Below are 221,596 nucleotides of genomic sequence, written 5' to 3'. Positions count from 1 at the left end.
AGAGAACCTCTAGTGTCTATGCTTAGGTGTGCTCACCTTAATTTTTAAGAGAAGGTCTGTCCCTGGCCTCAAGCTCACCAGTTAGGCTAGGCTGGCTGGCTAGCAAGCCCAGTGATCCTCCTGTCTCTGCCCTCCCGATCTAGGGTTATGAGCAGCTCACCCACATCCTTTATGTGGGTGCTGAAGGGTGGTTTAACATGGAGCATGAAGACAATGCAGTCACTAAACCAAGGTGGCTTTAAGGATGGAGGACAGGCACTCTAGCCAAGAAAAGCAGAAGGAATTAGAAAGAAGTGAGGACTGGTCTTTCCTAGAGACTTGGAAGAGAGCAAAACTGAAACCTTGGCCCAGTGAAACTTATTTCAGGCTCTGACATTCATAATTTTAAGAGAATAAATGTGAGATCATTATTTATTTATTATTTATTCTTTGACAATTTCATACATGTATAGAATGTATTTTTAACATACTCCCCCTATTATTCTCTTATCCCCCTCCTACTGTGTAGGAATCCTTCATCACCCCCAAAGTCCCTCTCCTACTTTCATGTCTTTAGTGTTTGTATGCATGTGTATGTGTGTGTATGTGCATGTACATGTGTATTTGTGTATGTGTATGAGCATGTGCATGTGTGTGTATGTATGTGTGTGTATATGTGTGTATGTATCTGTATGTGTGTAAGTGTATGTGCATGTGTGTGTATGTGTGTGTATGTGTATGTGCATTTGCATGAATGTGTGTGTATGTGTATGTGTATTGTATGTGTGTACTTGAGTGTGCATGTGCATGTGTGTCCATGCCCCACTAAGTTAATTAGAGTTGCTTGCCTGAGTATGAATGGAGGGTTAGTTACTGGAGTATGGGCAATTTACCCACTGTTATATCACTGAAGAAAAGTGGCTTCCCTCCCCCAGAAGCTGGTTGCTGCCAGTAGCTCCTCAGCTAGGGGTGGGGCCTCACCTAGATATGATTGAATGTTAATGTGGTCAACCTTGTACTGGTCTTGTGCAGGTAACAGCTGCCATGAGTTCATGAGTACAATAGCCATGCTGTATTCATCAAAGTTCTCTAGAGTCACAGAACTTATAGAATGATAGTCTCTCTCTCTCTCTCTCTCTCTCTCTCTCTCTCTCTCTCTCTGTGTGTGTGTGTGTGTGTGTGTGTGTGTTTCCATATCTGGATTAAAGGTGTGGTCATGCACACACACACACACACACACACACACGTTATATAGAACAGTGAATGTGAGCCCCTGGAGCTATAGTTACAGACAGTTATGAGCTGCCTGACATGGATATGGGGATTGGAACTCAGGTCCTCTGGCAGTAAGGACCTTAAGCAACAAATGTTCTTAATCACCGAGTCATCTCTCCAGTCCTTGATTTTGGTGTTAGAAGTGGGGCCTCAGTCTACAGCTCAGGCTGTCATAGAACTCACTGTGTAGCTTGCCTTGAATACATAGCATTCCTCCTCCTGCCTCAGCTTCTTGAATAGTGGGATGACGGCGTGACCCACGGTCCCAGGTATAAAATACATATTCTTTTAAGCCATCAAGTTTGTGGCATTTGGTAAAACCATCAATAAGAAACAAACAGTCCCCTTCTGCCCTCCCTCTCTGCAGCTGGCTTCTTGTTAGATTAAGCCCTGGGGTAAGCTGGTCACCGGGCAGTAGCAAAACCATTTTTATCTCTACCTGAGCCAAACGATGGTGGCTTTGGAAACTTTCAAAGTAATACCTTCTTGGGGTGGCAGTCACACACAGGTCACCATCAGGGTAATGTGCTGAGGCTATTTCTAGGGGCTTTGTTGGCAGCAGAGTTGAACTAGGGCAGGAGAATTCCAGACGGGTGAGACTCAGCATTTGCACTCTGTTTTTGGAATTCCCAGAAATACTTGTGGCAGAGGAGGAAGAGGGCAGAGGTTCTGTAGGTGCGAGGAGAGAAACAGCAGGGGCTTTGGGTTAGAGGTGCTAATGGAACTTTATTTATAGACACAGATTGAGAGGGTCTGATAGCATTTTGTTATGTTGCTTTCCTAGCCCAAGACCCCTCCCCGTGTCCCTCCACAGCTAGCTGAGCAGATGAAGGTTCTGAGTGATTCCGTTCTTCCCCCATTTTCATCAGTCTTTATCTTTTTCTTCTCGGGGTGTGGGAACATGTTCTGTGTGGGAGCTAGTTGCCCCTTTCTGTCATTTATTTCTACAAATACCCATATCATCCCAATGGTCACTGCTTCTGTTATGCACTGTCCGTCATCCAGAACATTCCATACCAGCCTTTTCCGGGATGATCTCTGACTTAGATTTCACACTGTTCGGCTTTGCCTCAACACAGGAGATACGCCCATGCAGGGTTAGGAGCCAAGTTCAGCAGAAGGGCACTCATTTAACATTCGTGAAGCCCAAAGTTCCACCTGAGCACCACAAAAAAAATGCAAGCAACAAAATACCCACTTAGACTTTCTTTATATAGATAGATTTCCAAGTTTGTATATAATCCACCTTTCCATCATTAATTTGCAATACTACAGTGCTATAATTCTCACATACTACATTTATGTGTGTGTGTTTGCTTCTTATAATACTTTCCCCCAAGTATTATGACATACTGCTCTAGTCCAGCTGAGAAAGTTACAGACTACCACACAGAAAAAACAAAATTAAAGTCCTGTCTTGATCTGGCAATCAAGAGCGGGCTCTTGCTCCAAACTGCCAACAAAGCTCAGGGACACAGCATTTTTTAAGGCAAACCCACAATGAGATCATTGTCAGGCTGGGTGAGGGGAACCTGGTAGTTAACATCTGTTTGAGCTGTCTAACCAGCAGATATTTTGGTTATGGATTTGGAAAGTCCTGAATGCACCACCAAGGCAGACATGATTGTCAGGGGGTTAGAGCTGAAAGGCACCTGAGCAGACACAATATGGAGTCAGGGTAAGAGCAGGACAAGATGGAGTTTCTTCAGTCGCTTAGATACTATTACCTTTAACCCCCCCCCCCCCAACCCCAACACAAACTCTGCTACTATTTCTTTCAGAATTGGCCTAGATATCTTACCAGGCTAACTATCTCATTAAAATGACTTGTGTTAAAAAAATCACAGTGATATTTTTGATTACATTGAGTTTATCAGTTCATTTCTGTTGATCCTCATATGACTGCCTCTTCCCTTCCAAGAGGAAGGCCTGCCTCTATTTAAATCTCCTTTTGTATTCGGGGAGAACCATACCATGGTCTCAACCCTGGTGCAGCCTTTTCTCTCATTTTTGTTTCTTTTTGTTCATTTCTGTCAAGTTAGGGGAGGGTAGCTTTGTAAACCTGCATTTAAACCACCATGATTCCCAGAAGTCTTTAGATTTTGCCCTGAATTGAGAGTGAGGGCGGGGATGATGAGCTGAAACTATGGGTGTGGGTGAAACTCAGAGGAGGTTAAATGCTAATCCAGAGCAACAAAACTTAACGAAGTGCCAACATATATGGGGAAAGTGACTGTGCATGAGAGAAAGCACACAGAAGAGGGAGTGAGGAACCAGCCAGAGAGCCGCTGAAGTCAGTAGACTTTACTAACAGTGGGGACGTTGTGGGAGAGCTGCAGGCAGGGTTGGCTGCAGCCTGTGAGAGGTGAAGCAGCCGCATGTCATCAGTGCAGGGAAAAGACTCTCAGCAAGCAGGCAAACCTAGGAATACTCCTGTTGTATGGGACACGTGTGTCGCCAGGTAGAGGAGATCTTTGTGGTGCCTGTGCCATGAGCAAGTCTAATGTATCGGGTGAAAAGCCTGGAGATTTAAATGAAAGATAAGATGTCGGTCATTTGTGCTAAGTGTGTATGTGTGTGTGTGTGTGTGTGTGTGTGTGTGTGTCTGTCTGTCTGTCTGTGTCCGTGTCTATGTGTGTGTTTACTGCAAGGAGGGAGCAGCCTTATATACAGACTTACAACACAGTGGAAAAACCCCAGATGTGAGAGTTCGTGTTTTCATAATTAGAGGTTGATGCCAGTGGGGCAAGGCCGGGGCTGTAAGCCAGGACTAGAAAACAGGATGCACCTGTGGTTATTGGCTGACAAACAACTCACAGAGACCCTGTGGGGACTGGGGCCCAACAGACCTCCAAGAAAGTGGTCTCAGTAGAAGGAAGGCCAGGGTGTTTAAGACAGCATAATTTAAGACTTAAGATAGCCGGAGCAGACTGGTTTGTTGTTATTGGTGGTGGTGTTTTCTTGGGTATTGGGTTTTGAAAGCAGAGCCTCCAGCATGTTAGACAAGTACTCTACCCTGTCTGTTGTCTTTAGAAGTTTACCCAGAAAGCTCAAGTGTGCTGGTTTTTAGATGAACAGGCATTAATATTTGTTGGTTTTTTAGGTTTAAATGATTTGTTTATCTGGGCAGAGAGAAGACAAAGAAATTTGGTTGTAACATGTAGTCTTCCTGGCAGCAGGGTCCCAGAGCCGAGTCAGTCCCAAATGAACATGCAGGACATTATATTCATTATGAAGCTGTTGTCTGTTTGCTATGGTTTCTTAATGGTTAGCTCTGACTTAGTTATTAACCCATAATTACTAATATATATTTTATAAGGTTTTATCTTACCGATAGCGCCAGACTTGTGTTCTCTCTTCCCAGGATCACTTGGTGACTCCCCACTCTTCACTACATTTCCCAGAATCCTAGTCCCACCTATCTTGCTTCCCTGTTGATCAACAGTGCTTTATTTACATGTACACAGAAGGACTTCCCCATCATTTGGTCACCAGGAAAGACACAGAAGTTTAGTAAGGCTGGAATAATTTGGGGTTATTGGAAGTAGGAGCTGGCTGTTGCTATAGCTGTGTATTAGTGGATGTCATATTTGCTATACTCACAAAGCTATGGCTATATCAGTATGGGCCTGGCCAGTGGTTCAGATACTATGGCCAAAGCATGTGCTCAGCCCTCAGTGGGAGGTCAGAGTCCACGAGGAGTCCCAGATGGCACCCAACCCCAGACGGGATTGTCAGCACAATCTCCTTGATGTACCTTTCCTGGCAGGAGTGGAGATGCTGTGCTCTCCCTCTGACTATCAGACCATTGAATCAACAGACCCCAAGGAATTGGAATGTCCCCAGAAATCTCATTCTGGGAGAAGGAACAGGCTGAACCTTGGTGCCAGCCAGAGGGGAAGCTTGTCTCCCGGAAGGAGCTTTCACACAGTTTGACAACCTGTCAGACCATTTTCCAGAAGACACTGGAGCTGAGGCAATGCTGGGTGGGACCATGTCTTAACTAGGATTGCCCTGCTGCGGATGCCTCGTGCTCTTTATTTAAACCTAACCTTCACATCAAGACCTAGAAGAAAGACATGGGCAGTCACTGTACTTCTTTGTTCTTCTTCCCAGTGTGGTTGTATCAAGCAAATCAGATTTGCCTTTTGCTCTTGCCTGTTTAACTGATCTATTGAGGACAGGCAGCCATGCTTGCATTGGGGGGTGGGGTGCCTGAGCCTAGCCTCTGAACTTAACTCTGCTAACAGCCCTGAGCTGGTGGCCTCTGCATCCAGTGTCACTAAATGTACCTTAGGAAGAGCGGTTGGGAGAGAAGCACCTTTGCTAACAGAAGCAGGGTGACATGGAGCAGGTGTGGAGGAATGGATGGCTCGGGTTGCATTATGTTACATTACATTACCTTATAGTACCATCCAGCTCTCCTTGAGCCTCCCACAAAGACAGTGAAAAAAAATATGATTTATCTCTGACTCACAGTAGGCATTCCATAAATATTTGGGATGAACAAATGAGTGAGCATATTGATTAATTAGTTAGTTTTGTGAGCACGGAGCCCTTACATGGCTGAATGAGGAGATGGGCTCTTTTTAGACCAGGAACATACAGATAAAAATACCCATGGTGCCAGGCCACAAACAGAAAAGAAAAGGATAAGTTGCCAATGTTTGTGGTAGTGAGTCAAGATTCCTGTGCATTAATCATGATACTTTAAAAATCTTTTGTTGGTGCTAGGATCACAGGTTAATAAGTCTAAGTTTTAGATTAAAAAAAAATGAGGTCCAGAAAGAGAAGGTATCCAAAGCTGCAGGCGATTAAAGCAAGCTTCAGGTGTCCTGTCTTTCCCACACCCATGCCACTTCACGTGGGACTTCCTTCCCAGATGGAGAGTGTGTGACGAGTTCTTCTTACAAACAAATGTTGGTGAGACATTTCTAGATATGATGTACGTCCTCTATGTCAAGCAACATGCTAGGTACTGGTGATATGATTGCACACTGTGTAGTAACTCGACAGGGAAGCCGACAGGCAATTAATCAAGCAATTCCAGTGAGGAAAGGGCGCCCAGCTTTGGGAGTCCAGAGAAAGCATGGGGCTAAAGTCAGGTGGGGGTGCTTGAGATGGGAAGCAGACAGCTCACATGCCCCTCTTGGAGTTTTCCCAGGCACATCTCTTCTCCCACAGCATTCTGGGCTGATCTATCTCCTACTTGTTGTGAGTGCCCTGCTCTCCAGATAAAAGTCACACTTCAGAGGTCAAGGAGACAGATGCAGGACAGGCTGCTCACATGGAAGGGACCTTGGAGCATGGGGGAAGGAAGGAATTGGGGAAACATGTGGAGGGCCAGGGTGTGGGCCTGAGCTCCAGGCTGCCCCTCCTCCCACTTCAGCCCTGTTGTGAGGCCAGAGCTTCTCCGAGTACCTCCATTCCTGCCCTTTGTCCATCTGCTGCCTCTTACCTGCTACCGCTACCTCACTGGCTACTCCCCCTTCTTCCTCAGCAACCCACCCTGAGTCACGGCTCCCACCCTTCTCAGTTGGATTGCTAGCTTGTGCCACTCACTCTCTTTTGAAGATGTGTGGGGGCAGAGCTAGAAATGGAGAGTGGGATAGCCATAGCCCTCCCCCACCCTGCTCTTCATCCAAACACTTCCAGTTGGGCTAGCACAGACAGGGACCCATGTATAAGTCAGGGGCCTTGCAGGAAATAGAGGCAGGAGAGTCCTGGGTCAGCATACTTGTGCAAGGGTTAAGGAAATGCCACCAGCTTCTTCAGCTGGGCATGGCTGGGTAAGACAATTGGGTGATGATGGTCTGGGCTTCTCTAAGGTTTTGTTGGCATGGCTCCTTGGGCTGGGGCAGGCCACTGTACACTTTGCATGCTTCTCAAGGAGCTCTTAATGCAACAGCTGGGATCCCACACATGGTTCCAGGGGAGTCTCAGACATCCCTGAAATTGTGTACAGAGTCTCCTACATTTATACATAGCCTTGTTTCTAGGAAGCCTACAGAGCCTATCAGATTCCCAAAGCATCTGTACCACACAGAGAGGCTCAGCCCCTTCTCCAGGGCACTGGGGGAAGAAATGCCTGCAGTTCCTCTGCCCCTTCCCCAGAGGTGTCCTCTGCCCTCCGGGTTTCTTCCACTCCCGTGCTTCTGCAGGCAGCCTGTCCCCAGAGCCAGCTGGGGCCATGTGCCTCTGTGCTCACCTGGACACCGCGCTGCTGTGTCTCTATCGACTGCCCTATTTAGGAGCTGCTGAGCTAACTGCAGAAAGCAGGTCTGTGTGTGCCCCCTCCAGAGGCGCCCAAGCTTTGAGGAAGACTGGGAGCCACTTCCACATCTTTGCGTTTGCGGAGCATGAGCTCTGGGCCAGAAAGATGCATCAGCCCAGACTGTGCTGCCTTGGCAGGTAATGGGCCCCCCCTAAGACTGTTTCTTTATCTACAAAATGGAGGGAGCAGCACCTTCCTCCAGGACGGTTGTGAAGACCAGCAAAGGTGATGGTGATAAAACGCTGGGCACTTGATGAATGTTAGCTGTTACCTGGCACAATTGGATCCGGAAATTTCCTCTGCAGTGCCCCTAGCAGGAGGTTGTCCTGCTCTTCCTGAGGAGCTGTCACCTCCTGAGGTGGCCCAGCCCCCATGTGGCCGTGCTGACCGAGAGAAAGTTCTCATGTCAGTTAGACACTCTTTGAGTTGAAGTGACAGGAACTCAACACCCTGGCTCACCAGAAAAGGTATTCATTGGTCCAAGAAATTGGGAAAGGTGGAAGGGAGGTGACTTCAAGGACTCAGGGAATCAATGTTGTCAGCTCTCTCTCTCTCTCTCTCTCTCTCTCTCTCTCTCTCTCTCTCTCTCTCTCTCTCCCCCCGTCTGTCTGTCTGTCTGTCTGTCTGTCTATGAGACTGGGGCAAGGCAGCCAGCAGCTCCCAACACACATCATGGTAAGTGGTGAACTGGAAGAGACATCTTTCTCCTAGTAACCACACATAAATCCCCAGGAAGGACTAAGACAGAACAGGCTTTGAGTCACATGCACAGAGCTGTGGGAGGTCAGGATTGGCTGGGTCATGCCTTGTGACCAGAGAATAGGAAATAGTAGACTATGAGTGGTTGCCATTTTGGAGCCATGTGGAGGGTGGAGGTCAAGTTTCCTTATGAGAGGAATGCTTTTTCTGTAAGTCTGGGCAAACAAAACCAGTGTTTTCTATTCGGCCAGCTTCTCTGGATACCCTTTAGCTCAGTACCAGTCCTAGATCTGTCCTGCCTACACAGGCCAACGCTGTTCTCTCAGCTGAGTCGGAAGTGTCATTGTGACCTCTCCTATCTTTCTCTCTTTAAGTTTAGCTCTTGGTTCTTCCATCCCTGCATAAAATGGGTTCATGGTCCCCTTGTACCTCTACTGCCTTTCAGAAAGCAGCCATGTACTCTGGGAGCTGGAATGGGGTCCTGACTGGAGGGTTAGCAATTGGATTGTGATTGACAATATGAGGGGTTGTCTTTAATGTCCCTTGTTTCCAGCCACCTGTGGGGTTCCTTTAGCCTAGGGGCAGTTCACTGTGGGGGAGGGAAGACAAGGAAGGGATAGGTGGATGCTGGGAGGAGGCTAAGGAAGAGGGAGAAGAGGAAGGGGAAAGGGGGAGTGATGAGCAGGGAGGCAGCCTCAGTCTCAGGTTTGGAAGCACACCGGCATGCTTTAACCACCGCTGGTTTGTGTGCTGCCTGCCACAGTGCAGAAGAAGCTCGTGGTCGGAAGCCACCCCCTTGGGTAGTCAGGGCAAGTGTCAGTCCGTTGAGGCTACTATAACAAATTACCATACACCGACTGTGTAACTGACTTACAAATAACAAAAGTTTCTTTGTCATAGTCTGGAAGCAGAGAAGCTCAAGATCGGATGCCAGCATGGTCTAGGGGGCCATTTCAGAGTGCAGACTGGCGGTTTCCGGCGGTGTTTTCACAGAAGAGGGGACAGGCCAGCTCACTGGGGCCCCTTTTCTGAGAACACCAATCCAGATGGCGATACTTGTACTCCTGCCCCGAGCTAATTACCCTTTTTCCTACAGTTCTATCTTAATACTGTCATCTCAGGGGTTGGATAATGGAAAGCATAGTGATTGAGACTCTAGTCTTAAGCTTCCGGAGAGACCTTGAGGGAAGAAGAGCTGTACAAAGGAATTCTTCCTTAAGTTTAAAACCAATTAAGCAATAAATGGTTCTGATTTGTTACTTCTCTCAAAGTGAATTTGAAGGATAATCATCCCATCATACATTCTGGGGGTTATCTAGCTCTGGGTATGCCTTGAAGGGCCCTTAGGGGTGTCTGGGGGAGGGGGCTGGAGGGACTAGAATGGGGCTCAAGCAACTCTAAGCACTGGAAGCCCACAGGACAGCCTGTGTCAGCCTGTATTCCCCTTAACGCTTCAGAATGCCACTGTGCACCGGGGCCGGAGCTGGTCCCCAGGGAGTGTGAAGGGGTGTTCGGACAGCGAGGGGGAAGGAGGGGGTAGAGAGAAACAGAATCGTCAGAACACCCTTGGACCTTTGCCGCATCGTCTCAGCCAGCAAGACTGAAGACCCTTCCAGGGCGGGTGCGTTGTAAGCCAGAAGGAGGCAGCAGCAAGTAATATGTGTTGGGAAAAGGAGGGCCACCATGTTTGCATCTACTGTGGATTCCAGCCGGTCACACAACTGCTGTTGCATGCCATTCTTTCACACTGCACCTGCATTTTGCAGTCAGCAAACAGAGGCCAGGCCAGTCCTTAGCTGTGTCTCCAGAAGGATAGCAGGCTGCAGGGCCCAGCTCTCGCCCTCCTAAAATGGACATGCTCATAGATCCTCACTCGGGTCAGAGAAGCCTCTAAAAAGGAATCAAGAGCCAGTAGGGCTGTCCAGGAGCTTTGCAGTCTGGCTGCTCGGCTGGGCATCTGCCATCACCTTCTGAGTAGGAAGTGCTTTGTAGAAAGGAGGATCATAAGAGTGAAACCAACTCGGGCTACATAGTGGGACGTTGTCTTTAAAAACAAACAAACAGAACAAGGGATCTTTCAGCCTTTCCTGGCAGTTGTCTCCCAGAACACTCCCCTGCGGTCCCCCTTTCTTACCTCCCTGATCGCTGTTGACTCTGAGGACCTCTGCCTAGTGCTGGCCTCCTGGGAAAGTGCCATGATTTTCAGAGTGAGTCCCTGGGATTAAGGAGGGCTATGTTGTCCCTGGTCTGAAACCCTAATGCTAAGCACCACTACCTCCCACGCCACCTCTTTGGCTTCAGTTTTGGGTACTGGGAGTCAACCTGGCCTGGAAGACTGGCTTTTGACACCAGGCTGCAGCTCTGGGTCCAGCTGTTTCAGGCCTAAGATGTCCACATTCATCAAGTCACCTTCAGGCACCTGGAACCCTTCCAGTTAGTTCCACTGTCTCGCCTTTCTGGAACATGCAGATTGTCTCTTCCACACAAAGCAGTGCTAGAGGAAGGGATGGTCAGATTGGTCTCTCGGTGACAAGGGACAGACTCAGTTCATACTAAACCTTAGCACAGGACAGGATAGTGTAGATAGATGTGGGGGGTGAGGCTGTCATCTGTGAGCAGCCAGGCATGAAATATTGCAAACATACCCCAACCAAAAGAAGAATCTGTAACAGAATTCTGGATCTCACGGGCACTTTCAGATCCTAAAATGCTGAGTCAAGTTAGCTACTGCTGGTATCAACTTTGAATACGTATCTGGGGGCATCTGGACCAGGAGAGAGTGAACCCAGATGAAGCAAACCATGGCCAGTGGGCTAAGCTGTTACATTAATGACATGCATGTGCCAATTCCTTTTTACAGTATGAAATACAACTGTGTCTCTATCATACAGAATGCAGACGTGCCTCTGTGAGGTTGAAAAGTCAACCTAGGGGACATAGGGTAATTGGTGGGCTGCATGAATGCCTTAATGACTCTTGAATGCTACCAAGAACCTGTTGTCATCATCATGGTCGTGGTAGTGGTTGTGGTCTTCTTCTTCTTCTTCCTCTTCCTCCTCATCATCTTCTTCTTCTTCTCCTCCTCCTCCCCCTCTCCTCCTCCTCCTCCTTCTCCTGTCCCTGCTTCTAACTAATGATTGGCTTCCAAACCTCCTAGGCTCTCCCTCACAGCTTCAACTCTTGAAGAGAGGTGGACTCTGTCTCTGTACCAATTCAAAAGAAAAATTCCAGGAAAGAAGTCGTATTGGCTCAACTTGCACTGAGTTCCCATCTCTGGGTCTATCAACTGAGATCAGAAACTGGAGTAATACAATAACTATTTCCAGTTGACTGTGGTAGGAAACACTGGTTGGGAGCCTGAGGCAGGAGGATCACCAATTCAGGGCTTGCCTGGCCTATATCGAAAGGCCCTGTCTCAAAAACAAAACAGTAGCGGGTGGCTGTAGCTCAGTGACTGAGGTCTTGCCTCATGTGCATAAGGCCGAAGGTTTGCTGTCCCAATACCACAAATCACAAACAAACCCAACGACAAAACAAAATGGCTGTTTCCACAAGCACTGATGAGAGGAAAGGAGGGAAGAGAAGCAAACTGGGCAGGGTAGGATCCCTGCATACCTGGGGGAATGTTGGGCAGCCAATGAGTGGGTGTCTGTGTTCTTTGCTGTCTGTCTGAGAAGACTGAGGTGTCGCTTCGCCCATCCCACTTGAGAAGCCCATGGTTATTTGTATCTCTTCTGTCAGTCTGGGTTGCTGGCAGCACACACAGCAGAACATCTTACAGTTCTGTCTCATCATCCTCACTAGGGGCTGTTCTTTGTCACCTCAGATCCTGGGTCTACTAACCCACATCTCCTGTCTTTTCTGGCATCCTCTTGTCATGGAAGGTTTACTTAGTGGTTGAGGGGGAGGCTATGTTAGTCAGGATTCTCTAAAGGAACAAGACTGATAGAATTCGATTTATTGGAGTGACTTACGAGTTGTGGTCCAGGTAGCCCAACAATGATTGCCTTCCAGCAGAAAGTCCAAGAAGAATCCATTAGTTGTTACAAGAGACTGGATGTCTCTCAGCAGTTCCAATCTGTTGCTGGAGTCCCCAGAAAGTCTTAGAAAGCTGCTTGTCTTCAATCTACGTTGGAATCCCAAAGTACTTTCTAATGCTGGTAAAGGAATTCCTCAGCAGCAGGATAGATGAACTTGCCAGCAAGCATGAAGGCTAGTGGACAATAAGCAAAGCCTTCCATGTCCTTCATATAGGCTGCCACCAGAAGGTGTGGCTCAGATTTATAGTGGTCTCCCTGCCTCAAATGATTCAATCAAGAAAATCCCTCACAGATGTGCTTAGCTGTTTGGGTTTTTGTCGAGTCCAGATGTGGTCATGTTGACCACCCAGATTAGCCATCACAGAGCCCAAAGATAAGATCCCAGGATTTGGAGTCATGTATAAGCTGGATTTTAGTTAGATACCAGCATTTACTGAGGCATAAAGTCCTGCTTCCTCATCTATAAGATGGGACAGACAATGGTACCTAAACAACAGGTTGTGTTGCATGTTCAAAGAGATAGTGAATGTAAGTTTTTGACCCATAGTAGGTACTCAATAAGTTATAACTTGAAAATGTTGCATGAACATATAGAATCTTCTTAGTTCCCCTTTCAAGCATCAAAGTCACTAAGCAGGAGCTATTTATAACAGGTTAGACAAGGGTACTGCTGAGGGCTGTCCCCCAGCTGTGGGCTAGAGAAGGGAATCTTAGTCCCTTCCTAGCTAGGCCCACAGATATCCCATGAGGTGATTCTGGGAATTCTCTGCTCCCTGGGAGAATTGAAAGCTTGAAGATCCACCATTGTCCCTTAGGAGGAAGATTGATTCCTAGTATATAGCGGGATAAGAAACCTGGCCATATTCATCCTGTGTCAGCACCAGCTTCTAAATACTTCAGACCACAGGCTCTGGCCTGCATCTGTGCCTACATCTCCCTGTGTCAACAGCAGCTATCCTTTCAAAGGCAATGGCTGTGATCATGTATGGGATATGAGCAGGGCCAACTCAGCTTCCCTTCTCTTTATCTGGGTCAGCACCTATGAACTACAGGTTGATGGTATAATTCTGGTGATGACCCAGGACCACAAGGAGGATACATACATATATAATAAGCACATAGTCAAAGAGATACACTCAAGCCATTCCCAGGTACAGATGGAAACAGATGGCCTGGACCAGAAGCCCTACGTGACACTTCCAGCATGCCAAATAACAGTAATAGAGCCTGCTAACTTGCTTCAGGATAGTCTGCTCAATCAAAGACCTGTTCAGTTCCCCATGTGGGTAGTGAAAGCTTTCCAAAGGATATTTTCATCGGACACAAGACTCTCCAGGCAAGGGCACTGGTTTTTGCAGTGAGGCCTGGGGGAAATCATCTTCAAAGTCACAAAGTGGGCAAGTTACCGAGGGGCCAGTGCTTGGGCGTCCTCCTCTTCCCATACATCATTTCTCTGAGTGCTGGCGAATGTGCATTTTAGCAAACAGTCTTTCTCCTATGAAAATAGCTTCCTTCCCCATTATTTAAAAATGCTATTGATTTTTAAGATCTTTGACACCATATTGTTATACAGGGTGCCTTGGGAATCTAGATTTTCCACATGTCCTCTGGGAGACACCTCCATTCATGGAATTTGCCAACACCTGCTCAGGGGGTTGACCACACAGTCTAGGAGGCAGATGCTAGGTGTCCTGGTTTCATGTCTGTTGATGAGATAGAAATATCCTGACAAAAGCAACTTACAGGAGAAAGAGTTTAGTTTAGCTCACAGTCTAGGCTACAGTCCTTTATTGCAGGGACGTCACAGAGGCAGCGAATCGGGACAGCTAGTCATAGCACATCCCCAATCAAGAGCAAAGAGAAATGAATGCTTTACACTCAGATACCATTTTCTGCTCTTACACCATTCTAGGTCCCAAACCAGGGAAAGGTGCTGTGCACCTTCAGGCTGGGTCTTCTTACATGGGCTAAAGTGAACAAGACAATCTGTCACAGGCTTGCCCACAGGCTAACCTGATCTAGCTAATCCCTCATTGAGATTCTCCACCCTCGTGCTTTTAGTTGTGTCATATTGACAGTTATCACTAACTATCACACGGATAATGTCCAGTCTGTCCAGCAGTTCTGTCCGGAGGACTCTGGGAACTCAGTTTGGAGTTTAGGGGAGTCAGTTTTCCAGAAAGGGATGGAAGGGACATCCAGCTCTACTGGAGAGCGCAACCCTACCAGGCTCTCTCCTTGAGGGAAGACAGTATCCACAGTGTCTACAGAACCCTGTCCTCCCTCTGAGTCCTGGTTGCTGTCTCCTGGAAGCGTGGGGCTACCCCTTGGCTTCCAACTCACTGAGCTCTTCCCACACCATTCATCCTGCCAGCCTTACAAAGCTCCTCTTCCAAGAATGTCCTCCCCTGGGTAATTGGACCCTCAGGCCATTGACATTTAAAGAAATGTTTTTGACCTTTTCAGCAGTTCTATAAAATCACAAAATAGAACTCTAAATATTACTGCAGTCTCCTGCTTGCCCAGATTCTGGTGGAGACTCATTTTTCCAGGCTAACTCAAGAATGAGAGAAAATAGCATAATTGCTAACAAAAAGGGGTTTCTTCTCATACTTCTCCTTTTTGCTCATGACATTATAGGCTGCACGAACTGCAGCAGGGCTGGCCTTTTCCACCACCATTACTACCCATAGCACCAATACCTCTTTTGTCATTGTCACTCAAAGGACATGATTGCATTGGAAGTTTGGGGTTTCCACTCTTGAATCATCAGTGATAAAAATCTACTTGCAGTTTAGATGTTTAGCTGAGCTGCATGAGGACCTTGTTCCCTACTAGAAACAATAAATACAGAAGGACCAGTGAGTATAGAATGATATTCAAGAGCAGACAAGGCCATTGGAATGGAGAATAAATGTGTTAAGAAACTGTTTTTAGAAATCTGATAAATGTGAAGGTGAACTAGATGTTAGACACCTCAAAATACTCCCTGTGTGAATAGAGACTGTGTGAAGAGTAGAAACCTATGTTGTTACCTTATTTCTGGTGAGCAGTTTTGCCATCTAACGTAGTAGCTGACAAACTTATCTGCAGATTAAATCCACCCTGAAGTGGAAAATGTTTTTCATGGATTTTAAATAACAGCTTTGTTAAGGTAGAAGTCTTCTTCACAAAATTTACAGGACTTTGGAGTGGTCACAGAGTTGGATAACTGTGAGCACATTAATTCTGGAACACTTCCATCACCCCAGACAAAGCTGGTGAGCTGATTAGTGTTTTGTCAACTTGACACAATCTAGGGTCATCTGGGAAATGCCTCCATCAGACGGACCTGTAGGCAAGTCTGCGGGGCATTCTCCTGACTGATGACTGATGTGGGAGGACCCAGCATATTGTGGGTGGTAGACAGGTAGTCCTGAGTTTTATAGAACAAGATGAGCAAAGCACGAGAAGCAAGCCGATAAGAAGTGTGTTTTCCTGGTTACTAGACCTCACCTGAAGGCTATCTGGGCAGACCTTTGAGTCATTAGCAGAAACTCAAATGTGATCAAAGGGACATCTGACAAACAATAATGACATTCCTAATACTTGAGAAATTCCAAAGGTTTTAGGACCTAAGTGCCAGAAATCAAGGCTAGAGATCAAATATATATATATTTTTTTACTGTTCATATTTACTGACCACTTTTTGAAATCCATTCACTGGTTGATGGATAGTTGAGTTGTTCCCACAGTTTTGCTATTTTGAATATGCACAGACACATGTCTGTATGAATGTATGCTTTCAGATCTCTTGGGCATAGACTTAGGAATAGAATTGCCCCATCACATGTTTCCCTTGGTAAGGAACTGCCGGTTTTCCAAAGAGGCTGTACCTTTTACATTATTGTAGTGATATATTATTTATGATTTATTAAAGCTTGACAGAGGATTCAGAAAAGCAAAGTTAGCTTTAAGCTATAGAGATCAGGCAGTGGTGATACACACATTTAATCCCAGCAGCCAGAAACTAGGAGGTGGTTATGCACACCTTTAGTCCTAGGATTCGGGATTAAGAGGTAGACGGATCTCTGTGAGTTCAAGACCACCCAGATCTACACAAGAGTGACTCAGTCTAAAAGAGAATTATAGCTCACACCTTTAATCCCAGAATTAGGGAAGTATGTAAGACAGAAGCAGGTCTCAGTAGAGGCATTTGTTCTCCACCCACCCTGAGGAGAGGCAGCAGCTTGAGACTTGGTGAAGAACTGGGACATGGAGCAGCCCTTTCAGCCTGAGGCAGAATGAGAGCTAGCGGCCAGCTGCTTTGCTTTTCTAATATTCAGCTTAAGTTGGAACCCCAATATCTGTCTCTGGGTCTTTTATTTTTCATATTACACATTGTCCTGGACACTTTCATTTCTCTACATCCCTGCCAATGCTTATTATTGTTTGCCTTCCTTCTTTTAGGCGTCTTTGTCATTATGACAGGTACCTCATTGTGGCTGACATACACGTCTTGAAAAGATTGTAAAATCAAACGCAAAGAAGCCTCTACATTTTTCATGCCCTATGTGGCCCCAAAGCCTTAACACTTTAATATGTAGCTCTTCACTGAAAATGCTTGCCAAATGTTGGCCTAAGTTATCTATTGAGTTAAGAGGGAAAACTAAAATCATAGTCATAATAAATTTACATTGAAAGTTTAAATGCAATTTATTTAGCTAATGCCGAAATTTTTAAAAAATTAGTTATATTCAAAGTATTTTTATTAAAGATAATCACAATTTGGGACTGAAAAGATTGCTTAGTTGGTAAAATGCTTGCTGTACAAGCATGAGGAGCTGTCCAGATCCCTAGTTACCATGTAAGAAGCTGGGCACACCAGTGTGTATTTGTACTCCCAGCTTTGGGGAGACAGAACTCTTGAAGCTTGCTAACCAGCCAGTGTAGCCAAATAAATGGGCCCCAGGAGAGGACAGGGGGGACTTCCAGGCAGAGGGAGGAGTCGAGGCTCGTGGATTTTGCCAGCTGGCTAGGAGGAAGCCAGACTTGTGGTGCTGAGGAGAGGTAGAGAGTGGCAGAGCGTAGGTTTAAAAACTATGGGTTAATTAAGTTATAAGAGCTAGCTGGAAACAAGCCCAAGCTTCAGGCCAAGCTCTCATATTTAATAAGAAGCCTCCATGTCATTATTTGTGAGCTGGTGATCCCACAAAAGAAAGTCCAACTACGTGAGTCGCTGGGCACAACGGCATGTATCTGTGCTCCCAGCACTGGGGAGACAGAGAAGGGACTCTTGAAGCTTGCCAACCAGCCAATGTAGCCAAATCAGTGAGCCCCAGGTTCACTAAAAAATCTTGTCCAAACAAAATAAAGTGGGTGACAATAGAGACGCCTGATGTCAACCTCTGACCTCCACACATATGCTTACCCACCTAGGCACAAACATGCACACAATTTTACACCATCTGTCAGTGAACAGTGGTTGCCAGTGTAAGAATCGGCATCATGCATAGTTGACATTACTTCTTAGTCTGGCATGTTAGAGAATAACATGAATTGTTTGGTTTTGTGAAACATTTCCCAGTCACCACATATGACTGTACTGTTAATTCACTGGTGTCTCCAAACTAGAATGTAAAGAGAAGCAAGAGAATGGTCTTTTGACACTACTGGGGTAGACACTTCATTATGCAAGGAAATGCTGCATTCACATTCTCTGAGAGAAAGGTTTGACAAGTTAATTAATTTGTCTTTCTCTAGTAAAGTGCTTTGCTGCTAAAAATCCACAGGCTCGCAGTGGTGGACCCATCTCCAACCTCAGGAGCAGCACAGCTCTCATGCCTACTCAGCACTTGGATGGAGACACCTTTTCTTGGACAGCCTCAGGGTAAGCAGAACAGAGAAGCAATTCTCCAGGACTGGAGTGACATTAGTCATAGCGTGCATGTTAGGCCATGGGTTGTGGATAGCAGGGCTGGGACTTAGTTCAGGTTTGAAAGCCAGCCTGCATTATTGTATTAGAAGATATTGAGGAATTGTTATTCATTTTCTTAGGTGTGATAATGCTGTTATGGTCATTTTTTAAAAGTCGTCTGCTAACGCTGAAGTATTTATGGTTGAGATATGATGCCTGGAATTCGCTTTGTAACTGCAGCAAAAAGCATCAGGGAGATTTATGAGATTAGATTGGCAAGTATTTAATATTCATAATTGCTGAAATAGGGATGATTTATGAGAGTTCCTTTAACCATTCTTTCTACATTTTATGTCTCTAATGTTTCATAATATTAGAGTTAAAAATAATGAAATTCACAAGGACAAAAAGATTGTGGGACAAGGGGAGGCCCAGCAAGGGAGGGAGGGGAGGCCCAGAGATGTTCCCTAATCCCTACCTTGCTCCTCCCTGAGAGTCAAGGAGAAATACAGGACACTCCAGAAGCGTGGAGAACCCCCAGTGCAAAGACCTTTATGATAAACCAGCTTTATAAAAATAGTATATCAGTCTGGGGAGAGCTCAGATACCTGGAACCTATATAAAGAGTGGGGAGTGATGGTGTGCTCTTGTAATACCAGTGCTGTAGTGCAGGCTGTGGGTGTATGAGGCTCACTGCCCAGCCAACCTAGCCTGCTTGGCAGGCTCCAGTCAGGGACTCTGTCTCAAAGAAGCAATGCAATGGCACCTGAAGAATAAAACCTGAGGTTGGCAACATGCATGCGCACACACACAATGGTATGATAGCTTTTGGACCTGATTCAATCTCCCTGATTCTAGTTGTACACATGCATGCACACACACACAATGGTATGATAGCTTTTGGACCTGATTCAGTCTCCCTGATTCTTGTTGTACACATGCATGCACACACACACACACAATGGTATGATAGCTTTTGGACCTGATTCAATCTCCCTGACTCTAGTTGTACACATGCATGCACACACACACAATGGTATGATAGCTTTTGGACCTGATTCAATCTCCCTGATTCTAGTTGTACACATGCATGCACACACACACAATGGTATGATAGCTTTTGGACCTGATTCAATCTCCCTGATTCTAGGTGTACACAACATCAGTAAACAGCATGGTACTTTGGTCAGGACTTCTATGTCTGCCCTCCTTTCCACAAAGGAACCTGCCTGTGTTGACAAATGAGGTCTTAAGAAGAGCCTGACATCAATGTTTTTTCAACCTCAATCCTAGCGTAAAGTCAGGAGGTAGTTTATGCACCAAAACAATTAAAAAACAAAAAACACTTTAAGCCAGGTGGCAGCAGTGGTGGCGCTGGCACACACTCTTAATCCCAGCACTCGGGAGTCAGAGACAGGATGATCCCTGCGAGTTTGAGGCCAGCCTGGTTTACAGAGCAAGTTCCAGGACAGGCTCCAAAACAATACATAGAAACCCTGTTTTCAAAAACAAAAACAAAAAACAAACAACAGCAACAAAACATTTTTATTAAATTTAAGTACCTACTACTCTGCCTCCAAATTTAACGTTTTGGCCTCTTCAACCCTCTTTCTTTCTCCCTCCCTTCCTCCTTCACTTCCTTTCTTTTAAAAGATTTATTTCTATGTTATGTGTATGGATGTTTTGTCTGCATATATGTCTGTGTACTACATGTGTGCAGTGCCAGGAGAGGTTGTCAGATCCCCTGGAAGTGACGTTCAAGGTGGCTGTGAGCCCCCATGTGGGTTCTGGGAATGGAACCAGGGTCCCCTGCAAACAGCAAGTGCTCTTAACTGTTGAACCGTCTCTCCAGTCCCACAAATGACTATTTTTGTGCCTGTTTTCCCAAGTACATGTATGAGAGTTTCTATTTAGCTGTCAGTAGAAGAGTTGTTGATTTCTAGGGTATGCACATATTGTGTTTAACAGTTTTTCTGAAAGTGGTTATATGAGATTTCCCGCAATACCACATTCTGATTTTTCTGCCCATCTGTTAGGCATGAATTAATGTATCATGTTCTGTTAATTTTGCATATCTCTGATTACTTATGAACTGTTTATCTTTTCCTTTTTACTGACCACTTGATTTTTACTCTTCTGTGACTTCTTTATTTGACTTTCTTATCCTGTCTTAGTCTGTGTTCTATTGCTGTGAAGAGACACTGACCACAGCCACAGCAACTCTTTTATTTATTTATTTATTTTGGTTTTCTGAGGCAGGCTTCCTCTATGTATCCCTGGCTGTCCTGGAACTCACTCTGTAGACCAGGCTGGCCTTGAACTCACAGAGATCTGCCTGCCTCTGCCTCCTAAGTGCTAGGACGTAAGGTGTGCACACCACCACCACCAGGCGGACCACAGCAACTCTTATAAAAGAAAGCATTTAATTGGGACTGGCTTACAGTTGTAGAGGTTTAGTCCATTATCATCATGGCACGGAATATGGTGACATGCAGGTAGACAAGGCACTAGAGAAGTATGCGCGAGTTACATCCAGATCCACAGGAGGCAGAAAGGAAGTGAGACACTGGGCTACCTTGGGCTTCTGAAATCTCAAAGCCCACCCCCAGTGACACACTTTCTCTAACAAGGCCACCCCTACTCCAACAAGGCCACACTTACTCCCACAAGGCCACACCTCCTAATCCCTCCCAAGTAGTGCCACTCCCTGATGACCAAGCATTTCAAGTCTAGAAGCCTATGGGGTCTGCTATTCCTACTCAAACCACCATACCCCCTTTCGTTTTTGGCCCTTTTCTCAATGATTCACAGAAGTTCTTTATATATTCTGTACACTGACTCTTTGTGAACTTCATGGTCACAGGAGTTGCCTCCTAAACAATAATTTGATTTCTCAGTTTTAGTATATTTTATACATGAAAGTTTTTATTTTTAAGGTGGTTGAACTTATCTATTTTAAACATTATGATTGAATCTTTTCCCTTGAATCTAAGACACACTTTCCTACTCCAAGGTGATATACAATGCTCTCTCTTGACTTTCACAATTAGCTCTTTAGCCTATCTGGAATTTATTTTCAACAAGTATAAGCATTAAGGATAATATTTTTAATATCAGTAGTTCTGTTCTAAATGTTAATTAATTTATTTGGCTTATTATTATTATTATGGGGGGGTGAGCAGGTCATGGAACAGGTGTGGTGGTCAGAGGACAGTTTTGAGGATTATTCTCTCTTTCCACCTTGTGTTTGAGGCAGGGCTTCTCTTGTCGCTTCTGCCACGCTGTATGCCCCAGACCTGTGAGCTCCTGAGAGTCCCCCCTGTCTTCCCCCATCTCACCATAGGAACATTGGGATTACAGATGGGTATCACTACCTCTGGCTTTTTGTGTGGGTTGCAGGGGATCGAACTCAAGCTTTTGTGGCAAACAAATTTACCCACTGAGCCATCAAACCAGACCTTAATCCTTCTTAGAAGATGGATCAGTGACTGCCTCCCCCCTCTCCTTCCCCCGAGGACCCCCCCCCCGCTTTTAAGCCCTTTTTCTTGCCTGGCACCATGGTACTACTCAGGGGGGGTCTTGGCTATTTTGATACTTCACTGTTCCATATAAATGTTAGAATCACACTGTTGTTTTCTACAGAAAACCCTATTGCCTATAATAGTAATGGTTTTATATATTAAGGATAACTGCCATCCTTCCATTATTTCCTTGTTTTTAAAATAATTTCAATGATGTTATATGATTATTTCTATTAGATGATCTCCCCCAAAATTGGGTAAATTTCAGTTATGTTATGCTTATTTACCTTCTAGTTTTGTTATTTTGACAACTATTTTGAAATTATGGGACTGGGGAACTGGCTCAGTCAGTAAAGTGCTTGTCACATGTGCATAACCTGAGTCTGGGTTTCTAGAACCCATGTAAAAACATCTGGGTGTGAGGGTGCATGCCTGCAATCCTAGCACTGAGACAGGAGGAGCCTTGGAGTTCACTGGCTAGCTAGTATTGCTGAATTCATCAGCTCTGAGTTCAGTGAGAGATCCTGTCCCGAAATAAGGTGGAGATCAATTGAGGGAAACATCTGACTTTGACTTCTGCCCAGTTAGTATGTCTCCCCCAGCTCATCCGTATCTGCTTCTGCTTCTCTAAGAGAATGAGACCCATGTGGACATGTGGTCTTCCTTTCTCCTTCTCCCTCAAGCTGTAAACTTGCCTGTCAGAATTGATTCTTGTGAAACCATCAGGAATTAGAAAATATTTGTTGGTACCCTTTCCTCATTGGAAAAAAAAAGTAATCACTGGAAACATCTGCATTGTACCCATTCCTCCCCGGCCCCACAAATGATCTTATAACTCTCTCTCACACCTTGTCTCCTCCCTGAATCTCTTGTGAATCCCCCATCATTCTTCTAGCAAGGGACATTAGAAATGGTGTTTCTCACACTCCTTTGTATGTAGACTGATATCTTCAACCAAACCTGTGTACTCAAATATTATGTGGAAGGAAGAAGTGAGGGGAGGCTGTCTTGCTGCTGCTTCTGGTAATCAAGGTTGAGAGTGTCTAGAAGTTGGAGTGGCAGATGGAGTTCTGATGGCTAGTGTCCAGTTTTGTGTATGTTCTCCTCAAATTGAGTAGGATAGATTCTGTACCTCTAGGCAACCCAGTCAAGTTGTAGACAGAAAGGAAATTAAGGGAGAAAAACAGAAAGCAGTAAAATGCAGTGTCTGGTCCTTTTCAGTCATTGTCTTTGTATTCAGGAAGGAAAGGTCTCCTTATGATCTATGGTCCGTATCTCATTACCAGAGCTATGCCATATCTTGGCCCCATCTCTCTTCAAGATGGAGTGGGGGTATAAGGATTTCATTGGGGGTTTAATGAATAAAGTGTTTGTTGTGCAAGCATGAGGAACTGAGTTCAGATCCTTAGACCCATGTAGAATCTGAGAGTGGTGGTTCACTGTAACCCCAGTGCTGGAGAGGATCCTTGGGACTTTCTGATAACCCAGGATAGTTGAAATGGGAAGCTCAAATCAGAGTTAATGGTAGTTAGATCAGACAGAGACTGTCTCAAAAAATAAAGTTACAAGCAATAGAATATGTCTGATGTGAACTGTGGCCTCCACAAGCACACACAGGCAAGTGCACCTCCTACACACATACTAACCCACACACACAAAGAACTCCACTTGTTGTATTTTGTTTTAGAGTAAAGTAGGAGAAAATATGGTTAAAACAGGTGCTAAGTCAGCTGATCTATACTGTCTGCCAGGAAAAGTGTTATCCCAAATGAGCAATCTCAGACTGAGAGAAGATATGATATGCCTAAATGAACTCATTCATCTATAGGCCTAGGTACTATGTTAGTCTGTTTGTGTGACACGTGTTTTGCCTGAAGAGAGGTGACAGTAGTCAATGTCCATTCTAGCTTCCTTAGCCTCAATACTTCTTATAGACACTCACAGACTTCAGACAGTGTCTCAGTTAGAGTTTCTATTGCTGAGATAAACACCATGGGCTATCGAGTATTAGGGTCTTGGCCATCCACGCAGTGCTGGGTATGGGCTCCATCTTGTGGAGTGGGCCTTGAGTCAAGTCAGATGTGGGTCGGTCACTCATTGCACTAGCATCTCTTTCAGGCAGGGCACCATTGTAAATCAGAGGGTTTGTGGCTGGGTAGTGTTTACATTTCTCCTTTGGTAGAGTACAGAACATTTTCCTGCACCAGAGATGATAGAATATAGGAGTAAAGGTTTGATGTAGGCACCAGTTTGACTTTTCCACATTCAATGAGTTGTGTAGGTGTTGTCTTCAACAATGGGGCCCTGCCATCAGTTTGTGGAGAGCAACCCATAGACTTGGCAACAACTTGGGTTGTTTGGGGGTTCCCATAGGACCCTTTTGGCCAACAACTCAATTAGATGCAGCCCAATCCCAGCAGTGGAAGCTTCATTTGGAGACAAGAGATGGCCAGGTGGGGCTCCGTATCCCGTGTGTGTGTGTGTATTAGGAAACTTCTAGTATATTAGGTTTTCAAATATCCCTTAGTTTTAACTGTCTCTTACCCCCATATTCCCTTTTTCCTCCCTCTTTCCCCTCTTCCCCCACCCCCATTCCATATCTGTCTATTCCATTTCCCTTTCTGTAGGGGGAAACAGGACTCCGCCATTAGCCACGTGGCACTCTAAAGACCATAAGGATGTAGTAACGAAAGGGCAGAACCGCGCCGCTAACCACACCCACTTTAGGCATGACTAGAGACAGGGAGGCGGAACTGCACCACGAGCCAGGCCCACGGGCGTGTACAGAGAAAGGAATAAGAGAATGAACAGCCGAGCGCTCGCCCCTTTCTCGGCTTCCAGTTCGGTGGCGGAAAACTGCTCGACTCCTCAGGGTTGCTCGTTTCTCTCTTGTGAGTAATTTCTACAATACCCTCAAGTGTGCCGTTAGTCGTTGCAGCGTCACCTTTCCTAGGCAGACCTATCTGTTCCCTCAAGCTAGTCTCTTACTCAGTACTCAGCTTCTGTGGTTTTATGTATTGCAGCTTGGTTATCATTACTTAACAGCTAATATCCACATATAAGCAAATTCATACCATACTTGTCTTTCTGAGTCTGGGTTGCCTCACTCAGGGCCGTGTTTTTCTTGTTCTATTCATTTACCTGTGAATTTCATTTTTCCCAACGGTTGTAAATGCACCAGGTTTTCTTTATCTGTTCTTCTGTTGAAAGACATCTAGGCTGTTTATTATTTCTGACTATTATGAATAGAGCAGCAATGAACATGGTTGAGCAAGTGTCTCTGTGGGAGAATGAAGCATCCTCTGGACATATGCTGAGTGGCGTAGCTGGATCTTGAGTGGCCTGTGAGGTTCCAGTGAGTGCCTGCTGGAGCTGGAGGCTGGAATAAAGCAATGAGTTGGTGGAAGGAAGTTTGGGGAACGGGGAAGATCAACGATAAGTTGTAAAACAGGAAAACTAGGAATGTCACAAAGCCCCAAATATATTTAAAGAAAGAGATCCAATCTTTTAACAAAAGAAAAGTCACAGTGGGGTTCTAGCTATCATATGAATGAAGCTTTTAAGGCCTGGCAGCACTTGACATTGGGCAGTGTCTTAGGGTTTCTATTGCTGCGAAGAGACACCATGACCAAAGCAACTCTTTTGTTTGTTTTTGTTTTTTGAGACAGGGTTTCTCTGTATTGTTTCGGAGGCTGTCCTGGCACTGGCTGTGTAGACCAGGCTAGCCTCGAACTCACAGAGATCCACCTGCCTCTGCCTCCCGAGTGCTGGGATTAAAGGCGTGTACCATCAATGCTCAGCCAAAGCAACTCTTATAAAGGAAAACATTTAATTGAGTAGCTTACAGTTTCAGAGGTTTAGTCCATTATCTCTATGGGGGGACATGGTGGCATGCAGGCAGACCTGGTGCTGGAGAAGGAGTTGGGAGTTCTACATTTTGATCAGCAGGCACCAGATGGAATCTGTATCACACTGGCAAGACTTGAGCTCATGAGACCTCAAAGCCCACCTCCATAGTGACACACTTCCTCCAACAAGGACACACCTCCTATAATCCCATTCCCTGTGGACCAAGTATTCAAACACTTGAGTCTATGTGGGCCATATCTATTCAAACCACCACAGGCAGTGTGTGGTGAAAGAGGAATTCTCTTGGGAGTGTAAATTAGCACCACTGTGTAACACGAGTTCTGATTGGTCTTAATAATAAAAACCCAAAGCCAGATAAGACATTGGGGCAAATGCTGAAAGATCAGAGAGGAAAGAGAAGCCATGCCCAACTCTTACCTTGCTAACTCCTCCGCTGAAAGAGGCCAAGTTCCTGTCTCCTCCTACCTCATACTCTTCTCTCCACCCAGCCATATCACTTCCTGTCTATCTGTACAGATCTCCAGACCTCTGTGGTAACTGGTGGCTAGCCCTGCCCTCTGATCTTCAGGCAAGCTTTATTTGTTAGAGTATAAATAAGATATCAGCACACCATGCTTAGGATAATTTGTTTTTGCATATTAAGTGGAAGATCTACATACCCAATGACCCTGAAATTCCTTAGAAGAATTATGAAGGCAAAAGTTCCAATAACAGTATCGCCTGCAATGTCCTAGGGCTGGGGTTCATGCCCTCAGTAGTAGAGAATATAAACTGGTATGTCCATACAATGGAGCAGTATATAGCAATAAAATGAAACCAGCTGAATCCCACAAACACAATTTTAAACAAAATAAGCCATACTCAAATTAATATATTCTATATGATCTTGTCTCTATACTATTTTGAAGACTATCAAGCCAAGCTACTGTGTTTAAACAGAATTGCACACTTTAGTAGAATGTGAGTGCTGTAATCACCAGGGTAGAGTTCTACCTGTTAGGGAAGAAACAGGGCTGTGGATAAGAAGGGGTGCATGAGTTTGCTTCAGCAGAGCTACAGAGACTATCTTCCATGAGTTGCACTGCTTACCTGGGTGGCCAGGCTGTGGAAATGAGTAAAGTCCCTGTTCATGCTCGCTTTTTCCCTATTTCAGAATAAACAGCATAAAACAATACACATTAGATTTGGAAAGGAACACAAGAAGCCTTTGGGTGCAGGTCTACTCCATCTAGCAGGCCAGATGTCTTTCATCCCCATCAGTGTAGGCTAGCTGCTCCATCAGATAACACCTGAAACTGAGTCTTAAATGACATATGGGAATTGATAAGTAGAAAAAGAGCAGATTTTCCAGCATAGCCAGTGGTAGTACTGGGAGGAAACTTCTGGCTGCTGATAGGGACAGTCCTCATTACAGAGGCCATGTGCAAGTATATCAAAACTCTCTCTTTAAAAACATTACATTTAGCCGGGCGTTGGTGGCACATGCCTTTAATCCCAGCACTCGGGAGGCAGAGGCAGGCGGAGCTCTGTGAGTTCGAGGCTGGGCTGGACCAACAGCCTCCAAAACAATACAGAGAAACCCTGTCTCGTAAAAACCAAAAAAAAAGTTACATTTATTCATTTATATCAGGGGTACATGACACATATGGGAGCCAGAGAACTGACTGCTTTCTGGAGATAGTTTTCTCCTTCCAGAGTGTGGATCCTGGGGATCGAACTCTGTAAGCACGTTTACCCAATTAGCTATCTTACCACCCTAAGGCTGATGACATTTTGTGAGGTTTGTCTTAAAATGCCATGAAGCTTTGTGTCCGTCTATGTGACATGTGTGTTCATGTGGATATGTTCAGGAAGCTGTTTGAATGGAGTGGGCATGTGGAAAACAAGGGTTGATGTGGCATGTTTTCCTCCATCGCTCACGCCTTTATCCTTTAAAACAGCATTCCTTACTAGACTCGGAGCTCCAGGGATCTGATTTTAGCACCCCACCGCTTTTTACGAGGAGGGTGGGGATCTGAACTCAAGTCCCATGCTTACACTGCAGGTACTTTACCAACTACCTCCCCATCCCCTGCATGAGTCTTTTTATGGCTCACCCCACCCCACCCCATCAGCACAGAAGCTCCTGAGTGACCAGGCTGTGCTTCTCCTTGGGCCTCAGCCTGAACTGTGCTCAGCAGCTTAGCTGAATCCCCCTGTGACCATCAGGCCATCAGCAGTGTTCTCCCGTGACCATCTGGGTTTTAGGTGATGATTCCCCCAGATGCCCTGCTTTTGCAGTTTTTGTAGTTTTACATTATTTCATCTGACTGTCCCATAGCCCTAACCCTTATGGAGCTGTTTGCCCCGCCCCCTGTATTTTCGGCAACCAATGTAATTAATGTGCTGTCTAATGTGTTTTCCTGGAACTGTGATTACGCTCAAGGTATCTCAAAGCTTTTTACTGTAATTACTGGGAAAAGGCTTTGAGAGAATTAGCTGTGCATGTGGAGTGAGCTGTAATCTGGCCCTTGGACGCTTAGATATTAAAAATCACTCTGACTGTGTCTGCCTTCATTTGCATTTCCAAATTTTCAGGTTAGAGGGCCTTTCAATTGATTGAATAATGGGTTAATGGAATCCTCTCCCTAATTATATCCAGATTGTCTCTTTGGGAAAGTACACTCTTGACAGTCTCCAGCTGGATCATCCTAATTGCATTCTGAGGGGACCATGGGGGCTGCCTTGAAGAAGGCACTGTCCTATCTGAGGGTAGAAACTCTGTTAAGAGGCAGAGGAGCAGGGCCACTCAGGGGCTATTCAGTTCCATTTATGGCTGTAACATGAGATTAGTAAGAGGGTCTGGCTGGGACTTGCAGGCCACCATCCATCCTGTGGCCAGAACAATGGCTGCCCCTGCTTCCTGTCCTGGGTGCTTGATGTTCTAGGGTCTACCTGTCTCTGTCCGTCATCCTAACACTAGGCTTACAGATATGTGGTGCTGTGTATGACATTTTTGTGGGTGTTAGGAATCTGGACTCGGGTCCTCATGCTTTTCTGGCAAGAGTGACTGAGCCATCTCTCAAGAGCCTTGTCCTAGTTTCTTTCTGTTATTGTTGGAAATGTCATGGTCAAAAGTAACTTTGGGAAGAAAGGGACAACTCATTGTCTATCAGCAAGGGAAGTCAGGGCAGGAACTCTAGGCAGGAACCTGGAGGCAGGAGCAGTAGAGGAAAGCTGTTTACTGACTAGCTTCCTCTGGCTTGTGCTCCAGTACAGCCCAGGACCACCTGCCAGGATGGCACCGTCCACAGTGAGCTGAGTCCTCTCACATCAATCAGCAGTCAAGACAGCTCCCCACAGACATGGCCACAGGCAAATCTGATGTAGCAGATTCTTAGATTGAGGTTCCCTCTTCCCAGATAACTCTAGTGTGCATCAAGTTGACAATACAAACTAACCAGTACATTTATTTTATTTTGAAACAGATTATCTTGTATCCCAGGCCAAACATATGCTCACCTACGACCAAGGACTTGGCCTTGAACTTCTGATCTTCCTGGTTCCCCTTCCCATGAGGTAGGATTCTAGGCAAAAATCACCATGTCTTAAAGATACTGGGTAGTGTATAACAAATGGAACTTTATCTCTTATGGTTCCAAAGGCTGGGGAAGAGAGATTGAAGGTGTTCATCTGGGGAGGCTCTTCTTGTTGCAGGGGAGTCCTTTAAAGTGTCCCAGAGTAGTTCACACAGCACATGGTAAGGAGCTCATGTGAGATAACCAAACCCCTCAGGGACCTGTTGGTCTATGAATCTATTTTTTTCATTGATCCAGTAACAACCTACAGGTTGTGCTTCCGAATACCTCTAACATATGAATTTGTGGACTATATTCTAAACAAAGCATGGTAAGAAAAGCACACTGGGTGTGCCCATTACAATACTTAGACATAAAACATAACAGATAGGATTTTAACACATGCTTACACTTACAAGTATGACAACTGAATCTTTCTCCAGCCACCAGGGAAGTTACAATCAAAACCAAAAGGAGACATCACTTCATACCCACTAAGATGCTATCACCAGTAATAGCATGCAATGGAATGCCAATCCAGGAAAAAGTTGGCAGGTTCCCAAAACGTTAAACAGAATTATCATGTGACAGCAATTCCAGCCAAGAAATCTGAAAACATAACATTTAAATAAAAATGTATATATTAATGTTCAGAACAGCATTCTTTGTAGCAGTCAGAAAGTCAGACAACACAATTTCCTATTAACTGACGGACAGATAAACATAAGTTGAGTGTGGCCATACAACAGGACACTAATAGTTAGTTCACACATCTCCTATCTTCTGCTCTCTCCCCCACATCAGCCACCATCACCTCCTGCAATGTCTCTCTCTCTCTCCCCCTTCCTTTCTTGGCCTCCCTCCATCTCTCTCCCTAACTACAGAGAGTTGCTATGACTTTGAAACTCTTACAAAGATTTGAAACTTCTTCCTCCCCTTTGCAACTTTGAGAAAGTCTAGCTTCCTGGTGTCTAGACCCAAGACAACCTTGGATTATTGAAAAATCCCAGCAGCTACCAGGAAAGATAAAGAAAAAGCCACGCCTTTTAAGTTAGATGTAGAATAGAAATAGAGACAGCTTTCTAAGAAAGGAAAAATCACTCCCCAGAATGGAAGTAGGCTGAGAAAAGTGCCCTGAAGCCTCTGACCTTGCTGCATATGGCCTTTTAAACCCCACTCCCCTTACCTCTTCACTTTTTTTATTTTTCTTCTTTTTTAATAATTTAAATTAGAAACAAGCTTGTTTTACATGTCAATCCCAGTTCCCTCTCTCTCCCCTCCTCCCCTGCTCCCCACCAACCCCCTTCCCCGTCCCCTTTCTGCTCCCCAGGGAGGGTGAGGCCTTCCATTGGGGGTCTTCAAAGACTGTCATATCATTTGGAGCAGGGCCTAGGTACTCCCCTGTGTATCTAGGTTGAGAGAGTATCCCTCTATGTGGAGTGGGCTCCCAAAGTCCATTCATGTACTAGAGATAAATACTGATCTACTACTAGAGGCCCCATAGATTAACCAGACCTCCAAACTGACATCCACGTTCGGGGGACTGGGACAGTCCTGTGCTGGTTTTGCAGCTATCAGTCTGGGGTCCATGGGCTTCCACTTGTTCAGGTCAGCTGTTTCTGTGGGTTTCTCCAGCCTGGTCTTGACTCCTTTGCTCATCACTCCTCCCTCTGTGCAACTGGATTCCAGAATTCAGCTCAGTGTTTAGCTGTGGGTGCCCGATTCTGCTTCTATCAGCTTCTAGATGAAGGCTCTAGGATGGCATATAAGGTAGTCATCAATCCCATTATTGGAGAAGGGCATTTAAGATAGCTTAGATTGTTAGTTGGGGGTCAACCTTGTAGATCTCTGGACATTTCCCTAGTGCCAGATTTCTCTTTAAACCTATAATGGCTCCCTCTATTATGACTCTTATCTAGGACCTGTCTCCATCCTAACTCATGGCATATAGGCTAGGTCACATAGTGTGGAACATAAACACCCCACACTTCAGTAGAAAATGCTAAGAATCAGAAACTGCCTTTGTCCTATAAAATCGAAGGCTCCTTCTCCCTTCAAGGCTGTCGATGGTGTGACACTATAACTCTTCTAGTATTCTGGGAACTCCTTTTAGTACTCCTGTCACACTGCCCATGATGGCTGCCTCTTCCTAGATGTCTCACTCTCCCAGCTCAGGCCAAGATGCTGTAGCTTTCCTGATAAGGCTCACCTGAAGGGTAATTAGCATCAGCTTCCTTTCTGGGAGCTTGCAGCATCTTCCATTGTTTATAACACCAATACTCTTATCCCAAGCCACCTTTTCTCATCACAAGTGTTAATGAGCTTAGCCATCTAGGAAGATTACAGGCCAGAATGGGTGGTATGGAACAGTAGACCTCCTCAACCTCAACCATTCAAGGCACTCCATTCACAAACCAGACCGTTTTATGCCTACATTATCTGGTTATACAGAATGCCTCATTGGTATAACTGAGGTAGGTGGTATTGGGACACCTGATGGTATAGTTTGAGCTCTCCAATTTTATTTGGACACAATTTCAAATGTGTCAGTTCTAGGTTATAATGGATTGCTGCTTGTGGCTCCCACACTTATGATTTGGTGGAAGTGACAAGATCCAACTTAGAAGGTCAGTTCAAGTCACACAGTCCCAGATGGTCATGTGCTCATTCTGTACCAAGAACTACTGTTGAAACAATGGCTGTCTGTTATAGGAACCAGTCCTTCCTCAGCACCTAATGTTTGTGCTGCTACTGTCCTAAAAGAACTCAGAGATTCTGTCTGTGCAGCTTCCTTATCCTCTAACCCTGTCTGTGTGACTTCAAGGACAGCACTGCCTTAAGGTAGCCTGGGCCAGCTGAGGAGCCCACTCTAGGTCAGCTTCAAACCAGCAGCATTCCAGTTCATCTGATAAACAGAACCAAACAGTCTTACAGTCATGACCTGTGCTGTCTCCAGAATCCAGTAACCTTCCAAGTATGACTCGGTTCTTTCTTAATGCTAAGGCTGATAAAACACAATCATTTCCCCTTTATTTGATGAGACTATTCCAGCATATTCCACACTGTTGGGCAGCTAAAATATTACTTCATCAGTGTGGGCGGCCTCTGGATTTTTTTTTTGTAGGAGTTCTCATTTACTCTCTGGTTCCAGTGTCTTCCAGAATGCTTGTCAACTCCCCCTCCTAGATTTGATTAATGTGATTTTACCCATATGGTGAACCAGCATACATCTCTCCAGAATATTGAGAAGATTTATTTTTGGCTGTATTTGTTTGTGGCAGGGCTATATTGACAGGAAACAGAAGAGTCTCTCTGGCTGTGGATGGATGAGCCCTGCTCTTGGCCCTAGACAACCAAGAACTTACTGACCTGCTTTATTAACAGGTTGGAAATAACACACTCTCTAAATGAAAAGGCACCACCAGTTACCAAAAGGTGTGTTGATATGTTTAGCAAAAACAATAAGTTTGGGGGCTACAGAGATGGCTCAGGGGTTAAGAGCACTTGCTGCTCTTGCAGAAGACCTGGGGAGTGTTGCCAGCATCCATGTGGTGGCTCACAACCATCTGTACCTCAAAGGCACCCAATGCCATCTTCTGACCTCTGTGGGCACTGCATGTATGCACACAGGGCACTTACATATACACACAGGCAGAACATTCATAAAATAAATATCAGCAAATTAATAAAAAAACTAAATACTTAGTTTGGCACAACAGCTGAGATTGTGACTACCACTTTCTGGAACTTATATTAACCCACAAACTGATTTTTAAGCTCTTGAGAGTGGTGCTAATCTCTACAACTCTGCCCAGGATGCAGTCTCGCTCCAATTTGAGTGGGAGGTAGCTTAAGGAACTCCCATTTTTTGCTTTTTATACTGCAATGCCTCTTATCTCACAAGCTAGGAAACCTACTGCTAGGTAGATCCATCTCATCTATGCACCAGGAACTGGAAAGTGAGTTTGGACTAGAATTCATGTAACAGTTGATGTCTATAAAGCTCCCTCACTCTAAGAACAAGGACAATGTCAGTATTTTGTGTCCTGTGGCATTGATGTCAACTCAGACTCATGTCCAACAGCTGATAAATGTCTCTTAGGACCATTCTGGGGACAGAATGAGGGCACCAAGTCCCTTTGGAGGGAGGGGGGAAGGACACCAGGTTCTGGTGGGGGAAGGAGTGAGGACATCCTAGGTACCACCTTTAAAGTAGCATGCTTTCCTTAAATCAAGTCCGTGAAAGCTGGCCCAGGCCTGGAAATCTGATGTGAAGTTATGACATTTCCCATTGTAATCAACCTTCTACTCACCTTCTCTTGGTTGCTTTTGATCACACAGGTAAAGCGGCATTCTCATTGGCCATCCACGTCTCTCGCCCCTAGAAACAGCACTGCTCTGGATCCCTGAGGTTTGGGGTTTTGATTTCCTTGCAGTCTTATTGTGAGTCATGGTAATTACACCTATCTAGACTTTGACAGGTGAGGCACTATCCCTTGATTTGTGCTATTCTAGAATTCTATCATCTCATTGACACTAGGGACCCCGGTTTTGCAGAACATCTCTTACCATTAACCCTGAACCAAAGGCAGCCTCCACTGAGCAACCTCACCAGCTCATTCCTTGTTACTTTAATGAGAAAAGTGTCTGCTGAAATTTCCCAGGAAACATAATCAGCTGGAGGGCTCTCTGGTTTTATATAATGTATTCACTCTGACATGCTTAGTGCTCTGAGGCTTTTGACCACCTCCTCAGTATCTACTAAGATATCTCAACTTTATTTCCCACAGACCATCTAGGTTCCAAGCTTCAGGGAGCTATTTTATATTAGCATCGAGTCCAGCTTGCCTGACCAGGACATTAAATCCAAAACCATAGAGGTGGGTGATGGTTAATCTTGGACCTGAAAGTGACTAAGAGAAACACCTCTGGGATCTTCATTTCTGGGCAGGAAGACCTTCTTCTAGAGTGGGCAGTGCCTTTGTGCAGTGGATATGAAGAGGGCTGGGATAAAACAGAGTTGTTTCCTTGTCTTGCTTACTACTGATTATTTATTTTAATTTTATGTGTATAAGTGCTTTGCCCGTGTGTATGTCTGTGTATCACATATGTACAGTGCCCAGTGGAGGACAGATGGTGGCACATCCCTAGAACTGGAGTTACTGACAGTTGTGAGCAACCATGTGGGTGCTGGGAATTGAACCTGGGTCCTCTGGAAGAGCAGTGCTCTCAACTGGTGAGCCATCCCTGCAGCCCCCACAGCAGCCATGCTTTATTGGCATCACACTCCAGCTTCTTTGGGTTCAGCCATGGATTCCAGTGGCTCTGCGGGGATCCTTTAGGTCTTTAGTCCCAGACTGTCAGTGAGGTGTCCAGCTTTCTAGATTCACAACCTCTACACCATGCAGTGTTGTTGTACTATTCAGCCCCTATCATTGCCTGAGCCAGTGAAACAAATTCTTCGAGTAGTGTATATTCCTTCTATCAGTTCTGTTTCTCTAGAAAGCCCGGCCAGCACAGGGTGTCTCATATCATGAAGTCGTCCATATCTAGCCCATGGTCTACCTTCCTGGGTCCAGCAAGCTCAGGGCCATGCCCATAGATGTTTCCCCACATGTGAGTCGTGTCCTGCAGCTCTTGTGGGTAATGGTCTTTTTCATTCCAGTCTTGCCTCACTGAATGAAGCCATGCTGAAGCCTGACCCTTGCCTCACTGAATGAAGCCATGCTGAAGCCTGACCCTTGCCTCACTGAATGAAGCCATGCTGAAGCCTGACCCTCTCTGTCAGTCTAGAAGCAAGGAGAGGTTGCTATCTTAGAAAATGATTGTGTGGAGGAAGGGGCACATCTGCAGGCTCAGAAAAAGCTCAGCCATTTTTCTCTTAAAAGCCAAACTTTAGCTGGGCGGTGGTAGCGTACACCTTTAATCCCAGCACTCAGGACCAGCCTGGTCTACAAGAGCTAGTTCCAGGATAGCCTTCAAAGCCACAGAGAAACCCTGTCTCCAAAAACAAAACAAAACAAAACAAAGCTTAAAAAAAGTGTCTAAGTGTTTGCCTGCATGTATGTGTGTGTACTACATGCATGCCTGGTGCCTGTGGAGGCCAGAAGGCGGTGTCAGATCCCCTGAACTGGAGTTACAGATGGTGGCTGTGAGCCACCATTTGGGGGCTGGAAACTGAGCCTGGGTCCTCGGCAAAAACAGTCAGTCCTCTTAACCACTGGGCCACCCCTCCAGCCTGGTTTCAGGTTCTTAAAGGCATCCACTGAAACAAAGCCCTGTCCATTGCCAGATCCTGATCTTGTCACCATACCAGAACCCTCACCTTGGTGCTTAGGGAACTTGGGAAGACTATGAATCCATCTTTTTTTTTTTTTTTTGTGCTTAGACTGAACTGAACACAGGTCCTCACACAGGCGAGTACTCTATCTCTGAGCCATACCCAGCCCTCATCTTCCTTGGTAATTTTACCACTCTGCAATCAAAGTTTGGCCTGATTTTTGAGCACAATTTGTCCTCTAGCTACAGAGGATGAGGATCACTTTGAAGATTGCTATGCAGGCCCCGTCGCTTTCACAATGTGTCCTGATGTGATACTAGGTGGATATAAAAGCTTGCTACTTTTTTTTTCCTTCTAGGTTTCTATGGTAGATGACAATAGACAACCAACTCAGCCGTCCCTATGGTTACCACTGTCCCTGTATCTTTCAGATGCTAGAGCTGTTGAATAAGCATAACATCTCCTCTGCCTCCCAACCCTGTCTATGGGTAAGAGCTTTACTTATTGTGATAACATAACAGCAGGTACTCTCCCCCCCCCGTACCACTAGCTGTCTCCTTGGATCACTTTTGGCACCAGCTTTCTTACAGTGAGAAAGGAATCTGTCAATGAATAGCTTATTTGATGGTGTTCTCAAACTGCAATAGGGTGGAGAAAGGGAAGAGAGACAACAAGGGAAGGGACTCGGTAGATGTTCCACCTGGAGCCAAGCCCTCTTCTCTCACTCATTGCCAGTACAGAATTGCTTCTAAAGGCTACTACTCCCAGAACCTCCATCTCATCTCATCCATAAAAAGTAAAAGCCCTCAGCAGCGAGTCATAGGTGTTCACAGTGGGGTGCCATTCATTTGTGTAACCCTGGTGAATGTTGAAGGCAGTTGAGTGTGTCATTGACTGTGTCTACTCGGTAGAATGGGTTAAAATTCTCCATCCCCAGCCCCCCACACACACACATGAAGGATGGTGTCAAGGAAGCTTGTCTTTCCTTACTTGGGAGAACCATCCCTTGAGAATTTGTAACTGTCTGTACCTGACATTGGGCTTACTGCTTGAATTTATTCTCCTGAACACTCCAGAAACCCAAACTAAGAAATTAGCATAAAATTTGTCTCAGGCCAGTGATACCTGTGGGATGCTCAGCAGAAGCACACGAGGCAATAGAAAAGTCTTCATACAGCTTAAAACACCTGAATAAGGAGGCATATTGATTAATCTTGTCAATTTGATCAGGTTTGCAGACACCTGGGAAACATCTTTGGGTGTGTCTATGAGGGTGTGTCTAGAAAAGTCTAACTGAAAAGGGAGTACCCATCTTGAATGTGGGTGACAACCTGTGGCCTGGGGTCCTGAACCGAATAAAAAGGAGAAAATGAACTGAGCACCAGCGTTCATCTCTTTCTGCTTCCAGGCTGCCTCTCACGCCTGGTGCATGTCCTCCCCGCCACGATGGACTCTCCCTTCAAACTGTGAGTCAAAATAAGTGCTTCCTTGCATTGCTTTTGTAAAGATATTTTGTCACAGTAACAAGAAAAGTACCAAAGACAGGGTGGAGGAGGAGCAATGACCTGCCTGCCTGCCGGCCCGCCCACCCGCCCGCTGGCCTCTGCCTCCCAAGTGCTGCGATTAAAGGTGTGTACCACCATGACTGGCTGGGAATGACTTTCAGTGAAGCTAAATGGTATAACATAATGCTATTAAAATGGTTCATAGAGGGCTGGAGAGATGGCTCAGTGGTCAAGAGCACCGACTGTTCTTCTAGAGGTTTCAGGTTCAATTCCCAGCACCCTCATGGTGGCTCATAGCTGTCTGTAATTCCAGTTCCAGGGGACCTGACACCCATCGCAGAACACCAATGCATATAAAAATTGCAAAACCAAATAAATTAAATAAAATGGCTCATGCAGGCAGGCCATGGAAAAGGAGACATGGGTGGGGGGGTGTCTAACAGGTGTAGAGTTTCGGTTCTGCAAGATGCAAAAGTTCTGGTGGCCACAGCTGTGTGTATATCCCTAAGGTTACTGAGCCACATACTTAAAAATGGCTAAGAACGTAAGTTTTATGTTCTATATTCTTTATTACACCGAAAAAAAGATACAAAGAAAATTTAAAAACAAGGAGAATGCTTGTTCCAAGATGCTAGAGAGAAAGGAGAATGCAAATTTTTATAAACCATCTCATCTCATGCTTGAGAAAACTCTGTTGCTACAATAGAAAGGGAAGGTTTGGGAAAACACATTAAAATACTAAAATGGTTGGCAGAATTATGGGTGATGAACTTTATTTTTCTAAACCTGTTTTAGTAATCTGTCCCTTAGGACTTCAGTTTGAGAAATGGAAAACTTAGCTTGAACTCTCTCAAAAAAAATAAGGGAGTAATTTTTTGGTTCCTGTAACTGAAAAGGCCAGAGGTGAGGTGAGCTTAGGGTCGACTGAGCACAGAAGTGACCTTCAGGGACCTGTAGGTGCTTCTTTTTGCCCTTCCTCCATGGGTGCAACTTGACCTCCGAGGCTGTTTCCCTGCGTGGTGATGGCAGGGCAATAGCAGTGCCAAATGCCCATCCATGCCATACTGACCCTTGTTTTAATAAGCACCAGACAGCTGATGCTTGAGTCTCCTTGGCCATATCGTGCCTCCTCTCCATCTCTGAGTCACCATCGTGAGTAATTGCAGTCCAAGTACCGCCCACTCAAGGTGCTGACCACCAAGGCTAATGACCTGAGTTTGATCCCTATGGTGCACATGGTAGAGGCAGAGAACTGTCTCCCACAGCTGTCCTCAGATCTCTACACATATATTCACATGCAGAAAAATACATTAATTAATTAAGAAATAAATAAAAAACTGTGTTTGCTAGTCCTTAGCATACTAGTCATATGTAGAACAAAGTCATTATTCTGAAATCAGCTTAAATTCATAATCAACTAGGGGTGATATAAAAATATTTAGTGAGTAATAGAGTACAGCTATAAATCTGTGGGAGGTATCAATTGCCATTGCACTGTACTGGTGACTTGAGCCACAGCCATTATTACTTAGTCACCATCAACTCAGAGTATCACATATATCTGTAAGGTACCCTCAGCCCATCAGCATGCCAGAACATAGGTTGTACCACCAGACACAGAGCTTCAAGGGAGAGCAGGTCCATCACTGTCAATTACTAACAGAAGCATGGACTCCAGAAAGCAAAATTAAAATTCACCCAAAGTCTCCATGGTCCTCTGTGGCATTTAGTGAAGTTTTACTTCACCGGAGACGAGACAAACTAGTATCAAAATGAGATTGGTTATCTGTGAACCCACCCTGCCAATCTTCAATGTTCACATCTATAAAATGAACTCAGAATTGCCTCTAAAATCAGTTTGAAAACTTAGAGTATATTAATCTGTTTTCTACTGCTATATCAAGATAACAGAAACTGGGTGATACATAAGATTTATCTGGCTTGTATCTTAAGAGACTAAAACCCAACATCCAGCAACCTTCTTTAGCTTCTGGTGAGGGTTTCCTAGCTGTGCCGTATGATAGCATTGCAGCTGGAGGGCATGGGAGAGGGATGGGTTATATGACAAAAAAACGGGGGGGGGGGAGGAGAGCTAGAGACCAGACTAACACTTTTGTAACAACTCACACTCTCAGACACTAGCTGGGGGCCCATGAAAAACATCTGTATCTCTTCTGAGCACAGGGCCTCAATGACCTAACCATGTCCAACTAGAGTGGGCTTTTTACAAGAATATACCACCTCTGCCCACCACTAGGAAGACCAAACTGCCCAATGCACCCTCCAGAACATGACACATTTAAACCATAGCACGGGAGTGTAAACAGGTGTCTAGCTCAGGGCTTGCACATAGTGAGGAGTTAATTGATACTGAGGACCACTTATTATCTCAAGAGACAGCTGGAAAAAACTCAGACAACCGAGGAGCTTATGGATGACTTCGAAGGATGATCAGCTTCTCCAACTTCTGGAGTATGGAAAGAGCCGCTGGCCTCGCCATCATTTTGCCCCCATTTTGGGCTTGAACCATCCACTCATCCACACTGCCCCTGTCTCTAAATATAGCAAGCTGACAGCCACCAATGCTGGCAACAGCTCTTTCTGAGCTGGAGTTTCTGACAGCCCAACCTCTACAAGCTGTTCATGAGTTATTTCAAGGGACATTTTGCTGTCAATCACATACCCCTCAAGTGGACTGCACAGGCTAGGCTTGCACCGGGGATCATGAGAGGGTGGAAACAACATTTGTTTCTTGGAAATTAGCACACTGGTTCACGACCCTTAAAAGGAAGCCGAGAAAAGACATTGCTGCTAACAGGGAGGAAGCTGTTCTTACCAAGAACCCTGTCTGCATCAGTCACTGAGCCAGCTCCTGAGACCTAGCCAGAAGGCAGGCCGCAGGGCTGGGAGATGACTCCAAGGGTAACACCTTCTGAGTTGGGATCCCTTCTCAGCTAGGAAGGAGGGTTTACACCAAAGCATATACACCCTTCTCTCCACCTTCTTCCTACCTCCTGACTGGGTATTGGTGTCTGACTGCAGGGTCCTACTGTGAAAGCCTCCCCTCAAAGAGCTGTAAGAGCAGTCTACCCCCTCTTCCATTTGTGGACAGCTGCCTCCTCTTTTCAGAGACCCTGCCATACTGTCTCTAGTGCTGGGGCCTGAACTCTTGGAGCCCCAGCCGTGCTGTTGCCTCTCTGCCTATATGTCCATGGTGTTAATAATTCTTTTGATAAACTCTTTATTCCCCAGAAATCCATCTCAGTGTCCACTTGAACCACAGTCTCCATCTAAAAGCCACCCCAGTGTATGCCAGGCACTATGCAACCTTGCTGAATCCCTGCAAGAAGGCAAATGTTCCAGCTAGTTTTTATGTCAACTTGACACAAGCTAGAGTCATCTGAGAGAATGGAAACCTCAGTTGAGAAATGCCTCCATAATGTAGGGTTATAGGCAAGCCTTTAGGGCATTTGCCTAGTTAGTGATTGATGGAAGCAGGCCCAGCCCATTGTGGGTGGGGACACCAGGGGCTCCTGAGTGCTATGAGAAAGCAGGCTGAGCTGGGTAGTGGTGGTGTGGGCCTTTAATCCCAGCACTCAAGAGGCAGAGGCAGGAAGATCTCTATGAGTTCAAGACCAGCCTATTCTACAAGAGCTAGTTCCAGGACAGCCTCCAAAGCCATAGAGGAACCTTGTCTCAAAAAAACAAAACAAAACAAAACAAGCAAAAATAAGCATACAAAAAGCAGGCTGAGCAAGCCAGTAAGCAGCATTCCTCCCAGGACTCGGCATCAGCTCCTTAGCTCCTTCCTCCAGGTCCTGCCCTGTTTAAGTTCCTGCCCTGACTGACTTTGATGCTGAACCACACTATGGAGGTGAAGTGAAATGAACCCTTTCCTCCTCAGCCTGCTTTTGGTCACGGTGCCTCATTACAGCAACAGTAACCCCAACTAAGACATCAGATGTCAGGGCTGGGGGTGTGGCTCAGGGGGTGAGATCTCAGAACCTACTGTAAAGCTGGCCCTGAGAGCTGTAATCCAGCATTCCTATGAGGAGAGTCACTGAAGTGTCCAGGCAGAAAACAGGAGACTCTGTCTTGAGTAATGTGGAAGGGGAGGACCAGTACCAGAGTTTGTTCTCTGGCCACCATCGTATGCATGTAACAGTACTCGCATAGACCACACACACACATACTCAATGTGTGTGTCTGTGTAGTCACACACACACACACACACACACACAGAGTTGTTTTGTTTTAAGAAGAAGGCAGGCACTTCTTAACAAGTGATAAAACTAAGGCTCAAAGATACTAACTTGCCCCATCTGGGTTCAAACCTAGGATTTTCAACTACAAAGTTCTGCCAGTATTTCTCAGAAGTGATGTTATTAGGATTGGGAACAGAACATTTTTAAAAATAGAATAACGTTTAGCATCTCTGGTCCCTGAGCAGTAAAGGTCAATAGCATGTCCAGGTCATTATAACAATTAGACCTGTCTGGCAGGGTGTGGTGGTGCATGTCTGGAATTCCAGCCCTCTGAAAGTGGGGGTAAGTTCAGTCTAGGATAAGTGTGGAGTAGGGAAGCACATTCTGGGCTAAGAACTACTTAGATCAAACTGTCTCTGTTAGAGAATAAGAGGAGAAAATTTGCAAATGCAGCTATGAGTGATGTCCTCTAGAGTAGAAATGCATTTGCTGGCCTGAGGATGTGCGTTCCCATCCAGTTCATAACTCTCCCTCTGTGTGCAGCATGCGTGTGCTGGTGTCTGCGGTGTTTCCTTGAGTGTGCATAAGAGTGTGCAGGTTTAAGTTGTCCAAGACCCCTACCTTTCTCCCTCCACATCCTGTGTCTTCGGTCCTGCTGGTCTCCCTCCTCGGTGCATCTCACACCCACTTCTGCTCATCTCCCGTCTGTGTCATCCTGTAACGAACCTCTCCATCTCTCATCTGGCCCACTGCGGCAGCCCTGCCTCTAGGTGCGGACAGGCCAGCTCACTGTCCTCACCACTGCCAGGAGGATCTTTCCGAAAGGCAAATCAGACCAAGTCACTCACTCCCTGTCTCAAGATTCTGCAGTCGTTGCCATTCTAGTGGCAGAGCCCTGTATCTCAATGCAATCTTCAAACAGAAATACCATATGTACAGCAGATAGATGAGGAACTGTTCTGTTAACTGTGTAGGCTCCTTAGGAAGGCATGTGAGGGTTTCCCCAGTCTGTCCCCCTGCCTACTTCCACAAAAACGTGTGTGTGTGTGTGTGTGTATGTTAGCACATAGGTGCACAAGTATGTGTGTGTTAATGTGTGTGGAGGCCAGAGACAACCTCAGATTCTGTTCTCATTGGTCTGGAACTCTTTAAATAGAGACCAGCCAGTCAGTGAGTTCCAGTTTCCTCTTCCCCAGCACTAGTAGAGTCGCCATGTCTGGCTTCCCACCCCCAGACCTGGGCTCTAGAAGTCCACACTCAGGTCCATATGCTTGTAAGGCATATTTTATCAACTGTGCCCTCTCTCCAGTTCCACAGCACCATCTCTGATGTTACATTTACCAGCTGTGCAAATGGGCATTCTTTCACCTCTCTGAGCCTGGGGTTTCCTTAATGCTAATGTGGGCATTCTTCTGAAAATGAGCTGGGTCTGCACTTGTGAAGCCCTTAGGGTAGAATGACTCCTGGTATGTAGTAATCACTCTGTCAATGTTAACTCTTGTGACCTTGCTTACACTTGACCTTGAACTGCTCCAAGTGTCTGCAAGTGACCTGAAATCAGAAGCTGCTCCAGCCTCTGTTACACGCACGCTATATACATGTGTGGTTAGAGGTACAGTGCTTGGCCACTAGAGAGGGAAGAAGCCTTATTGTAGGAACGCAGGGAGACAGGATCTTGCATTACAGAACTGTCCAGGGCTCCAGAGAACCCTAGGCACCAGAAAGCTTCCTTCTTTCTGAATGTTGGTTTCACCACCTTCCTAGTCTGAAAAGTAGATGATCTTATTTTCATTCTCTAAACTCTCAAAGAACCCATTCTGATTGACTAAATCTATTATCCAATGCCTCCTAATTGGGTAAAGCCCCTATGTGTATGGCTACTTTATAGGCCACTAACTGTGAGGAGGAAATCTCTACTCCAATTAGCAGCCACCATCCTTTAAAAGCTGGCCTTCCTTCCCTTGTGGCTGAGCTGGTGGCAAGTCGAAGGGGCATGGTGATGCTTCTGTAGCAGAGCATCTCACAGCCACTACCTAGACAAGTGTTCTTCCTGTGTTTCTCCCTGGCAAGCTTATTTTCCTGCCAAGTCTCTGTTCATTATCTCTTCCTTGACTTCTCCAGGCAAAACCAGGCACTTTCTTTAGTTGCCGGTACCCAGGTACAATCCTAATACTAATCCCTGTGCTTCTGCCTTCCTTTGCACAGAAGTTCCTTCTAGTATCTGGCACAGTGAATGATTAACAAAAATTGTTTAGCAGACGAATAAAAGCCACCTAGGTATATATTAAAAGATGATAGATTTCAGCTTGCATTTGTTTGCTTTGTCGGGAGTGTGATTCCTTTTCAAAACTGAGACAAGTTCAAACTGAAGAGAATATTTGTTAGTGTTTATTGTCAATTTTACACAACCTAGAGTCATTTGGAGAGAAGGAAACCTCAATTGAAGAGTTGTCTCAATCGGACTGGCCTGTGGACATGTCTAGGAGAAATTGTTTTGATTAATGATTGAGGTGAGGGCCCAGTCCACTGTTGGTGGTACCATCCCTAGGCGGGTGGTCAGTCTGGAGAAGAAAGCTTGCTGAGCTTAAGCTGGGAACTAGCCATTGAACAGTGTTCCATAACAGTTCCTGCCTCAAGTTCCTGTCCTGACTTCCCTCGGGGATGGCTTGAGACCTGGAAGCACAAGTCCAGTAAATCCTTTCCTTCTCACTTTGCTTTTTGTTGGAGTATTTTATCACAGCATCGGATGATTAATGATAGAATATCAGGAGAAGCTGAGGTGAGGTGGTCTTCCCTAGGGGCATCAGTCTCTCACTTGTCTGATTTTCTGCCCCCTCTGACTGAAATGTCCTTTGAAGGCACCCATACCACTGCCTCATCTGTCTAATCCCCTACAACTCCTAGACCACCCCCTTCCCTATCCATTGGTTATTTCTCCAGCTCTGGTGTAAGTCTGAAAAACAGACTATGACCACTTTCATGTTTAACCCACAGAAAAGAGTCCATTTCCCTATGTCTTTTTGCCTAGAAGGGAGCAGGTAAGGAGAGAGACTTACTCATTTCTATAGCTCCCATCCTCCCAGGGTGGCCCTTGGAACAGAGCAGGGTCTCAGCATATAGTAAAGGAATACCCAGCAAGTAGCTATTACAAAGCAGCAGAATCTCCCTGGGGCTAGGACTTGGACTTTGAAATGTAGTTTTCCTACCGCAAACCTTTCCCATTGTGTTTGGCTCAGATTGAAGGTATTTATTTTAATTTTTCTGTAGTTTTGGCAGTTTCCCAGAGCCTATTTCAACTGGCTAATGGAAGAGAGGGAATACAAAAACACTAATGTGCCACCTGTGGACAACTGAGACCCATAGCAAACTTTCCAAGGCAGTTTTCATTTGATTGATTTGCCCAAATAAGGTCTTTGCATTGGGATGAAATATGACATTTCTCTACCTTTTCTTTCTTTTTCTACCATTCTGCCATTTCAAGGACTAAAAAAATGTAATTAAGCGAAATGTCAAGATGTCACCCGAGAAGCATTTAATTTTAATGCAAAGCAAAGCTTCTTCTCAATGCTTGCTAGCTAGACAACAGTTCTGTCTTGTACTGTGCTTGGAAATAAATTCCAAATGTAATAAAGACAAATGTAAAACTAAAATGTAAGGCTATGAAAAAGGAAAATCGTCAATATTGTGATAAACTTCCATAGAAGAGATTTCCTAAGACATTTTAAAAATCATGATAGGAGCTGGAGAGGTGTCTCTGCAGTTAAGAGAGCTTGCTGTGCAAACAAGAGGAACAGAGTTCAGATATCCAGTACCCATGTAATGGACTGGGCATGGTACCACGCATACCTGTAACCCCAACACTCAGGAGTACAGAGATAGGATTGTTGGAGCTGGTAAGATGCCTGCCTGGCTAAAAAATGTGAGCTCCAGTTCATTAAGAGACCCTGCCATAAAGGAGCATGGTGGACACTGATGGAGGAAACCATCTAGCCTCTGTACTTACACACAAGTACACATACACACTCATACGCCTTCCTTTCATATGCACACATAACAAAACACAGTAAAGAGAAAAGGTTGGATCACATTAAAGATGAAAGGTAGATGAGAAGAGTGTAAGAGCGGGAAGGTGGGGGGGGAGTGCTGAGAAATGCAGTCTTCTGGGCGTGCCTCACAGTCACACTCACGCACTCACTGCCCCTGTGCTTATCTGCACACAAGCGAGCAACAGGATCGGGGAACACAGACAGCACTCACTGGAGCGAGTGGGTTGAAGTAAAGAAACATGAATAAAGGTGGAAAAGGGATGTAGAGAGCATGCCTGGGAAAGTAGGAAGGGAGTAGGTAGGTAGAATGAAGATATTGTACACATGGGTGCAATTGTCGAAGGAAAAAGCTATTTGAAAAAGCTAAGCATCAGGAAAATGAGAAAACATTGGTGGAAGAGAAAATGTAATGTAATGAATAGGTATTATATCTAGAATGTATGAAAAACTGCTATAAGCAAATAACAAAGATATAGAACCAATAGAAAAATCAGTGAAGGGGATGAATAAGTAATCCACATGGTTGGAAAACAATGACAAAATGGTGAACCTATAGAGTGATGATTAACTGAGATAATGATTAAGAGAATAAATGTCAGAAATAATAATGGGCCATTTCTTAGTTACTGTTCTATTGCTGTGAAGAGACACCATGACCAAGATAACTCTTATAAAAGGAAGCATTTTATTGTGGGTTCGATTACAGTTTAAGAGGGGTAGTCCATTATCATCATGGCAGGAAGCAGACAGGCATGATGCAGGAGTAGTATCTTATAGCTTTGCATCCTGACCTGAAGGCATCAGGCAGAGAGAGACAGACAGACAGATGAGCAGACAGACACTGGGCCTGGCATGAGCTTTTGAAACCTCAAAGACCACCCCTAGTGACACACCTACTCCAACAAGGTCATATGGCCTAATGCTTTCCCAACAGTTCCCATGGGGCCACTTTCATTCAAACCATCACAGGTCATTACTGTCGAAGAGAATTTGGAAACATGGAGTTTTCCACACTGTGGGCAAGTGTTGAGTAGTGTTACATACAGGGGGAAGTAACTTGGCAATTTCAAATAAGATAAAAAAGTGAGCACACATGACTCAGCAGCTCTCCCTTTAGATTCATACCCCAGGAAAAACTCACTCGTAGATATAGGGAAACCTAAGTAAAAGAATACAGCAGGGTGTTTTTGTGTTTTGTGGGGTTTTTTTTTCTTTCTGTAATAGTGAAGTTTGAGAACCTTTTTTTTCCTTTTATCTTATAATCCCTGAAGCAAAGATCAAACCAGGGTCTTTTTGTATCAATTGCAGTCATACCGTTAACCACTGAGGAGGGCTGCCAGGATCCCTGCAGATGCCAACTCTGCAGATTCTCAGCCCCTTGGATAAATGGCGGAAGCACTTGCATATTCAAATCCTCTAGTTCACTTTGAACCACCTCTAGGTTACTTATAATACCAATGCAATGTAAAGGTTATGCAAACAGTTTGTGTTTCTCTATTGTTTATGAAATGATGACAAGGAAAGTCTATACAGGTATTTTTAAAACATTTTATATTTTCTTTTCCCTCATTTATATCTGGTGTGTGTGTGTGTGTGTGTGTGTGTGTGTGTGTGTGTGTGTGTTTTACTGTGCACATGTAAAGAAACCAAAGGATAACCTTAGGTGTCATCCTCAGGAGTGTCATCTACCTCATTTGAGATGGTCACTAATTGGCTTGAAGCTCACCAGTTAAGTCAGACTGTCTGGCTAGTGAGCTCCAGTGATCCTTTTGTCTCGGCCTCCCCAACGTTGAGATTAAAGGCACAAGCTACTAAACTCAGTTGGTTGTTCTTGCTTTGTTTTTTGAATGTGCTTACTGGATATCTAAATTCAACTTCTCAGTACTTGCACAGCAAGGACTTTTCTGACTGAACCATGTCCCTAGCCACCCCCCATTTTTATGTCCTATCTTGCTATCTTAAAGCATTGACTCAGATCTATCACAAGGCATATGCCACTCGGCACAGCTTTGTAAGTGGGTGCTGAGCTTCCACTCCAGTCCTTATGCTTATAAGGCCGAGCCGTTCTCCCCAGGTCCCAAAGGCACAACTTTCTTGTTGTAATGCAACGTATACAAAGTGAAAATGCTACCTAAAAAGGGTTTGTTGTCGCTGTCTCAAGAACTCTGTTCTGTACAGTCACCATACATACCAAATTAGCGAACACTGAGCTGTTGCTCCTGGGGGAAATATAGGGTTAGGCTGCTACAAGTCCATTTCACCAACCAGGTAATACATAATTTGTTTTATGTGTATTTCTGTTTAATTACGTCTTGTCTAGAATATATTTTTATTCACTTGAACTTAGTATAATTCCTACCTGAATGAAGTTTAACCAACATACATATTTTTTTTCTGCAAGGTATACCATAGTCTTGTAGTTAACACGCACTAGTTCCATGATCAGGGTCTATTTTAAACAGTGGGTTCTTTGTCAAAACAAAACCCAAAACATAGCAGTAAGCACATTGTAAAACAGACATATGCTTACAAATGCAGGCAAAATCCTTTGTCTTTCCTTTCTGGGGGACTGTATACTCTCTTTGAAGGGGATTAAAAGGTGCCTACCTACTGTTTAGTGTGATTAGTTCCAAGAAGGCCCCAGGGCTGAATGAGGACAAGCACAGTTACATGAGCAGGACCCAAACGCTGTCTCCTGTAAACTCTGGGACAACATGTCCCCAGTGTAGCAGCAGAGGACTTAGGAAATGGAGGGTGTAGAAGGGTGGACTCTTATTTCATACAACATTAGGGTCATTATTTTAAAGATTACAATTATAATGTACTGGGCAAGTTGTCCTCTGACCTCCAAATGCTCACATATGTGCATGTAATAAATAAAATATCGTTTAAAATATGTATAAAGAATTTTTCCTAAAGAAGTGATTCTCATTCTAAAGTACATTGTGATGCTCTCAAAGATAAAGTGTTGCACGCAGGTAAGCAGTGCAAGTATCCCAGAGGTCACCCTACAACTGACCTCCCAGCTTAATCCAGTCCTAGCCGAACATCTACTGCAGATGTGCCTTCCCTGGCTGCCAGCTAAATTATTCAAATTATCTCAATGATGGAGCTCAGAATGCTCTTGCTGAGTCACTGTCCAACACAAAGCACTTTTTTCATGATACTCTCACCTGTCTCTGAGGTGTAAATTGCAAATCTCACCGCCCCGTCTGCAGAGGTGGGTAAAACGATTTCTCTGGGGAAGGAAGGAAGAGGAAATAAGCGATGCATCAAATTGGAATAGATTTCTAGAGGGGTTTATACTCCTCTATTTGACAATGTAGTTGCAGGTGTCACAGTTAGAAATGTCCCAAATGGAACCACTACCAGGATCAGATTTTTGGGATATTAAATGTCTACTTTCCTGTTTGCTCCACTTCTTATGAGTATTAGGATAGGAAAGGAGGTTTTCCCCCTAGGTTTGCCCTTTGTACATTCAGAATATCTTAAATCATACATTTCTTCCACATTAATATCTGCAGCCCTTCACTAAGAAGAAAACTATGCCAGGAACTCTGACTCCAATATTAACAAAACAGTCCTTTTCAAGATAAGGGTTTGTGTTTGTAGTTTTCCTACAAGGTTTGTTGTCAGTTCCTCTTTCTGGTTCTAACACAGCTTTGCAAATCATGCTCCCAAATTTACCAGCTGGCAAACATGTTTCTAACTAGCCTGTTAGTCTTGGGCCTTTTAATGAACGGAAAAAGTCAGTCTAATCTCTTTTCATGTTGTGTCAGTGATCAGTAGCCTGAGAACAAGTTGGAATTGTCTGTGTTACATTGAAGTCCCTTCAGTTACCTGCAGTAGGACAGCTGGGTTTTGCACGTGAAGGATAGAGTAGAGATGAACATAATTGCTTTCTAGCTGTGAGCACGAAGTTCCACGGGAACATCCCCTCCACACACAGCCACCTGGGGTCTGATATTATGGAGACACATCATCTGGCTATATTGATGAGAACAGGGATTTTCTGGAAAACGCCCACTGCCAAGGACAGTGCTCTGCTCTTCTCAGAGACTCTGTATGCTGTAGCTGAGGGACCCAGCAGGCAGAGCAAACGTGCATGCCTGTCATCCTGCAATGACAGGGACTTGAGGACACTGAAGCCATTACTTCTTTTGTCAACTTACTAACCTAGGGGGAAGGGATGACTAGAGTTCCTAGTCTGTTTTGAAAAGGACATGATCAGGTTCTAAAACTATTCCCTCCCTCCATTCTGCCCCCTCCCTCCCTCCCTCCCTCCCTCCCTCCCTTCTATAAGGTCTTTTGTAGTCTAGGCTTGGCCTCAAATTGACCATGTAATCAAATATAACCTTAGCCTCTACTTCCTGAGTGCTGAAATTACAGCCACCATGTCCACTCAACCTTTGAAGGGCTAGGGAATCCAATCTGGGGCTTCAGACATGCTAGGCAAGGACTCAGTAAGCCACACATGCATTCCTCCACAACAGTTTTGCACCAATCTTGGGCAATAATGCCAACTACTCAAGCAGCCAGCACCTCCGTATGTCAAATGTCACCTGCAAAATAGTTCCACATAAAAAAGATTCTTAAAAAGATGTTTAATGAAATAAACACTTTTTTCTTTCAGTTTCTGAGATTTAATTTTTCTGTCTGGTAACCGTCTCAGAAGAGGGGGTGCTGTAGAGAGCTAGCCTCCAAAACCAAATAACCATTTTCTCGTCCATAGCAGTCGTGAGCTTCTGCAGGCAGCCCTAGAAATGGGGCCTGTAGATGGTTGAGATTCCCCTCATAAAAAGAAGAACAGGAAGGGATATTAGATTCTCACCTGTTATCTCAGTCACTCCCTTCTGCACCTCCCAGCTAGCTGCCTATAGTTCTGCCCTGATTGCTCATGGTTCCATGCGGGGATTTGTGGTCCCATGCTGGAATTGTGAAGATTATGAAAGACTGTGAAAAGGTAAATGAAGATAGGACTCCATCCATGCAGTCATGGGAAATTTTCACCCCATAGGGACTTTTCAGTGGTGTAGCTGCTTTGGGATTGCCCACATCTTTGTAAATTATCTCCTTGTCCATGCTCTGCAAGAAAGCACAATAAAATCATTGGTCTACCAACTCAAACGTCTGTCACTGGTGCCCTGTATGGGGTGGGGGTTGGGGTGGGTTGGGTGTTTGTTTATTGCAACAGGGTGATGTGTTAGCCAATAGTTGCCTGTCATTCAGTACTTTAGGTTATAAATTCTGCTGTGGCTGCAGCTAGTTACTTAGGCATGGAAGGGTCTTTGGATTGAGAATGATTCCTCCTCTCCTAAATACCTCTTGCACTATCTGCTTCTCTACAGTGACCTTAAAACTAAATCTGAAACTCTTTTGGTCTTGTTTGTTCCCATCTTAGTTTGTTTCAGAAGCAGCCCTGGGACAAGGATTCAAGTACAATTTATTTTGGAGATGATCCTAGGGAACACTGAGAGGGAGGGAGAAGGGAGAGGTGATCCTAGGGAACACTGAGAGGGAGGGAGAAGGGAGTTAGACATAAAAGAATCCTAGTGGGAGCAGAATCCCACTAGGGAATGCTGGGAAACAGATCTCAGCATTATCCCACTCGAGGAGTGAGGAGAAAAAGAGACAAATAGATTCTTAGACATAGTCAATAACTTATTACCCTCTAAAAGCCAAACTCAAACCCCATCTTGTCCCCAATGTACAGGATGGATGTGTCTGCCCCTTACTCCTTATGTCCTCCCTCTATCCTCTTTATCTCATGGTCAAAACTCTCTAGGTGTGGGCACTTGCTCATCCCAAAGATGACCCAGTCACTCATTCCTATCTTCCATGAGAAACAAAGCCATTTTTGCACATGCATTTGTGTAGGCACACTGTGTAGGGGGACATGATACTGAGGCTTGAAGTTGATGACAGCTGTCTTCTTCTATCATCCCTCACTTTATGTTTAGAGATCCCTAGGTTAATGACAGCATATATTAGAAAAAAGACTTGTGTGAGAATAGTTATAACAACAAGAGCAAAACAAAATCAACCAACCAAACAAACAAACCACAAACAAAAAACCCAGTGGAAAACGACCCTACAGGTGAAGGTAGTCACAGCATGGAGTAGACATGTAGGTCAACAGTAGATGCTTCCCTAGTATGCATGAGGCTCTGGTTTCAAGCCTCATAGCACTGGAATAATTCTTTAAAAAGCAAACTGTGAGCTAGTCATACCATAGAATGTTATTTGGTAGTAAAAAAAAAAGAGTAAATTGTTGATAGAGCCTAAAACTGAAATTACAAAGAACAAAAGAAGCAGATCTAAGCCAGGAGGCTTGGAAGTGCATGTCTGTAATACCAGCATTTGGGAGGTGGAGACGGTAGGAGCAGGAGTTCAGGGTCATCTTTGGTAGAGGTCAATCTGGGCCATATGAGCTTCTGTCTCAAAAAAGACAAGAAAATGGTAGATATAATGGGCTCACCATGGAGGCATCCATGTATGTGGAGTCCCTAGGGAGGAAAACCAAGCTGTGGTTATAAAACATAGACTAGGCCAGCTGTCCATTTTGTGAGATGGACATCATCTGGGAAGAGGAAGGGATTTAAGTTTCAAAAATGTTTTATATCTTGTCTTGGGTAGTTACATGAATGTACACTGGTATTAAAAGTTACTTAATTGACTGGGTACACACCTTTAATCTTAGCACTCAGGTAAAAAACAGGTGGGTCTGTGAGTTTCAGGCCAGCTTGGTCTACATAAGACTTTCCAAGCCAGGTAAGGCTACATAGTGAGCCCCCATCTCAAAAACCAAAATAAGAAATAGAACAGGAAACACAAACTTACCTAATTAAACACTGGAGATCTGTGCTTCTTGTTGTGTAATACTGTACTTTCATAAACATTTCACTTGCATTTTTAAAAAAGAAGATACTTTAGCAGTTAAGAGGATGCAGTGACTTGCTCAATGCTCTGACTCTCACTGATGTAAGCCCTAAAAAGGAGAAGCCTAGTGGGCTTTACTCTCTACAATGCTTGGGTCTCTTGGGTGTTCAAGTAATTCTCATTAATACTGTAAGTTTGTGCAAGCTTCCATGCATTGAGCTGTGGCTTCATCATATATCTCCCTCTGCAGGCATGACCTGCTCTTGGCAGATGCTGGTGGCCCCAGAGGTGGGATGCAGGTGCATTGTCTAGGAAGGAAGCTTGCAGGTGGGAACTCAGCAGGACTCTGGGTGTCCTTGGGCACTGACAGGGTCCCAACTGTGAACACCATCTGTTCCTCTGAAGGGTGTCTGACAGCAGCTGCAACCCTGGGCCTGGAAGGTGAGTGCCCCAGAGACCCAATGTCAGGCTTCTGTTCCCATCCTCCATCCTGTAGCTGGCCCATGCAAAGTCACTTTAACCCTGGAAACAGAAAAGATCAACACGTGTACCACTTTACAGCCTACCAAGTATTTCCTCCCATATGCTCTTATCGTGAGCCCATAACGTAGTTGTGTAATGGCACTATTTTACAGAGAGGTTGAGTGATTTCCCCAAGGTCACACAGCTGGCAAGCCAGCTGAGATTCAAACCAAGTTTTAACTATTTACTACCACATTAAGTACAGTACTGCTGTGTCATTTCAGGACTTTCAGAAGCCGTTTCTGAAACCTGAGCCTTTCGATAAATTTTACTGGATGAATGGAATGATAAGAAACTTTAATGGTAAGTTTAATCAAATTTATCTCATCCCCCCCCCAACCCAGATTAATTTGCCTGGACCACATTCCTCCCCCCTGCCAAGAAAAACCCACACTCCTTCATGGCTGTTGAGTAGTCTTCTGCCCATCTCCCTTCTCTCTTAAAACTCAGCTTTGCTTCCTAGCAGCTCTGCTGCCACCTCTGTATCTCTGATCTTCAATCCCCCCCCCCCAGGGGATGCCAGTTTCCTCATCACTCCTTTGGAAACCTTCAAGCTCTAAGTCAAATGCCACCACCACTCCCTCTTGGTAGACTTATGACGTCATGGCACAGCATTTCCTGCCAGGAATATGGATCAAGCTCCTGACTTGGCCTAGCCTTACAAATACTTAAATTCTTGGGTTTTTTTGTTTGTTTGTTTGTTTGTTTTTGGTTTTTCAAGACAAGGTTTCTCTGTGGCTTTGGAGGCTGTCCTGGAACTCACTCTGTAGACCAGGCTGGCCTTGAACTCACAGAGATCCGCCTGCCTCTGCCTCCCGAGTGCTGGGATTAAAGGTGTGCGCCACCAACGCCCGGCTAAATACTTAAATTCTTTATGAGTGGAGTTGTCACATGGAGCCGTGGTGGAGCCCGTGGTTCTTCGGAGGCTCTGCTGTTCACTGGGCATGCAACCTTAGACGGATGAGGTTTTTTGCACCTTGCTTCGTTCTTCCTTGCTAGATCCTGAGGTCCCAGAGGCTAGCTGCGCACCGTGGGAATGGGTAAGCATTTCTGTAGCCAGTTGCTGGCTAGCATGGTCTTTTGCACTCCATAGATAGTTGATGCATTGTACTGAACAAATGACCGCTTTCCCAAACATTCTCTAGATGTCTACTGCGTAGTTTAAAAACTGTTTGCACTGAGTCTGGTTTGATGGCTCCTAGCTATAATCCCAACATTCAGGAGGCTGAGGCAGCCTCACCACAGGTTTGAGACCAACATAGGCTACAGAATGAGATTCTGTCTCAAAACAGAAACAAAACAAAACCCAATTAAAAAAATAAAACTTTTAAGTTTTCAGTTTATTTTTACTTTGTGTTTGGTTAACATAGCCTCCATTCTCTGTATACATTGCTCTGACTTGACATAGATTTATAAATACTTAAATTCTTGTTTGTAAGTGGAACAGACATATGAAGAGACTCTGGGGTCTACAGTTCTACTTTGGCTCTGCCATTCACCAGCTATGTCCATAGATAAATAATGTCTGCTCTCTGGACCTTATTTTGCAACCATCAGTTCTGGGGCGGGAGGTGGGTTGGAGAAAGGGGGAGACGGTTAATAATCCCTGTTGTGTTTCTGTAACCCAGCACAAGGTTGTTGAGGGGATAAATGAACTAACAGATGTGGAAATGCTTTTTTGGCTATAAATCACCCAGAAATGTCATTTGCTTGCTGTTTAATGGAGGCTTATACTTCTGGGCCAACCCCTATCCATCTGCTCCTCTCTACATATGAAAAAAGGAGGTAATATGTTCAGGGGCACAAGATGGCGAGAAAGTAGCCATGTTTGCCGAATGGTTGTGGCAGATTTGAGGTAGGATGGTAAGAGGCTGCCATGATCTGAGAAACTGCTATGAGGACGAAGACACCCCAGAGAGACAGCCTAGCCCCGTGGTTTAGTGGTTATGAGGAAGTCGGCCAGTTTAGGAAGTCTCTCAAGGCTCGAGGCTGATGGACCATGACGTGGGCTGCCTTGAGGGAAGGTGAAGTCTCCCATGCTGGTACTGAAATCTTACAAATTGTAAGCTTAAATATCCTCGTTTCCAGGCTTCCCAAGGTCAAAAAAAAAAAAAAAAAACCAGCGAAGACCACACTTCCGGTCCATAGGTAGAAGAATCCTCGGCTTTCTCTTAGGGGAAGGGTGGGCCTTGAGCCACCGTGCTTCCTGATTGGCTAGCCGATTGTCGTGAGGTGTCACGTGGAGGCCGCTTTCCAGGACCGTGAGCAGGCATGGCTGAGGCGGGAAAAGTCGCCTCGGGCCTCGGCCTTCCGGGAGAAGTCTCCCAGTGGCCTCTGAAGCGCTATGGCCGCTTCATGCTCTTGCACACCGGAGAGTCACCTGATCCCGGCTCGGAAGCTGATGTAGGATCTTCGCCCACATGGAAGGTGAGGCCTGAGAGTAGGAAAGACCGCCAGCTTCCTGATCCCCAGGGAAGGAGGGAGGATCCTGGCCAGCAGTCACACAGGGCTAGTGCCCACCCTCGCACCTCTGCAAGGACCAGAGAGGGTGACTGCTAACATAGGAAGCCTGTGTTTAGATAGGACTAGGAGGCATAGTTGTAATTGATTTCGTTCTCAAGCTAATTATGCAAGGATGAGGTAAACATTCCTATATTAAACTTTACTGATTGAACATGGATTGCATGCTAGACACTGTTCACCTTGAGAAGGATTTAGCATGGAGCAAAGCCTAAATGGTCCCTGTTCTCATGCATGGCTTTGCATGCTTTTTTGTGGTACTGGGGAATCTGGTAGTCCACAAGACTAAAGTTAGATTCTAGCTGTCAATTTTGGTGTTGGAGAGTTGAACAAAGCCTCCCGTGTGCTGAGCATGCGCCCTGAGCTACACTGCCAGTCCCTGAAACCCCACTTACTGCCGAATTTCCATGTTCTCGGTTAAGCTGCTTTACCTGTCTGAAGCTCATTTATTGTAAAATAGAAATAGTATCTTGATGTTATATTGAAATAAGTATAGTAGAGATGAAACAGGAATAAAAACAACAATCTTACTTCATAGGGTATGTGTGCATGTACACTGAGTTGTTTGTTTTTTGGATCGCCACACCTGAGAAAAGCGTAGCAGGTCTAATATATAGAGAGAAGCCAAACGGTTGGCTCTTAGGGAACCCAGGGAATAATAGTAGTGGTGTGGATGTCTGGAGAGGAGGACAGTGTCTTGTGAATATTAGAACCCACAGGGAAGCCATAGGAAGTGTTTGAATCATTTTCTTCTTGGCACATCACTCTGCCTTTGTAGATGGAATTAGAGGAAGGTATCAGTGAATTCAGGAAGACTAAAGTTAATGACACCTCAGGCCTGCCCGGGTGGAAGAGGATGGTGGAGATGGGGAAATGGACATATACTTTGGAGGATAGAAATGAAAAGGCTTGGTGATTGGTTGAATGTGAGCAATGAGGGTAAAGGGATTTGGTTTTTGGCAGAAGCAACTGTAGCTGAATGGGATGCACTGGAGGAAAAAACGGGAAAGTCCAAGACTTGAGAGGTGCATATGTGGAGCTTAATGTACACAATGAGACGACACTTGTACCCAGTTGTGTGTACTGTTCTGGGCCCAGAAGGCTGGTCTGGGCTGGATATGTGAAGGTGTGCGTCAGCATCATGAAGTGATACAGTCATGAGCTTAGAGGAGATTCCAGGACTTTTCCCCAAGGTCGTGCAGCGAATGACTGCAGTTCAGATAGAAGTGTCAGAAGCTCTAAGAGTGACAAGGGCTAGAGAGTTGCAAAGTATCTGGAAGAAGGAAGAGAGTTCTCTCAAGGGGGAGAGAATGCTTGGTTAAGTTTGTGGAACGAAGCAGTCAGCAAGAGGAAAGTAACAACTGGAGGGTGGCCATTGTACTTAGCCATGTAAAGGGTTATTTGTGGTCTAAGACGAGTTCGAGTGAGGGAAGGGTGTAGAAGCCAGCCAGAAGAGAATTGAAGAGTGACTGATAGGTGAATAAATAGAGCCAAGTACACAGTTTTGAGAGCTTTGGATGGGGGATGTGACTAGAACTAGGGCATTATGAATTATTCATGACATTCTGAAATATTAGAGTAAATGGTACTCTAAAACTGGAGATCAATATATTTAGGCCCGTTTCAAAAAACCATTAAACACCTTGTGCTCTTGTGGAACTCTGTATCCTAAAAGAAGTTATAGGCCAAAAATGCAAAATGGAGTGAGGTAAATGCAAGTGTGACTGATCTATAATTGGATCTTATAAAGGCCAGGGATGTTGCAGGACATATTTAACGTCCAAGACTACTTCAAGTAGGCTCCTTGATAATTTCTCCTAGCAACTCTTTAATCCCTTTCAATCCTTTTCTCTGTGTTTGGTGCATTGGTTCACATTCATCCAGGTAACTCTTATATTGCATCCCAGAGAATGAGCATTTTGACCAATTGAAGGTGTCGACTGTTATTACAATTTTTACCTTCTCTTTGCAAAGCTCTTCATAATTGCTTATATGGAACAGCACTCTTGAGCTGTTTTCAAATGTTTGGCATAACACCATGGCCACAGCGACAAGAGATGAAGTTGGCGCTTACAGGGATTTTGAAAACTGGACACTAGTACCTTGCTTTGAACCTGTGCCCAGCCATCCTGCCTGCTGTGATCAGTTTCAGCATAGGTCTGTCATATCTTTCTTTTAAATGGGAGAGAAACAAGATTTGCTCTATTTTATAGGCGCTGTGACTGTTGTATAATAGTAATAATAATACCATGCTCCCTAAGTTCTATGTGAATTCCTTTTTAAAACATGTGGTACCTACCGTAAAACTGTATATTAGGTGATACACAGAAATTTATAATGATAAAGTCATTTAAGTAGTTTTCTTTTTCATATGGAATGTTTTCAATTCAACGGTAGATAAACACATTTTGATTTTTTTAATTGTCCCCGAAATTATGGAGACTCTGTTCTCTTGATCCCATATGTGTGGTTATTTAGCTTCAAAGAGGATGCTCGTCATAGTGGCTGACAAAATGTCCATCCAAGAGAAAGATGAATAGTGCAAGATTTCTTGGAGTACAAGGCCCTGTTGAGAGGGACGGTCGGGAGTGAGGAGACATCAAGAGTATGGTATACAGAGAATGTCCATCATGCTGATTCCACTTACTTTTCTGAATTCTTATTACATGTCACAGTTTGGCAGCAAATAAACTTTTTTTGTAACAATCAACAAAGTAAAAACCCCAAACCTGCCACAGTTTACAGCTTTGCTAATCAGGCATCAATGTTCATAGCCATCCTATAGGGATTTTGTTACAATGCAAATTCTGACTCAATCAGAATAGACTGTTGTGGGGAATGAGACTCTGCCCTTATGGTAAGCTCCAGGGTGGCACTGGTGATGGTTCGGGGACTTTGAGAGGTAGAGATTCGGAAGACTTTGAGTGATGTCAGCAGCTATGTAGTGCAACTAATAAAATGAATGTATAGTGGTATGACCAAGTTAGATTCATTGGTGGTGCATGACTTTAATTCTAGCACTCGGGAGGCAGAGACAGGCGGATCTCTGTGAGTTCGAGGCCAGCCTGGTCTACAGAGTTAGTGCCAGGATAGGCTCCAAAGCTACAAAGAGAAACCCTGTCTCGAAAAACCAAGAAGAAAAGAAAAATATTTTAGTAAGAGGGTTAATACTTAAGTCATATGTCAGCATCTAAGTGAAATGAGCAAATGAAATGCAAACTTGAACTTGATTTTCTTTCCTTATATCTATTGGTCCAGCCTTTCTGACAAAAATTATCATAGTATCAGATTGGTCCATAATTTGGTCTGTTAATCTGAGAATTTTGAAAGGTGATGCCAATTGCAGGTTGCTTTTCAGTTAAAGTTTTAGCATGTTTTTCAGTTTCTAAATCTTTCCCAGACATGCATTAATTGGTTGAATGTGACAATGTCTTAGATTGTTTTTTCAAAGAAAAAAAGAGTGATTCTTTAATTTTTGTAGGAGAACCTTAAAATAATTGCCCTACTTAGAAACTACAAAGTGGAATATGAAGTTTGTACTTGAACTTTTAATGTGGGTTCCATGTAGAGTGTGCTTTGAGGCCCTTTCTCTTTCATATTTCTAGTGTCTCTGTGCTCCTCGACATGATACATCCTTAGTAATGTTTGTATGAATGTGGAACAGGGCAACATTTTTTTTTCTGTTTTTGAGACAGGGTCTCACTGTGTAGGTCTAGCTGACCTGGAACTTATGTAGATGAGGCTGGCCTTGAACTCACAGAAATCTGCCTGTCTCTGTCTCACAAGAGCTGGGATCAGAGGCGTGCACCACTAGGCCTGTCTCTATTTAGGAACAGTTGTTACAGCAGCCCTAAGAAGTGATATTGTTTTACAGATAAATCAGCTGAAACTGAGGGATGTTCTGTGGCTTTTCTAAGAATTTAGAAACAAGTTGGGAGTAATTTAGACTCTAGTTTTCTTGTCTGTAAAACTTGAACTTTTAAATACAGTGTTGCTCACCTTAGAAATGTTAGTATTTTGGGAATTTTCAAAATAGCATGTAAGGTGAACACGATTAAGATGATTTCACTAATGTCTTAAGGACAATTTAAGATTCAGTGGAATTTTAAGAAAATTATTTTAAAGAAATAGTAAAGTAGCAGTTCTCCTTTGTATGCTGGGTGATTTTTTTAGTAGATCCTTATTGCTGTGAATTTTAAGTTGTTGGGTCCAGGAATTTTTTTTTGCGGGGGAGGTTTTCAAGACAGGGTTTCTCTGTATTGTTTTGGAGGCTGTCCTGGAACTCGCTCTGTAGACCAGGCTGGCCTCAGACTCACAGAGATCCTCCTGCCTCTGCCTCCCAAGTGCTGGGATTAAAGGCATGCACCACCAACGCCGGGCTGGGTCCAGGAAAATTTTGTGTTCTTATAAATACTCCAGCAACACCTGCACCCCCCCCCCCCAAACACACTCTGGACAAGTTACTTGGAAACAGTTGTCTTCTTTCAAATCTGTTTTTAAACCATGTGAATATCAGAGCATTTGATTTCGGACTAACCCTCACCTACTCCTGAAGGAACGTTCTTGAGAGATCGCTACCCAGTGCCCCATAAATGAAATGTCTTTCACTCTGACTGCTGAGCAATAGGCAATGTTCAGTGCTCTGTGTGAGTCTAGGCAATCTGTCTTAAATATTTGGAAGCGGTTATTTCCCCAGTCATGTGTGCTGAGCAAGGCTGCACTGAAGGACGGGCTTTGGAAGTGACCGGTGTCCACTCCGGGTGTACTCTGGTATTATGCCCCATGTATTCTTGCCTCTCTGGCCTCCTTAGCCATGCAGCTCCATCTTCTAAACTCAGTGAGACCTCCTCACATCCTGCTTGGGTTGGTGTTTGTTGTTGTTTTCTTATACTTCACTATGGAAATTCTCCAAGCATCAAGAGACATTGTTGATGTCTGTATAATTTATAATTTGCATTTTTCAAACTTCTTCCTACTTACATTTTACAGCTCTTTGGGGCAATGGAAGGAGAGCCCGTTTCATTTCTTGTAATTTCTCAGAAATCTTATCCTTTATTTCCTGTACCCAATAACTTGACAATGGCATATACTCCCTCTAACTTACTCAGTATTTTAGTTGTTTTAGGCAGGAAAGGAAATGTGACTCCTGTTACTTCATGCTAGTCTGAAAAGGAAGTCCTTAGTTGCCTGTAGGGTTGCTTCCACTTTGTCTTTCTCCACTGCAGGTCATCCCCTCACCACTGATTGTTTCCCTGGAGAGCCTGTGGAATGGTCCTTGGAATTCACTCAGTCTTTTTGTTGTTTGTTTGAGACAGGTCTTAACCCATAGCCTTGGCTGGTCTCAGCGTTCCTACTTCAGCCTCTCCAATGCTGGGATTACAGGGGTGTTCCACAACGCCTGACCTCACACAGTCTTAAAATATAGTCCAGAGCTGGCATGACACTCAAGTGCCAAGAACTGAGTCTTCTTTTATATTGGTCTTCCCCCTTGCATGACTGTTGTGTTGGAATATTGTCAGTGTGACAAGATCTAGAATTATCCCTGAGACAAGCCTCTGGGCACACTTATGGGGAGTTAGCTAGATTAGGGTGGCCTTTGGGTATACCCGTGAAGGATTTTCTTTATTCAGTTGATTAAAGTGAGAAGACCTACTCTGAATGTGGGTGGCGCCATCTCATGAACTTGGATCCTGGATTACATTCACAACTTTCAACTTCCTGACTGTGGATGCAGCATGACCAGCTGCCACAAGCTCATCTCCCTGTGACTTCTCTGCTGTGCTGCTGTAATGGACCCATAAACCACAAGCCACAATAGACCTTTTCTTCCTTCTGTTGCTTTTGTCTCAGTGTCTCAGAAACTAAGACACTATGATCAGTCTAAGAGAGAAGCTTGAAGAAGGGTTGGGTGGACAGAGTCTGGTCTCATAAGGAGTTTTCTGTAAGCCACCATGTGTTGCTTCAGCTTACAACATGGTACACAGAGCTTAAACCCCACATGGATTACTGATGTATGCCACAAGGGCATGTGTCTTCTTACCATATAAAAGGAAAATGAATATCTGAAGTTAGCTGGCAGTTAGTTAACATAATTCTGACTCTGATGACTTATTTCTCAGCCCATGGTTGGGACTCAGAAGGTGTTTATAATAACAGTATGTTTTACATGTGTCCCCCAAAGATTAGTGTGCTGGAAGCCTGGCCTCTATTGTGATGGAGGTCTAGTGCATGGTAATTAGGCCAGATGCATGGTAGTTAGCACCATAATTGGAAGACATTAATGCTGGTGTCACAGCATGGGTTAGTTCTATAAAAACTAAAGGTTATCACCCTGTGTATCTATCCAATGCCTTCTATACTCGCCATGTTTCCTTTCTGCTTCTACGCTGGGTTATAATATGACCAGGGGGGTCCTCACCAGAGTCCAGGCTTTTGGAGCCACTTAATCTTAGACTTTGAGCCTCCAAAACCATGAGCTAAGGAGTCTGTTTATAAAGTGCCCAGTCTCGGGAATTTCATTATACTAACAGAAAATGGATTAGTAGAAGTAACAAAATTAACTGTTACCTAGTGTGTAAATACTGTATGTTCATCCTGGCTTGGTACCTGCCTGGTGTTCCATGAAGCTTTCCTGAATATGCGAGCCAAAGCCAAGCATTCTGCTGAGCATCTAACCTTAGTGTCCTTTAATATGAAAATTCTGCAAGCAGGGCTTCTTAAGCTTTCTCTACTCCCAGCCCTTTGGGACCAAGCACTTTTTATGCAACTTTGGGTGCATAAGTATATAGGATAGACACAGAAATCAATACTGATGATAATTCATAAATTATTTTAAAAGAACTCTTTGGCTGTGCTTGTTTAATTGTACACATAGATTTAGATGTTAGCAGGATTTTTTTTGATTGTAGGATGTAGAGCATCATTGGTGTTTCTCAGAGTTGGTATTTTGATTTTATAATTGTCAGTGATGAGGGTGCTGCTTCATATCAGTGAGCAGCACAAAATGGCAGAAGTATGTCTAAGGCCATTTCAAAACTTGTTGGAAATTATATTCTAATCCCAAGCCAAAATGCATTTAGTGAGCTTTTTCCTTAACAATTTTTATGGAACCCAAGCCAGCAACCAAATGTCAACTTTTAAAGATTTATTTATTTTATTAACATGTGTGCACCTGCACCTATGCATATGTACAATGTGAATAGTGTGCCCATGGCAGCCAAAAGGGCATAAGATCCTCTGGAATTAGAATTATAGACGGTTATGAGATACCATGTGGGTGCTGAGAATCGAACCCAGGTCTTCTGTAAGAGCAGTCAGTAATCTTAACTTCAGAGCTACCTCTACAGCCCTCAAACAGCAGTTAATTTTTAAAATTAAATTATATGTATTGTGTGTGCATGCGAGTATGTGCATCTAAGTGCATGTGTACATGGAGGCCAGAGTCAGAAGCATTGACTCTCTTTGGAGCTAGTGTTACTGGCAATTGTGAGCTCCCTGATGTGGGTGCTGGGAACCAAACTTTAGGTGCTCTCAACTACTGAGCCATCTCTCTAGCTCCTCAAACAGTATTTTTTTTTTCTGTTTTGGATTTTTGAGACAGGCTGTGTCCTAGTGACTGTTTTATTGCCTCGATGAGAGAACATGACCAAGGCAACTCATAAAGGAAAGCATTTATTTAGGGGCTCGCTTACAGTTTCAGAGTTAGTCTGTGATCATCATGACAGAAGCACAGTGGCAGGTAGGCAAGTAAGTTACTGGAACCGTGACTGAGAACTTAATCTGACCCACAAGATAATGATACTGGATCTAGTGTGGGCTTCTGAAACCTCAGAGCCTACCCCCAGTGACACACCTCCTCTAACAAGCCACACCTCCTAATCCTTCCTAAACAGTTCCACCAGTGGAGACACTCAAATATGAGCTTATGGCAGCCATTCTCAGTCAAACCACCCCACAATCTCTCTATGTAGTCCTGGTTGCTCTGGAACTTGCCATATAGACCAGACTGGTCTTGAACTCACAGAGGTCCACCTGCTTCTGTCTCCCAAGCAAACAAAATTTAAAAGCCAACCATTCTAAGTTAATATAGATGAGAGGTGTACTGAGGACTGGCAGTGGAAAAATACTAAAAGTAATTTTTCCCACTGCTAAACCATATTTCTGTGAGAACAGAAGACTTTGTATGTACAGTAAACACTCTGAAATTCAGAATACACAGTAGTCTCAGATCCTAGCCAGGGTGTCTCAAGCAGTATTCATTGTGTGTGGCATAAACACATGTGGAGGGCAAAGTGTACATGCTCTGTGTTCATTAATAAAGTTGCAATGAAGTCCCATCATGCAACATGGGTGAGTGCAGACAAAACTTCAGATTCACAGCGTGGTTGATTTAGAATCATTTCTTGGCTGTTGTTGATTTTTTTTCAATCTCCATATTCAGTTATGGGACCATGATCCACAGTTAACAAGCTATGCAAAAGTTTGCATGGTAGAGAGTGCTATTTCTGTTTTACAGATGAAAAAAATAATTAATTTGTAAGTGGTAAGGCTAGGTCTAACTTATGCCAATAATACCTCTTATAAAAAGGTAGTTGTTGGTGCTATCCAAATATACCGTAATTTCACTGTGGTAAGTTACCTGTGCCTGGGACGCAACTGGTTTGGGGCAGTGAAATGTGAACACAGTGGGCACATGGTGGGCAGAAGCTGGAAGAGCCAGTGCGTTGTTTTTCCTTTTCCCTTGGGCACGCTTGCCAGTGCTGTAGAAAGAGCGGCAGGCAGTGAAGGATAGAGTGGGAGAACAGAAAAGGATGGGTGGGCAGTGAGTGAGAAACGTGGCTTCAGAGTTTGGGAGCAGTGTCCGTGCCTGTAGTGTGCTCTACACATCCTGGCTGACACGGCATTCATACTTGTGTTGTCTAAGTGGATCATGTGCTACACACATCACAGGTTGCCTCCGATTTGGAGAAAGGACCTTGTAAGTGATGTTCCAACATTTTTTTCTTAATGACAAAATCATTACTTATTCCAGAAAATCTAGTTTATAAATACATACTTCTACCTTGGGGTCAGACTTTGTTCTCTTTCTTCAAATCAAAAGCTTAGTTTTGTACAGCAGACAGTTTCCATGGAGGCCATGGCTTGTTTGCATAACATTATTTAAGGTGGAATGTAACTGGACAGATACAGTGAAGAAGACTTTTAGCTTGGTGGTTTAAGGAGTCTTAGAAGTTACAGTTTAGAGGGAGGCCCACAAGTACTAAAACCTCCTCAATTTTGGGATTTTCCCCCTACCACCCCACACTGTCAAGCTCTAAGGCTGCAGCACCGAGAAGGCTGGCCAGCGGAGCCCAGCTGCCTGATGTTGTGGAATCCAGGGGTCTTACAGTTCCCCAGTGACAGCCCTACTCCTGAGACTTGCTCCAAAGCCTTTAATTCCCATTTAGAACAAACTTTGGATATTGGAACTGTTAGGGCTATCCTGGCTTTGTGAATGGGTAGAAGATACAAAAGGAAAATGTGAGTTACCGAAATCTAAGTGTGCCAGTAGGAAGGACCACTTCCTGGTCTAGTTGGTGTTTGATGGTCGTGGTGGTTTTGCTTGTTTGGTTTGATTGGTTTTTCTTTTTTATGAGACAGAGTCTCATTATGTAATAGAAGCTGGCCTCTAACTCATGGCACTCCTGCCTCAGCTTCCCAAGTGTTGTGATAACTGGCATGCAGCCCGACCCCTGCTTTAGCTGATGGAGTTTTTGTTGTTGGTTTTTTTTTGTAGGATTTACTAGTCTGTGTAGATTTTCTTATATGTGTTGTGTGTATTCATGTATGTCTGTACATTCCCATGAGGGATCAAGGAAGACTTGCCACCTTTTATACCAAGGCAGGGTCTCTAGCCAAACGTGGAGCTTCTCAGCTCTGTTTGTCTGGCTAGCCAGATCACTTCCTTTGGTGATCTCTGTCCCCCTCTTCTCTGCTCTGGGATTACAGGTGCATTACTCTGTATACTCAGCTTTAGTGTGCGTTCTGGGCATCTGAACTCTAGTCTGTATGCTTGCATAGCAATCACTTTACATATGAGCTGTGGCCCCAGCTCAGCTTGAGAAACAAAAATTTTTTTATTTTTTATTTATTCATTTTTTTAGTTTTTTATTTATTTTTATTTTATTTTATTTTCCAGTTTAAATTTAGATAAGAAACAAGGTTGCTTCACAAGTCATTTCCAGGTCCCTCTCCCTTTCCCTCCCCTCCTCCCGTGCCCTCCCCCCAACCCCCCCTCCCCGTTATCCCCTCATTTCCCCAGGGAGGGTGAGGCCCTCCATGGGGGTGTCCATAGTCTGTCATTTCATATAGGGCAGGGCCTAGACCCTTGCCCAAGAGTTCAGGGTGAGAGTGCACCTCACATTGTTCTATGGGAGTCCAAAGTCCGTGTGTATACTTGGGATGGGTACTGATCTGCTGCCCAAGGCTTAATAGATTTCCTAGGCCTTCTCACTGACACCCAGATTCAGGGGGTCTTGATCAGTCCCATGCTGGATTCCCAGGCTGATGCCTGGGATTCAAGAGAGAAACAAAATTTTAAGTTTTTCTTTTTTGTTATTGTTGTTGTTAGGGTCTCATATAGCCCATATTGGCCTACTATAGCCAGAGATGACCTTGAATTCTGATTCTCTAGTCTCTTGAGTGGATATATTCAAAGTTGACTCCAAAAGCCAGGTTTAGAGGCCTGGATAATTTCATGACCAGTAATCTTATTCTTAGGAGTATATGGAAAGAGATGGAGAATTATATCTCATGCCATGGTACACTTGATTTATTTTGTAAGCTCAAAAAATTCCCTACATATATCATTATTTTTAGAGGTACATGGGGAAGGTTTTAGGGTTTCTTGTAACTGTCTTTTATTGTTAAAGCTATCTCTGTAAAATAAAAAGCCAAATCGTACCATTTATAGTGAGTATGTGGCAAAACCATGTTCTTTAGCCTAATATGCTCTAAAGATCTGTAGAGGTGACTCAGGAGAGTCTTTAGTTTCCAACAGTCAGTGGGGAGGCAGGTGGTAGTCTACTTAGCACATTTACACAGGGTTTGTATTTTGTAATGAATAAATCAGCAGTTTGGACCAATGTACAAAGTTGTGACACTTTTGAGAGGTCTTAAAAGCAGAAAACAGAACCTCAATTAGGCACATGATTTAATTTGTCACTAATCTGAAGATTAATTTTTCATTCTTCAGGTAAATATAATTTAGAATGAATACATTTGAAATTTTTTAATATTTTTGTATAGTTCTCTTGACTTTTTCTACCTCATTTTGCATTTCTTTTGTGAAGGTTGTTTCAATGTATGCATTGAATTCTAAATAGAGTCTGTATTAATCAGTGTTTAAGCTGCTCTTAACACACATAAACTTGTGATGGGTAGACTCAAAATTCTCAACATATGGTTTTATATTGATGATACAGTAACCCTTACAATAAATCAACGCCTTACAATAAATATTTTTTGCTATGACTTAATCACTAGAGGTAGCATTTTCTTTGAACTTTCCATATTATGTTAATTTGAACATTGCAGTAAATGATAAATTATCAATCATTAAAGGTATTTCTAGAGTCAGAAATAAGCAGCCTACGCCATACCTAGATATGTTAAGTACTATGGCATTGGAATTTCTCTTTAAAATCTGGGCATTATATTAAAATCTTAAATATAGTGTCCTTGACCTTTACAGTAAGATGAATGCTTTCCTTAGCCTTAATTCCACTTAGTTACCAAAGAACATGAAGACATACTGTAATGCCCCATGGTAGGTGTGTGTGTGTGTGTGTGTGTGTGTGTGTGTGTGTGTGTGTGTGTGTGTGTGTAGCATTATGTTCTTGTGTTCTTGTTAGTGTTGTAGGCATATGTATATATGCATGGTGGTGGAGGCCAGAGGTTAATGTCTGTCTTAACTCAGTAGTCTCTGCCTTTATTTTTGGGGACAGTCTCTTACTAAACCTGTAATTTGTGGATTTAACTAGATCAACTAGTCTATGAGCTTCAGGAGTTCATCTCCCCCCCCCCTCCACCAGTGCTAGAGTCACAGATATGACACTGTACCTGGGCTTTTCACTTGGGATCAAACTCAGGTCCTTACATTTGTGAAGCAGGTATTTTACAAGTGAGACACCTCTCTATCATTCATGCAATGGTTTTTATTCTAAATTTTTTTTTGGTTTTTTGAGACAGGGTTTCTCTGTATTGTTTTGGAGGCTGTCCTGGAACTTGCTCTGTAGACCAGGCTGGCCTTGAACTCACAGAGATCTGCCTGCCTCTGCCTCCTAAGTGCTGGGATTAAAGGTGTGTGCCACCAATGGAAAACAGTCTGGTGGCCAATGATATGATCTCATCCTCAAAAAAACCTAAAGACTGTACCAGAAGAATTTTGGACCTGGGAAACAAATATTACAAAGTAGTAGAACACAAAATTGACAACAAACTTGCTGAGAAAAATTAGGAGCACAGTCTCATTCACAAATGGTAAAATTCCTAAACCTAATTATGAAGGTGAAAAACTCTTTAGTAAAAATTATATAACATTACAAAAAGAAATTTAAAAGACAAAAGATGAGATAGCAGAATTAATATAGTAAAAATGCCATATTGTTGAAAGTGGTCTACAGAGTCACTGTTGTTGGTGGTCCTATTACTCTTTATTCTTTGGGGGGCCCACCACCCAGCTCCCAAATAAATGCACACAGGCTTATTTTTCTTATGAATACCCAGCCTTAGCTTGACTTGTTTTTTGTCATCTTTTTTCCTCTTCCTTTTTTTTTTAATTTAAGTTAGAAACAAGTTTGTTTCAAATGTCAATCCCGGTTCCCTCTCCCTCCCCTCCTCCCCATCCCTCCTTGTCATCTTTTCTTAAATTATCCCATCTACTTTTTGCCTTTCCTTCTTATGTGTCTGGCTGGGTGGCTGATCCCTTCTTTCCTCTATCCTTGATCGTTTCGTGGATTTCTTCTTCTATTTATTCTCTCTGCCTGCCTGCCCCACCTGTCCTTTCTTCTGTCTTGCTATTGGCCATTCAGCTCTTCATTAGACCAATCAGGTGTTTTAAACAGGCGAAACAACACAGCTTCACATAAACAAATGCAACATAAAGGAATGCAATACATTTTGCATCATTAAACAAACATTCCACAGCATAAACAAATGTAACACAAATTAAGATTCCACAACAAATCACCCTCAAAAAACTGAAGTCATTCTTCACAGAAGCTATGAAATAAAATTCATCATGGAAGCACAAAAGACCCTAACTAAAATCTTGAGCAAGAGGGCAGCCCTGGAGCACTTTCCTGGTACCATTTGCTCACTCCTCCTGTGAGTTAGTAGTAGCATCTAGAGGTTGAGCAAACTCAAGTTGATGTCACTGAGACCAGCTTAGAAATGTTTGGTTTTCCTCTTGTAGGAGAATGTTATGTCTAATTTTCTCTTCATGTTGTTTTTCTTAATACTTATATAAGTATTTTCTTAATACATATATAAATTAGAATTTGTAAAAGTTTGATACAGTAATCATTGTTGTTATTTTTCTGGAGTGTCCTGTACCTCACCCCACCCCCATACTTGCCTTAAGTAACCCCATGGTTATATTACATAGCAAAAGTAAGTCAGTGTGTGATTCTTCCCCTTCATTTGTCACTTTAAGAAATGGGTTCCATCCTGGAACCCTCAAGCACTGCATTGCACTTGTGTTTAACTGGGGTCTTTGAAGATCTTTCCCCATGCCTGGAATTTAGGGACTTCACTAGGATGTGTCCAGGTCTTGAATTTTTTCTTGTTTAGTCGGTGCCTTCCCTTGGTCTGTTTCCCACCCCTGTGACCAGCATTTGTTCTTCTGACTCGGAATCTCTGTTCCCTGTGTCTTATGCTGTCACTCATGCCTTCTCTCTCCTCATGTTTTCTCCTGCAATTCTAAGTATTTCTCCTTTTTGACCATTAATTGGCCTCAGTGTCCAGGTAATTCTTCAATTACCTGTTGAATGTTGCTTTTCATAAAGCATAGCTTTAACTCCAAGACTCTACTTAATGTCATTAGTAATAATTACTTTTGTTCAGGCTGTTGATCTCCTTGAACTGTTTTGCTCCTCTGTTGTCCTTGTTTGGGTTTTCTTTCCTGCCCCCCCCATATATTAATTGTACAGAAATAATGGATTTCATCCTCCTGCAGAGGAGGTGGCGTGAACTTGAGAGCACATTGTCCGGTGCTGTTCTTTAGGGCAAGGCTTGCCCAGCATGCAATATTGTCCTTCCCCAGGGTTCCATGCTCAGTCTCACAGCTTTTCTTCTAGAGAAGAAAGCGTTTTGCCTGCTCCTTTATCTGGCCACGGAGGCCTCAGCCCACTCTTTGGAACCACTTGAATGCTGATCTTAATCGTGCTCCAGGAAGGTAATTGGTATTTGGATTGCACTGGGAAAAAGAAGACCACAGGATAGAATCCAGCTACTATTTTCCCCCCTGAACCCTGTAGAAGCTCTTAAATTAGATATTTTAAAGCTGTATGAACTTACTATATAGAGTTTTTAAATGAGGGATTGTAGCACACCTCTGAAATTATAGGTTCACTCCTGTAATCCTAGCACTTGAGAGACTGAGGTAGGAAGACTGCTGTGGGTTTGAGGCCAGCTTGGCACCCATTCCTGATGCCTGGCTAACTCTCATGCTGCTCAACAAGGCTCTCACTCTCACCTCCCTATTCATGCTCTCTCTCTCTCTCTCTCTCTCTCTCTCTCTCTCTCTCTCTCTCTCTCTCTCTCTCTCTCTCTCTCTCGTGTGTGTGTGTGTGTGTGTGTGTGTGTGTGTGTGTGTGTGTGTGTGTGTGTGTACAAATGATTACAGGTGCTCCCAGAGCCCATTGTAAGTCACCTGAAGTGGTTCCTGGGATTCCAACTTGAGCTACCTTTCAGCTTGCATTCATACTGACACTCAGGCCCTTTGTTGTCTTCTCATTTCATTTGCTCTATTTCTCTTCCTAGCTCTTAGCATTATCTAAAAACTAGACAATTAGTTGCTCTGTTCAATATTGTACCCAGAATACTTGATTCCCAGAATGGATCATTCTTGATACTGTCTTTCCCCAAGGGATGAAATCATATTCAGGAATAATTAGGAAATCAATTGGGTATTCATTTACTATGCCAGCTGAAGATTTTTAATTTTATTATAATCATGCTAGTTAAATAAATAGAAAGTGCACATTGCAGTATAAGGGAGGAAAAAGCGCGCACAACCATGTAGGCAGCATGCTTTGTTGTTGTTAGCTGTTTGAACTGTGATCCCTGGTTACAAGCTGATATATTTCACATAATTATTTGCTTGTTAATGAATACAATTACTATTTAGTAAAACTGTGTACCTCTAAAAGGTAATTTAGGCAACTACTCATAAAACCACAATTTTTTCTCTATTTAATTTTAAAACATTTAGCAAATTTTAAAAATGTGTGTGTGTGTGTGTGTGTGTGTGTGTGTGTGTGTGTGTGTGCACGACCATCATGTGTATGTAGAAGTCAGAGGACAATTTTGTGGAATACATTCTCTCCATCCACTTTTTATCTGGGCTCCAGGGATCAAACTTTTGTGGCAGGTTCCTTTATCCCCAAGCTATCTTGATGGCCCAATAGTTAGTGGTTTAAAGAGTGTATTTCTCTGGGCATGGTGGCTCATACCTGTAATCTCAGTACTTGGAAGGTTGGGGCAGGAGGATTGCTATGGGTTTAAAACCAGACTAATATACAGAATGAAAAATTCATTTTATATTAAAGATAATGTTCAAATTTAGTAAAATACTGAATTGAAAATTACATTTAGCCAAAGATGTTACATTTTACTATTTATAGCTCATTTCAGTGTTCTGATTTTTTGGGGGTTTTTTTGTTTGTTTTTTACAAGACAGGGTTTCTCTGTATTGTTTTGGAGGTTGTTGGTCCAGCCTGGCCTCGAACTCATAGAGATCCACCTGCCTCTGCCTCCTGAGTGCTGGGATTAAAGGCATGCGCCTCCACCACCTGGCTGTGTTCTGAATTTTTAAATGCAGATATAAATACCAAAAGGTCCCCTAAAATGAGAATTTGACAATCACTGTGCTGTCTTCGTTCATTGTGAGAATACTTTTCAAATGTAGAAGTGAGTGATAAGTAGTACCACAGGGCTGGAGAGTCTTTGGGAGAGACTTGCAAAATTTTGGAAAAAATTATGGGCTAACTGCAAACCTAGGAAAAAAATATATAGAAAAGTTTGGTATATTATATATACATAAATATAGATATTGGATGCTTTTATCATTTATAATCATAAAACACATGAACTCTATAAAAAAAGTTACAAATTTGGGGGCTGGTTAGATGACTCAGCAGTTGAGAGTACCTAGTATTCCAGCAGAAGAGCTGAATTCAGTTCTGAGTACCACATCTGGCTGCTTACCAGCCTGTAATTGCAGCTCCAGAAGGTCTGACACCCTCTCCTGGCATCTGTAGCCATGCACACACTTACAGAAGACACACATAAGTAAAAAGTATACATAAGAAACTTTTTTTTGGGTTTTGGATTTTTGAGACAAGGTTTCTCTGTATTGTTTTGGAGGCTGTCCTGGAACTCGCTATGTAGACCAGGCTGGCCTGGAACTCCTGAGTCCTGGGATTAAAGGCGTGCACCACCAATGCCCGGCAAGAAGCTTTTTAAAAAGCAAAAACCTTCATTAAAATGTAAACAGTATGTATACATGACACTGTCCATGGTGGAGAAAAGTGTAAAGATGCAACATGAAATCAGAGCAGTCTAAAATGAGCTGCATTGTGTCCTGGACCGCGGGGTTCCACAGCTGCCTCCTGCTCCTGTGCAGTAAACTCGGGTAGCGCCAGTGTCCACTTTAAGCCCAGCGCGATGCTGGTCATTGCTGTGTGAGCAGTCCATCTGCCGGGAAATTGCCTATCACAAGAAAAGTGATATGCCAGTTCCCACACAGTTTTCACGTGAGAAATATGATTTTCTCAGTGAAAAGTGATTTCTCAGGTTGTCCCACATAAACGGGTATGTGTGGCTTTCAAAATATGTGTTATTCAACTGTCTGTGCCATGGGCAAGGCTTCTGGTCAACACAGGCTGGCAGAAGTTTAGTTTGAAAGATTTAGAAATTGCAGGCAGAGTTAAGTCAGCAGCCAAGAGCAGGACTCAGAGAGAGAGCTGAGCAGCAACTAGCAGCGCAGGCACCTTCACCTCTCCAGAGACCCGTAGCTGCTCTTGGCAGGGCCACATCAAGCTTGGTTCTGTATGCAGAGCAAGACGCCGTGGTCTCACAGCAGCTGAGCCTTGTGCAGAGACAAGCAGGCCGCAGGCATGGTAAAATGGTTCAGTGTGAGACATGGATATGGCGTCATCAATAGGAGGACACCAAGGAAGATGTATGTGTACACCAGGCTGGAGTCTGAGATTGCTGAGGGGAAAAAGGTGTGGAAGCAGCAAATGAGACAGGCCTGATGGACATGACAATAAGCCTGCCCCAGACCGTGGCCATTGCCAATGCTATCCATACACGCTAAGGGCATTCTACATAATTGCTGGCAAGATTGCCAGATAATAGGGACGCAGTACATTTTCACAGTCAGGCCAGCAACTTTACCCTTCTTTAGGTAAAATCCCCACCTTGCCAGTCATCAGGACCCTGGGAGTGTTGATGACAGTATCACATCCCTCTTGTGGAGGCAAAAGTGAGGGAGGCTGCTGATAAGTGCAGCCCAGGGGGCAGTAGGTGTTAGAACGATGATCTCTAGGGGCACTCCTCACCAAAGAGGGATAGGCCCAGGGACAGCAATACAGAGGATAAAGCCTTACAGCGTTTAGGACTTAGGCCAACAAAGGGGTATGTTTATCACAGACATGGATACGAATTGGTGACTCATAGTAGTAAAAAAATCAGGTGAATTACTCAGTTTGAGAATTTGTCAATTCCCTGTAGACAAAACCCTTCCTGTTGCCTACACCTGGGATGGACTGCTCCCTACCTTCCCTTAGCATGTCTCCAGTTACACTCTTCCTTTATCACTGTCTGCCACCTTGCTGTACAAGTCTATGCCACATAGCTCCACCAGGCAGGGTGTTTGTTTTGTTCAGTGATGCCCCCCCATCTTGAATAATGCTTGGCATCTAATGACTTTTCAGCAAGTATTCGTTGAATTAACAGATGAATGAATGAAGCTTAAGGTTAGGGGCCTTCCTGTTTTTTTTCTCTCCCAATAATTAAAAAAAAAAAAACGGTCTGTATGTGGTGGGCACCTTGTTAATGTTAACTGGTTTATTTAAATGCTTAGATGGAAGCCAGAGAGATAGCTTGATGGGTAAGAGTACCTACTGTTCTTGCAAAGGTCTGGTTCCCAGCATTCACATGGTAGGTCACAACAACCTGAAATTGTAGTTTTAAGGGATCCAAAACCCTCTTCTGACCACCATGTGATCATGCACATGTGTGCATGTATTTACACTCATGTATACATATGTACATAGAAAATAAATATTTAAAACTTGAAATGCTTGATGCATGTTCTCTGTACTTTAGACTCTTATGTATGTCTATACGAATTAGTGGAATGTCTACAAAACTGGGAATTAATTTTTAAACTTTTGTTCATTATTATTGTGTGTTGCATTGTGTGTATATGTGTATGAGAGTGCTGTCGTGTACATGGCCCAGCAGGTGGATAGAGGTCAGGACAATTTGAAAGGAGTCAGTTCTCTCCATCCACCTTTGCTTGTGCTCCGGGGATCAAACTCAGGTAGTCAGGCTTGTACAGCAAGTGCTTTTACCTGCTGAACCACTCGGAGGTCTCAGAATTTTGATTTGGATTGTCTAGAGCAATCTGAAAAGACCTGTCTACTCCTGTTTCCTATTGTGGCTGTAACAAGCTACCACAAATTTAATGGCCTAAAACAGTATAATATAATTTATCACTCTGCAGGTCAGAAATCTGAATGATATTTTATGGAGCTAAATTTAATGTGAGAAAGACTGCATTCTGTGTAGAAGCCTTCCAAAGGATCCATATTTTGCCTGCACTCTGTGCCTGGCCTCCACCTCAACAGCAGCAGTTACAATATTCCTTTCTCTGGCTGACACCCTCTTTCCCTTAATGACACGCATGATTGCACTGGGCCCACTTGGATAATCCAGGATAATCTCCCTATCTCAAGGTGCTTAAGCACATTAGCCAAGTCCCCTTTGCTGTGTAAGATAACATTCACAGGTTCTAGGTATTAGGACATGGACACCTTTAGCTATTAGCCTGCCTACCAGCATTTTAATAATACTAAATCTTTCTGTTCATGAGCAAAGCTCTCTCCATGTATTTATGGTTTAAGTTTATCTCAACTTGTAATGCACCATTCTTTCACAGATTTTGCCATTTATACCTAAGTAGTTTATATTTTTGATTATATTATAAAGTTTGGTACTTTTAAAACCAAATTCCAGGTTCTTATTAGCATATTCGTTACTTTCCTTCTTTCTGGAACCAGCTGCCTGACAGGAACCAATTCAAGAGATGGAGGGCTGTCTTGGCCACAGTTCAGGGGGCTACAGTTCACTGTGGCTAGGAGGGCATCCTGGCAAGAGCTGAGCATGGCTGGGCACACTGAGTCCACAGTGAGGAGCCAGAGAACAGATGAGAAGTGAGTGGGTCTGGCTACTAAAACTCAAGGTCTATCCCTAGCAACCTGTTTCTCCCAGCAGCACCACTTGGAGACCAAATATTCAAATGAATGTGCCTATGGGAAATAGTGTACATCCAAACCACAGCAACTGTTGTATATAGATATAATTTGTTTTCATGGGATATCTTGTAAATGCAACTTTTCAGAAATTCACATACTAGTAAAATCAATTGGATTTTCTGCATAGACCATCGTTGTCTGTGATTAAATGTGGTTTCTTTACAGTCAGTGCTTTTTGTTTCTTGCCTTTCATAGTAAAGAAGGCTGACTAATGAAGAGTGGATTGCTCGTCTTGTCTCTTAGACGATGCTGTCACCATGAAGCATCATCTTAACTGCCGGTTTCACACAGATGCCCTGTCATCTGGAAAGTTCCATCTAGTTTTTGGTTTTCTGGATTTTAGAATCAGGAACAGGTGGTGGAGTTGGCTTCATGCTTTTCTGCAATCTCAGTTATCAACCACGCAGCTTTTTGTCATGGTAGCATGGTTTGTGACGTAGAGTTCAAAATACTTCATTTCCCTTTTAGTTTCTTATTTTGTTCCTGTGCTATTTAGAAATGCTCTTTAGTTCTAAAATATTTGAGCAGCTTTTCTGCACCTGTTACTGAATTTTTACTTAACTGTGCTCAGGGAATATTCTTTGATTTATTTTTCTTGGGCATATATCCATTTAATGGAAATTGTGTGATGCTTTGGGAAATATACACGATATAATCAATCAGAGTATTTAGTATATCAGTGCAAACGTTTATCAGTTCTTTTTAATGAGAACAACTTAAATCCCCTATTATAGATATATTGAAAATTTCAATACAGTATTAACCATAGTCACTTTGTCCTTGCTCTGTCTTGCTGGGGGTTGAACTCAGGACTTTATATATGCCAGATGAGTATTTCATCACTGAGCTATAGCCACAGGAACGTTGTTCTTTTTTGAGGTTGGCCAGTGGTTCATTGTGTTATAACCATGTTTTCTTTATCCATTCACCCGCTGGCGAACAGCTAGGCTGCCATGAAGAGCTTTGCGGTGAACAGGATCGTGCACCACCTCTCTGACAAAACTGATTTCATTTCTTTAGGGCGTGTACCAAGTCATGGGATTGCTGGATCATGAGTGGAGTTGTAATTTTAGTTCTTTGAGGAACTTGCCCACCTCTTCTGACAATGACAACAGATGGACTCATTCACGCTTGCACCAAAAGGCTGTCTCCTTCTCCTCATCTCTGTCAGCTTTGTTCTTTTGATGGTAGCCATTCTTTCTCTTTTTCTGTTTTGTAATTTATTTGTTTTTACATCGCAACCACAGTTTCCTCTCCCTCCTCTCCTCCCAGTATCCCCCTCGCCCATCCACTCCTCCTCCTCCATTTCTCTTCAGAAAACGGAGTCATCCCATGGATATCAACCAGTAGGCACATCCTCTTCTATAAGGCTGGACAAGAGGCAACCCGGTGGTAGGAAAGAGTCCTAAAAGCAGACAGCAGGCAGATGCTCCCACTGCTAGGAGTCCCACAAGAAGACCAGGCTACACAGCTGTAACATATGTACAGAGGAGGGCCTAGGTCAGTCCCATGCAGGCTCCCTGGTTGTCATATGAGAGCCATTCTTCTTAGAGTTTGGTGGTGCCTCTCTGGAGTAGTGACTTGATTTCCCTGACAGTTAAGGATGTTAAGGACTTCATGTACCTGTTTGCCATGTGTGTCCTTTGAGAAATGTTTATCCAGGCCTTCTGCCCACTTTTATACTGAATTGATTGTTTTATGTCTTCTGTTGATTGTCTGAATTCCTTGTGGGCTCTGCATAACTGGCCCTGATCAGATGTGCAGTTTGTGGATATTTTTCTCTATTCCGTAGGCTAATTGTTTGCTTTTTGTGCAGCAGCTCTTAGTCACCCTATTTCTACTTCTGTTGTCTGTGCTTCAGGTTCTTATTCTAAAACTCTCTTCTCCAGTTCCACCTCTTTCCACAGCCCACGGACAGCTCTGCTTCTCTTCTCTCTGTTCCTCCACCACCGTACATTTGCTCATCATAATGGAGGAGGGAGCCTCAGTTGAGCACATGACTCCGTAAGACTGGGCTGTAGGCAAGCCTGCAGGGCATTTTCTTAATTAGTGACTGATGGAGGCAGGCCCAGCCCACTGTGGGTGGTACCATCCCTGGGCTGGTGGTCCTGGGTTCTATTAGAAAGCAGGATGAGAAAGCCACAAGGAGCAAGCCAGCTGCACCCTCCATGGTCTCTGCTTCAGCTCCTGCCTCCAGGATTTGCCCTGCTTGAGTTCCTGTCCCAATGGTGAGCAGTGATACGGAAGTGTAAGTCAAATTAACCTCTCCTCTGCCAGTTGCTTTTGGTCGTGGTGTTTCATCACGCCAATAGTAGCTCTAACTAAGACAAGCTGGTGCCAGGATCATGAGGTATTGCTGTGACAGACCTGACCAAGTGGTTTTGGGGAGGATTGTGGAAGGACTTTGGGGCCTTGGACTAGAAATGCCACGAGGTGTTCAAAGTTTGGTGAGCTTTTCTGTGGAAGATAAGAATATATAAAGCAATGCAGATGACAGAGGCCTGGCTTGTGTAGTTCTAGAGCAGTGGTTCTCAACCTTCCTAATGCTGTGACCCTTTAATAAACTTCCCCATGTTGTAGTGATCCCAACCATAAAATTATTTTCATTGCTGCTTCTTAACTGTAGTTTTGCTACTGTTAAGTATCATAATTAAAATACCTGTGTTTTCCAATGGTCTTAGGTGACCCCTGTGAAAGGGTCATTCAGCCCCAAAGGGGTTGCAACCCAGATTGAGAACTGCTGGTCTATGGGGCCATTTGAGAGTAATTTAAAGAATAAGTCAGGACTGTTTCCTAATTTGAGTTGAGACTCTGTGGTTCTGGTCATCTGGGGCTGAAGAATCAGCAGTGATTAACAGGAGACCAGAACCACTTAAGTAAAACCTTTGCTTTACTGGGACAACTGATGTTAGTCAGTCGGAGCTAAGACATTAGTGACAATTAACAAAAGACAAGCATTGAGGTGAAATATTCTGGGAAGTGTTTCTTCAGAGGCTGCCAAGGTTGTACCTCAGACTGGCAGCCAAACTTGGTATGCGTAAGAAGAGTCACCCAGGTGGCACTGGTTTTGAAGGGATGAAGTAGTCACAAAAAGCAGCTGAGGCTTGGCACTGTGTGAGACCATTGGAGAAAGGACAGCCTCAACAGCAGTTGAAGCCCCAATATTGAAGTGGCCACAGAGAGGAACTGAGGCTTGGCACCATGAAGAGAGCCCAGGAGAGGCTATTGGTGAAAGAGCAGCGCAGTTGGAGCAAGAGACTCCAGCGTGTCAGATGACCACAGAGAACAGCAGAATCTGTGGAGTCTACAGAACAAGCTGTGTGTGCTGCAGAGGGCAGAATCTAAGAGGTAACCCAAGTCCTTGGAGGAGCCCAGAAGATAGTGAGTGAGTCCCATATTGGACATTGAACCATTTACACTTTGGAGTTTGTTTTTTCTTTGATCTGATTGTGACTGTGTCCTGGTACTTCCCTCTTGAAGTAAAGAAGTATTTGACTTATTTTTTTATTTTACAAGAGCTCACAGTTGAGAGACTGAATTTTTAAAAAGATTTTAGGTTTCAAAGGAGACTTTGGATTTTTTTAATGTATTTATTGGGTTTTTTTTGAGACAGGGTTTCCCTGTGTCACTTTGGAGCCTGTCCTGGAACTAGCTCTTGTACACCAGGCTGGTCTCAAACTCACAGAGATCCACCTGCCTCAGTCTCCCAAGTGCTGGGACTAACGGTGTGAGCCACCACCACCCAGTGAGACTTTGAATTTTTAAAGAGACTGAGTTTTAAAGTTTTTAATCTGTAAAGACTGTGGGAGTTAAGTTTGTAAAATGTTTTATATTGTAATATTGGTATTAATGATATTATATGTGATCTTAGAGGTGAACAAGAAAGGAAAGGTGGCTTATCAATAATGTGTTTGTGTGTCAGGTTGACAAGGGGTCAATTGTGCGGGATAGTTTATGTCAACTTGACAGGAGCTAAAGTCATCTAAGAGGATGGAACCTCAATTAAGAAACTGTCTCCATTAGATGGGGCTGTAGGCAAGCCTGTAGGGGATTTTCTTAATTAGTGATTGAGAGAGGAATGCACAGTCCATTGTGGATGGTACTGTCTCTGAGCTGGTGGTTCTGGGTTCTGTAAGAAAGCAGAGACCCACAGCTAGCACTAGGCAGAGCCAGGGGAACCCCATGGAAGAGGGGGAGAAAGGATTGTAGGAGCCAGATGATTCAAGGACACCATGAGAACATGGCCCACATAATCAACTAAGCAGGCCTCATAGGGGCTCATAGAGATGGATGGGATTATCACAGGCCCTCTATGGGTCTGAGCTGGGTCCTCTACATAATACTAAGTTATGGTTGTGTAGATTGGTGTTCTTGTGGGACTCCTAAAAGTGGGAGTGAAGAGTGTCTCTGACTCTTTTGCCTATGCTTGGGACCCTTTCCTCCTACTGGGTTCCCTTGTCAAGTCTTGATATGAGGGTTTGTGCCTAGTCTTACTGTAATTTTTATGCCATGTTCAGTTGATGTCATTGGGAGACCTGTTCTTTTCTCTCTTTTTTTGTTATGAAAGTGTTTATTGTTTACCCAAGTTTTGTGAAAGAAAGAGTATCAGACACCAAGCCCACAAGAGTGGTACAGAAGAGAGCACCCCCAGAAGACTTCTTAGGCAAAGGGCCCAACAAGAAAATCCTGATTGGAAATGAGGAGCTAACAAGACTTTGGAATCTCTGTCTTGATAATATGGAAGCCTGAAAATCAGAGAAAGGAGAAGACATGCTAACTTTGGAGGAGTTCTTTGAAGAAGCCATTGAACAAGCAGATCCTGACAACATGGTTGAAAGTGAATATAAAGCTGTGAACAATTCAAATTATGGGTGGAGAGCTCTCAGACTCTAAGCACAAAGAAGCCCCCACTTCTTCCAGCCAACCAGCCAGCGGTTTGAGTCTGCCAGAGTACCTGGAGAACATGGTAATAAAGGTAGCCAAGAACTTCCACCTTCTGAAGAAAATTTTTTTGAAGAGAAACAAGAGTGGATCTGGAGAGAGGGGCAGTTAGAAGGAGCACTGGGAGAAGTAGAGGGAGGAGAAACTTTGATGGGGATGTAATGTATGAGAGAAGAAATGGATGGAGAGAGAGAGAGAGAGAGAGAGAGAGAGAGAGAGAGAGAGAGAGAGAGAGAGAGAGAGAGAGAGAGAGAGAGAAGCAGGCTGAGAAAGCCATGGGGAGCCAGCTGGTAAGCACCACCCCATCTTCTGCTTCCAGGTTCCTGCCCTGGCTTCCTTGATGATGAACAATGCTTTAGAAGTGTAAGTCAAATGAACCCTTTCCTCCTCAAGATGCTTTTGGTTATGGTGTTTTATCACAGCAATAACAGTCCTAACTAAGACCTTTTTCTTGTTTGATTTTTAGGGTTCTTTTTGAAAGAGAACAAAAAGAACATAAAGTTGGGTGGGTAGGGAGAAGGGGAGGATTTGGGTGTAACTGAAGGAGAGGAAACCATGATCAACATATATGACAAAATGTTTTTAAAGTTTTTGTCTTTAATTGGGATGTTTGAATCATTTACATTTATTGTGGTTATTGATAGAGTTAAGTTGCCATTTGCTATTTGTTGTGTATTTATTTATTTGGCCCATCTATTCCTTATTTTTGTTTATTTTTTTAAAAAAATTCTTTGGAGACAGATTCTCACTATAGAGCTCTGGTTGACCTGAACTAAGTATATAGTCTAGACTAGCTTCAGACCCCCAGAACTCTGCCTGCTCCTGCCTCCCAAGAGCTGGGATTAAAGACATACACCACTACTTCTGGCTTACATTTAAATTTTTTATTGCATTTATTTCTGTGCTTGATGGAGTGGAGGCACTGGGGAGGCTGTGCCACACTGAGTGTGGAAGCCAGACACCTTGTGCCTTTCCACCTTGTGAGTTCTGGGCACTGAACTTTAGTGTCTCCCACCTCGGCTGCAAGTGCCTTTACCTAGTGAGCCATCCCACAGACTTTTTCCTATCTATTCTTCCTTCGTTTGGATTGGGTATTCTTTATAATGTCAGCTATTAGCTTTTAGTGATTTGTGAATAAGGAATTCCTATATAACCACCCAGGTGAAGACTGTTTCCAGTGTTCTGCACTCCTTTATGGAGATCTGTTTCCATCTGCTCTTGTTGAACTGCCTGAAGGATGGCTTTTAACTCTTTTCCCCTAGTGCAGTTCTCCTAATGATGAATTCTTCTAAAACATCTTTGTTCCCCTTGAAAATGGTGCATTTTAATATGGTGCCTTCTTTGGGAATTTCAAACTTATTTATCCAATGAAAAAAGTGCTGTATATATCCTAAATGTCAGACACTCTCCTAGATATTAGGATATATAGGATGTGTAGCAGCAGTCCACCTCAGTCTTCTTGGAGGCTAAACTTTGCTTGAGTAGACAACTAACAGTAAATAACAATAGAGTAGTTTTTAAGGTGAGTGGTAAGAGCTATGGAGAAAAATAAAGCTGGGGAGGAGGGATGGACTGGAGGGTAACACTGAAGCAGAGGTTTAGAGAAGAGTGTGCAGGAATCTAAGAGAGATCCTCGGCTAGCACAATACTTGACAGCATGGAGAGTTATAGCCCAACAGGTTCAGGAAGCAACAAGGGTGGAGGGGCAGAGAGCAGACAGAAGAGCAGAGAGGTAATGAGGATTTGGAAAGGGGGAAGTCACTGAAGGGCTTTGAGCTAGAGATTCAAGATTTGACTTGAGTATTTACAGGATCGCTCTAGCTCCTTTATCAGATAGAAATAAACCATGTTGGAGAAGGAAGCAAGAAGAGAAATGAAGGCAGTCAGGAGGTTGTTACAGTAGTCCAGCTGCCAATGGTCACAATAAACAACCAGGCCTGAGAAGAACTGTCTGCTTCTGTGTGTTTTGAAATGAAGGGTTCACTGATGGATTGGATTTGGATATTGCAAAAGGAGAGGTGGATGATTCTGTGGTTTGTCTCTTATGAACTGGAAGGATAATTTGTTTTATGAGGCAGGAAGACTGTGGCAGTCAGAGCACATCAGTGTAATGTAGGAGAAGATAAGGAACTCAAGTTTTGGACTGTTAAACTTGAGGTGTCTGTGACACTGTGACACATTTATATAGAGATGTTGCCTGGGCAGTTGTAGGCATTAAGTTAGAGAAAGAGAAGTCTACAACAGACTCTTCTAAAAGTCCATGGTCATCACTTGAAAAGTAGTTTAAAAGGAAATGACATCTTTAAAATGAACATTCCTGTCTAACAAGAGACTAACATGAACATTCATAACCGTACTTTACACAAAAACTACACTTGGGGAAAATCACTAACAGAAATGAAAAAAGGATGGCTTAGTTGTAGACTGACAGTCTACAGTAATGAAATTGCGTGTACATGTCTACTCACACCTATGTTCCTGTGTGCATATGCGGCAACCCTGATGAAGCTGGACATAGGAACTGTGTAGGCTAGGGCTCATGAGATGGCTCAGTGGTTAAGAGCACTTACTACTCTCCCAGAGGACCCACGTCCACATCCCAACATCCGTGTCAGGTGGCTCACTAGTGCCCTGCTCCAGCTCCAGGGAAAGTGGGCAGGGTTTACAGCATCCCTCTTGATACCTGAAATGTTTGATTTTGAAGTGTGGAATCTAAAATGAATTAGAACTTGGGAAGTTGTGAATTTAATTATATAACTAAAATTCTGAAAACTACATAAGAAGCTGTAGAGATTGCAGAACCTTATATAAATATTCCTAGCTAGAGTTATTTGTATATTATTTAAACTTTAAAGTTTGCTGCACAAGGTTGTTTACCTGACTGTTATTTGTTGTTTGTTTTGTTTTAATCATCCAGTCCCTTAAGACCCGATTGATCTCTTTGTTAGATGTGTTTGGTCATGTTTTCCCTGACACTTTAGTTTAAGTGCCTCAGTTTTCTCTCCATAACTCAGCAGTCTGGAAAGATATACCAAGTAAATCTAACAGGATAATCTACAAAGGGGGTAAATCCAGGGCCTTTTATTTAGGCTCAAGATGAAGAGAGAATAAGGTTTACCAACATAAGGTGGTGATTTCAGATCAAACTCTTCAGTGGACCTACCCCTGAGAAGGTTAACGTAGGTGAATGGCCGCAGCCCCCCCCCCCCCCCCCCCGGGATCACTAGGTCATACCCAGAGGGTGTGGCCCTGCTTTAAGTGACACTGGCACGCGGGAGGTCAGGAGAGGAAGGCAGTGAGTTGTGGTGTGGCGAAGGTGGATGACTTGACTGAGGACACTGCGGCTCTGAGGTCTCCTAGACTCTGGAAAGAGTCATCTTCATTTTGTAGGAAGGAAATTTAGACCCGTAGAAGAGATGATTTACTAACATATATCTGAAAAGGTATAGCTCAGGACCTGTCTTTCTTAATAATCAGGTCTTTGTGTTTTGAAATACTGGTTTTTAATTCTGTTTTTTTTAGCAACACAGCACACACACACACACACACACACACACACACACGCACACACACGCGCGCGCGCGCGCGCGAAGGAAGCTTAAAAATATAAGAGAATCAGTTACAGCATAGATGAAAAGGAGGGTTCAGATGGGAGCATCAATGTGAGGAAGCAGTCTGTTTTCAGAATTGTTTTTATGTGTATCATAGAAATACTTTCACATTTCTCTCTCTTCAAGGTCTTTGAATCCAGTGAAGAAACTGGGCCTCTTGTTCTCACCATCGTTGTATCAGGTCACTTCTTCATTTCCCAAGGACAGACGCTGCTGGTAGGTTATAGTGCTTGATAATCCAATCTGTACTTTTTTCTTCATGTTTGTAGCTTTATATCATGTTTTTGTACCTTCAAGCTTCTTCAGTCTTACTAAAATTCATTAAGTTCAGCCAACTAAGGATTTTCTAGCATGTTTTTAACAGTGGGAAATTCAGAAACATACTTTTTTTTTCCTGCCTTGAAAGAGTTTTGGATCTAGTGATCAAAGTAGATCAAAGGATTTTGATAACCAGTATGATAAAGGATTCTTAACTGGAAAGATTGACTGAAGACGGGTTAGTTTGTAGAGAAGACTGTGGGTGCTTTTCCAGGTAGAGAAAAGAAACCAGAGTCAAACAGCAAAAAGAAAACAAAGCATGCTCTAATTAATTCATAGGATGCTGACTTTCTAAGGAAGCACTTGTCCTTCTATTCTGAGTATTGTTCATGTTAGGAAATTGTACAAGGAGGACGTAAACAGACTGCATGCAGTGCCACATGCATGGAAATTCAGGAGACAGAGGCAGGAGAATTGCTGTAGACTGGAAGGCAGCCTGAGGCTGGTCTACACAGAGAGTTAGAGACCAGTGAGAACAAAGAGGGGGGTGGGAATTATCCAGTCACTTATCACTTTGCTGGGAAGTTGGGGTTCTGTGTAGTATGAACAGTATGAATAAAGAAAAGACAATTAACTCTTAATATGATCAAAAAATTTATTTAGAGAAGGTTACATGAGATTGTTACATTATTTCCTGGGCATAGTGCCTATATAGATGTCATAAATTCATGTAACAGATATTTACATGGATATAATTTATTCATTTAACAAATATTTATTCTGCAGTTAGTTTACTTTTTTGTTGTTGGAGGAGGCTGGGAATATCAGAGCATACAGCATAGACAAAGTCCTGTCACTGTGGAGTATCACTCTAATGAGGAGAAACATAATAAGCAAACAGGCCAAGTGTATTTAAAGACCTTAACTTCTACATAGTCCCTTCCAAGTTCTGTTATAATACAAAGGCAGGATCCCACATAAGTGTGTTTTTTCCATTTAAATGAAATACAGTGCCATCAGTGAATGTGAGGAGATCAGCAAAGCTAGCTTTGCATTCTCTGTGCCTTTAAAAGTCACAGCATGTGTAGCTTTACCTGCTACCCTAAGAGCTAGTGTCCATTGTGTGAGATTAGGCTTCTGTGGCTGCTATGACGACTACTCTAGCTGGTAGCCTTGCTTCTGAGAGATACCTGGCTAGTTCACCCTGTCAGTCATGCGTCTTGCTCAATGGTGGTATCAATGCAGTGTGATTTCCTCAGATGTGGGGCACCACCTCATGCTTTCTATTCATCTGCCATTTTACAGGGGTTGTTAAAATCTAGTCAGGTTTCTTTCTATCATATATGGAGTGATTTTTTTCACTGAAGTTACAAAACCAGACTTACCAAATTCAAACCAACCCCTGCTAAGAAATGTAAGAGGAGCTCTAGCCCTGCAGTTATTTGATGCAGGTTGCAGTAATGCATAATTTCAATCATATTTTTAATTCCTCAGTGTTCTTTTCAAAGTTGTTTTGACTGTTTTGTTATTTGCATTTCCTTGTGAATTTTGGAATGAGCTTTCCTATCAGAATGCCTGCTAGGTTTTGTTTAGAGCTGCTCTGAATTTGTAAATCAATTTGGGAAGAATTTACTTGCTGCTGTTGAGTGTTCCAACCTACGAACGCATTTTAACTCCCCATTTATTTATAGCTGCTTTAATACTCGCAGCAGTATCTTATAATAGGTAGAGATTCCATGCATGTGTGTGAGTGTACACACTGCGTGTGTGTAGAAAGTAACTAATCAGCTGGCCGGGGTTTTTTATTCTATGGGAGTGCAAATCTTGCATAAATAAAAAGTCCTTCCATGTGTCACCCAGTGTTTGATGGCAGCAAGCAGAGCAGTTTACAGAAGGAGCAGCAGGAGCAGATGGCGCCCTCTAGTGTTAGAGTCTTTGTATAGGGCTCTGATGCTGGTACCCTTAATCCTGGACAAGTGTTAAGAGCTTTGTGTAGGTTCTGGAAGCCAGGATTCCTTAGCTCTAGGCAGTGGTTTCTGGACCTAAGCACTGGGATTCTTGCTGCTACTCCCTCCACCACCGACAGCTAGTCACCCTGAAGCCTCACCTCTAGTGTATCAGTCCTTTTTATTAAATGTATTCTTTGACATTTGGTCTGTGTATATAGTACATTCTGATTACAGTAACTCCTGACCCCTTATCTACCTCATACTTCATCATCCTCCTACCCTCCTTATAAGTCCCTCCCACTTTAATACTACTTTCTTTTGCTTTGTGACCTACTTAGTCTCACCATGGCCTGTGGTATGAGCATGGGTGTGGAGCATCAGAGGCTCACCAGTGGCTACACCACTGAAGACATTAACTGACCCCTCCCCGGCATCTGTTGACGGGCAGTATTTCCTCAGGGAGAAATAGGGCCTGGGAGCGCCTTCTCCACCCGTGACTGAATGTTGACAGGCCCAGTGCCAGCCTCCACGGTTTCTGTGAGTTCATGAGTGCGGTGGCTGGGTCATACCCAGAAGACAACATTCCACATCCCTCCTCCCTGACATCTGATGCTTACATTCCTTCCACACCCACTTCTGTGATGTTCCCTGAGCTTTGAAGGGTGGTACAGAGATGTCTCATTTAGGGCTGAGCACTTAACAGTCACTTTTTCTCATAAACCTCTTCATTGCCTGCCATTTTCCAGGGACAGGAGGCTGGGGGCGGGCCTCTCTGAGAGAAGCACTTTACTAAGCACAAATATTTAGAAGTATGATGACTATTCTTGGGTGTCAACTTGACTACATAACTAAAACCCATATGGCTGGGCACACCTGTGAGGGATTTTCTTAGTTAAATCATTTGACATTGGAAGACCCACTTCTAATCCTAATCTTTGAATTGGGAAGATACACCTGTGTTCCAGATCTTTTGAATTGGGAAGATGAACTTTCTGCTGGTGGTGCATATAAAGGACATGGAAGGAGGAGGCTGGCCCTCTCTGCTTCCTTGCTCTGACTGACAAGTTCATTCCTTCACCGGTATTGGAGCCTACTCCAGGATTCTGGCATATACTGAAGACTAAGACATCTACCCTTGTGGACTGAGCAACTATTGGATTCTTGGGCCTTCCATTCTTCCATTGGTAGATAGCCATTGCTGGACTAGCTGGACCATAGACTTTAAGCCATTCTAATAAATCCCCTATACATACATACATGTATATAGGTGTGTATATATATATGTATATATAATTATATATTTTTTAATTTTTTGGTTTTTCAAGACAGGGGTTCCTGTGTAGCCCTGGATGTCCTGGAACTTACTCTGTAGTCCATACTGTGGTTCAGTCTTTGAACTCAGCTTCACCTGCCTCTGTCTCCTAAGTGCTAGGACTAAAGGTGGACACCACCCCCAACTGGCATATTTTTATCCTATAAGTTCTGTTCCTCTAGAGAACCCTGACTACTACAGAAGGCAGTTTAATACCACATCCATCTGTCAAAACAACAGTAGTAAATTCTATGATGTCTCCAGTTTTTGATCAAGTTTACAGTGCCAGGAATTCTCTCCTAAGGAGCAGGTCCAAAACAAAGCAGAAAGTGACTGGTTACTCCAAGAGTCATTCCACTATTATAGCAGTGAGCACAAGCAAGGTGTTGTCTGGTATGCACTGGGTAAGATCAGTGCTGACTTCTCTCCCCCAGCTGCCTACATAGCAGGGAGGAAGCTTCCAGTTTAGTGCCAGGTGTGGTCTTTGCAGGGGGCTTACTGTCTAGTTATGGTAGGTGACCAAGAGCGATGGCAATGGCCTATGCTTTGAGAGGTCTCTGGAACCATCCTGACCAGCAACTCATATAGAAAGGTATCCCACCCCTGGATCTGGGACTTTCATTTGATCACCCTGTCTTCTGGGATTAACATTATCCACCCATGCAGGGTATTTCTGTTCAAACTTAACAACAACAAAAAGAACAACTGTATCTTTAAAATTAGCTTACAGAGTAGTAGAATTCCTTATGACTTCTTCATATGTCTTTAGTTTTAACTAACCCTCTCCCCATCCTCTTCCCTATGCCCCTCCCATTTATACCTTACTACCTCCAGAATTACCCTCTGGTTATACATGTGTGGAAGAATCCAAACCCTACCCTAGCCCTTTTATAGTTTCCTGGTTGCTGTAAACATTCCAAGTAAACATATAAATCTGAAATTTCAAAGCTATGATCCAGTGAGAGAGAAAATGTGACCTTTGCTCTTCTAGGTCTGAAATGTTTTTCTGTTTGCATTTTGATTATTTCACTTAGTGTAATGGACTCTCGGTTCATGCATATTGTTAAAGATGCCTGGATTCCTTCTGCGGAGTAACAGTCACGTGTATATGTCAAGTTCCTTCATCTGCTTAGCCGCTAACGGACACTTAGGATGTTTCCACCTTTTTGCTGTCATAAATAACCCTACAGTAAACACGAGAGAGTAGGTGCTCTTCCGAGTGGTGACTTCATTTCTTTGGCCATGTATACAGAAATGGAATTAATTGTGGGTCATGCAGTAATTCGTTACATTTTGAAGAAACTTGATACTATTTTCTGTCATGACCCTATGTTTTCAGCCCTACCAACAGTGTCTAAGGGTTGCGTTTTCCTTGGTATGCTTACAATTTTTAAATCTTGTTTTATAGCCTACATATTAAGAAATATAGTATGGGGCTGGAAATAAAGCTCAGTGATTAAGAGTGCATACTGTTCTTGCCTGAGTCCAGTGTCCAGCACCTTCTTTGGGCAGTTTGCAACCACCCATCACTCTAGTTTCAGGGGAATCTACTGCCTCTGCCCCTTCTAGGGTGCCTGCATTCATATGGGTGAGTATATGCATGTGCGCATGCACAGGCACACACGCGTGTGTGCACACACACACATACAGATCTTGTTGAAAATAATAGTTTAGAAGACACATGGCATAGTAGTAACGCATTACAGTTGTGATGATTGGGTATATTGCACACCATTCATATACACACACACACACACACACACACACACACACACACACATGCCATGAGTCTGTTAGGGAAATTGTATTCATGTTTGTTAGCATTTGCTTCAGGATCCTCCAGACGGCTCTGTGTTGAAGGCTTTACCAATGTGCTATTATTGGGAAGCTGTGCAATCTTTACAAGGTAATGTTTAGTGGGGTGTCTTCAGGGCATTGAAGGAGTGCCTTTGAAGGGCATAGCAGAACCACAGCCTGTTCCTCTTAACTCTTTTTGGCTCCTTAGGCACAGATGGGCAGTTTTGTCCTTCTGATTGCCCCCACTATGATGTTCCCAAAGCAGTGAGGGCAACTGATCAGAGACTGAGTCAGCAAAAGAAGGAGCCAGGGAAACCTTTTCCTCCTTCAGCTGACCACCTCAGGGATTCGCCCAGGATGGAAGTCTGACACTAGTCTTTTGCCCGTTTTTAAAAGGAATTATTTAGCTTTTGCTATTACATTGAGTTTCTTATATTTTGGGAATTAGCCTCCTGTCAGATATTGTGATTTGCAAACATTTACTTCCATTGTATAGGTTGCCTTTTTGTTGTCTTGATTGTTTTCCCTATTGAGTTTTTAATCCTTGATAGGAGTTGAGTTTTGTTGAAAGCTTTTCAGCATCTATTGAGATGGTCCTTCTAGAAATTCTGCTAATATTACAGCACTTCATTTCTTACTGGGCTTGGTAGTATATACCTTTAGTTCCAGCACTTGGGAAGCAGATGCAGACAGATTTCTGTGAATTTGAGGCCAGTCTGGTCTACATAGTGAGTTCCAAGACAGCCATAGTTACAGAGAGAGAGCCGTTCTCAATAAGCAAAAATAATGAGCATTTAGTCTTATTGAATTCATCTTTATCATAGAAGCATTTGATTTTCAAAAATTGCATACATGTGTAAGTGTGGTAGAGCTAAGAATACATATTTAAAGAATATTTTACTCATTAAGGAATAATTTTTGTCAATTTATTCATAGTTTTCTATATAGCCACAGAATAAGAACATGACATAGCAAACACATTTGGATTATAATATATTTAAGTTGCAATTTTATGGTGATAATATGTTTATACACCCTCTGACTTCGTATAATTAAGTTGTGTTAGAATTGTATAATTTTTCTCATGAAAGGTAGGGACAGGGCATCTGTGAAAAAATTTGGCCACATTTGTCTCAGGTCTTTTCTACCTGCCTGTTCTTGCAGTGTGGACAAGGTGTGTATGAGATGAGCACCAAGAGCCTTTTTACTGCAGAGACTTGTAAATGTGGCTTTGTGGAGACAGGCTCTGTGCAGCCCCAGCCCCACCTCAGTAAGGATGCTCATGCTGTCCACTTCACTGATGCCTGCTCAGTCCTGCGTGGCTTCTCCCTTCCTGGTGAAGAGAGCCTAACAGTAGTGATGATCTCTTCAGTGGGCTGTCATCTTGTCCTGTATCACAGACCCATATGTTTAAAAAGTAGGGTATGGAACCAGAGAGAACATTTAGTGGTTAAAGAGCACTTGTTGCGCCTGCAGAGGACTTGGGTTCAGCTTCCAGCACCTGTACTGTGGTTGACAACTATTCATAACTCTAGCTTCAGAGGCTCTGACATCCTCTTCTGACCTCTGTGGACACTAGATACATACACAGTGCACATACATCCAGCAGGCAAAACACTCATACATATACACACACAAAAAAAGAATCTAAAATAACTGAGATAATTTGTAACTCCTTTGGGCTGTTTCTCCAAATTTAAAAACATCTCCCTCTTCACCTTAGAAGCTGTGAAGCTTAAGTCTCAAGCCAACATTCTAGAAATGGCCTGTGGGAAATTATTTCTCAAGACTTTGGCCACTGTTTCCAGCCTCTCCTTTTTATTTCCGTTAGTTCTGACCCATCTTGTTTGTCTTCGTGTAAATGAAATGCTGCCTTAAACTCAGAAATGAAATAGTTTGAGGCTATTTTAATTTGTTTGCTTGGGAAACCTGGCTGATTCTAGAAATGATGGAATTCGTGGTGTTTTGTTTTATCTCCTTTTTATTTTTTCACACCCAGTGCTAATGTTCTTCAAAAGGAAATCATCTCTCTGTTCACCTTCAAGGAATATTACATTCCTATTTATGTGAACCCTCTAGCCTACAAATGTTAATTTACTCCAGTTAGTTTTAAGTCTTCCTGTCTCAATCTGAGAACTTTCTAAGACGGACGATCTAGCACACATTTTTGAAATTAGGTTATTTTCAGGTAAACGCTTTAAATTAATGCCAGTCCTCTCCCTTCCCATTCTCTCCTCCTTTCTTCTGACAGTTTCACTGTGTAGCCCAGACTTTCCTTGAACTCACAATCCTCCTGCCTCAGCTTCCTGAGTACTATGTATGTCACAGTACTCATCTTTTCTTTGGCTATGTTTTCCGGAAAAATAAAGGGAAACAATTCTCCATAATGTTACTATTCTTTCACTCATGAACAACCATTGGCATCAACTGAGAGATGGTTGGGTTAGAAAAAGTAAACCATTTTGCTAGTCTGTATTTATAGTTTCCCATCCCTGAGCATGCTTTAGAGTACATGCAGTACATAGTTTCAGCTGTTTGTGAGCTCAGGTCCCTTTCTTGCTTTTCAGCTCACTTTTGGAATCTGAAGTCATCCTCACCACTAGTGTGCTGCTATAACAAAATATCATAGATGGTCCTCATTTCCTCTCGTGATGTAGGGGATTGTTATACAGTGAAGGTTGCCCTCTGCTTCCAGATGGTGCTAGGTTGCAATATCCTCCAGGAGGAGGAGCACTGTGTCCTTACACTGTGAAGGGATGAATGCTGTGTCCTTACAGGGGGGAAGAGCAAAAGCGAGTGAACCCACTTAAGTCTTTCTGGGACTTAATCTCATTCGACAGCACTGCTCGTGTGACTAAATTCCCACCTTGAGACTCACCTCTTTCTACTGTCGTGTTGGAGATGTAGTTTCAAGATTTGAATTTCTGAGCACACAATCTGACCATAGAGGGCTATAATCTGTGAACTGAAAACAAAACGAAACATTCCAAGTACTGCTTCGTTCCTAGTCTCTAACACCCGGCTGTCCTAAGACCACAGTCTCTTAATGTGCCTGCCCAGCACTCCTTCCAAACTGGTGATGAAGATGATGGCTTTGCTGGTGGCACTACCAGATACTGACCGTGGCATTTTAGGGTAGAAGGAGAAAGTACACTCAGTGCCCTGGAACTGGGATTAAGTACCTTTTTCAGTTCAAGGAAGCTGTGTTGGTAGATCTTGTAGAAGTGAGGTTCTTTATTGTTGGCTGCATTTCACTTGCGGTGGACCACCATTTGTTCACCCTCTTTTCCTGTGGGTGCATATTGCATTCTTTCTTTTTTTTTTTTTTTTTTGGTTTTTCGAGACAGGGTTTCTCTGTATTGTTCTGGATGCTGTCCTGGGACTCACTCTGCAGACCAGGTTGGCCTCGAACTCACAAAGATCCACCTGCCTCTGCCTCCCAAGTGTTGGGATTAAAGACATGCACCACCAATGCCCGGCTATATTGCATTATTTCTAATTTGGGAGGATTATTAATAAAGCTACTGAGAACGCTTACATATTAATTTTTAGGTGTTACCTTACTTTCTCTTGGGTAATACCTAAGTGTAGGATTACCAGATCAAATAGTAAATGAGTATTTAACTTTACAAGGAACTTCTGAACCATGTTAAAGGGGAGTGGAGGATTTTGCTCTCCACCAGGCATGTTTGCTTGTGTGATGTGTCAATCTTTGTAGTTTCAGTTGCTCTGTTGACTGTGCTGTGGCGTTGTGCTTTAATTCTCTGTTCCTGGGTGGTCAAGGGAGCACACTGTTCAGAGGGATGTTGGCTAGCCTCACTGATTCTGCCTCCCAGAAGCCTTTCTTGTGTTCCTGTCAATGAAGCTGTATCCCTGTCCCCCCCAGAGGTCAGTCCAAAGCAAGACAGCCAGCAGTGAGGCTTCTAAGCAAAGGTTAGCTTTTGTTGTGTTTGTACTTGCCATGCAATGGGTAGCACAGGGCTCATCTGTGTCTGAGTTTTCACCCCTTACTGTTTTTATGGGGCTTTTCTAAGTTGATGTGTGAGGTTGTTTACTCTGTTTAATGAACCTGTCACAGTGGCCAACACTTTATGTTGATGGGATTTGGATAGTTTTTAACTATCAAGAAACACTATTCTAAACATTTTAGTATGTCTTTTGGTGAATGTTATATGCTGTTTTCTCAATGCTAACTAGGAGCGAACTGGCTGACTCGAGAGTGAGGTGGCTGCATGAATCCTTGTGGGTGCTGTGAAAATGCTGACTGTGGGCTGAGGAAATGGCTCGAAGGTAAAATCACTAGCCAAGCTGGATGACCTGAGTCCCAGCTCTGGAACCTACATAAAAATCTGGGTGTGGGGCCTTTAGAGATTTCTCTTTGGTTAAGAGCACTGGCGGCTCCTGCAAAGGGCCAGGGTTTGCTAGCTAGCACCCAGTGGCAGCTCACAACTGTCTAACTCCAGTTCCAGGGGATCTGATGCCTTCTTCTGACCTCTTTGGGGACATAGTGCACATACATACATTCAGGCCAACACCCACAAAAAATAAAATGGGTGAGAGGAGCTGGAAGTGGTGGCTCACATCTGTAATCCCAGCACTCCCGTAGCAAGATAGGAGGCAAAAAGGGAAGTCGGTACCAAAGCTTGCTGGCCAGCTAGCCTATAATATACACAGTGATATGGCAGCAGAAAGAGCAAAAAGAGACTGCCACAACAAGGCCAAGGTGAGGACCAACTCCTGAAAGTTGTCCTCCATCCCCTCATCAAGTAAAATGAACACAGTAAAAATTTTAAAGAATGTTGAATGTGAGCCAGCATGCTTGGGCATCCTTTTAGACGCTGTGGGTCTGACAAACTCCAGGGTTATACTGATGCCACCGCGGCAAGAGCCCAGCATCTGACAAGGTGTAGATGTACTTGTTTTCAGCTTTGGTAGACACTGCTGAAGAACCTTCCCAAATATTGTGCCTAATTTTCATTCCTGTGGGTCACAGGGTGAGTTCTCCATATCTTCGGCAATCTGTTCCTGAAATTTTCTGTTTTTGTTTTGGCCATTTTGGTAGCTATGTTGTGATTCCTCCTCCTGGTTGTAATTTATGTCCTAGCTAAACAGTAAAGTTATTGTTGTTTGAAGCTGACTTGTCCCCACCAAAACACACATTGAGACTTGGTCCTCAGTGTGGCAGAGTTGTAAGGTGGAACTGAAATAGACATTTAATAGAAGCTGCTTTTGAAAAAAATAATAGTAACTCTTCACATGGGTCCACAAGGAGATAAGAGCCTAACATTTCTGCCTTCATTCTGTCTCTTTGGCCACCTGTTACCTACTCATAGGCCTGATGATCACTGTGAAGTATCCGCCAAACAAGTCTCATTCCTTTTCAAGGCTGAAGAGGCTCAGGGACAAGTTATCTTAAACCATGAACTCCAGGAGTAGAAGTCATCTCCTGAGGACTATACTGCTTAGGACTGCCTTGTAGAACCAAGACTGAGGTAATGGTCTGCTAGGTCACACTTGCACAGCTCGCCTCCTTACCCCAATTCTACTACTGTTTAAGCCTAAACCTCACCTCACTACCTTAGGGGCCACTGGATTGCTGTATTTGTACCTCTTTCCAACATGGCCATATGGACTAGCCCATCTGCTTTTCTCTCCTACTACACCAAGTTGGCGGCTGGGGAGGGTGACTGAGCCTAGCTTGGTCTGACCTATGGAGCCTAAGTTTTTACCTTGAAAACTCAGGTATCCAGGTCTTGGAGTAGAACTCTGGGTGATGGCTTAATGTCTTCCTGTATGAGTTGTTCTCAAAGGACAGTGTTGGTTTCCACAGGTGTGGTTGTAACATGAGTGTGGCCGCCGCACATTTCTGCCACAAAGTGGAACAACACAAGTCCCTCTCCCAAAACCAAGATGATCCCAGTGCCACACCCTTCATTTCCCAGCCTCTATCATGTGCCCAGACAAACTTCTGCTTTATGCTAGTTACTGATGTCAGGTACTCTGTTATAACCACAGAAAACAGACCAAGATAGGAGTGGAATGAAGACGTCTGATGTTTATAGACCAGAAAAATATCCTTCTTGTGTGAAATCTTCCAGTAATTTTTCTGTCAGGTTATGTTTGGTATAGTTTTTACTTCTGCTGGTTTTTTCCCTTAATTTTTCCATCTTTGCTTTTCTCTGCTCTTGGCTAACCTTACTCTGTTGCTCAAGAGCTGATGTGTTTCTATGGCTTCAAAACACTGTACCTTTACAGATTTATCTAATTTCATAAAGCATAATCTTAATTTATCTCCATTTTCCATCTTACTTATTTTTTTACACTGAGGTTTGGAGTTAGCAGTTTAGCCCAGTGATAAGAGTACAGGCCGAGCAAGCACCAGGCCCTGGGTTTGGTCCTCAGCACTGAAAGAAGACAGAAAAAAATGACAACTTGCTGTTAGTTTTCTCCTCCATTTCCGTTTCTCACTCTCAGCGCAGGCCCTGCATTGGTTTTGTGTTTTCTTTGCCGCCTCTGTGTTCTTGCATGCAGTTCCTCCCCTTTCTCCCGTTCCTCCCCTTTCTCCCGTTCCTCCCTTCCGCTTCATCACTCCTCCTTGTCGTGGAGGTACCACATCTAGAGACTTGCGGGCAGGTCCATCAGCAGTAACCTCCGCTGTCCTTGAACAATAATAGATTTTCATTTCAAATATTACATTTCTAGTATAAATTTGTGTTCCTCACCATCCCAGAAACCTCTGAGGAATGGACTGAGAGCCTGATGTAGCAGAGAATTGTCTCTTATTCCTTCTGTAAAGATATTTCCCAACCATGAAGCCGGTTGCACACTGTAGATCCTTATCCATGTTTCTGCCCATTGTTTTTAAATAGACTTTTTTGTTTGTTTGTGTTTTCAAGCCAGGGTTTCTCTGTATAGTCTTGGCTGTCCTAGAGCTCACTCTGTAGACAAGTCTGGCCTCGTAACTCGGAGTGTTAGGATCAAAGGTGTGCTCCACTACCGTCCAGCCAGATAGACTCTTTCTGATATCTTGGATTATCAACATCCTAGGACACAGTTGTTGAAATGTTCACGATGGACAGTAATACAGCAGGAGACTGTCAGTGCAAATGGAGCGCTCCTTACTTCTATGCCCCTTCGTTGCTTTCTTCCCTACCTCTCCTTACTTATTCCTGCCAGCATCTCCTCACATTGCCTTCTCACTGAACTCCCCTCCCCCAAAGCCAAGTCACTAGTTGAGTCTTGACATCGTTTCTGATCTAGATTTCTCTAACCATGGTTTTCCATAAATTCTTCAACAGCTCTGTCACATGAATGACATCAGTTCCTAGCACTGATGTAATTTTTTCCTAGTTTACATTTGTTTTAGCATATTAATTTTGTTAGGAGAAATGTTTAAGGTGCCTTTTTTCCTGTGTTGTAGTGTGTTTGTGTTTGTTTATCTTCCTCAATTGTTCTCTACTTTATCTTTTGAAGCTGGGTTTCTTGCTGAGCCTGTACCTTGCTGACTGAGCTGGACTAGCAGGCCAGCAACCTCCAGGAACCTGTCTGTCTCCACATACTACTGTTACAGAGGCACTCCTCTGTGCCCAGCTTTTACCTGGGGCTGGGGATCCAAACTCCAGTTCCCACGCTTGCGTGGCAAATACTTTACTGACTGACCCAATTCCCCCACCCTCTAAGACATTTTCATACTTGAGAGTTCAAAACAGTTAGATTGATTTTTCTCTTTTTAACTAAAATACTTTTTGTTTGTGCAGTTGCATGTGCCCACTCTTGTGTTTGTATGTGTGAAGGCCAGAGGACAATCTCATGAGTCGTCACCAATCAGGGTCTCTCATTGGCCTAGATTGTGCAAGTAGGCTAGGCTGGCTAACTGGTAAACCAGGAATCCAGCTGTCCTCCCCTTCCTCAGCACTGCAATTACAAATTAAGCTACCACCTACCACGTGCTATCATACCCATACCCATGTATCTTTTTTACGTGAGGCCTGGGGTTCGAACTGGTGCCCCATGCTTGTGCAGCAACCACTACCACCTGTGCTGTCTCCCTAGTCCTTAAAATACCTTCACATTTTAATATGTCGCTTTTCTCATTGTAGGATAAAGTTAAAAGTTGTATAACTTTCTGTGAGGCTTAGTAACTCGTGGTACTCAGATGAATTGTTAATTTAAATGGGCAATCTAATGTGAGTGGGCTAGAGTATATATAGTCAAATATAAATCAAGAACATTATGGAGATTTAAATAAGTCACTCACCATAATCAGATAACAAGCACTCTAATTGGGAGGCTGAAACAGTGATCTTTGACCCATGCTGTGCTATGCTAAGTGTTCTGTGGAAAGAGTTTATATCCAGCTTCACTGATGGGTAATGGCTCTGCTAAGTAGTTCAAGGCCTTATCTCCCCACTCTAAGAACTGTAATTGCATGTTCTGTTGCGCTCACATATCGACCTTTATATGTATTTCTGGTCCTCCTTCAGACTGTAATTTTTTTATACTTTGTGTTCAGTATGAAAATCTTAAGAATAGGAAGCCAGTAATACTAATACTGGCTGCATCGTTTCTTTTTCTTACCTCTCTAAAGTGAGTTGTAACTTTTCGTAATGCTTTTAAAAGGTGATCGTTCTGACACTTGACATTCCTCTTCCTATTTTCATCTACTAATATACTGGAGTCAAACATACTTGCCAGTGTTTATTTCAGAGCTCTTGTTTGGTTTACTGGATTTGTGGTTTGGACAGAAAAAAGTCTCTTTTGAGGCTAAATTCTATTTGATTTGTATGTTTCCTGAACTTTGCACAGTATGTCGCTCACTAGTCAATCCTTTTATTTATATCATAATCCAAAACAAAACATCGTAATTACCAGAGCGTTAAAGATGCTTTGCAGTGTCCACCTTTAAGAGTTAACTAGTGGGGCTGATGGTGTGTGGTTAAGAGCATTTGATGCTCTTGCAGAGGACCCAAGTTTGGTTTCTAGCACCCATGTCTAGCTGTTTACAACAGCCTGTCACTCTAACTCCAGGGGATCTGATGCCCTCTTTTGGATCCTGTACTCACATGCACAGACTCACATGCAGATGCATAAGCATACACATAATTAAAAATAAAACATCTTTTAAAAATGCTTTCATGTTTCTCATACTATTTTGAGATAATTCTTAGATTAATTTATGCCCTTTTTGCTCTTATCAAATTAGGTGGCATGGGAAGGCTTCCGGAGTCTGCTTATAGTAAGAGGTTACAGATTTGGGTTTTTTTTTGCATAAAAATTACATTTTAAATAGGAGTCTCACCTCCCATAGTATTCAAATGTACATCAGGTCCAACAGGATTAGTTTTATCTGAATTATTTAAAAATAGTAAATCTTGTATTATTATTGAAGAAAAGCTATCTAAGATGGTTGATCTAGAATCAATTAAGAGACAAGCCTCTGGCAATTCCTGTGAAATTATTTAAATTAGGTTAATTGAAGTGAAAAGACCCACCTTGAGTATAGGTAGCTGAATAAAAAGGTGTTGCACATGGTAACTAACCTACAGATATCACTCAAATCTTAGCAGTTATTTTATTATCTATTGTCGGATTCAGGGTCGTAGCATTTGGATATCAAATTATTCACAGAGTGGATTAATGTGATGCTCATGCACATATACTTGTGTTGCATTTCAATGGTTCCTTGGTCTCTCCCAATTTGAAAGTTGCTTGGTCTTTGCTTGTTGTGACCTTGACACCTTCCAGGAGGACTGGCCAGTTATGTTATTGAATAGCTCTCAATAATGAATAGCTGTTCACCCTCTCCTAGTTCATCTCAGGGCATACTGGCACACCTTCTTGCTGGTGCCATTGACCTTGGTCACTTAGTTAAGGTGGCATCTACTATCTTCCTCCATTTTGTAGCTATTCTATGTCCCATTAAAATTAGTATCGTCTGAGATAATCTGAGATATGCAAATCCTATTTTCTACTCTTTGATTTTCATTTATTTATTTGGTGATGAGAATATGTGTGTGCATATGTGTCCTTTGTGTGTGTGAGTGCCATCATGCACATGTGGAGATCAGAGAACAACTTTTGAGAGTTGGTTTTCTCCTTCTACATGGGTTGTAGGAACTGAACTCAGTTCATCAGGCTTGTACAGCAAATGCTTTTACCTGCTGGGACATCTCACCATTCTTCTCAATACTTTGCTGCCCACTAATTTTAGCATCCGTTGATTTGGGGGAGGCTGTAATAATTTTATTCTGCTGTCTTGAAAAATGTTCTTCTGTCTCTGTTATTCTTTTTATATTTTTAATCAAGGTTCTGCTGGAATAAAGGTCTTTATTTTTTCTCCTGTTTCCTTCTATATTCATCTATTTGATGTAAGTATGGATTCATGGATAGTCACTTTACCAGTAGAGTTTATCCTTCATTGCCGTTGTTTTCACCCTAACACCATGGTATTAACAGAAATGTTAATGTTCTGAACTTCTCGTGTATCGTGAAATTCAACTTTAGGCAGTATATTGAACTGTTCTCTATCCTCAGTGCCCTCAGGGGTACAATGAGGTGTAACAGGTGTTCTGCTGTGTATGATAGATTTGTAAACTACAAAATGTAATACAACAGTAATACTAATGGGGAAGGTCCTTCTGTATGCTGTGAGTATGTGTTTCTCTTATTGATTGATGAATAAACACTGATTGGTCAGTAGCCAGGAGGGAAGTATAGGCAGGGCTACCAGATTAGGAGAATGCTGGGAAGAGGAAGGCAGTAAGTGAGTCACTAGAGAGACGTCATGTAGCTACTCGGAAGACAGGATGCTGGGAATTCTCTGGTAAGACAAGACTATGTGGAGATACTTAGATTAATAGAAATGAGTTAATAATTAAAAGAGAGCTAGCCAATAAGAAGCCTGAGCCAGCCAGGTGGTGGTGGCGCACACCTTTAATCCCAGCACTCAGGAGGCAGAGGCAGGTGGATCTCTGTGAGTTCGAGACCAGCCTGGTCTACAGAGCTAGTTCCAGGACAGCCTCCAAAGCCTGTCTCAAAAAAGAAGAAGAACAGGAAGAAGAAGAAACCTGAGCCTTTGACCAAACAGTTTATAATTAATATAAGCCTCTGTGTGTTTATTTGGGATTAAATGACTGCGGGATCAGGTGGAACAGAAACTTCCATCTTCATAATACTGTTGGTATGTAGTTATTAATCATCTGTGAATGAACAGAGAACTGGGTCTCTTCAGGACCAGACATAAAATCCTCTGAGCAATCAAGGCTACAAGAAACACTCTGAAGGAACTTGAGACTTGGGGTTCAGTTTAGCTTTTGATTTGTTTGGAACTGCATGTTTTCTTGTCTTTTGGCTGTTGACTTATGTGCTGTATGCTGCTCAGTTGAATCACACCCTCACCCTTCCACCCATATTAATCACCTGTGAGTGAACAGAAATCTGAGTCTCTTCAGGCTATCCATTTATTTCCACATGGAGGGTGTACTAGCTGCTTTTGTGTGTCAACTTGACACAAGCTAGAGTCATCATAGAGGAAGGAGCCTCAGTTGAGGAAATGCCTCCATGAGATCCAGCTTTAAGGCTTTTCTCATTTACTGAGCAATTGGGGGGTGCAGCACATGGTGGGTGTTGCCATCCCTGGGCTGGTGGTTCTGGGTTCTATAAGAAAGGCTGAGCAAGCCAGGGGAAGCAAGCCAGTGAGCAGCACCCTCCTTGGCGTTTGTATCAGCTCCTGCCTTCAGATTCCAGTCCTGCTTGATTGAGTTCCTGTCCTGACTTTGTCCATTGATGAACAGTGATCGGGAAGTGTAAGCCAAATAAACCCTCTCCTCCCCAGCTTGCTTTTGTCCATGGTGTTTTGCTGCAGCAATAGAAACCCTGAGTAAGACAGAAGGCCAAAGTGAAAGGAGAAGTAGAAGTGTAAAAGTCAGAAGCAGAAGAAAGCCCAGGTCACAGAGAAAGAGCACACAAATGCTTACATTTTGCTGTAAAACTTCTTTCTGAATTCACTAGGATATCATGCAATTAGTTATTGATTTTTGAATGTTAGTTTTTAAAACCCCCATATTTTATATAAAAACAAATTGCCAAACCAAATGTGGTTTATGAAAATACAGTTTTTAAAAATCTGTCATGCGATTGATGTGGTGTATGTACGCATGAATATATGTGTGTGTGCGTGCAGGTGTGTGTGCAAGTGGCCAGGGGTTGATGTCCAGTGTCTTCCCTCATCACTGCTTGCCTTGGTTTTGAGACAGGGTCTCTTTAGTGCTCATCTGTTTGGCTAGGCTGGCAGCGCCTCTCTCCGCCCTCTCCTGATGCCAGGGTTATGGACGCACACCTCCACGTTCAGTGTTTGAACTCGGGTCTTCATGTTTGCTCAGCAGACTCTTCCCTGAGCCATCTCCCAGGCCCCTTGACTTTCCCTGTGTCTTAAACAGATGCTTGGTTTGAGTTATCACCACTGGTGTACTTCATTAAGGATTTATGAAGCACACAGGGCCATGTGGTGTTGTGACTGTCCTTATTCTTTGCATTTTTTCCAGTTTTGCTTGTGAGTCTCTTTAGATACCTGTGACAACACTGTGTGTAAAGTCCTTGATGTGACTTTTTCTCATTAAGTTTCTGAATCAATACATATATCCTTGTGACTAAGATCATTTGTGTCTCCATCCTGTTTGCTGTAGATATTTAGAGGATCTATTGAACACTAAGTTTGTAATTTAAGTTGGGTTGTTTTCTTCTTCTGCCTGTCTTTGGCAAAGAAGGTTTTCTTTCTTCCTGTTACAACCATCAGGCAAAAAATAGTCACCTAAGCTGCTAAGTAGGTCGGCCTGCCTGAGCACCATGAGGTGGAAAATCCTGACAAGTTTCCTGACTTCAGCAGTTGTCAGTGATGGGGGGGGGGTAGAAATAACGTCTTGACTCAAATATCCAAGGAGAATAAGTGAGTCTCCACTTTGTTCAACATTTCTAACTGAAGAAACAGCTTTCTCACCATAGAGTGGGGTTTTTGTGTTTTTTCTTTTTTCTTTTTTTGTATTTCATTTTAATGAATATGGTCAAATAAAGGCATGAAATCAGTGTGTGAAAAAATAATGGTCCATAGGAAATAATTATATGACTGGATCTAGGCTATTTTGTTCCTTAATATAGTAAAGGATTAGAAAACCATTTGCCTCAATGTGTATGTGTATGTAAAAGTCAAGAGAAGGTACTGTTAAAAGGGAGTCATATGCTAGTAATCTTGAGGATATCGGTCTCTGGTGTGGATTTGTAAATTCCTCTGAGATATCAAGTCTGCAAGAAATGCTGTGAGTGAACTTGAGACTCAGAGTTCAGTCTAGCTTTTGACTTGTTTAAAACTGAATGTTTTTCTTGTCTTTTGGCTGTTGACTTATCTGCTGTGTGATGCTCAATTGAACCCCACCCCTCTACCCCTATCCCCTTGTTACTGGCCTACCAGGTACTAAACGCCCATGGTGACAAGAGCAGGTGAGTGGGCACTCTCATGAAACCACTGTGAAGGTATTAACACTTCTAAATTATTAACACTTCTAAATTAAGCTGAACTTTTATGTATTGGGGCTGAACTTTTATTTAATTGGACTGAACAAATTAGAAAAGATGGGTATGATGAAAAATATTTTTGATTGCTACAAAGTCCAATGAATGTTCTAAAAAGCAAATTTAAATACTGTGCACCAAAACTAAGTTTTTCTATTTGATATCTAATCTAGCCTTTCTTGCTAAATCTCCCAGTTTAGTTGACAAAGAACAAGGTAGTTTTCAATTAATCACATTGAAACGAAGTGTTTGTGACACGGGCTTGTCCTTTCATCTCCATTGCTATACCTCAGTTTAGGCCACTACTGTCTCCTGTCCAGGCCACTGCAGTGACTGCCCTCTGATCACTTTTCCCTAGTCTTTATCTCATGTGTACTGGCATCTGAGTAGCCACTGTAAAATCATGTTCTCGCTTACCCTTTCTTTTGTGGCTTCCAGTTGCCGTAGGACAAGGCATGGAGCGAGGGGCCCTCTGTGATCTGACCCTCTTGGGTTGTCAGTCTAAACCTGTCTCCTCCCAGTGTGATGTGAGGTTCCCCGGGCACTGCAGGTTGCCTTCTCATCTTTGCTCTCAATGTTTCTCCACCTAGCACTCTATTGTCCTACTGAAGGCTCCTTGTCATGCTTTAAGACAAAAGTTAAAACTTTTTTATCAAGGTTCTGTCAAACATGCACGGGAATATACAGAGTAATACAACGATCCCTTATGAATTCCTCACCCAGTTGCTTAGTCTTAGTCTCAACATTTTTAGCAAATTTTCCTTTTTGGTTTGTTTGTTTTCTGAGACAAGGAAAACTATATAACCATCTTGGCTGTCCTGGAACTCGCTCTGTAGACCAGGCTGGCCTCAAATTCACAGAGATCCACCTGCTTCTGCCTCCTGAGTGTTGGGATTAAAGGTGTGTGCTACCAAGCCTGGCCATAGCTAAAGCATGCTTAAGTCAACATATTACAAACACTTACTCCATGTCTTCTGCAACACAACTGACAGTAGCCTAGTTATGGAATCAATTAGATGTCTCTGAATAGATAGAAAATTACATTCCTGATTATGATGATCCTTAGTATCTTTTCATATTGGCAGTCCAGGTTTCCTCACCTCTGAATTGTCTTTGTTCTGTCTTGGTTCTGTGTCCATTCTGCTAGCTGCTTCTTTGTCAGGAACCTTTTCCCAGTCTGCAGTTGGCTTTTTGATAGCTTTCATATTATGTAAGTTTTAATTTTGTATGTGTATGCAGTATTATTATGAGGTCCTGCTGTGTGTCCTTAGACTGCTTGTCTCAATTCTTAACTCCACTAAGGTTCCTATGGAAATAGTTTTTGGTTGTTGACTGTGTGGGGCCATTTCTTACTGTCTTTGACACAACTAGTTAGGGCACTCTTCTTGTTTACCAGTGCCCTTTGCCCTGTATGTGATCCTGTCTTTTCATACCTGTCACTTAGGTTCAGTTCTCTGTCTCACGGGGCCTAAAGTTCACACACACACACACACACACACACACACACACACACACACACACACACACACACAATCTGGTTATTCCTAGGCTGTTGTAGCTATGGGAGAACCATGTTCTTCACTTGAAGAGCCTCTTTTAAATTTTTGTTCTTGGGGAGGGCCTTGAAGAAGATCCGCCTGAGAGCTGTGATTCACATGGAGAAAACACACAAATCCTTTTTGAAATGACAAATAATAAACATCCATGGCCTTCTCTTTTTGTGAATAAACATTTCCGTAAATGTAAAGATGTAAAGAATGCCTCCATAGAGGCTCATCATTTACTTACTGAGTCCACTCCCATTTGAAAAGAAGGAGGCTTCCTTGTTCTTAGAAGCTGATTTGAATCTGGTCTTTTATTCCATCCATTTCATAACAGTGGAAGGTAGTGAGAACTGAGGAGCAGGGCTCTGTGCTGTGACCCTTCCCTTTCTAAAATCTTTGCTGTGTCACCTTGGTTCTGCCATTGGTGTGGCTTCTTACTGTCGGAACTGTGCTGGAATAGCAAGAGGTGGTGTTTGTGCCAAGTCAGCCTGTTTGCTGCGTGCTGTTAGACTCACTGCTGCTTATGAAATCTAAAGCGATGCATATGGTGCTGGTGTTGTGTGGCTGGAGTGCCACTGGAAGCGAGTGCAGGTGGGAGTGCTGTGCTTTAATAGTTGAGGAATACCACAAGAAGTCAACATAAGTGTGAGCAGAGCACTTGTAACCGGTTTGATAAAAATGAGGATTTAATTCACACATACAAGTGTTCTCATCAAAATAATATTCAGTCATTTGTAGGGTCATTATGACAGTTGTGTGAGAGAACAGATGTAAATTCGTGAGTGACTTTTATAAATGTTTTTATATATCTGAGGGGTCAATGATCACGCCATATGTAGAGGTGCTTTGGAACATGGAGGGCATCATAGGTCTGGGAGGGAAGTTCATGTACCCGTTCCACAGGAAAGTTTTCTAAATCATCAAAGAAAAGACCAAGTGCTGGTTATATAAAAATGGAAAGCTTTGGTATATCAAATGACATCTATAACCGACTAGAACAAAAAAGGTCTTACTAAAAAAAGCCTTTCTAGCCAGGTGATGGTGGCACACACCTTTAGTCCCAGCACTCAGGAGGCAGAGTGAGGCGCATCTCTGAGTTCAAGGCCAGCCTTGCAGAACAAGTTCTAGGACAGCCAGGGCTACACAGAGAAACCCTGTCTTGGAAAAAACACAACAACAACAAAAAGGCTTTCTAAATTAAAAATGAAAACTGCAGTTTAAAATTAGGTAAAGGGGTGCACACCCTTAATTCCAACATTCCAGCACACTGGACATCCTGGGCTACACAGTGAGACTCCTTTTAAAACCAAGCCAAACCTTATGCTATGTAGAATAAAAGATTGATACAGAAAAGATGCATAGAATAAATAAAAATAAGGAAGATTGATACAGTTTGCTATATGAAGCCATCCAGACTTTTATATGAAGAAAATAGCATAAGCAAGATTTGAAATCGAGAACTCGTGATAGAGTACTAGTTCAAACTGAAGCATTCATTTCCTGTGCGTATAAATGCCTAGAACTCAGTAAAGTATAACCCAGCTAAAATGAGCAGCAGAGATACTGCCTACAGCAATGTGTATATGATTTACTTAAAAATACAGCAAATAATCCTGGTGGTGGTGGTGATGGTGGTGGTGCACGCCTTTAATCCCAGCACCTGGGAGTCACAGGCAGGTGGATCTCTGTAAGTTTAAGGCCACCCTGGTCTACAGAGTGAGTTCCAGGACAGACAAGGCTACATGGAGAAACCCTGTCTTGAAAAACAATAGCAACAGCAAAAATTCATCAAACACCTATAACTGCCTGAATGTGCATTAAGATGTAGGTTGGGACTTCACACAAATTTGACTTCAGGGTTGTCCTGAAGAAGGGCACCCGGGTGACTGGGTGGCATGGCTGGGAGGAGGACTTCCCTTTCAAAGCAGAGTGCTTCAACCTTTTTATTCTCTTTCCATTCATAAACACAGATATTAGATAGCAACTTATGTGTGTGTGTGCCACATACTCTATTGTTACAGCCTGGAAACAATAGTCGGAGCATAAGGTGGTGACGGTATTTCCGTTATAACAGTGTTCATGAGAATTAACAAAAGCTGGAAGAAGATCGTTGTATAAACAGCAAAAGCTAAGAGCACAGAAAGGAAAACAGACATCTGACGTGAGCGGTCTGGGTGCTAATAGGACGGAGCTTGGGCTGTACTTCCTCAGGAAGTACTGCAAAGTGAGGGTTTCCTCAAAGCAGTCGGGTCCGTATGGTAGACATTGAGAATGATAATTCTTACAAATACATAGTAGCATGAAAAGGCTCTGCAGTAATTTTAGTGAACAGAGCAAAATTTGGAATATAAGTACAGTTTAATTATAGTCATAAAGTATAAAGAAAAACTAGGAGAAAATTCTTTAAAATGTGAAAACAAAAGGGATGCCTATTTCCAGTAATTAGAATGAATCTGTGTGACTAAAATTCACCACTTTTCCCTCCCTTCATCCCTTCTCCTACTCTTTCTTTCTCCTTCCCTCTCTTCCTTCATCCCCCGCCCCCTTTTCTGTGTTTGGGCAAGGTGGTTTACTTGAAATCTCAGCATTTGAGAAACTGTTGATTTCAAGGACAGCCTGGGCTACTTAGAAGGCTCCTATCTCAGGGGTGGGGTGGGGCTTGGATGGGAGTTGCCAGGCTACCAGCGTTTCCTCCCTCAGATAGTTCATTTGTTGTTGGTGGTGGTGGTGGTGTTTTTTTTTTTTTATAAAGTTTCTTTTAACTTCCAAATATTTTTACTACTTACGTTTGTCCTTTGACAGTTTTTGACATGCACATAATGCAAACTGAACGCTCACCTTCACCGGCTCCCGTCTCTCTCCTACCCCTGTCCATTTCCCCTGTTCCCTATGAATCTCTTTATCATACTTACATCTGTTAATTTTGTGAGCCCCTGAGTTTGACAAGGGTCACCTGTATGACTGTAGAGCTATCTGCCGGAGAATAGTGGCTCAGCAGTGGATCCACAACCTAAGACAGTGACCCTTTCTCCCCAGTCTGTAACCAGTAGTTCTGTAGTAAAGGGTAGGGCCTTGTGAGCCCGCTCACCCCTCCATGACAGGGCCCACCACAGGCATCTGCAGTTAAGTTCCTGACTGTATGGTTGTGTGAGGTCTAGAGGATGCATTTTATAGCCCTTCATCCTACATTTTGGCTCTCACATAGTTCTTCCCCTCTTCAAGCTTTTATGTGCTTACTACCCCCTCTTCTGCTGTGTTCCCTGAGCCTTAGAGGGGGTGGTATAAATGTCTTGTTTGGTGTGAAACCCTCATTAGTCACATATTCTTACCTCAGGCAGCACCATGACAGACTTTAGAGATTCCCCCCCAAGGAGGGTCTCCTCCTCCCTGGGGAATGATGTGGGGATTGAGTGGGGGGGGCTGGGGAGACTGGTGGAGGGACAAGGGAGGAGGGGTGGGAGAGGGAGCTGGGACTAACATGTGGAACATTCACATTTCTTTCTTTTTCTTTCTTTTTTTATTTTTTTATTTTTTTTGGTTTTATGAGACAGGGTTTCTCTGTATTGTTTTGGAGGCTGTTGGTCCTGCCCGGTCTCGAACTCAGAGATCTGCCTGCCTCTGCCTCCCGAGTGCTGGGATTAAAGGCGTGAGCCACCACCGCTGACAATATTCGCATTTCTAATTTAAATAAAAACATATATTGAGAAAAAATCCTAGGACTCAAGATTAAGAGGTGGGTAGATTCTGTGAGTTCAAGGCCACCAAGCTTTACACAAGACTGATCCAGTCCTAAAGAGAAACAGCTCACATAAAGATGATCTCAGCACCTGGGATCACACATCTTTAATCCCAATATTAGGAAGGTAAATGAGACAGGACCAAAGTCTCAGTATCAAGCATTCATTCTCCAGCCACATTGAGGATAGGAAGACCTTCAGTCTCAGGATTATACAGCCGTGCTGAGGAGAGGCAGCAGGATCAGCCCATTCAGCCTGAGGTGGGGTAAGAGCCAATTGGCCTGCTACTTTGCTTTTCTGTTCTTCAGCTTGAAGTTTGAACCCCAATATCAGTCTCTGGGTCATTTATTTTTTGTGTTACACTTCCTCCTCCTCCTCTTCTTTCTTCATCCTCTTTCTCTTCTTCAGTGTCATAAAAGAGATTTTCCTTGATGATTTTTTTCCATTTTGTTTATCATTGGTATATGGGAAGACTGCTGATTTTTGTGTTGCCACTTTCTAGAAGTTGTTTGGTGGAGTCTTTGAGGTTTTGTATATAGAATTGTATGATCTGCATATAGGTATACATGGACAACAAATTTTTTCTATTTATGTCTTTTTTATTTCCATCTTGCTTTGTTGACCTCGCTAAGATTTTAAGCATTCTATGGAATAGGATTCAGGAGAGTGGACATCCTTGTCTTGTTTCCGATCTTAGTGGGAATGCTTGGAGTTTTGCTCTACTTATCATCACATTGGCTGTAGCTTGTTGCATGTAGCCTTTATAATGTTAGGGTGTGCTTCCTCCTTCCCTTGCCTCTCATGACTTTTGTCAGGAAGGGTATGAGATTTCGTCAAACCCCTTCCTGTGTCTGTTGGGATAATGTGACTTCAATCATTGACTCCATTTATAATGCCAATTTGATCATGGTGAATGATCTTTTTGCTATAATCTTAAATTCAGTTTACAAATATTTTATTTTTATCTATGTCAATAAAGGAGATCAGACTAATTTTTATTTAGTCATTACCTTTTTCTAGTTGTGGTATTAGTGTAGTACCATCTTCATGACACCTGAAAGCATTCCTTCTTATTTTAGGAAATAGCTCTTCAAAGGTCTGGTAGAACTCTGCATCAAATTCAACTGGCTCTGGCCTTTTTTCAGTAGACTTTTTATTACCACTTTAGTCTGGTTATTTATTGCTGGCTATAGATCTGTCTAAATTATTTTGGTTTGATTTAATCATCTAAAACTGCACCCATTTCTTTTAGATTTTTTTTCTCCAATTTTGTGAAATAGAGGTTTTTGAGATATGGTTCCTATGCGTTTCTGAATTTCATTGGTGCCTGTTGTAATGTCTCCTTTTCATCTATGATTTTTTATTTGCATTTTCTTTCCCTTTGGTTGCCAGTCTCCCTTATCTTTCAAAAAAAACCCAAAAACAAAAATCCCTCTTAGTTTCAGCAATTTTTTGTATTTCTTTTCTATTTCTAGTTCATTAGTCTCTGTTATGATCTTAATTCCTTCCTATTTACTGTAGTGGGTTTGATTTGTTGTTGATTTTCCATGGCCTTAAGTTGCATCATTAAACTAGTTATTTGAGAGCATTGTAACTTTTTTTTTTTTAGTGTAGGTACTTAGTGTTATGAACTTTCCTCTCAGAACTGCTTTCATTGTATCCTGTAAGTTTTGGTATGTTGTGTTTTTATTTTCATACACATTCTAGGAATTCTTTGTGTCCCTAATTTCCTTAGTGACCTATCCCTTGTTCAGTGAATCCATTGTTAATCTCTAAGAAGTTACGTACGTTCTGCAGTTTCTCTTGGTTTAGTATCTAACTTCACTCAGTTGTGTTCACATGGGATGTTATTTTGATTTCCCTAACTTTGCTGAGGCTCTGCTTTGTGTCCTAACACATGATCCATTATGGAGAAGGTTCCATGACCTAAGTCTATGGGACAGTGCTTTTAGAAAGTGAACTCACGAAACTGGGAGGAAAGATGGCCGAATAGAGTCGGATGCTAGGGGGATGGGGAGGTCAAACTACAGATGGTGATGCCATGACCATGCTGTAGCCAGTGGCCATGTGGAAGACCATGATCTGTGCTGCTGCTGACTATAAAGGACAAGAAAGCTTTTTTGCAGTGGTATTGATGACTGCAGACTCACAGTTAAGAACAAGAGACATAGAAAGCTTTGGTGACAATCTTCCCTACCCCACCCACTCCCAAAAGAAACAGTTTGGACAGGAAACCATTGATGAGAACTTTTTTTTAAAAGTGTGACTTGGCACTTCTCCCCTACAACTTTCAATATCCTTTGTTTAGTCTGTGTTTTTAGTATTTTAACTATAATATATTGTTGGAGGCTTGTTTTCTGGTCCTGTCCATTTGATGATCTGTGGGCCTTATCTGCCTAAATGAGTATCTCTTCCTATAGACTTGGAATATTTTCTTTCATGTTTCTTTTGGGGGGGCGTTCAAGACAGAGTTTCTCTGTGTAACAGCCCTGGCTGTCCTGGAACTCTGGTCTCCAACTCTCAGAGATCCTCCTGCCTCTGCCTCCCAAGGGATTAAAGGCGTGCGCCACCACGGCCCTGCTTCTTTCATGATTTTATTCAAAATATTAACTATACCTTCAGTCTAGAATTCTTTTCTTCTTCTATGCCTATAATTCATAGGTTGACTTTTTCATAGTACTGCCAAGTTCTTGCTTATTTTGTTTCTGAGTCTAAAAGAAACAATCATTTTCTTTGAGTTCTCTATACCCTGTCTTCAGTCCTTGATATTCTGCTTTATTCATGCACTGTTGTGTTGGTGACTCTTCCCACTGAACTTTTCATTAGACTGAGTCCACTCCTTAGTTCATTTCAATTTGCATTTTCTTTAGTCTATCTCTTTATTGAATTGATTGAAAACTCCTGGATTGTCCTTATTGCCTCATTCAGCTGTTTGTTTTAATTTTCTTGACCCTTAGTCATTTTATTTCAATACCTTTAAAATCAGTTCTGGTGTCTGTGCCCTCTTTGAAAGCTTTGGATGATTGAGCATGTTTATAGTTGTTATTTTGAATTATGTGTCTTGAATTTTGTCTAAATTATTCTCCTTGAGGAACATTACTGTGGGAGTGGTGATTTGGGCAGGGGATATATTGTCTTGTTTTATCATACTGTTTGTATTTTTGCTATTAAACCTGGATATATGGAATTAGAATATTGATTTTCTTTTGATGTGAATTTATGTCCCAGATTTTGAAGGCAGGCCACATTCTGGGACAGGTATTTTGGAGAGTCTCTGGGGGTAGTGTCAAGGGGCAGGAGCCTCGGTGGAGGAGTGGGGGTGGTGTTTCTTACTGGTTTGAGTCTGGGTCCAGGGCTACAGCATCTGCATAGAGCAGCTAGGACATAAAGGTCTAGAGGTAGAGTGGTGTGTGGTCCAGTGTGGTGCACATAGGGCCCCCTGGGCTGAACAGCTGAGGTCCAGAGCAGGACGGGGACAGGGTCTCTTGGCTGTGGCTTGGCTTATAGCACCCCTCTGTGATGGGGTCCTGTGGGTCTGGAGGTGGCCAGGTCATTTTAAAAAATATATTAATACATTAATATATTATATATTATATCTGGAGTTTCTTTTTAAAACAAGTTCTTATGTTTATATTTTTAAATTTAATAATGTTTCCATATTTCAACAAATATAGTTAGATCTGTGGTTTTGCTGGGTTTCTAAAGTTACATTTGCTCAAGGTATATTGGCAGTTGACTTTTAGGGAATGTTATGAGTTGAATCAGGTCTCATCATATACTGAATCTCTAAGCTGATGGAATTTGGAGATCAGGCCTTGGAACATGATTAGGTATGGACAATGTCATGAAAGGAAACTTCTAATGAAGCTAGTGACTTTGCAGGAAGATAGAGAACTCTTTACTATCTTAAGCATGCACTAGATTCTAGACTGTGTGAGTACAGTGAGTGGGTAGCTGTCCACCAGCCAAGAGGTAAACCTTTACTGGACCTTAATATAGCCTGCCTGCCCCTGGCTCCAGATGTCTCAGCCCTCAGAACCATGAGAAGGAAATGCCTTTGGCGTACCCAGTGTGTTAGCTAGTTTTGTGTCAACTTGACAAAGCTAGAATCATTTTGAAAGAGGGAAAATACCCTCCACCATATTGGCCGGTGGGAAAACCTGTGTGGTGCATTTTGTTTGATTGATTGTTGATGTGGGAGGGTCCAACTCACTGGTGGATGATCTTTGGTGCTATAAGAAAGCAGGCTGACCAAGCCAAGAGGAGCAAGCCTGTAAGCAGCATCCTCCATGGTGTCTGCTTCAGTTTATGCCTTTAAGGCCCTGCCTTCCCTGGATGATAGACTACAAATTGCAAGATGAAATAAATCATTTCCTCCCCAAGTTCCTTTTGGTCATGTTGTCTTAGCACAGCTATAGAAACCTATCTAAGACACCCAGCCACTGAGCTAAGTGTGGGCAACTTTTCATGAATATAAAATGGTGTTAAGGGCAAATAATATCTACTTTTATATTTCCCACAATCTTTTTTGTTTCGTGTATATGTGCTCATCCGTATATATGAGCTGGACATGTGTGCATGTGGGGCCACAGGCTGATTTTGGGCATCTTTCTCAACTGTTCTCCACCTTACTTTTTGACATAGGATCTCTCACTAAATCTGATGATTGTCTATGTAGCCAGAAAGTTCTAGGGATCCTTCTGTCTTTATCTACTGGTGCTAGGATTACAGTTGCATGCTGCCACACCTTACTATGTAGTTGGTTGGTTGGTTGGTTGGTTGGTTGGTTGGTTAGTTGGTGCTGGTGACCTGAATTCTGATCTTATTGTTTGCCCAACAAGAACTTACTTACTGGGCTATCTTCCCAGCCCCCTTCTCCAATCCATTGTACTAAGAAGGAATTGAACATAAAGACCACTTTCTATAGCTTTAAGCTACAAACAGAATTAGCATTCTGATTATTAGTTTCCGATTCTGAGTTTCTGAGAGCTTTAGACAGACACTCACAGTTAGCCCGAAAGCAACCTACCATGAACTTTTATGATCTTAGAAGTCTGGAGAAAACTAGATTTTCATGGGAGTGCTAAACCCTAACAGTCAAAGCCAAGATAGGGAAAGGTCTGCCCAGGAGGTAAGACTGCTCTCAGGCTGCCTCAGAGCAAGTAAGCTAAGGTCAGTACAGAGCATTAGAGAATGTGCAGGTGGAGAGCTCAATACCAGGAAAGTCGCACTGGGAGAATGTGCTGGAAGATGCTGACAGCCAACGCCCTGGTGTTTTATGAGACTACCCCTTAGATTCACATTCCTTCCTAGGAGCTGAGAACAGCACTAGACATGTTGTTCTGTGACCTTGGCCCTTCCTTGTCTTAGAGGCATCGGGGTGAGAAGGCTCCTGGGACTTGATGAAAGTTTATGATCTCCACATCTCCTATTTATGAGTCAGGTGTGCAGTGTTCATCTACTTCATTCATTCTGTGTGTTCCCTTGCAAGTCATACGAGAGGTTTTATTTTTATCAATAAAAATAGGAAGCTATCGGCAGATTCAAAGCCAGTGAGTGACAGCCTGTTACATTTTAGATAGAAACATTACATTTTGAAGTTGTGTAAGAATAGGAGGGGTGGGCAAGAGGACATAAGCGACCTAGGGAAGATGGAGAAAGCGGCTTTAGGAAATCAAGAAAGAAAATGGCAGTGTCAGCACGGGTGAAGGGTCTTTATGGAAGAGCCGTGAGCAAGGGAAAAGCAACAATTCAGAAATGAGTTGAGGTATGAGACATGCGGGGCTTCTGGTCTCCCCAGCCTTCTGCAGTTGGCCTCTTCCCTCATTCTGGGTGCTTAGGAATTCAGAAAAGAGCCAGGGCTGGAAGCAGATATGTGTGGTGACCATGGCTCTGGTCATAGGTGATTTGAGCTGGAGGTGTCTCTGAGTCACTCAAGCAGGATGTCTGTCCATCTTACCATTTCTTGGTCTTGGCTGTTAGCCTCAGACTTCTTTAAAGGTGTCAGAAAGGTCTGTGCTGGAGACCTGCTGTTTAAATTGTGACTGAGCCTGAGGTGTGGTGAAGACAGGACACTGAATAAGGGAGCAAAGGAGTCACAGAAGCCAAGACAGAAGTGCTGTGACAAGGACGGGCAAGTGGTCAGCTATGCTGCTACCATGGTATTGAGGAAGAGCTAAAAGTAAAAACTGCTATGTTGTTAAATGAGATGTGGAATTTTGAAAATGCTGTGGCAATTGGGCAGGGAAATTTGGATGGATATTGTGCTTCTAAAGCTATGAACTCTGGGTTGCAAGTAGCACAAACCTATCTTCTGTTCTTGTAAACAGTAAGTTTACAAGATTGTAAGAGTAAGACTGACTGCCTCGCAAAACTGCAATGTACAGGAATCGGGGTGCTTTTCAACACAGCGAACCCAGGGGCTCACACACTATCACACCCTCCCAGCTCGACTTTCCTTAGGAAGGCTTGCTCCTGAGGGGCCAGCAATGGCTGGTATATTGATCCTTTAAACAAACAACCCTAATGGAAAGAGCCTCTCCTTCACAGTTGTAGCAAAGGTCCCAACATTTACTAGCTTATATGCCTCCTCATAAATGCAACCCAGTGATCAAAAGCAGTTACATATGCTGACAGTTACCCTGCTGACAGTTATCCGTCTACCTCTGCAGCAAGGGCAAGTAAGAAATTAGCTTGTCTGGAGCCTTTGAATGGGGGCAGCTGATTTCCCAAAGGAAAAGAAAGATGTTTCCTTAAAGAAGAGCACGTGCTATGAAGGCAAAACCAACAGATGTTCATTTTGTTGTGAAAAGAAGCCTTCGGTCCAATGCATCTGAGCACTTGCTTCTGTATGGGCTCTGCATTCCCTTCTGGTCAAAGGAAAGGTGGTTGCGTGTGCTTCTGTGGTCTGGGAGCCCGAGGTCTACTTCTCATTCTTGAGAGGTTGTATTTAATCTGCTGTGTGTTCTACTACTTATGTAGAGATGAACAAGTACTCTTGAAGACAAATTTGGGTCAATGAGCTTAGTATTTAAAACTTAAAAAATATTGTATCACATTGCCAGAAGATAGAGAAGTGATATCCTTTTGGTCTCTAAAACCTTTTAGCACAACAGGAAGGCCCTTTTGGGAAACGCTGTCTCTGTGTTCAGCCTGCACGTTCCAGTCACATCTGCCTTCCCACCTATACCACCTGCTTCTTTACTCGGGTTTCTACTTGTCCTTTAAATGACGGCCTAGGGTTTGGGGAAGATGTTGGCAGCGTCTCTTTATTAATGTCTAATTAAATAATACTGAAAGTCATCTGGGTGCCCTCTACCCCCACCATCAATATAAATAACTTGTTATCCTCAGAGGTAACCCTTTCCAGTATGGAGGCCAGCAAAATACACGTACACACATGCACACGTTAGATCTTACATTTTGTTGCCCTCTTAACCACAATCACCTTTTGTTTGTTTTTAATGTTTGAGCATGTGTAGCTTTTTAAGCACCCTTCCCTGTCTATGGGTTCAGCACTACAATTTCAGTTAGTTGTTGGCCCATTTTTCTTTGACTAAATAATTGTTGTTAGCCTGTGAAGTTATCTGATACTTCATTTGTCAGTGATTTCTGATCAGACATGATCCTTACATTGTGAAGTGCTGGCTGGTTTTTGTGCCCCTTAAAAGGGTTTTTGGGGGTTTGGGGCAAGTAGGTAAAGTATTTATCAGTTTGACCATTTGGAAACTCGTGTTGATTCTCTCTGGGGTGGGTGTGGAGTGGCCCTCACCCTGCAGCTAACTCAGCAGCATTTTGAGGTGTGCTGTATCCTAAGCAGCCTCTGCATTCTGGAAGCCTCTCAACTCTGGCTGCAGAACAGTTCTCGCCTGTGGGACTGCGTGACTGTCTCCCTGGTGCTGTTTCTCATTTCGAGGTTGCTCTTGAACAGGGTTTGTGTCACATCTGCAGTATCCAGACTGCAGGTCAGCCAGAGGCTCCAGGGCCTCTGAGACAGGCTCTGAAGCTCTGCCAGAGAGCAGTCTAGTCTCCCAGCAGTCCTGTGTCCAGAGAGCAGTCTGCTCTCCCAGCAGTCCTGTGCCCAGAGAGCAGTCTAGTCTCCCAGCAGTCCTGTGTCCAGAGAGCAAGCAGTCTAGTCTCCCAGCAGTCCTGTGCCCAGAGAGCAGTCTGCTCTCCCAGCAGTCCTGTGTCCAGAGAACAGTCTAGTCTCCCAGCAATCCTGTGTCCAGAGAGCAGTCTAGTCTCCCAGCAATCCTGTGTCCAGAGAGCAGTCTAGTCTCCCAGCAGTCCTGTGCCCAGAGAGCAGTCTGCTCTCCCACAGTCCTGTGTCCAGAGAGCAGTCTAGTCTCCCAGCAATCCTGTGTCCAGAGAGCAGTCTGCACTCCCAGCAATCCTGTGTCCAGAGAGCAGTCTGCACTCCCAGCAGTCCTGTGTCCAGAGAGCAGTCTAGTCTCCCAGCAGTCTTGTGTCCAGAGAGCAGTCTGCTCTCCCAGCAGTCCTGTGCCCAGCTCTAGCCACATCAGTCTTTTCCCATCTCTTTTCTCTACTCAAGGCTACGAGCTCAGTAGCGTCCCCTTTCCTTTGCCAGTCTGAATTTTTTTCTTATTAATTTTTAAAGATTTTTGAGATGGGGGACTGGCTGGAGAACTGGCTCAGGAGTTTAGGGCATTTTGTTTCTTTTACAGAGGACCTGGGTTTGATTTCCAGTACACACATGGTGACTTGCAACCTCTGTAACTCCCATTCCAGGGGCTTTGATGCCCCCTTTTGACCTCTGGACACCAGACATAGTGCAAAATGAACATAGATAAATGCAGGCAAAACATTCACATTCATAAAATAAAATCTATAAATCTCTTTTTAATGTTTGAGACAGGGTCTTATGTAGTCCAGGCTGGTCTTGAAGTTGATAAGTAGTCAAGAGTGACCTTGAACTCTGATCTTCCTTCCTCCCTAGTGTGGAGATTACAGATGTGAACCAGCATGCCTGGCTTCAGTCTGGAAATTGATTCTGAGCACAAGGCTTAGTGAGCATAGGCTCACTCACTCTGCTTGCTTCCCTTCCAAGTCCTGACATCCCACTCCACCTGTTTTCATCTCTGAGTGTACGTAATGCCTCCGGCAGTTGTTCAGTCTTAAGTTGTTTATAATGAGTAGAATTTGTGACCCTCTTCATCCCTCTTAGGCAGAAATGGCATGATAGATTTTTAATTTCTACTAGTTTCCTCTCTGAAACCCACTCAGTGAAACTGCAAACGAAATGACCTATGGGTGATGTCTTCAACAAATAACATGGCCTGGCCTTCCAGTGACTCTCCAGGTATGAATGGATTAGTCAAATCACTGACAGCTAGAAGACCTGCATTGTCATCACTTATAGGAAGCAACCCAGGCAGTTGAATTTCCCATACCTTGAGGTCACCAAAGTCACACCCACAGGATGCAGGAGTCAACTTTTCTGAAAAGGTCTTTATTAACCACACAGGTCACTGAAGCATCAATAACTACAGTGGTTTTAAACAGCAATTATATTCAGATTTTTGTTTCAGAGTGTGGAAGTCCTTGTTATCTGCAGAATAGTAAGGAACCACAACCATTATCTTGAAATCCAACTAAAATGAGAGATAAAGCAAGCATTCACCCTGCATTTCCTGTCATTACCTAGAATATCAGAATAGTTGATGAAGAATCTTCTGAAAATGTATATATGTGTGCATACAGTTGCATGTGTGCATGCGGAGGTCAGAGGTCAGTCTTGGGTTTCTTTCCTTGGGAGCTACCCACTTTATTTTTTGAGTTAGTCTTATACTGGACCTGAGGCGCTCTGGTTCAGCTAGATGGCTGGATGGCCAGTGAACTCCAGGGGGAGCCACTTGTCTCTGCCTCCTCAGCACTGGGATTACAAACTCACACCACCATGGTGCTGGGGACCAGATTCAGGTCCTAATACTAATACTTTACTGACTGAGCCATCTCCACAGCTCTTATCTCTTCTGTGTTTTTGTTTAGTTGGTTTTGATTTTTGAGATAGTGTCTCACCACATAGCCCAGACTGGTCTCAATCTGAAACCTTCCTGCCTCTACCTGCTTGAGTGCTAGCATGATGGATGTGTGCCACCATGCTGGGCTGAAAGTTCCTCATCATAGATACGATGCAAGCTCATAAGTGAAGAAGGAATAAAAGTATCACTTTTTTCAAATTCTAATGAATTAGTGAGAACAGCAGTGCTCATAGTAACTGTTAATTCACACACACAGGGACAGACATGATGTGTCTGTAGTAGAGTGATGTAACAAAATCCAAAGAAAGATGGTAAGCCCGAATTTGCTCAGACTTCTTGATCTGTAAGGAATACTGGAGACAGGATGTATCTGAAAAGCATCCATGAAGGTACAAGAACAGTGTTCTGTAAGGGTAAGTCTAGGGAAGTGACAAACAATGGGCTGAGTGGCCTTTGTTTTCTGTTTGTCTGTGGTATGCATGTACTTGTGTGTGCATGTGTGTTAATGTGTGTGGGTGCACATGTCTGCAGGTAGAGGCCAGAGGTAACCCTGACTGATATTCATCAGGAACCATACACTTCATTTCTGAGGCAGGGGTCTTACTGGGACCTAGGTTTGGTAATTAGGCTAGACTAGCTGCCCAAGCTAGCCCAGAGGTCCACTTGTCTGCTCCTCACCAGACTAGGATTATAAAGTATCATTGTGCCTGGTTTTTTATGTGGATTCTTAGGATCAAATTGTTATACAGCCCCTACATTATATATTTCCCAATGGCTAAAAAGCATTCAGAAAGGAAAAATACCTTGTGAGCTATGAAAAATTCTATGTAATTCTTATTTCAGTGGCTGGGTAAAGCCTTGTTAGATGATAGCAGGCACAGTGTTTGCCTGTGGCTGCGTTCCCACTACAGGCCTGAGTTCACATGGGGCTTAGAGACTGCAAGACCCACACGCCTGAAGTATTTATTCAGCAGCCCTTTACGGGGCTGTTAATTGCTGATCTAAAGACCTGGTGATCAGCATCTCAACAAAGGTTGCAAGGGAAGATGAGAAAAGAAATGGAGAAGTCTACAAGACTGAAGGGACACAGCAGCCTGATGCCACACTATGGGGACAGTGTCCTGCCCAGTGCCACAATGTATGGATGCTATCCCACTTAGTGTCAGTGTGTGGATAGTATTCTGCTCTTTGTCACAGTGTGCAGATGGTATTTGGACACCTTTTCAGAAAATGAAGGAATGTAGAAAACCCCAGGAGACAGGGAAATGTGAGAATATCGGAGGCATTTGATAGCAGGAAAGAGTTTTTTGGGTTTTTGTTATTGTTTGGTTTGGTTTTTCAAGACAGGGTTTCTCCATGTAGCTTTAGCTGTTCTTGGCTGCCCTGGAACTCACTTTGTAGACCAGACTGGCCTCAAACTCACAGAGATCTGCCTGCCTCTGCCTCCCAAGTGCTGGGACTAAAGCTGTATGCTACCACCACCTGGCAGAGTTAATTTTTTTTTAATTTAAACCACTAATTGTACTTCCAGAGGTCCTGAGTTCAATTTCCAGCAACCACATGATGGCTCACAACCATTTGTAATGAGATTTGGTGCTCTCTTCTGGCATGCAAGCATACTTGCAGGCAGAAAACTATATACATAATAAAATCTTCAAAACAAAAGTTTTAAATTAGAAACAATCTTGTTTTACATGTCAATCCCAGTTCCCTCTCCCTCCCCTGCTCCCCACTGACCCCCTATCCCATTCTTTCTGCTCCCTAGTGAAGGTAAAGCCTTTCATGGGGGATCTTCAAAGTTTATCATATCATTTGGATCAGGGCCTAGGCCCTCCGCCATGTATCTAGACTGAGACAGTATCCCTCTATGTGGAATGGGCTCCTATTCGTATACTAGTGATAAATACTGATCTGATCCACTATCAGGGGCCCCATAGATTGCCCAGGCCTCCTAACTGACACCTGCATTCAGGGGGTCTGTGTCGGTCCTATGCTGGTTTCCCAGCTATCAGTCCGGGATTCATGAGTTCCACTTTTTTTGGGTCAGTTGTTTCTGTGGGTTTTTCCAGTCTGGTCTTGACCCCTTTACTCATCACTCCTCCCTCTCTGCAACTGGATTCCAGGAGTTCAGCTCAGCACTTAGCTGTGGGTGTCTGCTTCTGCTTCCATCAGCTACTGGATGAAGGCTCTATGAAGGTATATAAGGTAGTCATTACTCTCATTATAGAGGAAGGGCATTTAAGGTAGCCTCTCCATTATTGCTTAGATTGTTAGTTGGTATCATCCTTGTAGATCTCTGGACATTTCCCTAGTGCCAGATTTCTCTTTAAACCTATAATGGCTCCCTCTATTATGGTATCTCTTTTCTTGCTCTCCTGTATTCTTCATCCGACTCAATCTTCCTGCTCCCTCATGTCCTCCTTTCCCCTCCTCTTCTCCCCTTCTCTTTCTCCTAACTCCCTCTCCCATCCTCCCATGTTCCCAATTAGCTCAGGAGATCTTGTCCCTTTACCCTTCTGCAGGGGACCATGTGTGTGTCTCTTAGGGTCCTCCTTGTTTCTTAGCTTCTCTGGAGGTGTGGATTGTGGGCTGGTAATCCTTTGCGCTATGTCTAAAATCGGCTGTCAGATGTGGGGTTGGTGAATATCTTTTCCCATTCTGTGGGCTGCTGTTTTGTCTTGTTGATTGTGTCTTTTGCCTTACAGAAGCTTCTCAGTTACAGGTCCCATTTATTGTCAATCTTAGTGTCTGTGCTACTGGTGTTATGTTCATGAAGTGGTCTCCTGTACCAATTAGTTCGAAGGTACCTCCCACTTTCTCTTCTAAGAGGTTCAGTATGACTGGATTTATCTTGAGGTGTTTGATCCATTTGGACTGAATTTTTGTGCATTGTGATAGATATGGGTCTATCTGCAGTCTTCTACACACCAGCATCCAGTTATGCCAGCATCATTTGTTGAAGATGCTTTCTTTTTTCCATTGTATAATTTTAGCTTCTTGGCCAAAGATCAGGTGTTCATACGTGTATGGGTTAATGTCGGGGTGTTCAATTCGGTTCCATTGGTCTACCGGTCTATTTCTGTGCCAATACCAAAGTTTTTCAGGACTATGGCTTTAAGAAATTTGTTTTGTTTTTGTAGTTTTTGGTTTTTCTTCCATTTCTTTAAGAGATTTTCCCATATCCTCCTTGAGGGCCTCTATCATTTTCATGAAATTGTTTTAAAGGTCATTCTCTTCTGCTTCATCTACTGGTGTAGAGTTCCCTAGACACTGGTGGTGTCATATGGTTTTTCTGTTGTTGAATGTGTTCTTATATTGTCTTCTTCCCATCCCTTCTTCCAGTGGGTGGAGACGGGACTAGTACTGGGATGTTGACAGACCCTATATGGGCTGTTCCTCTGGGACAGGTTCCCCGTGTGCAGGCCCCAAGCCTCAGGAGGCTTTGAGTAGGGCACCGGAAGGTGATCCGGAAACAGGCCCATGCTTATCTCCTCCCGTGGGTAGAGAGGGGACTAGGATGCTGGCAGACTCTGGATGGGCTGGTTGCCAAGATGGGTTCCCCAGTGTGCAGTCCCCAGGCCTCAGGAAGCTCCAAGTAGGGCACCAGAAGGCAGATGAGTTGTTAATTTTTAAAAATTGGTTTTGTAGTTATGTTTTAAGTGACCTTAGCCTTGAAGAAGTATATCTTGTGATATTTACAGATAATCTATCTTAGTTTCAGAATAGAATGATCCAGGGAATGGGTGGCTGTCGAGTGGGTGTAAATGAAGTGACATGGGCTGTGTGATGACAGCTGTAACCAGAAGATCACTTCATTGTGCTATTTTTCTCTATTCCTGTATGCATGTTTGAAAATTTACATTACAGGATACAAAAAATATTGAATCTGTGGTGGAGGCAAGGGGTTGGAAGTTTTAGGGCAGTCTGGACTGTGAGATGATACCATGTCTCAAAAAATGAAAACAGAAAATAGATCTCCAAGCAAAAGGTTTCATTTGGGATTCAACAAGGAATAAGATTATAGTCACAGTGCAAGGGGCCTCTGGTGTCTCCAGGCTTTATTAGGAAGGACAAAAGCTTTGTACACTGCTTGGAAAGAAGGCCTGTGGACACAGCCTGTGGAGAGCCAGAGAGAGAGAGCTGATTGCTCAACCTGCAGTTATCATGTGAGACCAGTCACTGAGTCATAGCAGGTGGCTTTGTTGGGGTGAACATATGTAGCAGGTAGGTGTCTATGACCCAGCCTCTTGACTCTGGTTCAGTAATTGGCAGGAATGACTGGTGTAATCAGTGCCACAGAGTGGGCCTTATATTGTGGTCACTATTTACTATTCATTTATCTTATCTTTACATTGCCTGTAGTCAGCATGAGACCAACTGGTTGTGTTTCTGAGATGGATGGATGGATGGATGGATGGATGGATGGATGGATGGATGGATGGATGGATGGATGGATGGATGGATATCAGGCACGGCATCCACACACAGGAGGTCACTATGTGGCATCTCAGCTTGGATGTGATCATCAGTCTGAGACATGATGTTTGTTTTCATGGGAAGTATGGGGTGGCTGGCCCTTGTTCCTTCTTTGTTACAACATTGCAATTTTTTTTAATGAATTAGAAATACCCACATTCAAGTCTTAGACTAAAATCTAACCCTGACTCAGTTACAAATTGTTTTTATTGCCTATCTCATTGCTCTTTATTAACTTAATAATCATTGGTTATACTGTTGAAAGTACACATTTTAGGACCCTAATTCCTTTTGCTTCCCTCACATTGATGCAGTTCTACAAAGACTCTTATTGTGGATATTTTTCCTATTTTCAGTGTAATTTGAACCTCATAAACCAGGAGCTTCCTAAGTGAGTAGAAACATATCGTTGAAGCTTTGGGCAAGATCTCGTTTTTTAAATACATCCCCTGGCATATGAATGCCTGCTCCCCTTCAAGAAGCCTTTGGCATCCAGAGTTTGGGACTGAGAGGATTATCAGTGGTTAGTCATCAAGCTATTTTTGTAACTACAGTCTCTATGCTGCTTCCCTCGGATTCAGGGTTTTCTAACAGGTGGGAATGCTTTGTTATTTTCATGAAAGTGAAGTGCCCTGTTCACATCAAAGCTTATCAAGTCATACTTGTCATGAGCTTAAAGCTGGTTTATCTTGCTGAGTACCAGTGACCCTACCTGCCATGACATCCTCCTGGGTAGCGACTGGCTTACACTGGCCAGCAAAGTTGGAGCCAGGAGGCACCTGAGGCTGTATGGACAAGCAGACCTGTAATCTCAGCATCTGGGAGGCTGAGACAGGAGGACTGCCAAATTAGAGGCCAGTGTGGGCTACATAGCAAGACTCTGGAAAGGGTTGGGGAGGGGCTGAAGGGTGGGGTTCAGTGAGGAAAAGAAACCTGGGAGGGTGAGGGCAAAGGTGTTCTTGTGGCCATCCTTAGACTTAGCACCTGAGTCTTTGGGTCCTTTGGTACTTCTCTTGATGGCTTTCCTCTTTGTTTATGGAGTTTTTATTGTTAATTTTTTTTCTTGAGATTGGGCCTCACTCTGGACTTCACTTTGTAGCTCAGGCTGACTTTGAGCTTATGGCAATCTTCCTGTTTTAGCTTTACAGGTACTGGGATTATGACAGGATCCACCATGGCAAGCATTAGGTGTGATTTGGGGGATCGAGGACCACAGGGTGACCAGACTCTGGAAACGAGCTGCACAGTACATCATGCAGGAAAGCCACTGTGTGCAACTGTCCTTACAGAGATGTGTACCACAGGGCCCCTTGGAATCGAGTGCCATTTTAGCCAAAGAACCTCTGGGATACTTAGCCCAAGGCCAGCAAAATAAAGGTGGTCAGAGTATGAAGGGAGAAAGGGGAGAGTCAGGCACAGGCCAGAGATGGGCCCCAACATTCTGTGCTGCAGACAGGCTGAATATGAAGTACAAAGTGACAGCAAAATGACCTGGCTTTCAGATATCACTTAATTTCAATACATAGTTTTAAAAGTGGATGTGATATAAAATATTTTCCTTTTAAACTCTTGTTTTTAGAGCTGCATTTCACATTAACTAACTTGGGGCTATGGTGTGGTTCAGCAGGAAAGGGCTTGCTGCATAAGCTGGACCACCTGAATTTGACCCCTGGAGCCCTCGTAAAAGGTGGAAGGAGGGAAAACACTCCTGTTGGCTGACCTCTGACCTCCACATTTGTGCGTGCACACACACACCAGTAATAAAGAAAAAAAATATAGTACCCACAGTGAGTGTAAAACATGCTGGATTTCACAAACCAATTTTAATTATTTTAAAAATACTATTTAATTGTTTATTTTCTACATATTTGACACATTTTCATATGTTAGGCTAAATCAATTTTTTTATTATATTTTATGTAAAATATAATAAATCAAATAAACAAAATATAAAATGTTGCTGGGCGGTGGTGGCGCACGCCTTTAATCCCAGCACCCGGGAGGCAGAGGCAGGCGGATCTCTGTGAGTTCGAGGCCAGGCTGGACCGACAGCCTCCAAAACAATACAGAGAAACCCTGTCTCGTAAAACCAAAAAAAAAAATATATAAAATGTTAAAATGACATTTATCAGTATCTTTCTAAAATGATAACTAGAAAACTTTAAGTTACATATGTAGCTCAAATTCTATTTCTACTGTACAGCACTGATAAGAGTTTTGATTCTTTTTTATTAGTTGCATGTTATTACCTTGCACAGCACCCACAATTTAATCAGTCCATCTTTGATATGAGCAGTTGAGGAAAAGTCCTAGAGAGATGGCTCAGCAGTTAAGAGCACTTACAGCTCTGACAGAGGAACTGGGTTTGGTTTCTTGCACTCACATGACTCACAACCAACCTGCTGTAATTCCTGTTTAAGGAGTTGCAGTGCCCTCTTCTGGACTATGTAGGCACTACAGCCATATGATGTACATAAATACACTAAGCCTAATAATATGAGTTCAGTCCCCAGACCCACGTGTTGGAAGGAGATTGATCCCTGCAAGATGTCCTCTTAGAGCTAGCCAGTAGTATATCTGAGCATTGGAAACACAATTGTAATTAACTCCACACCTGTATGATGGCATCCCTCCACCTTATCCCTCCTGCCAAATTAAATAATAAACGAATGCAATCAAATTTAATGCAGTGATGCCTATCCTATCCACACATCATGTCAGAATGAGTGCAGGCTGACCTATAGATGTGTCCTCAACATTTGGACTATTAGGGCAAAGGATAAACACATTTGCATTATCAGTATTATCAAATCGTCTCTTGTAATCACTACATTAATATGTACTCTATACCTTCATTACAGCCTGCCGCCTGAAACAACAGCTTATCATTTGGGGTGTGATAATTACACATTTCTTTTTACTAATCTGAGAATTTTTGTTTTGATTTTGAAACTGAGTCTCATTATGAAACTTGGGTAGGCCTCAAACTTGTGGGACCCTCCCAACTCAGGTCTCCTGATTATGTCTGGTGTAAACCACCATGCCAGACTGAGGAAGTTTTAAGGGGAAACCATAAATTCTTTGCCTGACTTCCTGTTCTGTTTTTAAGAACACTTTGTCACTAGGGATTTAGGAGAAACTGAGGAGGCTGGAATGGTCAAGGGTGTCTTCCTGGGTTTACTTGACCTTTGAGTTCTTGACCTCAGGTGAGGAAACTGCCCACAAGGAGTTTTTGTTCTTTCTAACTCAGGCTGCATCCCTAGCAGCTTAAGAGGTGCAGGCCAGAGTCCTTGATGTCTGTTCTGCAGACAGTGCAAGGCCCTCTCTGCACTCCCTGCCCCATCAGATATAAATAAAGAACTGAATACTCAAAAAACCAGATGGCCTCATGTTTTCTATTATTGGGAAAATAAGGTTGTTATTAGTGGGTTGTTATTAGTTCTTAGCAGTGGGTCTGATAAAACTCAAACAAGAATAGCGAAGCCTGTTTCTTGAGACTAGGTGGTGGTTTGGGCAAAGCTGGAAGCCTAGAAATGTGTTGTACAGCAAGTATGAATGGAATATTTACTACTTTGGTATCGTTTTAATACAAAGGGGCAAAGAACCATTTTTTAAATGAGTGCCAGGACTTGGCACTGGTGGGGTGTTCACCTCAGCATTCGGTGGCTGTGAAGAATAGGCACTGGCTTGTTCATAGGAAGCAGCAAGACTATCTCCAGTGTTCCTTTCTGCTTCTGTCACTAACCCCACATAATTGCTTTTTTTCAGGAAGGGTTTTCACTCATTGGCAGCAAGAGCTGGTTGAAGATTGTAAGACGTGAGGACTGCCTTCTGTTTGGAACAACGATAAAGGTAAGATGACACAGAACTGTGTGGCCAGCCATGTTTACACTAATGCCCCTCTCTTCCTGTTGCTGTGTGTTTGGCAGGGTTTGCTACAGGGAGCTCTGGGTGGGGGAACCAGTGATGGGAAGATGGTGTGTTGAAGAAAGGTTTGCCCAGTAAGCATAGCCCACAGCAAGCTGGAGCTACCCCTGGTGTGCAGCCTTGCGGGCTATGCAGCCTCTCTGCCCTGAGCACTGGGTTGGCACTATGTGTCTGGTGAGTTAGATGTTGGAAAGGGTATTTTTTGACATTCTATTGAATATGTATGTTCATTTTTTCTCAGTGTAATATTAAAAAATAAGATCTGGGTGTGGTGGTGCACACCTCTAATCCCACCACTCAGGAAGCAGAGGCAGGCTGAACTCTGAGACTACATAGTGAGTCCCAAGTCAGCCAGGGCTATGTAGAAGAACCCTGTCTCAAAACAAAACAAACAAACAAAAAAGTCCCTGGCCAGTAAGATGGCTTAGTGGATAAAAGCACTTGCTGCCATGCCTGATACCCTGCGTTCAATCTGTGGGACCCATAAAACGAACAGAGAGAACCCACACCCATAAGATACAGTCTGACCCCCATGGGATGGCACCTTGGACAGATCAGTCACCTGTAACTCAGATCCAGGGGACCTTACTCTCTCTTGTGACCTCTGTGGGCATCCACACACATATGCACATAAATAAATAATTGAAGTAAATCTTTAAAAAATAAAATTCCTTTTTGTTTGCTAGTTGTATTAAACATGAAGGCTAATCCTCAGGAGAGAAACATGCAAACTCATCACATTTTTGGTACCCTTCAAAAATGACCATGGAAACCAGTTTGTTAACATCTACTAAACATATAATAAGCATCTAGGGGAAAGGTGCTACTTTTTAAGTAACTCACAAACCTTAGGAATTAAAGGAGAGCTCAGGAACATCTAGTGGACAGATCTTAGCCTGGAGCACAGACCCCCCAAAAAGCCTCTCAAAGTTCAGGGGGGTCTAGGAACATATAGGCATTTTCAGTGACCTCTAACTTGTCTGTTCTCTCTGCTATGGACGTGGATGACAAATTGCGATAGTATGGAACTTCCCACAGTGGACCCCAAATACTTCCCTGTCACAGTGCAGTTGTTCGTCTCAGATGTCACTTATGCTCATAGTATCTCAAGATGGCTACAGTCCTGGCATTTAACCTTTTACAATATAACAAGAAAGCCTACATGAGCAGTTCACAGGTAGTGTTCTGAGTCAGTCAGTTTATTTATTATTCTCTCATGTATTACATCGTATAGTTTCCCCTCCCTCCTCTCTTCCCAGTCTCTCCCTCACTCCCCCTTCCCAGATCTAATGGCAAATTTCATGATGTCATTTTTTTAACAGCTGAGTAATAAATACTCAGCTGTGTAAATGTACCATACTTTCTTTATCCATTCTTCTGTTAAGGGACATCTAGGTTGTTTCCAGTTTCTGGCTCTTATGAACAGAGCTGCTATCAACACACACTAAGCTATCCTGCAGGCCTCTCCAAATACTTTTTTTTCATTACATTTTTTTATTTAAATTAGAAACATACTTGCTTCACATGTCAATCCCAGCTCCCTCTCCCACCCCTCCTCCCTTGCTCCTCCACCAGCCCCCCACCCCAAGCTTCCCAGCCAAATATACACAACATTCCCTAGGGAGGGTAAGGCTGTCCATGGGGATCCCCATAATCTGTCATTTCATCTGGGGCAGGGCCTAGGCCCTCTCCCATGTGTCCAGGCTGAGAGAGCATCTCTCCATGTGGAATGGGCTCCCAGAGTTCATCTGTACACCATGGTAAACACTGGTCTACTACCCAAGGCCCCAGAGATTGCTGAGGCCTCCTCACTGACATTCAGGGGGTCTGGATCAGTCCCCTGCTGGTCTCTCAGCCATCAGTCTGGGGTCCAAGAGTTCCCCCTTGTCAGGTCAGCTGTTTCTATGGGTTTCACCAGCACAGTCTTGACCCCTTTGCTCATCGTTCCTCCCTCTCTGTCACTGGGTTCCAGGAGTCAGTTCAGTGTTTAGCTGTGGGTTATCTGCCTCTGCTTCCATCAGTCACTGATGAAGGTTCCAGAATAACATATAAGGTAGTCCTCAATCTCATTATCAGGAAGGGGCTATTAATGTAGTCTCTCCACTATTGCTTAGATTGCCAGTTAGTGTTATCCTTGTAGATCTCTGGAAATCTTACTATAGTGTCAGCTCTCCTCAAACCTATAATGACTCCCTCTATTATGGTATCTCATTCTGTTCTCCTTTATTCTTCCCCCGACTCAACCTTCCTGCTCCCCCATGTCTTCCTCCCTCCCCCTCTTTTTACCTCAGTTCCCTCTCCCCTCCACCCATGCTCCCAATCTGCTCAGGAGATCTTGACTCATTCCCCCCCCCCTTTTTTTTTTGTTTTTTGTTTTTCAAGACAGGGTTTCTCTGTATTGCTTTGGAGCCTGTCCTGGAACTCGCTCTGTAGACCAGGCTGGCCTCGAACTCACAGAGATCCGCTTGCCTCTGTGCTGGGATTAAAGACATGGGCCACCAACGTCCAGCTGCCTCATTCCCCATCTCTGGGGTATCATGCATATCTCTCTTGGGAACCTCCATGTTTCCCAGACTCACTGGCAATGCTTCCCAAATACTTTTGACACTTAGTAAAATCATGTTTCTTTTCTCCTTTCTGCTGCCTTAATGTCACATAACAACTGTCGAATTCTACCTTCTGTCTTAGCTAGCTTCTTGCTTTGGATCACTTTAATTCCTAAGTACTATGCAACATATACTATTGTTTAAATTGACAAATAGAGGTAAAGTTTGCATTTCTGTAGCAGAAATTTAACATAATTTAGATTCTTCAGATAGTAATCACTGTTTTCTCTCCTCAGGCAGGATACACAGACTAAAATAGGCTTGTGAGGTGGGTCTCCTTCCTTTGAACAGTTCTGACCACTAGTGAGAATAATGGCCAGTTGGCTAACAGCAGATATTTCATTCCTATCTGGAGGGTACTTTGGATGAAAGGAGTAAGTCTAAACCAGGTGAACTTCGTTTCTCATCCCAGTAACTCACTAAAGACATTTTATTGATTTTGTCCAGCCGGGGCTTTGAGGATTACTTGTTGGTTTCAAAGCAAATTCACTGAAACTTGTTCTCTGAATGTATTAGTCAATTTTCCATTGCTATAATGAAATAACCGGCTAGGTTACTTCATGAAGAAAAAGGGTTTATATAGCGTACAGTCTTGGAGGTTCAAGGGACTGGCCTTCTTGCTGACAAATATCTCAAAATGGTACAGGGCAAGAACCAGAAAGCAAACATATGTCTAGCCTCTCCCAGTGACCTTCTGTAATCTAATGACCTCCTAAAGGCCTGACCTCTCAATACTCCAAGGTTAATACCTGACCTCTTGGGCCACAAGACCAGGCGCAGTTTGAACAGATGATCCCTCAGCATGCAGGTTTTCTGTCCTCCTGAACATTCTGACAGTTCAGACAGTCAGGTGAGAGTCATGGCAGTGGCTATTCTTAGGATCTCAGAGGAAAGCACAATGGGTGTGTAAGCTCTCTGATGCCTCCCTGGCTCTGTGTGGCACTGAGGTAGCACATCATCCAGGCAGGGTGACAACTAGCTGCTGTAGAGTGGCTTGTCAGGGTGTCGGCACTTGCTGAGCCCGCCCCCTCCTAGGAAGAAAAGCCCCTGCTTTGCTGACTGGAGACAGCCAGCATTCAGCCTCACTCCCTGTCCTCAGGAGGTCTGTGGAAGGTGGAGTTTCTGTTATTACCTAACTTGAAAGGATCTACTTCCCATCAGAACCACTTCAAATACTGTAATTCCCTGGGCGACTGACAGCAGAGACTGTCTTGTCAGTTTGTGAATTTAAGAATGTTTTTCTCGGAGCTGGAGAAATGGCTCAGCAGACAGGAGAACTTACTGTTCTTCAAGAGGGCCAGAGTTCTGTTCCCAGCACCCACACCAGACCACTCACCCACAACTGCCTGTAACTGCAGCTCCAGATCTGAAACCCTCTTCTGGTCTCTGTGGGCTCATGTGACATGCACACGCAGATGTGTATACACAGACCTTTTTTGGGGGGGGGGTTTATGAGACAGGGTTTCTCTGTATTGTTTTGGAGGCTGTTGGTCCAGCCCAGCCTCGAACTCACAGAGATCCGCCTGCCTCTGCCTCCCGAGTGCTGGGGTTACAGGCGTGCGCCACCACTGTCCGGCTACACAGACCTTTTAAAGACCCTTTTGTTCCCAAAAAGATCTTTGAAAATAAATGTCAAGAGTCTCATCCTAGCACACCTTTAGGTTGGCCAGTTGGTAGTGAGGATGGAAAATGAAGATGTGTTTTTTTTGTTGTTGTTGTTGTTGTTTTTATAGTCTCCCTGGTGTGTGCTGCTTTTAGCTCAGGTCTATATGCACTGGGGTGCGTTTCTAACTCCAGACAGTCAGCTCAGATTCCTCCTGAGAACTTGACAGATGTAGATAGGGACGACAGGCACAGATGTCACACATAAGGCCTTCCCTCTCAGTAAGCCCTAAGTGTCTAAACTGGTTCCTACATGCTCCATCCAGAGTCACAACTGCTGAAGGGGTGTGTGCCTGTTCACTTGCTGTGTTAACGCTGCAGTTCTCAGCAGTCACAAAGTTCTCAGTTTTGGTGCCTGTGACTTTTAAGGGTAAAGGATCCCACAGGTATCTTTCTACAGCACCTAGAGTAGGATGAGTTCAAAATAACCAAGTGAGAAACCAGGTGGCTAACATGCCATTTCCTTTCCTCATGGAAGGCTGCTTCTAATGACTTGATACTTTGGGAATTATTCACCCAAGAAGACTCAAAGGCTAAAGGCAGTAATAAGCACACACAAAAGAAAAATACAAATTAACTAGAAAACTGAAGAAAAATCTTTCAAGCTCAATTATAACCAGAGAAATGCAAGTTTGAAAATCTGTTTACCTAGTATGTGATGAAAATGAATAAACATCTCAGTTCTGGAGTGCACAGGGAATAGGCACATGGGCAAGTCTACATTTAGGCATTTTTAATACAAAGATGCTTTCAGAGTTTATAAAGCTCTGTGTGTGGTTTGTGATAGGGGAAGGCTGGGGCAACCTGAATATCTGTCAGTAGGAGGCCAGTTAAATAAAGGGATAGGCTTCGGCTTCCAGAAGTAATGAGCTATACTTCTATTTTTATACACCCATTGAATAGAAAATTAGGCTACAGCACTGTAGCTTAAAAATATGCACAAAATACAACCTGCATATTATGTATTATATAGGAGAGCTCTAAGATGTCTTCTAATCTATCCAGACTCAGAAGATGTCCAAGGGAGTGATGACAGTTAACTCACACTCAGAAAGTAAATAGAAATACCAATAGAAGCAGGGTGGTGAGGGGATAGGGCATGCTACACACTCCCTAGAGCCCAAGACTTTGGCTCTGCTTTGACGAGTTTTATTTAAACAGAATAAATTGATCCGGGGGAAAGTCAACAATTGGATTATAGGAACTTTGATAATCTTGCTGAGGTTAGAAGTGTTTTCACACTAACACATGTGTTTTACATATTTACATATAGTAAAAGAGTGTTCGTCTCAGCACCTGCTTTCTTTAGGGTGAAAGTTGAACAAATGCATTCAGTGCTGCTTGGGTGGCTTTATGTGGGTTGGCTCATCCAGACAGAGTACTAGCCTGGAAGAAGGAAACTGTTACTAATGGTTTTATGTTATTACAACCCAGGTCCATTTTTAAGCTTACAATCCTAACTCTGATGAACTCTCCCGTCTAGGTTTGGGAGGGGGAGGTATTTGTTTACAGCTGCACCTGTCCCACATTTGTCATTTTGCCAGAGGATGTAACTCATATAGGAAACAAAAGGCTTTCCCCTATGTGACTTGTGTAGCAGTCAGGTGTCATAAGGAGAAAGGGCACTAGAGTTATTAATGAGGGCACAGGCTCTGAGCATCTGCCTGTGCCCTCCTCCCCAGAAGTTCACTACCCAATTTACTGTGGCAGCCAGCTTCCCCTCCTTTGCCTCCTGTGGAAGCATCCAGGTGTACAGGGTGTTCATCAAGGTCAGAGCTCAGTCTCCTCAGTCCCTCTCCACCATATTTTTTATTTTTTATTTGAGGCAGGTTATCATTGAACTCAGCTTACTATTTCAGCTAGGCTGTCTGGCCACCAAGACCCTGGAATCCTTCAGCCTCCAGTCCCCAGTGCAGGGATTACAGGCAGAGCTGCTCCCCGAGTGCTAGGGATCCAATGCGAACCCTCATGTTTGCACGGCAAGCTCTTTACTCACAGAGCCATTCCCCCGCCCTGCAGGCTCTTCCTCCCCATTCAGAAACATTATGTTGAACCAAGAGTGTCGTATATAGTTTTCAGATTTTTCTATTTAAGGAACTAGATACTATGACTTACTATTTTATATGTATCCTAAACATTTAGTAAAATGTAAAAATATCAGCTGTAAAATCTGTATTAAAAACAAGATGAAACCCTAACCTACCACTCAAGTCAGCAGAGTGACCATCCAGTTTGCTCGTGTCGGTTGCCTGAGGAAAATCAAGAGGAAAGGCTTCTAACGAGGCTTCTCTGAACTTGCTTGCCCCAACAAGCAAGAGTACACTCACCAGAAGACCCCGCAGCAAGCAGCACTCAGTGATGGCACCTGGTTTCCCACAGAGCAGGAGCCGCATGTTCCGAGTGCAGTTTAGTGGGGAGTCCAAGGAAGAGGCCCTGGCGCACTGCTGCAGCTGCGTGAAGACCCTGGCCCAGTACATCACCGTTCAGGAACCTGACAGCACCTTCCAGCAGCTTCAGCAGAGCCCGGGCCCCCTGCAGGCAGGCGAAAGCCAAGGGAAGGACCCACTGCAGCAAGGGGTGAGTGTCATGTGCTGGCTACACAAGAAGCATGACATAATGCACAGTGAGGCCCCAGGTGGAACTATCAGGTCCACCAGGCTATGCAGTCACCTGACACCAACTCTAGGAGATCCAATATGTGCTCCTAACCTCCTTACTCACAGCGGGGGAGGGGGTAACACATACACGTGCGCGCACACACACAGCTTTATAAGTATCTAATGTTGAGTGATCTTTTAAATTACCTGCATAAAATGTGAAGAAATATGATAAGAGCCCCAGCTGTATTCCAATACCATCATAGAACAGGGGCTTTCAAAGCCTAATCCCTGGGACCCTCAAGGTCAAGACCATTTTCATCATAGTAAACATTATCTACCCCTTTTACCATCTGCATTTGTAGGACCAAAAGACTTGGGGTGGGGAGGGTTCAGGCTCCTGACACTACAAGCCAAGCAGTGCTGCACCTTCACAAGGCACGCAGAGTGAAAAGGGCCCACACTGGACGAGTTGTTTCTGGAAAGCACCTGGTCAAGACACTTGGCACTGGCAGCTAGACTGCCTCTGCCTTCACATCATGTGCTTCCCAGAGCCATGGGCACCCAGAGCAGTGCAGCTCTCAGTGAGCGTTTCAGAGGGAGGCTAGGCCTTTCAGTCCAGACAACAGTGAACACTACTTCCTGACAGTAACAGGACACAGTTTTGGTTTTAGGATCTACCCTCTCACCTGGATTGATTACAGGCTTGTGCCAGTAGCGTAAGTTAGAATCTTGGAAAACTTGAGTCTATCACACAGGTGTCAGGCCTTCCTGGCCCAAAAGATGTTTCTGAGCCTAAATGAATATGACTTATCCTTTATGAACAAGTGACAGAATGTGTTAACACCTGCGAGTTAGGTGTAGTTGACTTAACCAACATCCATAGGCTGACCAATGCATGGTTCCTAAAGATTCTGAATAGCTGAGTGATCCAAGTGTAAAATAGACAAGTGGCTGTGGTGTCGGGGTATTTCAAGTTCACTGGTACGGTTCAGTCTGTGCTGCCTATGCACATATAAACAAGTAAAGCAAGTGATGGCTCCACCATATGGGAACACATGCAGACTGTGGCTGTGAGCTGAAACAGCAGGTGAAGTTTCCAGTGTGCTGACTTTAAAGGTTGGTCTCAGACTGTAGAAACATCCTAAAAGTACTTACTGGGTCTATTTCCAGGGACTCGTTTCATCTATAATTTGGTGTTCTGGATACTTGAAACAGCCTGATGTTATGCAAAAAGCATACGCACTGGTATCTCAACAGAGCTGGGTTAGAGTTCTGACCTGGTTTTGTGGTAGCTGTGTGATCTCATGCAAGCCATGAACTTCCTCTGTGAAGTGGTAAGCGAGGAATGCTGGGAGCACTGAACAGTGCCTGGCAAACAAAACAGAAACCACACTGTCCATCACAACCACTGTTGCCAGCAAACTACCATCTCAGCTGTGCTCTTCCTGCCAGTGGGCAAAGATCAGAACTTCCAGAACCCAGAAGAATAGGAAACACTGAAGCAGAGCAGAAGGCAAGGTGAAGCCACTGAGCACAAGCACAGCCTAGAGCAGTCCTGTCTTAGACCAAACATTTCCCAAATTGACCAACAACTTCTGGCACGCAAATCTAGATATATGCATAGTCTACCTTAAAAGTTGAGGCATGGCCTAGTTCAGGTTATTGCTGCATTCAGATGTATCATCTACCAATTCCATGTCTTTTTAGTCTAAGGTACTTGTTCCCTTCTTTGGAGATAGGGATAATCCTCTGTCTTTTCTATTTAAAGTTTTTGAGTCATTTCTTGGCTTATGCTTTAGTTTTTACTTTTCCTCAGCCTTGTAATTTTGTTAATTGTGGCCTCATCAGGTGTTTCTCAACCCAAGGGCTCTTGAGGTATCCCACTGGACCACAGGAGAGGGCTGGGCAGGGAGTAGGGGCAGACAGGAAGGTGACAGTTCTTATGTATGATCTTTTCTCAGTGAGAACAGAGGTGGATGAAGTGTTACTATGTGCACAAGGCCTTGCTGGTGAGGTGGAGCACCTGAGTCCAAGCGTTTAGCCACCCTCAGCTGCTGTTCAGTTGGGGGATGGTATTTTGGCTGACCTTTCTCACTGGTGCAGCACTGTGTGAGCTGAACTGATAGGTGTCCTAGGAAAGCACTGACAGTAGAGACAGAGTCACCAAGCACCAGAGTTTGACCTCTGTAACAGAGAAACAGTAGAAACTGAACATGCGAACCAGTTTTACCTAAGGGCTCCTGACTATAAAGTCCCATCCTATTCCCCCCATTACCCGCCTTGTCCTTTTCTCATTTTGATATCCACTAGTTCTCACTGTGCATCCATCCCTATTTGGAGAGGGGAGGGGGTACTTCCAAGTCTGGTTTTCTGTAACAAACCCACTAGCAAGTCAGCTTCCACATAGAACAAACAGAAGGCAGGCTGAGCAACCTGCTTCTAGCAGACAGAAATGTTTGTGATGGACAAGAGGAGCCCTCAGAGAGCAATCTGTTTCCTTTCTCTATTACACCCTCAGTTCCCACTTAGTACAGGAACACTCTTCTCTCAAGATTAGCAGTGTGGCTACAGGTTCCCAGAGCATGGCCAGGCCCATGGATGTACTAGGAGATGAACTCCTGGGTAAAGCTGACACACTGGCTCAGCACAGCTCTGCTTGACTCTTCTCAGGCTACAGAATTGTAGAGGATGGAACCGCCCATCCTGTATCACTCTGTGCCTGGGATAAAGTAGAAACAAAGAGTTGTTACAACTATCTAAGGAATTTTATATAATAAAAAAACTCAGAACTACACAATGTCCAAAATGAGATTCTTAAAATGTACTCTTGCCTGGGGGTGGTGGCACACCTTTAATTCCAGCATTTGGGAGGCAGAGACAGGTAGCTCTCCAAGTTTGAGGCTAGCCTGATCTACAGAATGAGTTCCAAGAAAGCCAGGGCTACTCTGAAACCCTATCTCAAGGGAAAAAAAAGTACTCTTATTAAAATGTTGTCTCACATTATACAGGGGTTCCCTGTTTTGCATTTGTAATTCATATGAACAAACCTGAAGGGCTCCATACCCACACAGAATACACACAGGGCAGCACACAGTACTCCTGCTTCCTTGGGTGATAGTCCTGAGTCACACATGGGTCTACTGGACAGAAGTGCGCTGTGGTGGCTAACAAGGCCCTAACTGTCCACCAACCTGAGACCACCAGTGCTGTGGTAGAACAAGTAAGGCCTCACCATGACTGTCCCTCCTAAGTGTGAATTAACAACTACTTGTCTTTATATATTTGTCTGTCTCTGAAGGTGAACCCTTGGAGCTGAGGACTCCACCACCAAGCTAAATCTCTAACCCCCTCCTCTAACTGCATTTTTCGCTGCAGCCCTACCTGAACCGTGAGCAGCAGATGTGTGTGGCTGCAGGCACTGGCATTCTGGAAGGAAGGACTTCAGTGATGCATCTAGCTCAGGTATTTCTGTGCTGGGTTTTGGTAGTCCACAAGAATTTGTATTCCTCCATTCTTTTTCTTGCTATAGAAAAGAAACCTAAAGTGTTACTGAACAGAAGGTAAAAAGAATGGGTTATAGTGCCCTGCCCATGAAGCACACAGGATGGCATGTGTAGGCTGCCTGCCTACCTAAGGAAATGAAGGAGACTGGCCTACTATGCTATAAAAAATTTAAACACCACCTCCCCAAAAGAATAAAAAAAAATTGAATTTTGGAATTAAGATTGTAAACTATTCTAAAACAAATACCCAAACCAAATCTGGATTCCACAATTCCTGCAGGGCCAACTTCCAGTGCTGCAGTCTCAACTATGGAACATTGGAAAGTAGGAGGAAGATTATAAATAAACAAATAAATAATCCCTATTGCTGTTTTTCTAAACATGGGCACTGGTTAAAGGTGGCCCTGGAAGTATTCCTACATCATTTACTATGAGCACCCTAGTTTCAAGGACAGAGGAGGATAAAGCCTTCTAGGAGCTGCCTATGCCCACAAGTCATTCTAAGATGAAATAGCTAAAATGTTCCGAACACTAACTCTGCGATAGTATAGCTTAGCAACACAAGCGTGGAGTATAGACTGCTGACCTTTATGCCTGGGACAGGAAGCCAAAGCTCACCACACTGTCTGCATCCCAGAGAGAGTTCTCATGTTGCTGTCCAAGGAAAGGACAAACACTTAAGTGCAATGTCTACTGAATACATACTACTTTTATCCCACTGTCAAGTCAAGAATCAAGGGACTGAGACTCATTAAAAAAGGGACTGTTTGCACTATGATTTTTTGCACTATGATTTATTGTACAAAATATGACATTTTTGAAAAGGCAACATGAAGGTTGGAGAAGAGATTCATAGTTATCCAGCCTTAGGGGTTTGACAATAATCAACAACAGCACAAGAGATGTTTTCTAGGACATAAAATATCCTATATTTTGATTGTAGAAGTTGCGTGTTTTTTTCAAATTACTCAGATGGCCACCAACCCTTCCCCCCCCCCAAAAAAGTGAATGATTTTTGTCCTTTGGATGATTTATTTACAATGATTTCCCCCAACCCTTGTTTTGTTGGTGATGCTAAATATCCATGGTGTACAAGTATTCTACCACTAAGCTACATCCCCAGGTAGACAGCTATTTCTTCCACTCAGAATCCAACTTTCACATGAAGAATGTTAGTAGCATAAAATATCCAGATCTCAACTTTATAGGTACATCATACATCTCAAGTTTATCTCGCTTTTTGTGTATATCCAGAAAATGTAGATCTGGGCACAATAAGTAGTACCTGCCTATAATCCAGGTATTTGGGACACAGAAGCAGGATGGTGAAACTGTTTGTTTGTTTGTTTGTTTGAGGTGGGGGGGGGCAGGAAGCAGGGAGAAAAATACAAGCGTACCAGAGGGATGGAGGAAGGAAACAAACACACAATTATCAATGTGAAACCTAAGTGTAGAAAAGGACTTCTGTAAAGCCAGCAAATTTAGTTTTCAGTAGCTCTCTGAATTTTAAGGCATTGTTTCCTGTGTTATCCCACCTGCAATCAACTCCTACCTCTTTTGGCACCCTGCAGACTATCCTGACATCAGAGAAACTGCCCCTAGCCTATGAACAATCTTCATGGGGAGCAGAAGAATTGGGCCCCTTTCTGCGCTTATGCCTCATGGATCAAAACTTCCCAGCGTTTGTGGAAGAGGTTGAGAAGGAACTTAAAAAGATCACACAGAGTTAAGAAACTAAAGCCCTGTACACACATGCAATTAAGGAACTGAAATATTTGAATAAAGAATATTCTTCCAAGCACCTTTTATCAATGTTTTATTGTTAAAAACAGGTGAATCCACTTTTTTTGTACACCATTGCACTTCAATAATTACACAGAACACAAGTACATGCATCTACAGTTAGTACCGCATGAGAACCCAGTCAGGTTATAAAATCTATCATCAATCATTAAATCAATGTGAAAAATACAGTGTCAAACCAAAAAGTGTAACTAGTGTTGCATAGAATATCACCATGCTATCAACATTTCAGGGTCATTGAAATCAAAAGGGAAATTATAAAAGTTGCCTTGATTGAATATACAAGAATAAGGTTTAACACATCAGTGCAAAAGATTTCAGAATTTACATGATTTGACAAAAGAAAAATAGTCACTTAAAAAGCAATCATACATATATACTACAATTCATTATAGCCGTTCAGTGGACTGTTCCAAGTTCTTAAAAGTTATAGGGTAAGCCCTTAGAATGACAGACTTAAGTTTATACTCTCATCTTTATGTACCAGACAGAACTGCAGCTTCCTCATCTGACAACAGACAATAAGGAATGGGTATCAGCAGCTTAAAAATGAAACAAGCGTTTACTTTATTTTGGATTTCTCCCACCCCAAAAAATATAAATATATATATATATTTATATACTGTATATATCTGTAGGTTTTGCTGTACTTTACAAAATGATCACTAGATGGCAGCAGTGCATTTAGAGCTTTGCCAATTTAACAGCTGCATAAAAAATGGCGCATGCATGATCTGATCCTCAGAGGACCTTTTCACTTCTATTTAAATATTTTAACAAAGGGAAGGGAAGCAACATTCACAGCACATCAAGCCCAAAATAGTTTACACCTTCTACACTGAAGCATTGTTTAAAATGTACCTGGCTAGGTCACCCTTATAGGAGAGGCTAAATAAGGCATGCTTTAGACGGTCATTGTGGTGTTGCTCACTTGAAAGGGAGAGACCAAAAAGGTCCAAGCAGAAAATTTAGCAGGTCGTGTTGCCACCGTTTTCAAGAACCTAAAGAGCTGTAAAGAAAGAAATATTTGGAAATTAAGAGAATATGCACTGTCACTCACAGCTATGTCAGTGCCACAGCAAATAAAGCTTTGGTTCAAAGAGCATGCTCAGGGATGTGGTATGAAATTCTGATCTCCATGTGTGTAAGCATGCTGTCTGATAGTCACCCTCTCTGTATTGCCTTCAGCAGAGATCACGCATGGTACTAATAGGCCTTTGGGGATAATCTACCTAAGAAGGTAACTATTTCTTTTAAAAATATATAAGTAGACTACAATACAAGGTATTTATTTATTGTGAAATGAACCAAATATAAATATGTGAAATATAAATATGCTGAAATACATTCCTTTCGATACACTATAGTAAACAGAATTTGTTCCATCAGTATCAGCTATTCTAAAACTAACAATAAGGTCTTACCATATAACAACTACTGAAGAATTTGGAGCAAGGTGAGCAGAGGCACAGTTCATTGGAATAGAACTTTTAAATCTCTAAAGAAGGCCATACTTACATTATAAGCAGTACTTAATTTGTGTTTCTCTGGCGCAAGTTTTTATCTTTGTGATTGTTGGTAGAGTTGGTTTTCCTTTGGAGGAAAAATTGCACTGTGTGAGTTCAACTAGTCATAACGTTTGAAAAATGCAATACATGGAAACAGACTCTTCACTTCCTTCCATCCCCGGTATAGAAGCAAACTCTACTTCTAACAGTAGTTTGTAATAGCATTCCTTACATAAAGTACCTCCTACTTTCAATGACTAGATCCTTCAGACTCTCAAGGCAGACAACACACAGGTAACATTCCCTTAGCTTTCTTTTATTTCCCCTAGACAGGGTTTTTCTGTATCTTTGGAGCCTGTCCTGGAACTCACTCTATAGACCAAGTTGGCTTTGAACTCACATAGATCCATCTGTCTTTGCCTCCCGAGTGCTGAGTTTAAAGGCGTGCACCACCAACATCCAGCTCCCTTAGATTTCCAAACTATAGTTACTTAAAAAGTGAGAGTAACTTGCTCCTTTGAATGCTTAATTTCTTAAATGATAAAAGATCCAGCAACTAGCCATGCTGAGCCCTTTGGCCATTAACCCACCAGCTGCCCCTCTGCCTTCTCATAATCTCTAACTCTAGGAAAGCCTGGTAGCCTTGGACTCATTCCATGTTACAGCTCCAGCTCTTGTCAGCAATTGTTATTGGAACTAGACAGTAGTTTATCAGCTTATGTATGTCAAATACATCAACTTTTTTCAACTTCTTTTGCATACTATTACTAGGCCAGGCAAAAAACAAGACCTGGCCTAGGAATCAAGAGGTCACCAGTCAGAATTACATCAGGCTTAAAAAGTTTACAATGCAACTTTCATTGTAAGGGAATTGCCTTCTCTTACAATCTTCAGTATTCCTTTTGACTAAACTGCAAACACAAGGCAATTCAATCAAACTGTAAAGTCATATCCAATGAAGTACTCACATTGGCCCGGCTGGTTCATCATCTATATGAGGTGTTCAGTTTTTAATAATCCATGAGATAGAAGAAGAGAAGAGAAAAACCATTAGACTCTGCATAAGAACAAGACAGTAAACCACAAGTGGCAAACATGGCTATTCATAGCGTTTATTAAAGGCCATTCCATCTGGAGGTGCAAAACACTCATGAAGTTATTTCTAGATTCAGTTTTAATGGCAGATATGTTCTTTTAATGGTTTTAGTTAACACTTTGAATGCTCATCATGAAAAACTGCAACTGTAGCGGACAGATAGGCTGCAATATCATTGTACTCATCTTGTCCCCAAGTTCCAGTGGTTCACTCATAAATAGATGAGAAGACAAACCAACATTTCAGTTGTAAAATCCTGCTGTTTTCTTGTGGAGAATGTATGCAGTTCTTCAATGTAAATGGATGTGTACATTTATATACACTTAACCACACATCCTCATTTCCCCAGAGGGCACTATTTGTCCTGCTGTTTTACAATCTTTATGAGGTCACTGGTCTGAAGCATGAGACTGAGGAAGATGAAGCTGTGATAGTTCAACCCAATCCTTGGCTACCCAGCTCAACTGGGCCAGCAAGAGACATGAGAAACAGAGGGTGTTCTGTGACATCACAGGGAGAGCTAAACAGTGACACCCCTCTAAAACATTCTACATAAAAAGATGGGCTCATTCTTGTGCCCTGGCCAAAACAAGAAAGGTCATGAGATTTTTTTTTAATTAAAAGTTTTGTTATTTGTGTTTAGAAGCCTTATTAGTACTTCATAATTCTGACATCTTGTTCTCCTCTTAGTAGATATGCATACATCAAGAAAATGTTATTAAAATAAAAAAAAGTTATTTAAAAACCCACAAAGGGGAGGGCACAAATAAGCACCCTTGATTTTACTGCACAACAGTTGTGTACTTTCACTGAAGGCATCTAGAAAAACTCAGCAGGATTCCACAAGGGGGCTTGGTGCACATGAAGCAGTTATGGAGATTACAATCTTGGTGTAGGCATCTGCAGGAGCACATATCAGGAGTAATGTCTGTCATAGAGACATTGCTCCACCTGTTCCTTTCAGGCAATGGAGAGGCAAAGCCACCGCCAGCACACAGTGACTGGAGCAAAACAGGATTAAAAAAAAACAAACAAACAAACTAACCACAAACCAATGACTCATCAGCAAAACAAGAGGCTAGCAACATACCAGTGTCCACAGAAGTCCACTACTAACAGTGCTATTAAAACAGATACAGAGAACAAACTAGGACTCAGGACACCCAAGACATCTGCTTGCTGTATATGCAGTGGAAAGATACAAGGACATACCAGGTACTAAGACAGACAAGCCCAACCTAAACCCTCCTCTCCACAGCCTACAGCTCAGCACCCAGGGCAGGCCAATCAGATAACATGCTAGAAGTTATGCACCCGAGAATTTAAAGAAGACACAGGAACAAACTGACTAATTTTAGTGTGCACCCCAAAATACAAAATTCTAATGCAAGACAGCCAAATCTACTCCCAACTTTAAAAAACAGGAGAGGGGGAAATCACAAGAGCAAGGCCAGTCTTTTCCTATTAGGACACTTGACTAACACAAATGCACTTCACACCACAGTCCTCTTTTTTGGCGTGGGGACATGTATACCCTGATGTCTAAATGTCACTTTCCAACCTAACAAGCTGGCCACATGCAAGGGTTTGCATGAGTTATGTGAGCAACCGTGTCTCTGGTGCAGCTGCCATGCCTGAAAGTGGGAGCAGCTGTGACTCGCACTGTGTCTAAATCTCAGAAACCCTGCTTCATTCCCAAATCCATTTGGACACCACAAAGAAGAGGACATGCCCCCCCTCCTCTCCTGTGCTTAGCTACCGCCTCTGCAGCATCACTCTCCCATACAGGCCAGACAAAAGAACAACTTGACCTCCACAGAAAGGTCAGGAGAGAACAGAGCTACAGAGAAAGGCACAAAATAAAGTAAATGAGGACCAAACAACAAACTAAAAATCCAAATTAGTTGTGAAAGTGAATGAAGTAAATTTGAAGAAAAGTGTTAACATTATGAACTGTGCATTGTATAGACTGAAGCGGAGATTAAACAAACTCCAAAAGCATGCATATCGCTCACTTACCACCATGTTTTAAGGGTTTGATGCAATTGAAGGGGGAAAAAAAAGAAGTCATAGTAACCGACAAATATCAACATACCCCCAAACCCTCAGGCTAAAGCTGCTTTAAACAAAGGCCATTCTCTTCACCTGGGGATTCCTCACAGCCACTGGCTAGATGACAGGAAGAGGACGGAGGGAGAATGAAACAAGATACTTCCGGATTCCACCTAACGAGTGCGAAACTCCTGATGGAGTGGTGCACACACTGATTTACCTTCATGTTCTTTCCTTACTGAAGTATGACTGCCTAGGAGGCCCCTACACTGACACACATCTCATAATACAGTAAGTAACATACTGCACCCACTATACAACATAAAGTGATGGCTTTAGATTCAAAACAGTCAAGAGTTGATTCTGGTCAAAGCCCCTGTGCCACTTCAATCACTTCACTGGGGGTGGGGGTTGGATGTGTGTGTTCTCTCTTTTTTTGTGGGGGTGGGATGGGGTAATAGGATCTTATATCCCACACTGGCCTAGTCCCCTACATAGCTGAGGTGACTTTAAACTTAGGGTCCTGCCTCCACCTCCTAAGTGCTAGGCTTCAAAGCATGCACTGCCATGGATGTTTACAAGTTGCTGAGGATCAAAGCTGGAACCATGCCTGTCAGGCAAGCCCTCTACCAAGTAAGTTACATCCTCAGCCACCCTCCCCTCCCTCAGCAGAAGGACTTGCTATCTAGCCTAGACTGGCATCAAACTCACAATCCTACCTCAAGTGCTACAATTTATTATGGTTTCTAAACCCACTTACATTTTGCCTGATTTCAACAGGGCTAACACTAAACCCAAGAGAGATGTGGTTCTCTGAATCATTTTCCATGTTTCATCTGTATTTTCTCGTAAGGTACTTGTGACTGACTCTATTTAACCACATGGAATGTTTTTTGTGTCACTTTAAAAAGTCATCTCTCTTCCTAGCATTTCCTGTCTGCTGTGAGACTCTATATGTTACCAAATACTTTGATCAACTAATAGATTTTGGACTATCAAAACAATGCTTCAGTTCAATGTGTCTAGAAGAACTAAGATCACAGTTACGAAACAGTGCTCTCCCTCCTCTGCCCCTCAAACTTGCTAGTATTGTCTCCTTTTAACCAACTTACAAAATTACCTCAGTGTGAAAATAGAAGATTCTCTAATGCTAATATTCTCTTTCTTAAATCAGCTGTTTTAACCCAATGCCTGTGAGTACACCAAAATATCTAGTAGAACTGAAGGCCCCAAGACTGAGCAGGTTCACCCCAGTCTCTATCTCCCAGTGGACAGAAGGAATCCTGGGAGGGACACTAACTGTACTCTGACCTGAGTCAAAAAGGGACTAACACAAATGTGGCTCCAAGTAGTTCAGTTGTAACAGAAGGAAAACTGCACTACTTAACACTCTCGGGGCACTCTCAATGAAAAGGCAAAGCTCTGATTTGACTCTATTATTGACTTGTTACTAAGAACACTAAAAGTGAAAGTCCATGTGTAAATAGTCTACCTATGAGATAACTTATGTGGCACTGGTCCTCAAAAAGATCACATGAGACTAAAGGACTGTGATTTCTTCTGTATAAAAGGACCAAAGCAACTTTTAAAGAAAGCAGTTAACCTCAACCATATATATTTTCAGTGTGAGAAATCTAAAGGGATGCATACTTTCCTAATTAAATTTGTGTTTGTGTTCTTTTATTTTGCTGCATTGTTTACTGAATGTTTTTCTACCTAAGGAGAAAAGGTACCAATAACTATAGACTACTAAAAATATAAGTAAATGAGTTCCTATTTAGAGAGTTCACTGAAGCTCAGATCAACCACAGATGTTGGTAATAAACTACCTATTTGGTAAAGAAAAAGCACTCCAGACCTACAAAAACTTCATGTGTTCATAGTGGCTTAAATAGGCTAACAGACATTATAGCTAAGATTTCATCACTGAAACATTCCAAGTTTGTATCAGATAGAGTGTACCTCTTCATCCTCAACAGACTAAAGGGGGGGAGGAGTGTGTGTGTGTGTGTGTGTGTGTGTGAGAGAGAGAGAGAGAGAGAGAGAGAGAGAGAGAGAGAGAGAGAGAGAGAGCGTGCACATGTGCATCTACAAGTAAACTTGAGGAGGAGCAAATGGGAAGAAAGCATATCAGTGAATTTGCTGTCCTCATGAACTGAGATGGAGTTGAGGAGAAACTTAAAAAAGAAAAGGCCACAACATAAGGAAAATTCACTGAAGATCAACACACAACTCTCTTCCAGAAGAAAAGCCAAAATCTGAAGAGGGGATGGAAGCAGGGAGAAATCTAAGAATGCTGGAAGTCAGGCAGGTAAGTGGTGATGGAAAGTGGACCCTGGACCATACTAGCTGTTGGGAAAGGAGAGATGGTGAACACTGCAATCATTTCAGGATCTCACATTTTCACCCAGTCCAACAATGAAGAAGTAAAAGCTGCTTGCATGATAATATTCTCCCAAGACCAGTGCAAGGAGATTTTACTTTGCACTTACCCTGCAGTCATCTGTTTTGTGTAGAATTCATTCACTATATATAGAAATTTAGCTTATCATTTTCCATCCAGGAAGCTGTTCAGAAGACTGGCTCTGCTGCCGTTGCCCACCCCCCTACTTCAGTTTAACCATCAAGGAACTCTTAAGAGGGTAGCTGCTGCCATACACAGGCATCTGCTTGTCAGACAAAACCACCACTAACCATTTCTAAAGTCTATCCTGAAACATGCTGAGACAGAAACATAACACAAGTGGCTTATAAGACTGGTACCTCTGGTGGGGAAAGGCTAGACCGAGGAATAACTGCTGTGAAAATGGCAGCCACCCTTGCCTTAAATTGAAAACCAGGCTTTGAAGCCTATCTTTGCCTTTTCTTAGCTAACTTTTTGGCTCCTCAGCTTTATATAAGTTGAAGGTGGCATTTGACACAGCTAGTGTTGTGTCTGTCTCAGTCTCTCTAGTCTTTTGGGGATCCCATTCCCTTCCAAGGCTGAGTAACAAACTCCAGGTCTTGGGTTCTAACACTGACCTAAATCTAAGCCCCTAGACTCCTAACTGGCAATGTCTGAAACATTCTGAGGAGATGATAGTCCCTTCTAGGAATGAAATGTAACTTCCCAAATAGCCAGGCTGTACACATATGGAAGGTAGGCAACCTTCTCCCTCCCTTATTTCCATGTCTACATACAGGTATAGCACTCTACCTTGGGAGTCCTAACATTTAACAAGAAAAAGAAAAAATTGGAGAAAGGGGCATCAGGGATACATGAAAAATCCCAAGAATGGAGGGTCGCATTATAGAATGAGAAAGTTAAACTGGGGACATGCTTTGATGCAAGGAACTGGACAAAGGCCCCTCTGCTTCCAGCTCAAGTCTCTCCCATTTTTCTATCCAGCTCAATAATGAAAAGTATATTAGGAGGGGAGTCCACCATGTCTTCCCGTAGAGATGAATGTCAAAAGACCGCCACCCAATCTCAGTACTCACTCTACTTAGATTCTACTTAGTCCACACAAGAGACTTAGAGCTGTTGAGAAGAAAGGAAAAGAAAGAAAAGGTGGTTGTTGCTCTCAAACATGTCCTTTCAGAGTCCAAAGGCCTTTGGACTTTACTCTCTCCAAGGGCGTACAAGATCTTACTTGGTGCTGTCTACTGACAAATATGGTATGTTGTTGAGAGAGGGAACACATTGCAGTCCTACTACTAGGCGATATAGATCCATCAACTCGGGGGGAGGACACTGTACCACAAATGCATATGGTAGCTAACACCACCACTGCCCCAGGCAGTCTGCACTGAGCTTGGGGTACATCCTGTAGTCTAGTCAGTGACAGGCAAAGGGTAGTTATGGCTAGTTGACCAATCAATTTCTATTTGCTAATACAGTATTATAGCCTATACGAGTGAAGATGAGGGGCTTTTTAGGAATCTGAAATATTAGTGATACAAGTTTTTGATAAGTTCTCTGTTCTAACCACAGTTAGAAATGAAAAATCTATAACCAAATATACAAGACTTTCCCAAAGCTTTCCTGATTTTTAAGCATATCCCACAATGTAAGACTTCAAGTCTTAATATTTTCTAATAATGGCTTGAGGTGTTTCTACTCCCACTGTATCTTCTATAACTCTGGGCCAGCTGGGGAACATGCCCTGGAGTGTTAGCTGAGGAGTTAGCACTTAGCTCTCCTAAATCTAGGGAGTAAGCTACATCCTTCCTACCATTCTTGTCTGTGTGACACAAACAGAAAAGCCAGAATAGAGCCTTGAAGACCTATCAAAGAGACAACAAAAGGAACCAAAGTCTGGCTTCTTCATATGGCTTTCTGAACAAAGTCTAGACTGGGCTGGGACAGTTACCTACAGGGACTATGCCAGGCAATTATGTGACAACCAATTATATACCTTAAATCTGCCTGAAAGAACAGGTGGCCTGTGATCTTGGGGTGGCTTCTAGGCTTGACTTGGATTCTCCTCAAGCTCAATCTGCCTGATGATCTGTATTGAAGGAGGACAGAGCTGAACAAAGAGTTTGACAGCTGCCCATTCACCACATGGCCTGAAGGACAAGGCCTAGGGTTTGGAGAACACCTAAACAGGGAGAGAGCTAATTATACTCTAGGTGGCTAATACAAAAAATCCTGGGGAGTGGGGAGCACAGATTAGTAACCAGTTTGAAATTTTTCTTTCTTTCCTTTTGGTACGTAATCCAACTCCTTATATTCCTCTTTCAGTACTTGGAAACTACCCAAGGAACCAACCCCAACTTTACTGTTTTGTTGGGATGCTCTTACCATCAGGAACCTCATCTGGCCTCTTCCTCTTCTCATACACAACAATGATCACCACAAGGATGATGATTTCAGCCAGAATTCCCAAGAAAGGCCAAAGTGGGGCAAGGTGGCTCCGTACCCTGAGGACGGTGAAAACGGAGGCAGAGCCAATGGAGTTGGTGGCATTACATTCATACTCGCCAGGATCTTCTGTGATCTGGAGATTCATAATATTCAATTCAGTGTAATTCTCCTTGTTGATGATGAAGAATCGACCAGAGTTATTGGAAATTTCCTGGGGGGAAAAAGGCAGGTCAGAGTAGATGAGCTACCCACGGAAGAGCGATGTTGTCCTCGTTTTTATCAGGACAATGACTGGAATGAGACACCATCATTGTTCAAAGGCTTCTGAACACTTAACTGTTGACTTTCCTTCAGGGTTCAATACACTTCTGGTAGAAATAGGGTATAATTTCCATTATTGTTGATCCTTTGAACTCTAACTTTCAGACAGAATACAGAGGCCTGCTGCTTGCAGATCCCCACAGACGACAAATTAACAAATTCTGCTTCACAACAGTGGGGGAGGGGGGGACTACAGCAATAAGAAGCTGGAGAGCAAGATACCCATTGTCCGGCATGTCTGATAACTTCAGAGCCAGCACATTTACTTCTTTATTTGGTCAGTCCTGACAAGTCTTTTAACTTCTCTCAGAAGCAATACTAAAAACTTACTCTCTGGAGGTAGCAGGGAGAAAATCCTAACTTCCCTTCTAGGACTCTGAGATTAAAGAAATGACTATTAACTAATCACCAAGTATCTCCTAATTAATATATATGTATACATCCCATATGCTATGAAGATACACATGGAAAATTGTGACACGGAAAAGCATCTTGCGTGGACAGTCTAAGCTGACTCGCTTCTGCTGGCTGGGCATGGAGGATTTGAAAGAAGATGTCAAATTCATTGTGAATGAGACCTTGGACTTTGGAGGGCTGTCCCCATCTGACAGTCATGAGGAAGAAGATATAATGGTATTGGTGAGTCCAGAGAAACCACTTCGACAGCGCCTCTCTCACTGCAGTAACCCAAATACAGTAGCTCCCACTCTCCAGGGTGTGAAGTTCAGTTTGGGCTTGCTCAGCCCAGAGAAGCTGGAGTAGATCCTTGATAAAGCCAACCGCCTGGCAGCTCAGCTAGAGGAGTATACCGTGCAAGAAGGGGAGAGTGCAGGCGCAGGCCCTGGGAAGCCCAGCACCAGAGGCAAGCCCAGCCCTCGGAGGGAGACATTTGTACTTAAGGACAGCCCTGTCCGAGATCTGCTGCCCACTGTGAGTTCTTGGAGCACACCATCCCCAAGCAGCCTAACTGGACTCCGAAGCAGTGATAAAAAGGGGTCAGCCAGGGCTGTTCGGAAGACAACTGGAAAGAAGCCCCCCCCAGCACAAAAAAGGGATCGTCCACTTGCAATCTGTCTCCTGCACCCAGAAGCCCAGCGCTCTCTCCTCTTGCACAACCAAGTCTTCCACCCCGTTGGAAAGCTGGGCCCAGTGCACGGACAACAGCAAGACCACCAGTTCCTGTCAGACCAGTCCTAGCTCCACAACCCTCAACTAGCAACTCTCAATGCTCATCCCTGCTACAGGGCGCAGCTGCTAAGCCTTCCAGTCAACTACCAGTTCCCTCAGCCCTCCCCCCACCAGACCCCCTGACGGGCCTGCCACTCGAATGCCACTCACTAACCTCAGTGTACCACCTGGCAAAAGTGCCCTGCCTCCAGATTCTCTCTCAGCTCGGAAAGGGCTTCCAAGTGTCGCAGGGCACAGAGCGCCTGTTTCCCAGAGAACCAATCTTCCAACCCTCAATGCCCCTTGAGGCAGTATGCAGCCCCTCAGGAAAGCTGCAGTCCCCGAACCTACTAGGTAAACAAGTCAGGACAATAAGCACATATTCCGTAGCTAACCACTACACTACCATTTTAGCCATCAAAGATTGGACCCTCTCCAAGTAGTCCTTGACTCCAGCAGATTCTTGCTCAGAGATGGAAGAGTTGCCTCCAGAGGTGTGCTCTGAAGTAGAGACCACGGATGGTGGAATGGGTTGATGAGACTAAAATCTCTCCTGCCACCGCCCCCACCCTAGCTGAAAGAAGAGAGAAGATTACTTACCATGGAGAAATTCACAAACAAGATGAGACATGCAGGCACAGTGACCTGACTCCTACCATCCCCACTGTGGTCAGCCCCAGAGAGCTTGACCTTCCCTGACCGTGGTTCACCAGCCATGCACACACCAGTGGCCTGTGGAACCAGCCAGGCTCCCTGGTCTCTAGGAGAGGTCCCTCTGCTGGACTCTGGCCAGTTTGGAGAACCCAGGTAGGCATCTGGGTATGTACGGCTGGTTCCCTGTGACTCCTCACAGGCCAGTCAATGATAAGTTTACTCATCAGGAGAAAGCGCTATAGACAAATACATTTGTTATGCAAGCCTGTCAACTTGAGTTCCATCCCTGGAACCTAGGACAGCAAGAGAGAACAAACTCTGAAAAGTCCTCTGACTGACCTCAGTATGTGTGAAATGGTATGAGAAGGTAGGGCAGACATCCAAAGGGATATATAGGGTTTACAACAACAACAACAACAAAAAAGGGGAGGAGGGCAAAAACCAGTGCAGGATGGAGATTTGCGAGGTAGTGAAAAGCCATTGCAGAAAAGCCAGGAAGAACTTCAAAGAGCTGGCCTTAGTAGAGTCATGGAGGAAGGATAGCTGTGGTAGGTAGGTATGCAACACTCTAGGCATCTTTACCCTGCACTAACAACAACTAACAATATACAAAAATAGCACAGACAGAGAAAGAAGACCACCATCTTTCATATTATCCCAGTTACAACATGCTTGCATTATGAGTGTGGGTACACATCTGAAATGGGGAACTCATCCTTCACAGTGAAATTCCAACTTTTATCTTTCAAGAGATGAAAACACAAAGTCATTTCAATTTTGGCAAAAGACAGAGACATCCTTTCCAATGACCAAAGAGAAACATATTCCTAGCACCAAAACACAAGTTTTCCCTGAAAATACTCAGCATCTTCTCCTCCCAGCTCCTCATACTGATCCTCTTTACTAAGGTAGTTCTAAATCACTGTTGACAACAGCCATCAGTACTTGACATTTTGCTATTAAGAAGTCATAGGTGGGAAATACACAGGACTTGAAATAAAACTACATATTATCCTTGATTTTCCACAGAAGCTGGACTAGATGAACTGCAAGGTCCTTTCTGATTCTGAGGAATGGTAATAAAAAAGGATTTCTATAAAGTATAATCTGGGCATAAAAGCTGAAGTGGATGTATGAAAATTCCCTGTCAGGAAAAGCAATTGGTTAGAAATCACTGAATCAGAGAATAAAAGACTCCAAGGCACTATTTAAATACTGTCAAGAACTGCTCCACAGGAGCTAGAAGATGGCTCAGCAGTTTATGAGCACTTGCTGTGCAATAATGAGAACCAGATTCCCGATGCCAGTGCACATGTAATAAGCTGGCATCCTGTACATACCTGTAACCCCAGCTGAGAAGGGGTGGAGACGGGAGGATTGTGGGGCTTGCTGGCTTCCAGTCTAGCCAAGAGAACATGAGTCCCAGGTTCAAGGAGAGGCACTGCCTAAACACATGTAAACTGATAGAGGAAGATAACCTAGCACACTCTTTGACCTCCATAAATATGCACAGGTGGGTAAACCCTACCCCAAACAAACAAACAAAAAAAAAAAGCTTAAGAATTATTTGGGGCTGCAGAGACGGCTCAGTAGTTATGAGTGCTTGTTGCTCTTGCAGAGGACTGGAATTCAGTTCCCAGCACCCACAGCTGTGAGTTACCTGTACTCCTGCTCTGAGATATCTAACAACCTCTTCTGGCCTTTGAGGGTACCCACACAAATGTGTAAATGCACACACATACAAATAAACACACACACAAAAAAAATAAAATCATTCCAAAGACTGGAAAAAATATTCTTTGACTTTTTTTAGTATCTTTTTGTTCCTTTTGTTCTGAAGAACAAACAAAAACCCACTTGAGAATCATAGCAAAACAGATTAGCTTTAACTCTGTGTTCCACTGTAAAAGGAAGCAATCTAATCCCTTACCAGACAGACAGCTTTAGCAAATCATGTACAAAGTCAATGCTGGACACAGACTAAACTTCATATTCATGGTGTAACCTGTAATTCACTCCACAACGGCCCAAGTCATCCTACACTCAAAGAAATAGTTGTTGCAGTAACAGGTCCAGATGTCTGGACCTCCTCAGGACAAACTCCAGTAGCCACAGAAACGTGGGTATAGGCACAGGGCTACTTCCTACTCACCTGAAACACACCATTCTCTTTCTTGCGCCACATCCATTCTGGGTGGGGGTAGCCAACTGACTTGCAGTACATCATGGCATCCTGCCCTTCATTTTTGTTTTCACTTCGTTTATGGCCAGTGATGTCAGGAGCCGCTGTAAAAAGGTGTTAAACTGTTACCGCCTAAGTCAGATACCAAAGGTCTTACCTACTGGCTCAGATCCCTGTTTCTAATGCTATCATCTGAAGCATTTGTTTAATTATTAGCTATCAATAAAAACTTGGGAGTCAGACATTTAGGTAAGAACCTGACTAATCAAAGAGGTGAAGTGACCAGTGACCTCCTCTCCTTCCTTCCTTGATCCAAAAGGCCAAGAATTTTTCTAAGCCATTCCCTACTGATAGGGAATGACCATCTGTATGCTGTGAATGTTTCTCTTATTGGTTGATGAATAAAGCTGTTTCAGTCAATGTATAGGCAGGATTTAGCCAGGAAGCAAAGGCAAGATTTTCTCTCCAAAAAGGAAACAAACAAGGCTGCCTGGAATATAACTGAAGTTTTCAAAACAGTAACAACGAAACAGATAAGAAATAGCTTTAAAAAATATTCATTATCTCTAGCAATTAGGGAAATGCAAATCAAAACAACTTTGAGATTTCATGTTACCCCAGTCAGAATGGCAAAGATAAAACAAAACAAGCTTATAACAAAATCTGAAGGGGAGATGGGGTAAAGGGGAACCCACATGCACTGTTGGGACTGAAAACTAGTTCAACTACTGTGGAATCAATGTGGAAATTCTCAAAAGACTAAAAATAATGACACAGTTATACCTACCACTCCTTAGCATATATGCCCAAAGGACTTGACATCCTACTCACAGACACTTCCTCAGCCATGTTCATTGTTACTGTATGTACTATATCTAGGAAATTTAAACAGCCTAAATGTCCTTCAACTGATGAACATATAATGAAATGTGGTACACACATACTATAGAATACTACTCAGCTGCAAATAAAAATTACATCCTGAACTTTGCAGGTAAATGGATAGAACTAGAAAACATCATATTGAGTGAGGACACCCAGATCCAGAAATGCAATCATCATATGAGTTCTCTCGTGGGAAGCTCCTGGCTCCACAACTCCAGATGTGAGAACTTATCCCAGAGTTAACTGCAGAAACCAGGAAATTAAAAAGGAACCATTGTGGGGAAGGAGTTGGGGAACAGTAGAGGGGGAAATAACGATCATGGAAATGGGAAAGAGGGGGATACTCTAATTAGAGAGGAAGGAGATAAATACAGAAGGAGGGAGGAGGTTAAAATAACAGTAAGGATATCTGGAAAATTTAGAAATCATACTATTAAACTACCTTAAAAAACCTATAATACACGCAACTCTGTGTATAAATATACATATATACTTTAAATGAAATTTTCTCACCTGGGCTAACAAGTCTCCCTCCAAAAGTCAAAGATCACCTAACACCAACTCCAATTCCAAGCATGAGGTCAGGGTTGTCCAAATGACTCCTAAAACACATATAGGCTATTGCTACTGCTCTTCGTTGTCCCACAGAAGTGGAAGTTCTATGACTGTTGCTGAAGATACACTTCTTACACAAGGCCCAGAGGCCCCTGAGCTGGAACTGACCAGAATGTTTCTTCACAGAGGACTAGCCTTCATGGTATCAGAAGGCACCATGCAAACTTCCAAAGGAAGAAAACAATTAACAGTCCTAGCCATCTATGATATCTATGAAACACAACCAGCATGGCATGCTAACCATAAGGGTGCAGTAGTGGCTTAGCATTAACCAACAACTCTCTAATAAGGCTTAAAAACCACTCAACAAGAGACACTGAGCTTGGTACTGGAAACCTAACAAACTACCTACAGTGCTAGTGAAGTCATGGGTCTTGAAGGAGAACCTACAACCACCACTTTACTAAACCAGCATAAACTTGAACTACACTGTAAATACTTGTCCTTATACCTACAGATAAATGTAGTCCTTACTCCTCATCAAGGAAACTTCTCTTTGCAACAGATAAAGACCATTACAGAAAATCACAACTGATGAAAATGCAGAGCTGTGGAGCCCAGTTCCACACTCATGTACTTAAGACTCAGGGATCATTGCAGAAAGATGATTATAAGAGCCAAAGGATCACGGAATTTGCTAAGACTGTATTCCATAGTAATTCCAGAAGCTATACCCACAAAGTTTCACCAACATGACTACCTAAACACGAGCTGAACAAGGACAATAGATATGCCAAACTAAAGTAGATGGGGAAATACCACAAGTCATCAACCCTACACAAAGAACTAAAGGCAACTAAGGAATGCTAACAGTGGAAGAAATAACCTTCCCCAGGAAAGAGCACCATTTGGTTATACCAAATGGTCAGCTTGAAAATATACATAAAAGTAACATTATACAGACTAAACAGGTTGTATTTATGTATGCAGAGGGTGTGTGTGTGTTGTTAGAGAGAACATATATACATATGCATTTATACATACTTGTATATAACAAAATTAATGAAAAAAGAGACCATGAGTTTAAAAGAAAGCAAGGAGAAAGGAAGGGGGAAATGACACAATTATATTATAATCTCAAAAGAAATTATTTAAAAAGAAACAAAAGTAATATTAATATTGATTATGGTGGTTCATGTTGCAATCTTAGGAGGTGGAAGGGAAAAAAGAAAGATTTGAGGCCAGCCTCAACTACATGAGAACATGTTGTGCAAGGAGAGCAAACAAACAAACAAGGATGACTCTCCACATCTAGCCAATTTATAACAACCTTAAGCCCAATATCTGGAGAATTTCAAGATCTAGACTATTCTCCACTTTTAGGACTCACTTAAGAAATAAATAGCATATGTTTCAGATCAGCTTTAAGGATCCAAGAAGCCTGATGTGGAGCTAATTCTTTGAATTTAAACTTCTTTTATCCTAATTATATTTTCTACTAGGGCATGACAAGACATCTGAAAGCAATAAAACTCAAAGTAGGCCAGCTATCTCTTTGTTGGCCAGGTTAGGAAAAAGAATCAAAAGGCACTGATCCAAATTCCAGTTGAGTTGGAGCTTTCTTCTGTGCTCTGATCTATACTTATCTAATGGAGATGATTCTTGCACCTGCCTATTTCCCAGTAGTCTTAAACAGGTAGGTAAGATGTCCAATATCCACTGAAATGTAGAATCTTGGAGAACTGTATTACTTCATGGTCTGATACCACATTCCACCTTTGCATTTTTTGGTTTAAAAACATCCAAAGTCCTACAGTACACAGACTGCTTCCCAGACAGACTGGATTTGGTTGCAACTTCCAGAGACATCTAGGATGGGAATGGAATAAGTAAGGCCCCAAACTGAGTTGGGTTCCTGCCAAACCCAAGTCTGTTTGGGTATCACTCTGAAATGCTTTCTAGGTTGGATATTATCAAGGAAATGTCTTTTTGTTTTTCCATGAAAAATTCTTCACTTCCCAAGAAGTAACAGGCATCTACTGCTCTACTTTTCCACAGCCAAGTTTGCCATTTCTCTGGTCTACTGACCACTCTTTTTCATAGATTCTTTTTCAGTCAAAAAATATTAATGACCTGCATTCACCCACAAGATCCACAGTGCTACCTCCACCATCCAACTCCATACTCAAACTTCCCACATCCTCCTCCAGCATCTAACCTGGTAAGTGTAGCCTTTACCCCTCATCAAGGAAACCTCTCTTTGCAACAAAGACCACCACAGAAAACCACAACCAATCAAAATGCAGAGTTGTGGAGTCCAGCCCCAACAGATACATCTTCAAAATAATCCCACACCTAAGGCTCAGGGAATGTAACAGAAGAAGGTGTGGAAAGGTTCTATAAGCCACAGAATCAGGGAATTTGCTATGATACTGTGTTTCCTAGGAACATCCCAAGACATAACTGTAAAGTCTCACCAACATGAGTGCCCAGACTTAAGCTGAACAAGAACAATACCAATGAACATGCCAAACTGGATGGGGAAAAGCCCACAAGGCCTCAACCCTACACAAAGAACCACTGAGTAAAACTGGGAGCTGGAAAGGTGATCCTCCCCAGAGAAAAGCACACTGACTTGATTGTTCAGTGCAAAATGGTTAGCTCTGAAAACATACATATAAGTAGCAATATATGGACTCAAACAGTTATATTTAGGAATACATACATGTGTGTACATACATATACAAATATGCGTGCAATAACAATTAATGAAAAAAGAGACATGAATCTGAAAGAGAGTAGAGAGGGTTATATAAAAGAGCTTGAAAGGAGGAAAGGAAAGGAAGAAATGTTGTAATTAAATTACATGCTAAAAAATAAAAAAGCATTCTAAAGCAAGGAAGATTCAATAGATATGTCAACCAAGACAGGACCAGAGAGACCAAGATATACAAGGAGCAGAAGAGCTACCATCTTCTCCAGCTGTGTTTTGTTGACTGGACACACTTATTTAGTACCTCCTACAAGTCCAAAGCATGTCTTACAAAAGTCAAGAAAGACATTTCTTCTTAGGTATATTTTAGCAACACTATGAAAAAAATAAGGGATAGATCATAAGTATCTTGAGGGGAAAAACACTATAGGAGAGGAAAATACAAAAGCCCTGAGGAAGGTATATACTTGTTTCATTAAGAGTTTACACTTTACAGTAAACAAGAACATATATGACCAATCAGAAGGGTACTCACAGGAGTGAGATTCACATGATGGTGGTAGCAGAAGTGGGGAGAGGTAGGGGACTCTGGTATAGTTTATATGCTGAGTTCATATATTTGTTAATAACTGAATGTGGGACATCAGAAAAAAGGCTTCAGGGATGACTCCAAAATCTCTGCCCTGAGTAACTCCAAAAATAGAGCTTCTAGTTACTATGGTAAGAAAGACCATAGGAGAAAACTTGTTTTATGTTTGCTGCTCTGTTGAGGAAGAAGAGAGCAACAATGATGATGAAAACCAGGAACTCAAGATTAAAATTTGTTAAAGATAACAAACTGAGTTATTTCGTAGGATCTTCGGGTGCTTATGGAAATGGTCTAAGACAGACAAATATCAAAAAGCAGGATATATTTATCATCTTTATTCTTCTTTGACTTGGTCTCTGCTCTGGATCATTATTGCCTAATACCCTTAGTTATATGAATTCAGTGATTTTGTGAATTCAGTGATTTTGCTGTGGTTTGATTCTGAAATAGTCCCCATATTTTTCATGTTGTGAATGTCACCTTGTGACACTATTTTGAAGGCTATACTTTAGGACACAATGCTGGAGGGAATAGGTCACTAGGGGTGGGGCTTAACCACCCATGGTTCTAGTCTATATACTCTGCTTCCTGTCTCCCACAACATGAGCAAGCCAATACCTCAAGTTTGCAAAACCACAAATGGAACTATCTACCATGACTTCTCTGCCATGAAGCACTGAAATTCCTCTGAAAATATGAGCAAAATAATTTTTACCTCCTTAACATTGTTTCTGCCTGGTATTTTGGTTACAGCCACACAAAAATAATACAGGAACTCATTTCTAAAGAATGCATCAAAACCACCTAGAACGGTGGTTCCCAATCTTCCTAATGCTGTGACCGTTTAATACAATTCCTCATGTTGTAGTGACCCCCAACCATAAAATTATTTTCATTACTACTTCATAACTGTAATTTTGCTGTTAGTATGAATCATAATGTAAATATCTGATATGTGATCCTTGTGAATGGGTTGTTTGACCCCCAAAGGGATCATGATCCACACAGGTAAAGAACCACTGACATGGAAGACTAAAAGTTGATTTGATATATAGCCCCACAAACTCTTATCAAATCTCAATTCTGAAAAGCCTCAAACTTAAATGGTCTCAACAGAGAGAAGGATACAAAATGGTCGTTACTTTGTCTTGGTGTTTAAAAAAAGGACATTATTACTTTTTTTTTGTTTCATTCACCTAGTAAGGGCATTCTATAGAGGTTTCTATTTACATGTGGGAACAGGACCTTAAAGGCTACCACTGGCTTAGTTAACCCCAACTGTGCTTTACAGGTCATGTTTACAGGTACAAGCCTATTAAAAAAAAAAAGACTGTTCAATGGTTAGACCAATTGCTGCTTTCTCCTCATCTTATAAAAAGACTATTACATAAAAATGTATTCCAAAGAATAAGGCCCTCGTTATTCACCCTTTAGATGGCAGAAGCATCACTATTACACTGGGAAGAGAGAAAGTCAATCCAAGCTAAACCATTCTATCCCTGAAGGCAATTACTATAATAATGATCACTTTAACTTTGGATCAATACAAAGACCTATGACCTATCACTTTATCTTGTATAGTACAACTCAATAAACGAGCATGCTTCAGCTCCACCTGCTGGCCAGGATAGTACACCCACAGCAAGACACCCAAATACTCTGTGGGAGTACCAGGGAGAGACTATTCAGGCCCAACCAAGTTCTCAAATGTGGCCCTTCAAGAGATGAAATTTCATTTCCCTTCTGCTGAACTGGGGCTGGAATAATGACTCTCTTCTAATAAAATAAGAGGGTAAGTAAAAGTAGAAAGTTCTATAAACTACTTACAAATGGCACTGTGTTTCCCCTTGCTTGCTCTCTGAGGGAAGGGGGCATTGGTACCATGATAGAGAACAGTCATTTGTGGAGGCCCTCAGAAAGAAGGCCTGTGAAAACAAATGTGAGTGAGCCACTCTGAGAACAGATCCTTAAGTCTCATTTAGTCAGAAAACTCCAGAACAAGTAACAGATAACAACTATAACCTATACAATATATACATGAATTGGAAAAATCAAGTTTGGAAGTTATTTGAGGTCTCTAATTAGGCTGCTAGTAAAAGGCAAAACTAGAATCTAACTCACGACTGACTCCAAAGACCATGCATTTTGTACTGTACAGAGAGGCTTGCTCTCTGCCTTCTAAGTTATATGTTCTATTTACTGGGGTCTCAAAAGAGACTTAGCTACCCAAGAGTGCTTGGCATGATTTCATTACCTTGGGCAGTTTAGGCCTTTAGCAGAAAGCAAACCTTTCTTTGCATTGTCTGCTGCCCAACCTGCCTGTTCTTAGAACAAGACAACCAGCTTCTCTGTTATATCAGGAAGCAGGCTGGAGAAAAGTGTCAGTTCAGGCAATGGAAGCACATTTAGATGAGATGCACATTAACTAACAGAATAGACCTGAGAAAGGTATAAGGTTTCATATGTAGAACCTTTTTATATTCTCCTTTCAAAGTAAACTTTTAACCTACCAAGAACTCATTTTCAAAGAAAATTTACTTTTAGGTATTGTCAATGAATGAGTTGTTTCCAAGTAAATACATTCTTTCTACATAAATAATCTTTCTGCTTCCTTTATGGAACCTATCCAACCAATCCCAGAAACATCTTATCTCTGTCACAAGCAAAATAAAGGCTTGAGAGAAGGCAGAGGGAGAGTTAAGATTTAACTTAAGATCAAGAATCCCAAAAGGAATATGACACTGGACCCATGGAAGCAAAGATGAAGGGTTTAATCCAACCAGCCTTCTATACTCTTTATTGGTATGAAGACTCAAACCAGCCTAGGGTCTGTGTTGCCTCCTTCTAAAACACCAGTGAGATAACACACTCTAAGACAATGGTTCTTCAACTTGGACCTTTTTTTTTTTTTTTTAAAGAAACTGTCTTAACTATGTTGTCCAAGCTGTTCTCAAACTGGTAAACTTGAGTGACTCTTTTACCTCAGCTTCCTAAGTAGCTGAGGCTATAGGCACGTGCTACCACAACTGGCTTCTCAACATGCTTTCCAATGTCTGATGTCCAGGCATTTCAGATGAACTAAATCAAGTCTGAGAACACAAGTCTAACTATTCCTTATTAAGAGTTATAGCTCAGCAGGTCGCTTGTTCTGCACGCATGAAACTCTAGGTTCACTCCAGCACATGAAAACCAGGTACAGTGACGAATGCCCATAATCTAAGCACTGTGGGAGGTGGAGACAGGAGAATAAGAAATTCAAGGTTATCTTTCACTACACAGGGAGTTAGAGGCCAAACTAGGATACAAGAGTCTGTCTCCCCCCCCGCCCCCCCAGCGCACACACTGCACGCACGCACACACTCTTTCTAATAATTAAATAAAAATAAAACCATTTCTGACACCAGTGTTAGAAGTTGGGACTTTAAGAAAGAAATGTCCCATTAGACAGGTAAAGTTATAATGTACATTGAGGTTAAGTGTTCCCCATCTTGAGAAGCTAGTTATTGCCATGAGGAAAACAGGATCAGAATTCATTTCCTTCAATATTAAACTCTCCCATGTCCAATTGAGGATACCACACATGTAAAAGTCATAAAGAAACCTTAAAAGTTACTTGTGTTAATTTTACTTGATCTAACACTAGAGGAAACTGGAGCCCAGAGGTGAAATGTGGACTGGTCACACTTGGGGTGAGTTTAATGACAGGACAAGATTAGAATCCATTTCTTCTAACTCTCAGTTAAAGGCCTTTCAATTGTCCTGTGTTGAACATGGCAGGATAGCCTGGGTAAAAATCTGGCTCTACTAATTAACTCAGCCACACTTGACCAGTGATTTAATCCCACAAAAAAGTATTTTCTCACCTGGCTAGTAAATATAATACTATTTACTTCATGCACTTGTGAACTAAAGGAGAGGAGAAAAACAATCCTCACTGTATGCCTGGCACACAGTAAGTATACAACATTAGCTGTTCTTATTATGACAGGTCAACAGCATCCTGAGAGTAGAGCAGAAATCGTTATTTGAGATGAAGATGATGCTCATTAATTCCCCAACGATACTATGATATGCTATCAAAGACTTCTCATGTAGACACAACTTGGTAGTCAAAACCAGCTTTTTCATCAATTGCAGCCTAAAGGGTGCTTCTGGGCAGCCTCCTGAATGGAAGACTATGAAAACGCTGTTTTTGTTCAAGATGCAGTACAGATCCTTTCAATAATGACACTCATCAACACCACACATCACCACACAATATCGTGTCCAGCTGGCAGCAGGGAACATTCTTTCAGAAATCCTGAGATTTCATTCTCAAAAAACAGTCACATGTAAAGAAAGCTAAGTAGAAGAGACAGAAGAACATTATCAGTTTAGAAAAGGAAGGTAGATCAAATGGAGAAAGGGGCAAAGCACTAAGGAACTGTATGAAGAAGAAAACTGAACATCTACTCTTCAATGAATCCCTGGAAGGCGCAGTATCTATAGTCAAGAAGCTGGAGAAATGTGCTATCCTCTGAACAAGCTTGGCAGATTCCAGGGAAGACAGACTCAGAACATTACCACAACTCTTTCCCCTCTCCTGGCCGGTCTTGTTCTTTCTTCTGTCCCGATAGTTACTCAAGTTGATTGTCAAACACTTAAACTATGTGGTGGGTAAACTCTGAGGCAGGAGGATCACAAGGCCAGTTTGGGCTATAGATCCTACAAGAAGATGGGAAAAAATATTCCTTTTGGGGGATGCATATGTATATGTACCTGAGTGTGTGTGTGGGGGGGGTGATCTACGTATCGGTGTTTATGTCCACATTAGCATGTATGGCCAGAGATATAGCACATAAGCCAGAGATCAACACTGGGTATTGTCTTTTATAATTCTTCACCTTACTTTTTGAGGCAGGGTTTGTCTCACTAAACCTAGAGTTCACTGACTGGATAGAATTGCTGGTTGCAAATGACAGGAATCTTTCTATCTCTATCTCCCAGTGTTGGGTTTAGGGGTCCATACTATCATACCAAGCTTTTTATGTGGGTACAGGAGATCTAAATTCAGGTTCTTAGGCTTATGCAACAAACACTTTACTCACTGAGTCCATCTTTCAGCCCCAGTCAGTACCACAAACTACAATGAAAAAAGCATGGTCACCCAAACACATTTCCTTCCTTTATTGTGAGAAAAAACAACTGTCATTCAGAGAACAAATATTTTATGCATGGTCTGAATTCTATTGTTCCAAAGGGCTGGTTCAGTTAAATCAATGCATGAGGAAGAACCTCAGAGATTCTGTCAGCAAGATCATTTAATGTTCCCTAAACCTTGAGATTTTCAAGTATAATAACCTTACTGTTTGTTCTGCAGATGTTCACATCTCTACAACTATAAAATGGCAACTATTTCTAACCCTACCCCAGAGGCACTGATGAAATATAGTATATTTGACTGTATTTAGAATTAAAGCACACTGCCCTATAAATTTAAGTCAGTTTTCATACCCAACCACAACTGGAAACTTGCTTAGAATATGATCCTGGGTTTATTCAAAGCTTTTTGAACTTAGAATGGGAAAATATCAACATTCCTAATCTCTACTAGACCAAGCTATCAACAACCTTAAACTCAACATATTATACACTCTGTTTTCTATCCACATGTTAAGGAAGAGAATGCAAAACTTTTAAAACTCCTTAGGAATTCTGATAGATTGTTGGTGGGTTGTTTATTATATATTCATCTAACCAGTGTAGTCACAGACAATGCCTTAGGATTTCACATAACAGAAATGTTTCTGTTTTTAAAACCAGGATACTACCATATGTCTTCCTCAACAACTTGAACATGACAGTACATGTTCAGTACATGCAGAAACATGCCCAAGGATATGCATGCAAGTGGAAGCTAAGTCAATGTTGTTTCTTTCTCAACTACTCTCCACATCATTTTTTGAGACAGGATCAAAGCCCAGGGATCCTGCTGTGTCTGCCTCTACAGAGCTGGGATTGCAGAGTCATGCCATTTTCATTTGAGTTCTGGGGAGTCAAACTCAGATCCTCATGTTTGTAATAGCAAGCAATTTACTGAGCCTCTCCCCAAACCTACAAGTTGTAACTTCTGTCTCAAAACACTAAGCCAGCAGCCCATTATGTTCTGCCCTTCCTCACTATTGCTTCATTATCTGCTACAGAAATATGAAGGAGGATACCTCTGGGACTGATGAAGCCCACCTTAAAACAACAGAACAAAACAAACAAAAAAGCAAAGTTTATTTACTACTATGTATTTGTTGTGTGCATTGGGGACATGGTGAGCATGTGGATGTCAGAGAAGAACTGTGGCGCTGGTGCACTCATCATAACTTATGTGAATTCTGGGGATTGAACCAGGTCACCAGCATAGCACAGCAAACAATTTTACCTATTCAGCCATCTCACCAGTCCTGAGCCCTACATCTAAGCTGGCTAAACAAAGAGGAAAAGAATTTTTTTTGCATTCTTGAAATGCTGCTTATAAATTATTATTGCCAAGTCCATAAAGATTGCAGTCGTTCATACTTGCAATTGTGTGTGATTATCCCAAAGGCATGAGGAGGACCACCACAAGCTAAATATACCTCTCCTGTCCCACAACTCTTGGAACTCTGTACCAAGAGTTCAGCAGGAATGATGAAGGGCTTCAACTAGAGAGAAAGTATCCCCACATAGCTCAGCTCACTTGCAGTTGGGAAGATCCATTACTGGCAAAGAGAAAATGTTTTCCCACACCCTTTATCCTCATGTGGCATTCTTCAAAAGCAGAATGAAATCAAGCAACAAGTCCTGGCCTGTTGTGACCTGCTGTAACCACAACTCTACAAGTCAGAATTTAGTCTACAGTGCCTTGATCAGCTCCTAAGTCAGTACTGCATCTTCTATGACACTAATTTCCCTTTATATTCAGTGGATCTGAACATGACTAACCCTTTCTTCAATCTGCATTTTTAATCTTCCAAATATTTTAAGAAAGAGCTAAATAGCTATTTAGGCCTTTTCCCCAAATCTGTCCATCCAGAACAAGTTTGTCTTTTTATAGTCCTTCATCAACAAAATAAAATAAATTAAAACCCTGTTTCTTAAGTAGGATCTTAAACAACAGTTCTGCCTCTTCTTAGACATTATAAACAATGGGGAAAATAATGTATTGAGGAGTTAAGACCTGGGCTATAGGCTAGCTTTGACACAAACTTATCACAGGACACAATGGTTTCACTTTTTGGGTCTCAGCTTCTCCTTGTGAATAATGTATGAAAAGAGACTAATGTTATTAGGTAGCTCCAACTTGTATAGTTCTGTCTGTCCATAAAATTTTCTGCTATCACCTCATCTTTAAGGTGCCATGCACCCACAGTATTTTCTTAAAAACAAATAGCTTGCACAATGAACTTTCACAAATGTGGCCAGGACCACTGAAGACTTAAGTAGACACACCTATAAAGTATGGTTCAAGAGCTTACACAATGTTAGGTTATATAAGATGCTACTACTTAAACATGTGACATGTGAAACAGCAATTTAATATAGTAAGTATACTATAATTAATGCTCCTACCAACTGTATCAAGTGCTACTGATAGTCTTATTTTACAAATAAGGGAATGGAAGCATAGAAGTTAGGAACTTGCCAATATACATAGTAGAGTTGGGATTTAAAAATAGGCAGCCAGGTTCTTAATCCTGTGGTCTTAGCCATAAATTACACTGCTTCTCAAAATGGAAATAAAAAGAATTTGAAAACCAGGCATCCAGAACAAATTATCTCAGGAAAAACAAGTGGCTAACACTGAAGCCTTTGATAGGTTGTACCTTTCACTTCAATGGTGGCATTTGCTTTAGGAGCACTGACAAAGTGATATACACAGTGGTATTCGCCTGAATCCTCAGCCCTTGGCTTATTGATCCTGCAAAGATAAGAAGAAAAGTGAAATGAGATAACTGGAAATGGCCAAAATATAACAGAAGGCAGTTCAAATAGGTAACAAGATGGGATCACACTTTCCAAATCCTGCTCTTCAGTATAACTCACCTCTTCCTCATAAAAGCCTTCCTTTATGTATTCCCAAATATTAATGCCTTACTCGCTGCTAGGTGCCAGTAATAGAAATGGAATGGGCTTCTGATCTTTAACTTTATGATGCTACAGTTTATTGGGAGAAACAAACAACAAAACAAGCAATCAAAAATGGAAGGCTTCACCAAGCACAATTTATATTGAAAATTTGCTCTCCAGGAGGTTCCAGACAAACAAAGGAGATAAGGTGTTTCATAAGCTATTCTGAACTTCTCTGAAGATCTCATTTAGTAGCATGCCTTTCAGGAAGTCAACAAAGAAAGAGACCAAGCATAGTTTTCTTTTAAAACAGCAAACAACCAAACCTACCAAGAGAACACTCATCCACTGAGATGCAACTTTCTTAAAAAAGGAAAAAAAAAAAAATGCCATGCTATTTTCTAGCTCTGCAAGGCACTCTGCAGTGTTTCAATATACTAAACTTGTTTCTACCTCAAAATTTTCATACAATGCTCCTTTACTGCTCTTCCTACCATCATCTAACATAGATAAGTGCTTTTCTGTAAGGTCTGGGTTCACATCTTACTTCCACCACATCTAAATTTCATCTTCCTCCATTACTCTAACATTTGGTTTTTCATAACACTTGCCACAATACATAATTGTGTATTTATGATATTGCTTGATTGATAGCCACAACAGACCAAGTTCTACATAAGTTGACACTGTTTAACTGGTACATAATTCTATACTAGCCCTCACCTGGTACTCATATTGTAATAAAGAAATGAATAAACAAGTGAATGAATGAACAAAGTAAGAGCAAAAAACTGTATGTGAACCAGATCACATTAAGAAATCACTGTAAGAAGCATGGACATTAGTTCCTTTCAAGTCTCACAGCTGATGCCAACCTCACACAGCCTGAATACACACCATTCTATACACACCATTCTACACACACACACACACACACACACACACACACACACACACACACACACACACACACACACACACACACACGGGAACAGGGCACAAGAAGGGACTGACACAGAGACAGAGACTAACTGCTGCAAACAAAAAAATAAACTGCCCCCAGATTAGAAAATAAATGCTTGGGGCCTCAGGCAATATATAAGCATTTAGCCCTGTCATCCAGATGGACTTTGGGAGCCCATTCCATGTGGAGGGATGTTGTCTCCACCTGGACACATGGGGAAGGGCCTAGGTCCTGCCCCAGATCATATGACAGACTTTCAAGATCCCCCATGAAGGGCCTCACCCTCCTTGGAGAGTGGAGTAGGGATTGGAGGAGGGGTTGGGGGAGGACTGAAGTGGGGAGGGAGAGGAGGGGAGGGAGAGGGAGCTGGGATTGACATGTGAAGCAAACTTGTTTCTAATTTAAACAAAAAATATTAAAAAAGAAAAGAAAAGCAATACTAATACAGGGCTAGACTCATATTCTTCTGAACATAATTTAAAGAATAAACAAACCTCCCCTGCAGAAATTTTGCTTAATAAAATTAATGTCTAATAAAAACTCCAATTTTAACTACTTATTGACCCAATGAATTTACCCATCTTATTGTTCATTACAAAAAAAGAAAACCAAGAAACCACAGATAAGAACTGACTCAGCATAGATGTCAGCACAAAAGGAGCAGTCAAGATGTCTCTCAACTTGACACAAATATCTCACCTTGAATCTATGCTCTCAAAAGGAAAAACACAAACAAATCAGCTGTTCTTTAGTATTCCAGAGTCTCAGGATTAAGCAACAGTCACACCTTCACGGTTTGACTGACTTTAAGATCCATAAGCAATACTTGGGGGGAGGGAAAAAAAAAAAAAGACTCCCGAGTTGTTTCAATGGCTGACTTCTTGAGTAGCCCAAGAATATTTAAGCTGTTATTCTATAACCTGAACAATATCAAGTACACCAAGACAAAGACAAAAAAGGAGCAGGAGCAAAGAAATGGACAGTTGATAAAGTCAAGCAGAAACTTCATTTACTTACAGCTGATAGCTCTATGGGCAACACAAAACCCAGAGAAAGATTACTGGATATCTGCGTCCTTGAAAAGCTGTGAATTAATAACTCCTAGCAGCTCCAACTGGTTGGTTAACACTTCCCAAACTATGAAAATTCAGTTGAGGCTAAATTCTCAATTAGCATCAGAAGAAACCACAGTGGAGACATTACATTGCCACTAAGTGTATGGTATAGGTAGGGAGGAAAGTATTCAAGAAATAATTCAAAGTAGATGCAGATTCTAACATTGGTACAGAAATAAATATACTGTAATATTGGATCTTAAAGGCAATCAAGACCTACTACTCTCTGAGCCTTAGTTTCCTCATCTGAAAAAAAAATAAAAATGGATATGGACCTACAAACTCATGTAGATCAATTAAATAAGGGACATGAAAATCTAAGCGATGTGAAATACTACAGAATGTCCTTCCTGCTAAATCCACAGGCTTTCCTGGTCTCCCTTCAGTACTATTTTTTTGTATACTGTGTCATCCTGCCAAGTGGGATTAGCTGATCCTTTTCCAGATCTCTTTGCAAACAAACTTTTATAAAAGATTAGTTGTCAAATATTCCCAACACTCTAAAAGGCACCAAGTCACTGGGGTTCCAAGTAATTAAGACCAGCAATATCCTTTATTCAAACGGTATTTCTAGGCTACCAACCTCACCCCAGATCACTAATGATCACTGTATCAACTGGTCCTGATTAGGTTATGGTTATATTACTCCTAGAAGACAATTCATTAGAACATCTATCCATAGGAATGATCCCTTTTCCCAGGAGTTGAGTTTCAAAAGCTGACTTTAATTTGTTTCTTAAACTACTGAAGTCAAGAGGTCTATATTCTGTGACTCAACTATTAACTAATACTGACTTCTTGAGCAAATAATTCCCTGTTATTTTTAGTGTTAGTTTCTTAATTATCATTGTGAGAGAACCATCTATGGTTCTCTCAACATGACTGCCCGCCCACTAGAATCATTTAGGAATCGCTCACCTGTATTCCATGTTGCTGGCATTCTTACGAGTGGCAGTGAGTTCTACCCCATTCCTTGTCCAGTAGCTGTGCATAAGGGTATGAGAGCTGGAAGTGAGGTTACACTGCAGGGTAACAGGAAGGAGGCTGTCTCGAATAATGACCTCTTCACTGGTGACAATTCTTGGCTCTGTAATTAGAGTACACAATGACAGAGTGCCATAGCTTTCCATTGTTCGCAGCCCTGGCCTGAGAGTTGGATGGGGTAGGACAGGGAGACTAGAATAAGAGGGAAGGCAGACAGGACTACATCAGGACTTTCACTTTACCACTTTGGAGAAAGTTAAAAAAGGAAAAACAATGATCATAAGCAAATGACCACTAGCGCAGACAACAGCCTGAAGACCAGTTGGCCTAGACGTGAAAGAATGGGAGTATTACATGTGCTTGCACTGGCAACAATCCACTTACAGTTTTGAATACCACAAATTTATGAAGTAAGAACCACCAGCCAATTCAGCATCTATAAAAAAAAAATGGAGCTCTACCTTGCAATTCTGAATGCAAAGGGAGTGTGTCATTTATGTGACAGACTCTTTATGGAGTCACTGGCCTTGGAACAGCAACACATAATACATGTACGATTGTTCTCACATTGGTATGTTAACTTAGAGCAAACCGACCATGGCCTTCATATAGAAAAGGTACTAGATTTAAAAGCAAACTTCCCATTGTAAGTCTCTTGCACTCTTTTCAAATTCTGAGGGGGGTAAATTCTTACAGAACCACTGACTCTTTCTCCAGCCCATATTTATTCCCAAAACAAACTTTTCATATTTGCACTTTAACACACACTCACTGCAAGACAACACAATTATACTATGTCTTGACATGTGGGCTCCTAGAAACTTAGAACTACAAGATCTTAGACTTTACCTCTCTCTTCTATGGGCTAGAACATAAAATGACTTGTACAAAAGTCATAATTACTAGCAGTGGCAAAAATGTTCCTATAACTGACTGAGTTTCCTATCCTGTCCCCCACTCCCAAAACTCCCACCTCCTAGCCCCCCAAAAACCTTCACCTTAACACAAGGTATAGAATTTTCTTTATGGTTCTATTCTGGGCTTGGACAACTTAAGGCTTTGTCTATAAAAATGACCTACAATTAGTTAAATAGAACCCATTAAGCAGAAAATTTATAAATCACATTGAATCATTTCTAGAAGATTTATCCTGAAAGAACTTTGAAATTTTAATTTCCATATTATAATCAGGACTATGTTGCTTGTGTTTTATCTTTTCCCAGGTTTAATGTTTGTTTGTTTTTTTTCTTTTTTCTACTTTGGATCAAATGCTTTCTTTCAGGTGAAGTCTCAACCAATCACCTTTCCCCATTCACATTAAAAGTTATTTGTCTCCTCCTCCCCCACACCCCTTCTCAAACACCCCTGGCTGATTTCCCACTTGCCTGTCTCTGACTACCTCTAGTATATATTTCCACAGCAGCTTCCCTCATCATTTTATAAAGAATGCTTCTAACTCTTGAGGATAGAACTGCCTCCCTCTTCTGAAACTGCTTCTTTTTATAGTTCAGAGGCGGGAAGAGGATGGAGAAGTCACAAGATATTTGAAAAATGTAATGCCTAAATGACTTCCTAACCCATAACATTTCTGCTTATAATGTTAGTAGGATCTTTATAATCTTTTGATAAAGTAAACCTTGAAATTGCCTCAATTAACAAACTGGTTCTAACTTATTTCCAATTCTGACAACAAGATAATGGTTATCTTCCATTCAGTACTGGTCCTATTTAGTAACACCAAACAGGGTCTCTATATACAAATAATGAAGGCATAGCAGCCACTAACACAAAAGCAGATGCATGTAAACACATTAGCGTAGTGGTGTCCCATGGTTTCAAGACACACTGGACAGAAGCCAATTCCCTGGGCAGTAAGTCGAGCAGAACAGCTGCAAACCCTGCAATGGAAGGCGCACATACACCATCAGCAGAAAGCATCACAATTCCAAGAAAAATTAAAACCAAGCAAAAACAGAAGAGAGAAAGAGCCAGTACTCCACAGAAGAGAAATTTTAAAAATATGTATCAAAAGCAACATTAAACTCAAACACACTTTCAAGTTTTCACTGAATTTTTATTGTCCAATTTCATTTTCTGTCCCACTTGGGAATCTCCCAGTTCTTCCTCTCAGATTACACTGAGTAAGGGTGAACTCTGAGAATGAGGCCAAGAGTTTCCAGATGTTTATATACAAGGAGGCAAAGTAAATGCTACTCTTACCTGTGACGATGCAAATGATCATTGCAGTTCAGGGAGATTAAGAAGGTGATGAAAGCAATCTGGTAGACTTTCTGCCAAGAAATCTTAGAAGGCAAAAGAAAGTGCTTTTTCCCTTAAATGTTAAGGATCCCGGAGAGAGTCATCTGGGAGCAAGTTGATTTGCCTTAAATATGATTCTGTATCAGGAGGACTTTAGGTGGGGTGACTCCTATGATTACTGAGTTCCTTTGGCTGCAGTACTCCATTTGTATTCTACACCAGGATGAAGGTGAGACATTTATTTCTGTGGCCCAGTGTACCCAGTAAAAAGTCCAAGAGAGATGAACATTTAGAAATTCAATTATTTTTACCTGTCATTGACTCTTATTTAGAAGCATCAGGTAGGACCCGTACCCTAGCTACCGTGTATGTAAAAGAACATATTGTGGCAAAGAAAGCCTAAATCTAGACCCATTTCTCTTCTGTCTTACATTATTCAAAGACCTTGGGGAAAGTACTGCTGGTATGTCAGTCTTAGAAGATTCCAACCTCCCTGTGGAGACAATGTTTCTAGGGAGATCTAAGATCACAAAACAATTAAAGTTAAATTCAGGATGTTACAACTAATTTGTGTTAACCAATTGATGTGGATATCCAAGCAGGCTGTGGCTCAAGTATATGTAGATACCCATAAGTTAATAAAAGCTATTTCTAAGTAAATTGGGAAGTCTATATGCTCTTAGGAAATGATGCATAGGTAACACCAAAGCCCTGTTTTTACACTCCCTAGACATGGCCTTTTTATCTACAAGTTACAGTTCTTGGAAGTAAAACTACCAAATGCCTAGCCTATGACTATATAATATACTTCTACAGACCTTTGTGGCCAATTAGATAATTCTGCTTTTTGTTTAAGGAAAGGAGCAAGGGGGCAGGAGAAGGAGGCGTGCGGGGGTAGGGGGGTGTTAAAGAAAAAAAGGAGAAAGAAAAAGTGCTGGGTTAATGTTCCCCATTTCCACATAAACAGGTTTTCTTTTCCCCTTCACAGAGGCAGGTTCTCTGATTCAGCAGTGCCAACTGCAACAGCCTCTCCTGTCTCCCTTTCACACACCACCCCCAGTTCTCCAAGTGGATACAAAACAGACAGTAATTTGCTATTTTTCTATTGTAAATATATATATATACATTCATATTCAGAGCCCCTCTCCTATTGCTCCTATTATCATCAAATTGCTCACAAAAAATAGTATAATTTACTGCTTAAAACTTCATTCCCTCTAAATCAGTCAGTTCACACTAAAAATAGCTATGGGTCTCTCAATGAGCCATTCAAGATCATATAACAGTATAAGAGGCCCCTCCATAAATTGAGAATGCCCTTCAGCCATAAAAAAGTCAGATACAGGTCTAGAATCCTTCCTGGTGAGAGCACTGATTTTATGGTGGGCTCTCTGTTTTCTACCATTCAGGTTTCAGAAAAAGAACTGGCCACCCAAACCTAACTTGTAGAACAAAGGACTCAAGAGGCCTCAGGTTGGAATTTAAGTCTTTTTTTTTTTCTCTTTTCTTTTTAAAGATGAAACAGACGTTGTGGTTTCCTAACTACTTTGGGATTTATCATCCACTAGAATAAGGAACTTTGGCAAACATCAGAATCAAGCTGTCTATGAAAATGAATCAAATGCAATTCTGACTTTCACACATCACAATAAGAGTTTTGTTTTGTTTGTTGAGACAGGGTTTCTCTGTGTAGCTTTGGAACCTGTCCCAGCACTCACTCTGTAGACCACACTGGCCTTAAACTCACAGAGATCTGCCTGCCTCTGCCTCTTGAGTACTGCTTAGTACTGTAATCAAAGGCATGTACCATTGCACTCCAAATTGGGGGATTAAAGGCTTAAGCCACTACCTTCTGGCTTGTGAGAGTTTTAAAAACAATACAATTTGCACCTTCAGACCACCTAGCTCCTGATAGCAAGACTAAGGGAGAGACTCTCAGGAAGCTACTTTTAAGAAAAAAGACTCAGTAAGAATTGTGCTGTTGCGTTTGAGGGCTGCTGTCAGAGAAGCAATGCCACTGCTTTAGAAAAGAAAAAGAGCTGGAGCTATGGAATATCCAAGCTTACATGCCACCCAACAAAACACACGTAACCACACTGCACCATGGCAACATTCCCATCAACAGAACAGGATAACCCATGTCACAGTGAGGGAGGGGAAAGGCTGGGCAGACACAGACTTAGAACCATTGAGGTGAAGGCAGCTAGCTATTCAGAGAACTTCCAACAAATGAACAGGAGAAATAAAAAGTAGTTAGAGTGGAGAGAGAAACAAAAATAGAAAGGCACCAGAGAAGCAATCAGCAAAAAGATAGCAGGAAACCTACTACAAAATTAAAGAGGGAAAGAAACAGTTCCAACACTACCCTCATTCGACTCCCTGGCATTTGTGCTTTTAAAAATTTTTTGCTTCCCCAGCTCTCCCTCCCCACCTCTTCCCAGTGCAGCTGACTTTGGACAGTCATGGATTTCCTCAAGTTCTTTGTTCCTGAAGAGAAAGACACAGAAAAGGGTTGGGGATAAGGGAAGTAGAAATGACAGCAAATTTTAAAAAAAAATTGCCACAAATGTTTTCATACACTACAACCAGAAGGGTCATGGATTTGAAAAAAAACAAAGACAAGGAGTGGGGTAAGTGATCATACTAGGGTAGAGGGAAAGGCAGCAGAAGGGTAGGGTCATTGGGCCACCTCTAAAGACTACAGTACTACTACTGTAGGGTGCTGGACTCACTCTGAAGGACGCTTATGGTGGCCTGGGCTCGAATCCATGTTATGGAAGGGTTTTGCCTCAAGTCATTCCTCTTGGGGTCGTTGCTGGCCCTGCACTCGTAAGTCCCAGAGTCCTCCAAGGTGAGCCGGGTTATTCTCAGCACACTCACGCCGTTTGACCCGTAGGCGGTGTTTACGGTGACACGGCGCTTCCGAGCACCGTCCCACAGCTGTCTGAAAGACTCTGCCCGGTTGACTTCTGCGTACCACCACTGGATCTCTGGCGTGGGGCTCCCGACCACGTCACAGTACAGCTCAAAGGCGTCCCCAGTGAGCTTAGTTTCTGACATGGGCGACTTGACAAACCCAGCTAGAGGGAGGGGGAGCAGGAATGCAGTGACAGGCCAACCAGAAAAAAAAAAACAAAAGAATCAACAGGTGTTAATAATTTAAAGGAAAGAAAGAAAAGAAAAAAAGCAAATGAGTTGCAGAGAACAAAAAAAGGATTCATTTTTTAAACTATAAAGAGACAGTAATAGCAATTCATACAAGCTTTTAGAAGAAGAACCACCCTGGGAAGCTTATGAAGCAAAGGCAGGCCAATTACAAGCTGGGGCAGCCCAGGTGCTGGCCAGGCAGAAGCAAGCCCACTGGAAAGCATTTTAGCAATGGGCCCAGCTGGTAGGAATGAGAAAGCCTTAGGTCTTGGGAAGAGCATCCTTCCATGGAACACAAAACCATTACCTTTCCAAACTCAGGCAAATGATGGAAGATAACAGGAAGTGGTAATGGGTTTTTATGCCAAGTCAGAATCTTTTTTGAATGAGTAAACATTTCATTAGAAATGCAGTATCTTTCCTCAACAAGAAGTATTAACTAATGTACTAGTAACTTCTCTTGTTATTCAGAGTCCAAATTTTAGCTGAAGGTCAGCAAAATTCTCACATGCAGGATACTATCCTTAGCTTAGTCTTTTCCCAACTCTTTTTTTTTTTAAGATTTATTTATCTATTATAAATACAACATCCTGCCTCCATGTATGTCTGCACGGCAGAAGAGGGCATAAGATCTCATTATGGATAGTTGTAAGCCACCCATGTGGTTGCTGGGAATTGAACTCAGGACCTCTGGAAGAGCAGTAGGTGCTCTTAACCTCTGAGCCATCTCTCCAGCCTTTTTCCACCTCTTAATCTCCCCTGGGCACCTAGCAAACAAAGAGCCCAGCTGTCTATGTCACCTATCTGAATACAGACCCTCAGGAAGAGAAAAATAAGGCACAGTCTGTACTTCACACCACAGTGAGAACTATTGAGCTCAGCTCAAGAGCTGAACCAACACTAACAACAGCCCAGTCAATGCCAGTGAAAAGAGGGACAATACTCTCCATGATCCTATAAATTCTACTAGTAAAATCTCAACAGTCAGTCTTTGAAATAATTGTGGTTCTTGACAGGTTCTCCCTACAAAGGGTATTTGTCTGGCTGCTAATTCAAAAAGGATGAGAACTGACACTGATGAATTAAATTAAACTGTAGGGTGAAGGTTATACCTCAACCTGCATTCTAGGCACTGCTCAGAGCTAAAGATCATGCCTACATCTACCTGTCTGCCCATAACTTGCTGTCTATTAAGGCAAGGTAGTAATGGCAGAAAGAGTTTTGTTTTGTTTTGTTTTTTTAATCAATATCATCACCCAGGCTTATATTAATACCTGGAGTAAAGCCTATAGTGAGAAAGATACCATGTGTTCAAATTTCTACCAATCAGGCAATGCCCTAAAGTCAAGAATTTAGAGAGGGCATTCTGAGTGGTTTGGCTCATGAACTAAGAATGCTCACCTGCAACGAACAGATTATCAGGCCAGAATCTGACCATATTAGACTTAAGAACACTGCAGAGAACAGGGAGAACAAAAATAAAAGTTGCTCTATAGTCTAGAAGGCAAGGATGTAATCAGCTAACTAAAAATGGAGGCTAGTAAGTAGAAACATTCCTGTTTATAACCACAGCAGTATCTACCTTTGGAACGAATCCCATTCTGTGGATCTAAGACTATTAAAGAAGTGCTGACTGTCATATTCATTCATTCTGGCCTTTCAACTAGCTTTCAGAGTGAATAGTAGAGAAACACAGTACTCAACAGGCTTAGGCTAAATGTTGTACTTTGAATATGCTATTTGAAACTTCCCCTTTGGATCTAGCATTTATTACTTGCAAGAAACTATCTGATACAAGTCCCAACATGTCAAACAAATGTCAATCATCCTCAGACACATTAGCTGTTTAATAAACATACAAAAGAGCCCCAAAACTCCAGTATAGAGCTGAGCTTGCTACTAGATAAAATGCTGATCTAAAGGGCCATGTCTCAGTCAGCCTCATAAACTGCTACCAACTGTCAAAAAGTCAATGTCTACAAATAGGAGAGGTTAAGAAAGTTGGGTTTTACTATTAGTATAATCACCAGTGAAAACCAGTTATCAGTAAGTTCTTGAAACACTGTAAAGATTGCTTTAATCTTATTCCTGACTGATTAATCACATCTTGCACTGACACTGTCCATTAACATGGGGCTCCTATATTCCTTAGATGCAGTAATTATGTTCTTGACAATGTCCTAGAAACGATTGGTCTTGCATATTTCCTACTTTCTCCTAAATAGCATGAAGTTATTAAACTAAACCCTGCTTACCAATCTGCTGATCAAGCTAATATAAAAATGATAATCCAAACCAAAAGAACCCATGAAACTCCAATGCAACCTCAAATCTCAGTATTACATAATTCAAAGGTATTGAGAAAAAGATGTAAACATGATTCCCACCGCACAAAACAAAGCAAATTACTTAGCCTGGTCGTGACACCCCAGGCAAGACTTCCTTTCAAGAAGGAAAAAAAAAAACGTTAATCTAATTTAGTTCAAATGCCTACCTGTAGGTCATGCTTAAACCAGGCTTGGTGGTGTATGTCCTTAATCTCAACACTCAGAAGGCAGAGACAGGCAGATCTCTCAGCTCAAGGGCAACTTGGTTTACAGATCAAGTTCCAGAACAAGGCTACACAGAGAAACCCCATCTCGGAAAAACAAACAAAAAAGCCTACCAGTATCAATGAAATCAAGCCCAAGTCAAATTATTGTCTGAACTGGTAAATCATAAGATGCAAATTTTTAAAAACAAAATTGAAGGAGCTAGAGATATGGCTCAGTGGTTAAGAGCACTTGTTTCTCTTGTAGAGGGCCTGGGTTTAGTTCCCAGAACCAAATGGGTCTAGTTCCAGAGAATCCAGGAAATCACACTTCCTTCTTCTGGCCTTATCAGGAACTGCACTTTCATATTGTACAGACATGTGAACAAAACCATCCATACACATTAAATAATCTTTAAAAATAATGAAACTATCTTAAAACAGACAAAGTATTTATAGGGACTTCTTTTATTCTTGTATTAAAAATAAAGTCTGAGAATAAACCTGAGAGATCCACAGAATATTGGATAGAAGTGGCTGTGTCTCTTTAAGCCCCTCCTTATTCCTTCTGAGTATCACTCTATCTTCTTCTGAGTTAGCCAGAAAACTTCATGGTCTACCCCACTTGCAGTCCTGGAACAACATAAACAAATCTCCCACAAGGGATATCCTTCTGCATTATAGAGCCACTATTATCATAATTTATTATTCAGACATATTAATAGGCAATGTTTTCTTTCCTTAAATTCTTTGAAAATTTCATTTTAGGGGCTAGAGAGATGGCTCAGTGGTTAAGAGCACTGACTGTTCTTACAGAGGACCATGGTTCAATCCCCAGTACTCACATGGCAGCCCACAGCTATCTGTAACTCCAAGATCAGACACTCTCACACACAGACATACACCAAGCAAAATGCCATTGCCCATAAATAAAAATAAATTATTAAAAAAAAGAAAGTTTCATTTCATTCTTACTTACCCTATCCTCACTGTATCCCCTAAATCTCCCAGATCCACACCTATCTCTTTATTTTACACACTTTCTATTTTATGTCCATTGGTGTTTTGCCTGAATGTATGTCTGTGTGAGGTATCAGAAACACTGGAACTGGAGTTACAAACAGGTGTGAACTGCCATGTGGGTTCTGGGAATTGAACCTGGGACATCTGGAACAGCCAGCCAGTGTTCTCAACTGCTGAGCCATCTCTCCAACACCCACCCACCATCTCATTCACACCTATTTTTTAATGCCCCACTGAGTTCACTTTGATGTGGGGCCTATGGATGTGGGGCCAGCTACTGGAGTGTGGTCCAGCTTACAAGTGGCCACACTCTTAAGACAAACAAAGAAACAAGGAGTTTTCTCTCCTCCAGAAGCCATTAACTTTCATTAATTCCTGGGTCAGGTATGGAGGCTTATGAGCTCCTCTCTGATCCAAGGCAACATTTTCTAAATGTGTGCTATATTGCAGGCATTTTATCTACATTATTCCCAATGCTGACATTTGTTTGCTTGTTTTGGAGACAGGGTTTTTCTGTGTAGTCCTGGCACTCACTCTGTAGACCAGGCTAGCCTCAAACTTAGAGATTCACCTGCCTCTGACTCTTGAGTGCTGGCATTAAAGTCATGCACCACCACACCCAGCTTTCCTACTTTATAAGACAGGTATTGTTGAAACCCTTAAAAACAGAACTGTAGTCCAAAAAGTTAAGTGTTATAAGTCGTGGGGGTAGCTGTATTAAGAGTATACACAAGTCCTTGCTTAGATTTGAATCCCTTGCACTGAAGAGGAGGGGAAGGATATTTTGCCCATCATCATGAGAGTCTAGCATAGAACCCAATATGCCCAAAGTCAAAGCATGGTTTCTTAACACTGTTCACAATTGCAGCCAATGTGTCTTACAAGGCTAGACAATTTTCTATAATCGTTTAAAAGTAAATTAAAGATATACTTTATCATTTAATTTAGTAAATTAATTGGTTAATTCTTGTACACAAAACAATAGACATCCTCCACTAGAATAACTTAACCAACATCACATTAGTGGCTAAGCCAGAGTGTACCTGGGACTAAAGTGTCTATAATTCTTACTCTGAGGCTCTTTCCCATAAACTGTACTGCCTCTACAGAAACTACGAGATTTCGTGACAGTGGAACACTTATTAAAAAAGCATGTAAATATTTCCTCTCCAAACAGAGGAAAAGAATTTCTCTATATAGCATTGGGAAATAAATCACAATTAGTAAGGGAAGGTTATTAGCAAATCATCCATCTCATTATCTACCCAAAATTAGCTCCAGCTTTCAGAAGAAGCTCAGAACCTGACTCACTGCCCTGCCTTTCATTAGAGAGGGTTTTCAAACAAACTGTACCCTCAACATGAAAGTACACAACTGCCTGAAGTTGGGGATCACTTTCAGAAGCACTTATCTGAACAATGATACAGGATTTTTTAGTGAGGGTGGAAACAGAAACTGGTGTTAAAGTGGGGTAAAAATGGAGGCAGCAAAACCCAGAAAAGTGTAATGAAAAATTACATATCGAGATTGGGGGATGAAAAATGGAGATGACAACTGGGGCTAGCAGCAGGGAAGAGGAGCTCTGTTGCTCTGGAAAAACTGGATGTGTACATACGAACATAGCGCAAAGAGAAAGGGAACACAGAAGAGCCAAGCTAAACCCAATCTCAAGAAAACTAGCTCCACATACATCTTAAGAAAGAGAAACAAAAATTTTACAACCAAATTGTCAATTTTCTTCAAAGCAACCACAGTACAGGTAACATTAACTTCTCTCCCTCAGCTAACTACTGCCAGAGAGAGAAAGAAGGGGAAGAGAGATAGCTGTTCCCTTAGAGCCACTGATTCCTGTGGGTGGCTCATGCTGTTCTCTCTTTCATATATCAAAATAAAAAGAAATGATGGTGGGCTGGAGAGATGGCTCAGAGGTTAAGAGCACTGACTGCTTTTCCAGAGGTCCTGAGTTCAATTCCCAGCAACCACATGGTGGCTCACAACCATCCATAATGAGATCTGGTGCCCTCTTCTGGCATGCAGACATACATGGAGGCAGGATGTTGTATTCATAATAAACAAAATAAATCTTTAAAAAAAAAAGAAATGATGGCAAAAGATTAAAGAAACTGTATCTGTTGTCACACATTCACAAACTCAAATCACCTACCTCAAAAATACTGAGCAAGAACTACTGACAGTTCAATGTGGTTACAAGGAATAAATATTTCAAATCTGCATGGAATTGCTGTAAAAATGGGACTGAAGCCTACATAGCTTGCCTATCTTTACTGTTAATTAAGCAGACCAAGTATCACTATCATTAACACCAAACTGATCAAAAGTCCACAGGCATTCATTCCATGTATACCAACCACGGGTAAGGCAGTCCTGAAGACCTCAAAGTACTAGAAACAGGACAACCTCATTCTCTGCAACAGAAGATGTTGGGGAAGGCAGGAGCGCTGGTGAACTCTTGGATTATCACTAGCAATAGGTAGAGATGGCAGCCATCACAAAGCATTTTCTAAATTCAAGCTTGTGCCTTTCAATTAAGCAAACAAATCAGAAGTCATTATTAAGATTATAAGCCAAAGCCCACCTGTGATTCTGAAATTACACCATCCAAAACAGTAGATTTTGGTTAGCCTAAATTAACTAGATTTTCTACTTTAGAAAAATGGGGAAATCTAGTCAATGCCAAAAAATAAAAAGTCTACATAGGTTAGCAATTAAATTTAACAAACAATAAAATCAGAATGCCTGGGTTCACATGTGGTCAGTCTTGTTACTAACTGTCTAACCTTAGGCAAGTGGCCTAACCTCTCTGAGCTTCATCTGCTTAATCTGTTAAAAAGGAGCTAATAATAGTAATTTCCTTAGAGGGTTACTGTGAGGATTAAATAAGCTGACACAGCTTACAACAGCACATGGCACATACTGAGCACTCAATGGTGGTAACTAGTATTGTATGTCTCCAAAGAAATAAATGCTGAACAGGCCACATACAGCAACCTTCCCCATTGCTTTACAACAGCCAGGGACAGAGAACCTCACACATATAGCAAATTTAACTTAGAATCCAACTTTTAAAAAAATTAACTGTGACTTTAATAAAATGAGATCACTATGGAAATATTAAAAGGCCAACGTAAAGTATGGAAATTCTTCAATCTTTCCTATTCTTAGAGCAACAGATACACATATATTGGCACAAGAAACTGGCAGTTGCTAAGAGTTGTAAGCCACTGAACCTGAGAGATTATGAATAATGAGGGAAATCGGTAAAAATGAGTTAGTACAACATTCTACTCCAGTTCAGACTACAAATAAAAGCCTGCCTCAAAAACATAGAAAATAGCAAACAAAAGAGGAAACAGTACATAGTCTCTTTATAAAAGTAGACATTCTCCTTAAAGAAGGAACATGCCTACTTTTAGAAACACCCCCCACCGTGTGTGGGGGGGTCATGATTGTTGTGCACACACTCTCTTGAGTACGTACATGCAGGAACATGCATGTGCTGACAGTCGTGTGCCACGTGGAGATCAGAGGATAGGTTGCATCAATCAGTTCTGTCTTGTGATGTAGCCCCCAGGTATGAAACTCAGGTCATTAGACCTGGAAGCAAGTGCCTTTACCTACTGAGCCATCTCACCAACTCAAAACAAGACCTATTAACTACAAGTTGACTTCACAATTGAGATACAAGCAAACATTGGATATTGGGTTAGCCAAACTGTAAATTCACAAAAAACTTAGGTAAAATCAGACTTGTAAAATTTTTATTTAGATCAATTAGTTTAACTTCAGCCTGAAAACAGTGTGGCACTCTGAATTAGTGTCTCTACAATGTAAATCCTCTTCACTTATAACTGTTTCTTCAAAATGGATCATGCTAAGAAGATCATGTATCATGTGGAAGAGTTCTGTAAAACTGTAAAGACAATCCACATCCTAAATAACTCCAAGAAAGACAAAAAAGAAAGCACTGGAGAGAAGTGATCTTCAATAAGCATTCCCACTGACAAGGCAAGCATAATCTTCTGAGCTCTGTGAGCTTAAAAAAGTCACTGACAAACCAGGTGTAGTTCAGCACTGAGGAGACAAAGGCAAGCAGATCTGGAAGTCTGAGGCCAGCATGGTCTACATAATGAGTTCCAGGTCAACCAGGTTACACAGTAAGAAAGACCCTTTGTCAAAACAAAAGTCACTAACAAAGAAAAAGTCAGAAGTATGATTAAAAGGCCATAGGCTTCTCTAATCTTAGAAATATATAAGCACAGAATTTCTGTAGTGTTGCAGACACAAGGCTTGACACCCTGAGTCTACACTGTACAACTGTAAAATAAATGGACATCTAGAGGTCTCTCTATGAAGCCAAGAGCTCACTTTATAGGGAAATGGATGGGGGTCTTCTATCTCTTCAATCTCAAATTCCTCATCTGGAAAATGGGAGCGATAATTCCTACCTTAATTGCGATGGTAAAGTGAAGTTCACATGAACCATGTATAGTAAAAAAGTACCGCCGGGCGTTGGTGGTGCACGCCTTTAATCCCAGCACTCGGGAGGCAGAGGCAGGTGGATCTCTGTGAGTTCGAGGCCGGGCTGGACCGATAGCCTCCAAAACAATACAGAGAAACCCTGTCTCGTAAAACCAAAAAAAAAAAAAAAAAAAAAGTACCTGTAACCTGGGAAGCTACCAATATATTATAAAATGGTGTATTATACACACATTCTACTCTATAACTTAAAAGAATAGCTCAAACAAGTCCTAGGTGTTCTATGAAGGTACTTTAAAACAAGTTGGAAGAATGTAATCTTGACTCAAAACTCACTCACTGGAGAATGAGGAAACTTACCTACATTATCTGATTGTGTTGTGTGAAGGATCCTCACTATGTATCACTGACTAGCCCAGAGTTTGCTTTATTTACCATGCTGAACTCAAACTCACTCAGAGATCCACCTCCCACTGAATGCTGAGATAAAGGTATGCACCAACATGCCCAACCAACTCTGAATGTTTTGAACCTTTACTCATTGTGTGTTTCAGAGTGTGAACACCATGACACATATATTCCAGAGGACAACTTTCAGGAGTCAGTTCTCTCCTTCAGCTGAAGGGTTCTGAGGATCAAATTTAGGATGTCAGGCTTGTGTGGCAAGTGTACCTGCTAGGTCATCCCAGTGGTCTATCACTTCATTTTTCAATTATCTAACAACGCATTGAAAGCCACCAGAACAAAAAATTCCAACATGTTTCAAACAGAAACTGACCAACCTTAAATGAATCAAGTAAAAATAAAAACAACTTATAATCATTTCTGGCAATTTTTTTTTTCTGGTCTTAGGGGGCCGGAGAGAAGCTCCATGGTTAAGTGCACTGGCTACTCTTCTAAAGAACTATTTCAATTTTCCAGTGCTCATATGGATATTTACAATTGGCTGTGACTCCAGTTCCAAGGAATTCAATGCCCTCTTCTGTTCTCCATGGACAACTAGGCACACATGTGACACAGACAACCATAGAGGCAAAACACCAAAATACATAAAATAAAATGTCAAAAATACAGGCCTTGTCACTGAATTGGTCTTAGCTTCTTTTTTTTTTTTCCTGAGATAGGGTCTATGTAGTCTGGCTCCTCTGGAACTCACTATGTAAACCAGGCTGGCCTTGAATACATGGAAATCTACCTATGTGCTTTACATCTAGCTGAACTGGAAGATTTTAATAACAAAGAATCAGAAGCTTGGAATGACCTCTTACATTTTTCTTATAACTACAGTTCCAAGGGCTACCTCAATATCCAGCAGCCTTGGTGTGAGGGCTCTAAGAAAATTAGTGTTCTCCTTAATAAGTTACCAAAACAGTAAAGGCACCTAGTCTAGGATGTTACAGTCTTAAACAGTTTCATACACCTTGAGACTAAAAAAACATTTCTTCTTTAACCCAGAAAGCAAAGAAAATCAGATTTTAAAAAGGGAGACCAAATAAAAATCATGTCTATCTGACTTTGATCTTGGCCTTTTAAAACTAGTTAACATGTCCAGGTGGGAAAATGAAGCAGCCACAAACAGTTGCCAAGCTAGTTTCCCTTAGAAACCTTAGGCAACCCACTTTCTTGGGAGTTTTTGTTTTGTTTAGCCCAGGCTGGCCTTGACCTCACCATCCTATTGCCTCAGTAGTGGGATTATAGCTATGAGCCACCTGAGAGAAAGGTGATTCATTTTTTTATTTCACAAATAACTCTCAAGCAGCTGGTACACTTGAGCCCAGCAGAGCCTGTTTTGTGATCTGTTCATAAGCCAAAGAATGTTCATAATTAAAGGTTTGGCTCACATATTTATGCAAATGCTTATTATAAGTTTTTTTTAATCCCAAAAGACCAACAAATATAGCTATAGACCAAAATGGTGCTCTTTGAGAAAAGAAGCAATTTAAAAACAAAGGGAAAAAACTGCAGATGAAGAGCATTTTCTAAATAAACTTCAGCTGGTCCTGTGGCTAGGTTTTATTAAAAGCAAAATGTGAATGATATACTTTAACAGTTGAATATACCAATTTGACAATTTTTTGCATGACTAACATTAAGTCAGGCTTCTGATTCTTCTAGGATCATCTATGTACATTCTTGTAAGATTCACTTTTACCAAAGAATTGTGCTAAGTTAGTTTACCAAAAACATTCACCTATCTTCAGTATCCACCAAGCCACAGCACCATGACCAGGCATCCTCTACCAGGCTTCAGGTAAGGTCTGATCATGAGAATTCTGTTAGAAACCAGGCAAGGTGGCACGACTTTAATCCCAGCACTTGCAAGGCAGAGGCATGCAGATCTCTTTGAGTTTAAGGCCAGTGTGCATATAATGTGTTCCAGGACAGTCAGGGCTACACAGTAAGAACCTGAATCACCCAAAAAAAAAAAAATCCTGTTAGGTTGGTTTTTTTCAGAATCCTCCACTGAACCTGACCCCTATCATCCTCCGTAGCTATAAATTCCAGCCTGCTGTGCTGTACTCAGGGTAGAACCTAACCCTCTACTGTAAAGTAACACTGAAGCCGTCCCTATATTTACTGTCTAAACAAAGTCTTCTTCATCATGCTTTAACAAACAGCACCAAATAATTTGTCCATAAGTTAAATAAACCATTCTCAGAAACTATGAGAAATTAAAAACAAAAGCTCATCTCCACTACTGTTTCTGTGAAGTGTAACTTTCTGCAGTGCTAACTTCTAAAAACAAATTCACTGTCTCTAACAACTACTTACAATCAGTATTAAATGTTAGAAATAACAGTTTATGATGTGCCTGATAGTTCACACTTATAATCGTAGAATTCTGATGACTGAGGTAGGAGGACAGCTATGAGGCTAACTGAAGCTACAGAGACCTTGCCTCAAAAACAAACAAAACAAAAAAATCTAAGCAATGCCACACATCTCATCTCATTCTTCCATTATGACACATTCTATAAACATAATGCCAGTTGTTCAAGCTGATCATAATATAATTTAGGAAATATTTTAGTTCAAAGAGGTAGCAAACTTGTGTGCATGTGTGGTTTTTGTGTGTTCGTTTGTTGGAGACAGGGTTTCTCTGTGTAGCCTTGGCTGTCCAGAAACTCACTTTGTAGACCAGGATGGCCATGAACTCACAGAGATCCACCAGCTCTCTGCCTCCCGGAATGCTGGGATTAAAGGCCTTTGCCACCACTGATCAGCTTTCTCTCTGTTTTTTAAAAAACATTCAATAATCAACTACATCACACAGTGGGAAACTTCTTATTCACGTTTTAGGCTGTTAAGTGATACTAGCTCTCTTTTCAGCTATTGAATTATTTCCAAAGCAGTTTTGTTATTATATATCAAAGGCAAATTTTTCCTTAGATGATTATATCCAAGATCAGTAATTCTTGAACTTTTTCATGTTTCAAAATCATCGGAGAGCTTAACAGAGTTAACAGACTGCTAACTCCAGCCTCAGAGTTTCTGACTTTGTCAATCTGAAATGAGGCCTGAAAATGTGTCCAAATTCTAATGCTAAATACATCTTGTCCAGGGAACACACTTTGACAATTAAAGTCTAAAATACTCTGAAACTGCTACAAATCTAAGTTGTTCAAATAGAAGGAAAGTAAGAGAGTAAGAGCCACAGAGTTATTTTTAAAACCATTTAAAGATTCTTCCAGCAGGTGAATTTATATTCCAAGGACAAAAGCAACAACAAAAACACATACACTCCAAAGCTTTGTATTTGTATCTTTTTGTTCGTTAGTTTTGATACAGAGTCTGAGGCACCTCAGATGGTCCTCAAACTCCCTATGTAGCCAACATTGGCTCTGAACTATTGATCTTCCTCCCTTGGCCTGAGTGTTTAGATTAAAAACAAGTGCTGCCTTCCCTGGCTTATCTTTTCAATTCATTAATCTATAAACTGGGAACATACCTGCAACACAATTTGTTTGCTGAGGACCTATTTTTCCAAGTACTGTGTATAGAAACAGTTAAACTTTGTTCCTTAAAATCTGAGATACAGAATCTCGAGATTCAGGAAAAAAACTTGACAAAAAACATTATTTTATCTGGTTAAAAGTCCTGAAAGGCTGGGTATGGTGGAGCATACCTTTAAACCCAGCACTGGGGAGACAGAGGGAGGCAAATCTCTGAGAATTTGAGGCCAGTCTGGTCTACATTGTGAGTTCCAAGACAGACAGAGCTACACAGTGAGACCAGGAGCAAGGGGGGAGGGGTCCCTTAAAAACAAAAAAAGCAGCTCAGTATAGAGGGAACACATCTCAACACAATAAAGGCTATACGCTACAAGCCTACAATATTTCATTAAATGGGAAAAAAAACTAAAAAGCATTTCCACTAAAAGGAACAAAGCAGAGATGTCTACTTTCTCCACTCTTACTCAACACAGTACTGCAGTACTGATGTCTAAGCTAGAGTAATAAGACAAGAAAAGAAAATAATAGGGATATAGACAAGAAAGGGAGAAATCAGAGTATCTCTATTTGCAGATTCTATACATACCAAGATCCTAAAAACTCAAAACTCTTAAAATGTTAACATTCTGCACAACATAGCAGGACACAAATTTAACACAAAAAATCAGTAGCTGCCTTATATACCAATGACAAATTGAAAAATCAATCAGGGAAACAATCCCATTCACAATAGCCTCAAAAACAAAAATGACAACTGCAGAATAAAACTAACCAAAATATGAAAGACTCTATAATGAAAACTTTAAAACAATGAAAAAAGAAATTGAGGAAAACACTAGAAGATAAAGACCTCTTGTGCTTACAAATTGTAAAAATTAATATTGTGAAATCTTACCTAAAGCACTCTACAGAGATTCACTGTAATCCTAACCAAATTTCCAGTGACATTCTTCACCATAATAGGGGGGGAAAATCTGTCTTTTAAAATTCATATGAAAATACAGGAAACACAAGATAGCTAGGCAAACATTTTACCGCTGAGCTATATCCCCAGCCCTCTGAAACACAATATAGCAAAAGCAATCATAAACAAAAAGAACACTGCTGGAGGATTCATTATGCCTAATTTCAAGTTTTACTACAGAGACATACAATGGTACTGGCACCAATACATGGATCAATGAATAGAATAAAGAACCTAAACATAACAGGATATGGTAGCACACACCTTTAATCCCAGCACTCAGGAGGCATAGGCTATGAATTCCAGAATAGCCAGATAAACCTTGTCTCAAGAAAAAACAAAAAAGCAAACAACAAAAAAACCCTAGACATACGGCCACATTAGCAAAGAAGCCAGGAAAACTGAGGATCTACATGTAGATGAATGAAATTAAATCATTAACTTTCATCTTGCACAGTCAATCCCAAAGGGATCAAGAACCTCAACATGAGACCTGAAACTCTGACAATGCTAGAGGAGAAAAATAGGGAGTACACTTCAAGATACAGGCACAGATAAGGACTTCAGGAATGGCAAATGAGGCCAGTAATCAACAATTAGGACACTATGAAATTAAAATGCTTTTGTATAGCAAAGGCAACTGCCAATCAAATGAAGAGACAACCTACAGAATGAGAGAAAACTCTTCACCAGCTATTTATCAAATAGAGGATTAGTATCTCAAATATACGAAAGTCAAACCTAACATCAAAAAGCAAACAACTCAAAGAAAAGAAAAATTAAAAAAAAAAACCAACAACAACTAGGTCATGGTACTGAACAGAGAGTTCTCAAAAGAAACAAAAATGGCTGAAGTGTTCATCATCACGTATTATGCCAAAGTTGATCGTTACCAAAGAATCTGATAGGAAGACCCTACTGCTGAAGATAGCGGAGTCAGAGAACATGAAGAAATCAAGCTGGCCCTCAAACAGACACTTCATCCCTATTAGGTAGCTTTTCATGGTGCTGGAAGGTGCTATGAAAATCCCTATGAAAGCTCATTACTTTGCAGGTCAATTAAATATATGTAAGCGCACGTACTTGCGTGTGTGTGTGTGTGTGTGTGTGTGTGTGTGTGCGCGCGCGCGCGCATACGCGCACTCACGCATAAGGAGTTTGAACACAAGTACCTTGTATGGGTAGACACAGGTAACAAATGAAAATTTCATCAGTGTCAGGTGTAAGAGACTGCCCTACAGCATATTGACCAGAGGGGACCCAGAGGCCTCCAAAACAGCACAGGCTATTATTATTGGTCTTGGTTGTCCACCATAACTAGATAAGGTAAGACCATATTGCTAAATACTCAACACACTTTGTTCACGGGTCATAGAGAAATCTAGCTGGAATTCACTTGAAAACTTGCTTCCTACTGACTAGCTTTCATAGTGCTAGAAGCTAGGGGGGAAAAGCCATCAATGGTAAACCTTTTATGCTACAATACCAACCTGGCACGTAAGATACACTCACTGGTCCAAGAGTGGTATGAAAGTTATATAGCAGAAAACAACTAATTTCTGATTGAATTTGAAGCCTGTGCCACAAGAGGGAACTCATACTTGATACTATAAAGTTAGTCAAAGTCCCATGACTAGGGAGATCATAGACCCTGGGCAAGGGTATGTATCTACTACTGTTGTTTTACTAAGTGGATATATTGCCATACTGGCTTTGAAATATTTTTTGTTTATACCCACAGATCAGTGCTACTTTCTAAAATGGCCAGAGAAGTCTCTCTCTGCAATGAACAACAACAATTAATGCCAAGATTCACAAATGATCAAAGTACTGAGAATCACTGCTGAGTGCTCAGCTCTAAATGGGACATCTTTATCATGATCCTCAAGGAGGAAACTACAGAAGAGAAGATGGAAAGACTGAGTTGGGACATGATATAACTATCAAACTCATAAACTCACTGCAGCTATGATTATCTGAACAAAATCAAGCCTACAATATCACTCAACATTGCAGCTGGCAGCACCAACTGGACTCAGAGGACTGTTGTGGTGGGGGAAGGGGGGTAAAGGTAAGAGGGAAGGAGGGATACACCGGGGATACCAGGAGAGTAGAAGAGGGGAATTAGGAGTAGATGCGATTGAACTATATTATACACATCTATGAAACTGTGAAAATCATTTTTTAAAAAGTCTAAAATACTTTACAGTACACATCAAAATACAATACAAATGATAATGGCCATTTTAGAACAAGTGTATGTAATTAAAAAACAAGATTTTAATTTTAAATGTGACAAAATCTGAGTGGTGCCTTGTCAGTGCAGAAGACTAAAAACTGACTTGAGGAGAGATAACAGCATGAGCAGTGTTAAAAAGACTCAGGGATGTCCAGTTTTAATGGAAAGTGGCAAAGGGTCATCATTTTTTGAATGCTGTCACATCCCAAGTACATGTTAGTTGCTATTACTCAAAAAAAATAAGAATGAAAAGCATCCTGTAGACTATGAAGAAAGCCTGAAATTCCTTTCCATGAACAAAGATTCTGATCTGAATGGTGACAACACAAACTATGTCAAAATGAAGAACAATGTCACAAACATTTTGCATCTCCTTCAATAACCTAAAAGAAAAAATGAGTGCCAGGCGGTGGTGGCACTCAGCTTTAATCCCAGTATTTGGGAGGCAAACACAGGCATACCTCTGTGAGTTCAAGGCCATCCTGGTCTACAGAGCGAGTTTCCAGGACTGGTTCCAAAGCTATAGAGAAACCCTGTCTCAGGGAGGAAAAAAAAAATCACAACTAAATAAGTAGCTGCACAGGCATCAAGAAGGTAGGAAATGTGAGAGATGTTTACAAGACAGAATCAAATGAACCTGCTGAATACTGACTAGAACATTATAGCATTATCTGGAGTAAAGGAAGGGAGGCTGAGGTTTATGTGGAGGCATACAAGACAAGTTATCCTAGAGATGCCCAGAAGTAGTAAGGACCTAATAAGCAATTGAGAATATACACTAGGAGACTAGCAGATGGTCAGCTCTAGCAGCAGCTGAAGCCATGAGCAGAGGAGAGGTGACAGGGAGGATGGAAAAGAGATACAGAATGGAACTTTTTACATAGCCATTCTTTCCAAAACCACGATTCACCACTAAATACAAAATACTTTCACTAGGATAAAAGTGCATCAAAATGAGAATTACCTTTCTAGACAACACTTTAATAAGTTATTTTTTTTTTCTGCTTGTTTTCATGTACTTGATGCCTGTGACTACATATAAGGTCTATTATCTAGACTGGAAACAACATTGAACTTCCCTTAAATAGAATACATGATGAGATTATTAGCTTTTATTTTAAAGACAGGATCTCACTATGTAGTCCTGGCTGGCCTGGAACTTGCTATGTAGACCAGGCTGGCCTTGCAGTCACAGACATCCTCCTGAGGGCAGAGAATAAAGACATGGACTACCATGACAGGCAAATCTTCTCAACTTGTAAGAAAGGAATTATATACAATCTCAGTCTAATTCCTACACCTGAAATAAAGATTACTGAAAAAAAGAAACACTATTCTAGACATTTCTAGAGAAAAAGTATCTAGAGAAACAGAAACTTCTATCTTAAATAGTTAATTTTTTTAAAAGGCCATCAGGTATTGCTGTATTTATGTATTTTTTTTCCTACCTTTTTGGCCTCATCCATATTTCTGCAAAGATTAACTAAATCAGATTTTGAAAAATACAGGATATGCTGGGCATGGTTATACACACCTATAATCCCAGCACTCAAGACAGAGGCTGGACTCAAGTTCAAGGCTAGCCTAGACTACACAAACCCTTTCTCAAAAGTAAAGAAAGCTGGTGAGATGACTTAGTTGTTAAGGCAATGTAACTGAATGCTACAAAACCATGAGAACCCAAGTTCAATATCCTGTACCCATGTTTTTTAAAAAAAAAAAAAGGAAAAAAGCAAAACAAAAACAGAGTGCTGGTATATGCTTGAAATCCTAGCACTGTGAAGACAAAGACAAGTTGACTTACTAGCCAGCCAGCCTAGCCTACTTGGCAATTCCCAAACTAGTAGAGGATGGACGGACAGACTGACGGACGGACGGAAAAAGTAACTAAATACGTGTCTGAGGAATGATACCTCAAGTTGTCCTTTGGCCTCCTCGTGCATGTACAAACACATGCCTGCATATATGTGATATGTTCACCCCATACATGTAACACGAGTATGCATGTGTCCCCTACTCCCTGTCCCTGACAAAAGACGAACAAAAACAAAAGAATGTAATACAGACTTTTAACCAAGAGACTCTCTGTTTTCAATAATGATACAGAATGGAGAGTTTCCTTTCTCTTCCTAGGCTCCCATGGCCTCTGAATTTTAAAAACTGCGGCTACTCAACAGAACTTTACCAAGTTTTACTTTGAAACTGATTAATACACTGACTGACTACAGTACTGAAGGATAGATGCTAACATCTCACACATACTACGTAAGTTCTATGCTACTACTATATTTATCCGTAGGCCTGTTTCTTCCTTTTTTAAAAATTCTGAGACAGGGTCTCACTAAGTTGCCCAGACTGGCCTGGCCATACATTTATTCTATAGCCCAGGCTTTCCTTGAAATTGCTATCCTTCTGCCTTGGTGGATTACTAGCCGGGTTTACTCTCAATGTTTAAAAGTTATGATGGGCCAGTGAGATAGCACAGCAGGTGGATGTGCTTACTACCCAAGCCTGGTAACCTAAGTTCAATCCTCTATGGTAGGAGGAGGAAACCAAGTCCACAATGTTGACCTATGACCTCCACTCATTTGACCCCTCTAAACACAATCAAGCTTTTAAAAAAATACTATAAAATAAAGAAAACTTGTCTCTTTTATGTAAAAGACCACATTAACAATTATATCGAAATATCAAATTTACCACAACTTAAGTCACAATAGTGGCAACTAATTTTAGATAGTGAAATTAAGCGAGATTCCAAGAATATTTGGTATATTATAGTACACTATTTATAAAAAGCTGTATTTCCCAAACTCTTAACAATTTATATAATTACAGTTCATTCAGTAATATAGCAAGTCATGCTTGAATAAAACAATTTCATCCTTATTAAATATGAATTTACCATATATTCATCCTACTGTGAATAGAACTAAACAGATCCTACTTGTTCTAGGACAGCCAGAGCTGTACAGAAAAACTGGAGGGGAGGGAGGGAGAGAGGATTAAATATTATTCGGCACTAGAACCTTAGACACCCATCCAATAATATCATGGTTGTCTTTAATGTAGAAATCTTGTGCAGGCATAGTTCTGATCATTTATGACCAATATTATTTGCATAAACAAAATATCACTGTTTCTCTTGAAAAGGAACAGCAAATTTTCTAGAATGCTTTTACTAAAAATGAGCAGTTACCCCAGAAATTATTCACATAGCTAAGCTGTTATATGTTAACGAACATTTAAATTTCTGCCCAAAAGTACAACTAAAAATCTGAGTACTGTGTTGTTCTTTTCCAATAAATGAAGCCTTTCTGCTTGGGATACTAAAGGCCTTCTCAGTAGTCCAATTTCAGTATTAAGAATGCACTCTTGTCAAGGTAGCGTGGCCGGGCGTTGGTGGCGCACGCCTTTAATCCCAGCACTCGGGAGGCAGAGGCAGGCGAATCTCTGTGAGTTCGAGGCCAGCCTGGTCTACAGAGCCAGTTCCAGGACAGCCTCCAAAGCCACAGAGAAACCCTGTCTTGAAAAACAAAACAAAACAAAACAAAAAAAAAGAATGCACTCTTCATCAACATAATTCCCTTTCAGCAATAGTATACTAGAGCTGACCTGTATGTATGTATGTAAATACATATACACACACGGGTCACTCTAACTGTATTCAAAACACTATATATAACAGTATTGAGACATAGTTAATACTACTAAACATAAAATATCACATAATATAAATAATATGTCTACACAGAACAAGCTTAGAAAGCATATACAACAGATTGCAAAAGTTTATTCCCATGGAGTGGTAATGAGGGGAAAGTAGAGAAGTTCAATTATTTCACTGTAAGCACTTGAAGTTTCCCTGTTAAGTTCCATGTTGAATTTTTCATGTTTGCATTAATAATTTTTAGAAATCTAATAAGCTTTCTCCTTTGTTTTGAAAAAGTGAAATAACTCCATGTTGAAAGTTTGTTTCATCACTACTCAATGCAGAAAGGTTCACCCTTGCTGTCTGCTAATATTTCCAGTTAGTTCTATCTACTCTAAAAGTTCACCCTTACGAAACCCTAGAGTTCTTTCTACGTATTGAGTTTAATGGCAAGCTTGTGTATCTGGTTACCTAAAGCTCACCTGGCACTGCCAGGTCTGTCAAGTTTTTCCGGTGGTGTTATTTTAAGGTTTTAAGACTTGATACAATTCTTGAGCACTTTCGGTGTCAAAACAGGTATTATGTTACAGAAGGGTAAATGACACCTTACTAACTACCTTAAAATACATTCCATATACTCTTCCATTCTGCCTTTGGAAAGAAGCTAAAAAATACACACTTGCTGCTGAAATACAAATGCTAAGGAACTCAGCTCTGGTTATTTGCACAAGACGTACTACTCTGTACACTCCGGTTGATTTTTCTTTCCTCTAATGAAAACCAGAATTTGCCCTTTTTTTTCCTTCCAGCTGTAAAACTGGGTTACTCTTTAATTATCACCCCATCCATAATTGAACTTTTATATCTATTTGCCATGCCGCAGGTAGCAAATTATATGCTATATGGCAGGACAGTTTATAGGTACAGTATATGGTAACCTTATAGGAAAACACTAAAATTGACCAGCCCACAGCAAGTACCTCAGAGCTCACAATCAATATTCACTTCTAGCGGCCTGCCTGGAATTCTTTCTGCCTTGATGTCCTTAGTTCCATCAGGAATTAATTTTCTTTGTGACTAGGCCTTGAAGACTAGCTGAGCTGTTTCTGAGAAATATGAACATTATGACCCTGTGGGGATTAAAAGATTAAAAAAGCAAGTTAGAAAAATACCTGCCAAAAAAGAAAGCATTTAAAACCCACTACAAAACAGAAAATAAAGTGAATTCCCAATGCCCAAACATTCCTGTTCAAAACACCCAATAATGTAAACTAAATGCTTGTTACATGTATAGCACAATGTTACCTTCTACTCAAAACATCCAAAGATACAAACTAAATGTTTGTTACAAGTATATTGCAAACTGAATATTTATTCCAACTGTAATACAATGTCACCTTCTACCTAAAATAGTCAAATAAAATAAAAAATGTAAATCCAAGTGCTACCTAGAAATAACTAAAGATAACAAAAAAGAATTGCTTAAGTATGGAAAGGGGAAACAAAATTAAAATAGGAAAAATACTTTATAAAAATAAAATATACATATAACTAAGGCACAGAAAGCTCTTCAATAGGACTCAAAAATCATACTAAGGAAGAGAATGAACAACAGAACTATGAGAACAAGGATTAAATGTGTTTACTGCCTTTATCATTTAGATGATTGTCTTGTTTACTGAAGAAAAAATTTTAAAATTTTCTGTTAAAAAAATTGAAAACTACATGGGAAATTCAAAGTCAGTCTAGTCTACATGAGACCGTCTTCTGCATTTTTAAGTGGGAGTGACTAACACTATCTATATTAAAATGTCAAACTTTACTTTTCATTTATTTATTATGTGTACAGTGTTCTGCCTACATGTGTCCCTACAGACCAGAAGATGGCACCAGCTCTCATTACAGATGGTTGTGAGCCACCATGAGGTTGCTAGGAATTGAACTCAAGACCTCTGAAAGAGCAATTAGTGCTCTTAACCACCGAGCCATCTCTCTCTCCATCCCTCAAATTTTCTTAATCATTTCCCTATAGAACACAGAGCTAGCATTCAAATATTAATTTTAAAAAATAAAAAGGTATAGCTCTGACAAGTGGCAGTGGGGTATAAGTGTTGTGATTTTTACATGGGCAGATACTTAGGAATACAGGAACAAAATAGTTATTTTCAATAGGACCCACTCTGCCTTTTATAGGGCATTTTGGAAAGTTGTGAGACTTTTTTTTCAATTGCAGACATTCCCCAAGGATCCTCAACATGCTACAAGGAGAGGGGGAAGTCTTACACAACAAAAAATTGTTGCTGACAAACTTTGAATGAAGGCCCAGGAGATGAAAAAACTTGCTAGGAGCCTAGAACCTACCCTGTCTTAAATACAAGTACTCTTGCTTGGTTTTAATCATCACTCAATTTTCCAGGAACAAAATTCCTGTGTGAGGTGAGGTCAAGACTCCATCACTCAAAAAAAAAAAAAAAAAAAAAAGGAAAAGAAAAGAAAAAAAATCACATTATTAACAATGATGCTACCATCACAGCACAACTGTATCAGTTAAAACACATTTGGTATTGCCACCTTTGTTTTTGTGTGGGTGTGTGGGTGTGTGTGGGTGTGCGCACGCGCACACACTTAAGAAAGATTAGTTTAAACCTTTTAAGTTAGTCTCCCTTATAAGAATATCATATAGTTTGGAGCCTTTGTTTGTTTGTTTGTTGTTTTTGGAGACAGGGTTTCTCTGTATTGTTGTGGAACCTGTCTTTGAATTCACTTTGTAGACCAGCCTGCTCTTGAATTCACAGAGATCCACTGCCTCTGCCTCCAGAGTGCTGGGATTTAAGGCATGGGCCACCAATGCCTGGCTAGTTTGGAGCTTTTTAAAAATAATCTAGGTATAATAAAACATGAATTTTATTTCACAATAATAAAAGGGAACTATACGCAAACTGGCCATTAAAAAAAGATAAAAGATTAATGCCTGAGATTTTACTTTTGTCCATACCTTGGGAGGTGGGGATAGAAAAATATGGGGAGAAGGATAACACAGTGTCTTTACAACTACATTTAACCTTACATAAGAACAGCAGACATACTCTGAAGATTATGGAAATTTATAAGGGCTGAGGTGGTATACACCTTTAATCCCAGCACTTGAAAGTCATATGATCTATAAATTCATGGACAGCCTGGTGTACAAAGGGAGTACCAGGACAGTCAGAGCTATGTAGAGAGATCCTGTCTCAAAGACAAACAAAAAAATCCTAAGAACCTTTCTCAGCTGATAATAATTCAATGGAAAGTCTATTTGTCTATCAACAACCATCTAAAATGTGTGCCCTTTTACTATCACCATTTGTTTAAAAAAAAAAAAAGTAGATGTGGTAGAATACACTCCAGCAAAAGTGGAAGGATTGGTGCAAGTCTGAGGCCAGCATGTTCTACACAGTGAAACCCAGTCTCAAAACACAAACAATGAAATAATCTGGTCCTTTTCATTAATACACTGTTTTCTCTGAACTATCAGTGTTACAGTGAACTTAGTTATAGGAGAGCTATAACTACCAGGACTTAAATCTTAAAACCACACAAATAAGCCATTTCACAACACAGAGAAGTTCAAGTTCTATACAGTATCATTTGCTCTCACAAAACTTTATAGACTAAGTATTATACTATTTTTTTTTAATGACATAGGAACTAGAGTGGAAGAAGAAAATTTCAGACTCTACTATGCCGGGTGCCTTTTCTACTCAAGCTCACCTGGCCTCACAGGTTGATCTTTCTTGACGGAACTCTTACTCATGTTATATTTACAGTGTATCGACTTATTTATTCTATAATACTATCTCCCAAGTTTACACAACAAATTTGAGTATAATTTCCCAGCTTCATAAAAACACAATTTTAGCTAAATATTTAAAACTACATTAAATAGATTTCAAAAACCATGTTAAGTTCAGCAGTGATTATGCTTCATGCTAAGCCTAATTTCACTCTTCCTGGAAAGTTATGTTACTCATTACTATACTCACCATTCTCTTCCTGGCTCCCAGAAGAATCCTAAGAGTACTGACATACAGAGACATGCCACTACTCAAAAAGACCTTACTAACCACATTATCAAGGGCTGGAGATACGGCTCAGAGGAAAACACATGCACATGTGCAAGCCTCTAGTCTCATGCCCAATACCAAAAAACCAACCCCCGATCCCCAAAAACCCTCAGAAACCAAGGTTTCCCTTGCTGCAAAGAAATTACATCCCTAGTCTTCCAAGAGCTAACTCCACTTTCTGATTCTTTAGATCACATGGTTATATTTTAGCAAGTAAAAATTACTCTGTACCCTCAAAATGAGGGGTGTAATCAGTTACGTACAGAAATCTTTTCTTTCTGCAAAGTCAATAATATAAATATGTCATGTTCTAACCTCTAAAAGAAAGATGGAAAAGGGCAAGTTTGAGCCAACAGCCCCAGAAGCAGCCTTATCACCTACTCAGGCAATACTGTTCTAGATTTTAAAGTATTTTAGGGAAGCAAAAGACAGAATTAGTAGAGTGTGGGTAGAGCTCATTGAGGTCTGCTTATCTTCATGAAAACAGCTTTAATTTTCACAGAACTTAACAATTCTGTCAAACAAGGTAGCTGAAGAAAACACATATAGAACTAAAGTGTAACCTAGATAAATATGCATGATATCTAAGCTGTATTTCCTCATATAAAGCATGCAATGTAACATAATTTTGCCCATACTAATCTAATTTAGAGGCTTTCTGGATTGGTCTTGTTTTGCTTGAGAGTCTCAGGTAGACCAGGCTGGCCTCTAACTCCATATACAAAAGTGAGGATGGTCTTGATCTTCTCATCTCTCTTGGCTCCTTCCTTACAACTGCTGAGACCACCTACAGACAGGATTTCTTAACACACACAAAAATCAAGTTACAAGGTAACTGAACAAAAAAGTTGCTTAAACAAAATGCTATTTTTATGTACTGCCAATTTTCCTACCAACTAATAAATTTTTCTTGAATTCATAGGCATAGAACTTTAGAACTAGAACTGATTTTTGACCCTTTAAATTTTTGGGAAAGCCCACTTCATTTCATATTCAGCTTTTATTTTTATTATTTTTCTCCTACTGAGCTCCAAAACAAGCACTACTTGCCTCTTCAAGCAGCTCTTTGTCCTACTTATGATGAGTCTGACAATAATAAGTGCAAATAACTATATTCTGCTAGTTTCACACACACACACACACACAAAAAAACCATCAAATACTAAACCTCTATTTTTCTTCCCCAAGCTCTAGGCCTTTGCTCTTTCATATGGCCCATCCATCTTTGGAGACTGCTTAATTCCCTTACTTCATTTACGCTGCTACCTTGAAGGTATTAATAGACAACCACATCCCCCTAGTGCTCCCTTTTCCTAAGTTTAGCTCCTGAATCATCAATGCAGAATTCTCCACACTCTCCTAAATGTGTCTAGAAGGTAATTCTTAATTATTTGTATTTCAATCTTAATAAGAAAACAGTTACTCTGTTACTGTACCATCATTTTGTTATGCGGTCACTATGCTGCTTGTCTAAGGGTAATTTAATGACAGTTCACTGCCAGCTATTTGAAACCTCTTGGTACTTGCTCTTTTCCAGGTAGCAGTTTCCTGGTTTGCATTAAGGCCATTCACTCGTCTCCCTTGGTGAAAGACTTGAGATACAGAATTAATGAATATAATTTCTATGCTGGAACTGCTGTGCTATTTTTTTCCTGCTGCCCTGTAATGTTCCCAAACTAGCTAAACTTGTGTAATTTAAAAATATGAAGTTAAATCTAACACATTCCTTCAAACTATACATTAAAAAGCATTTTACTGACAGCTGCCAACAGGAGAGGACATCTTACTGTATTGTATTTCCCCCTACAAGTCAACAACACCTAAAACGAAGAAAATGATCCTCCACTTAAGACCTTTCAATGACAAGTGAAGGTGCCCATCTCTCTGTCTGTCTGTCTCTCTGCAGCAGCAGCCCAGGGAGCATGCAGCTCAAAAGACAGTAGTGCTTTCAGTCCTGCACTCAACCACTAACAAAACGGCAGGAGGCTATAGAGCAAGGAGCACAAACCCTAATCTAAGGACAACTAAACATACATGAAGAAAAGTTGTGTTTTCACTGCAGTACTCAAAGTATTATGGCTTCACTTTATACCTTCCCAGACCCAAGTTCAAATAAAGGAGAGTGGAAAACCCAACTTTTAAAATCCTTTACCAGAAACATTCTAGAAACAGTATGTGCTGATAGTACTGATAAATACCTTGTGAAAATCAGACTGTTCAAGACTAAGATGAACATAAAAAACAAAAACAGTTTGGGATGACGACAACTTAACAGCTAAGAGCACTCCCCATGGCAGTAACTCAAGGTCCAAGGAATTCTCTGTGGGTGTCCAGACATGCACACAGTACACAGACATACATGCAGACAAAATACACATACACATAAATTTAAAACATACAAATCTTTACAAAGATAAATAAAAGATGAAGGGGCATCCATGTAATCCCAATATTCAGGAAGCTAAAATAGAAGGATTACTGCAAGTTTGAAGCCAGCTAGATTACATAACAACATTCTGCTGTCAGAAAAAACAAAAAACAAAACAAGCAAACAATCCACAAAACTGAATGGGATAGCATACTTCTGTAATTTCTTCATCAGGGGGATAAGAAGTAGAAAGGAAGGATAAAAAGTTCCAAGTCAGACTTTTTGCATTAAAAAACTTTCATTTAAAACAGTGGTTCTCAACCTTCCTCATGCTGTGACCCTTTAATACAGTTCTTTATGTTGTGGTGACTCCAACCACAAAATTATTTAGTTGTTACTTCATAACTGTAATTTTGCTGTTATGAATTGTAATATAAATATCTGCTATGCAGGGTATCTGATGTGTGACCCCAAAGGAGGTCGTGACCCACAGGTTGAGAACCACTGAATTTAAAGAGCCAATATACAAGGCCAAATTAACCCCAAATTTACAGCTACATTTAAAGATCTCCTGAACTGAAAGTCATTGTTCAAGGTCACATATCATCACTTTTTAAGCAAGTAATACACACACGCACACACATCTCAGATGTCACCTTTCACACAGAAGTTAAAGGTTGACAGGCTTTTTCCTTCAGGTGAGATAAAAACACCACAGATTCAGGTCCAGCGTATAATGTAACTTGTGTTGTGCTTTGCCCCTGTATTTATTCCAAATACTGGTGTTAGTCAACACTTTCTGGAACAATGTTTCAGAAATTCCCTCCTCGGGTACACACCAAAGAAAGTGGGTTGCTCTGGCCAGGGACAAACTACCACAAAACAAAGGAACTGGTTTCCTAGTTGGCCAGCAACAACACAGACCATACCATCTCCCAAATGTTCTCAGTTATAACATCATTTATATAAAATGATAAGGATCTACCTTCTCTACATATGTATTAGGGTGAATTAGGGTGAGTTTTTTACTTTGTAACTACACCTTGGATTTCATTAGGCATGGAGACAATGTATCTAACAAGTCCTTCTGTAAATCACTTCAGCAAGCGTCAACAGCTTATGAAAGAGATATGGTAGAAGGTGGAAGATTCATCTTTCCGACACTCTTGAAGGACAGAGCTGACAGGAGTTACTGGGAGGGAGGGAGGGAGGGAGGGAGGGAGGGAGGGAGGGAGGGGGAGGAGGCTGGCTTCAAGTCCATTAAGGAACCCTCCTAACAGCTGCTCAACAATGCACACACTACTTGTAAGGCAAAGTCACTGCAAGTGTTCAAGGTGAAAAGACAACCTTGGAGAAGGGATGCCTGCATTTTTTTTTTTGTAGGTTAGACTGGATGACTCTCAGGTCTCTTTCAATTCTGAGATTCTAGAAAATTTCCTCAGGGAATTCAGAAGAAAACTCCTAAAAGGAAAGAGAAAACACACACATCCTATACTTTTAGAATCCTCTAAAGTATTTTTTTAAAGGTACAAAAGAAATTTTAGTCTATCATCTTTAAAACACATATTTACCCTTCTACCACTATTAATTAGGAAAAGTCATCACTTCTATATATTATAAAAACATGGAGATTATATTTATAATTTTGTAAATATTTTAGAAAAATACTTACAATCTAGTAGCCAATGCCCTAGAAACTATAGATTTTAAGTATTATGCACAGATACAACTACATTACTCATTAAACACAACCCACATCTGCTTTATTATACTTTATTATACTCTAAAATATGAATCTTGATGTCCTGAAGAGTACAAGTAAAGACAGTATTCAAGCAGGCACTATTTCTACTGAAAATGTTATTTTCAAACTGAGTGTCATGGCCCATTAAAGTTAAATCAACTGAGATGATCACTGCAATTTTCTTAAAAGATACTACTTCACCAGATGTTAAACATACTGCATTAGTTGTGAACTTATTATACTATTTATGTGGATGCACGCATGGGGGAGGGGGCATGTGTGCCATAGTGTACACATGTGAGGGTCAGAGAAAATTGAACTCAGGTTACCAGTCTTGGTAGGAAGCAACTTTACCAATGAGCCATCTCATCAGCCTAATAAATTACTCTTCAGAGTCACAGACAGACAGGCGGACACACGGACGGACGAGGACAGGGACACACACACACATCTGGAGACAGAGTCTTACTATGTAACTTAGGCTAGTCTCAACCCTTCCTTCCTATCTCAACTTTCTGGATTCTGGAATTACAAACATATACCAACATGCCTGCCAAAAGTAATTTGTACAATCTTAAAGCTATTTCAACATCTTGTAAGCCAAATACACTGTTGTATTACAAATTAAACCCTAACTGTATTTTAGATCATGAAAATTCTGCATTTCTTAGATTGTTTTCAGTTAATAAACAACAAAGAAGTGGCTGACAACTACTGAAACTAGTTCAGTACATAGGAGTTATTGCATACTCTCTTTTAGTTTTGGTTTGTTTGTTGAGCTGATTTTGTTTTTCTGAGCCAAGGGTGGTCTCCAACTTGTTACATAGTCAAGGAAGATTTTAGGACTCTTGATGTTCCTACCTCCATTTCCCAATTGCTGGGGTTACAGGCATGTGCCACCACATGTAGTTTATTTGCTGTATGTTTAAAATTCTAACAAAAATGAAAAAGAAAGAGACCTAACAAGCATGATAACTAAGCTGATAAACTGTGTCCTTTAAATTTGATGTTTTGGACAGGTGAGATAGCTCAGTATATAAGGGTACTTGCAACAAGCCTGACAACCTGAATTCAATCCCAGGAATCTACTTGAACATTAACAACCAATTCCTATAAGTTGTTCTCTGACCTCAACACACACACTGTGGCATGTGAGTGCTCATCAATGCACATTATATGTGTATATACACATGTGCATGCACACAAATTTTTTTAAGTTTTATGTGTTGTTTCTAGGGTTATTAACTTAGAAACCTCCTCAGATTTAATTCAGATAATATTTGGGTCACTATTTCACCCACAACAAAGAGATTGAGTCTATTTTAGATATATAAATAATTGATGAAAATAAGTCATATACAAAAACAAGACTACCTCAAAGGATAACATTAAACAATAATAATAATTAAGGTTATTTCATTGTCTCTTCATTAGCCAAACAGTTTTCAACCAACAGAAAGGAATGTAAAATACCTATCTGGCAAGAATGTTTGTTTCTTAATTTTAATTCACACCAGCAATTTCTGCACTAAGCTGCAATCTCTACAACAGACACTGCTCTGCCTTCCTTAAAACAAAAACTGCAAGTAATGTTTGAAGTAGACCAGATTTCAAAACAGTACATGTCTTAATATTTATTATCCTCCCTAAAGAAAGTTTCTAAAAGCTTCTAAAAACAGAAGCTTATAAAAACCCATTGGAGGCAGTACCTACACAGCAAAATCAACAGAACTGAGTCATTTTTAGAACTGGAAGACAGTTGAGATGTCAAACCCAGCAATCTAAACAGGATGGCAATGAAGCAAAGAAGAGCCAATAACAATAACCCAAACATGCAGCATTCTCACAGTTTTACTTGTGACTTTTCTGAATGAGCAGCAGTGGACCTGGTCAAGCATTCTGTCAGGAAAGGTTTGAGGTTTTGACATGTATTTTGTTTAATCATTTTTAGAATATGGGAAAACACTTGGATGTTATTAAAACTACTGTTGGTATAATCTGATACCTAATGTTTTATAAAATAATCTTATATAACAGTAATTTCATATCATGTCTGATCAATTTAAAACAAATTTAATACAAAGGAAAGCAAATCATATCCAAATTGATACACATCTGGGAAAACTATAAAGCACTAAAACTTAACATTGTTTAGTAAGCTTTCTAAACATATTATGTTCATGTTTTTAAACATTATGTTCATACAAAGATACTACTTAGTACTAATTAGCATAAGAAACTTAGCACAGGTTATTACACAAAGTAGATCATATTCTAATTGACAGGTCAGATGTGAGTTTTTTTGTTTTGTTTCAGTTTGAAAATAAATACTGCCCCCTAACTTACTATACTGATAAAAAATGTGGACACTTGGGAAATTCTTTAAACACTAGGAAACCTCATTCCCACACATACCAATGAAAAGTTCTGAGAAATCAGTTCAAAATAACCTCTAATTAAATAGGTTTAAGATACAGTTTGTCGCCGGGCGGTGGTGGCGCACACCTTTAATCCCAGCACTCGGGAGGCAGAGGCAGGCGGATCTCTGTGAGTTCGAGGCTGGGCTCGACCGACAGCCTCCAAAACAATACAGAGAAACCCTGTCTCGTAAAACCAAAAAAAAAAAAAAGATACAGTTTGTCCTTGTCTTTGTATACATGAAAAGGCAAACAAAAAAAAAACTAGAAGATCAAGTCACATATTCACTTTTAAATTTAGACATACTGTTTTTACACATGATCACTTTTAAATAAGTGAGTTTATTTATGTATATAAGCCTATAAAATGTGCTAGTTAGTAATCAATTCATTTTTATAGGCAAGTTTCCTGTTTTCCTAAAACAAATGCTACAATTAGGAACTTTAAAAAGGTAGTCTTCAAAAGCCTCACAAATGAGTTTTAAAATGTATAGTCTAAGGTTATTAAAATTAAGCTCTACAGTATCAATGTCATTTGTTCATTTATGTAAATTTTGTTTTCTGAGTCATTATCAAAATCAAGTTGTTCAACAGGAAGTCCTTTTTGTATCACTTATACAATTTTGGGATGTGTCAATTTACTTTAAAAGTTTCTACTATTCTTTTTTTTTTTTTTTTTTTTGGTTTTTACGAGACAGGGTTTCTCTGTATTATTTTGGAGGCTGTCAGTCGAGCCTAGCCTCGAACTCACAGAGATCCGCCTGCCTCTGCCTCCCGAGTGCTGGGATTAAAGGTGTGCACTGCCACCACCACCCGGCAAGTTTCTACTATTCTTTTTTTAAGATTTATTCTTATTTTTATGGAAGCGCCAAAGGTTTTGGATCCCCTGCAGTTAAAAGTCAGAAGCAGTTGTGAGATACTGGCATTCTCTGGAAGAGCAGTAAACCCTCTTTTATAAGGGTTTCTCCATGTAGTACTGGCTGTCCTGGGACCTGCTCTGTAGACCAGGCTGGCCTCAAATTCACAGGGATCCACCTGCCTCTGCTGGGATAAAAGGCAGTATGCATTATTGACTGCTGAGTCATTTCTCTAGCTCCTATTTTACTATTCTTTCCAGCAGCTTCCATTACTCCAGATACTCCTCAAGTGAAGATTCGTCCATTCCTTATTTGTACATCCAGCTTTTCTCCTTGTCCTAGTTCAACCTTCTGGCTTTCCCTTTCTCTCAAAGCATCATTCATTATGTTTGATCCTGTCCAGATTGTGCTCTCATTGTAAACAATAAGTTAAACAGAATGAGTTAAACCGTCAGAAATTATTTCGCAAAGCTTTTTTCCACTTTCCAAAGCTTAACCGTGTAATTTCATTATCAAACTATTTATCAAAATTTCACTGAACACCTTTTATATGGTATCCAAAAAGGTCAGCACCATCTCCTTTCCAAAGCCTACAAATCTTTACACATTCTAGCACTCAGGCTGAGGTATGAGGATGAGTTCAAGGTCAGACTGGGCTGCCCAGCAAGAACCTGTCTCAAAAAAAAAAAAAAAGCAAAATGAAACAAAGGGAAAACACTTTACCTAGCGCCCAATTCCAAAGAATACTTCAATTAAAAACAGCCAAGTTCACAGAGCACTTTTCTCACAACTTTGAAGGCCTAATTAAACTCTTTTTTTGACAGGGTTTCTCTGTGTAGCTATGTAGACCAGGTTGGTCTTGAACTCACAGAGATCAGCTTGCCTCTGCCTCCTGAGTGCTGGGATTAAAAGCATGCAGCACCACCGCCTGGCTTAAACTCTTAATTACAAAATAAAATTGGGAGATGGCTCAGAGAGTAAGGACACTGCCACCAAACCACCAGAACTAACAACCTGAGTTCAATCCCCAAGACATCTACATGGCAGAAGAAAACTCTACAAGATTGCCCTGACTTGCACAGTGTACCAAGGAATGAATGTCTAAACACATATACACCGAAACACACACACACTTGAGAGTAAGAAAAATTTTGGGGATTTATTTATTATGTACATTGGGATTTTGTCTACATGTATGTCTGTATGAGAACTCCAGATCCCCTAGAACTGGAGTTACAGATAGTTGTGAACTGTTATATGGTTGCTGAGAATTGAACATGGGTCCTTTGGAAGAAGAGCTAGTGCTCTTAACTGCTGAACCATCTATCCAGTTCCAAGAAAGTTTCAAATAACAAATAAGATCAGCAGTTTGCCTAGCATATGTGAGGCACCAAATTTAATCTGACCACCACTGAAAAAAATTTTAATAAAATTAAAATGATGATAGTACAGTAACATCACCTTAGAGCAGTGGTTCTCAACCGTCCTAATGCTGCAACCCTTTAATACAGTTCATGTTGTGGTGACCTCAACCATAGAATTATTTTCATTGCTACTTCATAACTGTAATTTTACTACTGTTATGAGTCATAATGTAAGTATCTGATATGTAAGACATCTAATATGCAGTGACCCCTGTGAAAGGGTCATTTGATTCCCAAAGAGGTTGCTACCTACAAACCACTCCCTTAAATCCTACAAGAAAATGTTTCACAGCAAAACTATATTGAAAAAAAAAGCAAGAAATTTCTTGTAAGTCTAATTTCTCAGGAAAATAAAATACATGCAAAATCCAATCTACAATAAAATCAAATCTTAACTTGTGGCAAGTAAATTAACTGTTGATCACATTTATACTTAAGGATTTTTCTTTCATTTTCTGTTAAACTTTGTCTTACAGGTTAAAGCTCTGTGTTTGCCAACACTTGCACACAAAAATCTGTCTAACATGGACACATAACTATATAAGACAAGCCAAGAAATAGGTTCTAATATAGTCACATGGCCTTTCCTCCCAGACCCCTGGTAAATTTGTGTCTGGTACTCCATTCAGTCACTGAAGAGATTAAAGACATATGGTCTCCTTAGGAAAGGATTTATTCAAAAGCAGGTTCCTTATTCTGGTCAAATAATATTTGAATCATATTTAAATCTGTTGCTTGACATTTGTCATATCATTTGTGCCATGGCTGCCACTGATGGGGTTTATTTTTCTGCTGTTCATTTTAGTTCACCCAAGTGGGAAGATAGTCAATAGCAAATTGTCAAACAAGTGAAGCAAACAGCACTTGACAGAGTCATGAATCACCTAGTGCAGATAATACATTGTTACAAGCATAATGTTCAGTTATCTAGAATCCCCTGAACAGTTTCTTCAAATGCAGCTGTTAACAATAAAATTCATTAGATTGTCCATTTGCCCCCACTGAACAGTATTATTTATCAAATTCTATAAATTTCAGGATGAACATATTACATTTTTACACCCCATCCACCCTCATTCATTTAGCTAACATCTGTAAAGCTCTTGAGTCTCTTCAGGTACTACACTCTGCTTCTCTTAAAACAATGGCATTTTACAAAATGTGTTCATTTGCTGGCATGGTGGGGGTCAGGAGAAATGAACGCCATGAAATCTCCCAGACAACAAATGGAAATATGAACTTGCTCACCAGAATTTCAATTGCAGACACATTGTTGGCACAAATCTCTGTAAGGAACCTTCAAATGACCTATTATATTCATGATGATAGAAGCCTTAACAAGTGTTTTAATACACATAGGAAGAACAATCGTGCTACTTTTTAAGGATAATAGTAATGGCTAACACTGAGACTTGCAATATTGCCAAAATGAAATCCAACTAGCCTCATTATTTCAGTTAATCCTTACATCATCCCTAAGGGACTAACACTGTAATCCCCATTTCAAAGATCTTACTCAAGGTCACTCAGCTGCAGAATTAGAATTCAAACCCAGTTCTTGGGAAGATATAGCTCAATGGCAGCAAGCTTGCCTAGTATGTACAAAGGTTTGAACCCTAGGACCAACCACATACATACATACATACACACACACACACACACACACACACACACCAAAAAAAGCAAAACAACAACAAAAAACAGCTGTATCTGTGTTCAAAGCTTATACTCTAGATCACACTTTACTTCTTGGTTTAATATTCAATTTTAACCTACCACTTTTGAATATCTTAAATTCTTGCCTTGAAATTGTATTGTTGGTGGGTGATACATACATACCAAAAAAAAAAAAGGTTTTACCTGAAACTGTGGTCTTACAAATCTAATATTTATATGGAAAATGAAGTCTACTTGAATTCCTATGGTAATGGGTCAGATTCCTTTTGGAGTTAAAGAGATGCTGTGGGTCATCTAGACCAAAATCTTCATTTGAGGACTAATGAAAACAGAAGCCTTTTTAAAAAGTTCTACATTCCTAATCTAAACTGCCACATTTTCGATCCAGAAGCAGTGACTCTACCACTGATTTTCCAAAGCATTATTCTAAATAGATAATCTGTATGTCTAACATTTCAATATTATAAGAACATGGTTTTCTGAAACACTGTACAAAAAGTAAAACCTTTAGGATATGAAATCAGACTATTATCAACAGAAAGCTTAAATAGTATCATTGAGACACATTGCAGAAAGTTTTAAAATGGCATCCTTAACCATATAAACCCAAAAGTAACCTTTTCTTTCTTGAATTCAATTTATATTCATTTGGGTCAACTACGGACTCATCGTCACTTTACTAGTACTGTCACGTAACTAAGTCCAAGCTCATTTCAAGGGAAAGGCTGTACTATGCTGTATTTAGAACATTATCACTAAGAGCAACCAGATGAGTCTTTGTAGGCCTCTCCAAAAGCCTTGCCTTAGTTGCTAAGAAACTACAATTTACCATATTGTAAATCATCGGAAACAACTATGCCAGTACAGATTAAACATCTACAATCAAGAATCTCTCACCTACAGCACAAAATGAAACTGCTATTTCCACAAATAACTGAAATCAGAATTAGACTCAAGTCATATTGTTTTCACATAAATGATTGATAGAGCAAGCAAATCACGCTAACTCTATCATTTCCCTTCCACAGATTTGTACTTATTAAAGAAAAGGGGTGGGGGTGCCCACATCCTTAGGATATTCAATGTAAAAGACAGAAAAATGTTTCCTTTCTGACCCATGAAGAAACAAAGCCATAGCGCATAAAATTCCCTTAGAATGATAAAGTGATTTTTTTCAATACTGTGATATATTTTCGCTGTACCTCTAGCATTTTAAGGTAGGTTTCTCTTCAGAACACTCAACTCCACTGAGTTGTTTTAATGAAAGCCATTTTAATTTCAAACAAGAGCAATTTTAATTGTTTTACTGTAACAACGAAGAATGCGGAGATTAAAACTAATTTATGTCTCCCTATCCCTAACCAATTTCTTATAATTTTCTCATATGAAAAAAATCTTTAAACCTCTAAAAAGTTGTTTCCACAATAACTGAAATAGGTTCATTGTCCTCTTTAAGTTTGCTTTTGAAAGATCGGTCCAGCAACAGAACTGCGACAACACTACCAATCACAATTTGTCATGTTTAGCTCCCCCATACCTATTATCTTTCACCATCTTCTCTAAAAAGCTTCGGTTCGAAATCCAATTCTCACTTGCACTGTACCTTGAACACATCCCAGAGGCCATTCATTATCCTCAGAAATGACATCTTTTCAGTCTTGAAACTTTTAGATCTCAAAAGCCCACTTCCTCCATTTCAACTGCCCTCAATCCCACCACTGCAGATGTGACTGTCCCAGCCATCCCCAAAGGCCGAACCTACATCATACAGCATTTGCAACAACTCATCCTCTCCCTAAAGTATCCACCACTCTGCAAAGCAACATTACACCCCCGACTTCCTGCATTTTACTCCCTTCCCTTATTTTCCGTCTTCCCCAACACCCACCTCTATACCCAGGCACCCTTTACTTCTCTGATGTTTCCTCTACCTCAGTTTTAATGCTTTCCCCCCATCCTCTGCTCATTTTCCTCTCCTTATTTAGAAACTCCTTTTTGCTTTCCCAACCACTACCCTAGAATGCCCAGCACTCCACCCTCTTTGGCAAAACCCAGCCCTCTTCCCCCAGCTCGTTTGGAGACACTGCTGCTTCTCTTTTCCAGGTCCTCTACTGCAGTCAACCCACTCCATCATCTTTCCGCCCACCTTCCCTCTACCCACAAACCCAAGGTTCCCCGAATCCCTTACTAGCCCCTCTCCTTAGAGACTCGAGTAGTCGGTTCCTGCTAGGTGTTCTCCAGGATCCTTTTCACCCCAGCTTCCCCCTCCTCCCATTTTTCAGGGTGTCACTAGGGTTCCGGTGCCCCGGTAGAATCCCGGTGTCAGCGCCTGCGGAACCCGGTTCTCTCGCCGCCAACACCTCTCTGCCGGCTCGAACTCGAACGCCTTCTCCAGAGCCGCCCCCGCTACTCCAGCTCATGGTGAGCACAGAGACCCACGCCGCGGACCTGTCTCCAGCGCCCCGGGCTCGCACCACAGCGACGCCTCCACTCTCGACGAAGCGCCTCCTCGCTTCAGCCCGATCGCCCGTTCCTGGCTCCGGCATCCCCCTCAGGCCTGGGCCCAGCCCCTCTGGTTGCCGGAGCCCAGCGCCCCCGCCCGGCCCGCCCCCGGCCCCTCAGCTTACCGTTCTGAGCAGCACCTGGCCCTGGGAGGAGCGAGCCAGAGACCAGCAAGAGCGAGAGGGCCAGGGCGCTGGGGAGCGAAGAGCCCGACATCCTCCCTGGCCGAAGAGCGCGCAGCGAATGGGCCGGGACCGGGGCCGGGGAAGGGAGGGGAGGGAGGGAGGGGGCGGGCAAGCGCGAGGGAGTGAGTGAGGGAGGCAGCGGCGCCCGAGCTCCGTCCTTCCCCGTCCTCCTCCTACCGCCGCAGCGCCCAAGCCTCGCGAGACCTCCGCTGGTGGCCGTGGGCGGTCCAGGAGCTGCGGCGGCAAGGCTCGCGAGAAGAGGCTCTCGCCCAAAGTCCCCGCCCCTGCGGAGGCTGATTGGCCTAGCGCAAGTGAGGTCACGTGCAAAGGGCGCTTCTGGCCACGTGATGGGGCGAGGCGGGGACTCCACCCGCCCGCTCTCTCTCCCACGGGGGAGGCCGGCGGGGAGCACGGCCGAGTAGTCTTCTCTTAGATGGAATCCTAGTGCCCATAACTTAGAGGAAGCATTGAGAAAACAGTGTCTCTCCTCCACCCATCCTGCCTTTCATGCGTCGCCGCTCTAAGCTTCAGAAATGGGTACACCAGACCCTGCTTTTAAGCTTCCCGTCATTGTCCCTTATCAAAAACCTGCTATTCTTCCTTCTGGACTTTGACCAAAGACCGCTAGAGCTATCTGGCCACAACCTCTCTGCCACATTTTTCCCCCTCCCAGGCTTACATGCTTGCTGTGCCTTCCTGAGCGGACATCTGTTCCCTCTGCCTTCAAGTGTCCTCCTTTTCCTCAATACCCTCCCCACCCCAACCCCCCTTTGGCCTTATTTTAGCTTCACAGGCTCTGAGGGCCCGAAGTTAACTAGCCTAATTGTAGGGCCATAGATACAATTCTACAAGGAAGTCATGTGTCGAGTGATATGCAGAATCTTTGGTAGAGAAACCTGTGAGAAAATAGTTTCCATTAGTTCACAATTCAGCCTGGTCTGTCAGATTAGGAAGAGTCAAATGACCCATAGGAAAGGGGCCAGAAAGAAAAAAAAAAAGGAATTTAGCCACGTTGCATGGAAATTTGAGAAACACCGCCTTTGGGGGAAAGAGGATATTGGGGAGATGCCATAGTTGGTCAAAACGCTTGCTGCACAAGGACGAAGACCTTCCCCAGCATAAAAGGAAAAGATGGGCACTAGGGCTGTGGCTTTAATCACAGGCTGGAGAGGTGGAGAACAGGAGGACCTGGAGCTTGCTTGGCTAGCCAGCCTAGCCAAATCAAGATCTCCAAGTTCAGTGAGAGACCCTGCACTCCACTGAAGTGGAGAGCAGTGAGGGAGATACCCAGAAGCCGCCTTCTGGTCTCCAAGTGTGTTCAGGCTCACTCACACACAAACACCGGTTTGGTGGAGTTGGCTTGTTCATTTTTTTCTGTACCACCCACAGCACTTGTACTTAGCAAAGGAATGTTCTCTGCGGCTTAGGTCATCCCTGAGTCAGAACAGGCATCCTTGGGTGTGTCTATGACTTTAAAATGAGGAACGGTAAACTGGCCTACCGACCTGACTTTCTTCAAAGGTTTTGGAGAATCTGGAGGTAGGAGACTCTCATAACCTCTCCAACTTTCCCAGGAACTAGACAACCAGTGGTTATAGACTGAGCCTTCCAGCGAGGGTCAGGGCTCACGGAGGAAAGGCTGTTCTAAACCTGTCTGTGTGTGTGTGTGTGTGTGTGTGTGTGTGTGTGTGTGTGTGTGTGTGTGTGTGTGTGTGTGTGTGATAAAAGAACTGGCAGGAATGTTTTTCGGAACAAAGGCCATTGTGTGGACATTATGTAAGGACAGCTACTGGCTTCCACTTAGTGAAGCCAAGCTTCTCAGTTGATGGAAGCTTTGGTTGAATGCAACCGTTCTTCCTCCTAGAAAACATTAAAAAGAGAAAAAACATGTCTAGCTTATCCTTACAACAAGGTATCCTTATAACATTATCATTTGTAGCAGGGGAAACTGAGGTTAAGAGATAGCTGGTTTGCTCAGGGCCTCCAAGGGTAACCGTTGATGCCAAACAATCTAGTTCACTTGCGTCTAGGCTTATTTTATAAGTACATCTCCTGGGCCTCTTGAACTTGGGAGTGGCATGTGACTGACTCAGCCAATGAAATTTGAGACGTCACGCACATCATTTTCCAATTGAAGCATTCATTTCCAGGGTTTTGAATGCTTCTGCCTTGGTAACAATGAGTAGTGATTATGAATAGTGAAAATACATGTCAACAGGAAATATATATCCACTTGGATCCTCGAGTTAGAACAATAAGCTGAACCCTCATATCCACCCACACAAAACAGCATCTCTTGAGTTAAACTATTGACAGTCAAGGACGTTTGTTCTTTTCCACTTTAAACACTTTTTTATTTTATGTGTATAAATGTTTTGCTTGCGCACGTGCGCGCGCACGTGCGTGTGTGTGTGTGTGTGTGTGCGTGTGTGTGTGTGTGCGTGTGTGTGCACCATGCAGTGCCTTTGGGGGTCACAAGAGAGTGATGGAACCCCTGGAACTGGAGTTGCAAATGGCTGTAAGCTTCTAAGTGAGTGCTGAGAACTGAACCTGGGTCCACTGCAAGAACAGTAAGGGTTCTTAACCACTGAGCTGCTTCTCCATCCTCCAGTGGTTATTCTAAAGCACAACCTGAACAAATCCACACACGCTGTGTCACTAGCATCTACAAGTTAGGCATCTTTGTGCAAGTTACCTAATAATTTCTCTTGACATTATCCATCAAATAGTGACAATGATCACTATTTGCAACCTCAAAAGACTGTGATAAGAAAAACTGGGTAAGTTTATCTGTAATGTTTCAAACCATTTGCGGTATGGCAAGACTCCAATGTTGATCATGACACCACTACAACTCAGACTCCAGCCTACAGTTCCCCTCCCCACTGCTGCAATGTCATGATTACAGAAAGTGAGTCAGGAACAACCTCGTAACTACGAGTACTACCAACCCTCAAAACACTCAGTTATGAAGAACCCTTTTACCTAGAACAAAAGACCCTCAAGTTCCACATGACAGTAGCAGTGTTATTGGTTTCCTTCTGTTGTTAAAATACATAACTAAAATCTCTTATTGATTCAGTAACTCTGTTACAGGAATTTAGAAATGTTAAGGGTTTTATTGTTGTTTATGGTTTCACAAACTAGCTAAAAAACCAGGCATAATAGCTCACATAACTACTTGGAACGCAGGAGGATCACTCCAAGTTCAAGTTCAAGGCCAGGCTAGGCTACAGAGTGAAATCCTGTCTTAAAGCAAAACCAGTAATTATTTATACACACTAAGAAAACTACAACTACAGAAGTGTCCAGGCATTTTTAGGCTCCTTGTAATATGTCGGAAGAACCCTAGGGGTCCTCAGAGCTCATGCTGAAACATTTTCCTGGCCTCCAGGGACTCCCTTGGAGGTCATCTTCCCAGTGTTGGTAGCGCCCCCTGGTGGGAAGGCCTGTAATTCCCAACAGAAAGACTTCCCTTGGTTTGGTTAGACTGGTTCATTCTGTCTTTCGAAGGTTGGTCAGAAAGATACAGTAGTAGGGTTCCTAGAGATGACCTTGAACTTCCTAGTGGTTTTCTCTCTTCATCCTGCACAGGTCTCTTTCTATTCATATATACTGCCCACTCTTGATTGCTGCCATCTGAATTTCTTTGCCCTTTCCAACTCCTTGCACTGTCTTTGAACTCCATACATGAATCCAACAATCATGCTGACATGACTCTTCAGTACTTTGGTGTGTGGGTTTTTTTTAATCTTTTCATTTCCAACAGCCTTCTCCCTGGAGCAACCAAGGCTCCACGTGAACACTTTAATCATCCCCTTTAAGGGTACTACGAAGTGTAATGCTCTACTCTGCAAACCTTCATTCCCTTGTTAGTTCTCCGTTTGTTACAGTTCTTCAACCTCACCGAGATTGCTGATCCACAAGTCCCACCAAGTTCTCTTTCTTCCATTCTACTTTTCCCACTTGGTCAAGTTTGGATGGAGCTGATGGTTCATTGCTATGACCACTCACTTCCCCTTCTCAGTGATGTCCTCAGACAACCACAACATGACTGAGAACTAACGTCTGAAATGAGACTTCATACTTGCACCTGAATGTGATTTCGTTTTCTTTTGTTCAAGAAAAAGATTTTGTAATTTATTTTTATTTTATGTGCATGTATGTGCACCATATGCATGCAGTGCCCGTAGAGGCCAGAACAGGGTGTCAGGTTCTCTGGAACCGTGTGGTAGTTAGCCAGCAGGTCAGTACTGATAATAAACTTAGGTCCTTGGCAAGAGCAGCAGTGCCCTTAATGGCTGAGCTTTTTCTCCAGACTCTGGATTACTTTTTCTGTGCATAATCTCATACTTCCAATAGCCACTCATCCTTGTCCAGCAAACCTATTCTGAATGTGGTACACTGAATTTGCACCCACAGTAATCACATACAAGGAATGCTTTATTTTCTACCGCATCCCAAGTCAAATTTAATCAGTTCCAATTCCCCGTTTGCTGAGAAAACAAGAGATTCTATTTTGGTCACTATGAGCCTCCCTCCCTGTTTCCTATAGGACAATAGGCAATTCCTGAGTTTCTATTTAATAGGTTCTTTCAATGGTTTGCAGTTGTCAACCAGTTTTTTGTTTATGTGTTTGTTTGGCTTGGTTTATTTTGTTTTGTTTTGTTTGGTAGTTTAAGATTTGATCTTGCGCCGGGCGGTGGTGATGCACGCCTTTAATCCCAGCACTCGGGAGACAGAGGCAGGTGGATCTCTGTGAGTTCGAGTCCGGGCTGGACCGACAGCCTCCAAAACAATACAGAGAAACCCTGTTTCGTAAAACCAAAAAAAAATTTTTTTGATCTTGCAAGTCAGGAGATGGTGGCACATGCCTTTAATCCCAGCACTCAGGCAGAGGCATTCGTATCTCCGTGAGTATGAGGCCAGCCTGGTCTACAAAGCTACACAGAGAAGTCCTGACTCGAAAAACCAAAGCAACAACAACAACAAAAAAGATTTTGTCTTGCACCGTTTGGTGATGGTGCATCTTTTTTATCACAGCAATCAGGAGGCAGAGGCAGGCAGATCTCTGTGAGTTCAAGGCCAGCCTTACTACAAAGTGAGTCCAGGAAAGCCAGAGCTGTTACACTAAGAGAAACCCTGTCTCAAAAAGAATTAGGTTTTACTCTGCAAATTGGTGTCAAACTTGCAATCCTCCTGTCTCAGTCTCCCAAGTGCTGGAAGTACATTTTTATGCAGTCTGTAGGACATTTACCTTTCTATTTTTTATGCATAAAGATTTTGCATCCATGTAGGTCTGTGCACCATTTGCATACAGTATCCACAGAGACCAAAAGTGGGCTTTAGAGTTCCTAGGATTGGAGGTACAGTTGATTGTGAGCTCCCTTGCGGGTGCTAAGAACCAAACTGAGGTCCTGTGGAAGAGCAGCATTGCTTTTAACAACTGAGTCATCTCTGCAGCTCTGACATTTACTTTTTTGTTGTTGTTAATTTTGGTTTCTACCAATGTGTGCACTGTCAGATCGACACAGTCTCCTGAAGGCAAGTGGTTCCATGCTGTCCATCACAACTCCTGAGCTGCCTCACCCCACACCCCACTCCCTGTTGGTTCTCTGTCATTGTTGTACTTTTCCCACCTTGAAGTCTTGGTGTATTTTGGGTTTTTTTTGTTTTGTTTTGTTTGTTTGGTTTTTTTTTTTTGCATGGAAGTCACACCATTCCATCTTCTGTACCTGTTCTATTTTCTAGTCCTTTAGGTATAGCTTCACATCATTCCTTTTATGATGAAAATTAGCACCCAAAGGAGGTAATGTGTCATGTGCATTCATTTTGCCATTTTAAAACCCAGCAATACGAAGTGTTTTGCAGTTGTGCAGAAACTAAAACTTCCATACACATAGTATGCCTACCCTATCAAAACTATGTTGGAGACATTTGGGACTTTCTATATCTGTATCTGTATCTATAGACACAAACATATATATGAACATATATATACATATAGTACCCAATTTTAAAATGAAAGAGAAATAATCTCATAGCCAGATAAGCCTTTACTAGCTAGCCACTCTAGCTCAGCTAACCCTTACTGATGTACATTGTTCCTACTATCTCTTCATAGCTGGAATCTGTGATTTATTCATGTAATAATTTCACTTGCACATAGCTTCTTCTCTAAACCTCCATAGGTATGGAATCTTGACCCAGTGCCTAATAAAGTGTCTAGCATGACGGAATATTGTGTAAGATACTTTTCCTAGGGACACACACACACACACACACACACACACACACACACACCATGCCCTGGGAGTCTGTGGGAATGGCTTTATGTTGGCATGCACAATGCCCTGGATTTAACCCCAACACCACAAAAATAATAGTATAATCAAAAATATGCTTTGGTAAGTTTGCTTCCCACCATTGGTCCTGGCCAGCATCTTATGTCAGAATTATTAGTGTTTGTGGTCACTAGCATTCTCTTCTATTAATAGCATTTTGTTTCACCGCCTCCTGTAGATTTGGTCTCCAGAAATTGAGATTTGTCCCTTGGGTTAAAACATAAACGGCCATAGTATAGGGGCTGCTGTCTCTACAGGGGAAGGAAATGGAGCACAGAGGGAGGAAGAGATGGTTCTGCCTCCATAAATTGTTAGTGATTGGCAGGTTACCAGCCCTCCATGCTTTCTGCCTCTTCTCTGTACCATTGAAAACTGGTACCAAGCCACGAGTAATACAGGTCACCTTTATACATTCCTACTTCTACTTCCCATCTAAAACATCAATCTTACTCTAACAATCTCTTATATGTTGCACCTTCCCACAATTTAGAAAGCATTTCTAATCCCAGCACTCAGGAAGCAAGGGCAGGTGGATATCTGTGAGTTTAAGGCCTGCCTGGTCTGTAAAGCGAGTTCCAAGACAGCCAGGGCTGTTCCACAGAGCAACCCTGTCTGGAAGAGAGAGAGAGAACGAGAGAGAGAGAGAGAGAGAGAGAGAGAGAGAGAGAGAGAGAGAGAGAGAGAGAGAGAGAGAGGACATATTATCTCATGTGGTTATAACAATGACCAATTTGATAAGACAACCAGGCCTTAGAAAGGAGAATAACTTCTTCTCGGCTCCTACCTGGCAGGCAACCGGGGCAGAATTCGAATTAAAGTCCTTTTGAACCCAAAGGATGACTGAGACACAACCTAGAGCAGTGGTTCTCCACCTTCCTGATGCTGCATTCCTTTAATACAGTTTCTCATGTTGTGGTGACCCCAACCATCAAATTGTTTTCCTTGCTACTTCATAACTGTAATTTTGCTACTGTTATGAATCATAATGCAAATATTTATGTTTTCTGATGCTCTTAACTGACCCCTCCAAAGGAGTCATGACCCACAGATTGAGAACCACTGATGTAGAGGAAGACAGTTTCTTGTAATAAATGCCCCTCTTCATGCAGCATGAATTTTGTCTGAGTAAAGCAACCTCCTTGGGAAACCTCTCCATTCAGAATCTGCTGAGGTTAGAACAATGTTTATTCACTTGACAGCGGCATTGAATGTTTATCACTTCTTTAGCAAGAACTTTGGGTACCATACCTACTCTGATGACTAATGTAGAGATGAAGGAGGGCAACCAAACAGCTGGGTTAGGCTCTCTATGGTTGGGGTTGGATCTTAGGGGTTAATCCTTGCTCAGATTTGGAAATAATTGAATGAAAGACATAGAAGTATGCCTATAGAGATTAAAATATCTTCCCTATAAAGGTTACATTGGATAACTACGAGTAGTCTGTGAGCAACACCAGCTTGCGAACAGATTGCTCCTGAATGTGGCCATGTATATGTACATTCAGAGGCACCAGCAGTGAAAACCCTAAGTTTCCCATTACCACTTGGGAATGACAGAGAAGCAAAACCAAACAAGTACATATCCTCTGTAGATAGCAGGTCTCAAACTTGCTCAATTCCTTGCCGCAATGGCTTACCAAAAACCTCATTTAAGCCCACAGGGAGAAAATCGAGTAAAAGGAAGCTGTGAGAATTACAATAATGAAATGATCCTTTGTTGCTACACATTAGAATCAACTGGGGAGCAGGAATAAAATGCCAGCACTAAAAGAGATAGGCACACCAACATTCAGATCTCAGGCTCAGGAGATTTCAATTCCATTGTCTGGGGTGGGTCCAAGTTTAAGTAGATACATAATAATCTACAATGCTCTCTAGTGTAAATGATTTGCATTTCAAGATTTGATGGATTTTAGAACAACCAGAGAACTGCAAAACAATTTCAATCCTGGAATGGGATGATAGCTAAGTAGGTAAGGGTGCCTGCTGTGAAGTGACTGGATACAAGATTAAATTAAAAAATATCAGTAGCCCTCTTACATACAAATGGCAGGCGAACTGAGAAAGAAATCAGGGAAGCACAGCCTTCACAATAACCACAAACAATATAAAATAACTTGGAGTAACTCTAACCAAGCAAGCAAAAGACTTGTATGATTTAAAAAAAAAAAGAATTCAAGTCTTTCAATAAAGGATGCCCATAGATAGGTAGGACCAACATAGTAAAAATGGCAATCCTACCAAAAGTAGTCTACAGACTCAGTGCAATCCCCATCATCAATGCAATCTTCATCAAAATCCCAGCACAATTCTTCACAGACCTTGAAAGGACAACACTCAGCTCCATATGGGAAAAAAACAGGATAGCTAAAAACAATAATAAAAACATATTGATCAATGGAATCAAATTGAGGACCCAGACATAAATCCACAGACCTACGGACACTTGATTTTCAAAAACAGGAGCCAGAAATACACGATGAAAAAAAGAAAGCGTCTTCAACAAATGGTTCTGGTCTAACTGGATGTTGGCATATAAATGAATGCAGAGAGAACCATATCTATCATCACGCACAAAACTCTAGTGGATCAAAGACCTCAATGTAAAATCAGACACATTGAACTTGATAGAAGAGAAAGTGAGGAATAGCCTTGAATGCATTGGCCCAAGAGACAACTTCCTGAACAGAACAATGATAGCACAGGCACTAAGATCAACAATCAATAAATGGGACCTCTTGAAAACGAAAATCTTCTGCAGGGCAAAGGGCACAGTCAATAGGACAAAACAGCAGCCTACAGAATAGGAAAAAGGTTCTCACCTACTCCACAACAGATATAGAGCTAATACCCAAAATATGCAAAGAACTCAAGAAACTAGATATCAAAAAAACAAATAATCCAATTTAAAAATGGGGTACAGTTCTATACAGAATTCTCAATAGAAGAAACCAAAACGGCTTAGAAACACTGAAAGAATTGTTCAGTGTCCTCTAGCCATCACGGAAATGTGAATCAAAACTACTTTGAGATTCCATCTTACACTTGTCAAAGTGGCTGAGATCAGTAACACAACTCATAGTTCATTCTGTCGAGGATGTGAAGCAAGGGAACACTCCTCCACTGCTGGTGGGAGTGCAAACTCATACAGAGAATATGGAAATCAATATGGCAGTTCCTCAGAACACTGGGAATCAATCTACCTCAAGACCCAGCTGTACTACTCCTGGCCATATACCCAAAGAATGCTCCATCACACCACAAGGACACTTGCTCAACTATGTTCATAACAGCTTTATTCATAATAGCCAGAAACTGGAAACAACCTAGATGTCCCTCAACAGAAGAATGGATAAAGAAAATGTAGTACATTCACACAATGGAGTATTTACTCAGCTGTTAAAAAAAAATGACATTATTAAATTTGCAGGCAAATGGATGGGACTAGAAAAAAAACATCCCGAGTGAGGTAACCCAGATTCCCAAAAACAAGCATGGTATGTATTGACTTATAAGTGGACATTAGCTGCTAAATTAATATTAATCATGTTATAATCCCCAGACCCAGAAAAGCAGGATACTGGGTGCTTTGGCCTTTACCATGTACACATGAAAAGGCACACACATGCAATAGACCACACATGCAGACACAAACAAACAAGCATATAAATAAAATATAGTCTATGTCTTTAAAAACAATCTCCCGGGCAGCGGTGTCCCACACTTTTAATCCCAGCACTTGGGAGACAAAGGCTAGCCATGTCTACAGAGTGAGTTCCAGGACAGTCAAGACTGTTTCACAGAGAAACTCTGTCTGTAAAAACAAACAAACAAACAAAACCAATCTCAATCCCTAGACCTCATCAATTAAATCAGAATCTTGGAGTCTTGCTTGTTTGATGTTTAATTATCATATGTCATGGAGAGGCTCGTCTCCGGTCAAGCATATTTGGGGCACTAAGTGCTTCCTGTGTCTATGTGTCTGTTTCTCTAGATTGCATTAAACAGATTTACTGTACTTATGAGAATTTTGTTTTGCTTTGTTTTCTCTCAGCTCTTTTTTCTGTGCCATAGATTATTAGGTTTGGTCTCTTGATTGTACTACAGAGCCCTTGGAAGTCATGGACCTATCTCTGTGCTTTCAAAACCCATTGGATGTTAACCGCCCTGCTGGATTGATGCAGCTGTGGATATCAAGGGGTCCGCTGCAGCTTCTGAATTGTCAGGTTCTGCAGCAGGGATAACTGATTCACCTGCTGACCTGAGGCTCAAGGCCATCCAACTCTAGGTTCACTGTCAGTTGATGAGACTCCTCAGGCTGCAGCAGCCAAGTTTCCTATGCACTCACTGACTGACGCAACCCCTTTCTTCCAGGACACTTCTTTTTTTCTCTCTTGTTCTTTCTTTCTTTTTGTTTTTTGTTTTTTGTTTTTGTTTTTTTGAGACAGGGTTTCTCTGTAATAGTTCTGACTGTCCTGGAACTCACTTTGTAGACCAGGCTGGCCTGGAACTCACAGAGATCAGCCTGCCTCTGCCTCCCTAGTGCTGAGATTAAAGGCATGCCCAACCAACGCCTGGCGTTGTACCTAAAATTCTAAGAGCAATTTTTTACTCCATTGCTGTTCTTTTATCACAACAGTTTGTACCATTTTGTGGATATGTTATCACTTTCAAATCTTTCTAGAAATAGAAAGTGTAAAGGTTTTTTATTTTCCATATTCTTCATTTCTCTTGGACTAGAAGTTTAAAATTTTTTTCAATATAGTGTTTTTCTTTTATTTGTCTGTGTAGTGATCTACATTTGCTGTTTTATATTTATAAAAGAGAAACCACATTGATTTACCTGGGTTGATGGTATGCATTTCTTATATGTTCTATAAGTCTAAGCTTTTTTTTTTTTTATCTTACATCACCGTAAGGAAAACACTGCCCAGAGGTTCTCTGAATAAGGTTTGTCATTTTTGAAAGAGTGCCACTGGGGTTGAATGGTGGTGGTGTAAGAAGTGGATCTGGGATCTCAAGAAGATGTCTACACTGTCCAAAGTATTTTGACAAGGAAAAATATTTCATTTATGCAGAAAAGTTCTAATCACACTCAGCTGAGTGAGCACACACAGTAGGGGTCCCTCTGTGTTTTCATTCCCAAAAAGAAATGTCCAGTGCCTCCCTGAGTAATCAGAGCTCTGCCTTACATTCTTATGTGATTGACCTAAGTGCAGTTTCTAGGAAAACACCAAGCAAGCATGTTTTGATTCCAAGAGAAGTTGACCCCGGTGAGGCCTGAATTTCTGTAAAGTAGCTTCTTCACAAAATTTTGAAGATTTATTTATTTTTATGGTTTGTATGTCCACCACATGTGCCTGGTGCCTATGGAGCCAGAAGAGGGCGTCTGATCTTCTAAAGTTGGAGTTGCACAGAGTTGTGAGGCCCCATGTGGGTTCTGGGAACTTAATCAAGTCCTTGGCAAGCTCAACAAGGGTTCTTAACCTCTGAGCTACCTCTCTAGCCTGCTGCAACTGTTTAAAATAGAACTCTGCCTTATCTAATCCTTTGACAAACAAGACTATATTCTGCTCACACAGGGAAAGCCTCAAAAAGGAGAAGGCTTTATTCTGAAATACAGGTGTCTATTGTGATGGGTACCATTAGTTGTCTATGTCTGTGGGGCAGGCGGAGAAGTTCATTGCTGTGGGAAGACCTAGCCCAGTGTGAACAGCACTCTAGACAATATATTCTGGATTGTGTACAAGTGTGGAAATCTAGCTGAAAACAAGAAGGTTTGTGTGTGTTTATTCTCTCTCTGCTCTTAGATACGATGTGACTAGCTATCTC

At 42.0% G+C, this 221,596-nt stretch overlaps 2 protein-coding genes, 1 long non-coding RNA gene and 1 pseudogene across 5 annotated transcripts; 3 read left to right on the top strand and 1 right to left on the bottom strand.

The window, feature by feature from the left end:
* Positions 1-24,317: 24,317 nt before the first annotated feature.
* On the top strand, positions 24,318-35,089 carry LOC121133518. The gene is made up of 4 exons (XR_005870383.1): positions 24,318-24,575; positions 29,022-29,112; positions 32,393-32,546; positions 33,453-35,089. It is a non-coding gene; the product is annotated as an uncharacterized LOC121133518 (long non-coding RNA).
* A 19,685-nt stretch (positions 35,090-54,774) lies between these two features.
* On the top strand, positions 54,775-138,161 carry Rec114 (REC114 meiotic recombination protein). Of its 2 annotated transcripts, none has more exons than XM_005069325.4 (6): positions 54,775-54,975; positions 83,552-83,641; positions 125,831-125,914; positions 132,637-132,834; positions 136,233-136,319; positions 137,932-138,161. In XM_005069325.4, the coding sequence occupies exons 1-6, from the start codon at positions 54,820-54,822 to the stop codon at positions 138,088-138,090; spliced, it is 774 nt and encodes a 257-aa protein (XP_005069382.1). In that variant the 5' UTR covers positions 54,775-54,819; the 3' UTR covers positions 138,091-138,161. The 2 variants fall into 2 exon arrangements, with proteins under 2 accessions (XP_005069382.1, XP_021082535.1); XM_021226876.2 differs by lacking the exon at positions 54,775-54,975 and adding an exon at positions 77,052-77,101.
* Positions 138,160-209,545, bottom strand: Nptn (neuroplastin). 2 transcript variants are annotated; one of them, XM_013112936.3, is made up of 9 exons: positions 209,361-209,545; positions 172,868-173,215; positions 167,811-167,979; positions 164,570-164,664; positions 151,963-152,096; positions 147,606-147,879; positions 140,640-140,661; positions 139,682-139,756; positions 138,160-139,172 (listed from the first exon to the last, which is right to left on the bottom strand). In XM_013112936.3, exons 1-8 carry the CDS (start codon positions 209,449-209,451, stop codon positions 139,696-139,698), a joined length of 1,194 nt encoding a protein of 397 aa, XP_012968390.1. In that variant the 5' UTR covers positions 209,452-209,545; the 3' UTR covers positions 138,160-139,172; positions 139,682-139,695. The 2 variants fall into 2 exon arrangements, with proteins under 2 accessions (XP_012968390.1, XP_012968391.1); XM_013112937.3 differs by having other exon boundaries at positions 140,640-140,649; positions 209,361-209,544.
* LOC110340794 lies at positions 148,493-149,757 on the top strand (annotated as a pseudogene).
* Positions 209,546-221,596: the final 12,051 nt, after the last annotated feature.

This window comes from Mesocricetus auratus, unplaced genomic scaffold (genome assembly GCF_017639785.1).
Source record: "Mesocricetus auratus isolate SY011 unplaced genomic scaffold, BCM_Maur_2.0 Super-Scaffold_100022, whole genome shotgun sequence".
Lineage (NCBI taxonomy): Eukaryota > Metazoa > Chordata > Mammalia > Rodentia > Cricetidae > Mesocricetus > Mesocricetus auratus.
The sequence above is the reverse complement of the archived record's forward strand: the minus strand, read 5'-3'. Positions and strand labels throughout refer to the sequence as shown.

Coding starts and splice junctions, on each gene's coding strand:
- Rec114 (XM_005069325.4), top strand. CDS start 54,820: ATGGCTGAGGCGGGAAAAGTCGCCTCGGGCCTCGGCCTTCCGGGAGAA. Junction 54,976..83,551: donor GATCTTCGCCCACATGGAAG/GTGAGGCCTGAG, acceptor TCTCTCTTCAAG/GTCTTTGAATCCAGTGAAGA. Junction 83,642..125,830: donor CCCAAGGACAGACGCTGCTG/GTAGGTTATAGT, acceptor GCTTTTTTTCAG/GAAGGGTTTTCACTCATTGG.
- Nptn (XM_013112936.3), bottom strand. CDS start 209,451: ATGTCGGGCTCTTCGCTCCCCAGCGCCCTGGCCCTCTCGCTCTTGCTG. Junction 173,216..209,360: donor GCCAGGTGCTGCTCAGAACG/GTAAGCTGAGGG, acceptor CCCTCCCTCTAG/CTGGGTTTGTCAAGTCGCCC. Junction 152,097..164,569: donor TGCCACCATTGAAGTGAAAG/GTACAACCTATC, acceptor ACCTTTTTACAG/CGGCTCCTGACATCACTGGC.